At 34.0% G+C, this 247,623-nt stretch overlaps 4 protein-coding genes and 3 long non-coding RNA genes across 11 annotated transcripts; 4 read left to right on the forward strand and 3 right to left on the reverse strand.

The window, feature by feature from the left end:
- Positions 1-82,814: 82,814 nt before the first annotated feature.
- On the forward strand, positions 82,815-86,493 carry LOC126737185 (uncharacterized). Of its 4 annotated transcripts, none has more exons than XR_007660962.1 (10): positions 82,815-83,639; positions 83,700-84,508; positions 84,570-84,678; positions 84,754-84,872; positions 84,999-85,171; positions 85,253-85,446; positions 85,504-85,681; positions 85,737-85,827; positions 85,876-85,967; positions 86,321-86,493. It is a non-coding gene; the product is annotated as an uncharacterized LOC126737185 (long non-coding RNA). The 4 variants fall into 4 exon arrangements; XR_007660961.1 differs by having other exon boundaries at positions 83,700-84,267; positions 84,319-84,508; positions 84,570-84,872; XR_007660960.1 differs by having other exon boundaries at positions 83,700-84,032; positions 84,099-84,508; positions 84,570-84,872.
- An 8,108-nt stretch (positions 86,494-94,601) lies between these two features.
- On the reverse strand, positions 94,602-97,451 carry LOC126737173 (uncharacterized). Its single transcript, XM_050441940.1, has 2 exons — positions 97,111-97,451; positions 94,602-96,081 (listed from the first exon to the last, which is right to left on the reverse strand). Exons 1-2 carry the CDS (start codon positions 97,449-97,451, stop codon positions 95,178-95,180), a joined length of 1,245 nt encoding a protein of 414 aa, XP_050297897.1. The 3' UTR covers positions 94,602-95,177.
- A 17,193-nt stretch (positions 97,452-114,644) lies between these two features.
- Positions 114,645-200,607, reverse strand: LOC126737183 (uncharacterized). The gene is made up of 5 exons (XR_007660957.1): positions 200,447-200,607; positions 194,157-194,371; positions 148,335-148,507; positions 148,057-148,280; positions 114,645-116,200 (listed from the first exon to the last, which is right to left on the reverse strand). It is a non-coding gene; the product is annotated as an uncharacterized LOC126737183 (long non-coding RNA).
- On the forward strand, positions 145,071-188,605 carry LOC126737171 (cytochrome P450 3A19-like). Of its 2 annotated transcripts, none has more exons than XM_050441938.1 (7): positions 145,071-145,200; positions 175,506-175,691; positions 175,751-175,982; positions 176,077-176,223; positions 187,823-187,992; positions 188,048-188,299; positions 188,358-188,605. In XM_050441938.1, the coding sequence occupies exons 2-7, from the start codon at positions 175,568-175,570 to the stop codon at positions 188,534-188,536; spliced, it is 1,104 nt and encodes a 367-aa protein (XP_050297895.1). In that variant the 5' UTR covers positions 145,071-145,200; positions 175,506-175,567; the 3' UTR covers positions 188,537-188,605. The 2 variants fall into 2 exon arrangements, with proteins under 2 accessions (XP_050297895.1, XP_050297894.1); XM_050441937.1 differs by lacking the exon at positions 145,071-145,200 and adding an exon at positions 162,833-163,248.
- Positions 200,608-209,502: 8,895 nt separating the features above from the next.
- LOC126737188 (uncharacterized) lies at positions 209,503-210,726 on the forward strand. Its single transcript, XR_007660965.1, has 2 exons — positions 209,503-209,683; positions 210,254-210,726. It is a non-coding gene; the product is annotated as an uncharacterized LOC126737188 (long non-coding RNA).
- A 1,562-nt stretch (positions 210,727-212,288) lies between these two features.
- On the forward strand, positions 212,289-213,363 carry LOC126737179 (AN1-type zinc finger protein 2A-like). The gene has a single exon (XM_050441949.1). It carries the CDS (start codon positions 212,576-212,578, stop codon positions 213,224-213,226), a length of 651 nt encoding a protein of 216 aa, XP_050297906.1. The 5' UTR covers positions 212,289-212,575; the 3' UTR covers positions 213,227-213,363.
- An 8,839-nt stretch (positions 213,364-222,202) lies between these two features.
- Positions 222,203-243,367, reverse strand: LOC126737182 (cytidine deaminase-like). Its single transcript, XM_050441951.1, has 3 exons — positions 243,159-243,367; positions 242,650-242,818; positions 222,203-222,503 (listed from the first exon to the last, which is right to left on the reverse strand). The coding sequence occupies exons 1-3, from the start codon at positions 243,217-243,219 to the stop codon at positions 222,269-222,271; spliced, it is 465 nt and encodes a 154-aa protein (XP_050297908.1). The 5' UTR covers positions 243,220-243,367; the 3' UTR covers positions 222,203-222,268.
- Positions 243,368-247,623: the final 4,256 nt, after the last annotated feature.

Consider the following 247,623-nt stretch of genomic DNA (forward strand, 5'->3'; position numbering starts at 1 on the left):
TACTGTTCTATTATTATGATCATTAATCATTCGGAAATAAAAGCAATCAAATATCTCGTTTATCTAGGTAAAACATTTATTTCCTACCTATTGGATAGCTAATTTCATTATAATATCTGTATTAGATAGTCTAGTATTAAAATAAAGCTCAAAAATTACCTACTACGGTACTGTCGGGCCTAAACGAAACATTTTGCTCAATAATAAAAAACCTTTTAATCAGGCCCTGACTCTTACCCCAAGCGAGAGAAAGACAATACCACAGATGTAAATAGCTCCGCTCCGTGATTAGAAACATCCGCTCCGTGCGGAGCTATTACATCTGTGGTGGGTGACAATACCATTCCATCTCGCTTGCTTGCCGACCGCCAGATCAGAGACCGCTCAAAGTTGTGGACATTGTGGAGCTGTTCCGTAGTTAAGCTGTGACACAGGTGTCACCGATGACCGAAGTCAGCTGTTTACTGTTTGTTTTCTTTTTTTCTGTGATGGTGAATTTTAAGTAGGGTACAGACCAAGCTCGCGAACATTTTCCGAACTTGGTATATACGCGTGTCCGCGAACAGCTCTAGAGCAGCTCGGCAGTTCGTTCAGAGTTGCGAGTCGAGTCGGTACTTCAAAGGGTTTGTTTGCGAACAGGTGGCGAGCTCAGTATGTGTATGGACGTTTACTGTTCGTCATTTAAGTATATTATTTAGTTTTAAAGAAGTACGCTCCGTTTTTATACATCAGTTTCATATCATAATATTATAGTAGTTTTTTAAATAAAAATGGACTGGTCAGAGGATGAAATTGTGTGGTTGATAGAAGAATATCGCCGGCATGAGAATTTGTGGAATCCCAGGCACAAAGACTATAAAAAAAGAATAAGAAAAAAGACGCATACGAAGACATTTTACAAACATACGCAGGCGTAATTTTGTCAAAATCAAAAGATGAAGTAGAAAGGAAAATTAGTGTTATTTTAGCAAAATACCGAAGAGCTCGTGGTGTGTGTTTGGATACAAACATATGGTTTTTTTGAGTGACAGATACAGTAGTGGCAGAAAGTAGAGCAACTTTTAAAAAAATAAAATTTCTTGACAACTAACAAAGGAATAACAATGATATTTATCCACAATACTTTTGGTCAAGTAGGTAGTCTTAAATCAGATAAGAATTGACCTTCTAAATATTTCTGTTTATTTTTAAACTGATAAGAATTTGTGTACCTGGCAAAAAGTAGAGCGACATTTTTCTTATAACTTACAAATCGAATAATATTAGTTTAATTCCAGCTGTTTACCGGTTGCATTAAAAGCAAAGTTAGTTTACAATGCCTAGAGGACGGCCTTTATCCGTTGATTTAAAACACGAATTATAGACTGTCACAAAAATGGTGAAAAACGAATCAATATTGCAAGAAGGTTTAGTTTGAATAAATCTGTAGTATCGCGAAGAATTTCACGTTATGTGAAGCATGGACATGTTTTACCTAGAAAAAAAACAGGAAGACCAAGAAAAACCAATAAATATCAAGATAAACAAATTTTGAAAATATCTCAGAGTGATCCATTTTTGGGTTCAAGTAAAATCAAGCAGCGTTTATCAGAAGAATTAGGCGTTCAGGTATCAATAAGAATATCAAGGACAATAAGAAGTAGATTATGCGAGGCCAAATTATTTGCAAGACGTCCAGCAAAAAAGCCCTTATTATCTGCAAAAAACAGACGATCCCGTCTTCTTTTTGCTCGATCTCATTTGCACTGGACAATTAATGACTGGAAAAAGATAATATTCAGCGACGAATCAAAGTTTAATTTGTTTCAAAGTGATGGAATAGCATATGTTCGACGTCCTGCAAACCAAAGGTTAAATCCCAGATACACTTGTCCAACAATAAAAAATGGTGGTGGATCAGTTATGGTGTGGGGCTGCTTTTCCGGTTTCGGAATGGGGCCACTTCATAAAATTGATGGGATAATGGTTAGATTTATGTACAAAGATATTCTGGAAAATGAAATGGTTCCATATGCAGACGAGAAAATGCCCCTTAGGCACATTTTTCAGCTGGACAATGATCCAAAGCATTCTTCTAAATATGTAAAGGCTTGGTTTAGACAGCAGTATATTCAAGTAATGGACTGGCCAAGTCAATCACCAGATTTAAACCCCATCGAGAACCTATTGGAAATTTTGGACAGGAAAATAAAGGGGAAAACTTACAAAAATAAGGACGAATTGTTCAATGCATTACACGAAGCTTCGATTAATATGGACCCAGTAATAATTTCTAGGTTACTGCAATCTATGCGCCACCGTTGTGAGGAAGTTATCAAAAATGATGTATATTTTACAAAATACTAAAATTGTAATTGTATTTCAGTTTTTACTAAAAGAAAAACATCAATTCCTAAAAAGTTGCTCTACTTTTTTCCGCCCCAGAATTAATTTTTGTACATAAAAAATATAAACAAAGAATATTAAGTTAAGTTGTTGATAGATTTATAATGCTTAGATCTTATTGGTATTATATTTCCAATATGATTGTATTTTCTTACTAAATAAAATAGATGTGTTTAAAATAAAGAAGGCTACTTTCTGCCACTACTGTATATGCCAAATGAAACACGCGAAACGGTGAGTATTTTTTATTTTATGTAGAATTGGTAGATTTTTATGCAGTGTGAATCAGCCAACTGAAATAAGTTCGATAATAAAAAACGTTCAACAAAAACTGAGCAATTAAAAATACAAATCGATCGTTCTTTCGAATACGTCCCCATTCATTTGTTATCGAATTTATTCCATTTGGCTGATCCACACTGTATACAGCTTTTTTCATTCAAAATCACTTTGCCTTACTTTACAGTAGATTTTCTTGGAATATTTCTAAAGCTCTGAAAGGAGTTCTTTTCTGCTTGATCTCTTCTCCACGAGCCAGGAATTATTTCCATCGTCTCGTCATCTTCACGATCAAAGGCATCTTCAGGAGCATACACCTTTGTAGATTGTTTGCTTTGAATTAAAAAATTGTGTAGATAGAGGCATGCAAGTACTACAGTGGTAGACTTTTTCGGTTCCAATAAAAGTGGCTTACGTAAGACGCGAAACACGGATGATACTATCCCAAATGAATTTTCAACTATTCGTCGAGCTTTACATAATCTATAATTAAATGCTCGTTGAGGGCTTCCTTTCAAATGCATTCCTGGGTACGGCTTCATTATGTTTTCCTAGAGAGGAAATGCATCGTCAGCAATAAAAACGAAAGGTGTATGTTGTTCCTGCCCTAACAATGCTGTTGCTGCTGGGAGAGATAAGGTTCTATTTTGTAGCTTTTTAGCCAGATCAGTGTTTTTAAAAACCCCTCCATCAGAAATTCTTCTCTGACATCCTACATTGGCAAATAAAAATGAGTAATCTGCCTTAACTGCTGCCATAAGAACAATGCTGAAATACCCCTTATAATTAAAAAATTCGCTTCCGCTATTAAATGGCGCTTGGAGTGTGATATGTTTACCCTCGATAGCACCTAAACAGTGTGGAAAGTTCCACATATTATTATATTCTTCGGCAACCGCGAGCCATTCTTCAGACGAATCCGGAATCTGAAAATAAAACACAAATAAATTTCAGTTGCTTAAACCATTGTTAAAATTAAAATCAAATAAAAAATTCTAGAATAAATTTTGTTTTAGGAGGCACATCAGGATGCATCTGCCAATGTCGAAAATGTTGAAAAAAATGCGGAAACAAATGACGTCGATGTCGATGAAGGGAATCGTTCACGTGACAAAGAATTACATGTAAATGGCTCACCACGAAATGCAACAGAAAATTCGAAGGAAATAGGGAAAAAAAGAAAAAGTGTATTTACAGATAACAAACACGTGTCAAAACTCACAAAAATAACAGAAAATAATAACCAAGCTGCAGAAGCTTTCGGTATGCTCAAAACTATATATGAAAAGAAGAATGTGCCATCTGTTGTGAATAAGTATACCAAAAGTTTACTGTGGCCGTTTTGTATTTAAAGTTGAACAAAGTAGCGACATCTAGTGTCATATGTTGTTACTACTGTGTTTGTCCACTATGCGCATGTCACTCTGTAACGGAGTTCAGTTGCAGTATTAAATATATTATTATATTGCGTATGAGCGTAAACAAGTTGTTTTCTTTCATCTCGCTTTAAGTTGCGTTTTATTTCGGGTTAAACTGTAAAAAGTCTGTTTTATAACATTACCATCTGATGCTTGCTCCTTATTTGTAAATAAAATTGCTATGAAGCTTAGAGACTTTGATCCATTAACCAGAGCACATGCGGAGTTTAACATTAATAAAATAATTTATGAAACCGAAATTAGCATTTTGCAATCGCAAACTTCATCATCAAGTGTATCAAACCTTAGTAGAGCCAGTTGTGTGGCTTCGCAACCACGGCAATCTCTTCACCCTCCACAACTTACGACACGGAAATTAACACTCTCGATTCGCAGCACTCTCAGCAGCATTTCGGGTCATCATTGCATGATGCAGGTAGCAGTTCATCTATGGTATAAAAAGATTAACATTTTAGCATTACTGATTACATTATTCCAAAAAACTATTTTAATTTATAGAACTTAAATTAATGTACATAATATTATTTTGTATTTTAAAATAAATAAATAAAAATGTAAAATAAAATTGCTTACCTTTATTAGGTTACTCAGAGCTCCAATTAAAGCTTCACATACGTCTGGTACAATTACAATTGCAGAAATACTTTGCTTGGAAATTTTGAATAAGTACATGAGACTTGTATAGGAATCTCCTGTTGCCAAAAATCGTAAAGTTAAAGCCAATCTTTCTCTGGATGAGATACACTTTCGATAATTTGTATCTTGTTTTGATATCATTGGTTCTACTAGAACCAAGAGTTTTTCAAAATCTGGTACGGACATTGTTACGTGTGGGAGGTGAAATTCCCACCGTACAGATATATTAGAAACTGATATATCTCATATAGACTCAAATATCAAGCTTTACCAGAAAGCATCTATTTTTTCCATACAATAGCAGCTGTATTATCTAGGACACTGGGTGGCAACTTTGAATAAAAAACCGCTTTATACACAAACAAACTAATTATTTAATTTCCAATAAATAAATGTGGCAACATTGGATACCAAAATATTTAACAGAATTCACATGCACCCTCTCTCATTCACTCATAACAACCTTAACTTTATGAAAGCTACAAACTAAAACTAAGTAATTACAAAAATGTTGACATTTGCAACGAATTATGTCAAAGCCAAAGTAAACACAGTTGGCACAAAATAGTTATTACATAAAAATGGTTTCAAAACACTTACAGTAGTCCGTAAATTCCAGTATTTATACTCCAAACAGGACACTTTTTGTTTTCACTTTTTACAGGTTGTTTGCACTCACTTCTTTTTGTTTACTTGCACCTTTACACCTTTAACACTTGTTTGTTTGCTTTACTACATATTTAACATTACAAAGAGTACAAAGCTACAAAGACACAATCTGTATACTTAGTCACCCAGCACAAAGGTTACCAGCTTGTAATTCTTCCAGGCTAGAAATTTACGGGTTTCCTGGATAAATTAAATTGATTGAACTGACTCGTGTTGCAGTATATCAAAAAAATGTTTCACCGTAATATATGTAGCGCCATCTATACATTTATATGTACATGTGCCCATGACATCACTTTTGTTGTTTGCACGGTTGTCGACCTCCTAACTGTATGTATTAAAGAAGTTGTTAGCAGTACATATTAAAACTCTAAACCAGAAGCGTTGCTTTTATTTTGCTATTCCCAAATCCACAAATTTCAACAACTCGTTTACAAGTTTAATTAACTTCATAATTAAAAACCCTTTAACTGATAACTTGTATAAAAGTTTCTTGGGGCAGAAACTATTAATTTTAAAAACAAAACATCACTGGCACGTGAAAATCGTAAAAGAAACGATTAGGCGGGTCGAGACGTCACCTTCTTGAGCTTTTGTCAGTAACTCGACTACTGAAACACTAATCGGTCAATATTAGATTTTTGCATCGCGCTGCTTGGTTCCCGGTAACCTTTTTTTGTACGACGGCAAAACCTAAACGGGGCGGCTTCTTTGACTCCGTTATTTATAGGTTTCCTTTTGACTTCGCACAGCTTTGTCGTGCCGATTAGGCTACCTAAAAAGCAATGTGAGAAAGGAAGATATGCAAACATATTTAAGTTAAATTTAAAATAAATGGTTGCGTTGTTCGCAACCAAACATACGCAACACGACATACGGTTAAAATTTCGAAATAAAAATTGGTCCTCCGTTTTTAAATCTTTAAGCAAAGGAACTCCACCATATTTTAAGCGATTTTTAAATAAACTTCTTTGCCACCAGCGTCTGGTCTTGATTTTCTTTTTTTTTGAATCAATACTTTGTTTTACTAAAAAATAGGCTGCACAAGCAATTATTAGATCACTTTCTTCATCGCTTTCCAGAGATGAAATTTTTCTTTAATTTATGTAAATTTCTAATGACAAAAAGGGAGATTCGAACTCGGCCGAACTGAACACAGGACTGAAACTCTATGAACTCGTCTTTAGTGTGGACCATGCGCTCGCGAGCTGCTCGAGTTCAATTCGGGAGCTGGTCTGGAACAGCTCGCGAACTCTTTATTTCGGTCTGTACCCACCTTTAGTATTTGGGTTTTAGGTTTTCAGTGCTTAAATACCTAGAGATTTTAGTTAAAAACGAAACCAAAATGTAGCAAAAGCTGTGTATGTATATATGCTAAGCAGTTAAGCTTGATTGTTGATAAAGTAATTTTACCATTTATTATTTTGCATAAGTAGTTCATCTTTTTAATTCATTATGTCTCCTAAAGCTAAAATTAATAAAATTAAGCTCACTCTAGAGCAACAAAACAGTATGTTAAGAATAGATAGGTTTTTAAAGGAGCATGAAAATGATGAATATTCTGAAGTTCTGGAAAAACAATTGGAAACCACTCAAGAATATTTAGAAAACAGTTTTAAAAAGTTTTAAAGTTTTGAAGTGCAGCTTCAATTACTCTCTCCTGATGAGCAAGATCGCTCAGAAAGCTTTGAGAAGACATATTTTGATATAATAACGAAAATAAAATTAATTCTTGCAAGAAAAGTCCCTAATAATGGCAATAGTTCTATAAATGCCCAGTCTGAACCTTCTCAAGAGGCTAAATCAGAGTTTTCTATGCCAATTTCAACTACAAAATTACCCCACATTGATATACCCATATTTGATGGAAAAAACTTGAATAATTTTAAGCCTTTTATGAAAATGTTTCATGCAGTTATAGACAAAAATAATCCTTTATCGAATGTTGAAAAACTTTTTTATTTGCGAAATTATTTAAAGGGTGAAGCCTTGGCGCTAATAAGTACATTACCAATTATAAACAGTTCATATGTAGAAGCTTTACAAATTTTAGAAAATAGATTTAATAATGAGACTATGCTTATAAATTCCCACATTAATACCTTGTTAGAAATTCCAAATGTTTCAAGAGGCACTCCCTCTATCCTCAGAGAATTTATAAGCAGAGTAAAACAGCAAATTGGTTCATTAAAAAATTTGAAACAACCTGTAACCCAGTGGGATATGATATAAATTTGCATATTAAGTAAAAATTGGATCAATTTACCAACCGATCCTATCAAATTGATAGGGACAGTTCAAGGTTACCCACTCTTGCGGATTTTTTGTTATATTTAGAAAATAGGGCCACAGCCTTAGAGGTTGCTGGGTCAAGTGTTGGACATAATGATAGAAAAGTGACAGAAAGATTCGCTGACAAGCACACTTGTCTATCAGTGCAAAACATTTCAAAGTGTATATTTTGTTCATTACCAAATCATAAATTGTATTTATGCAATAAATTTAAGGCTTTAATGGCAGGTGATAGAATGTCTTTTGTTGACAAAAATAAAATCTGTAGAATTTGTCTTAATAAGCATTTAGGAAAATGTAAACTTTCAATAAAATGTCAAACCTGTGCCAGAAGCCACCACAGCTTGCTGCATTTAGACAAACCAAATAGGGATGAGGCAAGATTGGAAGCATCAGGTGAGTCAAATGTGTAGGTAAATTTTAATGCATTTTTGCCCATTAATACAAATTCAAAAAGTATAATATTACCTACCGTTAAAGTTAAAATTAATTTGCCAGATGGTTTGTTTTTGTTTGCAAGATGCCCCTTAGATAGTGGATCTCAAGTATATTTAATCACAAAAGAATTTTTTGAAAAGGTCAAAATTCCATCTTTTAATAATAATCTTGTTATTTCTGGTATTTCTAAGCATTTTACACAGGTATCTAGGTAAAATAGGTTTTTCACAAAAGATTGAATATGAGTATGTTGATATACCAAAGCATGTTATTCTGTCAGACAAAGATTTTGATAAAGCTGGTAATATTGATATACGGTTCTAGTCGACTTTAGGTATCTCCGAATTTTAACATTTTTGAATATGAAATAGTAAGCTAATCTTCTTTGGACTATTTTAAGCAAAAAAAATTGGAAGATGAATAACATTTTCTTTAATAAAATAATAAAAACAAAAAAAATCATGACAATGTGTACCTATGTACGATATAAACACGTTTTCGAATATTCGCCACGAGCACTTCCTGGTTTAACGGTAACGAGAGTAAACTATGAGCCGGTCGGCTTGGGTTCAGATTTCAACTGTGCGAACTTTACTTTTTTTATTTTTTTGCAACTAAGAATTTTGTAGTTTTGGAAAAATTATTTGATTTAAATGAAATTATGCATAAAAAATGACCAAAAATACGAAATTCTTTATATAACATAAAAGAAAAAATGATTTTACCTTTTCTTGTAACTGAGTCCCTTTATTTTCGTGTAAAAAACATACCGAAGACACCCATAATGTATTATTTACTGTCTTGATACTTTTTAGATATCGATCTGATTTAAAAATAATATGAAACATGAAGCATATTTTATTTAAAATTAAGTCTAAAGAATATTTATTTTTCATATAAATAACAAAAACAAAATTCCCTTCCACCTTCCTTCATTATTCTTTTTAATTGACGTTTGACATAACGCCGCGAGGTGACAGCGTTGCCATACATGTTCTTTGATTAAAGAGTTTTTTATTTCTTCCATATGAATGTTTTTAGTGTTTTGGCTCGGTTGAATTGCATTGGGTTGATTTTGCGTTGCGTTTGCACACTTACGCCCCCCGTGTGCAAACACACAGCACCCGGGGGGCTTACGCCCCCGTTGGGATGGATTGGATTGGATTGGATTGGATTGGATTGGATTGGATTGGATCGGGTTGGGTTGGATTGGACACAAATACACGGGGGGCGCAAGCCCTGTTGTGTGAGTTAGTGTTGTTGTGTGTTGGGTTGGGATAGGATGGGATGGGTTGAAATAGGTTGGGTTGTGTTCGGATAAATTGTTTTGAGTTAGGATTTCCTCATGATCTTTCATTCATGGGGGGCTTACGCCCCCCATGTGCTTGAAGAGGGGTTGGGATGAGATTGGATGGGACAGGTTGGCTTGGGTTGGGACTCGACATTTACGAGTTTTCTGTATAATTTTTAAACGTAGTGATATATTGTACAAATATCCAAATATCTGCATAAAGTATGAATTTTTTAGTGTTGTGTATTGGTATGTGTATAAATAGTGAAACCCGTTTTTTTTTTTTTTTTTTTTTTTTTGGTAAGGTGAGGGAATGCTCTTTTACGCACACCCAGCTTAAGCGGGTGTAGTGTGGGACTCTCCTAGATAGGAATACCCACTAAACCACTCACCAAGCAAGGTTTGACCTCTCACCTCCACTGCCCGGTTACGGGTCGGAAAACCTGTTTAACTGGAACCTCTATGTTCGGTTGCCTCTTGCTCTTTTCTAGAAGAGCGCCTCTTTTCAGAGTGCTGTCTCTTCCCTGTATCTCCGTATTTCTACGGCAGGGCTCGTAGTTCTTCAATCATTTCTGGGATGCTTGTAAGCAAATCCCTGGGTCTTTTATAACAGACCCGTCTTTGTCTTTGTACTGCTGGATCGTAGTTTGTTAGGTGTTGCAGATCTTGGCATGGATGATTTCTTAGTTTTTCATAGAATTTTTGGGCCTTGTTGAGTATAAATTGGGGGATCGAAGTCCAATTTATGTCTCGATGTATATCAATGTTCCTAATAAACCAAGGTGCATTTAGGATGGTCCTAATGCACTGGTTTTCTGCGGATGAAAGTCTCTTGATGTTGATTTTGGACGCATACCCCCACACCGTTGAGGCATACGTCAGCTGAGCTCTCATAACTGCTTTTATTATAAGCAGCTTTGTTTCTTGTCGCATCTCGCTCTTCCTTCCTAGGATAGGATAGAGTTGTGTCATTGCTTTCTTGCACTTTGCTATGTTGGCAGCAATGTGATCTCCCCAGTTCAACCTCTTGTGGAGGTTTATTCCGAGGTATTTCACATTGTCCTGCCATTCTAATTCGGTGTCTTCAAGTGTCAAGTTGCCTTGATATGGGATGCGTCTCTTTTGGAAAATGATCGCTTGAGTTTGCGAGGGTTGATTTGAAGGGTTGATCTTGATTTTGTTGTCAGAGCACCACTTGTGAAACCCGTTCAATTTGCATCCAAAGGTATTATTGTAGGCATTTTTTTCTACAAATTTAGTGTCAGTTATAATTAATAATTCTGTAATTCTTTGGTTAATTTTACTTAATTATTTCTAGTACTTTCGTTAATTTAATTTTGATTTGACTTTCGTTAATTTTGGTTTGTTTTTTTATAATTCGTTAATTTTAATTATGGATCAAGTGTCTAATATTTTTCTATTAATGCAAGTGATTTCTGCCGAAGATCCTGATTGATTACAAACATTACAAAATGGTTCTTTAATACGACAAAATATGCGTTGTTTATCCCGAAATTGTCGTCGGTACTGCGTGATTCAGCATAGTAAAACAGCCTCTCTGGGAGTTATGTTCTTTTGCAAGCGATGTCGTGTGCGTTACAGTGTGCTTAAAGGCTCCTTTTTTGAAAGAAGCAATTGTCCCATCCGATTAACCCTTTTTTTAATGTGGGAATGGACTTGTGAAGTCCGCACCGGATGTGCAGGAATGTCGGCAGGTTGTTCGCGACAAAATGCAATCCAGCAATATTGCTATTTTAGAGACATTTGTTCTTGGCAATTATTGCAAAATGATAATTTATTCCGTTTCGGTAAAGTGGCATAATATGTAATTAGGTTTTATTTAATTTAATCGTTTTCTTTTCTAAAAATATTAGGTGGTCCAGGTCGGGTCGTCCAAATTGACGAATCGGTAATTGCTAGAAGAAAATTCAACCGAGGCCGACTTGTACGAGAACGCTGGATTTTGGGAATGTATGATGTACAGGCCAAAAGGGGCTTAATAATGTACATTCCCAATCGTACATCAGCAACTTTAGAGGGCCTTATTGAAAAACACGTGTTGCCTGGCACAGAAATTTGGACGGATCTGTGGAGAGGATATTCCAGATTAAAAGGGTGTTTCTCCCTACATACATAAAACGGTAAACCATTCAACAAATTTTGTTGATCCGGTAACAGGTGTATGCACTAATTATGTTGAGGGATATTGGTCCTGCTTTAAGCAATACCTACGTCGCTTAGGTGTAATGCAGTCTCCCATGATGCCTCAATATATTGACCAATTTATGTGGAGGGAAATATATGGGAAAACGGCATTCGATAGATTTCAAAATTTATTACAACAAATCAGTAACCGATATCATTTTTAAATATAAAATGTGTTTTTGTTTATATAAATATTTATTTCAAATTTGTATATATACCTGTTTGTTAAATTTTTCTTAAGTTAGCAATCAATTATCTAAGGAATATATTAGATGGTTTCCGTATTTTTTCATCTGTATGTGATAATTCTTTCTAGATGTGTTTGTTTCTAAATATTTAGGTTAGGCTTTAGAGTAATATTTATATTTTTTAAGAAAATATACACAATTCGGCAACTGCGAGTTCATATGTCAAAAGTTGCCGGCCCCGGCAGCGCGGTGGGTATATAACTGCCTAGCAGTCGTGTGGCCCTGGGTTCGAGTCCCAGACTTGGCATGGTTGTTTGTGATGTCCGATTTAGTTTAAGTACTAAAAAATTATATATAGAGGTTTTTCGTTACTAAATGTGCTCAGCACAAGGTCAATAAATTAAAAAAAAAAAAAAAAAAATATGTCAAAAGTTTGACAATGTAATTATCAATAGCAACGAGTTTCGACCATTAAATAAATTAGAGTAGACCCATATTTTAGCATGTTTTAAAAAATGTAAATATTTTTTTTTAGCGTCCTATGTGAATAATCCGCAAATTTTTTTTTTCTTAATCTATTCTCCTTAAAATACTCTTTCTACTGAAATTTTAAAAAATTGGAAAATCGGAGATACTTAAAGTCGACAAGACCCTTGATATACTTCTCTCTGCAGATATATTTTTTGATTCCTTGCTTAGTGACAAAATAAGATTAAATAATGGTTTAATATTGCAAAATACTCTCTTTGGGTATGTTGTTAGTGGATATGCTCCCACAAATGCAAATTTATGTAATAATTTTTTTATTTCTTCACAGTCAGTGAATAAAATTGATATTAAAAAACTTATAGCCCAATTTTGGGAAGTTGAAAAAGTCCCAGAGATATATACAGAACACTTTAATGATCAACATGCTTGTGATTCTATATTTTGTAATTCTTCAAAAAAAGTAGAAAATAATTTTTTTGTTGATTTGCCTTTAAAGGTCCCGTTTAATGAAATTAATTTAGGGGACTCCTTTTCAATTGCCTATAAACGGTTTGAAAATTTAGAAAAAAGGTTTAAATATAATCCTGATCTTTTTTATAGGTATAAAGCCTTTATTGACGAATATTTAAATTTAAATTATACAAAATTGTAGATATTTCTAATTATAATTTAAGTGGTTCGGTGTTTTTAAGGGGCACCACCCTGTTATAATAGATGAAAGTAAATCAACCTCTTGGCGTGTTGTATTTGATGGCAGCATGAAACCAAAAAATAAAAGGTCCCTAAATGATTTTTTATACAATGGCTCTGTAGTTCAGAGGTCATTATTTGAAATTTTGATGTTATTTCGCTCTTACAAGTTTGTAGTCCTGTCTGATATAAGACAAATGTATAGGATGATTTTAATAAATCCCAATCATTGTTCTTTACAGAACATATTTTGGAGAGACAACCCCGATTCTGACATTAAATGTTTGCAATTGCAAATAGTGACATATGGGCTCAGGAGTTCATCCTTTTTAGCGACCAGATGTTTAGTGCATTTGGCAAATACCGAAGGTGCTCAGTTTCCACTAGCTGCTATTGCGCAATACATATGTGGATGATATGCTGGGTGGGGCAGATACTCTTCAGGAAGTTAATGAACTTAAGTTCCAATTAATTCAACTTTTAAAGTTAGGTTCTTTTGAACTTCACAAATGGTGTAGCAACAATTCAACAATCCTCGCAGATATTTCTAAAGAAAAGTGACATTTAGATGAAATTGACATGAATAAGGCAGATTCTGTTTTCAAAACTTTGGGTTTATCTTATATTCCGACAGCAGATTCTTTTAAAATAGTTTCTCCCAAAGGTGACATTCATAACTGCATAACCAAAAGACAAATCTTAAGTTACATTTCCAGATTCTTTGACCCATTGGGTCTAGTTGGTCCTCTTTGGTTACAGCAAAGCTTTTTATCCAGGAGTTATGGGCACAAGAATTAAAATGGGATGATATTCTTCCAAACAATCTTTTGGAAAAATGGGAAAGCTTTTTAAATGATCTTTCTGCTATGCCAGAGATATTTGTTTCCAGATCATTAAACAGGGCAAATGCTAATCATGTTCACTTAATTGGCTATTGTGCTGCCTCTACAGTGGCCTATGGGGCAGTTTGCTAAGGCAATTTTTGATGATAACATTCATGTCAACATAATTTCCTCCAAATCAAGAATTGTTCCTTTAAATAAAAATTTGACAGTTCCTCGTTTAGAATTCAATAGTGCATTATTATTGGCAAACTTAATTAACAATATTTATGAGTTATACAAATCAAAGGTTGATCGCGTAGTGTTGTACTTGTTCGGACTACGAGTGTACCCTCAACGTTATTTTATTCAAAGTTCAGTCCTACTGACGCCATCTATCGGACGGCGTTTGTAACGCGCCACTTACCTTGCCTTGATGAACCTGTTTTACCTGCGGTTAGCTGAACTGAGACCACAGCGCCCCTGACGGGACGCCTCGACTCTCTCTCTTCTGTCAAGAACGCCAAGCAAGCAACAATAAATTTTGTTAACTTAAAAAATTAAACTCTTGTTTAAAGATTTGAATAAATTAATTATCAAGAACTGACTAAAGTGTTTACTCATCGTTTAAAATACAGAACATTGTTCAATCCAGTACTCCGACTCCAATATTTCATTAGCTTGGATTAAATCTGATCCAATCAATCTTAATGCTTATGTGGCAAATAGGGTATTAAAAATTCAAGAATTAACCTCTTCTTTTGAGTGGAGTTATATAAATTCAAAGCAAAACCCAGCTGATTGCCTCTCAAGAGGTTTGCAACCATACCAAATGTTTGAAAATGAACATTGGTTTAAGAGACCCACGATCCTTTACCAGAGGAAAAGAAAATTTGTGCTACTATTAAGGTTGCAGTGCAAACAGAATTCTTCTTCTTTGAAAAATATTCTAATCTATCAAAACTTCAAAGGGTTGTTGCATATCTTTTTAGGTTTGTCAACAATTCCAAAAACAAAAATGATTCCAAATTGTTTGGCAATTTAAGTGTTCTGGAATTAGATCAGGCACTAAAGTCCATTATAAGATATGAACAAATAAATTCATTTTCAAATGAAATCAAACTGCTGCAGAAAAAACAAGCAATGAAATCATCATTAATCATGTTAGCTCCATTTATAGATTCTGAAAACATTCTTCGTTTAGGGGGGAGACTGCATAATGCAAAAATCGAATATTACCAAAAACATCCAATAATTTTGCCTAAAAATAGTCATGTTACTAATTTAATTATTCATAGAGAGCATTTTAGATTGCTACATGCAGGTCAGAAGCAAGTATTAAGTTCTCTAAATTCTAGTTTTTGGATTGTAAATGGAATAAGAGAGGTCAAAAAGGTTCTGCATAAGTGCATTATTTGTTTTAAAGCTAAGGCTCGATGTTCACAACAGCTTATGGATTCTTTGCCAGAGGGCCGAGTGTCCCAAGCTAGACCTTTTCAGAATGTTGGTGTAGACTTCTGTGGTCCTTTTTATATTAAACAATCACGTTTAAGAAAATCCATCATCACCAAGTCTTACATAGCAGTATTTGTATGCTTTTCTATTAAAGCAATCCATATGGAGTTACTCTCAGACTTAACGACTGAACATTTTCTTGCAGCTTTCAAGAGGTTCATTTCGAGAAGGGGAAAGCCCACTCAGATATTTTGTGACCAACGTTTAAGGGTGCTAAAAATAAATTGGATGAATATTATATTTTAAATTCAAAAGAAAATAAAAATAAAATTTATAATTTTGGCATTGAGGAAAAAATAACATTTAAATTTATACCAAGCTATTCACCTGTATTTGGGGGATTGTGGGAGGCAGGAGTTAAAAGTGCTAAGAACCACCTAAAGAGAGTTGTTGGTGAAACTCAATTAATTTATGAAGAACTAAATACAGTGGTTATTCAGATCGAAGGCATTTTAAATTCTAGACCTTTGACACCAATTTCAAACGATCCATCTGATTTTAGTTATTTAACGCCTGCCCACTTCCTAATTTTTTCTCCAATAACCACCTATCCAGAACCTAATGTCAGTTCCGTACCAATAGATCGTTTAAAGTTCTGGAAACTATGTTGTCAAATGCAGCAGCATTTCTGGCACGGGTGGCATAAAGACTATCTCGCTTAACTTCAGTGTAGGCCCAAGTGGCAACAGTCCATGCCAAATGTAGAACAGGGCATGTTAGTTCTTTTAAAAGAAGACAATGTACCCTCTTTAAAATGGCTAATGGCCAGAATTTCTAATGAAATTTTAGGTAAGGATAATAAAGTAAGGGTAGTAGAAGTCAAAACTCCCTATGGTACATATCTTAGGTCTATTACAAAAATAGCGCCATTACCTTTATATAATTAAAAATTGTAAAAAAAAATGTTTTTATATTTGTATAGATGTTGTTTATTGATTCCTTCAGTAACAATAATTTTAAATAATAATTTTATTTGTGTAATAAATGTTTTAAGCTAATGCATTATATGTAATTCGTTTATAAATGTATATTATTATTAACAAGTCTCTTCAAGGGCCCGGAGCATGTTGGAAATATAATCCAACAATTATTTGTTAATATCAAGTTATAACTTAACTTATTAACTTAACACTTATGACATTTCTTAACATAATGAGCGACATCGCGAGACATATTTTTCCAACGATAAAATAATTTTAACTTGAGTCCTGTAAAGGGTCATTATGAAATCTTTCAATAAATTTAAGCTGTTCTTCTTTACTGTATATTTCCTTTGGGGGAGAAAATAGTACAATTTGAAATTTTTCTAATATTTCTTAACCTTTATATTTAAAATTATTTACGGTGCCACCTCGTAAAAATTTTATCACCTATACTTAGTCTCATATTTTTAAAATTGCAGTCATCAGCTATTTTTTCAAGCTTAGATAATAATTGCGCTAACGCAAAATCATCATTAATGACAGGCATACACATTCATATGCACATACAGTGTGGCAGACGGATCTGAAACACTTCGGCCTGAGGTAAGGGGAATGCAGTAGTGGAGACAACATGGCCGACTTCATTCATAAAATGGACAGTGGCGTGTGGTATTATGTAAAACTATTTAAATTCGATTTAAGGAAAATAATTTTAAAATTTATTAAAATAAATTTTCCTAATTATAATTGTTCATTTGTATGTTTTATGGTTTTAGAAATAAGTTCTTTTTTTTTGGTATACAGGGTGTCCCACAATCAACGTCACAGGCTATAACTTTTTTATTTTTGACTATAAAAATTAAAAAAAAAAATTAATAACTATAGGACCACTACCCAAAATTACTTAAAAAAACTACACCCAACAAATACATCCCCCAAAAATGGATTTGTCGGGGGTAGTTTTTAAGTAATTTTGGGTAGTGATCATATAGCTATTAAAATATATTAAAAAAAAAAATACTTACAGATAAAGAAGTTATAGCCTGTGACGTTGATTGTGGAACACCCTGTATACAGGGTCGCACGCAAATATCTCTGTTGCTAAGCCGAATTTAAAAAACAAAGTTTAAACAAAAGTTGCTAAAGTCACAGGGGGCCACGTCACTGCAATAGTACGTGTATTTTGAAGGTCATTAAAAAAAAAAAAACAAAAGTCAAACGTCGACTAAAATGAGCCACCTGGCATAGATTATAAAAAACGAACAGCATAAGCGTTTTGGCAATGATAAAAGTTCGGTTAAACTAGAAACGGGAATTTTAATGTTTTTTTATGCGAAATTTTCACTCTTTTTGGTATTTCCGAAAAAGTAAGGTAATTTGAGAAAAATATAAGGTAAATAACTTACCTAATTTTTCATTTACTGTTATTTATGTTAATGTTTTTTTTAAGTCTCACACACTTCACTTAAACATGTTTTTATTTTCACTGGTGAAATAAGCGAGCTCGTTTTCTTTACCTTCAGCCTCGTATTCACTATCGTCTTCACTACTACTGCCATTAGTGTCACTGTCCTCATTTCCTATTGTGATGACAAGGGGCTCGATTTCTTCCATGATTTGGTCAGTTTCCCAGAATTTATCCTTCAGAAGTTTTTCCGTGAGCCATCTAGTAAAATTTTCCCTATTCATTTGGCCATGGTAATCACCTGTGGCCAATCCGGCTTTAAATATTAAACAGGCATTGTCCACAAAACCCTTGTCGGAACCTGCATGAACAATTATTAGCCGACCTAAAATATCATTTAAAATATATATATTTCTCAAATTTAACGGGTCCTTGCCCGTGAAAAATTATATGACTGTAACTTATACACACTATTTTGCATTGTATGCTTACCCGTTGAACTAATATTTTTTAAAACACCAGTAACCGTATCGCTCTGCCAACATTTCTTGAACGTCAAATCGTTATCCACCCAAGTTTCGTCCAAGTAAATAATGTTTCGGCCTTCTTCACGATATTTTCGTATTTCGCGAAGATATTTGTATCTCCAGGAAAGAATATTGGGCCTGTCCATTAAAATTTTCTCTTATTTTGACACTTACGCCAAAAAAAGCCATTTGACTTTAATAAAAGACGAAGCGTTTCCCTGGAATAAGAAAAATTTGCCTCTTCTTTTAATTTTCTTCTTTTAATTTTCTTCTTTCTAGTTGTAACAACTTTCTAGTTGTCGGAACCACTTTATATTACAGGTAAAATCTGGTGATACAATGCCTAACTATTTGAAAATGATCATGATGTCATCTTTTTCGACGACAGTTTTCCGTGGCCGTTTTTTCCCTGGACTGGCTAACATTTCATCAGGGTTATTTTGTCGCCTTTCTTCATCTTCCTTGTGAATTTTTCTCACAGATGATACGGAGACTCCGGTATAAAGGGAAACGCGATCAAGCTTACGCTTAAGAGGCAATTTTATCGAATTATTTGCAGCTTCTTCATCGCAAATCCTAATAACAACATTTTGAATGCATAGCTGGTATACAAAAAGCAATAAAATATAATATAAACTACTGTTTTTTTAAAAGGCACAATGTATTTCACTTTTTTTTAAATAAATTATTATAACTTACCTGTACGTTTGCTATCACTTCCCTCGTTTGACTATGAAGGACCTTACCCTCAGTGAATTTATTCATTATAATAAATGTTATTATTCGTATATATGTAGACAATAATAAAAAAAAACTAAAAAATTAAATATTAGGTATTTCATGTAAGTAATAAAACAGTGAAACTCCAAACCTAAGAAAATTACACTACCTACTTAGGTATACACAACACTAATATTAGTTTTTTTAATTAATAGCCACAAATAAAACAAAATACAGTGAGGTCTCGATAATCCGGATCAATAAAAACAACGCTGATCCGGATTAGCAAAAAATCCGGATTACCGAAACACTATGATAAAATTGAGGATATTGCCCTAACCTATTATAATTATTAAATTAAAAACATGAAAATGGTGTTTTATCAAATTTTCTTTATTTAAAACAAAACAAACACATTCTTTATAACGAATAGAAAATTATTGGGTAATATACATATAAATACATATGTATGTATGTACATAATGTACTTAAATGCAGCCATAACACATACAGTAGGTCAACATAACATTAGTTTGGGTTAGTAAAAAAATGTGTAATTTGGGTCTGCCTACAGGTTTTTAAATTTTTTATCACTGCTGTTTCTCTCAGCCTCCTTAAGGTGACAAGTTCTGGCAGTTCCACGTCATTTTCTTCCGCCCATTGCAGACACACATTGAAACTCTTAACTGCATCCTGATGCTTCACAGTATTTTTAAGTTCAGGAACAATTTCCACCTCTTCTTCTGAATTCTCACCACTTGCTAAGTCTGGAACTAGCTCCTCATCTGCATCAATCCACTGATTTACATCCAAATGTGTAAATGAAGTTTCTTTTCCTCCTAGTTGATTAAGCATGCCAGATATATTATCTTGAATGTTATCGGTTAAGTTTTGTTGGCCAATTTTTTCCTTCAATGCACTTAGTGGCATCAAATCGTCGGAATCATACTCTGTATCAGATGAAACAGCTTGGGTGGTTTTTGATAAAATATTGCGCCAGCATTTTTCTATGGTCTTTGAAGGAATTTTGCTCCACGCATCATTTAAAATAAACATAGCATCTTTAAGAGTCACTGACTTTAAGCTTTTGGTAATGTCTTGTTCGTCTGAAGAAATAATGGTAGCCAAAATACTATTGCGGTAATGCATCTTTGTTAAACGGATAACATTTTAATCCATTGGTTGGATTAATGCTGTGCAGTTGGGAGGCAAAAACATTGTCATTATATTTCCATCTTCACTAACTAATTCTTCTTTTGTTGCATGAGAAGGCGCATTATCAACAATCAACAAAGCCCTTTCTTCCAGGTTTCGACTTCTTAGAAAAGTTTTCACTTGCTTTACAAACGATTCGTGAAACCATTGTTTAAATAAAGCAGATGTCATCCAAGAGTTCTTAGTTGACTTGTATTCAAGTGGAATCTGAACATTCTTAAATGATCTAGGGTTCTTAGCCTTTCCAATAACTAAGAAGTTTAGTTTGTCCATCTCCATTGGTACATACCAAAAAAGTTATTCTTTCTTTACAAATTTTTCGGCCTGGGGCAGATTTTTCTTTAATATGTGCCAACGTTCGGTCGGGCAACATTTTCCAAAATAGTGCTGATTCATCAGCATTGTAAATTTGCCGGGGCGATAAATTAAGTTCTTTAATCTTATCTTCGAGCTCTACTAAAAATGGCTCAACGGCTTCTGGGTTATTGCTTAGTTTTTCGCCACTCACTTTTAGACAACGCAAGCCATGTCGCTTTTTAAAATTTGTTAGCCACCCTCTACTTGCAAGAAATTTGTTATCACCATAATGTTTTTGATAAAGCTGTTTAGCCTTTTCGGATAGTATATCTGAGGTTATAACAGCATGCCTCTGCCTTTGAATTAAAAACCAATTCCGTAAATACACCTCCATTTCGGGATATTCCGCTTTGCGTAAGCTTTTCTTGGTGCCTGGTCCAGTAACACAATGTCCAATAAACCTAGAAACAATAAAAACAACTTGAAAAACCCCCCACATATAAACATGCATGCAATTTATCTTTTATCATGAAAACTCGTCCATGCAAGTCAAAACTTTTAAAATAAAATGTCATGCGTCGACATTTTTATCTGTCACACAACTTTATCTCTCAGAAAAAAAAAACAATAAAAACTTACTCTTCTATCTTATCAGAATGCTTCTTGATGTCTGATATTGTCGATGTTCCAACGTTATATTCCATAGCTAAATTTTTAGCCATATATCCTTTCTTTAACTTTTGAACTATATCATATTTCTGCTGAATAGTTAAAGCCACGTGTTTCCGTTTTGGAGCCATCCCTACACTGTCCTACACACGTAATGGTCAAGCGACTAATAACAAGTAATAAGCTGGAATGAAGCGTTCTTTGCTACAATCATACGAGCAAAATCATCCAATCACAGCCGCTGAAAAAGCATCATTCGCGATCCGGATAACCAAATCATATAAAATCTGGATTACAAAGTATATAATTGGAAAAATTCTTGATTCGGATAACCGAGGAATCCGGATTATCGCAATTCGGTTTATCGAAACCTCACTGTAATAAATAACATATAAAATAAACGGAATCCAAAAATCAACGATAAAACCTACGCCACCGTCCACCCTTCAATAGTAATCAATATTTTGAAACGGCAGCAAGAATTATATGGCCACTTATGCTTAATATAAGTTTAGTTTAAGATAATAATTGTCACAGCTTATTCAGCATTTAGAAGTATATATATAGAGGATGTGAAAGAGGAGTAGTTAGTCATCTTAGCGCAGTCATAAGTAAGCTTTGCAACATTGTAACATAAATTGTATTCTTGTGTTTAACAAATTAATTTTTTTTTAAACACGAGTTGCGATTTATTAAATAAAATTGGCGCAGTCGGTAGGATCCTTTCGGAGGATCTCTGTGAACATCGTCGTCGAGTACAGATACGAGTAGTCGCGAGTTACGTAACGCGAATTACATAAATACGTAAGTGAGTGATCCCTTAGCTATAAGCGTGGATACAGTGCTTAGTGTCTGGAAAGTGCGGATTACCAGTAGTTCACTCTTCTGTTTTAACAGTTTTGAAAGGATCAAGAATTTAGTTGCTGAGCAAACTGAGACGAGCTGAGTGATTCCTGGCCTCGAAAAGTGGTACGCCATTGCGAGTAGCCAGTAGGAAGAATTGGCATAGCTAGCTTCCAAGACAGGTGGTGCCTTCACTACAGTATAGCTGTTGTTGCAGAGACATCATTTGATACAGGTCAGAAACTAGAAACTTTTTATTGTACTGTATAGAATTGTTTCTGTTAGTTGGAAAACCTGTTAATTAAGGAAATATTTTGAAAATTTTATAATTTATTTTTAAATTTTATTTTATTTTTTTTCTTTTTGAAGTTTAGTATGAACTCTAATGAAAAAATTTAACAATAGAGTGACATAACTTATCCTAGAGTAAAGAGTTTAGAGGTTACTTCAAACCGTAATTCTTCTTTAGATTCTGGCTTAAACGAGCTTTATTCCGAAATAGCGAATAATACTTTATCATCCCTTAATTTAGATAGTAATAGTTTAGGTATAAATTTAAACTTAGTGGACAATAGTAATTTAGTAAACAATAATAAAATGGCTGATGCATTAAAATCAACCGTTGCACTTCTCAAAAGCTTTGATGGTCAACCATCCAGATTAGAAACATTTTTAAACCAGATTGATACCTTTTATGCGAAATACTTTAATGCAGACCCATCACAACAAGAATATGTAATTTTAGCTATTTAATCAAAAATCATAGGAGAGGCTGAAGACTTTTTGTTAACAAGATCTGACTTAAACTCTTGGGCAGAAATAAAAATTGCATTACAACAAAAATTTAACGATCCAATTACTAGGGCTAATTTACAGCAACAATTAATTTTCTTAAGCAGAAAAAATTAATGATTATATTCAACGCTTAAAGTCATTAGTTAATAAGATTAATAATAAGATTTGTTCCGAAATTAATAATATCGAAGCCAAAACAATTCTCATCAATCAAAATGAACTAACAGCTACACAAAATCTTTTAGCGAACGTCCCTAATGAACTTAGAACATTACTAATTGTGCAAAATCCACAAACCTTAGATCAAGCTATCGATATTATCACAAACTATGATATTTTAACAAGTCAAAACCAATTCAAAAATAACTACCTTTATAATCAAAATGCTGCAAGACAAACTTCACACATACCACCAAATCAACCACAAATAAATCAACAAAGACAAATTAACAATAATCAATTGAGACCACAAAATCAATTTAATCACCATAAATAGAATCAATTTAATCAATATAAACAAAATCAATTTAATCAATTTAGACAAAATGAACCAAACACATCTAGACCATATAACCAACCATTTAATAAACTACAAAACCAGCAGTTTACACAAAGGAACCCGCAACGAACACCTCAATATCCCCAACCAATGTCCGGAATACAATTCACTAATACAAAACCCCAATATCCTCAACCCATGTCTGGAGTAAGTGTACAACCTAGAAGAGAAATGCCTCTTTATACACAACCTAAACATGAGTTGACTCACTTAGAAAATCTAAATGAAGTCCCATATTTTGATAGCTATAACGAAAACGTCCCCTATTCTGACAACTATGATGAACCCTATTACGACGAACATAATTTTCCAAATTACAATCCTGAAGACAATTCTGAAGATTCACTAGTAGAACAACTAGAAAATTTTCATTTAGAAGCCTCACAGAAAAAAAACCCTGTTTAAGTTTAAACAGTTTCCAAGTTAATCAACTACCCTTCATACACATTCCTGTTTTAAATATTCGATTACTCATAGATACAAGTTCACACGCATCACTTCTTAGACCCTCATTGGCAGAAACTTATTTTCCTGAGTTAATTCAACCATACAAAGTAGAGCTTTTATTCCCTTGTTCCTAAATTTTGGCATAACAAAATCAATAGAGTTTATTTTATTCTCATTTCATGAATATTTTGATGGTATTTTAGGAATCAAAGATTTATGCAAACTTGGCTTAAACATTGACTTAGAAAATCAAAACTTGGTAAATCAATATTTAACAATTCCTTTCCACTAAGAGAAAATTTTGAAGAATTCGTAATCGAAATACCCCCAGAAACTGTTCAAAAATGTATAATAAAAACCGATCTACCCAACGATACAACTTGGTTAGTCCCCTATTTTCATGATGAAGAAATAACAATTCATCCTACATTAGTAATGATCAAAAATAATTCCTATATAATAGATATTCTTAATCATTCTAAAAGATCAATTGCGTTAGAAGGTCATGTATCCAATGGATTACCCTCGGAACCAATTGAACTTAATAATTACGAAATATTAGATAAAATCCCTTCTTGCGACACCCTTAAAACAAATCATTTTAGTAAAAATATTTCTTGTAACGATTTAAACTTAGAATCCCTGATTAGACACGAACATTTAAATAAAGAGGAACGCAGAGAACTTTTTAAGCTAATAAGAAAGTTCGAAAAAGTCTTACACAAACCCGGAGATAAATTAACGTTTTCAAATCAAGCAAAACATAAAATAAACACTACCGATGAAATCCCAGTCTACACTAAAAGCTATAGATATCCGCATATCCTTAAACAAGAAATCGACAACCAAATTGAACAGATGCTAGATGATGAAATCATTAGACCTTCAAATTCCCCATGGAGTTCACCTGTATGGATAGTCCCGAAGAAAGCCGATGTGACAGGAAAAAAGAAATGAAGAATCGTCATTGATTATAGGAAATTGAATGAAAAACCCATAGGCGATAGATACCCAATTCCTAACATCACGGACATATTGGATAAACTAGGCCGATGTAACTACTTCACAACCATAGACCTCGCTAACGGATTTCACCAGATAGAAATGGATCCAGAAAGCATACCAAAGACAGCATTTAATATAGAACATGGTCATTACGAGTATGTACGCATGCCATTTGGACTCAAGAATGCACCTGCGACATTTCAGAGAGCAATGGATAATGTGTTACGTACGAGGTTTACTAGGCAAAATATGTTTAGTCTACATGGACGACATTATTATATTTTCAACCAGCCTGTAAGAACATCTTAATAACCTTAAATTAGTTTTCGAGCGACTCGAGTGTCTTTTAACATGAAAATACAATTAGACAAATGTGAATTTCTGAAAAAAGACGTAGAATTTCTAGGACATATCATAACAGCTGAAGGAGTTAAACCAAACCCACAGAAAATTAAAGCAATTAAAAATTTTAAAATTCCAAATACCCCTAAAGAAATCAAATCCTTTTTAGGCCTCATCGGATATTACAGAAAATTCATCAAAGACTTCGCAAAGATCACGAAACCTCTTACCAATTGTCTTAAAAAAAACGTAAAAATTATTCACGATAAAGCCTTCCGTACAGCATTTCATCTCTGTAAAAACATTTTAACTAACGACCCGATTCTACAATACCCTGATTTTCATAAACCCTTTGTACTGACAACAGACGCATCAGAATACGCGATTGGAGCTATATTATCTCAAGGACCCATCGGATCTGATTTACCTATTTCATATGCTAGTCGTACATTAAATTCCACTGAATGTAACTACTCTACAATTGAAAAGGAACTTTTGGCAATAGTATGGGCTACAAAATATTTTCGTCCCTACCTTTTTGGCCGAAAATTTACAATCATAACGGATCATAAACCACTTCAATGGTTATTTTCGATCAAAGAGCCTAATTCAAAATTAATAAGATGGCGACTTAAACTTCAAGAGTATGAATATACAATTCAATATAAAAGATATTCATAATAGCAACGCCGATGCACTTTCGCGACCACCAAGAGAAATACACCCCATGGAAATCAAGAAACCTCCTTCTACTCACATGTCAGCAACATGCGATGACAATGACGCAGATGACCAATATTTATGGCACGAAAGAATCAAGCATTTCTTTGATAACTTTCAAGATAAACCGAATCTTTTTGAAAAACCACAGAAAAAGAAAGAAACAAAAAAATTAATATTATTTCTCAAATAATAATACCTCCACCAAGTTTGAAGAAAATCAAGGAACCCGAACAAAATAAATCAGAATCACCAAAACCTTCGACAAGCCATGAAAACGATATCATTTTACTAGAAATTCCAGAAAAAGACGGATCGGAAACAGACACAGCTAGTCTATCCATAGAAAAATTACCACCAGAACCTCAAGAGATCGTAAATAACAAAAAAATAACTCTGAAACAGAAACAGTACACACATCAAAGGAAGACCCTATATTAGGTGCCTCGTATGTCAATAAATCTTTAAACATATTCAAAAATCAAATTATATTTAAATGGACAGCAAAAGAAAAACCCTATGTGACCAAAACTACCGAAACAAAATTCGACTATTCGAAACAAAAAAAGACTAATCTATTTTATAAATAAAGACCCCTTAACTTTTGATATACAATCACTCTTTAAGGATTATCTACCACCAGATACATATTGCCTATATTTCCAAAATAAGGAATTAGAACCCCTAATTTTAAGAATTTTTCAAAAAACATTTAAAAATAACGCATACAAACTTGTTATTTCAAACACACTCCTTGAAGACGTTTTAAACGTAGATAAAAGAAAAGAAATTATAGAACGATATCATACCACGAAAATATCGCATAGAGGAATGACGGAAAACATAAAAAATATTAAACAACGTTATTACTGGCCGAGCCTGGAAAGAGACGTTATAGATTATGTAAATACTTGTGAAACATGTCAAAAAACAAAGTATGATAGACACCCATACAAAGTTGTATATAAACCAACCCCAACTGGATCAAGACCCCTTGAACATATATATATGGACATATATTCAATTTCAGGTCAAAAGTATTTAACCTTGATAGACAATTTCTCAAAATTTGCTACTGCCTACCCTGTACATGAAACCTCAATAGAAATCCGTCAGAATTTGATTAAATTCTTTTCTCATCATGGTACACCTTCCAAGATTACCACCGACAATGCTAAATCCTTTAAAAGTAATTTAGTACAAGACCTCTGTAAAACCTACCAAATAGAGTTACATTTTATAACCCCATACAACCCAAATTCAAATTCCCCAATAGAAAGATTTCATTCAACTCTTCAAGAAAGCCTTATTGCCCTTAGAAACGATCATCGTAGTAAAACTATTCAAGAATTAATAGACATAGCTATTTTAAACTATAATAACAGTATTCATTCATCACATGAATATACCCCATTTCAAATCTTAAAAGGCAATTTAAATTACCAATTAAATTTTGAAAAAAATCTAAACCAAATGCAAACTGATTATGTTTTTGAACTAGCACAAATATTTAAAGAACTCAATGAAAACATAACATCAAAATTAAACGCAAAAAAGGCAAATATTTTAGCAAAACTAAATAAAGAACGAGAAAATGACCCCTAAATACCTAAAGCTACTACACAACTTATAAGTACACCGCGAAAACTAGCCTCAAAACTAGAACCTAAATATAAGAAAACTAAGTTTAGAAATCAGCGACATCCCAAGAATATTAAAAGACAATCGTAATTTTCAGGAACAAAAACCATGAAGCTAATCATTCTTCTACTTCCGCTAATAGTCAATGCCCATTATAAGATTGAAGAATTAACGAATCCTTTGCTACCAGTATACCAAGGAATTAGTTATATCGTAACAAATTACCATCATGTATACTATCATGTTAATTTAACCAACATAAAAGATTGTCTAAACATTACAAAAACAACCCTTTTACAAACTAACATCACCCTCGGAAAAACTAATGTCACCCCTTACTTTCCCTTATATAAGCTATTGATAACAAAAATTCATAATCTATTTGAACAAGTAAAATCAATAGAATCCTTTATTGAACATTATTCTACCCCTTAAAATAGAGTCAAAAGAGGATTGTTTAATTTCATAGGTAAAACTCAAAAGTTTTTATTTGGCACTTTAGACGATAGCGAATTATAAACTCAAACCAGCAGTATGCTTTTTAAAAAAAGTTTTATTTAACTAAACTTAATAATTAGAACATTATCGTTCAAATTCTATGCTAGAACTAACTTATAAAATCTAAAAACCACCTAGAAACGATGTAAAATAATAAATGCCTATTCTGCTTATTCTACGAATAAATGCTTATATGCACACTTATTGGAATCGGTTCATGCACATAACTCCTCCTCCCTTAAGATTCTTCAACGTCCTCGTTGATAATGTCCTGGAGGGTCTTCAGAGGAATCGCCTTATGTTTTCTTTGCCACAAATAAGTTATAACTATAATAACTATTACAAGAATTAGGAATAAAACCGAAGTGCTAATTACATGGCTTTTTTCTGGAACAGAGTCTTTAAATACAATTGGTTCCCTAAGATCTTCCTGGATTTTTTCAGGATACATTAAATGCTTAAGTTGTAAATTTAAATGAACATTTGAATCTAAAACAGAATTTTCAATTTCAACATTTTTAATGCTCAAATTATTCGATTGTAGTGAATACTTATGCTGACCTATTATTACATTACATTGGCTTTGAATATGTGAACATCCCGTTAAATTATATTTAACAAACTGAAAACAATTTTCAAAAATAGTTTCAGGGGATTTTGTACAAAATAATAGAGCTTTATTATATGTTAACGTGTGAACTTGATAGTTGTTGTTTATCTTTGCAAATATACAGTCTGTTAACAAATTACAACCATTAATAATTGGATCCATACATATCCAATTCGTATTAATCTCTAAACACTTTTTATACCATAAATTGTTACAATAGAACTTACTAGGGCTCACTAAAATAGTGTCATTTGATGAAGGAATGGGGTATACAATTTGTAGGTTACATGTTTTTGTTCCAAAAATGGGGATCTTAATCACTAGAATTGCCATGTCATCGGATAAAATTAATCCAGTTTTACAAATTAATGTCAGTTCTGTAATATGTCTTATCGGCCATAATAAATTTTTAGGATATTGAACTTCTAAATACATCCAAATTTCATGTATTTCTTTAGTATTTAAAATTTCAAGATCTAGGCTTTCTAAATGGGCAAAAGTTAACGTGCGTAATAATTTTTCTAAATAAGAGTGTACATTTTTAATTTGCAGAATTTGATTTTGCATTTCAACTAAAAGTCTAATGGTGTCGTTTAAAACATCTATATTAGCTTTAAGTTTTTCTGAATTTTTATTTACTATATTTACATTTTCCTGGAATCTAGCAGTTATATGACCGGCGAATGAACTTAGTTCGTTAATCTTATGCATGTAATTAATCTGATTACTTTTCAAGATTTGCATGTGTCGGTTTATAGTCTCTAAGTCATCATTATCTAAATTGCCAGTAATGAATTTAATGTAGCTTCCAAGAAGGTTTACCAATCCGCGTTTTTTGCGAACTAAAGACTTAAACGAACTTAATTTTTCATAAGAATCGTATGTGTTATTTAATTCTTTATTGGCTTGCAAAAATAGCGAATTTAAGGTATTATTATACTTATCGGTAAAATGATTAAATATAAACAAATTAGAAGTTAATCCCGCTAAAGTAAACTTAATACTAGTGAGATTAAAATATACATAAGTACTATGATAATGATTTAACGTCATAGTAGGGGCGATTTTTTCTATAAAGAATCCATTATTCGGCATCAGGGGGTCGACTTGTAGAAGGTTGATCCTTGGAAGTCGGGTTACGCTGTAAAGATGATGGATTTTTTCTTAATCTCTTAAGTTTCCTAATATGACCAACTACGGTTTTCTTTTTTGATAGTCCAGTAAAAGCGTTTTTCTTAATAGTCTTAATTTTCGTAGGGATAAATGAGGGGTTCATCTTATTCCTATAGGGATTTTTTCTGTACACAATTTGGCCTTCTGAAAGTTCAGGTATGGGGCTGGAGTTTCTATTATGTTTTTGAGTATTTTTGGATTGTGTTTTGTGAGTTTGCTCATAAACTTTTTGGTGAAAGGGGATTAATTCGCTTTTTCGTTTTTCATTATATTGTTCGTAAATTGTCAGGTCATTGTTTATGTTAGGTTCGTTAAAGTACGGGCCATAGAGTAGCGAAAAAGGTGAAAAACCTGTAGTAGAATGAATACTCTGATTGTATACTAAAACTGCTGAAATCATCAGATTTTGCGGGGTTTCCTCAGGGTTTTTCATTTTTTGAGTTTTGAGTTTTTCGAGAAGGGTAGAATGTAGTCTTTCAATGGGGCTGTTAGATGTGGAGTTGCCAGGTGTAGTGTAGTGTACTTCAATATAAAAAAGTTCACAAAATTCTTGAAATAAACGATTTTTAAATTCTGAACCTCTATCGACTACTATTTTCTTCGGTACATTATGATGAGAAAAGTAGTGGCGTAATTTATTTACAACGGTCGTAGCATTTTTATCAGAGATATAATATGCTTGGGCATATTTAGAAAAGGAATCAATAATTGTTAAGAAATAACAATTAGAAAATTGAAATAAATCCATATGTAGGGTCTTAAATGGTTTCTCTGCGAGTAAAGGGCCTTCATAATTGATTTTATATGGATGTCTTTCATATTTATTCTGTAAACAAATTTCACAGGTATTAATTAGGGTAGTAATCGTTTCTCGCATTTGAGGCCAATAATACTTAAGTTTTAATTGATTATAGGTTTCTGTTATGCCATTATGATTTTTTTGGTGATATTCAGAAATTATATCCTTTTGCTGATCTTGGTTTTCTATATCAGTTAAATAACTGTTTGAAATATAAAGCTTTGCGGAACCGTTTAGGTTGGCGGCAACATATTTCTGAAATTCTAGTTTTAAATCGGAGTTTGGGATAAAAATAACAAAATTTATATCTGGTCTAATTACTTCCTTTAAAATCTTACTAAAATTATCTGCAAGATTATTTTTGTCTACTTTGACAAAATGATGATTCTTTTTAAAAGGTTTAGTATATTTATGTACAAAATTATTTCCCGATTCTATAATTAGACGTGAGGAGGAATAATTTACAGGGAGTTCAGAAATGGGTAAATATTTACCTTCTGTGTCATTATTAGAGTGTACTGTGGCATTAGAGTCGAGGTCATTTTCTCTAAGGTTATCGACATTTTGTTGAGGTTGGTCAAGAGTTTCGGAGATAAGCTCGTTATAACGTTCGTTGAGTGCAAAGTCAGCGAGATCAAAATCGGCGAGATTTGCTACTGTTTCGTCGGTTATAGGGGCTATTGACTCGTTTTTCTCGAGGACATTTATGTCGACCCGTGATAGAGCATCGGCGACGAAGTTTTCTTTACCTTTTTTATATTTAATTTCGAAATCAAATTCACCTAATTTTAATTTCCATCGGATTAGGCGAGAATTCGGCTCTTTAATCTTTGACAACCACACAAGAGGGTTGTGATCCGTTTCTATGATAAACCTTTGGCCATATAAATAAGGGCGAAAATGTTTGGTGGACTCAATAATAGCTAGAAGCTCTTTCTCGATGGTAGAATAATTTCGCTCAGCAGAATTTAAGGTTCTGGAGTAATATGCAATGGGATGATCATTCTGGGAAAGTACGCTACCAAGGGCTATATTAGAGGCGTCAGTAGTAAGATGAAACGTTTTCGTAAAGTCGGGGTATGCGAGTACAGGAGAGTTAGTAATTAACTCTTTGCATTTGATGAAAGCTTCCTGGTACTCTTGATTACCAATAAATTTTTCATGACCTTTCCTTAGACATTTTGTTATTGGGAAGGTTATTTTCGAGAAATTTTTAATAAACCTACGATAATAACCAATAAGTCCCAAAAATGATTTTATCTCCTTAGGGGTTTTAGGCATAGGATATCTTCCGATGGCATGAATTTTTGAAGGATTTGGTTTTATGCCTTCAGGAGTTATAATATGACCTAAAAAGGCAACTTCTTTGGACAAAAATTCGGATTTTTCTAATTGTACTTTAAGATTCACTTCCCGGAGCCTTTTGAGGATTTTTCTGATGTATTCGATGTGCTCAGCAAGAGATTTCGAAAAAATTACTACGTCATCGATATATACAAAACAAAATTTGTAAAGGAAATTACGCAAGACTTCGTCCATCATTCTTTGGAAAGTGGCGGGAGCGTTTTTCAGGCCAAAGGGCATCCTTAAATACTCAAAATGTCCATTATTGACAGTAAATGCGGTCTTTTCGATGGAATCAGGGCTCATTTCGATTTGGTGAAAACCTTGAGCTAGGTCAAGAGTAGTAAAATAACTACATTTTCCAAGATTATCCAAGATTTCGGTTATGACAGGCAAGGGATATTTATTTTCAATGGTGGCATCGTTTAACTTGCGATAATCGATTACCATGCGGAATTGTTTCTTACCAGAAGCATCAGCCTTTTTTGGAACAATCCAGACAGGGGCGGAGTAAGGGGAAATCGATGGCCTAATGATTTTGTTGTCTAAAAGCTTTTGAATCTGTTTTTGAATTTCAGGCAACATGGCTGGAGGGTGACGAAAAGATTTAGCATATATAGGGCGATCATTCGTGGTACGAATATGATGTTTAGTTTGGCTAGTAAAAGTCAAGTCGCAGTCTTCTGAGTACATGACATCTTTAAATTCTTGACACAAGGGGACAATTTTGCTTTTTTCTAAATCATTAAGATGGTTTAAACGCAATTGACTAGAAATATTAATAGACTTATTTTTCGCGGGGGGATCAGTTATCTCAAAATGTTCTTTAGGAATAACTCTCATTCGTTGTTCAAATTTAATATTATGGTTGGGGAGTGGATTTGGGATTTTACAAAATCCATCTTTAACCGTTATTAAACTATCTGGGATTACAACTTGATTATTAATCTGAAAAGAGGGCAGAATAGCATCTCCATTTTCAAGATTTACAGGGATGTTAAGGGCATTGCTACTAATATTTTCAATTGGTTGACTGAGAGGCTTATTATACGCAAGTGAAAATGGAATTTTCTTGTTGTTTTGAAGCGTAAGACGTTTATTTTGATAATCTAAAATGGCATTTAAATTTTTTAAATCTTTAGTGCCTATTAGTGCGTCAAAATCTTTGTGCCAATTAAGAACACGCATTTTTAGGGGTGTACTAATTCCAATTTCTTTTAAAAGGGGAATATTAATATTGCAATTTTCACGGTAAGTCTTTTTGCACGCGGTTACTTCGAAGGGTTCATGAAATAATAAATCAGGGTACAAATTTGCAACATTGGGGTTCATTATTGATTCAGACGCTCCTGAGTCAATCAGAACAGTAATTTGCATTTTTGGCAAAAAGAAATACGGCAATTCGACTTTCTGGGCAATATTATTATTAAGTTGATGGGTCTATAGAGGCTATTTCTTGAAAATTTTCAAGATTTGACCCACCCGGACAATTAGGGGGCATAAGATTTGCTTCTTGCATGACAGGCGTTTTGTGTTGCTCACAATCATACGATAAGGATTCATCATAATATTCATCAAAATATTGACCTGCTGATGGATCATAATTACATTCTAAATTACTTAATTCTTGGGAAGCAAAGTTTCTAGCACCGGCGGGTTGAAAATGACTTCTATAGGGCCTTTGTTGCGCTTGTTGATACATTCGAGAGGGTCCTGCAGATTGTATCGACATTGGGGTTGGTTTCGGCAAGTGCCTTGGATTAAAGTCTCTTTGAGGGGCAAAAACATTTTTTTGTTGACCAAAAACTTCGGCGTTTGTCGGAAAATGCTGTTTTACGGGTCTAGGCTGTACATTAACGGGTTGAGACGGAAAGGGTTGATTTTTAAAATTAGTTTGTTGTGGATGTTGCTGATTCTTATGGTTATGGTATTTTTGGTTAAAATGTGGGTTGTGGTGAGAGTTCGTGTTTTGCTGTGGGTTTTGGTGTCTATGTGTAGTTTGGTTTTTTAAATTAATCTGTGATTCGATTAAATTATAGTTTGTAACATGTACAAGTGCGGCATCTAAATTATCGGGGTTTTGAATGAGTAACATCGTTTTAACGACTCGGGGACATTGGACATTAAAACTATTACAGCAGTTTTTTCGGCTTGTGTGGAGAGGATTAACTTAGAATTATTGTCAATATTTTGACTTTGAATCTTACAGTTAATTCTTTGCACAAACAGTTTAAGTCTTTGTACAAAATCTAGTAAATGTTCGTTTCTATCTTTATTAATATAATTAAGTTGTTGAAGCAAAGTTTGATAACCTATTGGATCACCATATTTTTCTCTTAGAGCTACCTTAATGTCTTCCCATGTCTTGAGATCTGGCCTACTCATCAAAAAATCTCTAGAATTATCAATTAACTTAGAGCATATAACATTCAACACGAATTTTTTCTGAATTTCTTCTCCATTGTAGTAAAGTTCATGAAATTCGTTAATTGAAAAAATAAAAGATTCTAAATGTTCTGGATTTCCAGAGAAAGTTGGTAAAATGTTAGCAAAGGATCGCAGAACGTCCATTTCGCTTGTCGTTTTATAACTTTGTATTAAAGAAAAATGTTCTACAGATTCCTCTTCTTCAATAGAAGATAGACTACTTAAAACAAGATTATTTTCTCTAGTCTCACTAGAGTTAGAAGAGTCAAGATTAAAATCTGCAAATAATTCAGTTAAATTTAAATCAGATCTGTCTTTATATGATTCTAGCTTTTGTGCAAGGGAAGTATTTTTATTTTTCTTAGCTTTTAAGCCTAGTCTTCTCCTATTCGATAATAAAACACTTTTAAATAAATTTTCAGGATTAACAGACATAAATAAAATAAAATTAATGGCAATTTTAGTGATTACTTACATGAGGGATATGACGAACCATTCTAGCATCGTTTCAAATTTTCTCACAAATCACCTTCACAAAACTTGCACTACTTTCACAACTTTTCTTCTACCAAGTCAGCCTACTGGTTGCAGGAAAATTACTTGAAATCTTAGGGTTCAACGACCTACTTCTTAGATTGAATGACGGCCAGAGTTTCACCCCAGGGAGTTTCTTTCTTTTTCCTGTGCTTCTTACTCAGTTGATCTCAATGCTGAACAATAGAGAGACCAAACGGCAGGGAGCTTGAGTTTGAGTTCTTGAAGTTTACTAAAACTTCAATTGTGCTTAAGGTATTAAAATACACCAAATCTCAACGTTACACGATAGAGAGACTTGTAGCACAATCCTGTTCGCAGCGCCAATTATAAACTCAAACCAGCAGTATGCTTTTTAAAAAAAGTTTTATTTAACTAAACTTAATAATTAGAACATTATCGTTCAAATTCTATGCTAGAACTAACTTATAAAATCTAAAAACCACCTAGAAACGATGTAAAATAATAAATGCCTATTCTGCTTATTCTACGAATAAATGCTTATATGCACACTTATTGGAATCGGTTCATGCACATAACTAGCGATCAAGAACGTTATGATACGTATATAAAGACATTGCAAGATAACCAAAATACCTTGCATCATGACCTTTCCCTAACCCAGACAATCGTTAAAAACTTGACGAGAGACATAGACACCCAACTAAGCAATATTAAAAATAACCAAGAAGTATTATTGACCCAGGTCACTGACTTGAAACAAATGACCCAGTCTATAACCATAACTTCCTATTTTATTTTGCTACTTGACAATTTAGAAAACAACCTTCGTGTGCTACATGAAATCTATACGAACGTGCAAACCGCAATTAATTTCGCTGAGATAAATATAATGCATCACAGCATTTTTAAATATCAAGAGCTTAAAACGATTATCTTGAACATTGACCCTAAAAACCGGATACCTTTTGACAATATAATCAAATACTGTGAAATTGCACATGCAGACGTAACAATTAAAGACAATTCAATTATATTTTACGTAGCCATTTCACTAATATCGGAAAAACCTTACATACCCAATCATATATACCCAATTCCGGTAAATAATCAATTAATCACTATTAATAACCCCTATTTGTTAAGATCTAATAATAATTTCTATAATTTAAGAAAAACCTGCTTTAAAATAGAAGGCATGTTTTTATGTCCTAATAATTTGCTTAATCAAAACGAACCTTGCATTGTTCAAACTATTAACTTAACCAATCATTGCCCTATGATACCTATTAAGTACAAAGAGACGTCTGCTACACAGTTAAATGATAATTCAATCATAGTAATTCCGAGTTCTGAAAAGAACATCTATTTTGAATGTCCCAGTCAATACAGTATCGAAACTATAAGTAAACCAACCCTACTTATACCCTCAGATTGTAAAGTAAAAATAGATGATAAAATTTTTGACTCACAAAAACCAGAGACAATCAATCTAAGACTAAAACTTCCTTCGATTAATATCGATGAGCGATTAGTTCAAAATATCGAACCTCTAGACTTAAAAGAAATAAATCTTGAAAATATTAAAGAAGATTTAGACAACGCTCAAAAATTGGTAGTTCATCCTTTACAGCACTTCGATAGTATAAATTCCGGATTATCGATTACTCTGTTAATTATCATTGTTATTATCCTTGCATTAGTCATAAGTATGTATTTCTATAAAAAATATAAAACAGAAACTGTAAAAGTGGACGTAGAGTTGAAACCCCTCGAAAATCCCCAATTTTCTCAGACCTAAAGAAGGGAGGAATTATATGACCACCTATGCTTAATATATGTTTAGTTTAAGATAATAATTGTCACAACTTATTCAGCATTTAGAAGTATATATATAGAGGATGTGAAAGAGGAGTAGTTAGTCATCTTAGCGCAGTCATAAGTAAGCTTTGCAACATTGTAACATAAATTGTATTCTTGTATTTAATAAATTAATTTTTAAAAACACGAGTTGCGATTTATTAAATAAAATTGACACATTGGAACAATAATAAAACAATATTACTTTTTTACCACTTCGATTACAAATTTATTGTATGTTTTAAAGTTTAGATAAATTATATCAGGTTAAGCGAGGTGTTGTTATTATTAATAAGGTATTGTTCTATTTGTTATTATTATATTGTATAAGAAAATATATTGATATATTTAACGGTATCTACACATTGGACAAGAAATAAATCTATCACATAATTATAATTACCATTCTAATCGAATATATTCGAAATACAGCTTACCATCTTGTTTCCTTTCTTTTGCAAACCTAGCCCAAATTATTCTATCTATTAATATCTATTAATTTTTCGTCATTCATATTTTTATTTAAAAAAAAAACAACAAACTTTTTAGGACAACACGTCAGTCAAAACAAGAAAATATCGTGGCCGATGAATTTATATTATGACTGAACGGATACTGAAACGGAACACGGATTCACACGGACGGGTGTGAACATGTCGGTTTAAATAAAGGCAACGATATATTTTTTTGTCGTAACTGAGATTGTTTGACGGAACGGAACTGAGACTGAACTGATGTGTGTGAAAGGTCCTTAAGAAGGTAACTTTCAAAAACCCTAAACTACTTTGGTTGACAGATAATATACAAGCAATGATTAACCCTCAGCTACTATCGATGGGTCCTGAGGATCCAACGAGTTTTTTATTTTGTCATATTTCTTAGGAATTTTATTTTTGCGGGTTGTCCGTCCCTGTACTCTCCTACTATATGAATTGTTTCGCAATGCAAGTAAACACGCGTCAGTCTGATTTAGCGGTGCTGAGCAGTAGGTCGACTGGGTCCTCAGGCCCCGTCAGTAGTGAATTTGTGAACATAGTTTTAATAATTTATCTCCTAGTTTGTGTCAGAACAAGGTGTTATTTTTTCAGTGTTTGAATATTGTACAGGTAGGTGATTTTTTTGTTCTACATTATACGGGTAAGGGTTAAAAAATTGGCTCAAAACTATTACACTAACCTACATAGTTATTTCAAGTTTTTCATATACAGGGTGTTCTGGACTCTCTAGGTTGTTTAGGTTTTTTTGTATAAAGCAATGAATGATGGATTTGATAATATTTATATGGATGGGCCATGTAATATTATAGAATCTATATACAGGGAGCGTAAATAGTAAAAGAATATGGTATAATAATATGAATTCGTAAGCATGTGCTTTTTTTGCACCATATGTCTTCCTTTCATAGATTCTTCATCCAGAATAAATTAGTATCACGTAAAATTTTCTTATTTTTAGTATAATGGCGTGCAGTTCACAAGGTTTGTCAAAGATACAGTTGGAAGAAATTTTAAACGACGAGCAGTTTTGGAAAGAAGCTGTGGATGAAAATTCCGACCAGGAGGATGAATCGAATAATACGGTTTTGAACGAAGTTACTATATTGGAAGAACTAGAGACCTTCGCCGATCAGAGTGACCTGGATGATGACGAGGAAATTTTCAGCGACCACAACACTGAGATTTCAGACTCGGGCGAAGAAGAGCTTCCAATTAGAAATGCTTTCTATGGGAAAGATTTCACCAAATGGTCAAAAACGCCAATTATAAGGGGGCGCACGGCAGCTCATAATTTAATTACTGTTTTACCAGGACTTAGACGGACTGCTCGAAATGATCCTCCGTCAATACCCCACGAGGCTTGGCGTTTACTGCTAACTGATGATATGCTGAGAAAAGTAGTTACTTATACTAATATAAAAATAGGTATGTGTCGAGAAAAATATCGAACGTTTCGAAGATACCCATATTCAAAAAAAAAAATATAGACCTGCATTTACGAACGATACCACCTTATCCGAAATGAGAGCATTTTTGGGCCGGTCATGAGGACATTAGATCAATGTGGGCGACAGATGGAACTGGGAGGCCTATTTTTCGAACCACAATGAGCTTTGCTCGGTTTTCATTTCTATTAAGTTGTGTCAGGTTTGATGACGTTACCTCTAGAAAAGAAAGGATTAAAACAAATAAATTGGTTGCAATATCAGAGCTTTTTGATGAATTTGTAAGAAATTCTAAGTTATCCTTTAGCCACGGATATTATCTAACAGTTGATGAGATGCTAATAACATTTCGGGGTAGATGTTCGTTTCGAATGTTTATTCTCAACAAACCGGCCAAATATGGCATTAAAGTTCAAATTTTGGCAGGCGCAAAGACTCATTATATGGTGAATGCAGAAAATATATTCCGGTGCTAAAATAAAAACCGTTGAACCGAAATCTAAGCTATCCAATCCAACAAGAGTTGTTTTACGACTAGCGCAGTGTATTGAAGGCACTAAAAGAAATATAACTGGGGACAACTGGTATAGCTCAGTTGAACTTCTTGAAGCACTTAAAGACAAAAAATTGACATATGTTGGGACATTAAAGAAAAATAAAAGAGCCATACCTCCTGAATTTTTGCCTCATAAGAACAGACCTGTTCATTCTTCATTTTTGGATTTTCTTCATCTAATACCATAGTCTCTCACGTACCAAAAAAAGGAAAAAATGTCATTTTACTTTCCAGCATGCACCACAGCTCTTCAATAAACCAGGATACACTAAAGCCAGAAATCATTCATTTCTATAACGAAACAAAATCAGGAGTAGATGCTTTAGATGCAAAGTGTGCATTATACTCAACATCGCACATAGGAGTATTTCATCAATCTGGGCGGCCAAAATTATTTTTGGTTTGTAATCATGTTTCTAACATGATAACAATTAATACAGTCAATACTACCGACAGTAAATGCTTCAAAATAATACTACAGTCAATACTATAGTATTAACTGCAGTCGACTGTAGCAATAATATAGTGTCTTTTGAGAAAGGTTTCGACAACTACAACAATAATAATTAATAGTAACTACAATATTAATTAATACCAACTACAGTAAATACTACAATAAAATTACTACAGTAAATACTAATTAAATACAGTCGACTGTAGCATTGATATGGTGTCTTTTGAGAAAGGTTCCGACAACTTTCTTCTTCTCGGTCTCATTCCCGTCATTACAGGATCCGAGTTTAGAAGAAGTCTGTCAAAAGAGACGGTACATAACAGTTATTATTAGTACTAAATAAAGATAATTTACCTGTTTAATATGTCCGCGTTACATTCTTGTCGAGAAAATTTCTTAGACAGTTGTCCGATTGGCAGCAAAGCATGTCTTATCACTTGAGGCCCATGGATAAGTATTTTGTGGAGCGTGGGGGGTCATCGGATGCCAAGGATACAGCTGGATATAAAGTTCTGCCGTTTCTGTAGCGAAGATCGAAAATTTTTTCGTATTCACCTCATGCTCACTCGACAAAACTTCCAGAATAATTTTTAGACGATAGATAAATGTTGCGTCTATACCAGTAATTTCTGCAGACAGTTCGTGGTTTGCAAAAAATCGTCTACTGGTATTGCCGTCATTCGTGTTGCCGAAATTTGCCTTTCGGACATCTACAATGAGACCCATCTTTGACTTAAATTCGCTTTGGATTGCGAGTTTCCTGAGTTTGACTTTTTCTTTTTCTTCATCGCTTCTGAGCTGCCACTTTTGTACTGGTAGTTTATAGGCCAAATGTAAAACAGCTTCAAAAAATCGTATTCGGGCATGAAGAATAGATAAATCAAACTCAAAAGTTTCCACATTAACTGTCCCCTTTCTTTGGATACAGTTTAAATCCTTTGAAGTTAAGCCACATATGTAGCACCTCATTGTAGTTGATGTGCTTGTCACAGAGTTGCACACCTGAAATGTTTTTTTTTTAATTATTAGATAGAACTACAACAATAAAACCTAATAATCATGTTTCGGGTTCGATTCTTAAAATAGTAATAAACATTTTCAATTTTTGTTTTTTTACTTACCTTTCCATCGACCATGGTCAACATCATTGTATGCGATACCTCGCAAGCAATATTTTCTTCATTTGGACTTTCGTTTTGTTCAAATTTTTTGAAGCATCTTTGATCTGAAATCTCAGCCTGATTGGGCGGCAATAACGAGGAGATGAAGGAGTGGGGTTCTGCCATAGTATTTTTCCATTTAAGGAACAAATAAGCCGTAAAGGGACAAGTGAGCTTTGGAACAAGTTAGCGTCCGTGTCGGAGTCACATACAACTTTTTGTTTAAACTACGCTTGTTGCGCTCCATCGCATCCCCATTTACATATGAATTCCAAGGCATTTCTTTCATCTTCGTCAAGCATTTTAACTACTTCGTAAAGATCTGTCAGTAATCTGGATACAGTGTGATCCATCAAACTCTGAAGCTTAATATCTGCTAAAGTTTCGGTGACAGTAATAGATTCTTTGTCGGGGTAACACTCTTTTTTGACTTCTTGGATCTTACTGTAGCATGGATACATAGATGGATTATAACTTTTTATAATTTCGTACTGCCTCTTTGATAAGTCTGCTTCGATGAACATTGATAACGCTTGTTGCGGTGTTAGTTGTACCTTCTCTTTGGATTTACTTGCACTGAACGCTTTTTTATAGGCAGTGGCTCGTTTGGGTGAAGAAGTGATTTCTTTCAGCGCGAGAGAAGCATCACGTTTCCCTTCATTAGCTAGAAAAGAAAAGCAACAAAACGGTTAATAATTGGGTTTAAAAACCTATGTATCTACCATCCACTTACAGCAAATATGTGTTATTAAATCAAGTATTCTGCGATATTGACAAATAGGTCAAAAACAAAGTTAGTTGTCTTATACCCGTGATTATAAATATTTCAATCCGAAAATATAATTTTGAAAATGGCTGCAAATGATAATAGCCGATACGTTATATCTGAAAGGAGCAGCACCGAACAGCACATGGTGAATATATTTGATAGGCATTTAAGACCCGTTTTGAGGGAAATAAGTCGCGATACTTTAATGGCATTTATTTACGGAATGCAGGATCAGGAGGTGCCAATGCTAGAGTGGGACCAAAGTAGGTTGCGGAAGGAGATTTTAAGTTTCCTTCAAAGAATAACTAGGTCTGCAGACGATGCGCTAAATTAAACTTTTATAAATTAAGTATAGGAACCTAATTCCTTTTTTATTTTAATAATATAAAATTATGATAAATAGATATGTGTGTAGTTTTTTTTATCTGAACGGTACTTTCTTTAAGTTGCTTATTATTATGATCTTTATATTTTTTAGATGATAAATTTGATTAGCAAAAAAAACATTAAATGATAAATTTGCTGCCATTTCCGGCCTTTAGCATTGAATCGTCTAAAAGTAATTTATTTTGTTTACTCACTTACCTAATTTTACTTGAGTTGCAAAAGTAAGTTCTTCCAGGTCATTGTCTCTTCTCAAAGTTTCCGTTTTTCTTCTCTTGGTTCCTTCACTCGAATCATAGAATTTTGTTTTTGGACGGCCAACTCTTTGAGAGGACGAGCTCAGAGGTTTAGGAAGTGAAATGATTCCATTCAGTCATCCTTTTCTAATTTATCCCATATAGCATGTGACTTTTTCCATTTTGATACAATTTCAGACTTCAACCGACGAATTTTTCGTTTTACTTTTATTTCATCCTCATCAGAAAATGGTACAAAGTTAAGGATATATCCTTCCAGATTTTTGCATTTTTCTGTTATATTAACACTCCCTGACAAATGTAAATAGCATTCTACGTGTCATATTTCGAAAGCCAGATGCAGCTAAAACATGAAAAAATCACGAAATGTCACATTTCAAATTTTCGATATTTTGAGATGTCCTCCTCCCTCCTTTAAAGCGTTAGTTCAAAAAGTTGAAAAAAGTGGACATTTATTTTTTGTACCATAGAAGACAAATATGTAGGCTATTCAAAAATATTAATATCAATGCCCGGCAAATCCCGGCACTTTGACTTAATCATTTTTGATATATATTTTTTTAAATGTTTATTACTAAAAGGTTATCATCTTGAATATCAAATGGAATACCAAAGAAAGTATACAATAAAAAAAAATGCAGTTTGTAAGCACTTACCTGTTGTATTATAACGTTTCTTTTCTTAAAATAATCTAGGTACGACACAATTCAAATTAAAAATTATTAAATTTATTTCATTCTAAACACTTTGATATAGACCTCACAAACTATTAACCTTAAAGTGACAATTAAGAGCGTTGATAAGGCATAAACAATAAATAACAGTTGGGTTTGATGCACTATAGTCTTGGATACCTAAAAACATCTTTTCCGGCCCGATTTCGGAAAATCATCGAGTGAACGAGAAGAACAAATCGGTGGCCAGTAGCCATTTTTCATGCCATTTTAAATATTGCCAGTGTCAATTCTCGGGTAATATACCAATTTTCAAAAGGTGGTGAAGAAATTCCACGATATAACTTCATCAAACAACTTGGAATGCTGTTAATTGACGAATACTTGCGTTCTAGAATGGACAACCCTAAGGTGCCCTTGAAAATCCGCAATCTTATAGCTGATATTTTGCACATCGAAATTCCAGTTAAAGAGGTAGTCACAGAACCTACAAACAAGAGCAAACGGAAAAGATGTAGCATTTGTCCCGCCAAAAAGGACAGAAAGACAGCCATTAATTGCGATTTGCGAAGTTGCAAAACACCAATTTGTAATCAGTGTTGCAAAAAAATTTGTCCTAAATGTTTAGATAAGTAGATTTGTTATTTTTTATGCTAGTAGGTTTGTTTTACTATTTTTGGTAATAAAAATTAAGATTTTTTGCACTGTTTTATTTTTTTCATGTAGTGGGTCCTGGTGACCCGTCGATAGTACCAGTGTAATTACAATTGCTCGATAGTAGCTGAGGGTTAAACTAAAGAATAAAGCATTTAGCAAATATAAGAAAACACGTACGAAAGGGCACTGGGAATACTTTAAGTAAATTAAAAATCAAACTAATATCGCTATAGCAAATGAGAAAAAGAGATGTCTTGAATTTACAATTCATAATTGTGGAAGCGATTCTCGAGCATTATGGAGGAGATTGAATAATTTAAGCATTTGCAATAAAAAAAATTAAAAGTCTATTCCTGGCACACTTAATATAATCCTGATTCTACAAATCGACACTTCTTACAATTCTCAGCAAATAATAAACCACTGGATCAATTAATATATAATTACTACAAAAATAATAGAAAATGTTGCTTTGAATCATTCTTTACCTTTAAGACAGTCACTATATCGGAAGTCAAAAAATATTTGTTAAAAGTAAAATCAATGGCTACCAGCTCGGACTTCATTAATCTTAAAATGCTGCACTTGTGTTGTCCACTAATATTCCCATATCTGACCAATATAATAAATTCCTGCTTATTAGATTCTGTTTTTCCAGAATGTTGGAAAGTTTCCCGGGTTATTCCTCTGCTTAAAAAAACTGCAGTTTCAGGACTTGATGATTTGCGGCCGATAAGTATCCTTACAAGCATGTCCAAAGTTCTTGAAAAAAATATGTTTTCAACAAATATCGGGACATTTAAATTTGTATAAAATTCTCCCCCCGTACCAATTTGTTTTATAAGAATCTCCAGTAGCCAAAAATCTGAAAACCAATGAAAAAAAATTAACGTTAGACCATAATTCAATTAGTATTAATTAGTAATGACAGCCATAAAATTAATTGATTGGTAAGAAATCTGCACTAAGTTTTATTATTGTATTTCTTATCTTCTTCCCTTTTTAATTACAGGTGCCAAAAATCGTTGGGAGTCTTTAAGATCTCAATACCGCAAATATTTGTCGAAATTAAAAACTAAAAGTGGCCAAGCAGCACGGAAAATTTCCAAATGACGGCATTGTGATCATATGCAATTCCTCAATGACTTTGTCAATATTGATAGGCCACGAACGTCATCAATTATTAACAAAGATAGTGAGAGAATTGTTGAAGCTCGGTTAGATGCGTTAAAAATGAGGATGCTGAACCAACGAAAAATATTAGTAACACATTTACTAAGGCCACTCCGACAGCTTCAAAAGGGCAAAATAGACCAGGCCATACACAACAAGAAAATGCATCGTCCACTTTAATGAAGTACATTTTAGAAAAAAAAAATTATTTTATTTATTAAACTTGGATGAATCCACATTCTTCATCATGAAATTTTCTTTTTTCTTAATTTATTATTTTGATTTTCCTCATCAAGCAGTATAGCCAAAATAGCTAGATCTTCAAAATCAAAATTGAATGCCATTTTTTGGTGAAAAATTCGAAATCTATATACGTCTTCACGCAGCGAACGATAAACCTAGACTGGACCATAACCAATGCTAGAACGAAAATGTAGATGTCGACTGATTTTACTGGACCGAGAGCGAACCGTGGTCGGAATCATAGTGTGAATCGAGCCTTAGTGTCTCCGAATCAATCAGCCACAGCCACCCACTTCACTTCACTTAACTGGACCGTAGTACAGGCCCGGCCGGTTGAAAGAGAACGACCTAAACGCGTTTCTCATAACTTTTCGTACCGGGCGCACGGCGCCGGCAACGTCGCGCTGGCGCGACTCGCAGATAAATTACGCTAAGCGGATATTATTTTAAAACTAATATGGGTTTATCAGTAATCCTAATAAAAAAATAATTGATCTGTGTCATCTGTGCTACAAGATAGGCGACTTTCGGGCTACGATGTTGAATTACAGGCACAAACAAATTTTGTTTATTAGGTAATATAAGTCAGGTAGACCTACTAAATGACTTGAATGGCCAGTATTGTGTTAGTATTATTATAAATATAATGAAATAAGAGCACCGAGGCACTTTTAAAGAGGATTAGCTACCTGTACTTAAAATAAATAAATTTAGGGAATTACCCTCGATCATTTCCCAAAATTTACAATACTTTTTTTATAATATTGTATTATTAATACGTAATACCTGGTTTCAGCCCTTTTTATAAATTCCAGGGTAAGTGGGCTTAATTTATTTAGTCCTTTTTGTGGTTCCAAAGAGTTATTACAGTGTTGATTATGCCTCGTTTAAGTGATTTCGTTAAGCACCGCATCATCGCCAAATTAGAAAATGGTTGGTCCATTTCTCGACTGGCTGATGAATTTGGTATATCCAAAAACACCACTTTCAAGTTAAAACGCAAATTTGAAGAAACCGAAAGTGTGGAAAACCTACATTGAGGGGGGAATATAAAAATTACTTCGGACCAACAAGATCAACGACTGGTTGATTTTTGCCGAGAAAATCCATTTAAATCCGCCGTTGAAGCCGTGTCTACCACAGCATTCCCAGCAAGTGTTAGAACTGCCCGAAAAAGATTAGCTGCAAGCAATCTGAGATGTCGGACAGCCAGCAACCAGATTGAGTTAACCGAAACTAATAAAGAAGTCCGGTTGCAGATATGCCAACAGTTTAATCGCTTACCGATGGGTTGTTGGGAGAAAGTAATAGTTAGTGGTGAAAAGATGTTCCAAAGTAATTACAACGGTAAAGTTAAAGTATCCTGATACCGCAGTAAACATCTGCGGGGGTTTAGCAACCTGTCAGACGCGTCTCCAGGTGGCGGATAGGAGAACGGCCGGAAAACCAGAAATGGTTCCGGTTCACGGTGACTATAAGGGAAGCCAACGGGCCTACACCCGTCCGGGCCAACTGAAGGTCATCGTCGCGGACCAGCTATACAGGGTGATTCATTAATATTGCACGAAAATGAAATGCCGGTTTTTTTGGGTTAAATTATGACGAAAAGTTCCTATAAACATATGTCCGAAAGTGCTTCGTTTCCGAGATACAGGGTGTTCAAATTTTCTTAAAAAATCGATTTTTTATTAATATCTAAGAAATGCCTTTGCTGTTTGCAATGTCATTCACACCATTTCTGGATATCTTAATGATGTATCTTTTTGACATATGACAGTTGATTTGTTATTCCAGGGACGTGCCCACGGGGTAAGCGGGTTAGGTTTTTTGTACAAAAAATAGCACCTAGTAGATTTTTTGAACCTCCTGTACATTTTTTGGATGACGCAACTAAAGATGGAATTGTTTCAACTCTTGGGTGTTTTTCGTATCTCCCTCCGTTTTCGATAAAAAAATTAAGAATTGCTTTTTTGCATCCCTCTGTAAAAATACAAGTAAATGCTTTTAAATCACGCGAAAGCAAAGAAATAATTTTCTTCCTAAAATGTAATACTTACCTATTCATAGTGTCGAATATCAAGTACAGCATTAACAACTGCTGATCTAAAAAATACTGCGGAATGTTGAAATTGTAAATACGTATTAAACAAAATTTAGTAAATACTATTATCGTTTTAGTTTTTGTCGCATTCTTTTCGTTGCTTTGAAAATGCAATAAATAAAATACCAGTTCATTTAACATTACTAGGTGTGGCTCAGTGATAAGGTGTTGTTTTTTTCCTGTCAAGTAGACAATTTCCTCATTTTTGTCTAAAATGGAGTACACTTATAGTGAAATGTGCGATATGCACTTTGTGTATGGTCTTGCTAATGGTAATTCACAAGCAGTGAGGCGTATTTACGCGGACAAATACCCTAACCGAGTACTTCCTCATAGTCAAATGTTTACTCGCCTCCATCAACGTCTCAGAGAAAGTGGAAGTTTTAAAAAACTTACAGTCGACGATGGACGACCCCGCACAGTTGCAACCGCAGAAGCTGAAGAAGCAGTGCTCCACGAAATCGAGGATAATCCTTCAACGAGTACAAGACAGATTGCTGCCACTTTAAACATTAGTCAGCCAACAGTGTTTAGAATACTGAAAAATCAGCTTTTGTACCCGTATCACATCCAGCGGGTACAAGCACTTTTGCCAGACGACTATCCTCATAGAGTGGCTTTCTGTCGATGGTTACAACAAAACATTGTAGAAAATCCTCCTTTTTTATCAAAAATACTTTTCACGGACGAAGCTAATTTCTCCAGGAATTCGATAATGAATTTCCATAATAATCATATTTGGGCAGATGAAAATCCACATGGAATAAGTGAAAGTCGCCATCAACACCAATTTTCACTGAATGTTTGGGTTGGAATCATTGAAGACCACTTAATTGGTCCTTTCTTTTTGCAACAAAGGTTAAGTGGAGAAGTGTATCGGCGTTTTCTTCAAGAGGAGTTGCCAACACTATTAGAAAACGTCCCGCTTGACTTAAGGTACCAAATGTTTTTCATGCATGATGGCGCTCCGGCGCATTTCAGCTTAATTGCTCGACAGTATTTAGATAGAGTATATCCCAATCGTTGGATAGGTCGTGGAGGTATACAACCCTGGCCTGCGCGATCTCCCGATCTAAATCCAATAGACTTTTTCCTCTGGGGCCACCTCAAGCAATTAGTTTATACCACCCCCATCGAAAATGTTGAAGAATTAAGAAATCGTATTATTGCAAATTGCGATATTATTCGAAACACGCCAGGGATCTTTGAACGTGTTCGCCAGTCAATGCGTCGCAGGACAGACGCATGCATTGCAGTTGGAGGAACTCATTTTGAACAACTCTTATAGCGTACGTTTCTTAGTCCATAGCTTTTCATTACCTTCATCAATTTACTAATGTTTATTCTAAGAATTTAATTAATGTACCTACGTTTAATTAAAACTATTTTTCAACAGGTAGTACAGTTAATGTCATGTCAAAATTCCAAATTACCGTATTTACTATTCTTCACCCTGTAAATCGATAAGTAGGCATTTTATTATGTTTATTCAAGTTTTTTCAAATGTTTGCATTAAACTAATTTTTTTATCGAAAACGGAGGGAGATACGAAAAACACCCAAGAGTTGAAACAATTCCATCTTTAGTTGCGTCATCCAAAAAATGTACAGGAGGTTCAAAAAATCTACTAGGTGCTATTTTTTGTACAAAAAACCTAACCCGCTGACCCCGTGGGCACGTCCCTGGAATAACAAATCAACTGTCATATGTCAAAAAGATACATCATTAAGATATCCAGAAATGGTGTGAATGACATTGCAAACAGCAAAGGCATTTCTTAGATATTAATAAAAAATCGATTTTTTAAGAAAATTTGAACACCCTGTATCTCGGAAACGAAGCACTTTCGGACATATGTTTATAGGAACTTTTCGTCATAATTTAACCCAAAAAAACCGGCATTTCATTTTGGTATATACCGTAAACCGTCCATTCGGCGCAACGACCCCCATGATCCCGAAAGGGAGCGTGGGGTACGTGCTGATGAACGGCACGGGGGTCTGGGCTTAACCACCCGGACCGCGTAGTGAGAACACTATAAAATTTCCCAATTCTTAGGATTTGGCGCGCGCCAAGGGATGCAAGACTAGGGGAAAGCCCAGTCACTAGCGGCCAACCCTGGGGAACAAGGCGCACCCCATTGTATACAGCCTTACCCCTGCATGCGGGGCTCTGCAGGGGTGGACCACCCTTTCCCTAGCTACTCGTGGGAACATCTATGATGGACCAAGATACCCAAAATACCAAAGAAGGGGGCCAAGAGCAACCTTTGCCAGTAATGGCGGGACCTAAAGGAACCGCTGTTGAGAAGTCAACGGCGGGGCCGCAAGGAACCGCCGCTGAGAAAGCCAAAGAGGGACCTGCCGGGAGGAAACGACTGTCGGGGGCTCAAAGACGAAAAGCCAAACTGTTGGCGGCCAAGGGAAGTGGGGGGGGCGGGGCCCAAAGAGGCACTGACACCCACCCAGACCAAGGCCAATACGAGCGAGACGCAAAAACGACATCGCTCGGAGGGAAAAACTCCGCCGGAGTCAAAAAGACCCAGGAAGAATCCCAGGGGCCCAAGACGGGAACCAGGGCTGTCCTATCGGGATGCTGCGGCGGGGGTTCTAAGAATGGCTATAACAGCTAAAAAATACCCCGACGCATTCGTCTCGGAGGAGCAGGCAAACACCCTAAAGGGCTGGCTGCTCAACAAAACGCTCGCTCTGCAGAGCGGATCGCAAATTGCGCCCAAGTTTGCAGGCGTAAGCCACGGTGGGGGAATCCTTCACATCACCTGTGTCGACGAGTCAACTAAAAATTGGCTCGTCGAACTGGTGCAGAAGGAAACTTCCTGGGAAGGAGCTGAGCTCCAGATAACGGAGGACGGCAAACTTCCCAGACCGGTGAAGGCAATAACCTGGGTGCCGGGACCTACTGAGGAACCGAAAGCACTCCTACACAAGCTGGATGTTCAAAACAACATCAACACCAGCTTGTGGAAAGTGCTCGATATGAGGAAGGACCAGGACGACAAGGGTTGCCTGGTAACGCTCCTCATGGACGAGAAATCCTGGGCCAAAGTAAGGGAAGCGAATCAATCGCTATACCTCAACTTTGGCAGCATAAAGATCAGACTCTCGGCCAGCAGCCAAGAGAAAGAGAAGAGGGACCAGGCAACCCCTATGGAAACAGAGGGATTGCCGGGAAGCTCTTCTTCCTAAAATCGCTCTCTGCAATGGGTGTGAGGCAGATACAAATAAACCTCCACTACTGCAAAGCAGCCACTGCGGCCTTACAAAAATGCATAGCCGACAATAATATTCAGATAGCCCTGATTCAGGAACTTTATACTTATAGGGGCCAGATAAGGGGACTAGGAAACCTCAACGGGAGACTAGTGTCAGACCCAAAAGAGGGACCTAACCTAAGAAGCTGTATCTTTATAAGAAAAGATATAGAGGCCACACCGCTGTGGGAGTTTTGTGACAGGGACACAGCGGCGGTCAAAGTGCAAATCAAAACAGCGGAGAGGAGCTACGATACAATAATAGTATCAGCATACTTTCCGCACGATCAACAACGGGAACCACCTCCGACAACAGTTCGGAGGTTGATAGACCATCAAAGATTGGAAAACCTTATAATAGGCTGTGACGCCAATGCTCACCACACTATCTGGGGAAGCACTGGAACAAACAAACGAGGCGAATCATTATTAAATTACTGTGCTGTCTCCGGTCTAAATATACTTAATGTGGGGGAGGAACCGACCTTCGTCAACATACTCCGCAGAGAAGTAATTGATATAACCATTAGCAAGGGACGCATCTGCGACCTCGTTAAAAAATGGCATGTATCTGACGAACCAAGTTTGTCGGATCGCAGGTACATAAGATTCGATCTAGAATCTATGGATACAAATCCGGAGACCTACAGGAACGCCAGGAAAACGGACTGGGACCTCTTCAATGAGATACTAGGACGCGAACTGGAGAACTGTCCAACGGAGGCAAAAGACAATGTAGAGCTCGAAGTGCTGACAGAGTCAGTCACTGAGGCTATTAAAGTTGCTTTTGAAAATTCATGTCCACTAAGCAAACCACGTCAAGCAGGGAACACCTCATGGTGGAACCAAGAATTGGGCGAGCTAAGGAAGACAGTAAGAAAGCTTTATAACAGAGCCATAAGAACTGGCGAGTGGAATCTATACAGACAACACTTAACCAGGTACAATGATGCTATAAAAAGAGCAAGGAAAGAAGGGTGGAGGAAGCTATGCCGGGACCTAACAGAGTCTAGCATATGCTAGACTCCACAAGGCAATATCCAAAGGGCCACAACAAACCCTAGGCTCTTGTCTAAAACCCGATGGAGAATATAAGACAACCGAAAAAGAAACGCTTGGCTTAATGCTGAACACGCACTTTCCGGGATCAAAAATTCTCCATCAACCAGAACATACCCAGGACCCAACTCCTATCATTCCGAACAGGGGCAAAAGGGAACACTGGGAACTAGCAAAAAAGGTAGTAACCTACGAGAAGGTTAAATGGGCGATAAATTACTTCAAACCATTTAAATCTCCCGGAATGGATGGCATAATGCCAGTCATGTTACAGCGGGGTAGCGAACTGCTGCTGCCTGCGCTATGTAAAATAATGCGGGCAAGTCTAGCCATGGCGCATATACCAGAGAGTTGGAGGGACGCAAAGGTAGTATTTCTACCAAAGACGGGACGCGACTCGTATGCGAAACCTAAATCCTTCCGATCAATCTGCCTTACATCATTCCTCCTAAAAACAGAGGAAAAGCTCATAGAAAGGCATATCAGGGACAATGTATTACGGGTCAACCCTCTACATCGACACCAGTATGCCTACCAAACAGGTAAATCTTGCGAATCAGCGATTCACGAGGTAACCCAGAGGGTCGAACAATCTCTGAACAACAAAGAGATCGCCCTAGGAGCTTTCTTAGACATTGAGGAAGCATTCGACAATACATCATATGACTCAATCAACCGTGCCATAGCAACACGAGGAATACATCCCATGATTGGCGGCTGGATAACCCAAATGCTAAACCATAGGAAAGTAGCAGCAAATCTCAACAGCATAACGGTTAAGGCCAAAGTGTGCAGGGGAACACCGCAAGGGGGCGTACTGTCACCGCTGCTGTGGAACCTTGTATCGGACAGCTTGCTGACACGACTGGAGAGGCAGCTTATCCTCGCTATAGGATATGCTGACGATATAGTCATCCTTACACGAGGGGGTAGTCAGGCTCATGTATTCGAAAAAATGCAAAGAGCCCTGACTACTGTCGAACACTGGTGTGAGGACAAGAACAACTAAGGGTAAATCCCACAAAAACTACTCTGGTTTCCTTTACCAAAAGAAGGAAACTAGAGGCCATTAGAAACATAAAATTTTATGGAGAAAATCTGCGACTTGAAGACGAGGTCAAATATCTAGGTATAACTCTGGATAAAAAACTCAGCTTCAAAAAGCATGTAATTCAGGCTACAAATAAAGCCACGAAAACTCTTATGTACTGTAAGAGAATGTTCGGTAGATAAGCCCGCTACACTTAGTGGTACGGGCTGAAGCTATATCGGGGGCGAAAAGACTGCTGTCAAATGGCGCAACAATCCTATCTAAAGATGGGCACAATGCCTTATTTGACAAGATACAGGACCTTGGGCGCCTGGCCCTAAGAACAGACAGAACCAAGGTCACATACCTAGACAAACCTTTTGTCATCAAAGAGAAAAGGGGACCACTGGACGCAGAAGCGGACAGGCTCAGGCAAAGAGGTTACTCAGTATGGCACACGGCAACCAAACGATCCAAGATCGGGGTAGCTGTGGGCATGGTGGAGGACGAACAACAGGGCAACTCATGCTAAACCTGGGCCTGGAAACAATTTACAAATTTACAGGCAAGCATAATAGGAATACAAACCTGTGTCCAACTGATGAGAGAAGGGCTGCCAAGAGGCAAAACCTTCGCAATTTTCACAGGAGACCAGGCTGCAACACTTGCACTACAACAGTTCGAGACTAAGTCAAGGACTGTGCAAAGCTGCTGGGAGGATCTCAGGAACCTCGCCGAAGCGCAAAATAGGCCAGAGATAATCCTAGCAGAGAATATGGGCAACAATAAGGCTGCAAGAAGGGCTATCCAACTTGCAACTCAGGGAGCCAGCAACAGCCTGGTAGGCCCTGAACCAAAATGTTGTGTCAACGATAAGACCTGGAAAAGGGAAATCGGCAACTGGCTAACAAACTAGAACAAATCCTACTGGGAACAGCTGCCAAAGATGGAACAATCCAAACAACTTATAGGCAGCCCACCCTTCAAGAAGGGTGAGAACATACTGGGCCTCTCCAAACAACAACTGCGAAGGGTCGCGGGGCTATTTACAGGCCATGCGCCCAGCAGGAAACACCTGCATACGCTCGGGAAATCAGTTACCTCGCTATGTAGGGGATGCAATGAGGAGGACGAAACAACTCTTCACATACTGTGCTTCTGTGAAGCATTTAATCAAACCAGGGCAACATTCCTGGGGGAAGAGAAACCCTCACCAGAGGGTATAAAAAATCCACCACTGGGCACAATCCTGGACTTCCTTGAAGCTACAGAATTGAACCTGTGGACTAAACATATGGGACTCAATAGGACTGCTTCTTAGCAGACGGCAGTATAGGGAGCCACAAGGCACCACCCAGCGGTGGAGTTTTAGTGGGTACAAGACGAAACAGACTCGACTCTGAGTCCCACAGTACTGGGAGCGGCGCCGCGTAACCAGTGTTCATAAAGAATTTCTCCACCGACCCCAAAAAAAAAAAAAAAAAAAAAGTTAAAGTATACAGACCTTCGACGAGTTCAAGATATGACGAAAGATTTGTGTCACCCAGAAGAAGAAGTGGGCATTTTTCCGTAAATATATGGGCTTGGATCAGCCACCGAGGACCCGGAATCTGCTGGAAAATTGATGGCTGATTCACAGCAAATCGTTATTGTGAAGTGCTTGAAGGAGGATTGATACAAAGTGCCAGAGAAATGTATCCTGAGGGATTCGTTTTTCAGCAGGACAACGGTCCTGTACACACAGCAAATATTTTTCACGAGTGGTTTACCGAAAACAATGTCGAAAAGCTAGAATGGCCGGCGAAGAGTCCCGATTTAAATCCTATAGAAAACATATGGGGTAGCATGGTAAGGTTGATGGAGAATTTCATACCTGAAAATAAGAATGCGTTATCGCTTTTAATTAATTTTCTGCATTAAAAGACTTAAACTGATTTAAATTGTATATTTTTATAACTAATAAAATACTAATGATGCGAGCATGGCGGCGGGTGCTAGAGAAGAGAGCGATCGTCTCGTTCAGCGCAGTTACAAAACCAAGGCTGGCGGCGTTGCGCGTGTGTGACAAATTCTTGAACTTAACACCATTAACACCATTCAGCTTTTTTGCAGATGGTTGTGGTGGTCAAAATAAAAACCAGCATGTCATGCACGCTCTTGCCGATTGGTTGCATAAAGAGTCTCCGCAATACGTAGAAAATATAACTTGTTTCTTTCCAGTTTGCGGCCACTCATATTTACCACCGGATCGATTTTTTGGCCAAGTTAACGAAAGAGAGGTTATAGCTTTAATAAAGACTTGAAAGTGCGTTTCGTTCGACCCCTGACTAATAATATAAAACCGAAAAAGAAGAATGATATACGTATGCTTTTAGAAAAAAGATTTGGATTGAATTGGGAAGAAATTATTCCACTATCCACCGCCCGTTTTTACAATAAGGTGTTTCAAGAAAATTTGGAGGTAATAGACGACGCTGACGATCCGGAAGAAGGAAAAAAACGTAAAACGCATTTTGTCTTATATGATGAATCAAAGCGCATTTTGTCCTAGAATTTTATTACTTTTTTTAAAAATCTATTAAAAATTTTTTATATCTGCGGATGTATATCTGATTTTACACATTATTTTACATGAAACCATTTTGGTTTAGCTGTAAATCGTTTTTGCTCATTATTGAGAAACTGGCTTTGATAAGTCACTCCTCAAATGATGAGCAGGTGAATGGGAGGCAAATGACCTCAAATGGATGAGCAAAAATGAGTATAAAAGGAATAAACATGAATGGATAATGAAAAGATGGAATGAGGAATGGATGAGCAGCACGAAAGGGAGAACCACGTTCGGGCTGTGCCCCCTGGTGGGCAGGAGCATGATCTGCCTAACAAAAAAGGGAGCATCGCTCGCAACGGGTCACGGAAACTTCGGCGGATACATCTACAAGTACAAAAGTAAGGGTGCGTGGGAGTGTAAATGTGGAATGTACGAACACGAAACGAATGTAAGATGCGAGGACGCGGCAGAACATGCAAGGAAGCAATGCAATCTAGAGGAGCGAATGAGAGGGAATGAAAGGTATGAAAGAAAGAAGGGGAACTTAATTTCTCTATTAAGAAAAGATACCGGAGAAACTGACAGAGCGGAAGTATTACACTTAAATCGTCTTGCCGAGTCGGTTGGTTCCGACAACGACTTTGTAAGTAATAAAATAAGAAAAAAGAGAAAAAAAAGGAAAAAATATATAAAAAAAAGAAAAAATAGAGAAAAATTTAAAAATACAATACACAAAAAAAACAAAAGCAAAAAAAAAGAAAGGGAAAAAAATGTGTGTAAGAATGAGGGTAAAAAAACAGAAAAAAAAAACAAAAAAATAAGATTATAAAGAAAAAAGAGAGAGTAAATATCTGTACATAAATCAAAAACTAGATTAGTTAGTAAAATAAGATAGGAAGCCCTATATATTGTTCAATAGGATAAGTTAAGATAGGATAGAATAGGTAACACATTTCAGGTCCACCACCTTCAGTGGTGTTTGACGCACAGTCCACCACCTTCAGAGGCGTTTGACAGGTACAGACAGGGTCTTCTTTCTCCGCCAGGTCCGTCATTGTAATGGGTTTTCGGATTCATTGCGGTGGCGTGCGGCCAGGAAGGACCGGTGATGAGCGGGCGTAACAGAGGCGCTGGCATGCCAGTGTTTTTGGTGCGCCCATGGGTTTCCTTGAGAGTGGTTTTATTGGATAGAGGGAGATGGAGTCCGCGACTCAGTGCCTTAAAGCTACGGCTAGGCGCGTTAATAATGTCTCTCATAGAGCAGTGGAGAGAGCTATACGCAGGCTGAACTTGGGTTGTTTCCTGACCGAGTATATAGTCGACAGCGGGGAGTCAAACAGGGTGATCCGCTTTTACCTTACCTCTTTAACTTTGTCATCGATGAGGTCATCCAATCAGAAACGTCTGGGCTGGGTCTACCGATAGGTAAGCATAAATTTGCCTGCCAAGCCTACGCTGATGATCTAATTTTGTTTGCCGATTCCCAACGCGCAGCCACTAAACTTCTCAACCAATGCGTTGAAAATTTCAAAGACCTCTAGCGGAAATCGTAAAAACTATCGACACAATTCGAAAAGCGCAGTTTATAGGTTAGGACATGTTCTTCAAAATAAATTAACATTGGTTAAAATCGCTTAAGTCAAACCAGAAAAATTTCTAAATATAAAAAAAAAGTTTTGACTTCCTCCCACCACTTTATTTCAAGAAATATAGAAAAAAATTTATAACAAAAGACAAAGGTAATTAAGAAAGCGTTAAAATGCATATATTATAAATACCACTTATTTTGAAAAAAATCGTAGAAATAACTAGTTTTCTATTTGGTCATGCCTGTGATGCCCTCTAGCGGCTGTGCCACAATCTCGAAAATAATTTCCAGCATTTTCTTTTAAGCACTTTTGTAAAAAAATTTTTTACCGGAACGCTCTATCTCAATTAGCCGCTGAGATATAGCCGGTGAACATCTTATTTGCCCACCCGGTACTTCCGTTCAAGCGAACCGGCTATCATTCTAGGGCGCTTGCGGAAGCTTGAACGCTCTGAGTCTGACAGCATCAGAGCTATTGAGGCCTCTGAAAACCCTTTCCCATTAAACCGGTCGCCGATTGATAGGAAAGCTCGAGCGTTGGACAGGTCGTGATGGTCAGAGCACAGGCCAGATTAAAACGTCATGGTCCTCAGAACTAGATCAAGGTTTCAGTGGGACTGGGACTTTGCAAGGAGCTGACGCACCAGCGAGCTCCAGCTGGGTGAATAATCCGCCCCCCTTCTGGTCAGGCGGCGATTACGTCAAGGCTATTCAGCTAAGAAGTAATCTGCTTCCAACTAGAAGGATCCGCTATCGAAAGGGACTGTTAAGGGTTCCCAATATCATCGCCAAAAAGGGCGATCAGGTCATTATCAGCAATGTCCGTGTCAAGTGGGAGGTCCCGCTGCTGTTGGCTGCTGAAGCAGCTAACAACACGGCGTACTATAGCGAGCCTCTTCTGCTTGATGGGCATGGGTTGCGGGAGAACTCTCTCGTCCCCGAGGCGCACAGATGGTTGCAGGAGCCCTCCGGACTTTTGTGGGGAAGGGACTTTCTCAACTGCCTTAGACTGCGGATCAACGCCTTCCCCTCTCACTTTCGCACGGCGCGTGGGAGACCCCTGATTGACAGTTCTTGTAGGGCTGGTTGTCCGAACACCGAAACAGCTGACCACATTATTCAAAAATGTCGTTGCTCCCACGACTTCCACTATTCTAAATTTAATTACCCGTAAAGCAGAACGTATTCCCAAATTAAAAGTGTTTAAAGAGCCAGTACTGCGAACACAAACCGGTCTCTTCGTACCGAATTTGGTAATTGTATAAATTATCATTATTAGATTAGCAATATTAAACACTGCGCACTCACCTCAAAACCCTCACCTTTCTATTTCCACAATAAAAACTAAATCATACATTAGCTTACTCTCTCTTTCTTCGCTTACTGTTAACCATTGCATTAAATGTTTTTACTCAATCGTTGTAACATATCATTAACAATCATTGTCATTTAACAAACTTAACTTCTCAATCTCACTGTCTCTATTAACTGGTTTTCATTATATCAATCTAATAAAAGATAATAACTAAAATAATAATAATAATAATAATAATAATAAAGTAAGTAAGTAATAAAATAATATCGCAGTAAGTACAAACAACATTCCAATTCGAACAGGAATCTTCCAAGGGGACTCACTGAGCCCATTATGGTTCTGCCTTGCTATGAACCCTCTTTCGAACCGTCTTAACTCTACCAACTACGGGTTTAGCATCCGAGATAACAACACCGAGATTGCAAAGTTAAATCACTTACTGTATATGGATGATTTAAAAATAATGGCTGCAACTAGGAACCAGCTAAACCAAATGCTGCATATAGTAGAAGAGTTTTCCAACGACATCGGCATGCAATTTGGACTAGATAAATGCCGTACTCTCAATATAATCCGAGGAAAAATTCAGCCAGGAGAATATCAGATGCAGAATTTCCAGACCATCGAGGCCATGGGCGAACACGAAATTTACAAATACTTGGGGATGAAACAATCACAAACGATTGAACAACAAACAATGAAATGCGAACTGACTAACGAGTTTGTGAAAAGGGTCAGACAAGTGTAAAATAAGACGTCCCTTGTTGCTGCTATCAATCACATTTTATTAATACCCAATTATATTACATATATTGTTTAATTCACTTCCTAATTAATTATTCAGCAAAATACATAATGTCATTGGACTGGTATATTATAATATATGGAATAATACCTAATGCTTACTTAGCTATTTAAGGTTAATGTACCCATGGTAACAATACCAGATATTATTTAGATTGCACCATTTCCTATAACTAGAATATAATATAATTTGCTTATAAAATATTTTGAATGTTATTGATCCTTTACACCTCCCTTTCCTAGAGAATGACCTTCACTATGGCCACTTGTGAAGGGCATTATCTAAAGACAAAAGTGTATACCTGTACTCTATATAAACAAAATAAAATTTAAAAAAAAAACATAAAATTGCTTACCCTAATAGCTACCTAGATACCAGTTTATATTTTACAATATTATATTATTTAAAATAATTAATGCTATACATGTTAATAATAATTATTATTGTTTAACTATACTGCCTTTCAAAATTATTTTAAAGCTTTTCGCATTTGAACTATTTCCGCGCACAAATCACTTTTGTAGAAAAATGCCAAAATACACTGTGTTTGCTTTTATACTTGTTTCACTTTTTTTTCACTGCTTATGCTCAATAACTTAAATCTAATCTTAAAATTATTACAATGAAATTATATTTTACATTTGGTTTACATATTTCTTAAGCCTATTTTTATGAATTATAGACTCTTTGCCTTTATTATCCTTTATAACACAATTTGGACCTTGTACAGCTATGATGGTCGAAGGGCCATCATACCAAGGATCTAGTTTATGACGATCTTCATTCGTGATTAGTACTAAATCTCCTGGTTTAAGTAACAATTGAGTTGAATTCAGGTCAACATATGCTTTACGATTACATTTTGCTTTGTCAAGAAATTCCCTAGCTCTCTTATGAGCCGCTTGTAATCTGAAACGTATTTCTTTATCATACGCATCTAAATTATATAATGGATCTACCTGACCATTGAGAAATTCTGGAAGGTCCGCTTGTTTAGCAAAAATTAATTCATATGGGGTATAATTATGATATGCGCTTGGTGTTGTATTATAGCAGAATGCAAAATATTTAGTCCATATATCCCAATCTAAACGCGTTTCGTTTACATACATTCGCATAAACTCATTAAGAACCCGGTGATTACGTTCGCAACCACCTATTGTTTGGCTATGATAAGGAGTAGACGTTTTATGGGTAATTTTTATTAAATTTGTAAGGTTTTTAAAAAGTTCATTCTTATATTCAGTTCCCATGTCCGTTCTGACTTCTTTCATGGAACCGTATATAAGGATAAAATTCTCAAAAATAGCCTTAGCCACTGTTGACGCTTCTTTATTGGGGATTGGAATTATCACGACATATTTTGTTAGTTCACACTGGATCGTAACAGCATAAGAATTACCCTGATTTGATTTTTGAAAAGGACCAATTGTGTCAATGCAAACAATATCGAAAGCTTTTTGGGGTGTAGGTGTCAATGTTAATGGTTCAATGTGTTTATAACCAGGCTTATTAACTTGACACTTATGACATTTCTTAACATAATGAGCGACATCGCGAGACATATTTTTCCAACGATAAAATGATTTTAACTTCTTTAAGACTCTTTTTTGTCCACAATGACCTCCTAGTAAAGGGTCATTATGAAATCTTTCAATAAGTTTAAGCTGTTCTTTTTTATCGTTTATTTCCTTTGGGGGAGAAAATAGTACAATTTTTAATTTTTCTAATATTTCTTGCCCTTTATATTTAAAATTATTTACGGTGCACCTCGTAAAAATTTTATCACTTATACTTAGTCTCATATTTTTAAAATTGCAGTCATCAGCTATTTTTTCAAGCTTAGACAATAATTGCGCTAACGCAAAATCATCATTAATGACAGGCATATTAACATTTACATTTATTTTATTTCTGAAATAGACTAATATTTTTACATAATTGCGTTCGAGCTCGAATTTTAATAAGGGCATTTTTAATATATCATAATTATTTAATGTCTCGTAAATTTTAGGTTCTGTTATTGAATTTGGGATTTTAGTTGGATTTTTTGCTGCGTCACTAACTAGTTGTTTTGTTCGTGACCTAGTTAAAACAAAAATTTGTGAGCTTGTTTCTGTAATACTCTTTACATTTTCAAAGTCAATTCTTGACAACGCGTCAGCAGCAACATTTTCACTACCCTTAATATATTCTATCTCAAAGTCAAACTCCTCTAAATCTAAACGCATTCTGGTGAGTTTAGAAGAAGGATCTTTCATTGAGAACAAATAAACCAAGGGTCGATGATCCGATTTAACTAAAAATTTTTGTCCATATAAATAACAACGAAAATATTTAATTGCCCAATGGATTGCCGTTAATTCCTTTAAGATAGTTGGTTTGTGTGATTCTCCTTTAGTAAACGTACGAGAAGCATATGCAATAGGTAGGTCATTACCATTACTGTTTTGCGAGAGAACTGCTCCACACGCGATATTTGATGCGTCAGTCGTAAGAATAAATTGTTTACTAAAATCGGGATACTGTAAAATTTGGGGACTTATTAAGACATTTTTTAGTAAAGAAAAAGAATTTTGACAATCCATTGACCACACAAATTCGGTATTTTTCCTTGTTAATTTATTTAGAGGATGTGTAATTTCAGCAAAATTTGGTATAAATCTGCGGTAGTAATTGCAAAATGCTACAAATCGTTTTACTTCATCACCAGATTTCGGAATGGGATAGTTTTTTATGGTATTATATTTAGATTCATCTGGTAAAATGCCTTTGTCTGTAATTTTATGACCTAGAAAGGTAACTTCTTTTCTAAAAAAATCACATTTTTGTGGATTTAGTTTCAAGTTAAATTTTCTACATGTTTCAAAAACATTTTTTAAATTTCCTAAATGATGTTGTTCTGAACAACCTATAACGATTAAATCATCTATATAGAGAAATGCTTTCTCCGGTGTGATACCCGAAAATGCAAAGGACATCATTCGTTGAAAACTATTAGGGCTGACTGATAACCCAAAAGGTAATCTAGTAAATCTAAAAGACCCTTTCTCGACACTAAATGAGGTTATATCACGAGAAGATTCGTCAAGAGGTATTTGATGAAAACCTGACATGAGGTCGACTACTGAAAACCACTTAGCCCTACCTAATTGATCTAAAATATCATCCATTCGACTAATCGGATATTTATCTGCAATAAGCGATTTATTCACTGCTCGAAAATCAATACATAATCTCCAAGTTTTCTGTCCATTTATGGATTTTTTAGGAACTAATAGTACCGGACTATTATAATTTGAAGTTGATGGTTCTATTATGTTATGATCAAGCATTTTTTCGACTTGTCGATTAATTTCATCTTTTAAAACTCGGGGTGTTCTATAGTTTTTAATATACACTGGTTTAGGGTCACTTAATTTTAATTGTTGAGTGTAAAAATTGTTAACAGATAATTTGTCAGTTTTTAAAGCAAAAATATCGGAAAATTCTTTACATAAATTTAAAACATCTTGCTTTACAAATTGCGGTATATTATTTTGATTAAGTTCGTTTACTAATTGGATTTCACGATTTTTGGGTTCTATGTCAATCTTATATACATTAAAATGACTAAGGTCAGTGACTTCTAATTTAGAAAGGTCTATATCTACGCTTTCAGATGTCGTATTAATTATTCTTACAAGGGGATTTTTCCCATTAATAATAGATCGAGCAACAAAAACACCTGGGTGTAACTCTTTATTTGAAACTACTGAATCCTGTGATAGGTTTTTTAGGCTATCGACTTGTCTTATGACATCGCACCGAGGGGAAATGTGAACTGTATTTTTCTCTGGACCACTAAATATAGGAACTACATATTTGAAGCCCCGAATCTGCATACTTAGGGTCCAATTTGAATAGTCAATAACTGCCTGATATTTAGCTAAAAAATCACGTCCGAGAATACCATCCCCTGGAATAGGAAAATCGGAATCTACTATATGAAAATTATGAGGTAACCCTTGATCTTCGAGCCAAATTACAGTTTCCGTATCACCCAATGACTTAGTTAACCCGTCTGTTACGCCCTTAATTTTGCTGCTATTAGCTATGTTAATAATCTGATTATTATCAACTTTTGCGCGTTTAAAAATGGAAATATCAGCCCCTGTATCGACTAGCAGTACATTTTTAGATTTAGTCATATCTATATCAAGTAATACGAAATTTGAAAGTGTAAGATCTAGATGAAATATATTAGTTAATTTTCCATTTCCCCCAATCGAACCGGTTGGGGGCTCGATTGGTTTTCCGGAATTTCTGCGCTAGTATATCTTATTGAAGATCTATTGTTATTATAATAGTTTTGCTGGTTATTATTAAAATTTTGTCGGTAATTATTGTCATAGTTACAGTTATAGTTATAGTTACCACGCCCTCTTCGAGAACCCCTGAAATTAAATCTTCCGCGATTATTATTAAAGACTTGTTGATGGTCGCTGTTTCTATATCCATTTTGACCACCTCTACCACGATAGTTTCGACGATTAGTTTGATGCAAACGAAATACGTTAGATTGGTTAGGGTCAGAGCTAACATTCATAAATTTAGTCAAACAATCATTTATTGTTCTAAAAGTGCCGGCTTGCATAATTAAACGTGTTTTTTCGTTACTTGCATTTTGAGTGAGAGATTTTACCGTAGTTTCTACGGTGTAATTTTGTGCAACTTGTGCTGGAACGCCTTCTGAAATAAAAGATTTTTGCAATTTGTCTGCCAAAGATTCAATTTCGACTGCGTACGAAGTTGCATCCTTGTGATTTTGTTTGTAATTTAAAAGTTTAGCTGTTAATAATCGAGAACTTTCACCCTTAATATTATTTTTAAGTTTATCTATAATTTGGTCAATTGATTGTTCGTTTGTTATTAAGCTACGAGCTTTCCCAGTTAAACGAGTTTTAATGAAAGCTAAAGCATTATTTTCGTGACCTGCTGAATTTGCTTTAAGCAGTTCTAAACAATCTAAAAATGATTGAAAATTTTCAAATGTTCCATCAAATTGAGTGGGAACTAATTTACTTGCAAGATTAAAGAAATCTGTTGCAGTCACCATTGTTAAAATATTAGTCTCAGTTTCCTCGTCGTAGTCGCTTTCGTCTTCACTGTCTAAGACGTTAATATTTATTTTTTAAAAAATTGACTGTGGTATTATAATCCTCAGTTTTAATGCTAGAAAAGATTTTATTATTTTATCCCTAATATAATTAAAATGTTGTCTACAAATATTTTTCTCCAAAAGATCCAAAGACTCCCATGACTCCCTGACTATGCTTGTAAATTGATTATATAGTATTATAAGTTGATCCCTGACTTCAACTCGAACTATTTCACTACTAGGAATATTTTTCTTTAAAACCCTTTTTGATTCTTTAATTACGTCAGCCTTAATTGCTGCTAACTGTAAATTTAAATCTTCGTGTAGCATTTAACGTTAATAATGGCCAAAGTTTTAGGACTACTTGATAGTCAGATTCCATTTAAAGACTAACTCAAATATTTAAATAAAATATAATGACAAATTCCTAAAATTATTAAACTAACAACTAAAGAACATAAGATAGATCTAAATATAAACTTACGTACTTATTTCTAGTGAACATTTCTTTACTGAACCCTTTTGACATTTCACAGCACTTTTAACACCTTTAACACACCTTATTGTTTACTTTTACTGGGACTAACACTGCAAACACTGCCGAAAATACTATAGGACACAACTGTATCTTTTCTAAACAGCAGCAACGCTCGCTACTGAAGCGGCTAAATCTCTTCGGAGTTGTTTTTTCATGTTTCTTCTGCACGTCTTGTATATCTTCGAAGCAAACACGGCTACCAATATGCACAGGATAAGGTATAACACAACCTTAACATCCTTTGTGATATTATATTCTGCCTCTTGGACTATGAAGTTAGAATTAACTACTCCATTTTCTTCCACTTTTTGATCCGTTGACTGTGAAGTGCCCATTTTACCTTGCTGATTTTCGGTTTTTCACTTTTTAGGCACTTACTATTTAAAACATAAACGTTACTTTTTTAACTAAAAGTTCAATTTTTTTTTTGTCTGGCAGGATCGCCATGTAAAATAAGACGTCCCTTGTTGCTGCTATCAATCACATTTTATTAATACCCAATTATATTACATATATTGTTTAATTCACTTAATCACCCTAATTAATTATTCAGCAAAATACATAATGTCATTGGACTGGTATATTATAATATATGGAATAATACCTAATGCTTACTTAGCTATTTAAGGTTAATGTACCCATGGTAACAATACCAGATATTATTTAGATTGCACCATTTCCTATAACTAGAATATAATATAATTTGCTTATAAAATATTTTGAAGGTTATTGATCCTTTACACAAGTTTTGAGAACCAATCTCAACAGCAAAAATATGTTTAAAGCACTTAACTCCTACGCATGTTCAGCTCTTAGTTATTCTTTTGGAGTAATTAATTGGAGTAGGACGGACATAGAAAGGCTACAAAGAAAAGTGAGGATCCTATTTACTAAAACGCACAACCACCACCCTTGAAGTGTCACTGAAAGAACAATGCTTTCCCGCCACCTTGGAGGAAGAGGATTAATAGATCTGGGTAAACAACTTGAAAAACAAATCACTAACTTAAGATCCTATTTTTACAGGCAAGGAGAAAATTCCACGCTGCATGGCGCAATAAATCAAATAGACGATTCCACTCCTCTACAACTTAAGAGCGAGGAAGCGCGCAGCTACCATCATACGGACCAGGAAAAACTCCTCATCTGGATGGAGAAGCCCCTTCATGGGCGCCATCCTAATGAGATCAGCCAAAATCATGTCGACACTGCTTCGTCGAACTATTGGTTGGTATCAGGCAAGATGTTTCCAGAAACCGAGGGCTTTCTACTCGCCATCCAAGATCAGGTTATACCAACAAAAAATTATCTCAAGCACATCGTCAGAGATCCGTCCGTACAAAACGACAAATGCCGGTATGGATGCCAAACATCAGAGACAATCCAATACGTAACAGGAGGATGTCAGGCCTTTGCAGCGACAGAATACAAAGAACGGCAGACTCAGCTGGGAAAATTTTACATCAAGAGCTGGCAATGAAGTTGGAACTTATTACAACAGAGAAGGTTCCGTATTATAAATATACTCCAGAACCCGTAGTGGAAAATGACCGATATAAGTTATATTGGGACCGCAGTGTACTTACCGATCAACATGTAAGGCATAATAGACCAGATCTTATTTTAATAGATAAAATTTCCAGGAAAACAACTCTAATTGACGTAACCATACCGAACAACAATAATCTGCAAGAGAAACACACTGAGAAAATCGCCAAATACAGAGATCTAGAAATTCAAATCGGAAAACAATGGAGAATGGATAATGTTCAGACCATCCCAATTGTTATATCGACAACGGGTGTAATACCAAAGAGTCTACTGGAATACCTTAAACAACTAGGAACTGGCGAACATCTATATAAGCACATGCAAAAGGCAGTACTACTGGCAACTGCTCGCAGCACCAGAAAATTCCTAGGAGATAACTCTACATTTCAGGTCACTTAAGGGCACCGAAAAGGCTTCCACAGACCACAGAGCTTAATCCTTTTAATATCGGAGGTATCTGGGATAAGTAAATGATCCCCCCCTTAGAGGGAGTGCGAGCCTTAACTGGCTGTAAAAATAATAATAATAATAACAGACATAACCACAAAGTAACAAAATGAAAAAGAAGCTAACCCGGGAAATAAAAACAAAATATCAGACTAACAATATACTGACCCCAGCAACGAAAAAGGAGCGTTTTTACAACTTTTTGGTTCAAAAAGGGAAAACAAATCTCTCACGATGGAACAAAATTTGAAATCTAATACTACTGCACAGAGTTCGGACACCTCGGACACCTCAGTGCCGATCGGAAAGGTTGGTGAGCAAGAGGGCCACCACCGACCGTCAGCCAGCTACCTCAAGATAAATGAAGATACTGAAAGTGATGAACTAAAGCAAACTGAAAGAAAAAGGAGGAGATAGGAGGACGACTCCAGTTTCAGTCCTTTTGCCAGAAGGGCAAAAATAACAAGATCCCGCAGAGAAAAGCTAACTACCAACAGTTACTAATAAACAGGGCCCAAAGAAAGTACGAGACAGACGCTGAACAAACAACCGATACTGAAGGAGAGGTATTTCGAACACCAGAAAGACAAGAAACACCAAAACACAGAGACAGACGAAACAATGACACGGAAAACGGATACCAAGACGAAACATTAGGAAGACGAGAGGAAACAGAGGAAGAGGACGAAGAGGACCATTATGCGGCAAACACGGAATCAGATGTAATAATAAGCACGGACGTAGACTCTAGATCGATAGATATAGATAACTTAGACGGGGGAGGGGTCATTGAAATGGTGAATTTAGCCATCGAGAATAAAAACCAAATTCTTAAGGCGACATCCAGATACTCCGGAACCAAGCTGGCCTTCAATAATAAAGATCAGACCACGGTCCGAAGACATCTGGAGAGCCACAGAGAGAACAGACATTTTGATTCGCTTATCGGTAAAACCAGGTGAGAACCGTTAACTACAAAAAATTGAGAAACAAACTAACGAACAAAACCAAATCATAAAACAACTACAAAAAGATATCTCACAATTAGTAAAAAATACAAAAAAAACGACTATAAAAAAAGGAAAGACTCGGACGTAGGTAAGCAACAGAGAAGCTTAACAAATAAAAATGCAGAAGAAAAACCAGCGCCATCTACATCCTTTACAAAAAATACAAAAATAAATAATAAACAAAAAGAGATCATCTCACAAACATACACACAATCACAAACAAAACCAAGACCACAAAACCAAATAGACAGCGACAAAGACAGTGAGTGGGAGTCTCAAGAAAAAAAAAATAATAAAGGTAATAACAACTATGAAGAAGGTACAACGTCAAAAAAGACCTATGCAAAAATAATAAGCAGAAACAAACAAGCACAAAAAGAGCCCGATAAATGGAAAAGCCCAACAAAAAGAAAAATTACAACCGAGACAAAGACAATAATTACACAAATTGAGGGACAAAAAGACGGGAAATAAACTTTAAAGAAATTTAAACAAGATTTTAGGCAATACAAGAGAGGTATTATAGATGTAAGAATCCTTAGAGAGGGAAGAATAAAAATAATAATGACACAAGATATACACGAACAAATAGCGAAAGAACTAACAGGAAAGAATTACATACCAGAACAGAAAAGAACAAAGAGACCAAAAATAAAAATAACAGGGGTAGAAAAGAGAGGATACACAGATGACGAAATAATATAAGTACCTACTTTAAGAAGACAACGAATTACTAAATAATCTCTACCCGGATAAAATAAAGGAGTGGAAAGTGGTGGCTAGAAAACCCTGCATGAATCAATACAAAGAAAACATAATAATTGAAATAGACTCAGACACAGCGAAATACGTACCTAGACGCGGACAATTAATGATGGACTACCGACGACATTACGTAAAAGAAGACATAAGTGAGGCCTTGTGTTACAAATGTCAAGAATTAGGACACACCATAAAGTACTGCACAAAAGCAGAAAACATATATTATAAATGTGGGAAACCTGGTCACGAACCTATAAGCTGCAGAAATCTTTTTGACTGCAAAAGCAGCAAGTTGGCCGGGGTACACAGGGACTTACGAAGACATACGACAAGAGAGAAAGGATGCCCAGCATACAAAGAACAAAAAGAAGTAATAAGACGAAACATAGACTACGGACAAACAGATGAAGAGAGACAAGAACATGGAGTAAAAATGGCTCTAGTAATAGTGCAATTCAACGTGGACAAGGGCAGAGAAGCGATGACACTTTTGGAAAACAAAATTAGAACAGAAGAACCGGGAATTGTGCTATTACAGGAACCATACCATAAAGGACACATAACAGGATATTCAAGACATAAACTAGACATAAAAGACAAGGTAGAAATATGGGTGGACAAAACTATAACAGCGACAACTAGAAAAGATTTATGAACAAACAACTTTCATACTATACAAATAAAAACGAAACAAAATACACACATGTTTTTCTCTTTAATTTTTGATGAACCGGGATACAGAGAAAACAAAAGACTAGACGAAATAGACAAACGAATAAAAGACATAAAAAGGACAACACGTAATTGGAGGGGATCTTAACACTCATAATGAAGCTTGTGGAGGGACAATAACAGGCGAGAGAAGAACAAAAATAGTAGATTGGGTAGCCGAACGACAATACAATATAGCTAACAATAAAAGGGAAGGGCCAACTTTTAAGAACTCAAGAGGAAACAGCTTCATAGATCTGACCATGGCAAAGAACGTAAATATAGAGAACTGTCGAGTGTCACAAGGGGAAACTCTGAGTGGGCACGCGTACATCTAATTTAAGGTTAAAACAGATTATAACACAAGGCGGCAAAGACAAGAACTAGACTTTGTACACACTAACTAGAATCCGATAAAAAGAGAATTGAACCTGGAACTGAGAAATATACCTGGGTAATGAACAACACAACCGAATTAGAAACAAATAAAAAAAGACTCCAAGATATATGTAGCCACGCATGTAGACATTAGGAAACAAAACGCGGAATTAGAAACAAAAAGAAAGCAAATAAGACAAAGACTGATTATGCAAAGAATCAGAAATGAACAAAACATAGAAAAATGTAAAAAGGATAGAGACCGTTACAAAAAACGAATAAAAATAGCAAAACTAAGATCGATAGAAGATATAATCGGAAATATAACAGAAACAGACCCCTGGGAAAAGTTGCTATGGAGATTCTTGAGAAGAACAGCCAGACCGCCAAACATTAACATACAAAGGGAAGACGGGACACCAAACCAGAAAAAGATCAAAATGATTATTTAATAAAGAAAGATGTTTCTTTCCCCAAAGATGACATAGAAAATGATTCGGCTGAAATGAATCAGATAAGAAATAAAAACAGACAATATAAAGAAAGAAAAGAGCCGAAAATTGGCAAAAAGGAAATTGAAGTCATAATCAGTGAATTAAAAAACAATAAAGCAACAGCGGAAGATAAAATCCCTAATGAAGCTATAAAAGAAATATGGACACAAATAATAGACAAGCTGATAGAAATAGATAACAAGTGCCTAGATATGGGCGTTTTGCCCCAATGCTAAAAAAAGGCAAACACTGGCTTCCAAAAAATGACGGCGGAGCAAGACCAATAAGCTTGTTACCCACACTAGGAAAAATACTTGATAAAATAATAAACAAAAAACTGCAAACACATTTAGAAAAATATAACAAGTTAGATGAAAGACGAGGGTCTATAGACGCACTGTATAAACTAACACAAAAACTAAATAGAAAGTCAAGTAGGCATCACTTGGTGATGGCCCTGGATCTCAGCAACGCTTTCAATAGCACTTGGGAGTCTTTTCTGAGCATGGAATTGGGAAGGGCTGAGATCTGCGGGTCACTAAGGAGAGCATGCGAAAGCATTATGACGGACAGAAAGATAAAGCCGGGACAAGACAGACAGAGAGAGGATGCCCGCAAGGATCTAGTCTGGGACCAACCCTATGGCTACTAGTGATGCAGGGTTGGTTCAGAAATATGTATGAAGCACGAAAAGACTGGAACAGACAATACGAATAACAGCATATAATAGACAAAAACTGGGAAGACGAATTAGTATACGCACAAGCATACGCAGACGATCCACTATTACTTATTCCTGGTTAATCAGCAAAAGAGATAGAAAGAAAGTGGAAAATAATATGGAAAGCGTGCAAGAAATGGGAGCAACAATCGAAAGTAAAGTACAACAACAGAAAAACTGAAATAATGTTGTTACCCAAAGGAGGAAACATAAGACCACTAGTAATAAAGATAGATGGCGCAAACATAGAGCAGAAAGAAAGCTTAAAATACTTAGGGTTAACAATAGAAAAAAAAACAAAATTACATAGAACACATAAAAAATATATGAACAAAAACACAAAAAGTATCGATGAGAATAATGTGGCAAATCACGAGAAAGTACGGGAATAAAAAAAAATTATAAAAGAAATAATACATAAAGCAATACTACCAGCTATACTGTATGCATCGGAAATATGGGGAAAAAAAGCGGAGAGTGTCTTTGCAAGAAGACACTTAAAGCTGCATTAAGACCACTACTAATAGTCTGTACAGGTGCATACAGAACGACATCGAACGCTGCTCTACAAGTATTAGCTGGAGTAGCACCAGCATGGATAGAGGCAAAGGAAAGGTTTAATTCGTATGAAACAGGCAAAGAGGGTATAGAAAAATCTAAGATTGGGACAATAGATAAACTTCACCCAAGTTACCTAGACAAAATGAATTACATAAATCAAAATACAGCGGTCCATATGTATGTAGTATGTAGATGTTTCAACTCAATACAAATAGAAAAAATAGCAATCTGAAAAGCAATAAAAGTAGTATTAGACAGTAACCATTACTCAAAAGTTATTATAAATACAGACTACAAATATATTATAGAAAACTGGGATGGCAAAAAGATAAAAACAAGATTGGACGGACACATAAGAAAAGACATAGAAAAATTAAGAGAAAAGGATATTGACATAGAAATAAAATAGAAAAGTCGAAATAACACATATAAAACAAGAGCATAATCAGGCAAAGAGAAGTGCAAGGACACAAGGGGTAACTTGGGATTTGGATGAGTACGTTTACCAGGATAAGACAAAAAGACGGCAGACAAGAAATGAAACAATAAAAGAAAAATATCAAGGTTACTGGGAGAATGTCGACAAAGGGCGAACAACATTTAGAATGTGTGAGCATGTGGGTGATGAACTACTCCAGCTCACACACAAAGCGGTACAATTGGCGACAGGACACGGTACCTTTGAACATTATCTTCAAAGATTCAATCTAAAACACACAGACGGACAATGCGTATGCGGACAAGGACAGGACACAAACGAACATATAATGCGGGAATGTACAGAAACAAATAGACATGAAATAAGACAACTGATAGAAGTAAAATGTGAGGATTTTAAATAGAAGTAAATTAAGGGGGGAGACAAAAAAAAGAAACAAGAATCATATAGATAAACTAAACGAAGGGGCTGATTACATAATCAATGACTCAGAAACTGAGGTGCAGTAAATACATAAGATTCAGACAAAATTAAAAAAAAAGAGAAAAACAAAGAATGTAAAAATATATATAAGATAAGATATAGAAATACAAATTCACAAAAATATGTAACAAACAAAGCAAATACAAAAATATGTCAGATTAGAGTATAAGCAAATGTAATGTTTGTATGATTTTCGAAAAAATAAAGAAAAAAATTAGAAAAATAAAAAAGAGAGCTTTCCCCGCTGTTTTTACTCTTACTTTTTTTACTTAGAAAAAAACATAAAATATATATTTTAATCTAAAGACTATGTAGGTCCTAGGTAATTAATTTAGTTCTTTATCCAATTGGTTTACTTTAAATGATTCTAATTAATATGACATTCCTGATTATGACAGGTTTTTTTAAATTTTCTTAATTATGACAAGGTGTGGAATAGTTCAATATATGTATTTATGTGTATATAATAACATTTTTTACTACTTGATGGTATAAAAAAAATATTATAAATACCTAAATATATATGTTGAATTTTGGCGCAGATGTAGAGGAATTAGGAGTCTGCATTTAATATTACACCATAATATTTAACCTGACATTCAACCAGAACTAAAACATACCTTTGAATATTTCCTGAACTCTATTCTATTTCTAGCATTTTTTAAAATAAGCCAAATATTGAGATATTAGCATATGAAATCCTTTGGCTTTTAAAAATCGGTGAACCACATCGATGACGTCACGCTCCATGCACCAAGGCCTTGTCTTTGAGTGGGTGTTGCCAGTACCAGTACTCGTGGACACCGCAGGCAGACTTGTACTGTCGGCCTTAGTGGTCGAGAACTATCGATATCACTATCGATACTATCGATAGTTTTAAATATCGACTACTATCGATAGTTTTGTTTGTCGTGTCGTTTGGTAAAAATAGCCAAACACTTAAAAACTCTTTCACGCACAAATTTAAAATCTTAAGGCTTTGCCATCCAAAAGGTAAAGCCCAGTTCATAAGCTGGCTAATCGCGAATTCACGAATCAGTGAACTGGGCTTAAAACATTTAAAAGTGTCGCTGCTCAGACCATAACCCTCAACTCTATTGTCGATTTGGAAAAGTAGAAGAAAAAGAAGAAGAAGAAAGTGAGAAAATAAAAACGAAAATAAATAAATTAAAAAAAGACAATTATTTATGTTTATTATTTTACATTAAATCATGTTCTTGCTCTCTGGTCTTCTGCCTGTTTTTGTGCTTTTCTTTCTGTAATTTATTAGAGTGCCATTGGTTTAGAGTTTGGTGTACTTTATGAGCTACGAATATAAAAGTTAAATTTTAACAACTGTAGTTTACAAAGTTTCATTTGTTTGGAAGTATTTCAAAAAGTCTGCAGACAAAAAGCTTACACTTTGCAAGCTTGTGGAAATGAATATAAGACTAGTGGCAATACAAGTAACTTATTGGATCATTTAAAATGTTTTCATCCTATATTAAGTAGAAGTTCAGATATTGACTTGACAGGTGAGTCTGATGGCCTGTCAACTGCTGAAAGTTCTTCGAGCAACACTGGAAGCATATCAAGTTCTTCTATTGGATCCAATAATACGTCCATAAGATACACCTACCTAGTACATATACTTTGAGTGAAAAATTACTTAAGCAAGAATATGTAAGAGCGTATGAAAAACTTAAAAATATACTTGATACTGCAGAATATGTATCAATCACTTCAGACTCTTGGACTTCAGTGAACATGGAGTCTTATTTGACAGTTACTTGTCATTATATATGTGACTTTGAATTAAAATCAGCCGTTTTATCAACACAGCCTCTACTCAATGGTATAAATCATACTGCTAAAAACTTATCGGATACATTGAAAGATATTTTTAAAGAGTGGAATATTGATAAAAAAAATTGTGTGTATTGTTACCGACAATGTCGCCAACATGAAAAAGACGTGAATTATTAAAGAAACCCCATTTGCCATGTTTTGCGCACACTTTCAACTTAGTTGTGCAGGATTGCTTAGACATTCCTTGTCTTCGGCCCATAATTAAAAAGGTTAAAGATATTGTAACGTTTATAAGAACCAGTCATGTTGCCAATGATACATTCAAAGCAGAACAGAAGGCTGTAGGCTTGGAACCACTTAAATTACTTCAAGAAGTTCCCACCAGGTGGAACAGCACATATCTGATGATTGAGAGAGTTTTAAAAACAAATGACAGTCTCACAAAAGCCTTACTAAAATTAAGGAAAGCGCCTGCACCTTTGTCTGTAGACGATATCACTATTTTAAGGGAGATTGAAAAAATGTTGAGCAGTTTTAATGAAGTCACTCGAAAAATATCAGATAGGTCATTTATATTAAATTAGGAGATTAAATATTCCTTAATAACTTTTTTTATTTTTATTTCAGGGAATAAATATGTAACTATATCATTCATAGTTCCATTAAGCACTGGCATACAGCATTTTTTAACCAGCTGCGTGTCAGAGTTGACAACTGAAGAAGGCAAAACATTTTGCAACAATCTTTTAATTTCCACAAAGCAACGTTTGTATCCATATGAATCTCGTACAATTATAAAAATTGCCACCATTTTGGACTCGAGGTTTAAAAAGGAAGCATTTCAAAGCCCGAAAAATGCTGCAAATGCATCTTTACTTTTAGAGCAAGAAATGTATGGTTTTCTCAGTAAAAATGAAAATGTTCTAACTGATAAAAATGTTGAAAGAAACTCCAATGATGCCAAAAATACATCAATATTTAGTTTTTGAAAAAAAGGGTCGACAGTAAGTAAAGTCCATTCAAACAGACGTGATAATAACAAACAGGCAGTATTTGGAAAGAAGTAATGCACCAGAAGATATAGATTTTTTAACGATTTGGAAGGTAAGTTATTTTAAGATTTAACTTAAATATAATATAAAATGAGATTTTAGTTTTCAGGTCAAGAACTACATCCATTGGGTGAGCTAGCAAAACAGTACTTCTGTATCCCTGCTACATCAGTGGAAAGTGAAAGGACATTTAGTACTGCAGGGCAAATAGTTAGTGATCGCCGTTCCAGATTGAATCCGACAAATGTGAACATGCTAACTTTTCTGCACAAAAATTTGACATTTGATTATGAATAAAATCAGATGTTTATTGATAATTCTGTTTTTTATTTAGTTTTTACCATCGAGAAAATAATAACTGATTATTTTTTATTATTTTATATTATATTTACCTACATTTTATTATTTTCTCTATGGTTTTTATTACTATCGAAACCTATCGATAGTTATCGAATGTGAAGTACCACGCTATCGATAACTATCGAATATGGGGACTATCGATAGTTCTCGACCACTAGTTGGCGTGGTCGCGATGATGGCTCCAGGCGGAGGTTGGTGGGTTCCCTTTAGAGTGGTTTCGATGGAATAGCAGTGGCGGCTATTCAGGTGTAGTAGATAAAGTGCCACTTCACAAAAAAAAACTAAAATAAAAAATATAATATTTTTCATCATATTATAATTTTTAAAAATTTATTATCCTACTAATAAACCGCTGGCGCCAGTAGTCTTCTCCCATTAATGGCCGGGATAGACGCTCCGTCATACACATCAACTTGCTTGCGCAAACTTAAAATGCACGATTTATCCACAAAGAATCCCCCTTTAGAGTTTTAAGTGAAAGGGAGATAACAAACCATTAATAACTTCTGCGACCGGTTTACAGAGGCGCCACCGACTCCGCCATTTTGCCGAAAACTGCAACCCGCCTTACACTTTGCACTATAACCTTCCATTTTGTTTTGTTTTGTTTGTGATTTCGAGTTTTTTGAGTCTTCTCAGTTTTCGATTCGTTTTTATGCAAGTATTACTTTCTTTCCTTTCTCTCGTGTTTATTGTTGTTGTTTGTGGTGTTGTTAGGGTTTACTAAACATGTTTTGTGGCGGTGAAGTTAAGCGATACGGCAAAAAATGCTGTATTCCAGGGTGCGAAACAACAAGTGGGTCCATGTACCGGTTTCCCAACAAAAAGGAAATGTTTTTGGCTGGACGATGGTTAGATCTAATTAAAAACCCCGAGTTAAGAAAATTGCCATACGCTAAAGTATATGAAAACCACAGGGTCTGTTTTCGACATTTTTTACCTGAAGAATTTGAGCCTGAAGGAAGCAAACGGGGCACTATTCCTTCTCTTCATCTTCCAGAATGTACTTTACAAGGTATGCAGAACCAGACCTATGTCTTTCATAAAACTTTTTTATTATCAATAATTCGGTACGACTGCTAGTGCAGCTTATTACTTTTTTATTTAAATTCTACAAAACATTGTATTCTACAGATGGCATCCAATCTGAGGTTCAATCAAGCATCCAATGGTGTGAACCGCAAACTGTTCAGACACCAAGAAGTGAGGCAGACCCTGTACAAATTCTGGATGTTACTATGGAGGGTATGTATAATAATGTTTTATTTATTTATTTATTTATTTCCAAATTACAATTTAACCTATATTATTTTCCTTAATTCTAAAGCGTGTAAAGAAATAAATAATAAGTAAACCCCACTGAAACCAGTGGTTTGTGCGTGGGTTTAGAGTTATAACTTAAATAATAATAACATTAATATATACAACAATAAGCAAACTTTATATTAATAATAAATGAGTGCCCCATTATATTAGGGATTATTTTTCCTGTTTTAATCTATCATAATCCCATCCTAACCCATTCTATCTTATTTAATGAATGTTTATGTTAGCGTTAAGTCTATATATCAAAATTTTATTGTAGTTTTTTACCCCAGTAATACAATGAACGAATTCTCACGCATTGATCCTAATATTCACTATTATCTAACTTGTCTTGATTATTTTTATTAATTAGGTTTAAAATTAATATAAGTTTATATACTTTGTGCAAGCTGTTCTACCTTGTTCCAGTAACCATTTTTTTAGGCCTGTTTTAAAAGTTGGAATATATAAAATATTCCGTAAGTTCTGTGGAATGAAGCGGTATACATGTCCTGTCAGTTTTATTTATCTTATTATTTTTATGTCTAGTATTGTGATCGTGTTATTACAAGTGTTATTATGATTGCGAGTGGTCTAAATGGTTGGAAATCATTGAATAGTGCAAGAGTTCTGAATGCTCAGACGAGTTTATCAAAATGTTTATGTTTTTTCTTACATCAGATCTAACATAAAAGCAATTTTGGGGCAGCTTAAGTTGAAATGGGTCCGACTTACGGCAAGAAGAAAGGGGCACGGTCCAAAACGTGTTGTTAGTTGACTGTCAACACAAACTTTTTAAATATTTTTTTCTTAATATATACATACCTAAATCCAACTCCTGTACCAAACCAAATAAGTATTTTTTTGTCAGCAAACTTGAAAAATGAAAAAAATAAACTTGATAAAGCTTCCTGTGCCTTCCTTCCTGCCTAGAGCCTGGTCCGGAGTCATACTCTTTTTTCCCCACTAATTTTAAATCGAGTTAGGTACATAAAAAAAAATGTTTAGATGAAAATTAATCATTTTAAATTAAAAAAAAGTAAAATTTCCAGACCAATCCTTTCCAACCCCAACATTCTTTTTGTAAAAAAAACTTATGAAACAACTTTAATAAAAAAAAAATACTATTTTTTATGAAATTTTTTAGGGCTCCAATTTAAAAGAGCAATATTCAAAATAGCAACCCTATTAGAGAGACTTTTAAAACAGCAACATATCAAAACAGAGATATAGGTAGACAAGAGCAACATATGAATGAAATATCGTCGGCCAAATGAAAACCGAAAAAGAAAACCGCGTAACTCCACTTTTTGTCGAAATTGAGATTTTATCGCCATCTATCAAAAGAGTACGAAACCCGCCTATTGTGAAAACCACTTATCAATCAAAACTAAATTCCCACCAAAAAAAGAAAATTAGCGAAGCGGGTAACTCCAACTGTCAAAAATATAGCAGGAAAAACGCGTATCTCCCAGTTTGTTATGCACTGTCAGTAGTGTACGTACGTGCTTACTCTTGCAGTTAGAAAAAAGTGCTAAATGAACGTTAAATTAAGTGGAACCATTGAATTTATAAGGTAAGATCATTACATTGAATAAGTACATTTACAAAAACATTGTTAGTTTATTAGTAATTATAAAAATACCTCTTTTGTATTAGCTTTGGAGTTACATGGTTTTCTTTTTTTAGTTTAAGAGGCACATGCAGTACTTACGTGGTTTTCCATTAAATTTTAAAATTAAAATTAAAACTATTATTTTTAATTAAGTGCGGTTTCAATTTATTAAATATTATGATGATGGCAAAGCAGCAAGCTCGTATAGATTCTTTCGAGTATATAGTTGGAGAAAATGGGTTTTTAGTTCCTGATGAGTTTGAAGACATACGAGAGTTGGTGGGAAACCCAAACAACGAACCGCTTTATGCCGTAAACCTAAGTGAACAAGAACTTAAAAATAGTCAGATCGAAGATGCGCGCTTATCTGCTATCGACTCGCCAGCACCTGAAATTCCACTTGGTGTTATAATTCCAATTGAAGACACATCAGACTTTGTGAAAAGCCTAAACAATGAAGCGTCTTATACCAAAAGCCTAAGTGACCAGGAACTTGAAAATAGTCAAATTGAAGATGGGCTTTAGTCTACCTTCGACTCAAATTCCCAAGATGAGAGGGATGATAGTGATAACTCGGATGAAGCTTATGTTCCCGAAGAAAATAATTCGGATAGTTCGGATGAATCTGATACTGACAATACTGACATGAACCAAGAACAGCAAGCCATACTCGATCAGATGGAAGTGCAACACCAGCAGCCACCAGTACCAGAAACTGTTCTTAAAACTCAAATTAGGCGAAAAAGATCAACACCGGCTACCTGGAATTGTAACGTAAATGAAACTAAACGTTCAAAGGAATTCATACCAAGGAAAAAAGAAAATTGGGAATACTTGGAACTACCAAATGAACAAACCAGGTAAATTTCTTATCATTTTAAATTTACTAATTTTGCTTTTTCAATATTATATTACTCACAGATTTTTCATTTATTTTATTTTTATTTTTAGGAAAATTTTTGCAAAATCCTTGTGGGTGTACACTTGGCAAAAAAAAATCTACTATTCAATGTGACACATTAACAGAAGAAGAACGAATTCTCATATTTAGAACATTCTAGAACAAACTAAATTGGGCGGAACGAAAGATGCACGTAAAGACCTTAGTCGAAATTCACGGTGTCAAAAGAAGAAGGGCAGAACAAGAAATAGTATCCAAAAGAAATTTTTCTATGAAATACTTTCTAAAATTTGACACTAAGAAAGTTAAAGTTTGCAAAAGAATGTTTGGGGGGACATTGGGGTTAAAGGAAATAATGGTTTTAAATTGCATAAAAGATGAAAATCCGAATGTCAATTTTGAATCTCCTAAAGTTAATCCAAAAAGTGAAGTAAGAAAGATTAAATTTACTGAAAAGAACGCCGGCATTTGCGAATTTTTAAATATGCTACCAAAACTCGAAAGTCATTATTGCCGAGCATCTTCAAAAAAACAATACCTTGAACGTCTTTGGCGGTCACGTGCTGAGTTATATAAATTTTATAGAACCGATTTTGTGTTGAGCATAATTTGGAACCAGTAAGTACAACTCTGTTTTTTAAAAAAATTGAGGAGCTAAACCTATCACTCTATAAACCAAAAAAAGATTTGTGTGATTCGTGTGAAGCATTTAAAACAAAAAAATTATCAGAGCAGATTATAACTTGCACCAGACTTTAAAAGAAGAAGCGCGTCAAGAAAAAGAAAATGACAAAACAAAGACTGCTATCTTTGGAGCGAAAGTGAAGTGAAGATAACGGCGAACGAATTTTTCGAGGAACAAGAAGTAAAAAATAAAAATCCAAACGAAATGATTTTTTACAGCGATGGGTGTACAGGGCAAAATTGAAACTCCATACTGGCCAATGCATTCCTAAATGCAGCAATTCAAAATAATATTATTATAACCCAGAAATATTTGCTGAAAGGACACACACAGATGGAGGTGGATGCAATGCATTCTGCCATCGAACGTCAAATTCGCGACCGTAAAATAAATCTCCTAGCTTACGAGGGTTATTGTCAAAGGGGTAGATCGGTTCCTTTTCCATATTCAACAAAATACATTGATCACACCTGTTTTAAGAAGTTTGAATGTTTAAAATTTTATTCATCCATACGCCCTGGAAGATCCGTTGGCGATCCCGTTGTTACGGACCTAAAAGCCCTAAGATATTTGCCCAGCTGTGAAATAATGTTCAAATTAAGACACACAGATCCATGGAATGTCCTGAACCAAAGACTTAATATGGGGGCGTAGTCGGCCACCACATTAGACTTCCAAGTTTTAAAATTTTCCGACAGATGACGCAAGTAACATGTTATTTGTAGGGAACTGCGTTTCCATCATATATCTATCTCTGTCCTCGGTTATATCCGTCTCTTTTTATTGAGGTTAACGAATGTGCGAGGTACGCAACCCACCATTCAATTATTATTCGTGTTTGAGAGCTCTCTTGAGCTTGAACTCTTGAAGTAACTTCACAACCGCCGTTGGAATTTATGGTCTGGTATGAACAAATTATATACCGGCTACATCGGTAAAACAGGAATCTACCGTCCGCCATATTATGCATATCGTGTATGCAACCCGTAATACACGCATGCATTGGTGGTAGTATAACCACAAAGTGTTCACCATAAAATGACTAATTCCACCATTTTGATATTTTTTCATATATAACTCGAATTTGAAAGCCCTGCTGCTGCATTTGCTGCTTTCAACTATCATTAAGGATATTGACCTGGTAATGTGCTGTTTTGGACCTGGACTAGGATTACTGCTGCCCTGCTGACTGGTGTACTGGATCTCCTGGAAGCATTGAACTATTTTTGATGCTGAGATGATAGACCTTTGATGTCCCGCCCACATTCCTGCAGTTCTTCTGTGACAGCCTTCGCTGGATTTTATAGAGGTTTTCTTTAAAACTTATTTTTAGAACCGTTTAAAACTTAGGTATTTTTAAAATTTTGTGTATATTTTAGAATTATTTGTTTATAATGGCCGATGATGAAGCTTTGGCAACTGCTCTAGCGCAAATTGCTCGTTTGCAGGCGCAAGTAGATCAGCTCACAGTTGAGGCTGATCAGCCTGCGGTTGAAGCAGCTCCTGCTGCAATGCCGGGCATAAATTTTAATGGTAATGGTGAGGCTGTTGATGCTAATAGTGTGAACGTGCAGTCATTCCGCTTGGACCATTATAGAATTCCCAAATTACCTCCATTCTCGCAAGTGGACCCTGCCCTTTGGTTTATTCAGGCTGAAGTGTCCATGAGAAATGCCCGTATTCTTATTGAATCCCCCAAAGCTGACACTGTTCTTGCAGAATTAGATGTGGAAGTCTTAGGTTGTGTTAGGGACATTATAATCATGAATCCGCCACCTGTAAATATCTATGAGCAAATTAAAGCCCGTGTTATTGCAACTTACGCTGAGTCGGATGAGATGAAGCTGCGTAAACTGTTGAAAGGGCAAGGTATTGATGGCAAGCCGTCGTTGATGCTAAGGCGTCTTAGAGGTCTTAGCAACGGCACGGTCGATGACAATATTATTAGATCAATTTTTCTTGAACAGCTCCCTGGAGAGCACCGTGCAATTCTCGTTTCAGCAGGTGTCTCAGACCTTAATCGTCTAGCTGAGGCAGCTGACCGCATTGCCGAATGTGCATCTACTAGTTCAGAGCCTTATATTGCTTCTGCCTCTAAGCCATCAGCTACCTCAGTCCCTGCAGTTTCAGAAATGAAGCACCTTATGGATAGTATTGCCGCTCTCAACAGGAAAGTATTATACCTTGAAAAAGAGCTTAAGAAAACACGTTCACGCTCGTCTTCGAATTCTCGTAGAGCGTCAAACTCTAGAGAAGATTCTTCTTCTCTCTGCCGCGCTCATACTCAATACCCAGATCTAATCCAACCTCTTGTCGGAAGTGGTGTTCTAAGTATGACGATTGGGTCAATAAACCAAAAAACTAAGTGAACCTTCCCGGTTGGAGATGGTCGGAGAAGGTGTTCGAATTTCTAATCGTCTCCACGTTCGTGATCGTACTAGTGGTCAGTTATTTCTGATTGACACTGGTGCTGACATTTCACTACTTCCTGCCATTGCTAAAATTAAGGGAAATCCCTCGTGAATACAACTTTTTGCTGCGAATGACACTCGAATCGACACTTTTGGAGAATCTTTTAGGGAACTTGATCTTGGTCTAAGGCGTCCTATCCGCTGGAATTTTGTTATAGCTGCAGTCCCTTATCCCATTATTGGTGCAGATTTACTTTCGCATTATGGTTTGACGGTGGATGTTAAAAAGAAATGTACTATTGATACTAGAACTTCCGTCCATTTAAAAGCAATTGACAGACCAGCTGCCTACCAGTCTATTAATAAGCTCAGTTCCGACTTTAGTTTTTGCGAGGTCCTTGCCGAATTTCCGCATTGACAGGCGCTTCTCCTTTGAGCCCTCCTGTTTGCAGTGATGTATTTCATCATATCATTACCTCTGGTCCTCCTATATCTGAACGTGCTCGTCGTCTCCCTCCTGCAAAACTTAAGGCCGCCAAAGACGAATTCCAAGCTTTAGTCGAGGCAGGTATTGGCCAGGTACAGGCCCTTCTTCTAGTCCTTGGGCAAACAGAATTAGAAACGAAACTCAAATTATTACAGTAGCCCAAAACTTCTGCCCCCTATTTTTCATATTGATTTCTAAAATAAAGGTACGAGAAAAACTATAATTACATATAGACAAAAGAATTTTAGATTTTATTTTTTGCAGCACAAATAAATATTCGTAAAATAATAAATAATTTAAAAAAATCATAGTAATTGTTAAGTATTTTTTTACATTTTTAAACTCCTGAAATGATCTCAGAAAATACCAATCATATATCTCAGAGACGCACGTTTTTTCAGGGATGAATGAGTGTTAGCCATCCCTCTGTGTCTCTGAGATAAATGGTGTATTTTATAATGATTTATTTACACACTAAGTTTGAAGGTGTAACAAAATTATTACCAATTATTGTGATTTTTTAAAATATTTGGGGGTGGATGACACCCCTTCATCCTCTCTAGACACGTGTGTCTGAATGAATGTTATTTGTAGAAGAAATATATGATTACATGTGTTTTTATGTACAAATACATATGTTCATCAATGATCATAGATATCAACTTTTCACTAATGAAGAATGTTAATTTTTTGTAGTTGTGTAGCCCAGGATCATAGCTACGCAAAACCCAACGATAGCACTGACGCTATTGCTAAAAATGTTTTTTCAAGATGACTATGATATAAAATATACGTAAAAATATAATATCAGACGGTTTTTGTTTATTCATTTCATATTTGGAATGTTTTTTTTAGAATTGCTAATGAGGAACCCAGGTCCACTATAATGTCAAACGTGTTGGTTCCATTGTCATTTTCCCAAGATGATGAAGACGTTGTAGTGTATGTAACTGGAACGTATATTACTGACATGATTTTTTTTCCTTTAGCGAGTCCATGATTGAAGATGTACCCGAGTTCCCAACCATGATGAATGATTATTCAAATATTTCCAGCAGCATTTCATTGGCAAATACGAACGAATTTTCATTAAATGATTCTGTTCATGATGATCATTTATTGAATGATTTCTCTTTCATGAGTCAAGAAGAATATGATGAGTAAGACCAATAGTCATATACATATAACATATTGATATATACATAAATTTTCTATTACAGAATTAATTCACATAAAGACATAAGGTGATAAAGATGTTCGTGTCCAACTAAATGATGGTTATGTTTGGGCAACATTATCTGTAGGTAGTACTTATAAAACAATGACGGAATTTTTAAGTAAACTGAATATACCTCCTCTGTCTTTCAAAATGTACCACACTTTGGAAGAACAGCTTGCTGAAGATTGGAAGAAGGTGCTTTGGAAAAGCTTAGAAGATGCTGGAGCTGAAGAGAGACGTAATGCTGTGGCTACTAATAATGTAGATCATAATGGAATTCAATAATGGAGATCACAATAACTGTCAGCCTTCTTATTGTGAAAACATTGGGGACGTTAGTAATAAAATTGCCCAAATGCAAATATCTGGCATTTTCAATCACATAACGAATGTATTACAGCAAATTGTGGTAAGCCAGGGCCACAAACTGATTGAAAATGAGACAAACAATAGAGCCGAGATGTTCATGTCGTTGCTCTGCAAGTTTAACGCTGGCAAGCGGTTAAACACAATTCAAAAAGGTTCTCTACAAGCAAGAGCTTATTTGTCTGGTCTTCACTACAATAAAGGTGCCGATTGGCAAAGCACAACTTGGGCGGCCATAACAAAAACATCACCAGGGTCTGAATTCCAGAAGTACCTGAACCAAACTAAGAATCGTCATGAATATGACATGGTCCGTAAAGTTCAGATGAAGATCAAGACGCCAAAAAAGAAAAAAACCAAAAAGGGATGCAAAGAAGCTTCAGGTTATGGTCCAGCTGCCATAAAAGGGTCTCTCACAGAAGAAGAGTTTATGTCTGAAAGAAGGTACGATATGCTTAGCTCTAAGTATTTTGGTTTATGATTGAAAATATTATTTCTTTGTTAGGTAACACCTGCTGATGCTCTTGAAATTGAGCAGAAAACAATTGGCCAATGGGGAAATAAATTGTACGAACAATACCGCATGGACAGACTAACAGCTTCAAATTTTGTAGGTAAGTATACAAAAGAAGGCCATCCACTGTTCCAAACAAATTGGTACGAAGAATTTTGTATCCCACCAATATAAGGACTCAAGTCAAAGAAGCAGTGGCTCGTGAAAGATTCGCTCATGAGACCCAAATCAAAGTCAAGGAATGTGAAATTTTTATTGACTCAAATTTTAATTATCTTGGAGCTACCCCTGATGGTAAGTATCGTTTAGTCGTAATGAAAATAATAGCCAGTATAAAAGTATAAAGTAATAAGCAACAGGGTCGTCGACCTAATAAATTAGTAGAGGCCACATTTAATTACCAGTTTCTCTTTAATATAGCGGTGACTGACAATGGTGCTATACTCGAAATAAAGTGTCTGCATAAAGTCCACAAATCGGGGAAAACACTGGCTGAAGCAATTAAATCTGATAAGACTTTATATATGGAGATAATATTTGAGGAAGGGAAAGAAGTTATAAGGCTCAAAAAAACGCATCTGTACTATTACCAGGTAAATCATATCTAAATAATTGATACTTTTCCATATAAACATAGAGATAGATATTTTTTTGTTATATATTTCTTTCCTTAGGTTCAAGGGCAACTTAATATTTGTAAGAAGGATTTGTGCTACTTTCTTGTATATATTAATGATGAACAACCGCTTCATATCGAGACTATCAAAAGAGATGAAAACCTTTGGCACCATATGACTCCAAAACTCACCGATTTCTATGAAAAACATATGATCCCGGAATTAGTTAAAAAATATTCATTACACTAAAAGTATGTTAAAAAATGCATTTTAGTTAAAGTTGAAAACACTATTTCTTGTATTTTTAGTTTTCTTACATCATTCATGGCTTTTAACTACTCTTCAGTTTTTTATGAGCAACATCTAATTGCAGCACCAGAAAAATCTTTTTGCTTACAGTTTCCTCATAAATTTGAGCCGCACCTCTCAAATTTGATTTGCCAACATAGAATTTTGCACTAGAAAAATTCATTCATCTCTCTCACAGTAGGTAACATTTTTTAGAAATTAAAAAATATATATTTTTAATTTTTTCTTACAGTTTCTCCATCAATTTGAGCTGCACCTCTCAAATTTGATTTGCCAACATAGAATTTTGCACTAGAAAAATTCATTTATCTCTCTAACAGGAGGTAAAATTTTTTTTTATTGGAAAATATATAATTTTTTATTTTTTTTAGTTTTCCTATAAATTTGAGCTACACTTCTCAATTTTTATTGGCCAACATAGGATTCCAACACTAGAAAAATGCATTCATCTTTCTGAAAGGAGGTAAATTTTTTTATTTGAAAAAATATTACTTTCTTTTTTTTTTAGTTTCCTTATAAATCAACATTCTTAATTTTCAATTGGCAACATAAAAAATTTTAGCACCAGAAAAATTAATTAATCTTTCTAAAAGAACATTTTTTGTTAATTTAAAAAAATATTTTTAATTTCAGTTTCCCCATAAATTTTATAAAGAAAAAAAAAGTTTTATTAGTGAAATAACACCCAATAAAATAGATAGCAAAATTCTGAGAGGAATATACAATATACCCCATTGTAAATATTTTCATCTCAAAAGTCAGTTCATCATTTTTTGTCAGCCAACTTGTCCATGTTTTTACTCAGTTTTTTTTTAGATTTTCCACATTGTTGAAGAACAGTAGAAGGCTTGATGAAGGCAACACACAATTCAATCTCAATATTAGTATCGAGTGTATTCATCACATGAAGAGGCCCATGAAACAGAAAGCATTGCATCACTTGTGCTTTTAAACATTTTGAATGATCATGTTTACCCAATAATAATTGTTGTTAATTAAATATATTTATTTTTTTCTAAATATATTATTAAAATCGTTGTAGCTGAATGATTTGGAATTATTTTATTTGGTTATGTGGGACTGTTAATACTGTTTAATACTAACTAAAGTTTAATATACATGTATGTAATGAACCCATGCTTTTTAAAAATGGGCATGGAATTGTAAATTAAGTAGTGATTAAAAGAACAAGGGTAATAAATAAATAATGTCTATTTACCAATTTTCAAAATTATTTCACATTATATAACACTCCTAATTAATTACAAATAAACAAGTTACTGAGAAGAATAAGCAACTTAGGCTTGTAATACTAATATTAAAGAAATATACAGCTTATTATTAATTTACTCATACACTAGTCGTTGATTCAATATTTGGGAAAATACGCAATCCTGTGTTAAAAAGTGTACCCCAGTCGACTATCGGATTGCCGTTCAGTTTCGTGCACCGTGTGGTGCTGCCGCGAAGCGTCAAATCTAGAAACGATTTATTTTAGCTGCGTGGACTTGGCTTTTGGCTTCTTTGAGTCAGGTTTTCAACGACGCTGGAATCTCCGGTTACGCGGCCGTGTTGGATATTTTTTTAAGAGATGGGATGATGCTGCCAACTATGTTTTTATTATTTTTTTTGAACATACAGCACGGTGTCATTTATGTGGTGGTCAAGTGATAAGTGATATACTTAAGGGTGGAGGCATATTGAAATTTCTTTAAGTCAAGTTAAATTTTAAAAACAAATAATTACTTACCAAAATATGTTTTTGAGACAAAAATTAATACAAAAATATATATAAAAAGCTATTTTTACAAAATTACCAACAAAGTTTAATACAAGTTATAATTCCAACAAACATTATGTTTTCTCCATTTTGTGTTCAAGAGGGTCAAGTTTTTAAATAAAAAGCCCGTTGCACTTAATTAACTAAAAACTAATATACAAAAAATATGTGGAACAAATTTTAAGATATAAGTAGGTTTCACGTAAATATTATAAAGAATAATTGAAATAATTCATAAGACTTAATACCGATGGTAATATAACTTCTTGATCAACAATTTTTTGTAAAAAGTAACCCATTTTGACATGTGATTCAATATCTGAAAAATTGTGCAGCGTAGTGAGATCTGTAAAGTAAGGGGTTGTGAGTGAGGATGTTAATAGAAATAAAAAATAGGCCACATTTTAAGTTTTAAGCGACACAGGAAAATTCTCAATTACCAGTTGTTACAACTATACTTAAAACTATAAAAAGATACCTAGTAACAAAAAAAAACATTTTGTTTAAAGACCCCGCATCACGGTTATACAGGACGTCAATAGAGGTGGTATAATTAGAGAAAAGTTAAGCAATATAGTGTCCTTTTATAATAAAATCTAAATACTTCCTAAATTTTGCAAAAAACTAAAATTTGGCAAAATCATTTTATTTTTTTTTCTGGCGTTATTTCAAAATATATGACAAAAGTTAAATGAATAAATTATTGTGACCACTTTTTCTCGCCTATACGATGACACCTTTAAATTTAAAATACGACGTTCTGTCTTTAAAGAGCCATCATCAACTTGTTTTGTTTTTCTTTGTCGGCGCTATATTGACCATTTGCAGTTTAACGACGCGGGAATCTTTGGGCGCCCGGCCAGCGTTATTTTTTTAAGACAAGGGCGATGATGATAACAGCGCTTTTATTTATTTTGTTATTGCCTTTGTTATATTTAAATGCGCTGTGATCTCGCATAAATAACTAGATAAATGTGGTGGTCAAGTAATGTATTGGAAGGTGCTATCTCTTAAAACTTAAATTTTATTAACAAATAATTACTTGAATTGAACAAATTTGAAAAAATTTGAAATTTTTAACTGTGTAGGGTTGTGAGATCTGTGAACTACACTTTTTTTGGACAAAAATATTGAAAAACAGATACCTTTAACTGAAATTAATATAAAAATAAAATCGCAAAATTTAAAAAGGAAAGAAAAAAAACAAATATTTTGTTTAACAGTATGAAGGGTCTCATCGCGATTATACAGGATGTGTAAGGATGAGCAGTAAATGGTTTAATTAGGCAAAAGTTGCGCAATATAAATGCAATGATTGAATAAATGCAATCTAAAAATTGGAAAAATGCCAAATACTTCCTAATATTCAGGAAAAAGGTGAAATTTGGCAAAATGGTTTTTTATTTTTTTCTGGCGTTATTTGAAAATATAAAATAAAATCATTTATACATTGTTGTAAATACTTTCTCTCATTTACAAGTTAACATCTTTAACTTTTAAATACGACGTTCCTTCTTTAGAGAGTCATAATCAACTTTTTTTTTTCTTGTCGACGCCATGTTGGCCACTTGCAGTTTTGAATAACCCTTTTAATTACTTTTTCAACGAGATAATTTCTAGTGAGTAGTTGGAATCATCCCTATTAAATATTATATACCTATCTCTCTTTTAAATACAATTTCGAACTTCAAAAAATTCAAAACATACTTTATTCATAAATACATGGTACCTACTTGTTGACATGGTACTTCTATGATATAAAATAGGCACATTAATCGACATATTACTAATACATAATTTTAAAACAATACACAATAGTGGGTTCAACATACTAGTATAAACACAAAATGTATTTTCAATTTCAAAGCAAGACGATTTAAAAATTTTTTAGAGTAACATCACAAATTCTAACCTTTACATCTTTACTAAAAACTAATTATATACTATTGGCCTATTCCTAACTATCTTCAAAAAATTCTAATGCTATAAAAATACTTGCTTTTAAGAAGTTTCGTTAAGGACTTTTTAAAGCGAGGAGAACTTCTAGAGACTTTTATGACATTTGGAAAATGATTAAAAATTTTTATGCTCAAGTAAATAAGAGAATTCTTAGTTCACTTTTCGGGATGGGCATTGGAATATTGTATTTTTTTCTGATATTATAATGTTTTAAGGAGCCATTATTTTGAAGATACAATTTATATTTTTTGTATATTAGGCAAGCAGACTCAACAATAAACAAGCAACACAAGGAAAGTATCTTTAAATAGGAGTCTGCATGTCCTGTGGAGATTTATGACACATATAGTTAATGGCTCGTTTTTTAAAAACAAACATCGAGTCAAAAAGCCGTTTACTAATGCAACTCCAAAATGTTATTCCATACTGTAGGTATTTTTGTATGAAAGTAAGTTCCAACTTTCAACAAAAAAATAGACCGTTTTTGCAGATATCAATCTCAGTTCATTTAAAACCACTCTAATAGCATAACATCGTCTAGCCAGTTTTTACCTCCTGACATATCTCCAAAAAACTTTTTTTAAGGTTTATGATCGATAACAATTTCAAGAAATCTGTTAAAATTATTCACTTCCAATTCTTTGTTTTGAATCATGAACTGCTCTGAACATAAAAACTTAACAATTTAGTCTTATCTATGTTTAAAGACAACAAATTAGCATCAAACCACTGTTTAATCATTAATAAATCTTTAGAAATTGTTCTTGTTAATGTGCCTTTATTATTGTCTGCCCATAAGATAGTGGTGTCATCTGCAAAAATAGTGAAGAATCCTCTTATCTGGAGAGACGCCAGGTCATTTATATACAATAGAAATAAAATAGGACCAAGAAACGAACCCTGCTTACTACACAAGTTCAGACAAACTGCCATTTGGCCAAACAAACTTTTTTCTGTCTAACAAAACAAAATTTTAACCATTCTAGAGCAACTCCCCTAAACCCATATCTAGAAAGCTTACCGAGCAGTACTCCATGGTTGACACAGTCAAAGTCTTTAGAGAAGTCGCAGAATACCGCTGCAGCAAAGTGACCTTCTTCAAGCTCAAATATAATCTCTCCAGGAATTAAAACATTACTCGACATTCATTTAATATGTTATTTTTTTTAATTAGGAAAGCTACCATTCATACTATAACCAGTTTCTCAATAACTTATTTATATCTTATTTTTTCTTATTTTTATCTTTTTCATGAATGAATTTTATCATGAAACCAATTATTGAAAATACTTAAAACACTAAAGACCATAAACATAATATATTGATTTAAAATTTTCTTAAAGTAAAAAAAAGAAGAAGAGAAAATGGCTCTCATAGACATGAAGAGACAATATCTTTAAGAGTTCGGATTGATTTTTGTAGATAAAATAGATAATTTTCTGTGAGGTTTATAATTAGATTTTTTTAAAGATTTTCTAATAAGATTTTGAGATTCCCATTTTAGATTGTTAATTGTTAATAAATCAAAGTCTTAATTAATAAATGCACAAATAACACTAATTTGGAAGAAAACAGTAAAATATCAAAAATAATACCTTTCCATGAAATTGGTACAGCTGATTTTAAAAGTCTTTTTCGCTTATTACTTACTGCAATATATATTTTGTCAAAATGTTTTTCGCAAACCATTTCGTTTTTTAATTAATTTTCATCCATAACATATGTTTCCGCATTGCCTATATTTTCTATCCACTGGTTAAGCAACACTGGTTTTAAAATAGGAAATTTGAAAAAACTGAGAACATTGTTTTTACATGTTCTTACATTATTGCACCCACGATACGCACACTGATTAATTTTGCCTAAAGGAGCCATTGTCTCACAAACTAAACACATTTACATATATCAATGTATTTGTGATTATGATATCCAAGAAAATTTTTTAACAACTACCAAATTGCAATACGGCAAACACGAACCTGTGCAAAAACTCTCCCACACGACTCAGGGACGATCCGCCAATTCGCCGAATCGCCATCTATTTTTCACGCATATTTGCGGTCACGCTTTAGCCCATAAGTGTAAAAACACAGTGGACGCCGATTTCCTGCTTACCGGCAGCCAGCGCCGATCGGCGCCTATAAGCTTCTATAATAAATAATGCTTTGAAGTTAGCAATAACACAATAGAGACAGGCTCAGGCTTGTTGGCGCTGGTGCTGGTAGTCGGCGTCACCGGTTTTACCGGAATGATTATTTAGTTCTTTCTAGCCGGTTGTTCGTACAGGCAGACAGATACAGCTATGGATATAGAGATTTTAATAGCATCAGTGTATAAGAAATGCCCAATATGGGATAAGAAAAGTAAATTACACAGCAATAGAAATGTTGTTGACAAATGTTGGAAAGAAATTGCTGAAGAAATGAAAGAGGATGGTACGTATGAAAATATATATCTATTATTTCGTTTATTATAATATTATTGTTTTTATTTCTCTAAAAATATGAATAAATAGATTATTATTTATCGTATGACGGAGTGATGTTGGAAAAATATGTTACAAATATATCTCTAATCGTTTTGGCTTCATTTAATGGTCGTCCTGTTACTTGCCATCTATTGTGATCAGGAATATTTACCCTAACATCTGTCAAATGTCGTTCAAATCCTTCTCTGTCTATTATAGTGTTGTGAAGAATACATATACATTTAATTATATGATCTGCAGTAGCTATGTCAGTTTCAATGCACTTTAAAAGTAGTCTCCATTTAGCACTCACGATACCAAAGGCACATTCAATAGTTTTCCTTGCACGAGATAAACGTTTATTAAAGCACTCTTTCTCAAAATTTAAATCTCTTCCACCAAATGGTTTCAAAAGATAAGGAAGCAAGGGGTATGCTTCGTCACCTATTAGTACAAACGGTGCTTTTAAGGTAGTTTGAGGCAGATACGCTGGTTCTGGAATATCCAGTTGTTTATTCGATAGCAACTTATACAGTTCCGAAGATTGAAATGTACCACCATCACTTTGTTTGCCGTATCCACCGACATCTATAACTATAAATTTATAATTTGCATCTGCTACTCCTTGTAGGACCACAAAAAAATATTTTTTATAATTAAAAAACATTGACCCTGAATTTCTAAGGCAAAGAATGCGTACATGTTTTCCATCAATACTGCCGATGCAATGTGGAAAATTCCAAATATTGTTAAAATCTTCAGATATCTTTTGAAAATCATCTTTCGTGGGCACAGGCATATGGACTGGTTGCAGTACTTTCCACAATGCAGCAACTGTTTCTGTTACAATTTTTCCCACAGTAGAAGCTCCAACCCTGAATGAAAATGACAGCATTCTGAAAGATGAGCCTGTAGCAAGATACCTGCAAAAAACATATTTTATTAGAACGTGGTTTTGACGTTTTGATAAATGAATGAATGATTACAAATGGTCAGTGAGGGGTGTAAATTAAAATTATCCTGAAAGTATATTTTTAGAGATGGTAAAATCATAAGATAATGAAAGCAAACAATAAATTTGAACAAAATTATTGAATTTTGAATAATCAAGATATTTACAAATTTTTGATACTAATTATTTTTATTTCATACTTTTTAGTGCATTTTGAATTTCGGCGTCGCGTCGGTGCAATTTTTTACTATGTAATTTTATTTCAGAAAATAAACTGAGGAAAAAATGGAAGTATATCAGGGATCAACTTTCCGTAGAATTAGGAAAATTTCCTCCTCCACGTTCAGGTGATGCCGCAAATGATACTCCGACATCCAAGTGGCCATACTTCAAACTGCTCTTATTTTTGAAAGATACGGTAATGCCTAGAAAGTTGAAAGGAAATTTGCCACAAGTAAGTGGTCGTACTGAAAGCTTTGCAGAAAGTCAAACTGAAGCAGAAGAGTCGATTCAGTCATCGATGGAATTAGACGAGACCAGCTTTTGTTCCACTGAAGATGTTGTACCTCCTCAACGAAATGCTGGCGATGATATCGTAGAAAATAAAAGGCAAGAAAATATTGAAACACCTTCGAGAACAAAAAGGAATACTGATGTATCTTCGACACCACAATTTTCATCTAAAAAGAACCGAGGCCCAACAGAAATATTTAACGACTCATTATTAGAAATTGAGAAACAAAAAGTAGCATACCTAGAGTCAAAATCTAAGCGAGCAAATGAGAAAGAAGATGAACACCTCTTGTTTTTTAAAAGTCTTCTGCCTCATGTGAAAAAAATTCCTGAGTCACGCGTATTAGCTTTTCGATGCCGGGTTCAAGAGCTAGTTGAACAATTTTCATACCCGCTAAATAGGTTCGAATCTGTTCCATCTACGATCCTTGGTCCTTCAACTTCCAACTCATCTATTTTCAGTGATAATAATCACTGAATTACATCGATAGAAATCGTTTCACTGCAGAAGAAGAATGTACAAGTCTCATTTTATCAAACATGGAACAACCTGAAACGGTTTCTGGTACTTCCGAATGTCCCCCAGCACTGTCCTTCTTTTTGAAATAAAAATTTAATCAACCATTTTAAGTCTTATTTTTGTTGAAACAAAACCAACATATGTAATTATTTGCTAGACGTTTTGTTAATAGTAAATGATTTGTTTGTTAGTAACCTACTTAAAATATATACTCGTAAATATTATAAAGATACTTACCTCAAGGTAATGACTAATCTTTCTTCTGGTAAAATGGGCTGACTGTGAAGGTTACACCAGTTTTTAGTTAGAAGATGTTTAACTTTTTCTAGAATATATTTGAAGGTTTCATGGTTCATTCTGGTGTACTGAAAAAAGCGGTCAGGGTCATCTGTCAACTTCTTGAACAAATGATGATATTCACCATAAAGTACCCTCTCACGATTTATAGAGTGAACACCAACTTTTTTTCTAGTAATTATTTTAGTTACAAGGCTATCTAACGCAATAAATTCATCGTCAGATGAGCTAGATGCCATGTTGACGCGAAGGTTAAGCCGGGCGTCCACCGAAAGCGGTGCTGTGCTGTGCTGGGTGGAGCGGCGTTGAGCGGTGCTGGGTTGCCAATGCATTCTTATGAAGTACCGTCCACTAAAGCTGGGGCGCTGTGCGGCGAGACAAGCTATGTCGTGCGGGGCCGCATGACTTCGCTTTGTGTTCGATTGACGCTGTGCGGAGACGGGCAAACTCGTTTTGTTTTTTTTTTATTAATTACGATAAAAATGGAACAATTCATTGAAACTGTGAGATTAAATCCTTGCCTATGGAAAGTAGATGAAAAGAACTATAAAAGTCAAGACGCACGTGATATTGTCTGGGAAGAAGTCTCAAAAAAGTGCAATATAACAGACGGTAAGTTTAAATAAATAAAATTAAAATCACACAAATTCACACAGAATTAAAAATTAAAAACAAAATTAAACACAAAATTAAAAAATCACACAGATTGGTCCGAAAAAGTTAAGATAGAAAAATGAACTTTATTTCACTCCATCTTTTAACAGAATTAGCTCTAGAGTCCCATAAAGTCGTAAAAGTCACTATATTATTTATTTGGCATCCTGTATTTTAAAAACAGTTGGATAAAGATAAAAGTGTGATACATTAAAGTTTTTAGAATCTAGTGTGAAATGTGAAATCCAAAAAAGTAACAATATTAGGCTGTTTCATTCAAAATAAGCGAGTAGGGGTGTAGTTTACAGTAGTGTGGTTACGTAAAACACCCTGTATACCTATATTATTTATCTATATTCCATACTTACCTAAAGTAAATGGTTACTAAGGTATAGGGTGTTAAATTTTAATATTTATTTTTATTTATTCTTTATTTTAACTCGAAAAGAACCATTTATTCAAGAAATTTGGTACAGGATACTTAAAATAAATACAAAACGTACGACAATTTGTTTTATTACTCCTGGTTATTTACATAATTTTATCTTGCCACGGAATCCTTCCTGTGTCAGAGTTAAAGTAGTTACAAAAGTTCTGCCTTATGGCAAAAGATTCAGCTGTTGCTCTTACACCTCTATGTGCTAATGGCAACCACTGATTTTCAGGCAAACTTTTTCCTAATTGTTCTTCATTTATATTAGGCGATCTACCTTCCCTAGTGCCTAAATAATTATGTAGAACACAGGTCGCTTTAATTATGCTATCTATACTCTCCAATTTGCATTCCAATGGACGTTTATAGATTCGAAATCTTGCTGCCAATATACCGAAAGTATTTTCTATAACTCGTCTAGCTCTGCTCAAGCGATAATTAAAAACACGATTTTCTTTATTTAAAGATCGTCTTGGAAATGGTCTCATTAGATTTACCATGAGCGGAAATGCCTCATCTCCGACTAATACGAAGGGAAAATTATATTCATTATAATTTTCCATGAGACTAGGTTCAGGAAAATTAAACGAATTTGTTTTTAACCTTCGCCCAATAGGACTATCAGCAAATATTCCCCCGTCACTAAATCTGCCTGATGACCCAATGTCGACTGCAATCAGTTGATAATTGGCACTTGCTATGGCCATCAATACTACAGAAAAAGTTTTCTTGTAGTTAAAAAACGATGAACCTGAATTCGGTGGGGCTTTTATAACCACATGCTTGCCGTCTATAGCACCGACACATTTTGGAAACTGCCATCGTTCTCTAAATTCCAATTCATAGGCTTTCCAAGACTCTTGGTCGGGCATTTTCATGAATGTCGGTTGCAACTGGGACCAAAGGGATGAACAAACTTCATTAACTATCTTTGAGACAGTTCTTTCTCCTAAACGGAAACTATATCCAATTGTTTTGTAGGAATCGCCCGTCGCTAGAAATCTAAAAAAAAAAAAGTTTTTTTTTAATTTTATTAATATTTAAATTAGTTTTTTTTTTTTAGGAAAAGAGGCTAAACGGGTATGGAAAAAGTTAAGGGATTCTTTCAGGGACGCTTAAAAAAGGCAAAATGAATGTAAAAGTGGGGACGCAGCACCTGCGGTAAAACGGTTGTGGGTATACCAAAAACAAATGGAATTTTTGATTCCATATATGACCAACCGAAAAAGATGTTCCAACGTAGCTGACACGCAATCATCAAACGAAAATACAATGGAAACATGGCCACATGAAGAAATACAAACTCAAAACGAACAATCACACAGTGACTTTGAACACACGGTAGTGACTGACGAAGAAACTCAAATAAGTAGTAGAGAAACCCAAGAGAAAAATCCTGAGTTTATAGAGCCTGTTAAGAAGAAAAAAAGTCAATGGCAAGAAAACGTTGTATCGATAATGAAACAACAAGCTGAAAAAAGGGAGGCTAGGGCTGCTGAGCGAGACGCTCAAAGAAAAGAATTTGAACAAAAATTGCGGTCGAATGATCCTCTTAAGGAATTTTTCAACAGTATGTATTTAACAACAGCTGCTATGCCTCCACATTTACAAGTTTCCATTAAGCGAAAAATATTTGATGCTGTTACTGAGGCGGAACTGAGTAATTTTACGAGCCACGCCAGCAGCAGCACTGGTACTCACGGTTCCCAACATTACTTTCACACACTACAGCCACCCCAACATTCGAACTCAATTTATAATAATCATAATCATCATCATCATACTTCTACTCCGCTACCGTCACCACAATCAACATCCAACCAGTCATCAAGCGACGAAACTGCAGGAAGCTACTTTGGAAATTGGAATTTAGATAATCCATAATTATTATATTAATATTACTATTAGCTATTATAGCAGAAATATTAATTATTTATTTAATACCTATTAGATTATTTTTTTATGATGGAATAAATTTGTGTCAGGAAAAACTAAAAATATTACTTTTAAATAATCAAAAAAATAACTTACCTTAAACATACACCCAAACGCTCCTCTGTTGTGACACTTTCTCGGTAGTTCGTATTAAGCTTTATAATTTCAAATCTTATTAATTCATGAATTTCCACAAACTGAGCTCTAGAAAGCCTAAAGTAATTTTTAAACTGCTCATCACTTAACACTGGAATTAATTTATGAAATTCGCCAAATTGTTTTCGCTCTACTAAATGATTTGATATCCAAAATCTGTGTTTTCTTTTATCCGCCATAAGCATACAACTTAATAAATTATTTGTATGCTCATCTTCGGAATCATCCTCTTCTGAACTTAAATCAAAAAGATTCTTTTCAATTTCTATATTATTAAACATAATTAAAAGATTAATAATTTATAAGATCATATTATGCTTGCTAACGCACGACAAACTTTTGGTGGACTGTCCAACTACAGCTTTGCCCAGCACAGCACAGCATAGCCCAACGCAGCACAGCACAGCACCGCTTTCGGTGGACGCCCGGCTTTAACCTGGAACTGACAAAAGGCTGGTTTTTATTTGCTTTTTTCTCGTCGGCACTGTGTCCGCACTAAGTGCTGAAATTCGGAACCGATCGGCGCTGGTTTCCGGTAAGCAGGAAACCGGCTTTCACTGTGTTTTCGCCCATAGATCCTAGTTGGTTGGCCCCGGCCGGCGCGCAGCCAATAAAATAATCTGTCAAGAAACGAGTTCGTCGGGTTAGAGTTACATTGAATTTTGCTTGATTTTTATAGATTTGAACTTAGAATATTTTTTGTTAAAAATTAGCTTGTTGTTAGACAGACACGATGGGTAAGAAAACAGCATCCGCGGAAAGGGATGAATTTTTGAATAGGTTTTTGAAAAAACTAGAACAAATTAAAGAGCAAATTAGAAAATTTTCGGTTTTTTTGGAAACAATAAATCTTAGCAATGGTATAAGCGAGTTGAAGCTTAGATTAGAGAAAGTCGAACCTTTGTTGAGTAGTTTTGAGGAAACTGTCTTAGAAATTCAGTTATTAGACGAATCTAGATTTAATGAAGATGCTAATTACGAATTTGAGGAGTTGTACTATAGATCTGTTACGCTTGCCAGAGGCCACGTAGAAAAATATGAGTTCGAACATAGAGAGGTCTTAACAAATAATAATAGTCAAGGTATGCAACAGTCACATAGTGTAGGGGTAAAATTACCTAGTATAGGTTTACAAAAATTTGCAGGTGACTATAGCAAGTTTCAACAATTTTATGAAACGTTTCAGACTTTAGTTCATAACAACGTTACATTAGATAATGTACAACGTTTTTATTATTTGTTAGACTCATTAGAAGGTGAGGCAAAGCGAGTTTTAGAGTGCTTAGAAGTCACTAGCAGTAATTATGCAGTAGCCATCGATTTATTGAAAAAACGGTTTTTTAACAAGCCTATTATTATACAGACGCCCTTAAAAGAACTATTTGATATAGCTCCACTTAGTAGAGAATCTCACAATTTATTACAGGGCCTAGTTGATAATATAGAAAAACATGTAAGGGCACTTAAGACTTTAGGAGAGCCAATAGAGCAGTGGGGTAGACTAATTATCTTCTTTCTGAGTAGAAAATTAGACTTAGATTCTAAAAAGGAGTGGGAAGAAAGATCATTATCGGAGTACAAGGGTGATCCTAATTTAGACAATTTTATAGAGTTTTTAGAAAATAAGGCCCGAATATTAAGTACAGTTGAGTGTAATAACAAGTCAGTCAGAGCTCCAAATAAAAATGTAGGCAATAGAGCGTTTGCTGCAGTAGACAACTCACTAGAAAAATTTAATGCTAAAATTAAGTGTGAGGTATGTAAAGGCGACCACTTTGTCTATACTTGTAAGAAGTTATTAGAATTAGATATAGACAGGCGCTCAGAACAGATTAAGAGTTTAGGATTGTGCTTTAATTGTTTACGGTCGAGTCATCAGGTTAGAAATTGTAAATCTTACGGGTGTAAAAAATGTAGAGGTAGGCACAATACGATATTACATCAGGACTCCAGAAACACTGGGAATAGCGTAGCTCGCACAGGAATTCAGGATATAGATAACGGAAAGCAGGTTGCTGCCACTTGTAGTAGTAATGTTAGGACAAAACAAATATCGAGTCAAATAGTATTATCTACAGCGGTCATAGAAATTAGAAATTGTAGAAATGAGTTTATCCAGTGTAGGGCTTTATTAGATTCGGGGTCCCAGGTTAACTTTATTACAGAGGAGTTTGCAGCAAAGTTGGGTTTAAAGGTACAAAAAATATGTATGCCTATCTCGGGAATTGGTGACAAGTCTTTTAATGTAAAAGATCAAATTAAGAGTACAATTAAGTCGGTACATAATAATTTCACAGCAAATATTCCATTTTTAGTGTTAAAAAATGTTACTTCAAACATACCTTCTTCATCGTTTAGTATGGTAGACTTAGACATCCCTACTAATATCAAGTTAGCTGATCCTGGTTTTAACAAATCCTCCAGAGTAGATGTTTTATTGGGCGTAGGAGTCTTTTTCGAATTATTGTGCGCTGGTCAAATTAAATTGGGAAAAGAAAAACCTGTTTTGCAGAAAACGGTTTTGGGTTGGATAGTTTCGGGAGCCATGCAAGTGGGTAGTGAGAATGTGAATAGGACTAATAATAGAGTAATGAGTCATCATGTAGTACAGGATGTTTAGGAACAATTAGAGAAATTTTGGCTTGTTGGGGAATTTCCTATTAGCAAACCGTCACATTCGCGTGAAGAAGAAGAGTGTGAAGAGCATTTCGTAAAAACAACGACTAGGGATGAAACGGGTAGATTTTGTGTAAATCTTCCAACAAAATCCAATTTAAATGAGTTAGACGAATCGTTGGATATGGCAAAAAATAGGATGTATTCATTAGAAAGGAAATTTGCAAAAAATCCAACACTAAAACAAAGGTATTGCCAGTTTATAGACGAATATAGCAGCTTAGGGCATATGTCAAAAATTAATGAGGATGAAATTGTGAGTGATTCAAAGACTTTTTACTTGCCGCATCACGCTGTTTTTAATGAGTTTAGTACAACGACAAAGCTACGAGTCGTGTTTGATGCGAGTGCCAAATGTGATTGCGAGTTCGTTATCGTTAAACAGTGTTTTGAAAGTTGGACCAACAATTCAGGATGAGTTATTTAATATTCTTGTTAGGTTTCGACAAAATGAGGTAGTAGTAACAGCTGATATAACTAAGATGTATAGACAAGTTAATATTTTACCGGAACAAAGAGATTTGCAACGTATCGTATGGCGAAGCAGTCCAGATAGGGATTTAGAGCATTTCAGGTTAAACACTGTTACATATGGAACTGCTTCTGCCGCCTTCTTAGCAACTAGGTGTTTGCAGGAAGTTTCAAATAAGTTAAAGGATAGGTTGCCACAAGTAAGCAAGGTCATATCAAAGTGTTTTTACGTAGATGACCTTATTGTAGGGGCGTCTTCTGTTAGTCAGGCAGTAGAGTTAGGGCGAGAGGTTGCGTATAACTTAAAAGAATATTGTTTTGTCATTATGTAAATGGGGTTCTAATAAGGTAGAAGTGCTTAAGGCTTTCCCAAATGACAATAATTATCCATCTAATTATTTTATCCCTGAGAGTGATATGAAAAAGACACTTGGTCTGTTTTGGAATCCAAATCAAGACACATTAGAATATACAATTAGATCTAAATCAACTCGTACCCCAGTTACAAAACGTCTGTGATTTTGTCAATCATATCGCAGATTTTCGATCTGTTAGGCTTGGTTGGCCCAATTACTGTTCAGGCAAAAATTATTTTACAGAGATTATGGCACTTGCAGCTAGGATGGGATGAGTCCATTCCCCTTGATTTGTTAACATTATGGAGGAATCTTTATAGTGAGTTAGAATTGTTAGATTCTGTTAGGATTGCTAGACACTGTGTTGTATGTGAACCGGTTTGTATTGAAATGCACGGGTTTTGCGATGCAAGTGAGAGTGCATATGGTGCTTGTGTGTATTTAAGATTGTTAAATAAACAGGGTGAAATCGTAGTAAATCTGGTATGTGCTAAATCCCGTGTCGCACCATTAAAATATACCTCGATTCCAAGGCTTGAATTGTGCGGAGCGTTGTTGTTAGCTAGGCTTGTCCATAAAGTAGTAGGGGCGTTGGATATTACTATAGGTAAATCTTATTTTTGGACGGACTCCACAATAGTTTTAGCGTGGCTTAGGGAAGAGTCTAGCAATTGGAAGGTTTATGTAGCAAATCGGATAGCAGAAATTCAGGAGTTAAGTAGCGTTAAGGAATGGAATCCCGCGGATATCATTTCTCGCGGAATGAATCCAAGTATGCTTAGAGAGTCTAATTTATGGTGGCATGGGCCGTCATGGCTATGTCAAGATAGAGAATACTGGCCAATAGGTGATACCAATAATTCCGAGGAAATTCCAGAGCGAAAAAAGGAAAAAATTTGTTTGATTTCTATAGTGCCGGACAAATCGATATTTGTTCTTAAAAGTTCTTTGTTTCAACTTGTAAAAATAGTTGCATGGTGTTTAAGATTTTATAGGAATTTAAACCTTAAATTATGTGATAGGGAGGTTAGTAAATGTTTAACAGCTGAGGAAACAGAAAACGCATTAATTTCATTAGCAAAGGTCGCTCAAGAACAAGAATTTGCTGAGGATTTACGTACCTTAAAAAAGCATGGACATGTTTTAAGAAATAGCAAACTAAAATCGTTAGATCCGTCCTATGAAAATGGTTTAATTTTAGTAGGTGGGCGATTGCAAAGGTCGGATATGTTGTATAGTATAAACCATCCTAATTGACGCGATTATTTATTCTTGATCAACATAAAAAACAATTGCACGCAGGCCCCCAGGCGATTTTAGCTTCTTTAAGAAATAGATTTTGGATCATTAATGGTCGAAAAGAAGTACGCAGTGTACTATCTAAATGTCACATTTGTTTTCGAGTAAATCCGACAGTGTTGAGGCAAAAAATGGGTAATTTACCGAGTGATAGGATTACGCCTCAGAGACCCTTTTATGTTTGCGGTGTGGACTTTGCTGGACCATTCAAGTTGAAGGATGGTAAGTTGCGTAATAGAACTATAGTAAAGGCCTACATGTGTTTGTTCATTTGTTTCTCTACCAAAGCAGTTCATATAGAATTAGCGGGAGACCTTAGTACAGATAGTTTTCTCAACTGCTTTAAAAGGTTTGTGTCAAGACGGGGCATTTGTAGACGTATTTATTCGGACAACGGAACTAACTTCGTTGGGGCTAACAACGAGCTAATTAAAATAAATAAAGAGTTGAGCAGGATTCAAGGGGAACATGCGGTTCACGAATATTGTTTAGAAAATAAAATAGATTGGCATTTTATTCCACCCGGGTCACCCCATCAAGGCGGCATATGGGAATCGGCTATAAAATCGGCTAAGTATCACGTGATCCGTTTAACTCGAAATAGAAATTTCACATTTGAGGATTTATCTACGATACTTTCTCAAGTGGAGGCGGTACTAAACTCGCGACCATTGACTCCTCTATCGTCGGACCCTACTGACCTTCAGGCCTTAACACCTGGCCACTTCTTGATTGGAGAAGCCCTGATAGCGATCCCTCAACTAGATGTATCGGATGTTTCGACCAATCGTTTGAAACAATACCACCTTATGCAGCAGGTCGTGCAGTATATGTGGAAACGCTGGAGTGTCGAGTACCTCACCACTTTGCAGAAAAGGAACAAATGGCAGCAGACCTCTCCTAACTTAGAAGTCGGAGAAATGGTTGTTCTGAAGGATGAGAATACCAGCCCACTTCAATGGAAGCTAGGTCGCGTGGTTGCGGTTCATCCAGGACAGGATGGAGCCATCCGAGTAGCAAGTGTCAAGACTCTCAGTGGTGTTGTAAGGCGAACAATACACAAGCTTTGTGTATTGCCTAATCCAGAGCAAATAGAGACTGATATGGGCTTCAAGAAAGGTGAAGTGTAGACTGTAGTGTGGATTAAAGTTATTTTTGACGGTTGTAAGGGTTTATGTTGTTGTTTACTGGTTTTAAGGTCCAGGACGTTGGCTGTTATTGATTTAGAAGGTGTTATTTGTAATAAATCTATGTATACTGGTGTAATCGGTTGTATACTTGTTAGATTTAAGGTAGTGGTCATTTAGGTTTAAGAGTTTTGTATTTTGTTCAATTTGCTCATATCAACTTTGTAAAGTAGATTTAAGGTAGTTAGCTAGATTTTGTGTTGAAAGCTTGTGCTTTCAAGGCCGGCGGTATGGCTAGTCATCTCTAACTCATTGATTTCGTTTGTATGTATCTCGTATTTTAAATCTGGCAACATGGCTAACACAAATGTGAAGGTGCGTGGCCACAAGGACGATCTCGCTCTCTTTTGTAACCAGCCGTCGGCCATGATAGATAGTTTAGGGTTTATTAGAAAATACAGTCCATTTTGCTTACAATAATTAGTTTCCTTTCATCAAGAGACAATAAATAGGGTTTGAAATAGCAACCCCTCAATACCACGTATATCTCAAAGTACTGTCAGTAAAATAGAACAGAAATATCGGGATTTGAGTCATGTCAGGGATAATTATACGAAAGGTCGGTCAAGTATATCAGAAGAGAAGCAACTAAATGTTTTGCTGGCAGTTGAAGAAGATTACCATAAAACGACTCGCAATATTGCGTTAGAAAATCAGATATCCCAGACATCCGTCGTTAAGTATTTAGGTATAAATAAATGGCACCCTTACAAAGTTCAATTGGTTCATGAACTAATAGAAGATGACCCAGATAGGCGTTTAGAATTTTGTGAGAGACTTATGGACTTGTGCCATGCTAATCCACAATTTTCAAAAAAAATTGTATTTTCTGATGAGGCAACGTTTTGTCTTCATGGTAGTGTAAACCGGCAAAACTGCCGATATTGGGCTACTGAAAATCCGCACTGGATGATGGAGTGCCAAATGGCACTCCATCAAGATGGCAGCCAAGTCCCTCAAAAAGTAAATGTTTGGGCGGGGGTGATTGAAAACAGGGTTATAGGGCCCTTTTTCTTTGAAGGATACTTGAATGGTGAGAGGTATTTAGAGTTTTTAGAAAATGACTTGGTTCCATGCCTTGCCACTTTATACCCCGATCCAGAAGACCCGGATATATTAGATAATTCCTTATGGTATCAGCAAGATGGAGCTCCAGCCCATTACACTCGTCCCGTGCGTCAGTACCTGGATACCGTTTTCCCTGGACGTTGGATTGGTCGGAGGGGTGCAATTGAATGGCCGGCCAGATCGCCGGATCTGACTCATTTAGATTTTTTTTTGTGGGGGTATCTTAAGTCCAAAGTTTATGTTAATCGGCCAAACAACATTGAAGACTTAAAAATTAGAATAACGGAAGAAATAAGATTGATAGAACCTTCTGTTATCGATAACGTTTTACAAGAATTTCAGCATCGACTGGGATATTGCCAAGAGGTTCGTGGCAGCCATTTTCAACACTTAATAAATTAATTAAAATATTTTTATGTATTCTTGCTTGATATAAATAACTCTTCCAAAAATAGCCTTTTATTGTGTTCAATCGTCAACGGTCGAGTTTAGGTATAGGACATGGTACATGAAATTTACTTAGAATTTGATGTAGAACCTAAATCTAAAATAAAAAATAGGTGTTTACATTTAAAAAAATTACGTTGATGACCGTAACTTATTTTAGGGCCACCCTGTATACATAAAATTATAGTAAGAAAACCCGCAGTTAAAAATAAAAATCGACATGTCCGAGCGTTTTTTTTTTTGAACATACCCCTGAATTTTAAATGAATTTATTCCAACCTTTACGTTCGCACCGTATAATGAAAAACATTCATTGCTGCGATAATAATGATCTCGATTAAAATGATAAGTTTTCTAAAATAAAGCCTCTCTTCAATGCTTTAAATCAGCGTTTTATGTTATTTTTTCCGAATGAAGAAAATTACTGTATTGATGAGGCTATGGTCCCCTATTATGGGCCTCATCCAACCAAGCAGTTTATACGCGGAAAACCTATTCGCTGGGGCTACAAATTTTGGGTGGCATCCACCAGACTAGGTTATGTAGCATGGTTTGAACCATATCAGGGTTCATTTATTCAGCAGCCTGCTCAATCCTATAAAGACTTGGGATTAGGCCCTGGTGTAATTTTACGATTTACTGATGCTCTATATACATCAAAAGTAACCTTAAATTTTAATTTTTCTTTGATAATTTTTTTACGAGCCTTCCATTATTAGACGTACTCACTCAGAGAGCTGTAAAAGCTACAGGTACTATTACAGAAAATAGGCTTGGTTTATGTCCTATACCATCATCAAAGATTTTAAAAAAGTTTGAAAGAAGCAAATTTGAAAGCTCCTATGGTATGTCTAATGCTTCCAAAATATTTGTATGTAAGTGGAATGACAATAATGTTGTATATATAGCTAGTAATGCATGCTCCTCCGAGCCTGTTCGGCAAGTAAAACGGTATTCTCAGAAAGAAAAAAAGATAATATTATTGATCAACCAGATTTGATCAAAAGCTATAATGCAAAGATGGGCGGAGTTGATCGGTCTGATCAAAACATCGGACTATATAAAATCTCAATCCGAGGAAAGAAATGGTACTTTCCTTCTCACTGTATTGATTGGCTGTACAGAATGCATGGCAAATTCACCGACTCCAAGGGGGGAAAATGGATCAACTTACATTCCGAACAGCAATTGCCACTAATTTCCTGGGAACATATAAGAGACTTTTAAAAAAAGGACGCCCGAGATTATCAAACAATGCCCATGCCTACTCTCAATATGATGGAATTGACCATCTAATTATATATCAAGAGAAGCAAACAAAATGTGGCAATTGTCACAAGAAAGTGCAGTTTAGATCCGATAAGTGTGACATCGGGATGCATCTCAAGGATTGCTTTAAGGAGTACCATACTGTATAACATAAGTACATACTATAGAATATTTTGTCTTGATAAATGATTTAAAAAGTTTTAGTTGTATTATTAGTACCCCATATTACTAGCAACCTTTTAAAAGAACCCAAGTTTTTTGAAAAAAATTCTGGTTTAAAAAAATTTAATAAAATAAAAATGATTTAATTTGATTAGTAGGAACTATAATCAACCATTTTTGACAAAAATTTTATTTTTTTCTTTCCAAAAATTAATTCCGTAATGTCTGGGTTAAGTTATTTTTGTTTTGTTTAAAGTTTTGTTTTGTTAGGAATAAATATATTGTTTTATGTATACACTTATTGACATCAGAATATTTTAATAATTTTATGTTACTTGTTTATTAAATTAATAAAAATATTTGCATAAAAATATTAATCCTCTATAATACAGGGTGGCCATTTGAAAACGAAACAGAGCCTATTTTGGGTCCCTCAGAACATTTGCGAAAAAATCCTCGGACCCGTCAATTTTTGATTCAAGGGGGAACCATTTTTTTGCTAGTTTCGCCCCCCTCAGCAAAGCCCTAGCGGGGGTGACAAGGGCCCCCAAAATTTTAAATGGAACAGGGGATCGAGTGATACCTTATTTTGAAGGTATTTTTATGTGGATTATAACCCTAAAGTTTTAACTCGTTACTATTTGCCTAGTCGATACAGGGGCTAATAAAATTTACAAAAACATGTCAATATTTTTTATGAAAAAAAATTCTTGTAAATTTAGCAGTTAAATAAATACAAAAAATATAGCAACATTTTGAAGTTTAATAGTGGTTGTCAATTACTGCTGTCAAACAAATAGCTCTTTAAAGTTAGTTAGTTACAACATTGAGTGTGATAATGGTTTATTCACTTGCTGAATGAGTTAACAAGTTTCATCCGTACAAAATGCATCTCGTACAAGAACTAAACGAAGACGATTTTGATAAGCGAGTACAATTTTGTGAAACTATATCTGAACAAGCCGCCAATGATCCACACTTTCTATTTAATGTATGTTTTTCTGACGAATGCTCCTTTTTCCTAAACGGTACTGTGAATCGTCACAACTGTCGCTATTGAGCTGATTCAAATCCCAGAATATTTCGTGAGGTGCATACACAACATCCTGAAAAATGAAATGTTTGGGCTGGCATTTTTGGTAAACATATCGTAGGCCCCTCTTTTTTCCCCGGCATTTTAACAGGAGAGATGTACCTGGAGTTATTAGAAAATACAATTCATCCAGCATTAGTGGAGATACTAGAAAATAACAAGGAGTACTTGGAAAATCTTCTAGTATTTCAGTAAGATGGGGCGCCACCCCACTATGCTGCAAGGGTTCGTCAATATTTGGACCAAACGTTTCCAGGACAATGGATTGGAAGAAGAGGAGCTATTGAATGGCCTCCTCGTTCCCCGGACTTAAGCCCGTTATATTTTTTTTATGGGGCTATTTAAAAACTAAAATTTATGCTAGTCAGCCAACATCGCTAGACTATTTGCGTCAAAAAATAATTGCTGAATGTCGTCAAATCACCCCAGAAATTTTGCTAAATGTACGGGAAAGGTTTGAACAAAACCTGTATTATTGTATGGAAGTCGAAGGTCAACATTTTGAACATTTACTTGATTGATTTTATCTTTAAGCCCTTTATTTAAAATTATAATTTTTAAAATTTTTTTGTAACTTTTATTAGCCCCTGTATCGACTAGGCAAATAGCAACGATTTAAAACTTTAGGGTTATAATCCACATAAAAATACCTTCAAAATAAGGTATCACTCGACCCCCCGTTCCATTTAAAATTTTGGGGGCCCTTGTCACCCCCGCTAGGGCTTTGCCCTCAGAGGGGCGAAACTAGCAAAAAAATGTTTCCCCCTTGAATCAAAAATTGACGGGTCCGAGGATTTTTTCACAAATGTTCTGAGGGACCCAAAATAGGCTCTGTTTCGTTTTCAAATGGCCACCCTGTATAATATACAATACGCCACTGTCACGTTATTAGTAGATAAAAATTTTATATAAATCTACATTGCATTTCAATAACCTTTCAAAGCATTTACTAATAACCAAACAAAACAGGACCACTTTAACCAGTAACAGCTGTATAGAATCTGAATTCTGAACCTGTATTATCTTATTAGGTTATTAGTATACCTATATCATGCCAGTAACAGGATAACTGGTAAGAATAACTGTTATTTATGAATAACAGTCGCGGTTATAACTGGTAGTCCAAAATAACCCTTTAGCCTATCACTAAAACGAACCGCTTATCTCGGGGCCATTTTGTGAACTGAATTTTACTTCATTCAACGACGTCTAGAAGGTGACGATGAATGTCTTGACGCAACGAAACGCTACGCTCGACGCTCTCACTCTGATGATGTAGGTTGCCTAAAGTATGATGGCTTTTCATTTGTTTCTTGAAACCTCTTTTCGCTTGTAAAGCCATGATTTGCTCATTCCTAGCAGGATGCTTAAGATTTATAAGGAAACTTAGAGAGGTGAGTGATAAAGCATTTCATTATTCGCACCGATATGGTGACATTAAGGTTTTATCATTTGATGAATATTAGACATCCGATCAATATGCCATAGATCTTTGCTGCGACCTAAGCAAAGCTTTTGAATAGGATCCTTCCAGTCTTTGAAGTTTGCCTCAGGGATCAATTTGGGGACCCATACTATTCTTATGATACGTTAATAATCTACCACTTATTAGTGAGAATGCAAAAGTTACTTTCTTTGCTGATAAAACCACAGTGTCCTTTGGTCTGACACTTCTGGGGAGGGTTCCCTGGCGGTTCAGAGGAAAATAGAGGGGCAGCAAGAAGGCTTATTATTGATAAGGTCTCTGAATCAGTTCTGAGAACTGCCTACTTTAGTGTTTTGCACACTTACATGTTGGCCTCAACCGACATCTGCATATCTTATCCGTGGTGCCCAGCCCACTTTGCCCTGGCGGAGAAAACGCCATAGGGAGATTTCTCCGCTGAGATCAGGAGAGAAGGCATGGGTGCTCGGTTCCTACTACGAGAGGAACTAAAGGACGTTAACTGGGAAAGCTTGCTCTGCTTTATTAGGAGGGGTCGCCTGCTTAGGGAGACTGGAGAGGGTGGTCAGCGGTGATGACGAGGTTTCTGGGGTTGGATCATAAAGGGACTTTTAGGCCTACCCGCCGGACACTATCCTCCCACCATTACTACTACTTCATGTTGGCCTGGAGACATCCATCTGATGCCAAATATATGTTTGCTCTTCAGAGAAGGCAAATAAGCGTATTGGGCAGACCTCACTTACTGGGAGTATTGTAAAACGAGATTTAAACAGCTTTGCATCCTCACCCTGCTTGCAGTGCAAATTTTGGAAAACCTTCCTTCTTCCTTATATTAAACATAATGCTCAGTTATTTACGGCCCACCAAGACATACATAGCTAAAAAACTCGATACAAAATATACTTTGTACCTCGCTACTGCCGACTGAGGTGCCAGGATGGAACAGGCTTTTGGGTGGTTAAATTCTTTAACGTTCTTCCTTCCAAAATTAAATGTTTATCTCTTATTAATTTTTAATATATTAAGAAAATTTTATTAGCAGATTCATTTTATTTATTTGAGACATTTTTAAAGCATCTTTCTTAAAGATTTTAACTGCTCTGTAGAGTATTTTATATTGATTTTAGTGTAGTCGACTTTAATATCATTGTTTTAGTCTATTTTGACTTTATTTTTTTTGACGTGCGTAAGATGTTGTTTAAACTGTTGACATGAATAAGACCTATGATTATGGTTAAATATTTTCTTTAGGCAACCACTTTCGCCCAAATCTTTGAAAAATTGTTGTTGCAGAAATTAAACAAATAAAGTATTTTTTCTACACAAGTCCTACGAAGCGCTTGTTGACAGAAATCCTACTCAATTCAGACTCTGACGCTTCGAAGGTTGATGTGTGGATATTGTCATAAGATTTTACAGGAACAGTTTGTTAGATGTTTTTACCGAGATATTACTACCGTAATATTCGGCTTGCTATGTAACAAAGATAAATTTGCAGACTTTCGTTAAAATTATTCACTAATCATTCTATTATGAGGTTTTGAGTTTCATTCATAAAATAAACATTTGTTTATTTGATTTTTGTATTGTGTTAGATAGTTAGTTTTTTCTTACTGATAGTAGTAGAACATTTAGTGTACAGGTTTTCTGAAGACAATGCTCTTCGTTCCCCTACACATGTCCTTCGATGCGCCTATTGACAGAAATCCTACTCAATTCAGACTCTGACGCTTCGAAGGTTGATGTGTGAGATGGAACGTATGAAAGAATTCGACTTAATAAGATGCCACACATTTTTTATAAACTACGTTATGATATAAAAGCGACGACCCGATTTTAATCCTGGGGACCGACTCTGATTACACCAATGCTCGAGAAAGATTGGAAAGGTCCATTCGACTGATCAGAAGTTGATAATAAGTGTTTCTGATAGTAGACTTTTTTAGGCAAATTCCGTTACAATAATCTAATATTGTTTGTCCAATTTCAAATTTGTACATACATATTTACACACACCTATTCCTTCTCTATAGATACAGTAAAAAGATTGTATTTTTGGTTTACTGTAGATTGCATTGACTAGTTGCTGTGTCAATGGGTGCAGTTTTGGCCAATTTAAGCCAATTTTTTAAAAAGGAAGTGGAAAAAAGATTTGCCGAGCTAAATAGGCTTGGTCATTATTTTAACATAGAGGAAAAGATGGCAGGTTTAGATTGAGTATAATGCATTTTGTAAAAGAAACGACCTCTCTTTGCGCTCTGCAGAAAAGTGCAGCGTAGGAAGAGCTATGAGATTTATTAGAGAACAAGCCTATTTTTTTTAAATTTAAAGGTTTCTTGACGAAAAAAATATTCCCCCTCAGCGCATCTTCAACATGGATGAATCTGGAGTATCGAATGTACCCAATAAGCTTCCCAAAATGTTCGGTAAAAAGTTGACTAAAGAAAGACTAGTTGTAACCAACTAGTCTTTTCCCTGTTTTTACCGAAAACTTCTCTCTATACAAAAAATTGTTTTTGTAGAGAGAAGATCTCCTTCAACCATTCGATCGGAGCTTCTTTGGTCCGCTAAAAGCCGCCTATTCTGCTGAAACTGACAAGTGGATAACCAGCCACCCTGGTACAATTCTAAGTTTTTGAGATATTCAATAGTTAGATTAGATAATTAATAGATATTTGTTTCTCAATCGCAAATGTACCCGTTATCTATTAAATAATGCATACTCTTAAACGAATTTAATTGCTTTAGAGGGCTCATTTACATTTTTTTCGTTAATTTGATTTTTCAAAGAAAATACATTTACCCTGTATGTTCAAGTCTAAAAAAAATACATTTGGATACCTTGAACCCTAGGCTAAAAAAAAGGTACTCTCGTTCATCATCGTTAAAATAAACCGGTTTGGAGAAAAAAGATAATAAACGAGCCAATGTTTTTTTTTTTTTAATTTTTTTTAAATGAGATAAGTACGCTAGTTATTTAAAGAACAGAGAAATTTCGATGTAAGTCATTTAATTTAAAATAATACATGTTCCTAAAAATACAGTGGTGTCCTAAAAAATACTTTTACAAAATAATTTAAAAAAAACCTATGATGAGTGTATGTTTTTAAATTAGCAAAAACAACTTACAAAAAAATGCCAAAAACCAAATATGCAAACAAAAGTTAAATTCTTTAATACGAGCAACAAACAATTAATTATTAAAAACTTCATAAGTAGGTTCGACGTGGGCTCCGTGAGCTCTAACACATTCGCGGGCACGACGAATCGAGGACTGCTGCACTCGCCACAATAACCCAAGATTGTTTTTTATAATATCACAATGAAATGTAATTCTTTGGAGCAGTTCTTCCCGAGTATCGACTGGGGTGGAATACACCAAGGTTTTGAGGTGACCCCATAGATAAAAATCTAATGGCGTTAGATCGGAAGACCGAGGAGGCCAAGCAACAGGTCCTCCTCTACCTATCCAACGGTTTTCAAAAGTATTATTTAAGTGGTGTCTTACAGCAATGCTAAAATGGGGTGGGGCTCCATCATGTATAAAATACATATCTCGGCGGGTTGCAAGGGGCAAATATTCTAATAAATCTGGAAGATTGTTCTGGAGGAACTCCAAATAAAGCTCTCCGTTTAAACGTGCTGACAGTTCAAATGGCCCAATCAAAAAATTGCCAATAATTCCTGCCCAGATATTTATTTATTGGAATTGATGTTGATGATGAGAAATAATAGTATCACGGGAATTTTCATCAGCCTATACATGCGAGTTATGTAAGTTTTCAATTCCATTTTTGGTAAACCCTGCCTCATCCGTAAAAAGAATCGTGCTGATAAAGTTAGGGTTATTACACTGCTGATCTAACAGCCAGTTTGCGAAGTGTATTCTAGGAGCAAAATCTCTGGGCAGTAGTTCATGCACTTTTTGTAAGTGATATGGGTACAACAGTTGTTCTTGAAGTACCATATGTACAATTGTTTTGGACGAATGAAGCTGAGCGGCTAATTTTCGAGTACTCGTTGTAGGAGTAATTAGCTACAGCGTCTAAAATATTTTCTTCCAATTGCACTGTACGTGCTGTTCTCCTCCGACCACCATTATTCTTTTTTTTTTCGAAACATCCTAAAATTGCATTAAGGATATTTAGTAATATATAGTTAATAGTATTACCTCATTAAGTGGAAAACAGAAACCTACTAGTTTCCCTTAGACGTTGATCAACACGTTGAAATGTTTTCTGATCCGGAATAATGCGATTGGGAAATCTTTCTTCGTACAAACTTTTTGCTTCCAATGCATTGCAAGACGCCAGACTATACATAAGATGCATATCTGCATACTCAATAAAAGTAAACTCTATATTTTGACGTAATTTAAATTAAAAGTTACCAAAAAATACAAAAATTAAAAAAATACTATCAAATAAAGGATGAATATGTTGACAAAGATTAGGTTTAAATGATAGGTAATTGCAACATTTTGCGTTAAAAAATGCAAAAATTCCGATAAATAAGTCAGGACAATACAATTGGTTTACATTATTTTTATAGTTTTTTTATGTTTAGTTTTTATCTTAAGAATAACAAAAAAGAAATAAACGTATAATAAATAAGAAATATTTTGTAATAGTATTTTTTAGGACACCACTGTATTTTTAGGAACATTTAAATTAAATGACTTACATCGAAATTTTCTGGTCTTTGAATAACTGGCGTACTTATCTCATTTAAAAAAAATTAACAAAAAAAAACATTGGCTCGTTTATTATTTTTTTTCTCCAAACGGTTTTTTTTTTAGACTTTTTTTAACATACAGGGTGTTAAAAATATACGCATTAAAGTGTACAACCTAGTCCGCCCCTGGTAAAGTAAACAAGGTAAATGTATTTTAAGGATGTCATTTTAAGAGGTCCCTAATAGTTTTCATCACCTAAAATTTTTATTAAATTCTACCGGGTAGTTTAAAAGTAATTTATGAAGAACCAATTTCCAGCAGCGTCCTTTAGGAGGCTGTATCTTCATAAAGAAGGCCTGTAGGAATTTTTTTATAGGAACGTTTGGTATTATTTTTCGATGTTCTACCTGGATCCGAGAGATTTCCCATATGAACCGGGACACCCTGTATAATAATATACAATAGTGGTACTTTTTTTGAAAAGGTAAAATTAGAAGTATTTGGATCTGATGTAATTGACTATAGTGACCCTAAGAAAAAAAGTTGATAATGAACTCTAAAAAACAAAACGTCGTATCATCAATTTTAAATTACCATCATGAAGGGCGAAAAAAGTGGCTATGAAAAAGTTTATTTTTACTTTGTTCTACGACTCAATTTAAAAGATTTTTTTATTTATTCGGATATCTCCGGAAATACTCGTAAGTTTTAAATTTTTTACAAAACATTTTAAAAAGTATTAAATTAGGCTATTTTACCATAATTTTACTGACCTTTTATCTTTCCAATTTTTTACACTTAAATTTGGCACACCCTGTTGTTTTATTTGATAGTCGTAGAAAAAGTATAGTCTATAACATGTGCGAAAAAGACAATTCTACACTTGTAGAACCGTTCTCCTCGCTTAACGGCTCGGGCAACAAACCTCTCTACTCGTGTAGAATTTTGCTTATTTCGCACTTGTTATAGAATATACTATTCCATTACTTATGTACCGAGGTAGTAAATTGGAATACATAAAATGTTAACCACTATATAAACTACTAAACCAGGGTAAATATGCACCTAGTACGAACATTGCAACGTGTTTGAAGCGTCAGTAAATGACAAAAAAAAATTAAAATATAGGCGATGAATCCATTGATAAATGATAAATTCGTTACTTCGACACCATGACTTACTCTTGTTTGTGGCTCCTATGAAAAAAAAACCATAAAAAAGTTAGATATGATTTTATACATAGGGCTTCTCAATAATTAGACTTCTAAATAAAAAAAATAAAATAAATCAATAATTTCTGGTGATGTTTGTTTTCTTTGATCTATACTCTATTTCAGAAGTGTGTAGAGCAATAAAACCTCATTAGGTATGCAAAAGTGGTACCTGGTGATCCACCAATATTTTATGCCACTACCTTAGTTGGGTATTAGTTTCAATGTAAAATTCTTTCTTTTCGTTGATTGCAGGTAGTGCCACCCGGTTTTGGGTCAATTTATGAGTTTTGCCCATTGTTACCCACTGATAAACATTGAAAACGGTTCGCCAAAGGCGTGCAACTGGGACTTGTTTTTTACCTTATAATTAATGTACTTAAATGCTATTTTATTTTAGAAAGTTACTTTTGTTTAAATGGAATAATATATTTTTTTCACAAATTTATTGAACATAATATGTAGAGTAAAACAGTTGAAAATGTCACTTTTGGATCTGGCACTTTTTGAACAGTGTATAACAATTTTAAATTATAATAGATTGTAGTCTTCTTCGTCATCTGACGAACTGTCATCACCTCTTGACATTATAATTAAAGGATCGACTGTCTGATCGATGAGGTTGTCAAGATCCCACATTTTGTCCTCTTGCTTAATTACATGCTGGACTGCTTTTCGCCAATTCTCTGGTGTCGCTTCCGTAATGGCTTGATCAAACAGTAGCTTGATCAAATAGTAACATCTTTCATTTTAAAAGTCGTGTTTTGTCTTGCTACAAATCCTTTTACCTGCGCCCATATCAGTTCTATAGGATTTAGTTCGCAATGATATGGCGGTAAGCGCAGTACAGTTATATTATATTTTTCGGCTATATCTTCCACGGCGTATTTCATGAAACGAGTTTTGTGTAAGTTTGCTATTGCCAGCAGTTCTTTTTTTATCAAATTTGCTTCAAACGCAATACCTTTTGCAGTCAGCCAATCGATAATTTCTTGCTTTCTCCAATTTGAAGTTGGCGTCTTCTCTATTCGCCGTGAATGATAGCTTGCGTTATCCATAACCACCACCGAATTAGCCGGAAGAAATTTTATCATTTCACCAAAATAGTCCTCGAAAACGTCTGAGTTCATGTCTTCATGGTAATCTCCTGTGCGAGTCGACTCAAAGGTTAGCAGACCTTCTTTTAAAAATCCCTCTTCGCTTCCAATATGTGTGATTATAAGTCTTTTTCCTTTTCCCGAAGGTACTTTAATACCCGTAGACAGGCCTTCTATGAAAGCTTGGCGAGCACTGGTTATATTTTTGTCTATTTGTTATAGACTTCTAAATAAAAAAAATAAAATAAATCAATAATTTCTGGTGATGTTTGTTTTCTTTGATCTAGCAAATATATTTTTAAGGTAGATAATTTTTGTTAGAACATTTTTTAAATTATTTTACCCGATTCAATTTTTTGTCTCAACTGATTTATTCTACCCGATTAATTGGGTGAATAGATTTATTGACAAGTTTTGGCCATCACTAGCGCCTATCCCTATACTCTACCAAAAGAAGCATCATTAAATCGGCAACAATGTTAGCGCTGATAAACTCGGTGTAGGACCATCAAGAAGCAAGGCGCTTGCTCCCTCTCCTTCCACTGAATACAAGGGAATTCATCGGAAAAATCCTAGAAAAAAATAAAGCATAAATAACCACACAATACAGGAACAAATAATTTTAGAGTTAAATAAAATTTTTTATTCAAGTTTGATTCTTGAAGATCTCCAATATTGATACACAAAGATATTATAATTTATTTAATTTGGTATGTGATTGTTCTATCCTATATGTTTTATTATATTTGTTGTGTCAATGTTTATAGTTACTGTCGTTAATATTTTTATTAAACAATTACCAACAAAAAGATTTAATTCCAGACAAAAAAAAAATCGAAAAAATGTTTGAATTTATAATAGTTTTTGAATGAATTTGGACAAGAAAAAATAGGAATATAGAATAAATAATTAAAGTCTATTCAAATATATGCTAGCAAAACGAAATTTTTGACTCCCATTATCTTTCTTTTAAATTTAGTACGACGTTTCGGCAGTAAATAATCTCGAACCGTTATCAAGTGTAAACTAACAACCACTAACTATTCTACAGGCTTATATATTAAAGGAGTGTGACGTCTAATCCTGCATGAAGCGCATTGGATCTTGTAGGACTCTCAAGATGTGAGGAATATAGAAGGCTATGAGGAATATACTGGACTCGCTGAAGATTTCTTTGTTTTTCCGTGATGTAAGTTGTTTCCAAGAATGTTCCTTAATTCTAATGTCGCTCCTTGCACAAAATCTTTTCGTATGTTGTGAACATTGGACCAAGCGTATTCTGCTCTTCCTGATATGGAATCCTCTCCTGTTCGGGTTCACTTTCGATGTTATATTGTCCTGACTTCCAGTAATCACTTTAGAGTTGTCTTCGAAGGCAGTCTTGATGTTGATATTTCTGGAAATTCTCCTAAGTTTTCTTGATGTACGTCTTCGTTAAAAATCTTGTAGGATCCTCTAGTTGCTATGGCTCTTTCCTTATTACCTCAGCTGCTTCCTAATGGTTGTCTTTATTAGTTTGCATGGAAACCCGTTCTGCTGTAAGTCTCTTTTTGCTTAAGGTGATTTTTTTACTTCCTGTTGAGGTCAAAATTGTTGTTGCATATTGTAGCTGCCCTCCTATAGAGGATTTTAATGACTTCCACCTTTATTGAACCAGGATGACTGGAGTTGTAGTGTAGCTATTGTCCTGTGTATCTTGGTTTGCGGCAGACTGATGTCCTTAGGCGCGTTTTATTGTTCTTTACAAGAACAAAAGAGCAGAGGCGAAGCGATTTCCAACTTCAACGTGAACTTGATGCTTGGCCTAATGTTAATAATGTGCACCAATTTGCTAGTTCTGTATTGCTATTTTTCCAAATGATAAATGTGTCATCAACAGATCGACATATCGAAACGCTAGTTCGAAAATTAGATTTTACCAATGTCTAACACTTTCAAAAACAAATATACTCTAGTCTTAGGTACATAAATAATTGTATATCCATCATAGAAAACATATAATACTAGAAATGTATAAATATTTGTGTGGTTAGATGGCAAAACTATATACATATGGGGTGACAATTTAAAAACTTTGAATAGCCGTATGTTAGGAATGAAAAACTGAAGAAAAAAAGACGAAAGGGGGAACAAAAACAAGCGTATTATCTCAACCTTATCTGCAACTCCTTGGACAGGGTTAGACACACCCCTAAAATCTTAAATAGAAAAAGGGGTTAAGTGATTTATCTGTAATATATAAATAAGGATATTTGGTAATTAATATATTGGTTAATGTGGAAATTAGTATTTTAGCTGTAGTCAGTAATAATTAGTAGTTCATTGGTTTCTAGGCAAGTTTTGCTAACGTAGGTACTATTTAACATGGGTAATTGTGTTATAGAAATATGGTGTAATCGATATAATAATTGCTTTTAATAAATCAGTTCAGCTTTTCACATTACACAAAGATATGGTTGTTTTATTGGTCCTTTTAAAACGATCCCCTTGACATATTACACATCTTCAAGCTCTTGACACCATAGAAAGCCACATACGTCAGAAAAATCTACTCTATTAAATGTGGCTTTCTATGGTATCAAGAACTTCAAGATGATGTATCACTCGACCTCCCTTTCTATTTAATATTTTAGGGGTGTATCTCACCCTGCCTAAGGGGTTGCAGATAAGGTTGAGATAATATGCTTGTTTTTGATCCCCTTTCATTTTATAGAAACTGTTTTCAGTGTTTGTTATCCAGTTTTTCGTTTCTAATATATGGTACATTTCAAGTTTTTAAATTGTCACCCTGAATATCAACTTTTTGATATTTTGAGATTTTTATAACTATATATTTGTCGTAAAGAGATCTATAATATTTCAAAATAAAGCATGCTACAGACATTTATGTATAATTTCATAATGGCAAAAGCAAATATAATTAAAACAGCGATTTTTTCCGGAGGTAATACCATAGGTATATAACGCCTATACTTGCCTTCGTATAACCTTTTTGAAGTAATAGCTTTGAGAAGTTGGAAGCAAACTATCTAGATATGTTATTAAATGTCACCATTATTTATATTAATATGCATTCGATGCAATGTTGGCAAAACATGCATTTATTACTTACTTTAAATACATATTGTCACACAGCAGGTTGCCTGCGTATTGCCAGAGCTGCGTGACGGTCACAAGTTTGTAACAGGGACGTCAGGGTACGTTTTGAATTGAACCAATTGATAAAGTTTAATTAAATATTATGTATTAACGATAAAGAGATAAAAAGTAACAGAATGAAGTTAAATAAAATAAACAGATTAATAAAATTTACTCAATTATGGTACACAGTGATTGCACGCCAAAGGATAACATATATTGTACTTACATCAATGTTCGGATTCTTTCACACCTTTCCCTTTTTTGTACGACCTTCGGTGGCTTTTTTTACACCCGAGGCCCGATCGCGACTTGTTGAAAGTTTCGTTCGTCGCACTCTAGTGCTTATTTCGATTGTCAGCAGAATTTCGTTTTTTTTCCAGGTTTCTCTCTGTTGCAGTATATCAAAAAAAAAATGTTTCACCGTAATATATGTAGCGCCATCTATACATTTATATGTACATGTGCCCATGACATCACTTTTGTTGTTTGCACGATGGTCGACCTCCTAACTTTATGTATTAAAGAAGTTGTTAGCAGTCCGTATTAAAACTCTAAACCAGAAGCGTTGCTTTTATTTTGCTATTCCCAAATCCACAAATTTCAACAGGTTATGGGCCCAGGCATCCATCGCCAAGGCACCCTGTGTAAAGGGGATTAGTCCTAGTGTGCGTTGCAGGTTTTTTAGCAAAATTCGCAGTGGTAGTTTGTGACTTTTTTGGTGCGATAATCGAAACGTTTAGTGAACGTAATGGCGTCAGCGGCGAGCTATTTAGCCAGTGTTCCAAAACTGTCGGGTCGCGAAAATTATTACGAATGGGCTTTCGCGATCGAGAACGTTCTTATAATCGATGGTTTATCGAAGTGTTTGGAAGCAAATGGTGAGACAGATACGGAAAAGTTAAGTAAAGCGAAAGTAAAGCTTTGCCTCTCCATTGATTCATCAAATTATGTCCATATTCGGGACGCGAAAACGGCTTTAGAAGAGTGGGAAACCTTAAAAAAGCTGTACGGTGAAAAGAGCTTCACCCGAAAAATAGATCTGCTAAGAATCCTTATAAATCTCAGGTTAGATAACTGTGAGAATATGGATAGCTACATCGGGCAAATGATCGAAACAGCGCAGAAATTAACGCGTAGTGGTTTCGAAATCAACACGAAATGGGTTGGTTCTCTCCTTCTTGCTGGATTACCAGACAGGTTCACCCCGATGATAATGGCGATCGAGCACAGCGGCATTGAAATTACAGCTGATGGTATAAAGTCTAAGCTGATCGACATGCAGAAAGATGGCGCTGGCAGGGACAACGATAGTGAGAAATCTACAGGAAGTGCTTTTGCGGGTAAAGGCAGTTTTTCGAAAAAACCCAGAGAGGGCGCTGCAGGTTTTAAAAAGGGAAACTTTAGTACGAAAGGTAAAGAAATAATTTGTTTCGAATGTAAACAAAGTGGCCATTATAAAAACAAGTGTCCTATTTTGAAGAGAGATTTTGATGTTTTTCAAAAATCACAGAAAAAGCCGGACGATAGAAGTGCTTTTAGTGCAGTGTTCTTGAATGGCAAGTTTAACAGTTCGGATTGGTATATCGACTCAGGAGCCAGTGTTCATTTAACGTCAAGAAATGACTGGTTAAAAAATGTAAATAAAGGAATGGAGCTGGAGGAAATTTTAGTGGCCAATAATCAGAAGGTTTTGTATTGTCTGCTGGTGAGATTGAGTTAACCACAGTGGTAAGTGGCAATTTAAATTATGGTATTTTAGTAGAAAATGTACACTATGTGCCTGAACTTACTACTAATTTACTGTCTGTTAGCCAGTTAATAAAGAACGGCAATAAAGTTGTTTTTAATAAAAAGGGCTGTGCAATTTTTAATGTAAAAGGTATATGTGTGGCTACAGCTGATTTAATAAATCATGTATACAGGCTTAATTTTTTAAAGGAAAATGCTGTATGTCCAGCATTTGCAGTATATTCACAGAATGGTTCTGAGTTGTGGCATAGACGTTTTGGACACATAAACTATAGGGATTTAGGTGTGATGAAAAATGGGGCAGTTAAAGGCTTAGATTTCAAGGGGCAATCTGGGTCAGGTGATCTATGTCAAGTTTGTTGTGAGGGGAAGCAGGCCCGGTTACCATTTAAAATTAGAGGAAACAGTGCTACAGAGTTGTTAGAGATTGTGCATGGAGATTTATGTGGTCCCATGGACGTACCGTCAATAGGCGGCTCTAAATATTTTTTGGTTCTAGAGGACGACTTTAGCAAAATGGTGTTTGTTTATTTTTTGAATGCTAAAAGTGAGGCTTTGGATAGATTTAAGCAATTTAGGTCGTTTGCAGAGAACCAAAAAGCACAGAAAATAAAAATCTTCAGGTCTGACAATGGAGAAGAATTTTGTAGTTCTGATTTTGAATCGTTTTTAGGGAAACATGGTATTGTTCATCAAAAAACTAATCCCTATACCCCACAGCAAAATGGTACGTCAGAGAGGATGAACCGGACACTAGTAGAAAAGGCGAGGTGTTTATTATTTGACGCTGATTTTCCCAAGCAGTTCTGGGCGGAGGCAATAAACACAGCTGCTTACTTAAGAAACAGGTCTGTGGTATCAGGACTAGATAAAAAGACTCCATATGAAGTCTTTTATGGTAAAAAACCTGATGTTAGTCATGTTCGTATCTTTGGTAGTGAGGTTATGATGCACATACCCAAAGAAAAAAGGTTGAAATTTGACAAAAAGGCTGTTAAAATGTTCCTGGTTGGATATGGTCAAGATATTAAAGGCTATAGGCTCTATGATCCAACTAAAAGGAGCGTAATAACTAGTAGAGATGTAGTCATTAATGAAAAGCCTAAATTGTTAAAAAACTTTGAGTTTTTAGATTCTTCGAGCACTGATTTTGAAAAGGATTCGGTGTTTACAGAGGAGTTGCCTCAAGTGGGGGACACAAATATAATTCCAAACCCAAGTCTGCAGTCTGACGAAGAATATCTTGATGTACAAGATAATATTGATTTAAGTGACCCGGAATATTTGCCTGAAAATGTTAACTTACCTAAAACTTCAAGGCAGTCAAGTAGAGTCAGAAAACCAAAAGTGTATTAAGATTATGTATCATTTCATTGTAAAAAGCAGTCAGAAGTTAATCTTGAAGATATCCCATCCAGTGTGATGAGGCTCTTTCCAGACCAGACGGGGATAGATGGAAAAAGGCCATGGATGAGGAAATGAGGTCTTTTGAGCAAAATGAGGCTAGGACTTGGTTAACCTTCCTAAAAGTGGTACTTTAGTGGAGTGTAAGTGGGTCTTTAAAACCAAAATCGATTCTGAGAATAAAGTGTGTTATAGAGCGCGATTAGTTGCAAAGGGTTATACTCAGCGTGAGGGTATAGACTATGATGAAACCTTTTCTCCCGTTATAAGGTATTCAAGTTTGCGTTTGTTGTTAGCATTATCTGTTAAATTGGATTTAGAAGTTATTCACTTGGACGTGAAGACAGCTTTTTTAAATGGTGACTTGAAAGAAACAGTATTTATGCGTCAACCAGAAGATTTTGTTAGTAAAGGCAATGAAAATAAAGTGTGTTATTTGAAAAAGGCCATATATGGGTTAAAGCAGTCTTCTCGTGCCTGGTATCATAAAGTGAATGAAATCTTAGTCAGATTAGGTTTTAATAAATCAGATTATGAGTCTTGTGTGTTTATAAAAAGAGTTGATAAAAGTTTAGTCATTGTAGCACTCTACGTGGATGATTTCGTGGTTTTTAGCAATGACAGTAAGCAAACTGATTTATTGAAAACCGAATTGAATTCTAATTTTAAGATTAAGGACTTAGGCCAGTTAAAATTGTGTTTAGGTATGAATATTCATAGAAATAAGGATAGCCTAACATTAAACCAGAGTAGTTATATTGATCAGTTATTGAGAAAGTTTAATATGTCGGAATGCAATGTTGTCAATACACCAATCGATGATTTTGATTTTAGTGAGAGCTGTGACTCAGGAAAAGTTCATAATCCTATGTATCAGAAATTAATTGGTAGTTTGATGTTTCTGGCAGTTTTGACAAGACCTGACATAGCATACAGTGTAAGTTTTCTAAGTCAGTTTAACAATAATCATAGTGAGTATCACTGGAAATGTGCAAAAAAGATTTTGAGATATTTAAAGGGCACAAAAGATCTTTGTTTGACTTATAAGAGAGATAATTCGGATTTGACAGGTTTTGTTGATGCTGACTGGGGGTCAAATAAGATAGATAGAAAATCATATACTGGCTTTGTTTTTAAACTCTCAGGCGGAGCAATTTCTTGGAAGAGTATAAAACAAAGAACAGTAGCACTTTCGAGCACGGAAGCCGAATATATGGCTTTAGGTGAAGCCACAAAAGAGGCTAAATATCTAAGAAATTTGTTGTCAGAAGTTCAAGGAAGAGTGGATTCTGTTGTTTTGTATAATGACAATCAGGGAGCTCAGAAGTTGTGTAACAATCCAGTCTTCCATGAAAAGACAAAACACATAGATATAAGACACCATTTCATAAGAGAAGCTGTACAAGATAAAATTGTTAATTTAAGGTATTTAAGTACAGATGAAATGTTAGCCAATATTCTTACCAAAGGGCTAAAAAATGTTAAAAATTCGAAATTCCGACAAGGTTTAGGTCTGTATGTTTAGATATTATTTTGATAAGTGGGGGTGTTGCAGTATATCAAAAAAAAAATGTTTCACCGTAATATATGTAGCGCCATCTATACATTTATATGTACATGTGCCCATGACATCACTTTTGTTGTTTGCACGGTGGTCGACCTCCTAACTTTATGTATTAAAGAAGTTGTTAGCAGTACGTATTAAACCAGAAGCGTTGCTTTTATTTTGCTAGTCCCAAATCCACAAATTTCAACACTCTCAACAAGGTATTTTCGCAACATTTTTACAACGGAAATTACTTGGTTATTTCTTCATGCAATCAAGAAATTGTTAATTACACGATTTTCGGGTATACCTGTTGTATTGGGCGAATCTTTTAAATGGTTTTTTACGTTAAAATATGTTTTATTGAAAAATCCTAGTTTGACAATATGGATACACATATGACGTATACAGGGTGATTGATGGTACGTTAGCCACATAGGGAGAAGAGGGAAAGAGAAAGAATACCCTATATATTTTTTTTGATGTTTTGATTCTCTCTTTCGTTTTGAGTAATTTTTAATCATACTTCCCTATACGTATCTCTAGCGGTTTTCGAGAAAAAAAATGTTTGCATGTTTTTTGTTAAAAACCAGGGGATAACTAATTGTTGATTTCTCAGCCATATAGGTTCCTAAAAAACTCAAATTCGAAACATCACGTTAAGAGACCATCTTGATTAACTTCCAACACCCCAATTTAATCAGCATTATACAGGATCGTCGAAAATTACATTATTATCTTTCATTTACTAAAATGGCAAAAAGTCAATTTTTTTAACGGAACCCCGTATCCTATTCTCATATTTTATTTTTTATTCTAATGCACAGTTAAAATACCTTTAATTTAAGTAGCCGTATTTTAGAAATGAATACTTTCCGTGAAATTTAATAATTTTAAAACTTTTTTATTTGGTAAATTATTTAGTTACCTATGAAAAGGTCACAATGGTTTAATAAATAATAGTGAAAGTTTTACTTATAGTATTACCATTATGTTTTATAATAGGTAAACTTAATTTTTTTTAAATGATAAAAAAAGCTTATTTATACTACAAGGTGTCCAAATAGGGTATCAGCACTTTATTTGTGCATTTAATCTCAGACGTGGCAACGCCACCACTTACGGTGGGAGTCAAAATGTAAACGGGTTCAAGGAATTTCAGTTCACAGTAAACAGCTTCTCTGTTTACTGTGTTTCAAGAGTAGTTGTTTGCTGTGTGAGAAGCTGTTTACTGTGTTTCAGTTGCAATGTAGCCGTTTACCAGAGAGCAACGCGCTTTTTGTGTACGTGCATTTTACCAAACCAATAATTCAATCGTGACAGCACGCCGTCTATATCGTGCTAATTACCAATTACATGATATTCAATTATCACCTAGCCCTGATGTTATTAGAAAATGGATCAGAATGTTTGAAGCTACTGGATCCACAGTGAAAATTCATAATCCAGGGCGCCCACGAATCGTAAGAAGTGCAGAAAACATCGAACGAGTACGTCAATCAGTCAGAGAGAATCCAACCTTATCTGTACGGAAGCGAAGTTAGACGACTACTCTCAAAAGATCATCTTTATATAACATTTTGACCAAAGACTTGCATCTGCATGCATATAAGATACAGTTAGTGCAGGAATTAAAACCGAGGGATTACAATACAGGGTTAGAATTTGTCAATGAAATGATGGAGCGATTCGTCGATTTCAATAACATTTTATTCAGTGATAAGGCTAATTTTCATGTAAATGGCCACGTAAATAAGCAAAATTGCAGGTACTGGTCTGACGTTAATCCTCGCAGAAAACACGAACGTCCACTGCATAGCCCCAAAGTGGTCGTATGGGCTGCTATGTCTGCTGATGGCATAATTGGGCCGTATTTTTTTGAAGATCAAAATGGACGGGCACTTACCGTTAATACCGAGCGGTATTATGCAATGTTAAGATTTTCTTGCACTATCTCTCCGACAATTTCAAGGTTTTAACTTAGAAACCTGGTTTCAGCAGGATGGTGCGACATGCCATACGTCAAATCGGGCAATTGAAGCTGTTCAACAATTATTCCCCAATAAAGTCATTTCAAGAAGAGGCAATATTAACTGGCCTCCTAGGAGCCCGGACCTGTCGCCACTTGATTTTTTTTATGGGGTTACCTCAAAAGTAAGGTCTTCGAGAATAATCCAGCTGATACAAATCAATTAAAGCAAAATATCCAGGAGCAAATAAGATTAATATCAAGGGAAATGTGTGGACGGGTTATCAATAATCTTCGTTCTCGATTTGAAGAGTGCATACAGCGCAACGGACACCATTTAGACAACATTGTTTTTGCTTCATAAATTTCCATTGACTGTACATTAATTTGCCATAAATAAATGATCATAGAAATATGGTGTATTTGGTTTATGCAAACATCACATTGCTGATACCTTTTTTGGACACCTTGTACAAAACACGTATAGTTGTACTACTTAAGTAACAAAAAAAAGTATTATTATTGGAAATTTTCGAAATGACTACTATTATTCTCTAAACATTTAAAAAATCGTTTTTTAGTCGATATATTCGTCGCTGGATATACTCGTATTATGCTTTTATCTAGCTCTTCAAAACAGGTAATAACTTGCAGACGTAGCTGTTCTTTACTATTTACTGGTGTTGCATAGAACCTTTCCTTTATATTACCCCACAAATAAAAATCAACAGGTGTCAGATCTGGTGATGTCGCCGGCCAATCCCATGATCCCATACGCCTAAACCATCTAGCATCAAACATGTCGTACAGTTCTTTTGTTACACTGTCTCCACAGTGAGGCGGGGCTTCGTCAAGTTGAAACCAACAAGTACGAAAATAACAGATTTTCCATAAAATTACTTATAACTTTCTTAAAATTTCTAAAAATTTGGTAGAAATTAGTGGTTCCTAATAAATTAAAAATTTTACTTGATTATCTTTTGAAAAACAAAATACATTGAAACTAAATTTTACTTGAAAACCCATTTCTTTTGTCGCGTGTGGACTCAAATCAACCCAACAATGATTTATTTCTTCTATTGAAAATTCCCTCCCCGAAAAATGTTGCTTTGTCAGTCCAAATTATTTTTCTTAAAAAGTCAGCGTCTTCATCAATATGCATCAAAATATTTTCACGTAATTCTAATTAATTTGTGGTTTCAAAGGCTGAACTTTGGTGAACTTACATGGATGCATTTTATGATTAGCTAATATTTTTTGAATTGAATAATAAGACAAACCTAAATCATTCTTACTACTTCTAATGTAAGCTTGTGGATATGCAGTAAAATATGACAATATATTCATAATATTATCTTCTTCATTGGTAACTGGCTTTGTTTTATTTAATTGAGGTTTCAATCTAGAGCCATAATTACCAACATCATTTTGTAACCTTACAAACTTTCTCCGATTCATTGAGAGTAGATCTGGATACATTTCGTTAAATGCTAATTAAAATTATTAATAACTAAAATTTTGATCTACATGTTCTCGCTATTACTTAATCACATTATCCATGGAAAATACATAGCCTCATCAAAACCTCATTGGAGTAGTTAATTATCTTCACTGTCATTTATTAAATCATTGTGACATTTTTATGGCTACCTAAGTGATTTACAAAAAAAAATGTTTCAAATTATTACATTTTATGAAAATAAGTATTTATTTCTAGAACGTGGCTACTTAAAGGTATAGAAATATCTTATATTAAATTAAAGGCATTTTAACTGTCCATTAGAATATACGAGGGCGGGTCAATAAGTCCGTGACTTTTTGAATTTCCCGCCCTTTAATGGAAATGACAACTCTGCTCCTGTCAACAGAGAACTGTCAGTTGACGCCTGTCAAAATTTGAATAAGCTGCGTTTAGTTTGTGTTTGACAGCTGTTGATAGCAGACTACCACTCATTTTGAGAAGAAAATGGAAAAAAGGGAATTTCAAGTGCTCATTAAGCATTATTTTTTACGGAAAAAACCATCACTCAAACCAAGGCTAAGCTTGAATAATATTATGGGGACTCTGCACCATCCATTTCTATGGTAAAGAAGTGGTTTACTGAATTTCGATGTGGCCGTACAAGCAAGGAAGATGCCGAACGTTCTGGACGCCCAGTCGAGGTCTCTACATCCAAAACAATCAAAAAAATTCACGATATGGTTTTAGCCGATCGGAGATTGAAAGTATGAGAGATTGTGGAAGCCCTAGACATCTCACATGGTTCAGTAGTTTCAATTTTGAATGATCATTTGGGTATGAGAAAGCTTTCCGCAAGATGGGTGCCGCGTTTGCTCACAATCGACCACAAACGCAACCGTGTGACAATTTCCCAGGAGTGTTTGGCGTTATTCAACCGCAATATGGACGAATTTTTTGCGTCGTTTCGTCACCGTGGACGAAACGTGGATCCACCACAACACGCCGGAGACCAAACAGCAGTCAAAACAATGGATTTCTTGGGGGTGAATCGGCGCCCAAGAAGGCAAAGGTGGGTTTGTCAGCCAATAAAATCATGGCGACCGTTTTTTGGGATGCACGCGGTATAATCCAAATTGACTATCTTCAAAAGGGGAAAACAATCAATGGAGAATATTATACCAATTTATTCGATAGATTCAATGAGGAACTGGAAGAAAAAAGACCACATTTGGCCAAAAAAAAAGTTCTTTTCCACCAGGACAATGCAAGGGTCCACACATGTGCAGTTTCCATGGCAAAAATTCATAAATTAGGTTACGAATTACTTCCTCATTCGACCTATTCTCCAGATTTAGCCCCCAGTGACTATTTCCTATTCCCAAACTTAAAGAAATGGCTCGGCGGAAAGAGATTTGACTCCAACGACGAAATCATCTCTCAAACAAATGCCTATTTTGATGACCTCGACAAATCATATTTTTTCGAAGGGATAAAAAAATTGGAAAAACGTTGGACTAACTGTATAGAACTCAAAGGAGACTATGTTGAAAAATAAAATAACTTTTTATATAAAAACCTGTCTTTTATCCAAAAAGTCACGGACTTATTGACCAGCCCTCGTAAAATAAAATGGACTGTTCGCCATGTTATGTAAATGAAAGGTATTAATTTAATTTTCGACGACTCTGTATAATGCTGATTAAATCAGACTATGGCAAGTTAATCCAGATGGTCTCTTATTAAGTGATGTTTAAAATTTGAGCGTTTTGTGAGCGATGTTTAAAAGAGGCAATGGTTATCCCTCTTCATAAGGGTGGAGATTTGGATCAGCCTTGTAATTTCCGTCCCATTTCTATTTTGTCTACCTTTGTTCTAAGATAGTTGAAAAACTTGCAAAAAGCAGAATTTTGTCCTTTTTACATCATAATGGCATTTTGTCTGCAAATCAGTTTGGATTTCAAGCCGGTAAAGGGACTCATGATGCTGTTTTTAGCTTTTTGGAGAGCGTCTATGTGTCCTTGAATTCTGGAGAGTCATCGGCGGCAGTGTTTTGTGATCTATCCAAAGCATTTGACTGTGTGGATCATGGAATACTGTTATCTAAGCTCGATAAATATGGTTTTAGAGGCGTAGCGTTGCGATGGCTTGAGTCCTATCTATCAAATCGTACTCAGAAGGTTTCAGTGTCTGGGCGTTTGTCTGCTTCTAGATCCCTAAAATGCGGCGTTCTCCAGAATTCAGTGTTGGAACCCCTGTTATTTTTACTGTATGTGGATGACTTGAGTTCATTAAAACTGCAGGGCAAGGTGGTTCAGTTTGCTGATGATACCACCATACTATGGAGCCATAAAAATTCTGACTATATTAAGACTTGTATCCTTGAAGACCTTCAGATTTTATCAGGGTGGTGTGCTTCCAACAGGCTCGTGTTTAATGTAAGAAAGACGTCTATTATGGGGTTTAAGTGCGATGTTCAGGGTCTGATGTTTGACGAAAATTCCCTCTTGCAGAATAAAGAGTGCTGCAAGTTCCTAGGAATTACCATTGATGGTCGCCTTCGTTTTGAAGATCATATTTTACATTTAGCTGGGAAATTATCTTCTGGATGTTTCGCAGTAAGAATGGCAAAACAAGAGCTGGGAGGGGTGGTTGCACGTTCAGTGTACTTTTCACTTATTGAATCTCATATTCGGTTTGCCTTTTTGGGGTTTAACCAATAAGGGGCTACTTAACATTGTCTTTGTTATTCATAAAAAAGCAGTTAGATACCTGTGTTCTGCTGAGTTAAGAGATTCTTGCAAACCCCTCTTCATTTCTGAAAAAATCCTAACTCTTTTTTCACTCTTTATCTTAAAAACAGCTGGTCTTATTCACAAAATTCCCAAACTACCCTCTGACACTGGCCATTTGACTCGTCGTGTAAATGATGTTCCCCTACCTATTCCTACGTCTTCCCTTACCAAAAACTCATTAATTTACATAAGTAAAAAAATTTACAATCATGTTTCTCTGTGTGTTAGACATATATCGGATGTTAAGAAATTTAAAAGAGAATTAAAGTCGCTTTTATTGGCTAAGGCATATTATAACCTGGATGACTTTTTTAATGATAGGTTTTAACCTTGGACATGTTGGAAAGTTTTCTTTTTTTCCTTTTTTCTTCTCTAGTTTTGTCAACAAGTTTACCTTTATTTAGTAATTGATTGTTTTATTTAGTTATCTTTAATTTAAGTATGTTCAAAAAGTTTTGTCTTCTTGTGTTTAATTTTGTTCATTGTTTTGTCAATTTTTGAAATTGTATTTGTGTTTTGTTTTTTTAGCTTGTAGGATGCTTGTACACAAGATTATTCTTACGTAATATAGCACATTTTCTTTCTTTCTTTCTTTCTTTCTCTAAGAGTGGAACCAGTGGCGAAGAATGACATTTTGTGAAACCATAATGGAAAATAAAAATTTCTTAGGAAATATTTTGCTTTCAAATGAGTCTTATTTGCCATTGCATGGTAAACACAATCCTCCATTGTTCGTTACTGGTCTCAAGAAAAGGAGAGAAGTTTTCAGTTCCGTACGCAGTACCCTCAAAAGTTGAATGTTTGGGCTGGTATTTTGGGCGACCATATTATTGGGCCAGTTTTCAGTGATGGTACTTTGAACGCCGAAAAATACCTTCAGTTGCTACAAAACCAAGTTCTTCCTGCCGTTCAAGTCCTCCTTGATATAGACCTGGGATCAGTTTATTTTCAAAAATATGGCTGTCCTGCTCATAATGCAGTTAAATTAAAAGAATTTTTAATAAGTACTTTTCCTAACCGCCTTATTAGTGGGACTGGCAATATTAAATGGCCTCCAAGATCTCTCGATTTGTCACCAAATGACTTTTATTTGTGGGCTTATCTTAAGCAGGCTATTTAAATACATCGCAATAGTAGACCAAACGAATTTAGAGGCCAATGAATTAAGAGGAGTTGAGAAACAAAATTGTTGAATCTGCCACTTCCATTTTACCTCAAACTCCTTTGGAAGTAAGAAACAGCTTTCACGATAGGCTAACCTTTTGTTTATTTAAAAAAAAAGTATATAATATATCAGACGCAGTAAATAAAAATAAGGTATACTCTGAAAAATAAGAAATAAGAGATGAAAATAATGAACTGTTTGCAGATGAAAAGCAAATGGCTGAATATTGTAATTCTTTTTTTTATAAACATAGGTAAAGAAATGACTAACAAAGTAAGACCTCCAACTGTTGCTTCTTAAAATAGAATATAATTCATTGAGTTCTATGTTTTTAAAGCCTGTTGATAATCTTAAAATTATTAAATATATTAATTCCCTTAAAAATAATTGCTCCCCTGGCTATGATGGAATATAAACAAAAATTATAAAAATATACTATAATTAGTTGATTACTCCTTTAGTTCATAAAATCAACCTTATATTTAAAACGGGATCTGTACCTGAATGCTTTTAAACTGTTGTTGTTACTCCCATCTTCAAAGCAGGTGACAAAACAAAAATAACAAATTTTCGACCAATCACTGTAATAACAAATTTTTCAAAAATTTTCGAAAAATGCCATAAGGACAGACTTTATAACTTTTTAACTATAAATAACATTCTATCAAAAAATCAATATGGATTTCGTAATGGTATTAGCACTTCTGATACCATTCTTAAGCTTACAAGAACAATAATAAAACACCTTGGTAGTGGAAAAAAATGTTTGACAGCTTTTCTTGATCTAGCAAAAGCTTTTGACACGGTGCCTCATAACAATCACAATTACTGATGTTTTAAACATTTATGGAGTCAAAGTGTCTTTAAAAGCTACTTGACAGGTCAAAAACAAATGACAAAAATTAACAACATATATAGCAATAGTTCAGAAGTTCTAATTGGCATGTCAAACTGTTAGGCCGCTAGGGGGCGTTTCTTGAATTTGGTAGATTTCGGTAATTAGCATAACTTTTTTGCTATTAAAGATAAGTGACTTCTGAAAACACTTTCTCAAAGTACTTTTTAATGATAAATATCTTTATGTTATATATTTTTATACAGGGTGTTTCACAAAGTTGATATTCCAAAAATTTTTTTTCTTATGGAACACATTATTTTTTTATAAATTCTTAAAGCCCTTGAAATCCTCTTTTCAAAAATATATAACACCATATATCTCATTTTAGCTGTTTCCGATATTTCCGATATTACATTGTCATTTTTCCATTTTCCAAGTCTTTTAATTTTTATACAAGTAGGCTATGGAAAAATTTACTTCACTTAGATTATAAACTAATATTACAAACTAGAACCATTTTTTTCAAGGTAGGTGTTCAAACTGAACACCTCCTTCTCGATTTCATTAAAAAAATGAGGACCCAAAAATCTACCTCGAAAAATTCCAACCCAAATATTGAAGCTCAGCCGTCCCTGTCTGTTCGCGCGTACTACAACATGTGGGTTTTCTGTAGTCCAGTAATAGGAATTATACCTATTATATATTCCTGAAGTGTCTATTCGGCTTTCATCTGTCCAAATAATGTTATTATGGAAGTTCTCGTGCAATCTGCACTTATTGACATACCAATCACAAAATGCAATTCTTCTCTGAAAGTCGCCATCCTGAAGGTGATAAACTTTCCTAACCCTGTAGGGTTTATATTTGTGCTTTTTAAGCGTTTTTAAAACTCTGGTTATCTCAACACCTATTTCCTCTGCTACTGCTCGATGAGACTTGTTAGGATGATCTAAAACCTCACCTATTATATTAAGTTACTGAATTTCAGCTTCAACATCAACAGCATAGGTTTTGAGCCTTGGCTTTTTAAAACTTCCGTGCTTCACAAGATTTAATTTTAACACTGGACATATTCTTTTATCTGATTGACGACGTTCAGGAAAGGTATTTAAATATAATTCACTGGCTGCCTCGGAATTTTCATTAGACAGAAAATAGCACTTTAACATGTCAACTTTTTCGTAATTTTCATAATTATTTTTTTAATTCTCTAAATATTTGAGCACTATATAGCTCTAAATACAGCAAATTCAAATATGTTACTGACAGGAGAAATAAACAATTTTCTATCTGGTTGTCACATATGACATGTGCTGTTTTTTACCAAAGCCTACCTCTATAAAAATTAAAAGACTTGGAAAATGGAAAAATGACAATGTAATATTGGAAATATCGGAAACAGCTAAAATGAGATATATGGTGTTATATATTTTTGAAAAGAGGATTTCAAGGGCTTTAAGAATTTATAAAAAAATAATGTGTTCCATAAGAAAAAAAATTTTTGGAATATCAACTTTGTGAAACACCCTGTATAAAAATATATAACATAAAGATATTTATCATTAAAAAGTACTTTGAGAAAGTGTTTTCAGAAGTCAATTATCTTTAATAGCAAAAAAGTTATGGCTAATTACCAAAATCGACCAAATTCAAGAAATGCCCCCTAGCGGCCAAACAGTTTGACATAGTAAAATTTTGATAACTTTAATTTTTTTTGTACAACATTTGAGCTCATGACATATAAGTCAATTTTTTCTATCTGTTCGGAAAATACGAGTTTTCTGTTAAAACAGTCGAAATCGCACCACCCTGTACATTAGTTCATTAACTGATATTACAATAGATAATGGTATGGTTATCACCTATGCAGATGATACTGCAGAATTTGTTATGGGAGAGACATGGGAAGAAGTATATTTACATGCCTCTCATGGACCAATGTTATAAAAAATTGGCTAGATACTTTTAAACTTTCCCTAAATGTTGACAAGACTAACTTTATAGCTTTCTCCCTAACAATGGCAAATCGGCCTAATTTTAATAAAATAAAGGTAAATGGACTTGAGAGGGAAATTAAAGAGGTGCAACATATTAAGTATTTAGGGGTAATTATTCATCAAAACCTCAAATGGAAGCAACGTGTAGCCATATTAATAAATAATATTAGAAAATTAATTCGAAAATTTTACATGATTAGGGAAATACTTAACGAAAATCTTTTAGTCTGTGTTTATAGAGCTTTGGTAGAATCTCTCTTGAGGTATGCTGTAATAGTATGGGGAAGTTTATACAGGGTGTTTTTTACATATTGCGACAAAATTCAGGAACGTGTTCTTTGGACAAAAATTCGCAAAAAAGTTCCTATAAACATAGGTCCTAAACCTTTTAGATTTTGAGCTACAGGGTGGTAAATTTAAAAAAAATTTTGTTTTTTCGATAACTTAAATACCCCTGTAGATATTTGTCCAAAGATTGGTATGCAGGGTCTGTGTATCCAGAGCCATTTACCAACATAATTTTAATATTTTTATGTTCTCGCAGTGGCGTGTGTGCGGGTTTTCCGCCGAATACTTTTATAAAGAAAAATGGTACGCCACTGGTTTTTCTTGTATTAAAAAATATTTTTAAATTCCCCGTTTTATTTGCAACATTTTTGATCCCTTGGATTTTTTTTTGTGAGGCCACCTTAAATCACTGGTTTATAGAAATCCAATTGATAATGTGGAGGAATTGCGTAATCGCATTATAACGTCTTGTGACATAATTCGTCAGACACCAGGAATTTTTGAACGTGTTCGACAATCAATGCGACGTCGATTAGATGCTTGTATTGATGTTGGAGGAGCACACTTTGAACAACTTTTGTAAAAATAATATTACTTAAATAAATAATAAAAAATGAAATATTTTTTTATCACTTAAAAACTTGTATTTTAAATTAAAGATTGTAGAAGCAAAAGTTTTAAATCCTCAATTACAATTTTATTAAATTGGGCTGGCTTTTGTACTAAATTAATTAATAAAAAATTTATTATTTATTATTAAAATTGCAATAAACTAAAAAAAAAACGAATAATTACTAGAATAAAGAAAGTCTAATTAAATCTGAGCAACATGTCCATGGTTTTTAATTTTTTTGTGCGAAAACCGTGCATCTAACGGACAAAGTCCAAAGGATCAAAAATGTTGCAAATAAAACGGGGAATTTAAAAATATTTTTTAATACAAGTAAAACCAGTGGCGTACCATCTTTCTTTATAAAAGTATTCAGCGGAAAACCCGCACACACGCTACTAAAGAACATAAAAATGTTAAAAGTATGTTGGTAAATGGCTCTGAATACACAGACCCTGCATACCAATCTTTGGACAAATATCTACAGGGGTATTTAAGTTATCGAAAAAAAATAATTTTTTTGTTAAAACTTTACCACCTTTTAGCTCAAAATCTAAAAGGTTTAGGACCTATGTTTATAGGCACTTTTATGCGAATTTTTGTCCAAAGAACACGTTCCTGAATTTTGTCACAATATATAAAAAACACCCTGTATAAAAATGCACTAAAACCTCTAAGAACAGTTCAAAATTATATTGTCAAAATTATCTTTAAAAAAGATAAAATGTTTTCAACCTGTCAGCTCTATATTGATAAGATTCTTTCAACAAGATGTTGTGAATGTTTGTTTTTATCTTTATCAAAATCCCTCAATAGTAGGAGAACATGTTAGTCACTCCTACTCTACTAGATCTAATGTAATAAGAAACTTACAGATACCTAGCAGATATCTATCATTAGTGGCACTAATCTAAATCTTAGATCAATTGAATATCTAGGTCTTAAAATCTATAATATTTTACGAGTTATGACAGTTAACAAAAAAAAATCATGCATAAGTGTTGACACTTTACGTATATATTTATATTTTTGTTTCAAACAAATAATAATGGTGTGGGTTTAAGTAAGATTCACAATTGTTGCATAATGTAATGGTGTTTGAGAAATTACTTTTATTTAGACTCATTAAAATTTAGCCTTATTTATTGTGGTACATACAGAAATTTAGTTTTCTAGGTTTAACACAAATCCTTAGAATTATTATAAAATTAGATTACATTGTAACATTATTGTAAATATTTTACATTCTGTAATATATTGATTATTAAGTATGACAGTAAATAAAGCAATAAAAGCTAAAGTAGGAGATCTTTAGCCTTTTATTTCAAGAATCATTTGTTACGTTTATTATTTAGAGTCTTATTTTCTGCGTTTTTATAACTTTTACATTCTATTTTTAGTTGTTAAGTTTATATTTGAAAAATGATAAAGAAAAATTTAAATAACTACATGAAGGCTCACTGTTGAGAAAAGTGGACTGTAATTTTTTGTTTGAAAATAATTATTAAAAAAAGGAAATGGTTGTGAGATCTTACCGGGTTTTCTTTCGAAAATAGTTCACCTCGGATTGCCTTTTCTCTTACGTTAGCTGGTCACCTTTTAATTGATTATAAAAGTTTAATTTAGGTTTTTAATCCCATAAACGCGGGATTGTGGCGGTATTTGACACGTTAGCGATCTACGTCTACTACTTGGTTCCAACGAGCAGATTCTGGTATGCTAAACGCGCACTTTTTATAATGCCTTAAAACATTATTTTAAATGCATTTTAATATGAATATTTTACAAAACTATTTCTACACAGTGAGCCAAATGCAAATGAGTTAAAGAGTATAAAAGTTACAAGTTTAATGACAATTTGGAACTGAATGAAAAAATGAATTATTTGATTAAAAATGATTATATAATTTAAGAAAACTTAACAATTTTTATTAGAGTTTATATTTTATTTTAATAAGAACGACGCTTTAATGTTCAATATGCAATGCAAAGCATAAAAACATTGTAATTACGAGCCTATGCGAATTTTACACATGTAATTCCTGCATTAGAAAAATATTATACCAACGCCGCGTAATATTTTTTTAAATTTTGCCGCAAGAGATACAGCCCCACCGACGCACAGTGTTGCGTCAGATAGGGAGTTTAGGACAAAAGTATATATTTTTTTTAATTCATTTATTGACCTTGTGCTGAGCACATTTAGTTACGAAAAGCCTCAATATAATTTTTTAGTATTTAAACTAAATCGGACATCACAAACGACCATGCCAAGTCTGGGACTCGAACCTAGGGCCACACGACTGCTAGGCAGGTATATACCCACCGCGCTGCCGGGGCCGGCAGGACAAAAGTAAGATTTTCAAAAATATATTTTGTGTTTTGTAATAAAAGAGTACCATAACTTTATATTTCAATAAATAGTTGCCCGTTTAATAATGAAGATGTAATGTTTTTAAAGGTGTATTTCTCGGTTTACGCTACAATTGTATAAAGGTTAAATCCTTAAAACTTTAAAAGGCACCTAATATACAAAGTGTCCAATAAATTATACGCCATAGAACAACCGGTGATACTTAGGAACAAATAAGAATATTAAAATTTGTTTCATAAATGTGGTGGCAAATGTTAGCTGTTTAAACTGTACAGACTGTTAAAAGCAAAACTTAATTTTAGAAATTATAGGATAATGTTATAACGGCTAGAAGTATCAATATGCAAATTGGTATACGAAGGTTGTGTTTATTGCTGTGCGAAGGTAAGTAATCCGAATTTGGGATAAACTTAAATCTATATAGTCCTTTTTTTAATCCGTAGGAGCACACGAAAGGGTCGATAGCCATAAAACGGTCGTAAACCATTGGCGTCCCACTTTTCAAGCACATTAAGACCTGAATGTTTTCATTTGTTGGGTTTATTTAATAGTGCAAGAAATAGGCCAATTTTAGCCATACATTTTTTGAATTACTTAAGTACCTAATGAACAAGTTCTTTTTAAACCTTATAAGTAGATATTGTCTAGGTAGGTAAATATGGAGGTATAAGTATTATAGGTACCTAAATTGTGCAATCTTAAATGCAAACAGGTAGTTATATTTTATGGTATATAATGTAGATATATCCTAAAAACTTAATGTATTTTTCAGTATTGTTGCGCATTTGTTGTAAGAATGTCAAAGTTTAGCCCCGTAGTGTGTAAAGGTGTTTTAGATTTTAAAGCAAGGACTATAGTACTAAACGTACATGATGCACTTGTGCATCAAATGCCTCTAAGTACTGTTAGAAATCTAGTTTCTACATGTGCCAATATGACAGGCATTGCCAATTGCAGTAAAGCAACAATTTACAGACTTCTTAGTGACAGAAAAAGTAAAAACCGTGAGAACTTGCCTAAGAAGAGTGTAAAGAAAACTGCCGGTAGGAAGCCGATAGCAGTTGATGAGACAGCAAAGCATATCATCAGGAGGACAGTACATTCATTTTATTTTAAGAATGAAATCCCAACTATCGACAAAATTTTGACACTTATACAAGAAGAAGAAAATGTACCAGAAATGGGAAGAAAAAAATTATGGAAAATTTTACACGAATTACATTTTTCTTGGCAAAAGCAAAATAGAGAATCTATTTTAATAGATAAAGAAGAAATAGTATGTTGGAGAAGAAAGTATTTAAGGCAAATTAAGGAGTATCGAAAGGAAGGAAGAAACATTTATTATTTGGATGAAACCTGGCTTAACGAAGGACACACCGTGAGCAAGTGCTGGCACGATAAAAATGTTGGAAGCTCCCGTCAGGTTTTTTTAGAAGGTTTATCGACTGGCTTGAAGTCTCCTTCTGGTAAGGGCCACAGATTAATAATTACACATATTGGGAGCTATAAAGGATTTTTAAATGGCGGTCTGTTTGAATTCGAATCGAAGTCAACTAAGGATTACCACGAAGAAATGAACGCATCCATCATCCTGCTGGCGAAAAGGGGAAATCAAAAACTGGCTTACCGAAAAAGAAATACCTTTTGGAGATGACGCGGTAAAAGCAGAGCTTCTGACAATAGTTACAGAAAATAAATCAAAATATTAAAGACATGTTGTTGACGAAATGGCAAAACAACACAATATAACTGTACTTCGTTTGCCACGTTACCATTGTGAATTAAATCCTATAGAGTTAATTTGGGCTCAAGTAAAAGGATTTGTGGCTAGAAATAATAAAACCTTTAAATTAAAAGATGTGAGAGAACTTCTGAAAGCAGCAGTGGATAACGTTACCCAAGAAAACTGGAGCAATGCTGTGAATCATGCTATAAAAGAAGAAAAGATGTGGACCCTCGATAATCTTCTAGAAGAAACTCTCGAACCCTTAGTTATAACAGTGAGAATGTCTGATTCGGATGAAAGCGATGAAAGTAATGAAATGTGTGATTTATAAATTGATTTTTTTTTGTATATTTCGTAAATATTTTTATTGTAATATATGTAAATATGGTTAATAAATTAAAAGATCCTTATATTTATGTACCTCTCCTATAAATGACAAGATATGTTTGGAGACTTGCATTTTTTATTGGTTGGTATTAAAAAAATGAAATTTTACAACAATTTTTTAAACATTTAAAAAACAATCAAATTGCGGCATTAATCAAATTTTTATATTTCATTTTATTTGCCATAGTTTTATAATGAGGCTTTTCCGCTTTTAAGAAATGTTTCTTGTTAATTTAATAAATATAGGTTATACCTACCAACCATACTTTTTCTAAAAATCTTTATCTAATAGATAATAGATAAAATCCAACATTATTTATAAATTTTTCATAACAGATAATTATTTAACTTAAGAAATTAAAATCAATATCCATAGTCGGGACGACACTGGCAACCCGTTTGTCATAAAAATGAACTCGAAACCATTGTTCCGAATCCTACGACCTATTGTATTTGAGACCATACAGGACTTGTCCACTTAAAATTGGTAAAAACAGCCTTTATCATTTTGTTACATGTAGAAAAATGGAAGACTCACCCTATATTTATGCTACTTCTGCATAAATAATGAGGTACTGTGCTCTCACCAAAAAGGAAATAGAGTATAGTGAAGAAGTTAAAAAATAAAAAAAAAAATAAAAAAAAAGAACTAAAATACTTTCTTTTTTAATTTTGATCCCTCGATTCGCCTGTGGTTCTATGGTTAAAAAAATGTGAAAAACGCTCTTATTTGAAAACAAAGTAAATGAAAAAAAAATATGTACCTGCAATCTTTTACAGAAAGTGGAACAATAATAAACTAAAGACCAAAATATACTTCAATATTTTTAACAAAGATTTTTTGCACAATCCTAAATAAAAAAATGCTAATTTTATAAATTGTCCTAAACAGGGTCAGTGTCGCTAATATCTTCATCTTCACTGCTGAGTGTAATTGAACTAAAATTATCGGACAATCCAGAATCGTTTAGACACTCGTCAATGAGGACAAATTCTTTAATATCTGAATAATCAGACCTTTTTTAATTGACTTTATTTTCCTTAGAAATGCTAGCTCGGGGTCAGAAGATATTAAAAGATGTCTTAATATGTCTTTATTGGTGTCGGTTCTAGAAGTTTTCCGGCTGTTATGTAATCGAGTTTTTCTAATATCCTTATGTCTAGCTTCAAAGGCATCCTCCGATAGTTGTCCAATAAGTAAATCAAAAAAATCGATTATATCGCAGCCATGCACTAAAACTTTGTGAACCGAACTAGGCATATAGTACCAATTTTCAGAACAGTTTTAAATAAAGTGAGTGAGTTTCATTAAGTAAAGTTTTGAATTTTGCAATATTTATTTTAAACCCCGAAACTAGTACTCACTTTATAATCATATGGAATTTAATTATTAGATCTTCACTAATTCCCGTTATTTCGGCACACACAACAAAGGATTCTGAAAAAATGTTCTTGCCGTATTAGCATCATTTGTGGACCATATCCCGGCTTTGGCTTATCAACAATAAGACTCAGCTTACTTTTAAAGTTTTCTTGAATAGATTTTTTTGTGTTTTCGACAATTTTCTTATTTTCCTCTCCTTTTACTTGCCAGGATTTGATTGGCAATCGATAAACACTCAAAAAATCTAATCCAGCAGTGCAAAGTTGAAATACCAAAACGGTAGTTTTCAACTTTTGGAGATTTTGTAAAAACTGAGTTAAGGTTCATTTCTTTCGGAGTGGCTCCGCAAATGATGCATTTCGCAGATGAATTTGTTTGAGATCAGATATTAGCGACACTACCATCAAACATTGTAAAAAGCATCTTAAAGGATATTTTAAAATTTGCCTCCCCCACCAAAGTTTCATATGATTTAAGAGAGTTAATTAATTCAACCACGTGTTTTTCCTCTTGACGGATAATACCAGCACTCTCCTTAATAAATGAAAATTTTATGGGTCGACAGTAAAATGTTGAGGAAGTTTTAGAATTAGACCAGACAATATTATTACTACTATCGATAAGTTTTAAGAGAACCATAGCTATTAAAAACATATACTCATCAGTGGCATCAGGAGAGGATGTAAATCTTTGCTTGTATTGACTATGTCCTGAACTACCGTCGAAACCCCATTTACAAATAAGTTTTAAGTCAGTAGTTTTACGTTCAGTTAAATTTGAAATGTTTAATATACTGACTGCCGTTTTTTCCAAAAGTTCTTGAAGTTAAACTTCAGCGGATATCTCTGTCACGAGAATGTTAACTGGTAGATATTTATTTTTTGTTGCAAGTAGGGATCGATAGCTGGGGAAAAAGTCGGGATGTATTGCGTTTACAACGGATCGTAAAATGCCGTACTTTCTGACAGTCAAATCAAGGTCGTAGTATAATGCTATGGCCTTTTTGGTTGTTAAGCATTTAAAGTTGGCTGTAACCTGCTCGCTAGCTGAAAACTGTGTCGCTCTTTGGGAGGCAAAACATAATTCTTCTTAGGAGTAACTTTTGACTACTCGTCGAATTTTACTGAAAATGACTTTTTGGGTGTTCCCATTGAACTAGAGGGTTCCTCTTGATCAGATATAGAGCGTTTATTTAAACTAATAGTTATATTGCCATTAAGCCAGACTGCATGGCCTCGTTCAAATTTTTTTCGTGAGCGGGAGCAGTCATGCCACCATTTATTATTTATTAACTTGGCGACAAAAACTAACACTGTTTTCTTTTAATTTGTCTTCTGCTCTTTCGGCTATATCAATAGGTAGGTACGATCTTATTTGTAACAACATTTTTTCTATCCTTTCATGTTTTTCGCAAGCACACCATTCTTCAAATAAAGGGGTCCTTGATATCTCGTAAGAGACAGCTAAAAAAATATATATCTTAGTCCGTTGCAAACATATGCCAGGATATGAAGTGTAAGAGGTCGAGTACTTATGAGCCAAAAATCTTGAATAACATACGATAACTTTTTTTGCAAAGCTTAAACAATCTTTTTTTATTAAAATGTTTGTATATCTTTCTATTTTTGGGCAAGATAATTTAAGAAAAACAAACGGAACTTATAAAATATTTAGAATAGATTAAACTACGTCCCTTTATTAATACCGTCCATTATCAGCTATTACAATTTTTCACCTACTAACCTTACAACAATTTTTTTTAGTCTTAGCGTATTGAGCTGCAATTTAACACTGACGAGAGCATTTATTTTAATTTAGGAATTGAAAAAATGTAAACAAGCCATGGTCGGCTACATTTTTGTTAGTTTTGGATAAAAGAGATATGTTTTGAGAATTTTAGGTATTTGAAAGTATAAAACGCGATATTTGCATTTAGGACTTTTGTCCATTGGGTGCAACACTGTGCGACGTCAGACGCTTAACAAAATAAAATTTTAAATAATCGAGCTCGAACCTCGCCTGTTAGGAACTTTATATGTGTAGTGATCCATTCGCCAATCGGTATATATGAATTTTTTTCCTCATCTTTTTGATATTAAATATAAATATAAATAAATAAACTTTATTTAGCACTTGGCTAGTTATTGAAAAGTAAAGAATTTTACAAAGCATATTGTTAGTTACAAAAAATAAACATTATCTTATTAATACGTGTCCTTTAAAAATGTACATACACTTTCATAGAAAATTTTTAAATTAGGTGCACTCTTTATTATTTCTGGAAGGGCATTAAAAATGCGAACTCTCTCATAAAATAAAGATTTTTGTAAGGCTATCATTTTAACCGGCTGTATGTTATAATTTCGCCCCGAACGAATATTGTAGTCATGAAAACCTGATCTTTTTTTTAGAAAATCGTTAAAATATCTCTTTGATTTTTCATGCTCTATTTTATATATTAAAACCAAGTTTGCCTTTTTAATGACCTGTCCGACAGACATCCAATTTAATGCCTGTAACATACTTACTATTGGGGTATATTTATTACAATCAAGGATAATGCGCATTACTTTATGTTGCTGCATTTGCAGTCTATTTATATACAGGGTGTTCATTTCAAAACTTCTCACCACGGATTTATCGAAAACCACTGTTAGGGTCATCCCCTTAAAAATTTTAAATGGCAAGGGATATCGAGTAATAGCTTGTTTAAAAGATCTTTCGAAGTCTTTTATTTTGACGTTTGATTTTTTTAAATCGTTTAATTCGTTTTCGAGAAAATTAGAAAAATCTTTGTTTATCTTAATTTGTTCAGATAGAAAACAAAAACATGAAAATATCAGTTTTTATTTCAATAAGTGTTCAAAATCATGGCAGCTGTCGATGATGCGTTGACGAAGTTCATCCAAACTTTCAGGTTGGGGAGTAAACACAATAGATTTCAAATAACCCCATAGAAAAAAGTCTAACGGCGTTATATCAGGAGATGTAGCAGGCCATTCTATAGGCCCCCTTTGCATTATCCATTTATCTGGAAACTCGTCGTCTAGCCATTGCCAAACGGGAAGAACATAGTAAGGAGGAGCGCCGTCTTGCTGGAAATATATTTCAGCCTCATCAAGTATAGGGTTTCCATCATCATCGACGAATCGAAGACGATTTCGATAGGCGAGTTGAGTTTTGTGAAAAAATGACTGAAGATTAATGATAATACTATTCATGTAAAGAATATCTGCTTCAGCGATATATGCATATTTTATCTAAATGGATTTCTTAATAAGCATAACTGTAGATATTGGAGCAATGAAAATCCTCATGCATTTGTAGAATGCATACCCAGTACCCTCAAAAAAAATTAATGTATGCGCAGGCATTTTAGGAAATAAAGTGATTGGGACATTATTTATTAACGGAAATTTAAATGGAGACATTTATTTGGGTATGTTTTAAAATACCATCAATCCGCTTATCACTGAATTCATTAAAAACCAAATCGATAGTAATTTTAGGTTATAATCGAAGTATTTTTAGGCTAGAAAGTTGTCCCCCTTGGCAAACCGTTTGACGTATTTCGGCGTTTTTTTTTAAACAGTGGTTTTCGATAAATCCGTGGTGAGAAATTTTCAAATAAACACCCTGTATAACATTTTGCTGTCGGCAGTCTATAGCTTTGTGCCCGTATTTCCAACATTTGTAACAACGCAAGACACCAACATATTCATAAATCGGTAAGCTTTCCCAACTTATGAACATTCTCTTATGCCTGATCAGGCATTTAAATACCTCTGGCTCTACTTCCAAGACAGCATTATACAGGTGTTTACTTTTTGGTAGGTACTTTTTAATAAATTTAATTTTCATATTTTTATCAAATGTCGAAAGGCATGTTTGGTTTTTTACTCTCTGAATAAAATCCTACTATGTATTGAAATTTGTTTCCTGTATACCAACAATGACTATCTTTGGGTTTATTATTTTTGGAATTTTTATTGTAAAGTTCTCAGAGAGGTCAGCGACCGCCTTGTTTTGCAATTTTTTAAGAGATTCTTTATCATTGCATTCAATCACGACACTACCTTGAACCACCGGTTTAAATTTATTTACTTCGACGGATAAATCGGACGGATTTATTTTTGGCGTGACAATGTTTTTTGTAGTGGCCTGTCCTGGTTGGTATTTTTCGGTTTTATTATCAATGGTGAACATTTTTTCTTTTTAACAACGGTTGGCTATAGGTTTTCATTTTTTTCTATTGTTGGTGTAGTTTCCAATCTGCTGAGAATTTCGGTTTTTCTTTTTTTATTTTCCTCCGCTTGCCGTTCTAAATTTGCCACATTGATGATAGACTAAACTTTTTTCAATGTTTAGTCTATCATCAACCAATATAACACATTCATCACAATACCAAAATAAATTGGCACACCCATTAATTGTTTTATACAAGTGGTCTTAAATAAATACACGCATTGAAAATGATAATTCTGACTACAAAATTTGCAAGTAAATAACTTTGAATCACGATAAAATTATCGGCGAAACGAGCACACACGTGTGCACTCGCTGACCTCGCGACAACAACTCATATAAAGTTAATTTTATTATTAAAAGATAAGGCATAATCCTATAACATAAGGTTTAACAAAACTAGGTGCCACACAGATTTTTTTAAATCCATTGTGCTTGTTAAATGTTGGTACATACCGGGTGGTGCGTCGCCGAGCGGAACATAGGAAAACCGAGGTAAATTTTAAGGGGGTCAATTATTGGCTTTCCTGTACATTTTATAGAAAAAATTTAAGATAACTTTTTGAAGAGACCAATCTGGCAAACCCTCGTGCAAAGTTTCAAAAAATTTTAATTAGCGAATCTTGAATTATTCAATTAAATGTAATTGCAAAATTACCAAATTTTCGGTTCAGGTAAAACCAAACGGGCACCAGCAAACAATTTGTTATAAGGCTTTGTCAAATCTGACGTACAGCCGAATACAAGAAATGTTTTTTTTTTCGTTATATCAATCTCACAACCATACATTCAAAGTAAGACACGTTAACATTACTTTCTTATCTAAACTTTTATTTAATACAGGGTGTTTCAGAACTATGGGATCAAACTTCTGGGGGTTGTTCAGTGCAACAGAAGAATCCATTTGAGTATAGGAACCCATGTCCGGAAATGCGTCACTACGCCACTGCGGCCCTAAGACGCGTTAAAATTTATAAAAAACATTAATTACCTAAATAGAATCTGCTGCATTTATTTTTACCTTTTGTACATGATACCATAACAACGATTGTTTAAAATCAACGCTTATCAATGTCATGTTTTAATAATTTTATAGCTTACAATTTTTAAACATTTATTGCTAATGTAAAACTTTACCAATCAAGAATTGGCGGATATGCATTTGGCATACGGAGCAACAAACTGCAATGCACGAGCATCATCGCGGTTGTATCATGAACGTTATCCCGAACGACAGCATCCTGGATACAAAAAGTTTATTGCGGTTCATCGGCGGCTCGCTGAGACAGGCATGTTTAAGACCAAGATGCATGATACTGGTGTTGCTCGAACCGTAAGAACGGTCGAATTTGAAGAAGAGGTGCTTCAGCGAGTTGCCGATGAACCATCAAATAGCACACGTGACGTCGCTAAGAATATGAATACGAGTAACGCTTCTGTCTGACGGGTACTACACGAGCAACAACTCCATCCTTACCACTTCCAGAAAGTTCAAGGTATGACTGCAGCCGATTATCATCCTAGAGTTCAATTTTGTCGATGGCTTCTGGATCACATCGTTGCACAACCAAATTTTTTACGATATGTTTTGTGGACCGATGAAGCCTCTTTCACAAGAGACGGTATTTTTAATAGTAGGAATAGCCATGTTTGGGATGAAGTAAATCCTTATGCAATTTTTCCTAGAAAACATCAGAATCGTTGTTCTGTCAACGTATGGGCAGGCATTGTTGATGATTACTTAATTGGGCCATACCTTCTACCACAGTTAACAGGACCTATTTATCTGCGTTTCTTGGAGGAAGTTCTCCCAGAACTCCTTGAAAATGTTCCACTAAACGTTAGACAGCAAATGGGATTTCAGCATGATGGAGCGCCGGCTCACTTTGCTGTATAAGTACGCGAGTAATTGACTCAACGGTTTGGGCACCGTTGGATTGCCAGAGGTGGAGAAGTTTCTTGGCCTCCTAGGTCACCCAATTTAACGTCGCTCGATTTTTTCTTGTGGGGACATGTAATGTAAAGTCTTTAGTCTACGAAACTCCAGTAGAGTCAGAGCTAGACTAATTAGACGGAATAACAGCAGCATTTGAAATCATTCAAAACGAGGATCAAATTTTTAGTGTAGTCCGCCGAAATCATGTGCGGCGTTTAAATCGGTGTATTGAGGTTGGAGGAAGACATTTTGAACCGTTGTTGTGATGGTATCATTTACAAAAGGTAAAAATAAATGCAGCAGATCCTATTTAGGTAATTAATGTTTTTTCTAAATTTAAACGCGTCTTAGGGCCGTAGTGGCGTAGTGACACATTTCCGGACATGGGTTCCTATACTCAAATGGATTCTACTGTTGCACTGAACAACCCCTAGAAGTTTGATCCCATAGTTCTGAAACACCCTGTATAACAATGAAGTTAAACCAATAACAATTATTCTTATCGATTATTAAAAAATTAATTTTATCATACTTAAATTTAGCGGAAGAATTTGTAACTTAGCGGTCTATCACATAACGTAACCTCTAGTTTGGAAACTAAAAATGGCCGGGAAATCCCAGAATGGAATAGGGAACTGGTTGTTTTTAATGTGATTTAAGTAGATAAGCTGAGTTAGAACAGTTTGTGTTTAACTAATGGAAATATTTAATTTCGATCTATAAAGTTAGTAGGAAATGAAAAAAATCATTAGTACCTATCCGTTTTGTTATAAGAGCGTAGCTCTTATAGACCGCTTCTTTTGGGGAGTTTCCGCACGACATCGGGACTCATCGGATAAAAGTGCCTATAATTTTGATTCTATTGGGGGTAAAGAAATGACGTTTACCTTTTTATAATCTAAATATATGGGGCTATCACTTGATAATTTACAAATTTTCATTTGTTTAGGACAGGGACGCCTTCAAAGTCAAAAATTTTTTTTGTAAAATTTTTTCAATGGGAATTCGATACAGGTCGTAACGGTTCTTCGAATGTTATGAAACTTTACGGGTCGATTAGAATTCACGTGAGACAGTGCAGTATAGTTTTTGGTTATTATTATCATAAAGAAAAAATGTTTTTTTAATGTTCAAACATTCAGGCATCTGTGATATTGTAGCCCCTCTGACGGTGTAAGGGTATCTTTGTCATTTTATTGTTTGTCTAGCTTCCCTTCTGACGTCATTACCTTTATTTAATATATCTTTTATTGGCAAGACTGAAAATGTTCAGAGTGACCAACATCAAAAGGACACTATAAAATCAGGCAGCGGTTATTTTTAGCCATGGTGGCTATTTACATTAGTAGCAGTCCAGATGTATTTATTAAGTTTGTGAATCTAAGTGATGAAAGGGATAAAATTGGCATTTTTACCGGTAAATCTTGCTCTGTTCTCGATAATTCACGTTCTCTTCGACCATTTTCTTGAAAAATTGCTCGGCCTTGTGGAAGCCCTCCGGCATCTTTTCGACGCCCAATAATTTCCAAAAAATCACCCAAAACACGCTTCTAAGAGGGGGATTCGTTAGCATTCTTCCCTGCTCGCTAAATTCACAGTCCGGATCCTCCATTGCGTTCCAGTCGAAAACCAACGCTTGCTAAATAAAAACCGTTTGAAAAGCAATTTTTCTCCACATAAAACCTCAAATTACCAATAATATCAATAGTAAATCGGTTCAAAACCTCTTTAATGTTGGCGGAGTCACTCTTGGTTGCGTGAAGGTCAATCATCAAGTTATCTCCAATATTGTTTCGTACATAATTTTTATCTTGCTGGATGTGAAGGTGGGGCTTAACTGTTTCCTCATCCATCTCCACTATTCACCTGAAAATTAAATAATAACATTGTTTTAATGGTCTGCCACTGGAGGTAATAAGCCACGAAGACGTAGCCATCATAAGCGTACCACTGTATTTAGTTGACTAATATTAAGTATTAATTTAAATAATTAATTTCTCAAAATCTTAAATTGTATAAATTTCTAGATAGTTTAATTATTTCTCTTAAATTTAAAATGTGAACTTTTCCGAAAAAATTATCAATTTTAATCATTCGAGTCAATTTCTTGCTCCCTCGTTGGTCCCTTAGCAATGATGAGTTTCAGATTAACTAAAATAAATGCAGCCAAATTTAAACATTTTCAAAATAGTTGCATTACTTTAGGGTGTAAATAATGAAATATATAAAAAATCTTATAATAAATTTATTAATCAATTTTTTTCATCTTTGTTTGTCTTTTCATATTCCCCAATGTAAAGAGTTTGACCAACGAAGGCTAAAAATAAAGTCTTTAATATTCCTTTTTAAATTTTGCTAATTATTTCTTAAATCCTCAAACTGTATAAATTCTATATATTAAATTTGAAAAATTTTTTTGTTATTAAAAATGTTAACTTTTGCGAAATAAATTATCAATTTTAATTATTCGAGTCAATTGTTTGCACCCTCGTCGGTCCCTTTAGCAAGCATCTAAGCGGTGTGACCAACGAGGACTAAAAATAAAAACCCGAGTTGGTTTTGGCTTAATTAAAATAAATTTAACTTATAGTTCCATTATTTTAGAACGTTTAGCAAAGTAATAAAATTTATGAATGATCTTTAAAACAGTTAAATTTAATAATGGATTTTCAAAATCTGTTTTTTTGTTGGTCCTTTAATATTCCTCAATTTAAAGAGTTTGATCAACAAAGGCTTAAAACGAAGACTTTTTAAATATTTTCTCAAAACGTTAAATTGTAAAAATTCCAGATATTGTAAGTTTCTATTTTATTTAAAATTTTACAACTTTTTCAAAAAAATCATCAATTTTAATTACCCGAGTAATTTTTTGCACCCTCGTTGGTCCCTTAGCAACCAATGTAAATGGTGTAACCAACAAGGGCTAAAAATAAAGACCTGAGATGATTTTAGAATAATTTCAAAAAATTTAATTCAATTTATTTTTTTTTTTAAATCGTTTCATTCCTTGAGAATGTATAAATAATAAAATGTATGAAAAATCTTTAAGTGATTTAAATTTAATAAAAGTGGGAATGTCAGGAAATTTACGTGATCAACTGACTGCAATAAAAACAAAATGATTTCAGACACTTGAGGCTCATTTGTTTTTTAAATGGGAATATTAGAAAATTCAGAAGATCAATTGTCCGGAAAAAAAAACAGAATTAGTCCAGACACTTGAGGCTCATTTGTTTCTGATGTGGGGATATCAGGAAATTCAAGAGATCAACTGCCTGGAATAAAAACAAATTTATTACAGGCACTTGAAGTTCATTTATTTTTTAGGTGGGAATATCTGGGAATTTAAGTGATCAACTGCTTGAAATATAAATTAAATTATTTCAAGCATTTGAGGGGCATCTGTTTCTTAAGTGGGAATATCAGGGAATTTAAGTGATTAATTGCCTGGAATAAAAACAAAATTATTCCAAGTACTTGAGGTTCATTTGTTTTTTAAGTTGGAACATCAGGAAATTTAGGTGATCAACTTCTTGGAATAAAAACAGAATTATTCCAGGCACTTGAGGCTCATTTGTTTTTTAAGTTGGAACATCATGAAATTTAGATGATCAACTGCCTGAAATAAAAACAAAATTATTTCAGGCATTTGAAATGATCATGATCAATTTAAAGATTTTGATCAACAAAGACTTGTCCACGCCTGGTGACGCCATTTTAAAAAATAATGTAGTGGCAAGGGTTATCACTAGAGTCACTATAATTAGGTAGGAGTTCATTTTTATTGCACTACTAATAGTTTAATGCACGTCAAGGGTTTTATATAAATCAATTTCAATGTTATCGACTAATAGAATTATGAAACGCAGTACATAACGATTCTAGAAATAGATTTTTATGAGTAATCGTTGTTGCCATTGCATGCACAAGTGCCATTAGGAGGAAATAATAATGAAGTCCTTTATAAAGTCCAATTCAGAGATCTATTAGAATCTTTGATGTATCGCAGATGCCCCAGTAAATAGTCCGTGTATAAAACCGTATATTTATAGACCGTGTATTTTTAGAAAGGAAATAATATCACAAGAAAATTATATCAAAAAAATTGACCGCGGACTAAAATCAAAGCATTTTACAAAACATTTTAAACACCGCCAGACAGATCCCAGACTTCTCAGCTCTTTTTAGAAAGTCTATTAACCCATTTTTACCAATGATGCGAAAACGCAACAGTCATATTAATTTTTTTTTATAATATAAACAAAATAAAAAAATGAAATATCTAACGTTACTATAGTATTTACTAAGGTTGAATTAAAAAGATTTTTAAAACACTCAATAAATAAACCAGTGTTTTGATTTTTAAATTTTTATTCCAATTCAAGCAAAATTTTAATGTCTAAACATTTTTTCGAATATTATTGTTTATTATTGGTAAGCATAATACAGGCGAGATTTGTTTAGCTGAATCGTATTGCTAGCACATGTGTGTATTTACCTTTTTTTACTGACAACAAAAAAATTTTACAAATTTCAAAATACTTGACTCCAAATTGTAAATGTTGCGGAAACGCATCACTGGGAAAATACGTTATCTATATTTTGGTCGAAATAGCGCTTGAGTTGCCAACGGTATCAGCAAAGTATAAAGATTTCAACTTAGTTGAAAGACTTGTTAGACTGTGGTATCAGCTAGAGATATTGCGGTTTAGGCTTGCGTGTGTGTGTTTGTGTGTAAGAAAGTTTTTAGTAATATTAAATTTTAATCGGTGCTAAGTGTATGTGTATTTTCGAAAAACATGCCTAAATTTCTTACGCAAAAAGAGCTGGAGAGTGCTTTATATGAAGTAGTAGATGAATTGGAAGCAGAACATTCCGGAGATGTTGGTAAGATCTACTAAGTATTTTTGTTAGGCCTGTTATCTAGACGGATATTATTTTAGTTGAAATTGATGCTGTTTATATTCTTCTAGAACCAGATAGCTTTACTGACGAAGAAAATATAGAAGACGATGTAACTGCTGTAAACGAAAAAAACAGCCAAAATGATGTGGACATAGTGGGCACATTTGAATTACAGATAAGACAGGACAATGAATTTGACTGGGATTCGTCTGATGATGAGAGTTTGGCAGAAAAGAAACGGAAAATCGAAAGGTCTAACAGCCAATTTCAAAGCAGGGAACCAAAATGGAAAAAGGGTTCAATTCCTATGATGTCCCAGCCTATTTCGAATGAAGGCCCTGCGCTTGAGAAATTGGTAGATTTACTACACGGAAAGTCACCTTTAGACATTTTCTTTTTGTTCTATGATGACCAAGTATTAAATCTTATTGTAACATTTTCGGAAAAATATGCAAAAGACAATAATCGACATGATTTTGAGTTGGATAAATATAAATTACTAAAGTTTATAGGACTGCTAATATTTACAGGTAAATAAATACTATCATAAACTACCACAAACACAACTATATTGGTCAACTGATGAAGACAAGGGGATAGACATTGTGAAAAAATGTATGAGTCAAAATAAATTTTACAATATAAAAAAAACCTCCATTTGTCAGATAACGCACAATTAGATAAAAATGACAAGTTTTGTAAGCTTAGGCCATTTTTGATCTCATAAATCAGAAAATGTTGCAGTTTGGTATATTTTCACACTGTCTGTCCATTGACGAACAAATGGTTCCTTACTTTGGCAGGCACTCCTGCAAAATGTTCATTAGGGGTAAACCCGTTAGATTTGGTTTTAAATTATGGTGTATTTGTTCGTCAGACGGTTATTTATATCAGTTCATTCCATACGCAGGAGCAAATCCAAATAAACAAAAATCTGTGTTAGGTATGGGTGGGCAAGTTGTTGTTGATTTATTGTCTATAGTGAATGACCCAATGAAGCATCAGGTATTTTTTGTTAATTATTTTTCTTCGTTTCAATTATTTTCATATCTTACCCATAAAGGTTATTTTGCGAGCGGAACTATAAGGGAAAACAGAACCCTCCGCTGTCCTTGGGTGTTCTAAGGGACCAAAAGTATTTCTAAACAAAAACGCGGCTACTACATTTCGGCACATGACACTGTCAGTGGGGTCTCATTAGTTCGATGGAACGATAATTCAGTGGTCACAGTAATAAGTAACCATTACAATGGCGAACCATTATACAGAGCTAAAAGGTATGACCGTAAAGCAAAAAAAGACAATTTTATTCAACAACCTAATGTTATCAAGATGTACAACAAATTCATGGGGGGAGTAGATCTCCACGATAACGGTATAGCCAATTATAGAATAGGGATCTGGAAAAAAGTGGTTGTGGCCTTTGTTCGTTAACACTATAGATAGCACGTTAGTCAATTGTTGGAAGGTTTATAACATTGTCAGTGACAAAAATATTAGTCAACTAAACTTTAAATCGTACATCTATTACTACCCCTAGGGCAGTTCTTAAGCAAAGATATGATAATATCGGTCATATTATCACTAAATCGCTCCACTCCAGACGTAGATGCAAAATATGTAGCAGTCAAACGGTATTTTTATGTAAAAAATGCAACGTGCCCCTCCATACCGATTGTTTTGAGCGTTACCATAAAAAGTAAAATTACGTTTTTTTTTGTTCATATATTTAGCCAATGATGCGAAAACGCAACATGCCCTTTTTTGAAAGTTTTTGAATGTAACTTTTTTTTTGTGTCACTCTATTGCACTGATTTTAAGGCTTGCGGGGCCGTACCCAGATAAATTTTTGGGCTGATTTTGTATTACTTTCGTCGTATTTTTAAAGAGATCTTTAAAGAGGGGTCTATCCCACGAACTTATTGTGAATTGCCTGATAGAATAATATATAGAGTTCTAATAATAATAATAATAATAATAATAATAATAATATGTCTTTATTAACAAAAGCAATATTAATCTTACAATATTACTTAATACTACATTGCCAAAGAAGGCGAAGATTAGCTTAAAGCTACTCTTTAACTCTTAACCTTCCTTACATTCCTAACATTCACAGTTTAAATGGAAAAAACGAGAAAAAAAACAAAAAAAGAAACAAGTATATATAAAGTATTTATCTTCTAGAACACTAGACTATATTTTGGATTGATTTAAAAACAAAAGTTTATAATATTTCCTATACACATTTAACGAAGTATTAAATATTGGTTTATAAGTATTAAAGAACTTAACGGCATTATAAGTAAAAGAACGCTCGAATAGAGCCGTAAAATGGTGCGGCATGGTCAAGATATTGTATCTAATATTTCGAGTGTGAACCTGGTTTCTTGGTATTAACTTTTCAAAAAGATATTCAGGTCTTTGACTAACATATAATCGATAAATAAAAGTAGAAGTGAAGAATTTGAATAGGTAAGGTAGCGTTAACCACCTCAACTGAAATATAGAGTCTGATACATGATCAAACTTTCCGAGGTTAAAAATAAATCTACAGCAAGTATTCTGCACGCGTTGCAAGCGGTAACGATTTATTTGGTCTAAGCAAGGATAATAAACTATAAGGCAGTAATTTAAAATAGATAAAACAAGAGCCACTACGAGTTTTTTCCTAGTTTTAAAATTTAAAATGTGTTTATTGGTATAAAGCATACGCATGATTTAACTATCTTAACAACCAAAACGCCTTTTTAAAAAATATTATTTTATTTGAAAATTAATTAATACAAATTACATGCTAATTGTCTTAGCAACTTCAATTGACTAACTCGATAATAAACAATGAAACAGTTTTGTTGTAATAAAATGCAGGGTCAGCAGCTAGTGGCTTCCATGGTTGTACAGGGTGGCTCGTCACATAACTCCTCCCTCCTAAAATTCAACTTCATGGGCTAGGGTGGAAGTTGAACATCTCCAACATTGGCAGCTTCTAGATTGGTCGATCTTTTCGAACATCTGGTATACAGGAACTTCTTGTAGCAGAAATAACTAGTTACAATTATTAATAATAAATAAATAAATATCGTCCATAAACTAGGGCTTCCAATTATTGATTGTTGTTCGATTAGGTGAAAGGGCGGATTTTGCAAAATTTGATGTTTTACAGCATGAAGTTCGTCCAATCTGATGTCGTCAAGGTGGATTTTGAAACTTGAAGATTTTTCTTCGAACGTTGGTTCCACGATTCTTGGAAGTATCATTGATTGGATGCTTACAATTGGCTTATCGATCAGGAACTTCGCTTGATTGGTAACAATTTCACAATTTTGAGGTACGTTAAAAAGGAAACTGCCTTTTAAACGAATTGACTCAATTTGTTTATTACAGTTGAGTTTAATGACCTCTTGATTAGGAAGAATTCCAATAAACTGATTGGATTCTTCGATGCGCAGAATCTTGGATTTGGTAGCAACTATTTGGACCTTTTTGCAGGTGGAAGTATTTTTATTCTCCAAAAGCAGGATCTCACAGGGTGCTTCTTCAGTAATATCTTCAAGTGTCATCTTCTGGCATATATATTGTTGTCTGGTAGCTTTCTTGCAAGGGTCGCTCGTGAAGGAATAGTATAGCTCATTTTTAAGCAAAAATTTATTTCGTGGTACAATCGCCTTAAATTGACTCCCATTAAATATTGGTGCAGAATATAAATGATAATATGTAAAAGTAAAAGGTTGCATAATTGGTATTTTTAGGAAATATGTTATTTTATTATTTACAATATAACATTCTATATCGATAAACTTTTGAATTAAAAATGTATTTTCTAATGTTACTGCAAAAGGTAACTTTTTATTATTTAATTGTTTTTCGAGTTTAAGGAGTTCATGATATAAATCTTTTGTTTTTATAATACTTGGATGCATCACATTTATTTTTGCAAAAGAGATAGAATTTTCAATATCTTGTAAAACAGAATTAATAACTTCATATAGGTTAATTAATTGATCTAAATAATCTTTGATAACCAAATAATGTCCTTCAGATCCTAAAATCAATGAGTAAATATCATTCATTTTATTTTCCAATATTTTTTGATTATTTATAATTTTGCTTATCGTAACATTAAATTGATCAATAACATTTAAAGATATTTTATATTGATTATACAAGTTATTTGCTAATTTCTCTTGGTTTTGTTCTAATTGTTTTATTAACGTATCATACCGCTCTCCATCTGATGCATCTAAATTACCACTAATTGATTTAAATATTGACCCTAGTCCATTAATTAAACCTCTTTTTACTCTGACATTAGGTAATATTTCATGAAGCTTTATATCTACCTTATCTTTAATTAAACTTAAAATTTTTAGCTGATTAAGAGAATCATTTTTATAAAAATTCTTATCATTTTCTAATACTAAGGTTAAATTATTAGTTTTCTTATCTAGTTGTCCTATCTCTAAAATTAACGGATTAAGGTTAAAATAGTGTATTAGATTATAGCTTGATTCTTGAATTTTAGCAGATCCTAAATTTATTGGAATTAAGCCAGCATGGCTACTTAGGTTTCTAATTTCTATATCGTCGTTTCCTTGCATTCCCACGATGAACGTGAGCAATCTAAAAGAAATAAGATAATTGAAAATAAACAACTCTAGTCGTTGTTATCAAAGGAATAAGGTTTCTTACGCGGTCTTTTTAAATTATTCATGTGAATCTTTTTATCAAGTTCTGTGGAAACCGTTTTTTGAACATTATCAGTAGTTTTAAGAATTGTCGGTTTTTTAAAAACATTAGCGGTTTTTTGTCTTATGTGTTTTCTCACATATGCTTGCTGATCAGGTGCAAATATTTCAGGGTCGTCACGATTTTTATTGCGGGTTTCAATTACAGTTTCTTTATTATGATGTAATTTTTCGTTTATTTGGGAATAGAGCAATTTAACTTTTTCTTTATGCGAATTGACATAATCGTTAATCAATAGTTGATCAAGTTTTATATCAAAAGGACTATTTTCCGTAATATGGCCATTAACTATATCAATTGGTTTAAATTTTGTAGATGAGTGGATTGTATGATTATATGCGAGAACAGAGTAAATCATTTTTTTATTAGTGGGTGTCTTTAAAAATCCAGTGGTATTTAGAATTCGAATATGCTCTAAAATAGTTGAATGAAATCTTTCTATCATACCATTTGAATCAGGGTGATTTGGACAAATGAAATGGATTTTAATTTTGTGTATATCAAGTAATTCTGAAATTAATGAATTTTTGAATTCGGTTCCATTATCGGTAATTATTTGTTTCGGTACAGAATGGTGGGAAAAGAAATTTAATAAACAATCAGCTACTTCAATAGATTCGGCTGTAGAAATTGGGTAAGCTTGCGCATATTTTGAAAAAGAATCAATTATAGTTAAATACTTGTTTTTTTCAACAGTAAAAACATCAATGTGGAGAATTTCAAATGGTCGATTAGCTGTCGGTGTAACATTCATTTTTACTTTGACTGGATGGCGTTCATATTTACATTGTTGACAGATTTCACAATCATTTATAAAAGTTTGTACAGAATGTTTTAAATCTAGCCAATAGTATTTTTCTTTAATCCTTCTTTCAGTTTCATCTATTCCTCGATGGTTTGTTTTTGATTCATGATAATTTTTTATAATTTCTTTTATATCGTCTTTGTGTGTGACATCTATTAATTTAGTTAAACAACGCTTTAATTTTAAAGATGGCCATTTAAACGTTTTTCTGATGACTTCACAAAAAGGTTCAAAAAACTCAGGATTTTCGAAATATAAGTGATATTGCAAGCCTGGCTTTACATAATCTTTTATAAAATTTATTATATCATTATCGAAATTATTTTGGGATATTTGTAAATTAATTCGTTTCTTTTTTTCAAACAAAATTTTAATTTTGGGAATTGCCGGGGAATGTAAAACAACAGATATTATTATTTGGTTTAACCCGTAATTAACTGGTGTCTCAACGATCGGTATACCTACAATAGGATTTTGTTCAGCATTGGTATGAACAGTGTCGTCATTTGCGTTATCGTCATTAGGAATATCAGGTTGCACTATATCGTCTGTGTTTTCGACGGGAAGATTTTCAGGGCCTTCGTTTGTTTGGGGGCATTGATCTGTAGGGTCATGTTGCACAATCATTGAAATATTGTCTTGGTCAGGGTTTTCATTTTCTGGGTTTAAATTTTCGGAATTTTGAAGAGACTGATTAAATTCCTCAATATATTTACTTAAATTAAAATTTGTATCCGTATCATTGGTGTGGATTTCTACACGTGAAAGGGCGTCGGCATTTGTATTTAGTTTACCCTTTTTATAATAAATCGTATAATTATATTCATCTAATTTAATTCGCCAACGTAGTAATTTTGATGAAGGATCCTTTAGTGAGAATAACCATTGTAAAGGTTTATGATCCGTAATTATGTTGAATTTTCGTCCGTAGAGATAAGGCCTAAAGTACTTCGTAGCCCAGACAATACAAAGAAGTTCTTTTTCTATTGTTGAATAATTGACCTCACTATCATTTAAAGTACGTGATGCATATGCGATTGGTAGGTCATTACCAATTGGTCCTTGAGAAAGCACAGCACCTAGTGCTATATTGCTTGCGTCCGTTGTTAAATTAAAGGGTTTGTTAAAATTTGGATATTGTAAAATAGGGTCGTTCATTAAAAGATTTTTACAGGTTTCAAAGCAATTTATAAATTCAGCGTTATGTTCTATAGTGGCTCCTTTTTTTAAACATTTGGTTAAAGGTTTAGTCAATTTAGCGAAATTATCAATGAATTTCCTGTAATAGCCTAATAATCCTAAAAATCCCTTAATTTGCTTAGTAGTTTTTGGAATAGGATAATTTTTAATGGCTTTAATTTTTTCGGGGTTGGGTTTGACACCTGAAGGGGTAACAATGTGTCCTAAATATCCTACTTCTTTTTTTAAAAAATCGGTTTTATCTAGCTGTAATTTGAAATTGGTTTCACGAAGACGTTGGAAAACGGCGCGTAATTTATCGATGTGTTCTTGTAAAGAGGTAGAGTAGACAATTATATCATCAAGGTAAACGGCACACTTTTCGTTTTGCATTCCACGAAAGACATTGTCCATTGCGCGTTGGAAGGTCGCGGGGGCATTTTTCAGGCCAAAAGGCATACGCAGAAATTCGTAGTGCCCATTCTCACAACTGAAAGCAGTTTTCGGAATGTCCTTTTCGTTCATTGGAATTTGGTGGAAACCACTCGCTAGATCGAGGGTTGAAAAATATTGACATTTACCTAGCTTATCGAGAAGATCTGTTATATTGGGTAGAGGATACCGCATATCGATGGTAATTTCATTCAGTTTTCTGAAGTCTATTACGCATCTCCACTTTTGTTTTCCGCTAGAGTCAATTTTTTTTGGTACTACCCAAATTGGTGAGGACCATGGGGATACACTGGGTCTTATAATATTTTGCTCCAACATCTTTTTTATTTGACGCTCAACTTCTTGTTTGTGAATAAAGGGATATCTGTATGTTTTCGAATAAATGGGTGTTTCATCTGTGGTTTTAATTTCGTGTTTTACCTGACTTGTGAACGTAAGAGGAGTATTTTCATCATAAAAAATATCAGAGTATTCTTTACATAATTTTAAAATTGCAAATTTTTCTTCTTGATTCATATGATCTGTTCTGATTAGTTTTTCCGGTTTAAAATTAGGAGATTTATTGGTAAAATTATCGATTAAGTTAAAATCAATGGATTCTAATTCTTTTCTTTCAAAGGGTTCAACTTTTATGGGTTCGGAAAAATCTAATAGAATTTGATCGGTAGAGCTATTTAAGATAGTGGTGAGGGCTATGCCATTCTTTGCAATAGAGAGACTTTCTGGGATTTCACAATTTCCTATTTTTTGATATGGAATAATGATTTCACCATTTTTGATTGAAGTTTTAATTTTTATAACTTGTTCGCATCGGGGTTCTACACTTATTTGATTTAGGTTTCGTTTTGTGTTTTGGAAAAGTAATTTTATTTGAGCATAAGGAGTACGTAAGTAACCATTGCCAAAATCTAAATTTGTTTTTAAAATTTCAAGATTATCTACTCCTATAAGACCATCAAAAATGTCATGGAATTTAAATAAAAAGAATTTTAATTGTAAAGGTTCGGGTAAGTTAAAAATTCTGGATGTTGGTATAAGAGTACTAAATTTATGAGCTGACATTTCTTTTCCACGAGATACAATAAACGGGTCTTCTATTATATCCTTTTTGTAAAATTTGTTTGCCAAGTTAGGGTTAATGAAAGATCGAGATGAACCGCTATCAATTAAAAATTTTAAATTATGTTCTGGAAATATAATGTAGGGTAGTTTACTGGTAGTAATTAAATTGAAGCTTATTATAGGAGCTACTAAGGATTGGTCTCCTCTGGAGGCTGTTTTGTAAAATTTTCTAAAGTTTCGGGTTCTTGTTGATCGTCATATGCTTCATACAGAACTTGGGAATTATTTTGATGAACCTCATCATCAAAAGTTGTGGGTTCTTTTGAATCGCAATAATAATTATCATCATAATCATCATAATATTGATTAGTCTCAGTATTATATAATTCTTCTGATACAAAATTACGAGGGCCTGAGGGCACAAAGTGATTTTGTCTAGTTTGGAAGTTTCGTTGTGATTGATTAGGGTTATAAGTTTGCATAGATTGATTATTTCTAGAATTATGGGAGAATTGTCTAGAAGTTATGCTCATAGGCGTCGGTCGAGGAAGATCTTTTTCTCTCATTTGATTTGGCCTAAAAACGTTTCGATTTTGGGGTGGTCTACCAAAAACTTGCGAGTTTGTTGGCAGAGGACGTTGAGGTAAAATTCTAGGGCGTATAGGAACTGGTTGAGATGGAAAAACATTTTGTCTCATAAATAGATCATGGGGTGTACTTGAGTTAAAATTATTATGATTATTTAAATTTGGTTGGATGTAGTTGGGTTTTTGTATAGATTTATTAAAACTTTGATTATACTGAGGTTTATTAATTTTATTATTATTCTGAAAGTATAAGCTATTGTTTTCTTGATTTACAAATTGAGAAGCTTCGGCTAGGGTTCTTGGCCGCATACACCGAATATTTGTCCCTAAAGGCTCTTTAAGACCTGATACAAAGGTTTTAAGTGCTAATTCTGAGTACATTGTACGTTTTAAATTTTTAGCAACATCTGTAATTTCATGACTATCAATATATGAACAAAGTAAATTCAATAAATGCAGTACCTTATCATAAAACTGATTGGGATTTTCATTTGAATTTTGCCTAAGCATAACAAGGTCGCGATTGAGGCAAGCCTCATCTCTTTGATCAGCAAAATTTCTTTCAAGAGTTAGTTTAAGATCATTCCAAGTACTTACATTTTGAATATTTACCACAATTTTAGCATTTCCAATTAATTTACCTATTAAGCAATTAAGTAAATAAACATTTTCAAATTTATTAGGATCCGTTTGATCATAAAAGTGCTTAATTAAAGTTTCACAGTTTACGAGATATCGGTTAAGATCATTAGGGTTCCCATCAAAATTCGGGACACAATTTAAATATTCCGGTTTAAAAGTGGGCATCCTAGTATTTAAATGTAAATTTTCTAAATTTAAATTATTATCTAATGGTGAGTCAACTGAAGAGATTTTAAGATTATTCAATACAACGCTTAATTCATCTATATTGGACATTAACTTAATGAGCTGTACTTACATAAAGGCGATGGTCATTTCTATAAGGGACAGTCTAATATTCTGCCTCCTTGCGTAATTAGATGATTTGTATCTAATCACCGATGAATCTCCAATAGTGGTCTTCTTGTTTCAGCAATTTTCGATAAATTCACTGCAGATACCTCCACCGAATTTTCATCAAGTTTCGTATAGTCCGATTAATCGTTAAAACGAACGTTCGATACACTAACCGATCTAACTCCGGACTATCCTACCGACTGCGCCATTTAACTATCTTAACAACCAAAACGCCTTTTTAAAAAATATTATTTTATTTGAAAATTAATTAATACAAATTACATGCTAATTGTCTTAGCAACTTCAATTGACTAACTCGATAATAAACAATGAAACAGTTTTGTTGTAATAAAATGCAGGGTCAGCAGCTAGTGGCTTCCATGGTTGTACAGGGTGGCTCGTCACATAACTCATGCGTAAATAACACCTCTGCAGAAGAGTATTAACATGTTCCTTAAACCTTAAAGAATTGTCTATTGTTAAGTCCCAGAACCTTCACAGTATCAGAGAACAAAATAGTTTCGTTATCCAATTGAATGTGAACAATTTCCATTATATTTTTATGACATCCTCGGTTTGAAAACAAAACCATTTTTGTTTTATTAGGATTAATGACAAGGTTATGCTCTTTTGAAAATTGATTTATTACGTTCAGATCAGCGTTAATAGTATCAGCCACGTTATCAAAATTAGCAGAGTCAAAATAATCTATTGTATAGTTGTTTATTTTTACTATATAAACCCTTGCTAATTACAAACCCTCATAAAATCATGTATATTTTGATTTTTATAGATGGTTGTACCTATTAATGTGGTACATAGAGGGAAAGTAAAAGTCGTAATAGTAAAAATAGAAAGAAAATAAAAGTGTTTTTAACTGAATTTGTTAAGTAAATACAAGCAAAAATTTAAATGAATATCATGATTTTCATGGTATTAGGATTTATAAGATATAAGATATCTTGAATTCTTAACTAAATGTAACTTTTTATTTTGTATTTGTAAACATAACCTCTCAAAAACTTTAATTGTTTTGTTTTCCTACAATTGGCACAACTGAAATTTGTCAGAGTGATCTAGATCGAAAGGACACACGCAAAATGGCGGCCCCCTAGCAGTGGTCATTTACTTTTTATTGAATTGGCAGTAAGATCGTGTTTATAGAGTATGTAAGTGAATTTTGGTTAAGTTAAGACTCATAAGACATACACCCTATATTTTTACATTTCTTACTTCTTAAGTTAGAGCCTTAATACCTTCTCGTCTTTACCGTCGCGTCTAGTCTCGCTTTTGTTTCTTTTAGAATTAATAAATAGTAACATAATATAACTTATTTACATATTAACACGCATTTTATAAGGACTTAAACTTGTTAAACGTCTGCAAACTGCGTAAATAAATATTAATAATATGATAATGTGATCCTAAAAATAAACTCACTTAAAAATCCTCTGATAAAAAGCAGTAATTTGGACGATAACGACATATTTAATTTGTTTTTTAATTAGAGAAAGTAACGATGGTTTTGTTACTATTACTAGTTACAGTGCTTCCAACTATATTCTATTTCTACTTAAAATGGCATCATACCTATTGGAAAAGACGAGGTGTGCCACAATTGGAACCGGAATTTTTATATGGGAACGCAAGGGGAATGATAAGAGGTGACACTTCTGTTGCGGAAAGCTTTCTTGAATTTTATAAGCAGTTTAGGGCAAGAGGGTGCCCTTATGGTGGAATATACAACACGTACAGGAAGGTTTTTGTGCCGATCGATCCGAAAGTCATCAAGCAAATTATGCAAAAGGATTTTGAACATTTTAACGGTCATATTCCTTCCAGGTTATTAAAACAGTCACTTTTCACTAAGAACTTGTTTGATTTAGAAGGTAAGTGTTATGTATTTAAATAAATACAACTGTTTCTTCAGTAAGACTTTTTATTTAAATAATTACAAGACATACAAGAAGCTACTACACAACAGACATGAGACACAAAACAAGACATGATATAACATAACCTGTATGTACTGAGCAACCTGACAGATATAGACTTAAGTTAGGTTTATATTTTTATTACGGTGTTAAGACACATTCACAATATGTCAGGGCAGTTAGCTCAAAAAATTGCCTTTAGGAGAAGTTTTTGCAATCAAGCTGAATTTTTCACAGATGGTAGTACCCATCAATAGTACTTTGTAAAAAAAAGTTACACCTTCTAGGAGGCTTGCTTTTTCCGCCATGTTGAATTAAAGATGGCGGATGGTACTATTTTTTAAAATATCCTAACTTTCTTATTTATTAACCGATTTTTGTCAAGTAAAAAACATTATATTTGCTTCTCACTAAAGAATGAAATATAAAACTATTTTGACAGGTTATATTTCTGACAAAAAAAGTAAAAAAAAAAAAATTTACACTTTTCTTTTATCATCTTATTTTACAGGCTCAAAATTTTTCTCCAAAAATTGAGGTCGCAAGAAACTACAGCAAAATACAAAGTAAAAAAATCTAGTTGACGTAAATCCCCAATAGTTCTTTAATAGAGTATTGCTCACTATGAGAAACGAAAATGATTGGAAGACGTTTTTCGAACATGAACTAAGTACCTATCCTCCGTATTTCTTTAGCCAAGGAAAACTTCGCAAAGAGAATAAGTCTGTTCTGATTTCCCATCTTTGTAAAGATAATTTTGAATTTGAGAAACCCGACACACTAAAAAATCCACTTTCAGTCATTGATGGTGGTTGCTTACTACATAAAATTGTCTAGCCCAAATTAGTAACATTTGGCGATATATTTAAAATCTATTTCCATTATGTTATTGAAAATTTTGGTTTCATCTCTTGGGTAGTTTTTGATGGTTATAGTGAAAAGTCCACCAAGGACGAGGAACATCGTAGACATCAATCAAAAATTACGCCTAGGGTTGAGTTTCAGGAAAACACATCGCTGGTCTTCTCGCAAGCAGACTTCCTATCAAATTCTTCGAACAAAGAAAGGTTTATTTCTTGCCTAGCCGAGAAGTTGAAAGAAAAGGGTATAAAAGTCACACATATGAAATCTGATTGTGACAGAGTTGTTGCCTTAACCGCAATAACAGAATGTCAATCGCAAGATGTAGTAGTCTTCGGTAATGATACAGATCTAATTGTAATTTTAATTTCCTTAGCAAATAAGTCTAACCACCAGCTATATGTTTGGGCAACCAGCACGAATAAAGCTCTTGATAAATTTCTAAATATTTTTAAAATTCAAACTTTGCTCTCAGAACAGATCCGTGAAAATCTTTTATTCATTCATGCATTTACAGGATGTGATACTACCTCGTATCCATATAAAATGGTCAAAAAAAGAATATTTGACGTATTAAAAGATAATCCTGAAATGTATGATTTTATCAAAAGTTTTAATGCCCCTTATATGAATAAGGCTGTCCCAAGTGAAGTTGGACAAAAACTTATATTAAAATTTTTTCCCGTTTAAAACTGTGAAAATCTTAATCAGTCAAGAGCAACACAAGGTTTAGGATCTAATTTTGATTTGGCAAATCTTCCTCCCACAGAAGACTCCTGTAAGCAACATGTATTTAGAGTGTATTTACAGTTACAAAGCTGGAGAGGAAACGAGTTGGACCCACTTGAGTGGGGGTGGTTTTCCAATGGCAATGAGCTTTTCCCAGTAACATACACAAAACCCCCGGGGCCCGAACACCTAATGGCTACTTTTTTTTGCAAATGCAAAGATCTATGCACAGCAAACTATATTTGTACTTCGTATAATCGAAAATGCGGCATTTTAGGTAAAAAATGCAATTTAGCTTGTATGAATGCACCCAGAATTGATTTGGATGAAGTGGAAATAGATGATGAAGTTTAAGTAAAATGTAACCAAATAAGTCGTTATAACTTTTAACGATAAATAGTTATATATTATTGTTAGTTGAAAGCTATTAAAAGCTTCGTTTGTAATTTTTTGGCACAAAAAAGAATATCTACCAATATATAATGTTCCTTATTATTAAAAATAACAATGTTTTTTTTTATTTTTTTTTAATGTTTATATTTCTTTTATAAGTTAAAACCAAACTGTTTTTGTTATAAACATATTTTTGTTTTTAGTGTATTTGTTACAAAATATTTTGATACATAAATCAAACAAGAAGTAAAGTTACATCCTGCATAAGTTTTATTATTATTTATTTTTTTTTTGGTATTTTGTAAGCGCTTTTTAACTCTATCTCCTAAAGTACCTATCATAAATTTGGCGACTGTTTTAAAATTAAAACAAAAGCGCATAAAACAAATATTAACTTTTTTTGGTAAAGAGTACGGTTGGCTAAAAGTTGAAGACAAGCTTTTCGATTGAAAAGCTTGTCAAAGAAGTTTTATATTTTTGTCTTATTCTCTAGTTAAAAATAAAGATAATGTTTTTTACTTGACGAAAATCTGGTAATAAATAAGAAAGTTACGATTTTTTTTAAGAATAGCACCAGCCGCCATCTTTAATTTAACATGGCGGAAAAAGCAAGCCTCCTAGAAGGTGTAACTTTTTTTTACAAAGTACTATTGATGGGTACTACCATCTGTGAAAAATTCAGCTTGATTGCAAAAACTTCTCCTATTTTTGCTAACTGCCCTGGCGTACAACAGGAAGCATGTAAATTTGTACACTCCCAATGCCTATAGTTGATTTTTTTTAACATAAAATTGCTAATTAAAGTAAATAATTAAATATTCCAAATAATACAACTTGGATTTTTAAAAGAATAATTAGAGGGAAAAGTATATGGTTATTACAAGGGCTACTATAATAATGATAACGTAGCAAAGTTAAATAGGTTAGGTAGTGCTCATGTGACTTTTTCAAACGGCATCGAATATCCATGGAATATCAAACGAACATGCCAAATATGCCGTGTATACAAAAGCAATATTCCTGGCATATATTTAACAGATATGCGGGGAATATTCAATTTTCATATCTGTCAGATATTCCAGAGGCATGCATAAGTTTTGAAGTAAATAAAGTTTTTTTTCTATTTTTACCTAACTACGGTTCGAAACTATACAGGGTTAATCGTTAGGTCGTTTTATGAAAAAAAGTTCCTATGAATGTATGTCGGGAGTTGCTTTGTCTCTGAGATACAGGGCGATGAAGGTTCAAAAAAATAACGGTATTTTAAAAATACTATAACTATCCTTAACAGATTTGGTTGAAATTTGGTGCAGTTATTTGAAGTTATAAGACGCTTATTTAGCTGTAACTAGATTGAAATTATTAGGTCCAGTGGCGTGTCAGTGGGCACCACATGCTTATTGTTGAGAAAAAAACAAGGCCAATAATTAATTGTTTTGCAGCTTTTTATTTATCTTTGTATTTAAGCAACTAAAAATACAACTTTTTCGTATCTTATCTTATTATCTTCATATCTGGCTTTGTTTTTGAGAAAAAAAATTTAAAGTATTTTTAACTCATTCTAAAAATTATCCATGGACGACAACATGAAAAAAAAACAATTAATTCGATAAACAATTTCGACCTTAAAGTACATGAGCAAAATGTTCACCCTCCAATGTACTTTTTGGTCTCTTGTGTCTTGTTTACTATGATAATAAACATTCAACTTCTACGATTTTTATTATCAGATTTTTGAAATACAACAAAATAACAAATACATTGCTCCTTATGACAAATAATTGGCAAGTCCATTCAAGTACCTCCTTTGGAGACTAGCTGACAGTGATAGAATTGCTGTAAGTAAAATTCAGCTGTCAATTAGCAGTGATTCATTACTCCATCATGAATAATTTTACTAACCATGAAATGACCGACATGCACTTTATTTATGGATTAGCAAATGGAAATGCGGAAGAAGCACGAAGAATTTACCAGGACAGATATCCTAACAGAGTAATTCCATGTGCAAAAACATTTAGAAAACTACATGCAAGATTATGTGAAACTGGGAGTTTTAATAAAAATATAGGTGGTGGAAGATCAGAAACTATAACAACGCCTGAACTGGAAGAAGCTATACTTGATGCGATAGAAGAAGATCCTTCCAATAGTATCAGGAAGATTGCACTGCAGCTTGAAGTCAGTTCAAAAACCGTTTGGAAAGTTCTAAAAAGAAACCTCCTGCATCCATATCACATACAGCGTGTACAAGCTCTACTGCCTCGGGATTTTCATCCAAGATTAATGTTTTGCAGGTGGTTGATTCATACGATAGCACACAATAATAATTTCCTACCAAATATTTTATTTACGGACGAGGCAAATTTTTCAAGAGATGCTATTATGAACTTCCACAATGATCATTTTTGGGCCGACGAAAATCCCCACGTTATTACAGAAACTCATTTTCAGCAACAATTTTCGCTGAACGTTTAGATAGGAATTATTGGTGACTACCTAATTGGCCCATTTTTTTTACCGGCAAGATTAACAGGTGAATCCTACACGGATTTCTTGCAACACCATTTACCCACTTTATTAGAAGTACCCCTACAAGTAAAAGTCAACATGTGGTTTATGCACGACGGGGCTCCAACTCATTTCAGTGTTCTTGCTCGTCAGCATCTCGACGTCATCTACCCTAATTGCTGGATTGGACGTGCAGGACCTCAAAATTGGCCGGCTCGCAGTCCTGATATGAATCCCCTAGATTACTATTTATGGGGCCATCTGAAGGCTCTTGTTTATAAAACTCCTGTTCTAGATGTGAATGTTTTGAGGAATCAGATAATTGTCAATTGCAATATCATAAGGGATACTCCAGATATTTTTGAGCGTGTCAGACACTCAATGACAAATCGTTTGCAGTCGTGTATTTTATCAGAAGGTGGGCATTTTGCTCATTTACTTTAAGGTCGAAATTGTTTATCGAATTAATTGGTTTTTATTTCATGCTGTGGCCCAATCAGTTCAATCTAGTTACAGCTAAATAAGCGTCTTATAACTTCAAATAACTGCACCAAATTTCAACCAAATCGGTTTAAGGACAGTTATAGTATTTTTAAAATACCGTTATTTTTTTGAACCTTCATCGCCCTGTATCTCAGAAACAAAGCAACTCAAACCGACTCAACCGACATACGTTCATAGGAACTTTTTTTCATAAAACGACCTAACGATTCACCCTGTATAGTTTCGTATTGTAGTTAAGAAACACCCTGTATATGTCGGCTATACGCATTTTTCTAAGAATATTAAGATAAGAATTTGTTTTAATAAACATAAAGGAACAGAAAAGGCAGTCTTTTGAGAGAACTGATGATAGGTATACCGGCTTCGGATCACTAGTTCTTTTATTTTATTCGCGACGGTACTTTATACTGACGTGTGTGTTTTCATGAATTACGAGTTTTACTTATAACGAACATGTCCATAATGTCAACTGGTTTTGAAAATGTCGATAAAAATTCTGTGCGATAAATATCTCTCGATAAATATCTGCCCAAGTTTTACCTAAACGTCTAGAACGAATAAGCCAATCTCCTTTTAACGCACATGATAAACTAGTCACCAGATAACATTTGTATTTTACCAAACAGCACCAGCCTTTCGGATCTGCAATTTTCGATTTTACTCTGCATTTCAATCATTTTTCTAAGTAGCAACTCCACTTGACTACTTGGAATATTTGTCTGCATTTTAGGCTGATTCGTCGGGATATTTTCAGTCAATTGTGGACTGGTTAATCCCACTTCTGATGTCGGAGAGTCAGTATTATTATTTTCGGCGGACATGTTCGTTATAAGTAAAACTCGTAATTCATGAAAACACACACTTAATTACGTCAGTATAAAGTACTGTCGCGAATAAAATAAAAGAACTAATGATCCGAAGCCGGTCTATCTATCATCAGTTCTCTCAAAAGACTGCCTTTTCTGTTCCTTTATGCTTCTTCAAGCATTCATTCCCGGCTTCGTTCCACTCTCTCGATATCTCTTGAAAGATATTGGGTCATGTCCTTTATTTTATTTCTAAATAAACTTTACTAAAAATCAACATGAACCCAGACTCATAAAAATAATTAATGGACGGCCGTACCGCCGATCGTTGACAGTACCTTAATACCAAGCCTATTACTAATCAAAACAAATCCTTATCTTAATATTCTTAGAAAAATACGTATAGCCGACAATACTGACTCTCATATATTTAATGGGCAAAATTTCAAAGTACAGGGATCTAATAAATTGAGAAAATAGTCATAACTCAAAAACAAGCAGAGACCTGAAAATTTATGTACGGATTCTTTATTTAAATTCATTAGACACCTATATCAGGGTTTTTTGAGAAATATATAGAGTGCAGAAAAAAAAATATTTTTGAAAAAAAAAATTTTTTTCTAAAAAATTGAGAACATGGTCATAACTCAAAAACCAGAGCACCTACAAATCTGAAAATTTGTATACAGGTTCTCCAATTAAATTCATTAGACACCTATTTCAGGGCTTTTGAAAAATATACAGAGTGCAAAAAAAAATATTTTTGAAAAAATATTTTTTTTTCTAAAAAATTGCGAACATGGTCATAACTCAAAAGCCAGTGCACCTACAGACCTGAAAATGTGTATAAAGGTTCTTTACTTAACCTATATTACTGCCCGTTTCAATGTCTATTAAATGAATTCTTGTTGTACAAATAAATGCGTTACACTTGGTTGTAATTTAAACATAGCATTGTTTTTTATTATTTAATGGTATGCCTGAGACTGTTATTAACCACTGATTAAGTTCAAGATTTTGTAAAGACCATAATCTTTCTCGAATAACACTGAAGCTTAGTGGGTTTTTGGTAGCTGATTTATGGGTTTCGTACATAATAAATACACATTTTATGAAATACACTTTTATCATCAAATGGTACTAATACGGATTTTGTTTGATCAGTTATCTTTGTCTTTTAAAAAATAGAAATTCCTGCACCTGCATCAATTAATAATTCATATTGGTTTATTGCATCATTAACATAGCAAAGATTTACTGAAAGAAAAGCAATTACATACATTGTTGTTGTTCAAGGTTTTCTTAATCATTGATTGATAACAGTTTGAAAAGAGCTAGTAGGTGAGTTTGATAGAGGTAAATTTGACTGAAAATCTATATTTGATTCTTTTTGATCAGGACTTGAATTACAGGTTGTAATTGTCTTTTAAAATATGATAATAGTAACTCACTTATTGTACCTTCGAGAATACATCTCGAATTATACAGGGTGTTTCAGAACTATGGGATCAAACTTCTGGGGGTTGTTCAGTGCAACAGAAGAATCCATTTGAGTATAGTAACCCATGTCCGGAAATGCTTCACTACGCCACTACGGCCCTAAGACGCGTTAAAATTTATAAAAAACATTAATTACCTAAATACGATCTGCTGCATTAATTTTTACCTTTTGTACATGATACCATAACAACAATTGTTTAAAATCAACGCTTATCAATGTCAATTCTCAATGTCATGTTTAAAAATTTTATAGCTTACAATTTTTAAACATTTATTGCTAATGGAAAACTTTCCAATCAAGAATTGGAGGATATGCATTTGGCAGACGGAGCAACAAACTGCAATGCACGAGCAGCATCGCGGTTGTATCATGAACGTTATCCCGAACGATAGCATCCTGGCTACAAAAAGTTTATTGCGGTTCATCGGAGGCTCGCTGATTAAGATGCATGATACTGGTGTTGCTCGAACCGTAAGAACGGTCGAATTTGCAAAAGAGGTGCTTCAGCGAGTTGCCGATGAACCATCAAATAGCACACGTGACGTCGCTAAGAATATGAATTTATTTATTTATTTATTTATTCATCAACGTATATAACATTTCAAGTACTTATTAATAATTAACAGTAGTCTTAAGTAAAAACTATAATACTAATAAACAATACTGTGCTAAACATAATCCAAAGAGTGGGAGTAGGGCACTATCCCAAGATAGTTGCCCTAGCTGACGACTTAAATTTATTTAAAGATGTACTGAAAAAATCAAGATCTTTTGCAAATCTATTCACAGTAGAAGCTATTCTATTTATAGGACTGTTTAGTAGATAGGATGTTCTGCAAAAGGGAATGTGGAGAAGCGCCTGACCTCGTGTTGTGTAAGAAGATACATGCAAAGAGAAAAGGCACAGACATTCCGGACTTCTAACAATACCATTCAGAACCTTAAACGCAAAGCAAACATCAAAGAACTGCCTTCTACTTGATAAGGAGTTTATGCTCAGGTAGGACATGGTCTCTGAACAGGTAAGATCCAGGCCTGATTTCATAAGAGTATATCTGGCAAACCTGATAAACTTGTGCTGGATATTTTCAAGCCTCTCAATGTGAATCAGAAAATGAGGTGACCAAACAATATTGGAGAATTCGAGAAGAGATCTCACCAGGCAAATATATAGTGTCTTCAATGCTGACACATTAGTAAAGTCTTTGCAAGATCTTTTGATAAAACCAAGCAGTTTATTAGCTCTATTTACAGTATTTTCGAAGTGGTGGGAGAAAGTAAGACTCGGGTCCAGAAAGACACCCAAATCCTTAACTGAGTCAAGCTCCTTCAAGGGGATACCATCAATAACATATTGACAAGGAGGGGAGACCCTTAAACGAGTAAACCTCATAAACCCACATTTCTTAACATTCAATGACATTTCATTCGACTTACACCAGGAAAACACTCTGTTTATATCTCTCTGAAGCACCAACTGATCCTGAGAGGAGGAAATCCGCCGAAAAATTTTCAAATCATCAGCGAAGAGCAAAAACTCAGACTCCAGTAGGGAGCCGAGGTGATTGATAAAGAGACTGAATAACAATGGTCCCAAATGGGAGCCCTGAGGGACCCCTGAAGTTGTCAAAAATGGGTTGGACAAAAAACCACCAATTTTAACACGCTGCTCTCTATCCATCAGATAAGACTTGATCCAAAGTAAAAGAGATCCGCTAATGCCGAGATCTGAAATATGAGAGATAAGAATATTATGGTTGACCCTATCGAAGGCCTTACTAAAGTCCGTGTATATCGCATGTGTTTCATTACCGTCGGCAAAAGATTTGAAGATATAGTTGCTAAAAACAAACAAGTTTATATCCACAGAACGACCTCTGGTGAATCCATGCTGCTGATCTCCAATTATTCCCTGAAATGTGCCAGATAGAACCACCTCTACACAGTGCTCGAACAGCTTAGGAATTGCAGAGAGGATACTAATGGGACGATAGTTAGTTATGTCACTCTTATTCCCAGATTTATAAATAGGACATACATGAGATAGCTTCCAGTTCTCTGGAAAAGTTCCAGAAGTTAGGGATAAATTGAAAATATGAAAAAGTGGAAGGAAAAGGGAATGGCTGCATTCTTTCAAAAGCCTGTTTGGAATTCCATCGGGACCCGCTCCCTTTCTGCTGTCCAGTTTAGCTAATGCTGTTTCAATTGTAGTAGCACTAAGGAACACGTGGTTGATATGGTTAAATTTACATGAGGAATCGAGACCGTCAGAGGCATTAGAAGGGTTAGTATTCTTGTTAAATACAGATAAAAAGTGGGTGGCAAAGAGATTTGCAATAGAAATACCAGTATCGGCCCTGAGATCATGAAGGAACATAGAATCGCTTTGATTGGACGGTAGAATCGCTTTGATTGGACTGAAGTCTTACAAATTTCCAAAAGGTCTTGCTATCGTTCTCTATTGCATTTTCGGCTCTTTCAATGTAATGTCTGTAGCATTCACTAGATAATGAACGGCATTCTGAGCGCAGAACACTAAAACTTAAGTAATCAGTATTTGATCCTGACTGTCTGTACCTTCTATGTGCTATTTTTTTCTGAATAACTAGACTTTTTAGTTCTCTAGAAAACCATGGTGGATAATGTTTCTTGGGAGAGTGTTTTTTATTGGCACAAACAGATTCAAACAATCATAAACAACAGAATAGAAGTTTGCAACAGTGGTATTTAAGTTATCGTTAACAATTATTGACATCCAGTTGTATGTAGAAAAGTAGTTATTTATAGACACAAAATCTGCTTGATTAAAGTTGTAAAAATATGTTATAGGTAGTTCCAGGTAATTGGACTTACTATTGGGTAGTTGCAGCTCAAGAGCAGGATGGTAAGGATCTGACCCGACTAAACCATTACATTTAGTTGTTAAAGTGGAATGAAAAGTTGTAAAGCAAAGGTCAAGAATTGTTCCATGATCATTAACCACTGCATTGAGCTGCATTAAACCTAGAAAAGTGAATGTGTCACATAAAAGATTTTCTTTATCAGATGTAACATTATTTGGGGTTAAGCCATAATGATCATCACTAGGTAACCATGAAATATTAGAAAGGTTAAAGTCACCAACAATAAGAACATTATTAAAGCTCTCGCAAGCTTTGGTAACAGAGGCACAATGCGCTGCATACACCGATAGATCCATGGAACATAAATGCAGCCAATGCAATAATCCTCGCCATCACCAAGACGCACAGAGATCCAGATTTCTTCAAGTGAATTGTCAGCAGTTGGCAAACGATGGGATTTTAGGGTGTTGCTCACTGCTAGGAGCACACCCCCGCCTCTACTTTTTGAACTGTTACTAGTGTTGCGGTCCGTTCTATACACACAGTAATTGGAGCTAAGGAATTCACCGTCGTTGACTGTAGGATCCAGCCAAGTTTCAGTTAGGGCAAGAATGTGGTAGTCTTCTGCTTGGGCCGCACAGAGAAATCCCTTTAGTTTAGTTTTTAAGCCCCTCACGTTCTGATAAAAGAACGAAGAATGAATACGAGTAACGCTTCTATCTGGCGGGTACTACACGAGCAACAACTCCATTCTTACCACTTCCAGAAAGTTCAAGGTATGACTGCAGCCGATTATCATCCTAGAGTTCAATTTTGTCGATGGCTTCTGAATCACATCATTGCACAACCAAATATTTTACGATATGCTTTGTGGACCGATGAAGCCTCTTTCACAAGAGACGGTATTTGTAATAGTAGGAATAGCCATGTTTGGGATGAAGAAAATCCTTATGCAATTTTTCCAAGAAAACATCAGAATCGTTGGTCTGTCAACGTATGGGCAGGCATTGTTGATGATTATTTAATTGGGCCATACCTTCTACCGGAACGGTTAACAGGACCTATTTATCTGCGTTTCTTGGAAGAAGTTCTCCCAGAACTCCTTAAAAATGTTCCACTAAACGTTAGACAGCAAATGTGGTTTCAGCATGATGGAGCGCCGGCTCACTTTGCTGTACAAGTACGCGAATATTTGGCTCAGCGATTTGGGCACCGTTGGATTGCCAGAGGTAGAGTAGTTTCTTGGCCTCCTAGGTCACCTGATTTAACGTCGCTCAGTTTCTTGTGGGGACATGTAAAGTCTTTAGTCTACGAAACTCCAGTAGAATCAGAGCTAGACTTAATTAGACGAATAACAGCAGCATTTGAAATCATTCAAAACGAGGATCAAATTTTTAGTGTAGTCCGCCGAAATCATGTGCGGCGTTTAAATCGGTGTATTGAGATTGGAGGAAGACATTTTGAACAATAATTGTTGTGATGATACCATCACAAAAGGTACAAAAGGTAAAAATAAATGCATCAGATCCTATTTAGATAATTCATATTTTTTCTAAATTTAAACGCGTCTTAGGACCGTAGAGTGTAGTAGTGACACATTTCCGGACATGGGTTCCTATACTCAAATGAATTCTACTGTTGCACTGAACAACCCCTAGAAGTTTGATCCCATAGTTCTGAAACACCCTGTATGTGCACTACGAGGTTCTAAACCAGTTAATATTAATAATGTATTTAATAACATAGATTCTACTAAAGTAATCGGTGCTTATTTTTGATTTGCAAACGTTTGAATTATAACATGAATTAAAGACTTCTAAGCGACTAAGGAATATTAAAGGATTTGATTGCCTAATTTATTGTAAATCTTGAATAAGTGAAGGTGAATCTCGTAAATCACCAAAATGAGCGTTTAAAAGTTGTTTTATAATAATGGTAGTTTTATACAGAAACTTCGCTTTAACTGTTATACTTAAATGAATTAATAAAATCAGCAATTATTTGTGTGACTTGTTGATGTTATGAAAATCTACTAAGGATGCGACTGATATATAATATGTATAGGAGAGAAATGGAAATCGACCAGAAAGCATCTCACTCCGACATTCACAACCGGTAAAATAAAAATGATGTATGAAACAATCGTGGAAAAATCTGCCGGTCTGAACAACATGATCCAGAAGTATTCCAGTAAAAACGAACCGATCGACATTAAGGAGATTCTGGACAGATTCACCATCGAAATAGTTGGTAAAGAAGAAACCAACAATATTGTGTCCTATTGGTAATTAATTATGTTTGTTTTCTAGCAAGTGCCGGTTTTGGTATCGACTGTAACGCCATGGAGGATCCGAATTCCGAATTCGTGATGCATGGGAAAAACATGAACCAGTCACCGGCGAAACCTAAAAGTCTTTACATGATGTTTTTAAGAACTTTAGGGCATAGAAGGGTACGGACCAATTTACACGTCTCCGAGAATTTTTTTAAGAATATGGTAGAAGAGAACATTAATTATAGGGAGAAAAATAGAATTTATAGGTACCTGTTCTTCTTATTCTGTTTCTGTTAAGAGAAAGAGAAAGAGAGAGAGAGAGAGAAATAGAGAAAGCTATTTATTTGTTATGTTTTTTAGAAAGGACTTTATTCATATGATGATTCAGTTAAAAAACAAAGGCAAAGTGACTGATGATAAGGACGTTTTCACCAAATTAAATGATCTTTCCAGGACTTTTGATATTGAAGAAATCACTGCTCAAGTTCTTCTGTTTTACAATGCCGGGTAAGTTATTTAATTATTAATATAATTATAATTCATATAATTTATTTTCTTTTAAGAAAATTGATATTCAACTTTAAACAGAAAGTCTTAATTTTTTATCCTCATTGGTGGAACCCTTTATTATATTAAAACGGTATAAATTGAAACGCAACCATTATCTCATGATGACCAACGAGGACGCAAAAAATTGACTATTTTTATTTGAATAAATCGAAGGCGTTTTTTTGATTAATTGTCCTTAGTAGTGTGAAATGGGGAGAAAATGTCGTAGGTTTCGACTTCAAATAAAACTGGTTTTTTAAACAAAAGTAGCTCTGAAGATTGCCTAAATAAAGCTCGAAACTTTGGCACTTTTTTTAAAGTATAAAATCAGTAAGAAATAAAATAAAGTTTTTCTCCATTTTTTTTCTTAATATTATTATTTTCTGATGTTTTATGAAAAGTTACGCATTTAAAAAATTTATTTTATTTAATTTAATTAATCCAAGACCGTCCCAATAAGTCTTCATCTTTAACTTTCGTTAGTCACACTATTTCAATTGGTAGCCCGATATAGGCAACATTGCTATGCATCCAATTCTTGGATGAACCAACGAGGATGTAAAAAATTGACTCGTTTAATTTTAATAATATTTTTTTTTTAATATTATTATCTTATTATCGTGAAAAATTGTCTATTTTATTTCAGGATTTCAAAAATGCGAGACTAATTTAATAAGTCTTTATCTTTAATCCTCGTTGGTCACCCTATCTAATTTGATTGCGTAGCCCAACATAGGCAACCCGCTTATAGGTCATATCGGACATTTTACAGAGACCAACGAGGATGCAAAAAATTGACTTTTTATTTATTTAATGGATTTTATAAATATCATTATTTTCTTATACCTTTTAATTAGGTAAAAATTAAATAATACAAAATTAATTTATATTTATTTTAACTAATCCGGCACCAAAGGCATCTTAATAAGTCTTCATATTTATCCCTCGTTGGTCATATTAACCCTTTCAATACGGTACGAACATGTATTGTTATGCCGCATGGACGGCAAAAAATAGCATGCCTGGGAGACGGATGACGCACATGGGCGTCGCAATTATATTTTTCTTTTTTTGATATTTATTATTTATCTAAAAGAAATCAAGTTACATTTATGTTTTTAAAGCTTACATTAATATCTAAATTATTTGTAATTGTGTAAACAGTTTATAATGAAGTAGTTAAGTTTTCCTTAAGTTTTTTAGAAAGATCTGGCATTACTTTTCTTCCAGGACGTACGGTTCCACAAGAATTAGTTTTGTTTTCCAAAAGAAATGTAGAAAGTGCAGGACTACTATAATAATTATCCGTAAAGAGTGAGTGGCCTTTATTTAGATAAGGTTGTAAAAGTGAAGCCACCACTGAACCAGAAACTCCAAGTCCCTTTTTTCGATTTTCGTTTCTGCACCCACGTAAACTATAAAGTCCAAAATAATTCCAGTCTCGCTATCGCATAGCACAAAGAGTTTGATTCCAAAACGATGCCTTTTAGTTCTAATATATTGTTTAATGTGTAATCGTCCTTTAAATAAAACCATACTCTCATCGATGACTAAATTCTCAAAGGGGTAAAACTGATCTTTAAAATTTTGTTTCATAGTATTTAGGAAATGTTTAATTTTATACAAAGAGTTTACACGAGGAGGAGCATACGCGTTATTTGCAAAATGTAAAGCTCTAAGAATATTGAAATACCTATCTCTTGGCATAATCTGCCCAAAAATTGGAGAGTATAAAAGTGGATCGGTCGACCAGTACTGTTTTACATCTGTTTTCTTATTGCATGACATCAGCATGCTCAAGGCAATAAAAACATAAAACTGATCTATGGTCATTTGTTTCCAGCCTTTTATATTTTGGTCTTCAGCCTAAACAAATAGATATTTGTTTCTTCAACAATCATATTTGCCATATCTTGGGTTAAAAGGGCCAAAAAAAAAATCTACCTCTGAAGCATTTTCAGGAAATTCATTTAACAATCCTGATTTGTCATTACTAAATTGAAACTTGGTGGGTATAAATAAAAAATTTCCAGTATCTTTCCAATTTATATCTAAATTGCTGCACTCCTTTCCACAAGATCCATGGCTATCATCATGTTCGTCAGATACAGTATTTTCAGAATCACTTATAACCTCTTTATCGTTATCCAACAGCTCAAGCTCGCTATCACTTTCTTCGCTGGGTAAATACTCACTCCCACTATCCTGGAAAGGGTCCTCCTCCTCCTCAATATCGTCCTCGGTATCTATGAACGGATTGTCATCCCCCAAAACAGCAAAAATTTTATCAATCTATGTAAGTCCGCAGCAAGAAGAATTATTTCTGCTTCTCTTTGCTCTTTTTGAACATGTTGGCTGATCATTGTCACTACTCATTGTCACTTTAATTATTAGTTTTACTTTTAATGAACACTAAACTATACGTAAACATCCAGACCGCACCACGCGTGTTGAACTCGCGACAACAACAAACCAACTACACGACACCACAACCACGCGACACGTGCCTTATAAAACAACATCCCGTACAGCCGGCTGACGCAAATACGCGACAAAGCGTCAACCGGCTGTCAGAAATGCTTTTTTAGAATCATTATATTACGTCATAAAACACAGTTGGAGGGGGCAGTTTAAATACCTGACGCACATATGCGTCAGCCGTCCTGTTGGCAAGTCAGTAAGTAACGCACATATGCGTTAGCCGGGATGAAAGGGTTAACTACATTAAATGAGCTTGGAAACGACAATTCGATTATTTTTTAGTAAAAAAGAGCAGGCTCAAACTTAAATTTAGCAATTTATTTCAGTTCTCTAGCATTTATAGTTACTTCACAATTAATTTTCAAAGTTCGAATAAATACGCCATGTTTAATTTTTTCCTTGTACCAGCGCGGCCGGGATGATACGTCACAGGCGCCCAAGTGGACGCGACGACCGACGCTAGCATGTTGACCGCGCACGCTGCTTTGTTAATATTATTATGCATGTTTTTGCTGTTGTTTGTGTTTTTCAAAATGTCTGCTCCACATACCTGCTATAAATATTGTATTGTATTTTAATAAGTTCATATGTACATATGTTCTACGTCGAAAAACGCCTTAGACAAGGAAAATGGTTGGACCGGTATTAGCCTATATTTACAATGTTAACGAAGTGAGCCGAATTTTTCTTGCATTATGTTGACACGCTTATTTGATTTTGAGTGTATTTTAAGAGATTCTTGGTTTTTTTAAGTAAAATTTTTGGTTAAATCTATACTTTTCGGATATTACATCAAAGTGGGGTGTTCAGTGTTTTGATTTAAATTTCGTAGGAAAAATAATTGCCAGATGACATTTTTGCAGATTTGGTGGCAAGCAGCTCGTTTCAGGTGCGTGATTACAGGTCCACTCATTTTCCTTGTCTAAGAAAAATGCTTAGTTTTTGAAAAACAGGGTGTCAAAGTAAAAGTTTATTTTTAATTATTTTTGAATAGAATTTATAGTTTTAAACTATTTACCTTTATATAATGGGTAAGTTGTCTGACTGACCACGAACAAATCCCTGCTCCATTGTAATTAGTCAACAAGCAAAATACGTCAATAATAAAAGTTAAAAGTCAAAATGTCAACAAACAAAACCACCCTGTCAAAATAACGCCTGGGCACTAGGCTGTGGCTGGCTGGCTAGCGAGCGCTCTACAATACACCGTCGCGTCGCGTCGGCGTCTATGACCCTAACAACTTGAAATAAACGTCATTGTTCTTACAAACTTATGTTGTATTTATTTTTAGGAAAACATATATATATTTTTTTAAATATCCCAAGCCCATGTGTCACGCGTCATAGGCAATCCTCTATACGTTACATCAGAGGTATTACAAGGACCAACGAGGATGCAAAAAAATTTTAAATGACTAATTAAAAGGTTTTTGAAATAGTATTATTTTCTTAAGTTACATAAAAATTTGGCTACTAATTTAAAAATTAATGTAGAGCAATCATATTTATTTTAATTAGACACCATCATAAAAAGTCCTCATCTTTATCTCTTGTTGGTCATACTATATACATATATTGATTACGTCACAGCATAGGCAACCCTCTCTATACATCGTACCAGGCCTATTAGAGAGACCAATGAGGATACAAAAAATTGATTTTTTTTTAAATTTAAATAATTTAGTATTATTTTCAAATAATAAATTAAGTAAATAATTAATCCGGTATGATGGTACCGATAATAAGTCTTCACCTTTAACCCTTGTTGGTCACATTATTTAGATGGATTACCTAACGCGACCTAGGCAACCCGCTATACGTCGCATCAGACCTATTACAGGAACCAACGATACTGCAACAACTTGACTTTTTATGTCATTATTAACAGGTTTTTTCTAATAATATTATATACAGGGTGTCAATTTGAAAACTTCCCACCCCTATTATCTCGAAACGGGTTAGGTTTTTATAAAATCGCTAGGACACGTCGATTTTATTATCGAGGGGGAACAATTTTTATGCAGAAATCACTTCGCCTCTTTCAACCCCCTACCCCCCAGAACCTCCCTCTCAAAAATCTTAAATGGCAATAGGGGTTGAGTGATACCTCATTTGAAAGAACTTTTTATTCTCTACATTTTGGCACCTTATTTTTTAAATTTGAGTGCTGCGTTGCCAAGTTAGGGTTATTTAAACATTGTTAAATTACTTATTATTAAACATTATTCCTGTAAGTGTTTTAAATACGTTGAAGCTATGATTTCTATTGGAACGTGTTTGACCATAAAGCGAACCGGTGCATTTCTCACTGAAAGTGTTTATCAATCCGACAAATTCTTTTGGTCATGAAAGATAAACATTTAATTTTTTTTCTTTTTTGTTTATTTTCGTTTGCAATGGAATTCGTCTCAATACAGTTCGATGATATGATCCGAAATTTAAAATAGTATTTAGTGAACTTTCCTTCCCATTTCGAGATAATAGAGGTGGGAAGTTTTCAAATTGACACCCTGTATATCATGAAAGTGTGTCCACTAAGTTAAGTTAAATTATATTTTATTTTAATTAATCGGACAATATTTTAATAGGTCTCATTTTTATCCCTCATTGGGCACACTATTTAAATAGATTGCAAGCACGGCATAGGCAACCCGCTGTACGTCATATCAAACATCTTACAAGAACCAACGAGGATGCAAAAAATTTAGTGTTTTTATTTGAATAATTAGACTTCTTTTTTAAATGTTATTATTGTGAAAAATTGTTTACTAAGTTTAGTATTATAAAATTCATTTAATTTAATTAATTCGAGATCATCTTAATAAGTCTTTATCTTTATCCCTCGTTGGTCACAATATTTACAGGGATTACTTAACGCGAAATAGGCATTACAGAGACAAACAGGGATGCAAAAAATTGACTTTTTTTATTTAAAGTTTTTTTGAAATACATATTATTATTTTCTTATGTATCATTGTCTATTAAGTTTTTTATTTTAAAATTAATTTAATAGATTATATTAATGTTAATTAATACGAGACCAACTTAATAAGTCTTCATTTTTATCCTTTGTTGGTCTCAATGTTTACATTGATTGCAGACATGGTATAAGGACCAACGAGGATGCAAAAAATTAACTTTTTTTTATTTAAGGTAAGGTGGGGCAAGTGCGTTACCGGGGCAAGTGCAGAAGTTGACCCTAAAAACCTATTACTTTTGAAAGATGTGCTGCCATCTATTATTTGATATCTTTAATTGTGACGTCAATCTTAAACAACAGCGAGCTGATTTATTCTGTTTCACTGATGTTATAGGTGTGCGAGTGTTACATGTGTTTTGCAACTTCTCGAGCAAGATCACGGGCGAAAATTAATCCATTTATATTTACCGAATCCGTTAATATTATTATATTATTTCTGGTAAGTAAGTATGCTATATACAATAGTTTATATTCAACAAAATATTTTTTTAAATAATTACTTTTTTGACAGTTTTTTTTGATATACCGCTCTTGCCCCAAGCATTTTTAAAATCGGGGCTAGTGCGGATAAAAATGTGGGGTAAGAGCGACACATAGTTACGCACTTGCCCCAAGTTTCACATACCTTTCTTTTTAATTTTAGTTCCACTATGCTGAGAAATTACATTCCAAAAGGAAAAGTAACAGAGGCAAAGGATATACGAAAGAGAGTTTCAAAATTGCATTGTCGGCAATAAAATCAGGCCAAATAACTTTATACCGAGCTACCAAAGTGTACAAAATTCCAAGAAGTACTCTTCATGATCATCTTAAAGGCAGAAGAGGACAAAAAAGTTCCAGCTATGGAAGAACTCAAGACATTCCTCAACATGAAGAAGAAAAACTTGCAAATGGTCTTCGCACCATGGAAAAATGGGGTTTTGGCCTATCTAGGAAAGAAGTGTTGCAGCTTGTAGCAGATTTCGTCAAAGAAAATAACATTAAAATACAGTTTAAAGATGGTAAACCAGGAGAAGACTGGTTTTTTAATTTCAAGCGTAGGCATAACCTCTCTATTAAAAAACCCCAGAGTGTTGAATTTACCAAAAAAAAAAATCTTGACCAATTCCTAATCTACGACTATTTTGATTTACTTGAAAAAACAATAAATGAGCTTGGTTTGCAACAGCGCCCATCACAGATTTGGAACTTGGATGAAAGCAGTTTTTGTACAGATCCTTCAAAAACAAAAATTGTCGGACAGATTGTCGGGAGCTCCATCGACAAAAACCATTAGTGGGCCTGGAAAACAAAATACAACTGTTCAAATGTGCTGCAGCGCAAGTGGTGAAAAAGCGCCTCCACTTATTATCTTTAAAGGTAAACATGTTTGGGAGCAGTGGACTGCTCCACGGGGTACGGAGTTTTTAGATACTACTTACGCTGCTACTCCTAAAGGGTGGATGGAGACAACTGTATTTAAAAACTTTTTGAAAAACAGTTTTCTAAAGGTTATTGGTCCAGAACGACCAGTATTAGTAATTTATGACGGACGGATTTATGTCATGTTGGACCAGATGTCATAAATATAGCTATTAAAAACCATAATACGATACTTAAACTTCCGCCTCACACCAGTCACCTACTCCAGCCCTTAGATTTGTGTGTATTTAAATCACTTAAGACCCGTTGGGATACTAAACTTGTTGAATGGCAGAGAAAAAATGAGGGGACTGCTGTAACGAAAAGTATGTTTTCGAAAATGATAGGGGAAATATGGGAAGAAACCAGGCCCGAAATATGAGTGAGTGGTTTTACTAAAGCGGGAATAGTTCCGGTAAATAGGAATGTTATTCAGCAAGATTCATTTGATCCAATAGTTTTCCAGCGTTGTCAAAAAACCCGTAAGATTTGATGATCCTGACTTAACTATGCCTAGCACATCAGCAAAAAATCATGAAAATTCAATCACCGATGAAGAACAGCCAACTTTAAACTCACAACACACACAAGATCCCGGATGTTTCATCTGAAGAGTTGTTATTGAGGTCAACCAAACATGAACATAACTTCGATTCGAAGAAAAGAAAACATGTATGCTTAGGGGCAGAGGTAATAACAAGAGCCGATGTTGACAACATTTTAAGTTCAAAAACACCAAAAAAAAGCAAACCAGAAAATAAAACAAAAAAACATAAAAAAAATAATAAAAGAAAAACTGAAAGTAGTTCTGAAGATGACAATAGTTCTTGGCACAGTGATTCAAGCGAAAATAGAATTTTTGAATTTGATGAGCTAAGCAAAAGTGATTTGGATGAGTTTGATAAAAACGAATCTACTGACGAACTTACATGCAAAAATAGAATTGTTGAATTTGACGAGCTAAGCAATATTGATTTGGATGAGTTTGATAAAAACGAACCTCCTGACGAACTTGCATATACCAAAATACAAATTGGGGATTTTGTGTTAGTAAAACAACTGATTAACGATGACGAGGCAGAAGTAACAGGCTTAAAAAGACTTACAAATAAGTGTAATTTTATTTTGAAGCCCAACGATGTCTGCACCATACTACTGTCGGACATAGAAAAAAAATTACCTGTTCCAAAAATAACAATAACGGCCGATTACGAAAAGTATATTTTTGAAGCATAGCATAAGTATTTTTTTTTTGATTATTTGATTATTTTTGTTAAACAATAACACGATTCATTAATTTTACTCATGTTTTTTACATTAAATAAATAATTTTTCACTAAAAATATTTGAAATTGTTTTGACCCTTCTAAAAAAATTTCGTAACATTTTCTAAAAAATATTTAGGTAAAGTTAAGCGTATGGAAAAAAAATTACATATGTGTAGGATTTCTGCACTAGCCCCGTATAAAACACTTAATATTATTAGCAAAATTAAAGGCACATTCTGCTCTTGCCCCAGATCAGTGGGGCAAGTGCGTAACATGTACTTGTAAAAAAATATGTACATACAAATTTGGTAGATATTGTAATTTTTACCAATTGATTGGTTAATAATTACAATTATACGACAAAAGTTATCATCTTAACTTAAATGAGGCAATTTTCGTAGTAAAATAAAACTTAACTATAAAATTTTTCGTTCGCAGTTGTCCCACCTTACCTTAAATAACACCGCCCAACAGCATGTATGTTGCATGGAATATTTTTATGATTCTAGGCTTATTTTTAATGCTGATATTAAATAATGTCATCAGTTTATATGTGTCAGCTCTAGTTTTTGAGTTAAAAGGAGGGAGTATTTTTTGGGAATTAAAAATACACTCAACGTACAAACATTTTTAATTACAAGAACTATACACTCAGGAATTTTCTTTTATATGATTTTCTACTAGTTTTGAATGAACTGCTACTCTGAATACTCCAGCAAAAATCGGCCAACATATGTGCATCCCAGCGACCCTGAAATCGTTCCTCCATGGTTCGAAGATCTTGGTGGAATCGTTCACACTGTTCTTCACTCATGTCACCGAGATTTTCAGGAAAATGGTGTAAATGGTTGTGTAGGAAGTGCACTTTGATGCTCATGTTACATCCAAGTCGCTGGAAGTGTGACAACATCTCTTCGACGTGCGCAATGTAATCATCACACTTCCTATTACCTAAGAAATTTTGGATAACCCAAACAAAGGAATCCCATGCATTCTTCTCAATTTCTGACATTGAGCTGGTGAAATTAGGATCGTTTACCAACTTGCGAATTTGTGGACCATCAAATATACCTGCCTTGAGTTTTTCTGAACTTAGACTTGGAAATTTCCTTGAAATATATATGCATTCACCATCTTTATTTAATGCCTTAACATATTGCTTCATTAAACCTAGTTTAATGTGCAGGGGTGGCAATATGATACGATCTCGTGGCACTAGAGGTTCATTTATAACATTAAGACTACCTGGAAGTAGTGCTTCCCTAGAGGGCCATTCTTTTCTTGACCAATGTTCTGATTTTGCTCTACTATCCCATAAACACATAAAACAAGGATATTTAGTGTAGCCTCCTTGTTGTCCTAAAAGAAAGTTCACCATCTTAAGATCAACGCAAATCACCCATTTATGATCGTTATATTTGATTTTGTTCATGACTAGTGCTATTGTGGGGTATTCTTCCTTAACTTTAGTTGAATGTGCTATTGGTATGGAGCCTAGTTTATTTCCGTTGTGCAATAGTACACACTTCAAACTCCGTTTTGACGAGTCAATAAATAAACGCCAATCGATTGGTTCATATTTCTGCAAGCTCATGGCAGTCATTAAACCAGAAATATTAGTACAAAATACAAAATTATCCTCCTCAGCGAAAAAGGGAAGTAAGTCTTTTTCTCGAGTGCGGTAATAAGAAACTTTAGTTTCTTTAGTTAAAAGATTTCTCTCTTTTAATCTGGAGGCCAATAATTCAGACGAAGTTTTGGATAGTCCAAGGTCTCTAATTAAATCATCAAGTGCACTTTGATCGAATGGGTTTGGTTCAAAGAGATTTTCTGGAACAAACTCGTCATCGCTCATGCTACTCAGTTCATTCAATTCATCAGAACTTTCTGTAGATGTAGATGGTAATGGTAAAGATGTATCTTTTGAGCTCCTTACAGGCCTCACAGCTGATGTTGATGTGGGGTAAGTCCATTTGGAGCGATTCGTCTTGTTGATTCCTTTTATATTAACAACGCAAAAATAGCAGTCATCGTGATGATTTAAAGGTTCACGCCAAATCATTGGAGATTGGAATTTAAAAGAGAGTCTCTTCTTAGTGGCCCATTAACTTAATTCTTCAACACAAATTTTGCACACAATATTGGGCACCCAGCACTTGTTATCTGTTTCCAAAGGAAAACCAAAACACTCTAAATACGCTCGTTTCACAAAGTCTGACATATTCAATCGAAATTTTTGAAAAACATATTCACCACAAATATAACAAAAACAATTCGGATCGTTAATGCAGACCCTTCTTAGCGAAGTCATGATGAAAATTACAATAATTTATCTAAAACGCGACTATAATAGATAAAAAACCAAAAATAAAGATAAATGAGAAGAACGTAGCTATATTCAAACAACTCGAGCTGTTAGAGTAAAACTGACGACAGATTCGAAATCAGATGCCTCGAATTAGTAAAAATATTTCAGTCAACATAAAATAACCTTCGATTTGTTGTGCAGTGTAATTGAACCGATTTTATAATTATTTTTTGTATAAGCCAAATAGTAGATAAATATTGTTTCTTTATGTTACTCATCATTTTTAAATTTGTTTTTATTTATATTTAATTTAATTAATCGTACTTCATCTTAATAATCTGGTCACAATATTTACATTAATTGCGTAATACAACATACGTCATATTAGATCTTTTATAGGAACCAACGAGGATGCAAAACAATTACTTTTTTATTTATTTAAATAATTAGAAGGTTTTGTTAGGAGTTATTACAATACTCCTTTAGTTATGCTTCCGCATTATTTTTAAATTAATTTATATTTATTTTAATTAATACGCCTCTTCTTAATAAGTCGTCATTTTTGATTCCTCTATGGTGACATTATTTAAAGTCATTGCGTAGAAGGACCAACGACGATGCAAAAAAATTGACTTTTTTTGTTTGAATAATTAGAAGATTTTTTACATTACTAGACATTAAAAATTATCTACTAAGTTTTCATATTAAAATTAATTTAATTTATATTTATTTTAATAAATCCGAAATCAACTTAATAAGTCTTCATCTTTCGCCCTCGTTGCTCAAACCGTTTTCATTATTCACATGTTGTGATGTAGACAACCCGTTATTTACTAATCAATCACGTGATTTTAAAGGGAGCAACGAAGACGCAAAATATTGACCCGTTTAAATTTAAATTATTCATTTATTTAATCATTTTCTTATACACTCAATAAGTTATAGCATGAATATTTTAAATTAACGTATATTTTTTTAATGAATATTAAACAAACATTCTTCACCTTCGTTGGTCAGACTATTAACACTGATTACGTAACATAACACATAACATATCAGATCTCTTACAGGGACCAACGAGGATGACAAAAATTGACTCTCTGAAACAATTTTTTCCAGTTATGAAACGTCAGCTACAACGTTGACTTTTGCGATATTCGAGCTGACCCAGCAACCAGACATCCAGGATAAAGTCCGTGATGAGGTCAATAGGGTAATTGAAAAGTATGACGGAGTGTTGACTTATGAGGCTGTAACGGAACTGACGTATACTGAACAAGTGATTGAAGGTTAGGCCCCCTATTCAATTTTCCTATTTTCCGTGATTTTCCTGGTTTTTTTTAGAGACTTTAAGGAAACATACACCAGTAGCGGCGATACCAAGAGCATGCATCAAGGAGTATAAACTCCCTGGCACCGAAACTGTTATAGAAAAGGGAACTTCGCTGTTTCTACCGGTATTGGGACTCCATATGGATCCAGAATATTTTCCTGATCCAGAAAAGTTTGATCCGGACCGGTTTAGTCCGGAAAATAGAAAGCTTATTAAGGAGTTCACTTATTTACCCTTCGGTGAAGGACCTAGAATGTGTTTAGGTGAGTATTGGTGCAAAGTGGGTGAATAAATATTTATTTATAAAATTTTGTTTTGCAGGCTTACGATTTGCCCTGGTCAAAACTAAATTTGCTTTGGCCTCTTTACTAAGAAATTTCAGTTTCAGACTTAATAAGAAAACCGAGCTGCCACTACGAATGGCCCCGGATCGATTGATTTCGGGAGTTAAGGGGGGAATTTGGGTTGATGTCCAAGAAGTTCACACTCAGAAAAAATGAATTTAATTAACGTATACTGTATTGATTTTTTATACACAATAATAAAGTGGATTGTGGGATAAAGTGGAAGTGGTTGCCTCTTTTCAATTTATTGTTTGTTTGGTCTTTAGTTTAATCCCTTAGATATTCAAATATTTTTAAGGCTTTTTACGACTTGTTATCAGCCGTGTATATAAATAATGAAATTATTGTTATCTTTCTTTCATTTAATACGTTTGCAGTCATGACGTTCTTGTCGAAGGTGTTTCACGTTACCTTCCTGGTGTGCTGTTTCAATATTTGGTTTTTTCTCATTTTTACTGTCAAGCAGTTGAGAAATAGGAATGTTTCTACATAAGGTACCAACGTTACATATAACATTATTTTCGTAAATTAGTATTGTGTTATTTTATTGCAGGAAAACCATCTACCGGGTGGTACGTCGCCGAGCGGAACATAGGAAATTCCATGTACATTTTAAGAGTCAATTATTGGCTTCCCTGTACATTTTACGGTATATTTCGGTTCAGGTAAAACCAGACACCAGCCACCAGCAAACAATTTGTTATAAGGCTTTGTCAAACCTGACGTACAGCCGAATACAAGAAATGTATTTTTTTTCGTTTTATCAATCTCACAAACATTCATTCAAAGTAAGACACGTTAACATTACTTTTTTATCTAAACTTTTATTTAATATAACGATGAAGTTAAACCAATAACAATTATTATTATCGATTATTAAAAAAATAATTTTATCATACTTAGAATTTAATTAAACTAATAGCAGTATCGGAAATATTTTCAGTTTATTTTTCCATCAAGTCTATCTGGTCCATTTCAACCATTAAACCTATTGTTAGTAAATTCGAGTCCAAAGACATTGCAATAAATAATTGTAAATGTTTAACTCAGAAGACCGAAAATAGATCCGAAAAAAGAGAGAACAGAACTCTTAATATTTTACTAAGTGTGGAAAAATGAAATAAAATAAAATACAATAACTTTTTTAAAAATAATAGAGAATTACATAAAAACATCAATCAGATGTTGAAACAACCCCCCATTAACAGCTAAACAATATCCTAACCGATCATAAAATTTATTTTTAACGTTACTAAGTTGATATTGGGACATTTTATTACATTCTAACGAAATAGCGTTCTCAAATTTTTAACACTTTCATAAATGACACTTTTTAAATGACCCCATAAAAAGAAGTCATTCGGTGAAAGAACAGGTGACCTGGCTGGCCAAAGTATCCGGTACCGTGGAGCAATAATATTGCCGTTAAAAGCATTTCCCAAGCACTCTCTAACCATACGGGCATTATGGGCCGGGCAACCATCCATTTGGTACCAGATCATTTGATCTTCCTGAACAACTTCTTCCAAGGCGGGTCCAATTTGATTTTGAAATAAGTCCAAATAGGTTTGAGCTGTTATAGTCCGTAAAAAAGGGCCAAAGATATGGTGTCCGATAATTCCCACGAATACATTTGTTTTTTGGGGATATTGTGTCAGAGTATGAACAAGGCGATGTTCATTTTCTTGGCTCCAATACCGGCAATTCTAAACATTTGGTTCATTGTTGAGGGTAAATGTACATTCATTGGTAAAACTAATATTTCTTAAAAAATTCCTATCATTATTTGCCCTTTCCATCATTTCAAAACAAAATGCCATTCTTCGCTCTTCATCTCCTTCCTGTAGCTCTTGATGATTTTCGAATTTATACGAATAATATTTGTGTTTTTTTTGTGCGCAATAACGTTGTATTTATGTTTATTTACCTCTTGCCCAAGAACCCTCGTACTAACCATCTTGTTTTCCCCCACAATTAATAAGTAGAATATTAAGATCTCTGTTCTCTCTTTCTTCGGCTCTATTTTCGATATCCTGAGTTGAACATGGAAATTCTGCAGTTTAGCGGCTTTTGTTAAAACTAACGAAAAATGGTCGGGTTTTTTGTAAAATGGGTGGATTTTCATATATATTTTTCACTAAGAGTGGCGGAATGCCAAATTTTATCATGAAGAGGATGTTATCACGCACTAAATCACTCACTATGGGACATGAAGAGAATAACGTCATTAGAATAACCCTGTATTCGATTAGTTTTGTCAACAAATAGGTGACAACTGAGGTGAGGTTAGGTGTGGTGTTGCCAGTTATGTCGTCTACTGCGTTTTGTCACTCTGCAGCTTCAGCCTTGTCCCCAGTGAGGCTGACTCATGAGTGCCTTCTCTAAAGTGGCAAATTCACTCTATATATTTTTAGTCACGTGAAATGTTAGGTATTATGCGTAAAATAAATTCACAAAATCTGTTTTTACCTTTTCTTGTAACCAGATCTGTTATTTTCGGCAACAAACATACCGAAGATACCCATAATTATTCCATTATTATTCTAGTAATTTTTAGATTTTGGTACGAATTAAAAATAATATGATTTTGCAGTTTAGCGGCTTTTGTCAAATTTGGCGTATTTTCACCGATTTTCTTTTTTAAATAGCTTAATTTTATCTGGAAATAATTAATAAAGTGGCTAAAGAATAAAATTAAGAAGGTGTATTTTGCAAATAGTTTCTTTATAAACAATGTGAAGTAGTCACAAATGGAGGTAAACTGAATTATTTAAAATTTTTGCTGTTATTTTGCATAAATTCAATGACAGTCGCTATCTGTCAAATGGGTTGTCGACTCTGGGAGTATGTGTTCCGTTTCTCTATCACCTCGAGGAAAACATAAGGCGTTGCGCACAGACCATAGATATACCCAACCCAACCCAATGCAACCCAACCCAACCCAACCCGACCCGACCCGACGCTTGATGGAAGGGGATGGGATGGGTTGGGTTGGGTATATCTATGGTCTGTGCGCAACGCCTTATGTTTTCCTCGCGGTGATAGAGAAACGGAACACATACTCCCAGAGTCGACAACCCATTTGACAGATAGCGACTGTCATTGAATTTATGCAAAATAAAACAGCAAAAAATTTAAATAAATCAGTTGATCTCAATTTGTGAGTACTTCACATTGTTTATGAAGAAACTATTTGCAAAATACACCTTCAGCCACTTTATTAATATTTTCAAGATAAAATTAAGCTAGTGGGTTGGGTTGGCTTGGGTTGTATTGCTCATCAAATTTTGCGTATTTTTACAATTTTTTCTAAATGACCTACCTAATTTTACCCAAAAAAAAATAAAAGAAGCGGAATGATACGATATAATTCGCCGCGAACATGTGAAATTTGATAGAACTTAAAAAAAAGAAATTTTAAAAATGATGTACTCCTAAAAATAAATGTTCAATTCAAACAAATTTGTGTTTATTACACGTAATTGACATTTTAAGTGATATGTAATGAAACTAGTGTATAAAGTTGTGCTCTCTAGGGGTCATATAGCTTTCCCACTGCAATAAAAAGTGATGTAGCCTCTCAGTATGATTTGGGAAGCGTCTTCGAAAGCAAAATTCTGCAAGGTAACCCGGAAAATGGTCTTCTCTTCTTCCATAGTTCGGAATCTTTCCTTTCACTTCTCGTCATGTTCGTTCTATATTTTGTGTATGCCCCCCAGTTGCAGGATCCACGAAATTGTATGAATGGTTTACAGTTTGGTGCTTGTAATATTCTGCATCAAGTCCCGTATAAGCTTTCCAACACGCAGACATTATGGTGGTGCCAGGTAAAATTTTTTCTTTAATGATTTCAAATAGCGTTTCTTTGGTCCGGTTTTCAACGGGAACTACAAACATTCTCTGACTACCACGTTCAAAACCGCCAAAAAGCCATTGACCCTCGATTGTTCTCCCACAATTGTACTTGCGTTTACCTACTTTCGTCTCGTGAATCTCAATAACTACTCCCTCTCCGCCCAATTTCCCATCATTAATTCCAAGAGACCAATCAATCAAAACTTCTCTACAAAAACTATTCCAATCAACTACACTGTGGTCCGACAAGTCAAATTCATTCATTAAGAAATCATGCTTTGGAGCATTGATGTCAAGTGTGTAGGCTGCAAATTGTGTGATATCATAAATGGATAAATGGATAAAATTGTTGGTTTTTCTACGGATTTAGTTGCTTTGATAAAATGTTACTTACGAGGTAAACAGTTTGTTGAATATGAAGGCTTTAAGTCTCCTATATATGAAGTGTGCTCGGGAGTTCCGCAAGGATCTAATTTGGGCCCGCTTCTCTTTTTATTATTTATAAACGATCTTGTCAATTTACTGTCTTGTCAGAGTTTACTGTTTGCGGATGATATAAAATTGTTCACAAAAATAGATACTGAAGACGATTGCGAATTCCTTCAGGTAAATCTTAACAAAGTAGAGAATTGGTGCAATGTCAATAGACTATATTTAAATGTTAATAAATGCTCTATTCTCTCATTTTCTAGAAAACTGTTGCCAATCAATTTTGACTATAGAGCAAATAATGTTCAGTTGGCCAGAGTGGATGAGGCGATTGATCTGGGAATTACTTATGATGCAAAATTAAGTTTCGCTAAGCATATAGCAAAAATAGTTTCTGACTCTGCCAAATTGTTGGGTTTTGTTTATCGAAACTGTCGGCACTTTGAAAATATTAATACTTTAAAACTACTTTTTTTCACTTACATACGCTCAAAAATAGAATATGGATCTCTAATTTGGTACCCAATTTATAGATGATATTGAGCGCATTCAGCGCAAGTTTATAAAGTATCTCAGGTTTAGAGAGGAAGGTGTCTTTCCAGCCAGAGGTTTGGATAATCAAATATACTTAAATAAATTTAATATTATATCCTTAACAAAAAGAAGGGAAATTCTTTCCTTAAAATTCTTATATAACCTTATTCATAACAAGATTGACTGTCCCACCCTTTTGGCTCGATTAAATTTTCGGGTACCAAGAATAAACTCTAGGCATTTTAGATTATTTTATGTAAAATTATATTAATAATAATTTACATGAACGGTTCGATATTTTTGTTGACAGTTCAATGTCCATTATAGAAGGTATTAAGTACATAGGTGATGCAGAGTCTTTCTAGTATGTATATAGATAGTCTGTTTAAGTGCATATTTTGATTTTTAATTTTTATACTCATTTTGGTAAATTTTTCTTTTTTTTTATATTTTTTTTTCCTTTTATTCTTTCCTGTAATTGGGTAACAAACCTGTTGGAAATAAATGCCTCTTTCTTTAGAGCCGATTATTTCAGAAACGGTTAAGAATCGGATTAAAACATAAGGGTTAATTTATCTTATTTTGACCTTCTGAATATGTTCCCAAAATATTTTCCTTTCCTCCTAAAACACCCTGTATCAATGGGTTGTTTAATGTATGAATCGTAGATTGTCTAAATGTATACTAAGAAATGGAATGAATTGAATAGAAAAAATTTAATTGTTATACCCAATATATACTATAACAATATACACAATCATTATTTCTACATTACACTTTTTTTAATAATAAATAGATGAAAAAGCCCTTCTGTATTTACTTAAAGGAAATGCTATATCAGCTTCTGTCAATTACGTATTTAAGCCCTAAATCATATCAGAGTAAATTTGATTTTATTGAATAAAACACAACGCTAATATGTACGATCCTTATGAACATTAATATTTTCAAATCTTACCTCTTCAGGTCTTTGTTTTTTTAATAAAACATCTTCTGTTGCAGTTTTGTTATTCACCAAGTTCTTCTTTTATTCCCTGCTATTGACCACTATTAATTCAGTTTCTGTCACCTTTACATTTTGGTTTTGGGAACTCGATTCTATTTCTAACTAATTCTTCCATTTCAGACTTTCTTTTACTGTATTCCAAAAAGCTTTTTTCGATTATCAGACATCTATAAAAAAAAATAGAAAAAAAAATTAGTCTTTGGCAAAATTTTGTATTCGACGTTTTAAAGAAATTTAAACCAATTAGGCCTTTTTTCAAAAAATACCAACTTTTGCAAAGTTTAAATTTTTTTTAACTACACCTAGTGCAGGTATATGTGTATAATTTAAAATAATTATTATATCATAAAATATCAACTAGGAAGCCATTACCTATTAAAGAGAAACATCAGGTTTCAACCCAAAATGTGGCTATATCTCAAAAGAAATTTTATAGGCCGTTTTTTAAACAAAATTGTGCGACGTACAAATTTAAAAAAAAAACATGCTTTATTGTTATTAACAAAGAAAAATTGTTCTAAACAAACCTACCTTAAATTACTACCACTAAACTTAACCACTACACCCCATACACACTCGAGTTCTAAAAGAAACATCAGAAAACAATACATAAGAACAGCAGAAAAAAAATACATAAAAAGTAAATTAAATTCAATAATTATCCCCTCAAGTATAAGACAGCAAAGAATTCTAACCATACAAACAAATCAAATCAAATTCAAATACTGTAAACTTACACTTAGGGAAAATTAGAATGTGTCGACGTAGTATTCATCCAGTGAATAGTAACATTTTTCGGTCAAAAGTATTTTCAATTTACGTTTAAAAGTGTCAATACATGTTGCCTCTCTGATTCCACCTGGTAAACCATTCAAATTTTTAAAATTTTGATTCCCTCATAAAAATAGATTTTTTAGTTAATGTGGAGGAGTGGATTGGAAGATTTAGATCGTTCACTTGACGCGTTAAGTATCTTGGATTTGGGGTTATAAATTTAAAGCGATTTGCAAAAAGTAAGCAGGCCACTTCCTGAATGTAGAGGGAGAAGACAGTGTGTATGCCCAGCCTAACAAATAATGGGCGACAGGAATCTCTTGGTTTAGCCCCACAGATGTAACGTACAGCACGCTTCTGTAAAACAACCAGCATTTGTAGAAGGTAGGCAGCTGCATTACCCCAGAAGCAAATGGCATACCTAAGGTGGGATTTAATTAATGAAAAATGTACAGATCTTCCAAACTCCATGCCAAGCTCCAGGGTAGCCACTCTGACTGCAAAACAACCTGCAGACACCTTTTTGCAAGTACCGAGGATATGTACATTAAGATTGGTAAGATCATTTATGTATCGGAGAAAAAGTATAGATCCCAAAACTGAACCCTGAGGAACTCCCAAGGTGATAGGATGGTAATCAGAGTACTCAGATCCTACAAGCACTTGTTGTTGCCGATCTTACAGATAGGAAGCAAACCAAGAAGATGAAACTCCTTGAAATTCATAATGATGAAGCTTCCGTAGCAGAATCCTATGGCAAACACAATCGAAAGCCTTCGACAAATCACAGAAAACTGCCGCCGAAACTCCACCATCATTTATCTGGGAGTAAAGCTCATGAAAAAAATTAAACATGGCATCATTGGTACTGGTATTTTCACGGAAGCCAAATTGAAGTCTGGTGAGGATGTTTTTGGACTTTAAAAAGGACATTATTCGATTTTTAACCAGTTTTTCAATTACCTTTGATAGCGAAGACAAGAGAGAGATGGGACGAAAGTTGGAAGGATTATCAAGAGCTCCACCCTTGTGAATTGGGATAACTTTAGCTGATTTTAGGCAAGATGGAAATATCCCCTTGCTCCAAGAAAGGTTAATTGCGTCAACTAGTGCCTTTAGCGCCGTTTCTGGAAGTGTGAGAAAAATCTTAGCTGAAAGGTTGTCTTCTCCAGTTGAATTTTTATTTTTTTCAGTTTACAGAATATCCTTGAGTTCGTTTAGGTTTGTAGGTATAAAGAAGAAGGAATTTGGAACATGAATGGCTGGCATAAAGGAAAGAGGATCCACTGAAGGGTTCAAATTTTGCTGAAGTTGGAGAAAAAAAAATTGTTAAAATCATTGGGAGAGACTTCAGGGCATTGTCTTGACTGCTGACCACAATTCTGACGAATATCATTAATAATTTTCCAACTCTCCTTATATTTGTTAAATGAACCACTTAAACGGTTGGAGTAGTAGGTTTGCTTAGAGATTCTTATCAGACGACGATACAAGGCTCGGTAAGAATTTAAATAGTTATGAAAAACTGGAGAGTCTACCAGGTAAACCAGGAACTCGGATATACATGGAACAACAAGAGCAAAATAATAATGGTACCAAAAAAAACCTTTCATCCAATAATATGAGATCTTCAGATCGAGAAACAATACATTTAAATTATTACATACAACTAGAACTCAGAACAGAAAAAATACAGTAAAATAGAAAGTGTTTGTAGATGGAATGGACAAAAATTTGTACATAAAGATAAAAAAAGAATTGATTTAGTAGAGAACCACAATGTCATAAAAAACTAAAGAGAGAATACTGTTGTATGTGTATATAATGTGTATATTCAATTCAAAAGTTTCTTATTTGTTCAAAACACAAAAATACATTACACAGTGCAAAGATAATACAAAATGTACTTAGACAAATAAGGAACATTTCACGATTATGGATAACCAATACACCAAATCATAACAAACATAAATCGGTGCTAAATGAATCTACAACTTAAAAAACTAAGACAAAGTACAAAAGAAGATATTTCAGTCTATTCTCAGACAAAGAGTAGATTAGTATGGACTTGTGTCATTAGAAAATAATATTGTACATTGAGTATAGGTCTAGGGCGATGAGGAAAGATGCAGGAGAAAACATGCAGGAAACGCCGCATGTTTCACAAAAATGCAAAAATTACATTTGATTTAGTGCTGTTCAGATCAGTGTGCATAAAAATCAATCAAATAACTGGAATTAACTTAACACATTGATGGACGTTACTGCCATAGAAGTATTCTAAAATTCACGCCATGGGACTCCTACTGCTATGGCAGTAAAATAAATCGAGTATGAAAATTCACCTCTGCCATAGCAGTAGGAATTTGAATATAGATTTACTGTAGTTCAACTAATACTGTCCCACCACAATTTTTTTAAATTTGGGGCACTGTCCTACTAGTAGGAGAAACTCGTTTGCATAGGCAAGCTGTTTGTTAGTTGATTGGGGAGTAATTTTGGCGCTCTTACCGCAGCAGTCACCGTCTCATTGTTTACTACCCAGTTGTATCTTAACTGTCCCAGAGGAGACACATGTTTTTGTTTTTGTGATCTGCGTAATTAGTAATGGATCCTAAAGAACAACAGAGATTGTTAAAACTGTATGATGAAGTGTCTAGTGATGAATACTGTGAGAGTGATTCGACGGACATGGAAAGGTAGGACCCTTTTGTAGACAGAGACAGTGAATTTGATATAAATGACCCTACTTATCAACCCAGAGATAGTGATTTAAGCAGCAGTTCTGAAAGATATGGAATAAAATTTTTTGAGTTATGTGCGCTAAATGGGTACCTATTTAATATAGAAATATACAGTGGAAAAAGTGAAAAAATTGAAGAGGAATCAAAAGTGGATTCGCTTGTTTTGCGACTAATGAGTCCATATCTCAATAGAGGACACCATCTGGTGCTGGATAATTTTTATAATAGTGCAAAACTCTCAGAAAACCTCTTAAAACACAAAACTCACACAACAGGGACCCTCAGGAGTAATAGGACAGGCAATCCAAAAGTTGTGACTTTGGAAAAGTTGAAAAAGGGGGAATACATCTGGAGAAGACGTCGAGGTGTATACATCTCTAAATGGAGAGACAACAGGGATGTCTTACTTTTAACCACCAAGTATCATCCCAAGTTAATTGAAGTCTCAAATCGCTTTAGCAAGGTAAATTTTTTGTTTTTCTAACATAGGTACACTAATATAATAATATATATATTTTTTTTTGGTGAAATTAAAACCAGTTGAAGTAGCAGAATATATCAAATATATGTCTGGTGTTGATAGACTGGATCAGCTTGTATCTTACTACTCATGCCCACGAAAAATAATAAGGTGGTATAAGAAAATCATTTTTCATTTACTAGATGTTACAATATTTAACACATTTATTATTTACAAGAAAAAAATAAAAAATATCAGAATGATCAAATTTCAAAAAAAGATTATTACATGATTGCTCGAAATACCTGCAAATGAAAAAAATGGTAGACTTTTTTTTGAAACAAACAAAAACATTGCTGTACATGACAATCGGCAAACACCAGCAAAACCAGATAATAATGATACTCCACATCCACTTCCCGAAAAAATCCCCTTGCCCTCTGAGAATTATAAAATCTTGGGTTATAGTTATCAGAGCCAAACCAGTGTTAATGACAATTATATGGTTGTTAATTATGTTAGAACTTAATAGTTTATTATTGTGGATAGGTTTTAAATGAATTATTATGTTGTATTATTCTTTTTTTTAATGCGGTTGATCCCATACAATAATAATAAATAAATAAATAAATAAAAAATAAATACAGGTAGGCTTCTGGGACCTGGTCCCAAATTTGATTTTTAAGATCACTAATAGAATTAAAAACATCAGGCATTGTAATATCAAAGTTCTTAAGGTCAATTTTGCCCTTAATATCACAGGAATGGTACAATTTAGCTTCTTATAAACAGAGGCACAATGATTTGAAAAAAATCTGCAATTTGATGTGTGCTTTCACTAATTTGGTCACCATAAGACATTGAACTAGGTAATTCCCAGTTTTTATTTTTAGAATTAACAAATCTCCAAAATTCTTTGCAATTATTACTAATATTATTTTGGATGTTGTGAATGTGATTTTTGTAGCTTATATTATACATTTCTTTACACTAGGCACAAAAAAAGTAAATTGTTGGTAGTCAGCTAGAGATTTAGAAAGTTTCCAACTTTTATGCCTAACTTTTTTATTAATAATAGCAGATTTTAGCTCTTAACTATACCATTCTGGAAATGTTTAGGTTTTAGCTTTGAGCTTAGGTACACTGTGTCCCATTTTGGATGAGACTGCAGGGTATCTCTGTCATTTTTTAAGATAGAGCTTTGCGGTTTTCGCGACCCTGTATCACTTTTTTGTAAAACTTTTAAAGCCACAAACAGAAATGTTCTAACTACTTTTGTTCCTGAAATACAGGGTGAAAACAAAAATGTTCACTTTTGGAGATGTTATTATTTCTCAGGCCCTGTATAAGATAGAATAAAAATGAAAACTGCTTATAATAGATATTTTTACATAAAAGTCAGTGACGTATTTAATTTTTTTTCCCAATGCACTGTTTTTAAGATTGGGCACAAACTTGGTATTTTTTAAATGGAACACCCTGTATATTTTAACGTCAAATTTTTGCATTTTTTTTTCTGAATACATTGATGTATCACAACCTATTCTTTAGTAAATTTTAGCTTCAAAAATCAGAAAAATCCATATTTATTTTTGTTTTTAATAGTAGGCCATAAATTCTTACACACATGCATTTAATTATTACTTTTTAAAACGCCATGTGATTTAAACCTGTTTATTTAACTATATTTTAAACATTAACTTAAAATATTAATATAAACATAAAAATGTTAAAAACAAAAAAAATATATCGGACCAGGTTTAACATTAAAAACTAATTAGCAATTACAAGAATCAAATTAGAAAATTAATTACAAAAACCAAAAAAAAAACAACAAATATAAATTTAATAAAACTAGAGATACCCTGCAGTCTCATCCAAAATGGGACACAGTGTACATAAAACTCTATAGCTCTAGAAACAACTTCATTTCGATTAGGTGAAAAATTAAATATAATCAAAGGATGATATTTATCACAGGGCAGTAGAAAATTATCACATAAAGTAACCATAATATCAGAGTCATTAGTGAAAACAAGATCGAGCAAAGAGATAATTTTTTTTGAAATAGGTTGAAAAAATCCAAAATTGTCAACTAAAGAACAGGCCTGGAAGGGAGTTGATTGTCCTACAATAATACCATAGTCCTCACTGTCCCATGTAATACTGGCTAAATTAAAATCTCCACACATGCAAAATCATTTGTATGTACAAATGATTATAATAGTTGGCTATCTTTGGATATACATGTTAGTATAATTTACCTGGATTCAATTATAGGTAAGCTATTCGGCTCCATACTTTCGACATAAAAATTAAAAAACCGGAAATAATTTGGATGTCTACTAAAAAAAAAACAGCAAAAGGAAAAATTATGGAAGATGCTCTCACTTGACATGTGTGTAGAGTAGCATAGCATCCGATCAATATCCAGCGACCAAAACCAAAATCGAGAACACAGCATATGTCAGTTGCCAGCGACCTATTTATAGTCCGCGCTCGCTGTTATTTAACCAATATAATGCCCACATTTCCTGAAATTACCAGAGGATTTTAATAATTTTTTATCGAGATATTAACAATGAATATAGTCGCCTTCGCTCTTACACTGGTATTTATAGTCCATCTCCGAGAGAACCGCTGAGATATCTCTCGCCGGCAAATATTTCGGCGGGCGAATAGGATAGGTGGCGAATCGCCGAAATGTGTATTTCATAATCGAGCGCTTGAAGAACCGCCGGCTGGCGAACGGACCGGCGGCAGCGACGCGCTAAAGCCTCGTGTCCACATGCAATTAACTTGCGATAGTTCTTTACCAAGTATAGTCTGAAAACATCTTGTCGGACTTGGAGCATTGTCTTATTTATTTAATGTAACACGACGTTTCGGTTGGTAAGTATCTCCAACCGTTATCAAGTGTAAACTGACAGCAAACTACTATTCTATAGGCTTATATACTAGATGTGTGCAGCGATGTGGAAGGGGGGGGAAGGGAGGGAAAGTCATCCGTGAAAAAGAGTTGGGGGGGGAGGAAGACACGCTCCTCTCTAGATCCTACACTGTCCTGAGAGTAGAGGCTTCCAGATGTTGGGTATATCGACGCTTGATTATGGACCTGGAAACCTACGAAAACAAGGTTGAGGAAGTTTTGAACAAAGGCGAATACAGGCTACTATCTAAGGATCCGACGACAACCATAGAAGGTCGAATTTACAGAGCAGTTAAAAAGTACTCCTCAACATTGTCGGATGCGGTACGCTTTAGGCTGACACCACATTATAGCAAACCTCCACACCTATACGGACTACCCAAGATTCATAAGGAGCAAATGCCTCTGCGGCCCATCACGAGCTCTAGAAATTCGCCGACATCAGAACTCTCGAAATTCCTTTTGGAGATCATCAGACCGATCCAGGGAAATGCAGCGTCTTTCGTGCGAAACTCTGCCCACTTTGTAGACCTTCTTGGAGAGATCGAAGTCGAGACCAATGACAGATTGGTGAGTTTTGATGTCGAAAGTCTCTACACCAATGTACCCATAGGAGAGTCTCTTAACATCATCCGAGACAAACTAAGCAAGGATGCAGCTTTCTCAACTCGGACCACACTGCCTCTGGACGGGGTGATGGAACTTTTGGAGATCTGTCTTCGTAATTCTTACTTTCAGGTCAAGGATAGATTCTACGCCCAAGACGAAGGACTTCCGATGGGTTCATCTCTTTCCCCAGTAGTAGCAAACATCTTTATGGAATGGTTCGAGGAACATGCAATAGATGCCTCCCGTTGCAAACCCAAGCTCTGGCTTCGATATGTGGATGACACCTTCATCATCTGGGACAAAGAGGAAAAAGCACTTCAAGAGTTTCTGCTTCACCTCAACAGTTTCAGACCAACAATCAAGTTCACGATGGAGACAGAAAAGGACTCAGCTCTACCTTTCCTAGATGTCCTCGTTAAAAAGGTCGGCGGAAATCTCCGAACTTCAGTTTATAGAAAACCAACACACACGGGCCAGTATCTGCACTATGAGTCCAACCATCCTGCAACCACCAAAGTAGGCATCATAAGATCCCTCTACAATAGAGCTCGAACCATCTGTAGAAACGACGAGGATCTCAAGACTGAAGTGGATACCATCTACAAAGACCTACAACAGAATGGATATCCAAAGAAGCTAATAAGTAGGACCATCCAAAGAACGCGTCCAAATCAAATCAGAGACGAGGCCACCACGACAACCAGACTTCTACCCATACCTTACATTAGGGGTACATCGGAACAAATCCGACGCATTGCAAGCAAGTACAATATTAGAACTGCCTTTAGATCTAGCACCACTATCAGAAGCGTGGTATCAAAGACTAAACCAGATGGCATGGTGGATACCAAAAATTGCGTCTACCGGATCCCATGTGAGTGCGGTGACTCATACATAGGTGAAACGAAGCGCCCCCTAGAAATCAGAGCGAAGGAACATCGCAGCTGGACCCAAAGAGGAGAGGTTTCCAAATCCGGAATAGCAGAGCACGCGTGGCATAATGGACACAATATCCATTGGTCAGAAGCCAAGATTCTGCACAAGGAACAGCACTGGCGGAAGAGGAAGTTCGTAGAGGCAGCTTTCATTTCACAGAATCAGAGGATCTTCAGCCAGCCAAGCGTCGATATACCCAACATCTGGAAGCCTCTACTCTCAGGACAGTGTAGGATCTAGAGAGAAGCGTGTCTTCCCCCCCCCCCCCAACTCTTTTTCACGGATGACTTTCCCTCCCTTCCCCCCCCTTCCACATCGCTGCACACATCTAGTATATAAGCCTATAGTAGTTTGCGGTCAGTTTACACTTGATAACGGTTGGAGATACCAACCGAAACGTCGTGTTACATTAAATAAATAAGACAATGCAAGTCCGACAAGATGTTTTCACTGTACCATTGTCTACCACCTTCAAAAACAAGTATAGTCTGGCAAGGGGATCTAAAACAGCGGCAGGAATGTGGGCCAAAATATTCGACGTTACCATGTTTAACCTCAAAACGTAATTGTGCGGGACTTACTTTCTAATAATATGCAATATAAGATTTTTTACAATCACAAGATATAGAGGGTAAAATGTTAAGAATTATAATCTAAATAGTTATTCCATTTTGGCTATAATACGCAATTGTTTTACCATTAAATATCGTACAATTAAATGTTTGTCCAAAAAATGGATCATGTTTAGTAAATCTGGCAATGTTACGTTGCACCTCGCAGCCATTATGAACCTGAACGCTTGTGATTGGTTTCCCTCGCCGCACGTGTTTTTGTTATGAATGATTTCGACAGTTCATTGGACAGCGTCTTTGTCACCTGTTTACAATGCTTGCTGCCGTTTCAAAACATTGATTACTATTGAAGAGTGGACAGTGGCGTAGGTTTTATCGTTGATTTTTGGATTCCGTTTATTTTATATGTTATTTATTATTTTATTTGTGGCTATTAATTAAAAAAACTGATATTAGTGTTGTGTAATTATATCTATAAGTAGGTAGTGTAATTTTCGTAGGTTTGGAGTTTCACTGTTTTATTACTTACATGAAATACCTAATATTTAATTTTTTAGTTTGTTTTATTATTGTCTACATATATACGAATAATAACATTTATTATAAAGAATAAATGCACTGAGGCTAAGGTCCTTCATAGTCAAACGAGGGAAGTGATAGCAAACGTTTACAGGTAAGTTATAATAATTTATTTAAAAAAAAAGTGAAAGTGCCTCTTAAGTGTGCATCTTAAAAAAACAGTAGTTTATATTATATTTTATTGCTTTTTGTATACCAACTATGCATTCAAAATATTGTTATTAGGATTTGCGATGAAGAAGCTGCAAATAATTCGATGAAATTGCCTCTTAAGCGTAAGCTTGATCGCGTTTCCCTTTATACCGGAGTCTCCGTATCATCTGTGAGAAAAATTCACAAGGAAGATGAAGAAAGGCGACAAAATAACCCTGATGAAATGTTAGCCAGTCTAGGGAAAAAACGGCCACGGAAAACTGTCGTCGAAAAAGATGACTTTATAAAAATGTTAATGTAAAATTTTAAATTTGACTTTTTAACTATTTGAAAATGACTTTGAAAATGACCAGATTTTACCTGGAATATAAAGTGGTTCCGACAACTAGAAAGTTGTTAAGAAAATTAAAAGAGGCAAATTTTTCTTATTCCAGGGAAACGCTTAGGCTTTTATTAAAGTCAAATGGCTTTTTTTTTGGCGTAAGTGTCAAAATAAGAGGAAAATTTTAATGGAGAGGCCCAATATTCTTTCCTGGAGATACAAATATCTTCGCGAAATACGAAAATATCGTGAAGAAGGCCGAAACATTATTTACTTGGACGAAACTTGGGTGGATAACGATTTGACGTTCAAGAAATAATGACAGAGCGATACGGTTACTGGTGTTTTAAAAAATATTAGTTCAACGGGTAAGCATACAAAAACTCCAACAAAATCCTCTTTAAAAAGAGATATAATCGCCTGGTTAACTAAGAAAGGTAGCTATAACAACTTAATTAAGCCTTTTGAACTGATAAATTTTAAATTTTAAATATATAAATGTACCTACATAATATGTACATACACGGTGAGCTAATGAAAACTTTCCACCCCAGTTTCTTCAGATATTTTCTTTAAAAAAAAAAATTTTGATGATCGTTTTTTGACTTCAGGCGAACAAACTTATTTAGTATTTTCAATCCCTTAACTCTAACCCCCATGCGGGGGTGACTATCAACCCCAAAATCTTAAATAGGAAGGGGTGTCGAGTGATACCCTTACCATTTAAGATTTTGGGGTTGATCGTCACCCCTGCGTGGGGTTAAAGTTAAGGGGTTAAAAATACCAAATAAATTTGTCCCTTGCAGTCTAATATCGATTGGCAAACAAATTTTTTTTTAAAGAAAATGGCTGAAAAAAATGGGGTGGAATAAGGTTTATCCTGTATATTATTATGCATTACATATACTATATGTAGTCACGATGCAAGTGCCAGAAAATTTGGCACCATTGAGATCTTTTCGATTTGGTTTTACGCCACAAACCACCTGGTGACCAAAAAAATTATATAGTAGATCGGATTATAAGGTCCCATGGGCATACTCCATTAAGAACACCGCCTTATTTATGCGAGTTAATTGAATAAGCTTGGGCAAGACTCAAATTTTTAATAAGAAGTCGGAATACTACTGGCAATTTTAACTTTACAACCTTAAAGGAGGTTACTGAGGATGCAGTAACAGAAATTGGATTGGCAGAAATTTTGCCAGCACGTCAGAACTGTGGAGGATAAATTCTGGGAAACTGACCAAATCATGGAAGAAATCGAGCCCCTTGTCATCACAATAGGAAATGAGGACAGTGACACTAATGGCAGTAGTAGTGAAGACGATAGTGAATACGAGGCTGAAGGTAGAGAAAACGAGCTCGCTTATTTCACCAGTGAAAATAAAAACATGTTTAAGTGAAGTGTGTGAGACTTAAAAAAAATATTAACATAAATAACAGTAAACGAAAAATTAGGTAAGTTATTTACCTTATATTTTTCTCAAATTACTTTACTTTTTCGGAAATACCAAAAAGACTGAAAATTTCGCATAAAAAAACATAAAAATTCTTGTTCCTAGTTTAGCCGAACTTTTATCAATGCCAAAACGCTTATGCTGTTCGTTTTTTATAATCTATACCAGGTGGCTCATTTTAGTCGACGTTTGACTTTTGTTTTGTTTTTTTTAATGACCTTCAAAATACACGTACTATTGCAGTGACATGGCCTCCTGTGACCTTAGCAACTTTTGTTTAAACTTTGTTTTTAAATTCGGCTTAGCAACAGAAATATTTGCGTGCGACCCTGTATACAGGGTGTTCCACAATCAACGTCACAGCCTATAACTTTTTTATTTTTAAGTATATTTTTTTTTAAATATATTTTTAATAGCTATAGGATCACTACCCAAAATTACTTAAAAAAAAAGTACCCCCGATAAATTCATTTTTGGGGGATGTATTTGTTGGGGGTAGTTTTTTTAAGTAATTTTGGGTAGTGGTCCTATAGCTATTAATTTTTTTTTTAATTTTTATAGTTAAAAATAAAAAAGTTATAGACTGTGACGTTGATTGTGGAATACCCTGTATACCAAAAAAAAAGAACTTATTTCTAAAACCATAAAACATACAAATGAATAATTAATTAGGAAAATTTATTTTGATAAATTTTAAAATTATTTTCCTTGAATCGAATTTAAATAATTTCACATAATACCACACGCCACTGTCCATTTTATGAATGAAGTCGGCCATGTTGTCTCCACTACTGCATTCCCCTTACCTCAGGCCGAAGTGTTTCAGATTCGTCTGCCACACTGTATCATGTTATGTACCGTAGCCGATCGAGAGTTCTAGCCGTGACACTGGTTTCGTGGCGTCAAAATTGAAGCCGAGATTTGGTGGCGCACGCCGTACATCGGAACGACTAAGTGGAGATACCGCGGGACCTAATATTTTACATTTTACAAGATAATATATTTTTTTATTATTACGTATTTTTAGGTATATGATAAATGTTTTAAATATTTTTTATTATTTATTTTATTGGAAAAATATACATAAACGGTGTTTCAAATTCGTCTACCCTCAAAATACGAAAATGGATAATTTACCCCAAAGTTGCACATTATTTACTTGTAAAAGAATATGCCATATAAATATATATATATATATATATATATATATATATATATATATATATATTATATTTTATGTGGTTTTGAAGATTATCGAAAAAAAACAAATTTTCAAAAACTTATTCTTGACACTTTTGTGGGTTATCTTGGTTGCTATAGGAAAGTTTTTGCATTGCTGTATTACATTTTCATAAAAATGTTAATGCCGAAAACAAAATTAGGTAGGTACCTACGCCAAATTTTTGTTGCTTATTTAAAAAATCAAAAATTTGAATGATTCCGAAGATAATCAAAAAAAAACCAAAAAAAAAATTTAAGATCCATTTTAATTTTTTCTGAGCTTAAACAGGAATGCAGCAAGAGGTAGGCATGATTCTAAATAAAATTAAGATTGTAAAATGTAAGTTAAAAATAAAATTGTTAATTTACCCACCTAATTTAAATACCGAATTTTTATTCTTTTTAAAACTCAAAGCGAGTATCCAAATAGTTTGGTAGTTTAAAATTTTAAATGCGTAATCTTACTATAAACTACAATAATAACTGCAGTAAAATATTATTTCGAATCAACGCAAAATATGTGCCCCAGCGCGGAATTTTTGCCATCGCGATGCGGTCGTCGCCTCGCATGATTTCGGCTTCTGTTGTGAGGTATCGATGGAAGCGGGGATAAGTGTCCAGGCTAGAACCGTTGATTGAATATTTGGGAAGATACGCAACCTTATGGGCTAAAGCGTGACCGCAAATATGCGTGAAAAATAGATGGCGATTCTCTCCAGTATGCGCGAAAATAATTTCGTCCGTCGCTTCTCATTAGTAATCGGCCGATATCCCTGAGTCGTGTGGGAGAGTTTTTGCACAGGTTCGTGTTTCCCGTATTGCAATTTGGTAGTTGTTAAAAAATTTTCTTGGATATCATAATCACAAATAGATAGATATATGTAAATGTGTTTAGTTTGTGAGACAATGGCTCCTTTAGGCAAAATTAATCAGTGTGCGTATCGTGGGTGCAATAATGTAAGAAAATGTAAAAACAATGTTCTCAGTTTTTTTCAAATTTTCAATTATAAAACCAGTGTTAGTTAGCCAGTGGATAGAAAATATAGGCAATGCGGAAACATATGTTATGGATGAAAATTTATTAAAAAACAAAGTGGTTTGCGAGAAACATTTTGACCAAATATATATTGCAGTAAGTAATAAGCGAAAGAGACTTTTAAAATCAGCTATACCAATTCCATGGAAAGGTATTATTTTTGATATTTTACTGTTTCCTTCCAAATTAGTGTTATAAATTTACTCTAAATTATAGAATCGGCCTCTAAAAACACAATTTCTTTGCCTGATACCTCATGTAACGCTCAAAGCCTTGAGAGTTTAGATGCAAAAGTTTCATCAATAAATTGGGAAAATGGTAAGTAAAGAATATTATAATATTACTTAAACTTGACACTTTATTTTTTATAGGCAGATTTTTTTAACTGTTGTATTAAAAGTACATGAGTGGGTATACTTTTAATGCTCACTCTCGTGCTCGCATTACTGAAAATATTCCTATTTGCCCTTTTGCATATTTTCAAACCCTTTTACAAGTTTGTGACAAACCTTACCTATTACGACAATAAGTATTATAATATTATTATAACTATAATTATTATTATATATTACTTACTTATAGCAGGAAAATTCTTTTAATGCACAAATGTAAATGGACGATAGATCTCATCATTTTAGGATAAAAAGTTTGTTTGTTTTTTAGCAAAATTTGGAAATGCCTATTTATTTTAAGAAAGCTTCGCTTTTCAAAAAAAGTTCTACAGCAAATAAATATTTTAAATTTAACAGGCCACTTAATTTGCTAACTAGAAGATGTTAAAGACGTAACACAAACATTTTTGGGCGGGATAAAGAAGCTTTTTATAGGATATTACATTTTATTTATAGGGTCTATATTTATATCTATAGGTATATATTTATTTATGTAAGATTTATGTTCATTATTGGTAATTCTTATTGGTAATAGTCTACAGGTTTCACCTATGTAAAATTTACCACAAGTACAAAGAATTTTATATATTAGATTTTTATTAAGTTCATTTTAATTGAAAGGTTAAGTTTTTCTTAATAAATATCGTAATGTGTTTTGTGATTTAAAAGTAATTCTTATGTTAAATTTTTTAGCAATGCTTTTTATCTTATAAGAAAAACCTGGAATAAATAGTAAAATAAGATTTGTCGTAAAAATTGGTTGATTCAATTTTATACGTGCATTATCAAACTCTAATTAAACAAAACTCTAATTAAACAAACTAAAATAATTTTTTTGTATTAAGATATCTTTAATAAAATCTTTTTCAGTTGTTAAATATTGATTATTACAAGTAATGTATTTTTAATGGTATTTTCTAAATTGATTTTTGCTATAAGTGACGTAATACTCAATAAAATAAGTAACTTATAACAGATCTAAGTAATAAAATACAGTGAAAACTACTTTTGGGTGATTACTTTTCAATTTTCTGTTAGATACTTTAGCCTTTGACGGTGTTTCGAAAATCGTAATATTATTATATATATTTATAATAATCCTAATATTTAATAAACAAAAAACTGAATGCACTGGTCAATTTTGAGCATTTGTACTTAAATGTCTCTAAATTTACCAGATAGTATAATACAAGTTTTTAGAAAGTTTTTATTTGTAGATACTACAATTGATACAAATGTATTGCCTGGCACGCATATTCAAGTTGATATTTTGCAGCATAGTTCAAAAAATGGTAAGTGTTTGGTAAATTTTTACAAATTTGCTTTTGCTTGCAATAAAATCTAAATAAGAAATGAATTACTTGAATTTTAAGGAGATATATATTCTTTAAAAATTGGTAAAATTGGTAACACTTGATCTATTCTGGTCTTCGAATAGATCAAGCATATGTCAACAAGCATATGTGAGAATGATCAACCATATGTTTCTAAATAAAGGAAATTAAAATTTTCTTTTAAACTTTAGTTTTTTTAAAGAATTTGAATATTCTTTAGCAATTGTTCAAAAATAATTCTACACCTGTTATTTTTAGTGATATAGAACAAATTTTGCTTTAACTGGCTGGTTGTAATATAATGATACAACTTAATAAACTTTTTTTCCATTTAAGAAATTTATTCCTAGTTAATATATAAAATTAAACGTCCTCCTGTATATCTAAATTCACGTGTTTTTTTTAGGAAGTTTTTTTTTTGAGAAGTTATTAAGGATGGTTCGTTTTGAAATGAAAGCACTGTATAGCTAACTTTTTTGAATGACCCCTTTATGTTTTAGAAGATGGATAAATTGTTTTATATTTCAGATAAACAATTAAAAACTTATTCTCGTAAGAGGCTTCACGAAGATGAGATTGTCGGTGACCAACATGAAAAAGTTAAACTTGTACGTCACAGTCCCAGTCCTCAAAGCACACAGACAGTTCTAAAGTTCACTGTAGATTATCCAGATACTCCATCTTCCACAAAATCTAATATTAAAAAAAAATCAAGAGTTTTAAGTGTTCAGTTAACTTTAAACGTTAACTAACATTAAAAAAAAAAAGTTTAAAGCTCAAAAAAATAAGTATTTACGCCTTAAAAAGAAAGCAAATCTAGCGTCTAAAAACTTTTTGGCAAATTTACTTAAAGGAAAAAGTACAGCTGTAAAAACACTAATTAACATGCAGTTATCTCCAACGAGGAAAAAAGTTTGGACGACCAATGAGCGACATTTGGCACTTTCTCTTTATTATAAGTCTTATTCTTATTTATCTTATTAAAAGCTTATTGAATTTTTGTTTTGTTTTTATTTATTTATTTTTGTCTCAAAAAAGGATTTTGGTAGGTCATTTATTATTTGTTAATAAAATTTAAGTTGTAAGAGATAGCACCTTCCAATACATTACTTGACCACCACATTTATCTAGTCATTTATGCGAGATCACAGCGCATTTAAATGTCGGCAATAACAAAATAAATAAAAGCGCTGTTATCATCATCGCCCTTGTCTTAAAAAAATAACAACACGGCCGGGCGCCCAAAGATTCCCGCGTCGTTAAACTGCAAATGGTCAATATAGTGCCGACAAAGAAAAACAAAGTTGATGATGGCTCTTTAAAGACAGAACGTCGTATTTTAAATTTAAAGGTGTCATCCTATAGGCGAGAAAAAGTGGTCACAATAATTTATTCATTTAATAAATACTTTTGTCATATTTGAAATAACGCCAGAAAAAAAATAAAATGATTTTGCCAAATTTCAGTTTTTTGCAAAATTTAGGACGTATTTAGATTTTATTATAAAAGGACACTATATTGCTCAACTTTCCTCTAATTATACCACCTCTATTGACGTCCTGTATAACCGTGATGCGGGGTATTTAAACAAAGTGTTTTTTTTTTTGTTACTAGGTATCTTTTTATAGTTTTAAGTATAGTTGTAACAACTGGTAATTGAGAATTTTCCTGTGTCGCTTAAAACTTAAAATGTGGCCTATTTTCTATTTCTATTAACATCCTCACTCACAACCCCTTACTTTACAGATCTCACTACGCTGCACAATTTTTTAGATATTGAGTCACATGACAAAATGGGTTACTTTTTACAAAAAATTATTGATCAAGAAGTTATATTACCATCGGTATTAAGTCTTATGGATTATTTCAATTATTCTTTATAAAATTTACGTGAAATCTACTTATATCTTAAAATTTGTTCCACATATTTTTTGGATATTAGTTTTTAGTTAATTAAGTGCAACGGGCTTTTTATTTAAAAACTTGACCCTCTTGAACACAAAATGGAGGAAACATAATGTTTGTTGGAATTATAACTTGTATTAAACTTTGTTGGTAATTTTGTAAAAATAGCTTTTTATATATATTTTTGTATTAATTTTTAAGTAATTATTTGTTTTTTAAATTTAACTTTTAAGAAATTTCAATATGCCTCCACCCTTAAGTATATCACTTATCACTTGACCACCACATAAACGACACCGTGTTGTATGTTAAAAAAAAATAATAAAAACATAGTTGGCAGCATCATGCCAAAAGCCAAGTCCACGCAGCTAAAATAAATCGTTCCTAGATTTGACGCTTCGCGGCAGCACCACACGGTGCACGAAACTGAACGGCAATCCGATAGTCGACCGGGTACACTTTTTAACACAGGATTGCGTATCTTCCCAAATATTCAATCAACGCTAAAACTATCGATCGGCTACGTATGTACGCCGCTCGTCAGCCGTTCGATTTTGACGCATCGCTCAGCATCGCAACTGATCGCTCACGTAGGACACTGCGTAACATTGAGAGTTGAAGAGAAATATTCGTTGTCAACGTCTTGTTACACATCATCAATGTCAATGTCAAAAATTTGAAATAACCTTGCAATGACTTGAAAATTTTAAGTATTCCTATCAGTGAATCATATTCGTAGAATCATAACATTCATCATTCACCTCAATAATAAACAGCTGCCTCATTATTATCGTTGTAAAATTGTATTCAAGAATATTCAAGAACGTCTAGATTTCAGGCTGGTTTATAAATATAAAGACTATATATAGTAATATTTGTCTACATTCAGTCTTTAAGACACCAGTGGTTAGTGATACTAGTCAATTGAAAAAGTTATTGCCAACAATGGAGTTACCTCATATAGGTCAGCACTGCAGAAAGCCAGATTGCAACAAACTGGATTTTTTACCAATAAAATGTGATGCTTGCAAGATGTTATTTTGTGATGAACATTTCCGTTACAACACCCACAACTGCCAAAATGCCTATAGGAAAGACAACCAGGTACCAGTGTGTCCCTTATGCAACATTCCTATCCCTGTACAAAAAGGTTTGCATCCAGATTATGTTGTTGGAGTTCATATAGATTCAGATTGTCAGAGTGATCCAGCAAAATCAAGGCGTAAAGTATTTACTAACAAATGCTCATATAGAAGGTGTAAGAATAAAGAGGTTATTCCAGTCATTTGTGATGAGTGTAAACTTAACTTTTGCCTAAAACATAGACATTCTGTTGACCATAACTGTGAAGGGAAAGTAGTAAGGCAAAGATGGATTTTTGAAGCACAACAGAATGTGTCGAGAACAATACAAGGGGAAATAAGTGAAGATGAAGCTTTAGCAAGAGCATTAGCGCTTTCAATTAATGACAGTGTGCCTACTAGCAAAAAAAAACAGGAAGAAATAGACTTTGCATTGGCCAGGCAGCTACAAGCATCAGAGGGACAAGCCACTGTTGGCAGAAACACTAGAGGTGATAGATGTAATGTTTCATGAGTTTTGTAGCATATTTTTCAAAATCTTGAATTAAAGACAATAGGCTATAGTAAATCTTAAGTTTATATTTTTTATGTTTGGTTGGTGTAAGTGTTAATCGAATTATTTTATTTAAAATATTTAAGACATCCACAGGATATAGGATGTTTTTAGTCATTTCTGAAAATCAATGCTCACATTCCTAATTATTGATTTTATTTTGTACAGTTGACGAGTTAAATTTGTTTTTAAGAGAGTTATTAAATATTAGGACAATGCCTAAACTTTTTAATTGTTTTTTTTCACTTACTGCCTGGATAAAGTTAAATTTATTAGCCAACTTGTAATTAAAAGACAATCCTGAAGATTAACAAATTAAATTACAAATATATTTATAAGCACTTAACAGATAATAGTACAGAGTAGCACTTAATAATTAAAGCTTGTAAATAAGTATAAATAAACTTATCAAATAAAATCACAAGCACATCAAAAAGGGAACTTCTTTGCATTTTAACCCAAACAAGTGAATTTAGAAATATGTATTCAATTGTTCTCCTTCACTCCTGATTTAACATGAAATTGCCTTAACTTTCCAATTTTAAATGAGATTAGATATTTTAATAATGATATTCTGAAAACAAGGTTTCAAAGGTCTGGTTTGTGGTATTTTTAGTAGTTTTTATTTAAGTTTCATATATAACCTCAATTTTTAAAAATAGTCACAAATATGATGACAAATTATTGACCTATAAGCATCATATCAAGTGTAGCTAAAATATTTAAGGGGTGTGTCAATGAAATATTAGTTAATTTTGTTAATATCACAAAACCAATTTAGCTTTGTTCCTAGCGTGTAACAAGGAATAATGCCTTATTTAATTTGACTAGTTACCTCAAACAGATAATTGATGATGGCAAAAAATTGGTATTATTATCTGATGTTATTATCAAATTGAAAAAAAATAAAAGAGTAGCTTTGTTATCAAAAGATAATTACATCTTGTGGACAAAGCATATTAATAATTACAGATTTAAAATATACAGTCATAAAGTTTTAATATGGTTCCATAGATTATAGTAAAAAAAAATTAAAAACCAAAATAAAACATACTAATATGCTAAAAACATGATCATAATAGATGAAATAAAAGTTGTTGAGATAAACATTTCTTAAACTTGAGTCTGAAAATTACTCCTCCACACTATAATATGTTCTAGTTTGCACCATTATCTTCACCTTTCTAAATAATTTATAAGATGCAATATTCCAAAGTGACTGGAAGGTGGTAAAATATTTTTTTACCATTATAAATAATAAAATTCTATTCCTGGACCTGGTTGAGGCATTGAGGCTGTCTTTTTCAGTTATCTCTGTGATCTAATGCAGCTTATGAGGGTCGGAGGCGTGTATTTTTTATCATTTTTGTTTCTCAAAACTTGTTTTATTGACTTGCTTCTATCACCTAACCCTTTTATAAATTTCATCTATTTCCTTTCAATTTTTGACATGGGATTTTGTTTAAATCATCCTAAAAATGGAACAAAGTAACCTCACTTTACGGTTTATCAAAAAAATCTAACATACCAAATTTCATTTGTTTTGCTTAAAAAACAAAGAAGTTAGAGTTCCTTTTATCCTGACCCACCCTGTATATTTTCAATACTTCTTTTGGTTATTAAGTCAGTATAGCAGAAGCCAGGCTTTATTAGGGTATTAATATATATTATTGTTTTTTTAGGCCTCCTTATTGTATTTTTTGAATATTTTAATGCTAAATAAAAAATCTAAGCTCGGATGTTATAAGATCTTGACAAAACTAAAAAAAAAATGCCTGAAAAAAATTGTTATTGTTAAATTAAGCTAAGAGTGCCTTCTGGTTAATTTCACTTGAAGAAGGCCACATTAAATCCTTTTTTACATTAGGAAATACGCTATGAACAATGCAACATTTTTAAATTATTATAACAGATACCGCAAGATTTACAGAAACTCATGAAAATGGCTAAGTGGACCTACTTTCAAATGAGGATAAATAATTCCTCCAACAGAGCAAAAGAGTCCTGGAAGATTTTAAATGAAAACACAGAATTCTAAACACAGAAGACTTTGAAAAGGTCGACAGAGATCCGACAGGTCCATTCTTTAATAAATTAAAAAAAGTCTTAGACATGACCTTGGTAACCTTAGAATATTTTAATTCCACAAAACAAAAACTATATCCCATGAACCCTAAAACACCTCTATTATATGGGTTGCCAAAAGTCCATAAAACTAGCATGCCAATTAGACCTGTGGTTTCCTTTGTTGACTCCCCTTGTTACCAGTTATCATCTTGGCTTAACAACGTTCTTAGAAATGTCTCAAACTTCAAAGCGCCATATTCTGTAACAAATTCAGTGAATTTTGCCAAAAGCATTCAGAATGTTCACGTTCCAGATACAGCCCAGCTTATATCGCTAGACGTGAAAAACTTATTTCCAAGCATTCCACCCGCTGATTGTCTGGTCTTAGTCAAAGATCTTCTCAGGGGGAAACTTGATTCACTTTTGGTGGAAAATCTACTTTTGCTTCTTTCTACTGTGTTAGATCAAAATTTTTTCCAATTTAACAACCGTTTTTTCAAACAAAAAGAAGGACTAGCAATGGGCTCTTGTTTATCGCCATTTCTTAGTGAAGTATTTCTTAGCAACTTAGAAACAAAAATAATGAGCAGTAATTTTAAAAATAACATCATCTTTTATAAACGGTATGTGGATGACATATGTTTGATTTGGAATGGAAGTGAGATAGAGCTTACAAATTTCCATAATTATGTCAAATCTCTTCACTCTAAAATTGAGTTCACAATCGAACGGGAACAGAACAACAGATTTATTACTTATGAGGGAAAGAAATAAGATATCCTTTGAAATATTTCGTAAACAAGCAACAACAGATAATATTATACAATATAATTCAACATCACCGTCCTCACATAAATTTGCTGCTTTCCATTCTTTATTTTACAGACTTTTTAACATCCCACTTTCTCGTGAAGCTTTTAAAAAAGAATTCCTTACCATTAAACAACTAGCAGTCAGTAACTTTTTCCCTCTTAAACCTATATATAAAATGTATTTTCAGTATGTGAACAAGTATAAATTATCATTTAATTTTATCAGACAACAAACAAACAATATCAAAACTTTTAGGTCGTTTACTTATTTTGGACCAATTTCGTCACAACTATCCCGCTTTTTTTCTCTCTTTGGCATAACCCCAGCTTTTAAAACCAATAATACCTTAAAAAGACATCTAATTAAAACTAAAGATAAACTACCCCCGCTATCTTCTCCAGGAGTTTATGAGATTAGGTGTAAAGAGTGGCCTGCAGTGTACGTCGGCCAGTCTGGTAGGAAGATTTCTACTAGGATTAGTGAACACAAGACCCAATACAATAAATTTAAAAATACCGAAATCACAGTGACCAGATCAGCTTTTGCTAATCACCTTCTCGACTCCAAACATGATTTTCCTGACAGCCAAAATATAAAAATACTGCATCAATGCAACAAAAGTAAAAAACTAGACTTGTTGGAGACAATGGAGATTAGTAAAGCTTTCAAAAGCCCAGATCTGTCCTGTGTTAATGAAAGGTTTGATTTTGATGGCCACCTAGTTTTTAATAACCTCAAGTAGTTCTAGACTCTTAAATGATGGTAAGATTTCTAAAATGTATAAAGTGATTTGATTGTTTAGTTGAGTTCTTTGTACATAGATAGTGCCACTTTATTGTAATCTTTGTTTACTTAAATATTAGGTGTTTTGTGTATGTTATGGTAAGTTTTTGTTGAATTCTCCTTTTTTCGGGTTACATAATTTTAATTATTGTTTAGGTCTGATGATGCTCTAGTCGAGCGAAACATGTAACCTTCGTTATTTCATTAAATGTATTTGTGATGCTGTAGATTTCGTGTTTTTTACCTTTTATAAAAGATTTTAAATGAGCTAAGGGGCAAAAATAATGTCTTGGTTATTCCAAGTACCTTAGATTCCAATGTCCTCAATTCCTTCTACTGTGATATTGCTAATAACCTTGCAGCCAATCTCTCACAAAAAATAGATCCCAGAAGATATCTCAGCAATGTGGTAGTAGCCGAATCTTTCTTTTGTGCCCCCACAAGTGTAGAAGAGCTTAAACAGTTAATGGTTAATATTAAGAATAAGAGTTCATCAGGTTGGGATGGGCTTTCCCATAAAATATTTTCTGCTTTACCTCTTATTGCTTTGCAAGTCTTGGCCGTCAATTCACTTTTCATTTATGTCTGGAGTTTTCCCAGAGTGCTTAAAAAGAGCAATGATTGTTCCTCTCTACAAGGGTGGCGATCGCGACTGTCCTTCTAACTTTAAACCTATAGCGTTATTGCCTACTTTAGCCAAGATAGTGGAACGGCTCGTTAAGGTGAGGATGGTTTCATTTTTAAATAGGTTTGGCCTATTGAGTCTTCAGCAGTTTGGCTTTCGGGAGTCTGTGAGCACAAATGATGCTATCTTTAGCTTTTTAGAGCACCTGTACAACCGACTGAATGTTGGTGAAGTTGCAGCAGCGGTATTCTGTGACTTGACCAAGGCATTTGACTGCGTGAGTCACAGAGTGCTGCTCATGAAACTGGAGCTTTATGGTTTCAGAGGAATTGCCCTTGAGTGGTTTCGTTCCTACTTATCAAATCGTGTCCAGACTGTCAAATTTAATGGTGGTATCTCTAAGGAACTTAATATAAATGTGGGTGTTCCGCAAGGATCAGTACTTGGTCCTTTCTGGACTGTCATGTTTCTCAAATGGAGGCCAATATACGTGCAGATTTGTTAAAAATAAAAGACTGGCGTGATGCAAATTTTTTGACATTTAATGTTTTCAAAACAAATAAAAGAATATGAATTATTAAAGAATATGACGGACAAACTAAAAATAGGTCAAATTAATATTCGTTCCTTGTTGCCAAAGTTTATTAATTTTAAATCTTATGTATTAGATAATAATGTAGATATAGTAGGGTTATCTGAAACCTGGTTAACTAATTACACGACGGATGAGTTTCTTCGAATTCCAGGCTATAATTTAGTTAGGCAAGATCGCTCTACTGGTCGAGGAAGGGGGGTAATGTTTTATGTAAAGAGTTTTATTAATTTTCAAATAATTAATTGTTTAACTGGGAATTATGCAGAACAATTATGGTTAAAAATCAAAATTGAAAACAAGATATTTATAGTAGGATGTTATTATAGGCCGCCCAATAGTAATATTAATAATTTTTATGATGAATTTGAGGTAAATGTTTCCACTTTACTAACAGAATGTGACCTTTTCTTGTGTATGGGCGACTTTAATGTAAATATGTCTAATCTGCAATCTAATGTTGTTGAACTCTTCTTATCCATTCTAGAGTCTTTAAGTTTAAAGCAAATGGTGGATGAACCTACTCATCAAGGACTCTCAGGTGAAACACTTTTGGATTTATTTATTTGCTCGCATGAAGAATTTATTAGTTCGGTAAATATAGATTTAAATTCTAACTTTTCAGATCACTATTTTCTAACATGTGACTTAATCTTAAAAGTAGCAAAGCCGGAGGCTTTTTTTCATACTTATAGAGATTTTAAAAATTTTAACAAGGAGGATTTCACTAGGCAACTAGAGACCATTCCATTTGATGTAATTTTTATTTGACAAATTTAAACGCTAAGATCGATGCATTTACCAACTGTTTAATAGAACTTTTTGATATTTACGCTCCAAAAAGAACTGTACGCATTACTAAGAAAAAAATTCCTTGGATAACACCTAATTTAAAATATTTAATGTCACTTAGAAATAAAGCTCTAACTAAGTACAAGAGGAGTAAGTTGCGTGATGACTGGGAATCTTATAAAGAGTTAAGAAATTATGTAAGTGCAACTTTTAAGAGGGAACAGAGGGGGTATTTTGAAAATCAAATCAGAATTAACGGATCTAGAGAAAATTGGAAATTGATGCGTGACTTAGATATTTATGGGTCATCAAGGAATAGTGCGATTCCGGGGCGTTGGTCTGCAGAGGATATTAACAACTATTTTGTTAATATACCACAAGTTAATCCTGATGCGGATTTGTTAAATTTTTACCTTAATAATACATTATCAAAGGCCAATGTTTTTCATTTCAGATTAGCTACGGATCAAGAAGTTAAAGATGCTCTTTTTCAAATTAAATCAAAAGCCATTGGAGATGATGATATTGGTATTGATATGTTGCTACTTTGCTGTCCTATAATTCTCCCTATAATAACACATTTAGTAAACTATAGTATAGAAAGATCATCTTTTCCTGATAAATGGAAATGCTCTTTGGTAACACCTCTTCCTAAAGTAAATAATCCTGTAGAATTGAAGGACTTACGCCCGGTTAGTATACTTCCTACTCTTTCTAAGGTCTTAGAAAGAATTCTTAATATCCATATAAGGGAATATGTACAAAAATATAATTTACTACCGGAAGTACAGTCTGGATTTCGACCAGGATACAGTTGCTCGACGGCGCTTTTGAAGGTCACAGATGATATTATTCAAGCTATCGAAAATGACGAACTAACTGTCTTTATTCTTCTAGACTATTCAAAAGCGTTTGACAGGATAAATCACACTCTTCTTTTGGCAATTTTAAAATATCTGGGTTTTAATATACATTCATGCACCTTAATTGCTAGTTATTTGCAAGGTAGAAGTCAAAGGGTAAAATTGAATAGTAAATTGTCCAATGCAAAACAGCTTTTATTTGGTGTTCCACAGGGATCCATTTTGGGACCTCTTCTGTTTACATTGTATACTTTACAGATGGCCAAATACATTACATTTGCACTTCTTCATTTTTACGCAGATGATACACAAATGTATAAATCCTGTAAGTTACACCAATTGCTACAAACCATAAATCAATTAAATGAAGATTTAAGTACGCTTCTATCAATCTCACAGAAACATTGTTTAGAGCTTAATCCTTCTAAATCTCAAGTTGGCTCTTTTTGGTAGAAACAGGGCACAAAATTCACAATTACCTAATATTAAATTAACGTTAAATGACGAAAGTCTTATTGTCACCGATTTTGCTACGAATTTGGGCCTAATTTTAGATAGCAGTTTAAGGTTCACTCAACACATTAATATGTGTATAAAGAAAGCCTTTATCAATTTAAAACTTATATTTAAGCAAAGACACTTATTAACAACTGCAATGAAAAGGATGCTCTGTGACTCTTTAGTGCTTTCTTATTTTAATTTTGCAGATGTAGTATATGGACCATGTTTGCTAGAAAGAGATAAATACCGTATTCAACTAATACAGAATCATTGCGTAAGGTTAATTGGGGGTCTGCGGGGCAGGGAACAGGGAGTATCGGCTAAATTAAGAGAGTTGAACTGGCTTAGAATGGATGAGAGGCGTATCTATCACTCAATAGTTTTAGTTTATAAAATAATAGCAAGGAAATGTCCAGAATATTTATACAAAAAAATTAAGTTTCGCACTGAAATACATAACTTAGATCTTCGCGACAAAGGCTCTATAACCATACCACGTCACTCGACGTCTATCTTTGAGAGATCTTTTATTTATAATATAGCGAAGCTTTACAACAGGATTCCAAATAATTTGAAACATTTGCCGGAAGTATCTTTTAAAAGAAAAATTAGGTCTTACATTAAATATTTGATGTAGTATATTATGATGTTTTATAGTGGCTAATCTGATTGCAATAATGTTTAGGGTGTAGTACTTATTGATATGAAATACTAAACTCACGAATTTACATATAACTTGCTTTTTTTATATAAATTATAGTACCTATGTAAATTGTTATGTAGTTAGTTTTAGCTTAAGGTATAGGGTTCAGTAGAGTAGCTATAAGCTAGACTGCGCCGTAATAGACCTTAGCAATAAGTTTATATCTTTGTATTATATGGGAAAATAAAAGTCATTATTATTATTATTATTATTATTATTATTATTATTAAATATCCTTAATTTTAAATGTAATACAAATGATATATGTTTAAATAATGAAGCCATCACCATGCCACCGTTCAGTAAGTTTTTGGGTCTTGCCATAGACAAGTTCCTTAAATTTGAAGACCATATTGTGAATGTATGTAGAAAAGTCTCATCAGGCTGCTACGCCCTAAGGGTTATTGCCACCAGTCTTAATTCCTCCATCGCCAGATCTGGACACTTCGAGATTATCGAGTCGCACCTTCGATATGGAATTTGCTTTTGGGGTTCATGTTCAAATTCACTTTTTAGTTCAGTGTTTGTACTCCAGAAAAGGGCCATTAGATATCTATGTGGGTCCAAGCCTTGTGACTCATGTCGCCCGCTTTTTCTAAGTCATAATATTTTAAGCTATTCTAAGCCACTATAATACGCGACAAAATTATTTGTTGAGGCTACCCATTCCTCATTTTGAACTTGTCCGTAGCTCTATCAAAATATATTGTGAGGTAGAAAGCTGTTTAATAAACTTCCACTAGAAATAAGACAACTTAAGACTGAAAAAAGCCTACGTACAAGGACGAAAATATTTCTTGCTAGTAAAGCGTACTATAGTTTAGGTTAATTTTTTAATGATTAGCATTTAAGTATTTTTCAAAGTTTTATATAATTTTATTTTATTTTATTTTAAATTAGTTTCTCGTTTTTATTCCTTTAATGTACAGTCTATTGGCTTTGTCTACAACTTCTATGTTTATATTGACAATACAGCATTTTTGAGTTTGAGTTTGAGTAAATGACCCAAACAATAAAACTTAAATTAATTATAAAAAATAATTTGTGTTTCTTTTTGGACTTCCCAACCCAACCCAAAAAAAATTTATTGAAAACTATTACAAATAAATATCTTACAGGGCCTCATAAAACAATAATACAATACTTACTGTAAATTGATATAAACCTAAAGGTAAAAAACACGTTTTTACAAATAAACTTCTTGTTATGAAAATAAAATTGATTTTTATTTAATTATTTTATTTACCCAAACTTTAGGTAATTTTTACACAAAAGTTTGACCCGTGGTTTCGAACTGGAATGGAAGCAGTTGTTCCAAAGTTAATGCCAGAACATCTTCACTGCCAGGTTTTGATATGTACACATCGACTTTCCCAAACTCGCTCATAAACTGCCTGCAAACTCCACATGGGGTGGTAAAGAAATGCTCCTGTTGTCCGATTACTGCTACAGCCTTAAATTGCATTTTTCCTTGGCTAATAGCCTTACCATAGGCACACCTAGAAATAAATTACACAATTTATCAGCTTTTTACATAATTTTATGTCTCCGTAAAGATAAACGTATATTCAAAGTTTTAAATACAGTGTCCAAGTTTGAGGATGACCATAGTATTACGGCGAATTCAGTATGGTGGTGATTTATTATGATGTATTATTTATGGTGGTAAGTTAAGTATTCAACATTTAATCTTTTACCGTCGATTATCAAGTTTTTTTAATTATGGGCGACATATTGTATTTTAAACAATCTGTTGGCATGTTATATTGCAGCAATAATTCTTTTGATACATTACTTCTGCAATATTGTTACAACATTACAGTAACATCGCATTTAAAATATAACAAATATAATATTACGTATTTATTGCTACAATATTGCACATACATTGCAAAGTTAATAATGCACATATGTAGTAATTATTGTAATATTTTTGCAATATTTCATTATTGTTGAAAATGCAATATATCAGTGTTGCATGGATTGAAAGCACACTATTGCTGTAATATTGTTTATATAAAATTCCAGCAATATTTCATCTGCCATATTGCGTATATACTGTTAACTTTATTTGCAGCTATGTTGCACCTGCAATACTTTTGCAATATTTAATAACCGTCACAAATGCGATATATATCACTGAAATTCGATGTGTAATATTGCAGCCATATTGCTTATGTAACACATTTAATGATTGATTAAATATATAAATAGCTCATTAATTTCACAGGTATCTGCTAAATTTTGCAAACAAATGTTTATTAAGTGGGTTTTAATGAAATATAATACTAATAATCGAAACATATAGAGAGTATGTACAATTATTTATTATTATCTAGGTGTGGAAATATACAGGGTGTCCCGAAATTACATCGCAATATTTTACCAGCCGCATCTTTGTCTAAAAATAAGACAAAAAGTCCATATACAGTATGATTCAAAAGTGCATCGTTTTTAAGTTACAGGGTGTTTTATGAATCATGTCAAAGATGGTTTTTTGTTAATATATCCGGAACGCCTAGTTGTAATCTTTTGAAATTTTCAACATTTACTAATGGTTTTATTAAAAACTGATATTGTAACCATTTTTGCCAAAATGTATACAGGGTCGTGTAAAATAAGTGGTCGGTAAAGTTTAAATTGTTAAAAGTTTTTTTCTAGCAACTCCGTGATAATTTTGGTATCAGAATTGAAAAGAACAAACATTTTTACATAAAAAAGGTGCTCTTGTCTAATTTCGATAGGAGCTTTCGTTGTCGAATAAATAAGATGCAAATGTTTTGCAAAGAGAACGCGTAAGTTATTTTGGTAACAGTTAATAAAATTAAAAAGCATCTTAAAAATCCGTTGGGGATAAACATGACCTAAGACTATCACAAGATCAAAAATTGTTTTTCGAGTTCAATTGTTTTTTTTTTAATGTAATTGAATAGGTAAAAAAAAGGAACAATTAATTTATTACGTAAAAAAAACATAAAAACACCAAACAAAAAACCACAAATTACAACAAATGTTCAAAGTGGTTTCCATTTTGCTGAAGACACAATCTTGCCCTACGCGTTATTGCGCGAGTAGCGCTTAAAACAAAAAATGGATTTCTCTTTATTTCATTAACAGCCCAATTAATCCTGTGCATCAGTTGTTGACGGGTATTTATCTCCACGGCATATACCAACTCATTTAAATGTCCTCATAAATAATAATCTAACGAAGTTAGACCTGGAGATCGAGGAGGCCAATTTATAGGACCACCTCGACCAATCCAACGTTCAGAAAAATGGATATTCATCCACTCACGCACATTGCGACCAAAATGAGCAGGCGCTCCGTCTTGTTGAAAAATCATGTTTTGGCGTAAGATAAGAGGAACTTCTTCCAGAAGCTCCACAAGATTATTTTCCAGCATTTGAAGATAATTCTCCGAAGTTAGAAGATTGGGTAATTCTATCGGGCCAATAAGTTGATCCCCGATTAATCCGAAAACCTTCTTTGAAAATTACTACGATTTATGGCTCTTGGATTTTGATCTGCCCAAAAATGCACATTATGCATGTTAAATGAACCATTTCGTGTGAAAGTGGCTTCGTCCGTCCATAAAATGGAAGGAATTAAGTTTGGATTATTAATTACTTATTGACAAAATTGGATCCTCAACGGAAAATCGTATGGCTCTAAATCTTGGAGCCGCCGGTAATGAAACGGATGTAACCCTTGGGATCTTAGCATTCTTCCAATCTAATAAAAATTAAATTACTATCGTAACAATAAGTAATTTTTTTAATTACTTACTATAGAGCGAGGGATACGTGTGGCTCTTGACACATTTCTTATACTTGCAACATTTCAACTTAAAACATTTTCTAAATTATAATCTTCTTGTGGTCTGCCTTGTCCACGAGCTCTTTGAAAACTTCCGCTATTGCATAAATTTCGGTGAGTGTTATAAAAACTTGACGATCTGGAACATGTCTTAGGGGAAATCTTCGGCGATACTCACGGACAGCCGCTAAAGAACTGCCATTACACAAACCATAAACAAAATGCATGTCAGCTAACTCTTGATTTGTAAATCCATAATTTTTGAAAAATGAATCACAAAAAAGAACTAATTTACTTTGCCAAAGCAAATTTAAAAAATGTGAAATGTCAACAAACCGTTAAACAAAATTTAACAAATAAACTAATTGTCAACAAACACAGCCAACTATTATTTTACAAGATGTTATTTGTAGTTACTTTTTGAAATACCAATCAATTTTTTATGTAAAAATGTTTGTTCTTTTCAATTCTAATACCAAAATTATCACGGAATTGCTAGAAAAAAAGTTTTAACAATTTAAACTTTACCGGCCACTTATTTTACACGACCCTGTATACATTTTGGCAAAAATGGTTGCAATATCAGTTTTTAATAAAACCAATAGTAAACGTTGAAAATTTCAAAAGATTACAACTAGGCGTTCCGAATATATTAACAAAAAACCATCTTTAACATGATTCATAAAACACCCTGTAACTTAAAAACGATGCACTTTTGAACCATACATACATGATACTATCGTCACTTCCAAATGGCTCTTCCCTGTCACTGTCAACCGCTGTACTTGGACCAGGTCGGGGCCCAGACATTTCTTCAGATTTTTTTTATTTCTTCGCATAGATTTAATTTTTTTTATATTTACAAATATATACCTTTATATTATACAAATGGATTAATTAATATTGCGAAAGCTTTAAAGACGTGTTCTTGGACTAACACTAAGTAAAACAGTTTCTATAAATACAATTATGTCCTAAACTTTTTAATTTTCGAGATACAAGGTGGTCAAGTAAACATTATTAGAAATTAAAAGCAAATAAATAATTATTATTTTTTAAACTTGCTGCTGATCCACCGTTTTCGTGCAAGAAAATAAAATCCATAGAAGGATCCTTCAAAACTTTTTTGTGACAACGAAAATTTTAATATCATTACAATAAATAATTTAACTAAGCAATTAACAATTTCAATAAAAAACAATTGAAGCAATAAAAGAAACAATTCAAACCACCTGCTCAAAATGTCTTCCATGCATTTCCACACATTTTCTGCACCTGTTGACCTAAGATGTACGCGCGTAAGAACCCTGGATCGTTTCTCGGAAAGTCCGCAGTCGCGACAATTCCAACTAGGTCTTCTTTGTTGGTTACAGGTGTTGCGTAGATAAGCTGTTCCATGGTGCCCCAGACAAAAAAGTCTAGAGGTGTCAGATCAGGTGACCTTGCTGGCCAAAGGACTGTACCACCTCTACCAATCCATCTGTTATTGTAGTTCTGATCTAGGAAAGCTCTTACAGTAAAAGCGAAATGCGCTGGACAGTCATCGTGCTGGAACCAGAGTTCTCTCTGATCTCTAATATTCTCTCTGATAAAATTATTTGCAATTGGGTATGGTATGGTATCTTACCATCAAAAACTGCCTAAATTTGTCGGGAAATAAAAAAAAACTAATAAATTAAAAATAATAAAAAAAAACTCTGGTATGGATTTTATTTTTCTGCACCAAAACGGTGCGTCGGTTCGCAAAAATGCAAGAGCTTTTGTTAAAAATAAACAAAATATTCAGAAAAAATATTGTTTTTTTATAAAAAATTAACGTGCATGTGCTGCAAGTCCGTCCCTGGACAAGTCAAATTACTTGCAATTCCTCAAAAAGTTTCCTCACAACTTCCTCACAAGTTAAGAATTTATCACGCTATTCCCCTAATCGTTGAGACTCCATTATTGTTTGGCTTTTATTAATCATCCTATACTTAAAACGCAGTTTAAGCAAAATATTTCTTAAATTATATATACAAGAAATATTTGCTTCGTCTTTAATTAGTATTTTTCTTAGGGTAACCACAATAGATTAGCACAGTAATTATTGTTCTTCATACATCTGATAAATTTTTCTTAATAGATCCAAATCACTTTCATCCACACATTTCAAGGAGCTGGAATCACTTCGCTTTTTCCTGGCAATTGTGTATTTCTGTATTATATCCTTAACTGTAGACAATCCTTAACTGTAGACAATCCTTAACTGTGTTTTTGTCAAATCAGACGTCTCGGCTGCAAGCCCGCCAAAGGCCAAATCTCCTGATAGTAAAGATTGGCAAACATTTTTCATGATTTCTTTAGCATGCATTTCATTATGCCTTCTTCTAAAGGTGTTACTACAGGGTGGCCCACTATCAGAACCCGCCCATGGTCACCACATTTTTGGGCTATAATTCCACAAAAAACTAACTTACTTAAATCACTTGCTTACAAAAATAGCCATTTAAGTTAACTTGTAAAGAACTTAATTAGAACTGAAATTCTCAAACACTCAATTGTTTCTTATTTATATTAGACCCTAGGCAGGTAATTACAGACGTAAATGTAGATATAATACTTACAGACCTAAGATGACAAGTATTAATTCGGACTAAACTCAGGTATAAATATATACACATATTTACATTTTTTTTCATTAATCGTAGCTACTTAAAATTTTGCAATACAGGTAAATATTATATAGATATTTTTCGGTATTTTTATAACCCTACAGATATTTTCATTGTTATCTTAAAATTTTCATTTTTTTAATAAACTTCTATATTCTTCGCCATTAAAGGTTTATTATAAACAAATGTTAAATGGAATTACGTATGTCTAGTTTCTACTAGACTTCTCCTGTCTAGTTTCTACTAGACTTACGTAATTCCATTTAACGTTCACCGTGCGCCGCTTTAAAATGATTAAAAGGAAGATCTTGGAGAATATACAATTCTACGATCCTAACGAATGCTTCTATGTAATTCTTCCTTGAGTTTTATGTAATTTTTTTAGAACAGTGACATTCGCCTTTATTATCAGAATATTAAAAAAAACTAGTTTTTATAGTGCAGTTTTAACCTGCGACTTTGATATTTTTGCTATAACCGAGACGTGGCTAAACGATAGCATTTTCAATTCAGACCTTTTTTCACAGGAATACTCATTGTACAGATGTGACAGAAAATACGCAAAATATAATTTTAAAGGAGCTGATTTTAGAATACTATAGAATCCATAGTATTCTAAAATGTTCTATGCAATGTAATATATATGAGCAAAGTGGTTCTCTCCTATCTTACCTCCAAAAAATAGCAGACTTGTTTTCTCAATTTTTTTATAACTCATACACTAACACATCCCAACAGAAGCTAACTGAAATCAACTACTCACTTTCTGATACTATTAACAGCACATCTTTCATACAATACTTTCTGTCTCAGATGACAAAACTCCGCAGCAATTGCAACTACACAGGAATATTAGGAAGCAACTGAGGGATCGTCTTGAAGCTGGTGAGACTGTTTTGAGGATTGTCTACACCAATGACACTCCGAAAATAGTATCCAGTAAGCAACAACATTTAAACTAGAAACCTTGTCTAGCGGGAATCTTTGTATCCTATATCAGATTGTCAGAGATCTTAACACAAAAACCCATGTTTTCTATAAATCGGAGAGTTTGACATTATTGCTACTTCTGAGACATGGTTGCAGGACGGAGTTTATGGTCACGAACTATTCACCAGCCATTACTCGGTTTATTGTAAGGAGAGGAACTTGAATGCCTACGGCGTTTCTTGTGGAGGTTGAGTGTTAGTTGATGTGAAGAATAATTTGCCTTCAACCAGAATTGACTTAAAAGAACTTCAATCTGAAATACCCAAAGTAGATGTAGTCTGCTGCAAAATTGGTATGAATGCTATTTTTGTATTTGTTTGTTATGTGCCACCCAACTCGCCCACGGAATTGTATCAGGCTCTTTTTGACTATATCTCAACTCTAAATTGCATACAAAATGGTAAGGTCCTAATCGTTGGTAATATTAACATTAATTTGCAGGTACCAGCACAGGGTGTTGATGGGAAATTAACGTTATTACATGATTTTTTGTCATTTTTTGACTTGCATCAATATAACACTATCTCAAATACTCACAACAGAATCCTTGACCTGGTACTATCAAATTGTATATGTCAGGTTACTAGGGGTTTTCCACTAGTTCCTGAAGACTCTTATCATTTTGATATTTCTGTTTTTGTAAGAGTTGATATCCAGAGTCAAAGGAAGTTTGAGGCTAACTCTCAAAGTGTGAGCTATAACTTTAGAAAAGCCAATTTTCCATTGTTATATCAGCTTATTTTTGAGATCCAATGGGACTTCTTGCATGATATAGTTGACGTTAATGACGCTCTCTACCCTTCCCTAGTTTTTAATAAATGATAAATATTTTCCCAAAATATAACAGTTTCAAAACTGAATCATACTAAATGCTCTAAAAAAACTTAAAACAAAGAAGCTTCTGGTTTTGATGGTGTCCCATCCTATCTGTTGCGGGATTATGCCTCTGCATTTGTGAAGCCTCTGTGTACTATCTTTAACTTATCTCTTTGTACAAGCACCTTTCCTAAAGATTGGAAATTTGCCAAAATTTGTCCCATCTTAAAATCGGGAGAAAAAAATGTGGTGGAAAACTATCGTCTAATTTCCATACTACCAAACTTCTCTAAGGTCTTTGAAATTTGCCTATATGATTTTTTTTAAATCCAGATCTACAGTAACTAACCAAACATCATTTCTTCAGACTGCATATGAGGCTATAAATAATAAATGTCAACTAGACGTAAATTACGGACTTCGCCAAAGCCTTTGATAAGATGGACCATGGATTTCTTGCTCAGAAACTTATCAAGCTTGGTTTTCATTCTAATCTTGTACAATTTTTTGCTTCCTATCTGGCGGATAGACATCAGCTTGTAGAGTATAATGGGTTTAGGTCATATGTTTATAAAGCATATAGTGGTGCTCCTCAGGGTAGCAATCTTGCTCCTTTTTTGTTTTCCATTTTTATCAATGACATATCTGTAACATTTTAGTCTTCTGTTTGCTGACGACCTAAAGATATTTCGCATTGTAACTAATTGGGATGACTGTTCGCTTCTCCAAAATGATATTAATTCAATCTACAACTGGTGCAAGATTAATAGGCTTCCTTTCAATATTGAAAAGTGTAAAAAGATGTCCATTTCTTTGCTAAAAAATTACATTAGCTTCGACTATACATTAAATGGTACTATTCTTTCTAACTGTGATTATGTTCGTGATTTGGGTATCACTGTTGACAAGAAGCTTAATTTTTGCAATCATATCGATAATATTATCAAGTCATCTTTAAAATCTCTAGGTTTTACTATAAGAGCTACATCAGACTTACTAGTATATCAAGTAGAATCATCTTATTTAATTCCCTAATAAAATCGCGATTACTTTATGCGGCTCCACTCTGGTATTCAAACTATACTGCTCACATTGTTAGACTTGAATTTGTTCAACGTAAATTTCTGAAATATATCGCTTTTAAAACTGATGAAATTTAACCGGAACAAGGACACGGCACTTGTTACTCAGCAGATTCAATATCCTCTCTCTTCATCAGGAAACCATTTGTGCAGGTTTGCTTTTTCTTTTTAAATTATGTAATATTCGTATTAACTGCCCGGAATTGCTAGCAGCTCTACACTTTGTAATGCCTTACATTAATACTAAAAGACAAAACATTTTTTAGTTACAAACTCTTGGTCCATTTGAGTCTGGATGATGATCTCTTTAATGTCTTTTCGTCATTTAAAAAAAAATATTGTAAAATAATATCGTAAACCTATTTAGTTAATATGCCTCTTATATATATTTTTTTCTTCTTGAACATATTTTATGATTATATATGTATATATATGATTATTATTATTTTTTATGATATATGAATTGTTATTACTTATATTTTGATATAGCGTCTTAGTGATTAGGATTAGGTTCCTGTTAGACAATAAATATATTTGAATTTGAATAAAATGAAGTATTAAGAGCTTTAAAATCAGTTAAGCCCAAAGCTATAGTTGGATCCGATAAAATACCTGCATTTCTTATATTAGATTGTGCGTATGATTTTTGTAAACCGCTAACAATATTGTTTAATCTTGCCCTCAAAACTGGAGAATTTCCACTGCTCTGAAGAAAATCTAAAATTATTCCTTTTCTAAAAGAAATAATATAAATTTTGAGCGGGTCCTTCATTCGACATAATACTTTCCTATAAAACATCTTATAGACTCTAGACAGCATGGCTTCATGAAGGGCAGATCCACTACTTCTAATCTTACTAATCTAATCTATTACGATCACGGAATTTATATCAGAATCTATAAATGATAATTCTCAAGTTGATGTCGTCTATACAGATTTCTCGAAAGCTTTCGACCGTCTTGACCATTCCATTTTTATATCTTTCTGACCAATTTGGGTTTTCATCTCGTTTAACTTCTTTTATCTCTTCTGCACTTACTAAACGTCCTCAACATTCAACATACTTTGGAAATAGCTCAACTGAAATTCTTCACGCGTACCACAAGGCTCTGTATTGGGATCTCTACTTTTCAACTCATTTATTTTCAACACCCCATTTCTAAGGACCTGGAAGTAAACAGCTTATTATACTGTGATGACAAGAAATTATACCGTACAATTGATACTATTGAGAACTGCATTAAACATTAAGCAGCCATTAACTCAGTGAATGAATGGTGCCAGAAAAACAACTTGCCTCTAAATGATGTGTGGTTGCCGACTTCTTAAAAAAGAACTATGTTACTTACCAGTACAAAATTGATAATGTGACACTACCAAGATCAAGTCACTTGAAAGATGTGGGAGTAATTTTTGATAGCTCACTTTCATTTAATTTGCTTATCGAAGATATCATAAAAATAAGTTATAAAATGCTGGGTTTTGTTGTCAGGAACTCTCCATTCTTTGAGAATAACTCTAGCATTAAACTCCTGTACTTTACGTATGTTTGTAATTTTGGAATATTTTTCCCAAGTCTGGTCGCCATACTATCAGAACCATATTCAAGAGCTTAAAAACATTCAACAAACAAAAACAGCAAAATTTTCTTAAATTCCTTTAAATGCGAAAGAGTGTACCCGGAAAACCGCTTCTCACATGATCAAGAAAAATCCTTACAGGATAGAAGGGATTCGGCAGATCTACGGTGCTTATATAAATTAAGTAATGCATTAATTGACTCGCCAGAGATCTTGCAACTTCTAAATTTATAAACTTCTCGGCTGTCACCTCGCAGTCCTCAAACTTTTTATCTTGCAAAACCTAGAACCAACATTAAAAAAACGTCGCCTATACGTAGAGCTTGCGTAGCTAAGATCAATGTGATATACAGGGTGTTTCAAGACGAAAGGGAAATATTTTGGGAACATGTTCAGAAGTTCAAAATAAGCTAAATTAACCCATATGTTTTAATCCGATTCTCAACCGTTTCCGAAATAATGGGTTCTGAAGTTTTTTTGTAAGATTTTTTGTTTTAAAAGCAACACAAACAAATACTAGTAAAAAACAAAATTCCACTACTTTCAAAATGTTTTCGAAAATACCTCCACCAACTTTAAGGTAAGCTGCAGCACGTTTGTTAAGCGCTCGTGTTGCACCCTTAATTGCTTGGGGATTGTTTCAAAATTTGATTGTAAAATCCTTCTACGGTTTCTACTGGTGTTTCGTACACTAGGGCTTTCATCCACCCCCAAAGGCAATAATTCAGTGGATTTAAGTCTGGTGATCTCGATGGCCAACTTGAGGTCCCCTCCACTGCTAATCCAACGATCAGGAAAATGATTGTCTAAGAAATTACGCACTCGGCGACTAAAATGAGGCGAGGCTCCATCGTGTTGAAAATACATTCGGTGTCGAATAATTAGCGGAACATCATCTAACATGTGTATTAAATGGTCTTCCAAAAAGCGTAAATATCCTTCTCCAGTAAGACGCTCTTCTAATACAAAAGGACCAAACAACTGTTCGTTCAGCAATTCACACCACGCGTTAACACTGAACCGATGCTGAAAGTTTCGATCAAACGTGGCATGAGGATTTTCATCTGACCACCGATGTTCATTGTGTCGGTTATTAATGCCATTGCGGGTAAAATGAGCTTCATCGCTAAATAAAATGTATTTATGTAGGCCTTGATTTTGTTGGATCCATTCGCAAAATTGAACCTTTAAGCCATAATCACCCTCTTGAAGATGTTGAACCGGTTAAATATAGAAAGGCTTAAAACCGTTAATCCTAAGTGTCTTCCAAACATTCACATGTGATCCGAATAGAAGTTCTTTTACAGACCGCCTCATACTAACAACCGGGTTCTCTTCAGCCATATCCAGAACATTTTCTTTATTTTCCACATTTGTTAGACGGGACCGAGAACTAATGGGAAGAGCTCTCGAGAGGTTAATTCTGAACTTCTGAACCTCTCGTTCAGAATTAATTCTTACGCTTGGAAACATTCCTGTTTCTCGAGCATTTGCAAAAACTGTCTAAAAAACTTTTAGATTAGGAATTCTTTGATTTGGAAAACGACATCGCTGTTCAGCAATAGCACGTAATGCGCTACCAAAGTATATAGATTTCAAGTATATAGATTGTTAGACTGTGGCGCTACCATTTTGGACAGCATACACGAATATCATGTCAGCCCTATGGGTGAATATGTGAGGCATTACATAATGGAAACTTTGCTCTTTTCAGATTGAAACGCTCAGAATCAATCAAACTGACAACCATGCTTGTCAAAACTACCAGTCAATTAAAATAGGTAATAACAAACAATGGTGAAATACCTGCAACGTGAGTTAGAAATAGAGAGAATGTAATTATTCCAAAAATTTACAAAAAAAACTTCAGAACTGATTTTTTCAGAAACGGTTGAGAATCGCATTAAAACATATGGGTTACTTTATCTTATTTTGACCTTCTGAACATGTTCACAAAATATTTCCCTTTTCTCCCGAAACACCCTCTATTTAACTGTAGCCTAGCCGAAATTAAAAGAATTCGCTTAGTTTAGATCAGCGTTACTCAAAGTGTACTCCACGAAGCCCCGGTGCTCCGCGAAACCTCCGGTAGGGCTCCGCCAGCAGTCACAATAAATGAATGCATGTATTAAAGTGGACCCTATAAGAAGAAAGTTACCTAAGATAAAAATAAACAACCAAAAGGAAACGCCTACTTATAGGTGTTACTGGTACATATACGAAAATTTAATATATGTATTATTAAGTAAATGCCCGACCTATTACATCGAAATTTTACAGCGTTACTCGTACGCCACCATTCGCCCCCGGACTATAAGCAATCGAATGATCTCGGTTCGTCGGGGGATCGGAATTGGTCCTACTCGGAATTTGTCCTACGTTTACGAATCCGGCCGAACGGTTAAAAACAGTGTTGTCAGAACTCTAAAATATTCTTAGCAATGTGACCGAAATTCAGTATTCAGTTCAGGGAGGGGGATACTGTGTGAAATTGAATGTGATACCAACCATACAACAACTACAACGAATAAGGCCGTTCAACCTAGAACTTATTGTTGTGTGTGTGTGTGTTGCAAAGATGGAAGGATTTGGTAATCAAAGGTTTTTTGATCAAGAATTTATTAATGAAGCCAGAAGGTATGAAACTTTTAATAAAATTTAAATATAAAATTAAATCAGTTTATACTTATACAAATTATTATAAAATAGACAATATAATTATGAGGAAAATCGAAGTTTTATGACCAATATGCTCTATTTTTTTTTAAATATACGAAACCTGATCCAACCTTGGGCCAACCTAACTCAAATTAAAATTAATTGGTTACACAACATCCTGGTGACTTGGGTTGGCCCAAGGTTGGGTTAGGTTTTGAATATTTTAAGAAAATAGAGAATATTGGTCATAAAACTTCGATTTACCTCCTATATTGCCTATTTTACTTGGATCGTTACGTTATTGCCCGGCCATTATCGTTAATGTGCGAATTTTCATCATTGATCGTAACATATACACTATACAGAATACCCCATATTTCCTTATAACTTAATAATACAGTTGCCGCCCGCGTGCGCTATCTAGCTATTAACAGTTGCGACACAGACAATCCATCGCATCGGTCGCTATTTAGCTGCCGAAATTCGTAAATACGGCGTTGTCAAATATAAATACCTCATATCCTTGCTTCTATATCGAAATACAAACCCAGGATTTTCGAGGAAAAGCCGAACCGTTCCGATTGACCATAGGACAAAATCTGAGTAGGACTAATTCCGCCTTCTCGGTTCGTCGCGCTGTTTCTCTTGCTCGTGCGTCGACGCGTACTTCGGAGAAAATCGTCTGGCTTTCCAAAGTTTCTAAGGAATTCGAGATGATTCGATGGTTGCTGGTATAATATAAAGGAGGATTGTTTGGCGCAGAGAATTTATTAATCAAGCAACGTACCGCAAAATTTACTCAAACCGCGCTCAGTATTTTATGTTCGCTTGTCTTGTTGTTGTTCGTAGTGGTTGTAAAATCTTGTATTTCATGCGTCAAGAAATACTATTTGTCATAAAATTGACCAAATCAAATTAGTGTTAAAAAAGAATGGAGCGCTAGCTTAAAAGTGTTGCAAAAAATGTGGTTCGCTTGGATGATGCGTCAAATTCAAATAAAGGTGATATGACGGCGTCAAGTTCTAGTTTTATGGTTTCAAGTTCAAGTAGTAAAACATCTAATGACACACTGAAGGTGAAAAAACGAAAGTATGACGAATCATACATTATTCTCGGATTTGTTGATTCCAACTGCTCACCTCTTTGTATGTTGTGCAGCAAACTCCTTCTTAATAGTTCGATGGTACCTGCTAAGATGCGCCGACATTTAGAAACTGTACATCCCGACTTCAAAAACAAAAGCTGTAGCGCGTAACTCGGTTCAAACCAATTTATTTCCAACCCGTGTGAGTCATACCTACTATCCAACCACAAAAAAAATTACTAAGTCCAGACAAGCAAATTTTGTTTTAAAAGATTCACAAATTTGCCGCCAGCTTTTAGACAGTGGAGAAGATAGTGGGAGAAATTTTAATAAGAGCGCCACTTGATTTAAATATTTTACACCAAACCCTGATATATTATGATGGTAATATAAGCTCCCCTTAATCAAGAAAATGATGACCTATATTTATGCTTGTACCTAGATCCTAAAAGCTGAAAATAATTTGGGAAAAACTCAAATAACAATCCATAGGTCTACCAGATTGATATAATCATCCAAGAATTTACATAGTCACTTTCATTTATATATAAAAAAATTAAATTCCACTAAGATATTTAAATTTAGATAATTATTCAAAATGTAATACTGTAGTAGTAGTAGTAGTAGAAAAATAAAATAAAATGTGCAAAAACTTGCGTGTCCTCTAATCTCTTGTGTATTTTGGCTAAGGTAGCTTAGCTCGACAGCTCTGGAACCAGTCAGCTACAACCAGGGTAACGACCACATGGGCAAGTCGATTTCAGGCAAGTTCCAATCCAAAATCGCAGAGCCACAGTACAATGCTCAGTCCAGGCTGTGTTGAGGCTGACTTCAGCCGGTTGCCAACAGTGTTGGGATGACCAGAAGAAACCAGAGAATAGGAAGAGACCAGAGAATAGAGGAGAGAATGAGAAAAAGGAGAGGCCTCTAAAATAGAGGACAAAAAAAATAAACACACAATCAATTCTATGGCAATTACCAACATGTTGCTACATACCTAAGGTGGTGAGCGAGGCCTAGAGTCTCGTTTTGTGGTTAGAAAATTTCAAAATCCCATAAATGGTGTGGGAGCAGCCGACCAAATCCAAAATATCAGGTCTTCCCCACTAGACGTTCATCAAATTAAACCCCAAAACTTGGGAGGAATATTTTTCCATTCAACCGAATTCCCGGTAAGATGAACTGAAATTTTCATTAAAAGCATAAAATGTCGACTGTTCTTTCTGATAACGGGATGGCTGCCGGCTGGACAAGGAACTGACAACCGACCAGACAATGACAGGTGACACTGGCAGTGAACTTGTCACTCTCTCTCTTCGACACGATCTGACCCTGCCCCTTGGTGCAAACTACGCGGAGCCTCACTCTATCAAAATAGAAATTCCGCAATACCACAGCAAAATGATACTGCTCGGATACTAAAACATGGAAAACTAACAAAATTTTCCCAACGAGGCTACGAAATTCCAATTTTCCTCTTACGTCGCTCTGCCTGATTTATGACGCTCCGTCATCCGCCAAATGGAAACCAAACTTTAATGGGAAACAGCAACGCTGCCAAACCTCCACAACAACAAGTGTGTCAATAGTCATTACTGTCAATCGGCTAGCAGGGTTAGAAACCAGATGTCAAGGCACGTTTATTTACTAAAACTTAACTTGAAGAATTGAAGGGAAATATAGCAAGCAAAACTGGGGAGGCCAATTTCAAATCAATTAGGATACCTTGCCCAACATGATTCCGCTATAGAAGAAAGTATTTGTAAGTTTTCCTACATTAACGGATCACCATCTAAAAGGTCTTATTTACTCCACTCATAGCGCAATCTGTGGCACAACAGCACCCTCCAGAAGTCCCTCCATACCTCAGACATATACCGGCCTTATAGAAATTCTTGACAAACAAACCAAAGGTCAGAAAGTTCCCAACACCAGGTACATGAATAGGGACTAAGGAAACATAATACGACTAACTCCACAGAGGTGTGCTGACAGGATAGGGTAGGTAAATACATTCCTAAAAATAATCAAACCCCAAATTCCATTTATAAAACTGTAAATCACACAACCCTTTCAAGGCGATACCAAAACCCATAAACTTTTGCCCGAATTTATATGAAATCCCATGTTACATGCTTAGGGCAAAATCTGCATGTAACAAAGCAAAGAATTTTTTCTACGTAAAAAATAATAATTATTAAGAAGCCAAAAAACTATGACGTATGCGACTCAGACTGTGAATGAAAAGGCCACGGAGGCATCGTATTTGGTTAGTTACCGCATTGCCCAAGCAGGAGAAGCGCACACTATCGCTGAAAAGCTAATAAAACCATATGTGGTAGACATAACAAAATGTATGGTCGACGAAAAATCTGTAAAGCAACTTTCTACAGTGCAGCTTTCGAACGATACAGTTACGCGCCGAATTGGGGACATCGCAGCAAACATAAAACAAGAACTGCTTTCACGGCTTTAAAATAACAAATTCGTCTTGCAAATGGATGTTGCTGGACTGGCCATCTTGCTAGTAATTGTGCGATATCCATATAAAAATTCACTCGAAGAAGACTTGCTTGCTTATGTGCTCGCGAAGTAAAAGCGCCAAATTGAAGTTCCAGCCACTGCATCCTGCATAGTCAATCACTCACGGTTAAGAAAATACCACCAAATCTAAAATTGGTTCTTGATGAGTCAGCAAAAATAATAAATTTTGTCAAGTCACGTCCACTACAATCCCGATTGTTTTCAATATTATGTGAAGATTATGGTAGCGATCATAAAACACTATTGCTCCATACTGAAGTGAGATGGTTGTCTCGGGGTAAAACTTTGACAAGGCTTTTTGAACTAAGAACAGAATTAGAAGCTTTTCTTACAGATGTTCCTTTAAATTTAAATGACCGTTTTGTCCGATAAAAGCTGGTTATTTAGACTAGCATTTTTAGCAGACATGTTTGGAAAACTTAACGAATTATACCTGTCACTACAAGGAAAACAGACAACAGTTTTCAATGCTATCAACAAAATAACCGCCTTTAAAACAAAATTACATTTTTGGATTACTTGTTTTGGTAAAAGAGAAATCGAAAGTTTTTCATTGCTAAGTGAGTTCCTTAGTCACCATAGTATTAGTGATACAGAAATATTTCAAAATAAAATATTTGTTGAATTAGTGCAATATCTCAATGATCTGCAAGGGACTTTTAAATCTTACTTTCCTGAAGAACAGAATACAAAACTGAAAATAAACTCGAGGATTCAAAACCCTTTTTCATCTAAATTGCAGAAACCTGAAAATATGTCAAATCAGATATATGAATCATTTCTAGAAATGACATCGGATACAAGCATGGAATCATTGTTCAAAACAATTTCACTAAATGATTTTTGGTGCAGGGTTCGTGATGAATATCCACAGCTTTGAATGTTCTTCTGTCGTTCCCAACAACGTATTTGTGTGAAACGGGATTATCAGCATATACAGATACAAAAACAAAATACCGCAATAGACTGGATGCCGAACGAGACATGAGAATTCAACTTTGTTCTATCAAGCCTGACATTACCTAGTTGATGAGGAATAAAAAACAATTACATGCCTCGCATTAAATGAACTTAGTGTTATAATTTGCTTACTAACTCACTACTTACTGTATCTATCTTTTTTTGTATGATTATTAATAAACAATTCACATATAACTGCTTTTGCTTTTAGCTTAGAGTTTAGGGTTCCGTTAAAAATCAAGTTTTTTATAAGGGTTCCGTCACGAAAAAAGTTTGGGTAACACTGGTTTAGATAATCTCGTTTTCTTTTTTTTTATTGATATTTTATTATATCTATAATATTAATTTTATTTTGATAAGATGATTTCATGTTTATATATATCTATTCCACTCTATTATTGGAGTTTCTCTGTTGAGTGATGTAAATAAATAAATAAATACCTTTAATAAAAAAAATATTGTCGACGCGTCGTTATCCAATCCTACTTGCGTCACAACTCATAATATATTATTATGACGTGCGTGCACCATCTATTTACATTAATAAAAACTATATATCATATATATACAGGGTGATTTTTATAAGAAGGTCATGCTTTTGGGGGATGATAGGGGACGTTCAAATATAACTTTTGATATAAGACACTATGGGTCGGAAATGCCTCAGAAGCAAAATACAGGGAGTTAAAGTTTTTAAAAAAATTAAAAAATTAATTTTTAGGTTTTTGACTGTTTAAGATATCGGTGTCAAATTTTCTTAATAAAGCTACCTAATAAAGATGCTTTAAATGTAAAAAGTAAATGTTTCAGTTTCAACCAGTGGCGTAGATCAGATAGGCATTAAAGTATTTTTTTAATAAAAAAAAAATAGTACGCCACTGATAATAAAAAATTTTAAGAATCCGTGGTGTATTTAACAAAAAAAAGGTATCCTGCATCTTTTCCCCAAAAGGCACCATTTTATCAGAATTTAAAAATAAATAACTTTAATAAAAACTAAGGAAAAAAAAATTATTGGATAACGTTAAAAAATACTATAAATAATAAACTAAAACTCAAAAATGCTTTATTGTCAATATAAACATAGAAGTTGTAGACAAAGCCAATAAACTGTACATTAAAGGAATAAAAACAAGAAACTAATTTAAAATAAAATAAAATTATATAAAACTTTGAGAAATAAATAATAATAATTAATTTAAAAGGTGCTCAAAGTGGTGGCCATTTTGTTGGATACAGAGCCTGCCGCGTAATGTTAAATTGTCGTGAATTTTCTGAATAACTTCTCCCCTATCTTTAATTTCGCCTGCAGCTACTGCAATGCGAGCCAAAAGATCATGTTCATCTGGCACAGGTGTAGAATAAAGAAGTTGGTCCAAATGACCCCACAAATAAAAATCACAGGGATTTAAATCGGGGGAGCGTGCTGGCCAAGCAACTGGGCCTCCCCTCACAATCCAACGTCTAGGATATCTTTGGCTCAAATATTCCCTGACAACGCGACCATAGTGTGCCGGACAACTATCATGTTGAAGCCACATTATTTGCCGAACATCCAATGGCACATCTTTTAAAAGTTCAGGCAGTACATCTCGAAGAAAAATCAAATAATTTTCTGCAATGAGACGTCTTGGCAAAATGTACGGACCAATCAAGTTCTCCCCTACAATGCGTGCCTAAACATTCACAGAGAATTTTTGTTGGTAGCCACGGATAAATTTAGCATGAGGGTTTTCATCAGCCCAGACATGATTGTTTCTTGGGTTGAAATGTCCCTCTCGGCAAAACGTTGATTCGTCACTAAACAAAATAGCTTGGCGAATGTCTGGGTGTTCTGCCTCTTGTTGAAGATACCAAGTGGCAAACGCGAACCTTTTGTTTTTTAAATGGATGAAGGTGGTTATCATGCAAAACTTTCCAAACCAACGTTTGGCTTATCTTCAGGTGATCAGCAATTTTTCAGGTATTTGTATTTCGATCCTCTTCAATACTGTGAAGTATTTCCTCCTCAACATTATCACGAATAGGTCTTGCACGAACTCTTATACCTGGGTTCACCTAAAACAAAAAGTACATGTTAATTTTTTGTTTTTATTTTTTTTAAGTAGGTAGTTACTTGTAATTGTCCTCTCTCGCGTAGACTCCTGTCGACCTTTAGAAAAAATCTTCTCTCTGGGACCATTCGATTGGGAAAACGTTCAGCATAAATCGCGCGAGCCAATACAGCATTTCCTCTGGATTCACCAAGGGTTAAATGCATATCTGCCAATTCATTCCACGTAAATCGCTCCATAACATTCAAAATAAAGCAACGGCAGAACAACTACCTTATTTAAATTAATCAGGAAGATGACGTTATAAGAAAGTTTTGATTCGTATGTCAAAAATATCCTAGAAACCGTCAAAGCTATTAGTTATTTTGTTATCATGTTCCTCTGTGCAATTTGCGTGGCATTGAGTTAGCGGATATGCACACTCGGCGAATCCGATGAGTTCGTGCGAGACCAAATACCGAAATTAAAGATAGGGGTGAAGTTATTCAGAAAATTCACAACAATTTAACATTACGCTGCAGGCTCTGTATCCAACAAAATGGCGGCCACTTTGAGCACCTTTTAAATGAATTATTATTATTTATTTCTCAAAGTTTTATATAATTTTATTTTATTTTAAATTAGTTTCTTGTTTTCATTCCTTTAATGTACAGTTTATTGGCTTTGTCTACAACTTCTATGTTTATATTAACAATAAAGCATTTTTGAGTTTGAGTTTATTATTTATAGTATTTTTTGACGTTATCCAATAATTTTTTTTTCCTTAGTTTTTACTAAAGTTATTTATTTTTAGATTCTGATAAAATGGTGCCTTTTGGGAAAAAGATGCAGGATACCTTATTTCTGTTAAATAAACCAATGATTCTTAAAATTTTTGATTATAAGTGGCGTACTATTTTTTTTTATTAAAAAAATACTCTAATGCCTATCTGATCTACGCCACTGGTTGAAACTAAAACATTTACTTTTTACATTTAAAGCATCTTTATTAGGTAGCTTTATTGAGAAAATTTGACACCGATATCTTAAACAGTCAAAAAACTAAAAATTAATTTCTTAATTTTTTAAAAAACTTTAACCCCCTGTATTTTGTTTCTGAGGCATTTCCGACCCATAGTGTCTTATATCAAAAGTTATATTTGAACGTCCCCTATCATCCCCCAAAAGCATGACCTTCTTATAAAAATCACCCTGTATATGTATAGTCATACTTTGCTTTCATAATTAGCATAGTAGAAGACATAAGTAGATGCGGCGACATCTATCGTTGCCTATAGGAAACATTTGTGAAACTGAGGTCAGGCATATTATATTAAAGAAAATATATTAAACGTTATTGTGTTATTATTAAAAGGCATATTTCTTAGATCATAAAAGTATTTATAACATATAATTCTTTATCATACCTTTCTGCACAAAGTCCGGCAGTAAAAGCTGCATTTTCTATGTTACAACCCGAAAAAACGGACCCATCTGAACATAAAATTGCAGCTCCAACCTTAAAATTACTATAAGGACAATATGCAAATTCCCTGGTCTCCGTCGCTTGCCTCAGTAGATTCTGAATATTTGCATCTAAAAAATGTTAAACTTGAAATCACCATCAAATTCCCGTTTTGCATAATAGGGAAAATGGGAAATCAGCCAAGGTTAAAAATTTTTGAGTAAGAAAGTAAGGTTAAGCTGGTCATTGGCCTAATTAAAATAAAATTATATTTTGATTCGAATGTATGCAGAAACCATGGTACTACAACAAGATCTACTTAAAAGTGCTTAAATACTGCCTGTATTAAATACATGTACATTTTTATTACCGACATACATTACATAACCTGGATGTATATTTGTAAACAAAAGTAAGATAAAAATGTATATCTCGTACACTCCCAAACAAAAACGAGAATAGTTTACTTGCCCAATTGCTTAATTTTTTTAACGTGATTTCCATAACCATTTGCACAGTGCTTGTCTGACATTGTATAATTCTATTGATTCACTACACTCTTGATCTACTATGAGGCAAAAATCGATACTGAAATTTAATCATAGCTATAAGTGGAAATTCGGTTTTTATTATTCTTGATTTTTTATTTCGCTCAGGCTTCTACCCATAAATACGGTGGGGGACGGGATGGCAACAAAAATAATTGATTACAGTGATAATTTATGATAGCCCCTGATAAGTTAGAAAGCCAAAATAAATAAGGATTAAAATTGCATAGGTATGCAATACCTGGTGATCCTAATATAATATAACAATTTTCAAATTAAAATTCTGCAAATCTACAAGAAAATCTACCAATAGGTAAAAAACACTAAAGGTAAAACTTACATTTATAATTCAAATTGATTTACAATTTAATAATTGCAATATTCTTTCTGCATATTTAACAAAGACACAAATTATAATTTTTTATTGCCTTCATCGACCCTCACGAACCAATTTTCAAAGTCTTATTACAAACTTTAACACACTATCAGGACAATTAAAAAAAAAAGTATTATAGTCGGTGATTTGAACCTTAATTTGTTAAAACTAAATCCAGTTACTGCAGAATAATAGAATGCAATAATGTTATCAAAATGGACTCTTTCAAAAGAAACTAGTTGAAGATTATGCCACAAGATTCAGTGAAACACTGCATCGTTAATAGATCAAATAATTAATTTCCAACAAAAATCTTCCGTGTACGTTAAAAATGAGTGATCACACTGCTTCAGATCACAAGATGATTTCTATAACAACAAATAAAACCATCTATAAGAAAAAATGAACTAATAAAAATAAAAACAATAGACAAAACGGTTTTTATAACATTGTTAAAAAAAAGATATCAGAACAAGACGTTACATGCATTGAGGAGTTAATTAGGATCGTAAATCAAGCCCGCGAATTGAGCAGCAGAAAAATTAAAATAAAAATCAGAGAAAATAACTATTGGATCACCAGTAAATACCTACGCAATATTAAAAAGAGATTCTTGTGAATATGTGACCAAAGATTTTGTATTGGAAGTAGTATTCTGTGGGTGTATTGATCCATTGTTAAAGAAAACTATTTGTTTCTCGTCAACGTTTCGAATTATATTTAATTCATCTTCAGGGTTCGAAGTCGTAGTTCTCTCTCGTCAAATTAAAAAATATGCAAAAAACAGGATTAGAAACGTAGATAACATTAAAAGACGGTTACGTAGAGGAGGAATTACAATTAAAATCTGATAAAATATATAAAATGGAAACAAACCGGTAGACTAGAGAAATTCACTACTAGGTGTAAAAACTACAGAAGAGAAAATGAAAAAAATTTTTTACGGGTTTCTTTCCATTTTATATATTTTATCAGATTTTAATTATAATTCCTCCTCTACGTAACCACATTTTAATGTTATCTACGTTTTTATCCCTGTTATATGTATTTTTTTAATTTGACGAGAACTATGACTTCGAGCCCTGAAGATGAATTAAATATAATTCGAACCTTTGGCGAGAAACAAATAGTTTTCTCTTTAACAATTGACCAATACACCCACAAAATACCACTTCAAATTAAAAAGAGACAAACTATGCACCATGATATATTATAACACCTATGAAGTTTCTTTTTGTTTATTTTTTCTTCTTTTTGTTTATTTTTTCTTAGATTTCATACATGTGCCCATTTAACCTAATTTAGAAGTTTTTTTCCTTTTTTTAATTTGATTTGTTTTTCTTTTATTTTGTTATAATTTGTTGGTCTGCTGTGTATTTTTGGTAAACTGATATGGAAGCTAATACGGTTAAAAATGTTAATTTTGGGCATCTAAATGTCCGATCACTGTTTACAGGTTTTGATCATTTTGTAAATTTAATTACGTTAACCAATACTGATATTATGTGTATTTCTGAAAGCTGGCTGAGCGATTCTGAGGCTGATAATTTTCTGATCTTGAACTACAAATTATTTGTAAACAATAAACGTGGTAGGGGTGGGGGCGTGGCTGTCTATGTACGACAGATTTTTGAAAGCTCTTTGGTTTTTGCTGACATTGACTTTTCTGATGATTTAGAGTGTTTATTTATTAAAGTAAATATAGGCAAAACAATTTTTCTTGTTGGAACAGTCTATAGACCACCAAGGTCAGATTTAGGGCGTTGTGTTGAATGTTTTGATGATATATTATCACATGCATGTCTACAGTATGAGAATATTATCATCCTGGGTGATGTTAATGTTAATCATTTTACAAATAATATTTTACTTGATTGTCTTACAGCTTATGATTTTACTCAGTTAATAAATGAGCCTACTCGTATTGCTGCTATGGCACAAACACTCATTGATGTTATCTATTTTAATAAACCCTCAAATGTTATAAGTACAGCAGTACTTAACGCTGATCTAATTAGTGACCATCAAGCTATATTCTGCAGTATCGAGATTGCGGCACGGAGTAGGGAGATAAAAACGAAACTCTATCGTAATTTTAAACATTTTAATAAAAATGATTTTTATAAGGACCTGAATAAAATTGTGTGGGATAATGTGTACTATATCAATAATTTAGACGAAAAAATTCAGTGTCTTACTAGTAATATTTGCTCATTATTTGATAGACATGCACCCTTTACGACGTCAAACATTTCTAAGCCTTATACCCCGTGGATAACTGCAAATGTGCAGCTTTTTATAAAAGAAAAAAATAAGGCATTATCAAGTTTTAAAAAATCTAAAAATTGGACTGATTGGGCATATTATAGACAGATGCGTAATCTTGTGGTGGGAATTAGGCGAGAAAAAAGAAATTATCTGCAATTTCATCAGAACATCAGAGATAGTAAACAGTTTTGGAGAGCTATTAATAATCTAAGTCTAAAAAATGTCTCTAATCGTTCTATTCCTTTAAATCTTCGAGATCCAAACAAAATTAATGACTATTTTGCTTCAATTTATAGCCCGTTAGATAGTTGCCCCGAAGAAGTTGCTAATTTTCAGAACAAACAGTTTAAACATGATCTAAATTTTTCATTTCGATTAGCCAAAGTTGAGGAAATTTCTAAAATAGTCTTAAGTCTAAAATCAAATGCACACGGTTGTGATTCAATATCAGCGTTAATGTTGCAATACTGTATTCCAAAGCTATCTCCACATATTACGCATATTATAAACTGTTGCCTAGAAACTGGGTATTTCCCGGGTATGTGGAAAATTTCTCTCTTAAGACCTTTGGCTAAAATTAATAATCCAACCAATTTCAGCGACCTTAGACCAATTTCAATTATGCCGGTCATCGCTAAAGTTTTGGAAAAGTTTATACAGCCGCAAATTTATGACTTTCTCACCTCCAATAATATTATTCCGCATAAGCAATCTGGGTTTAGAAAACAACATAGCACGACATCTGTCTTACTAAACGTTACCCAAGAGATAATTTCTGCAATGGATAAAGGTGACTCCACAGCACTTATAATGCTTGATTTTTCCAAAGCATTTGACACCTTGGATCATCATTTCCTTTTGGCAAAATTGGCTTATTATGGCTTTGATAATGTTTCCCAAGTTGTTCTTATTTCTAATGTATGTTTCGGATTTGTTTAAAGTTGTAAAATACTGCCAGATCCAGGGGTTCGCGGATGATATGCAAATTTATCATTCTTTTAAAGCTGAATCTGTATTGGAGGCATCAAATAAAATAAACGACGATCTTTCTAGAATTTCCTTCTTTTCCTCTCAAAATAATTTAAAACTCAATCCTTCAAAGTGTTGTGTTATGTGCGTTACTTCTAAGAACAAAAAAAGAATAGCATTGGACGGTTTAAAGCTTTTTGTGGGAGGTAATCAGCTGAGTATGGTTAAATGTGCAAAAAATCTTGGATTGCTTCTGGATGATGAATTGCGCTTTAAGTTACACGTTTCTAATGTTATTAAAAAGTCATACTGTGAGTCTTTAGTATTACCTATTATGAATTACTGCAATATTGTTTATTATCCATGTTTAGACAAAATCACTGCGTACCGTTTGCAAAAGTTGCAAAATCAATGCTGCAGATTTATTTATGGACTGAGAAAGTATGATAGAGTCTCTGCAAGGCTATGTGAACTTAGTTGGCTGCGCGTGGAAAATCTATTCTCTTTGCAATTGGCGGTTTTTGTGCATAAACTGCTAGCGTCGTCTACTCCTCCCTACCTCCGCAAAAAACTTACTTTTCGGAAAAATTTACATGATGCAAATCTGAGATTTATAAATAAGTTGTCAATTCTTAGATATCGAACAGCCTTCTTTCGTCGTAGTTTTCTGTATAATGCTATGGCAATTTACAATGACCTTGTTCCGAATCCTATAAAAGAAATGTCAGTAGCGGGTTTCAAGAAAAAACTAAAGCTGCATTTCTTAACAAAACAG

Source organism: Anthonomus grandis, chromosome 6, assembly GCF_022605725.1.
Source record: "Anthonomus grandis grandis chromosome 6, icAntGran1.3, whole genome shotgun sequence".
Classification (NCBI taxonomy): Eukaryota; Metazoa; Arthropoda; class Insecta; order Coleoptera; family Curculionidae; genus Anthonomus; species Anthonomus grandis.

What these genes read in the sequence shown, in the direction of transcription:
- LOC126737173 (XM_050441940.1), bottom strand. Translation starts at nt 97,451, where the DNA reads ATGTTTAATAATATAGAAATTGAAAAGAATCTTTTTGATTTAAGTTCA. An exon ending in CGTTTGGGTGTATGTTTAAG is followed by an intron (nt 96,082 to 97,110) that starts GTAAGTTATTTT and finishes TTTTTTTTTTAG; the next exon opens with ATTTCTAGCGACGGGCGATT.
- LOC126737171 (XM_050441937.1), top strand. Translation starts at nt 162,879, where the DNA reads ATGGTTTTGTTACTATTACTAGTTACAGTGCTTCCAACTATATTCTAT. An exon ending in ATTCACCATCGAAATAGTTG is followed by an intron (nt 175,692 to 175,750) that starts GTAAAGAAGAAA and finishes TTTGTTTTCTAG; the next exon opens with CAAGTGCCGGTTTTGGTATC. An exon ending in GAGAAAAATAGAATTTATAG is followed by an intron (nt 175,983 to 176,076) that starts GTACCTGTTCTT and finishes TATGTTTTTTAG; the next exon opens with AAAGGACTTTATTCATATGA.
- LOC126737179 (XM_050441949.1), top strand. Translation starts at nt 212,576, where the DNA reads ATGGAGTTACCTCATATAGGTCAGCACTGCAGAAAGCCAGATTGCAAC.
- LOC126737182 (XM_050441951.1), bottom strand. Translation starts at nt 243,219, where the DNA reads ATGTCAGACAAGCACTGTGCAAATGGTTATGGAAATCACGTTAAAAAA. An exon ending in TAAAAAAATTAAGCAATTGG is followed by an intron (nt 242,819 to 243,158) that starts GCAAGTAAACTA and finishes AACATTTTTTAG; the next exon opens with ATGCAAATATTCAGAATCTA. An exon ending in GCCGGACTTTGTGCAGAAAG is followed by an intron (nt 222,504 to 242,649) that starts GTATGATAAAGA and finishes ATTTATTTCTAG; the next exon opens with GTGTGCCTATGGTAAGGCTA.